The sequence below is a fragment of the Delphinapterus leucas genome, chromosome 11 (genome assembly GCF_059928025.1).
Source record: "Delphinapterus leucas isolate spDelLeu-1000000601 "Yukka" chromosome 11, BTC_Dleu_Yukka2, whole genome shotgun sequence".
NCBI lineage: Eukaryota > Metazoa > Chordata > Mammalia > Artiodactyla > Monodontidae > Delphinapterus > Delphinapterus leucas.
In genome coordinates this window covers 25,582,564-25,826,295 of record NC_143139.1, presented here as the reverse complement: position 1 = coordinate 25,826,295, position 243,732 = coordinate 25,582,564, and the positions used below count along the sequence as shown (strand labels likewise).

Below are 243,732 nucleotides of genomic sequence, written 5' to 3'. Positions count from 1 at the left end.
CTGCTTTATAACAAAGTGAATCAGTTATACATATATATATGTTCCCATATCTCCTCCCTCTCACGTCTCCCTCCCTCCCACTCTCCCTATCCCACCCATCCAGGTGGTCACAAAGCACTGAGCTGATCTCCCTGTGCTATGTGGCTGCTTCCCACTAGCTATCTGTTTTACATTTGGTAGTGTATATATGTCCATGCCACTCTCTCATTTTAGCATGCACTCTTTTCTGTCTGGCTTTTTTTGTTGTTGTTTTGCTAGCTCTGTGAGATTCAGCTATATTGTTGCACATAGTTTTAGATCATTCATTCTCCTTACTATATAATATTTCATCATGTGAATGTACCATACATTTCATAGATATTTGGGTAGCTTCAATGAACATTTTAGTACATGTCTTCTGGTGAACATATAGATGCATTTCTGTTGGTTATATACTAGGAGATGTGTATGTTCAGTTTTAGGAGATGTTGGCAAATGATTTTTTAAGTGCTTTTACCATTTTGTACTCCACCATCAAAGAGCTCAGAAAAGCAGCATTGCTTGGGACTTATAGAATATAAAGTGAAACTGCAAAGTATGCTCTACAGAAAATACTGCCCACTTGACTCTTACTGTAGTGCATACTCCCAGTATCAGCTGTGCCAGGCAGCTTGGAGAACCAAGCTGCTTAATTTTTGACTCATCTGAGGGAGAGAGATTTTAGACCTCAAATATCTTCAAACCCCACATTTTAGTTATTTATTTTTTTCACATTGTGGGAGAACTCAGTTACTACTTGGTTAGATACAGGTCTCTTCGTTTATTGATTAAAATTTAATACATATTAGATGAATAAGTTCACACGATTTTCCTTGACAGTGACTATTATACTCACGTTACGTAGGATGCAATGGGTGCATTAACCATGACCTTCTTTACCCGAGAACAAATAACCATAGTTAAGAAGCCAAAATTTCTGGCTTTAAAAACATGTATTCTTGTTGTAAAGCCTTGGTCTTTTGTCTTCCACTCCAGATCCTGGTGTCTAGGTCCTGCTCTTTCCCAGTTGTGGTTTATGTTCCACTGCTACACAAACAGTTTTCTAAGTCTGTAGATGGTGGAAGACTTAAGGAGGTTTTTTTCTTTACAGCTTTATCAGCACTAATGAAATACTGGCAGGGAGAAGAGATGGGAGCTTCCATTCTTTCTATTTTGTAGCTCCAAGGAAAGAAAGTTTAGGGAAAGAGGGGTAATACACATTTGGAGGATTAGAGGATAAAAGAAAGTCTATTTTCTTAGATGAACAAGGGTTGATAGTCATAAATGGTTTCTGCAGGTTCTCATGTTTGTGAAGAGCCTGTGTATCCACTCACTCCTCCATGCCATCTCCTCATGTACCGTCTTTAAAAAGAGATGAAACTTGCCCATAGTGATCTAGAAGTTAAGGTCCCAAATGAATTCTCACAGTGATGGTTCTGACAGGCACCAAACAAAAGTAATTAAGATAGTAGAGGTAGCAGACAAATAGCAATAGAAAATGAGTTAGGCAGTGATCCAATAATTTCTTATTGTTGATTTTAGTCCTTTGCTCATAAAGAAAATTAACATAATGTTTTATTCGAGAGTGCACTCTTGCTTCTTTTATCTTCATTGATGATGGAACTATCACTGGAATTAGAAATCCAAATTCTGTGTTCAAAACTAAAGCATTGTATGTCTAGGAATCTATCCAATGTAAGTGACTAAGATTGTATGTAAGATTTAGCTACATGAAAGAATGAATTTCAACCCTTACCTTATACCGTATAAAAAAATTAACTCAAAATGGATCAAAGACCTAAATGTAAGAGCTAAAACTATAAAACCCTTAGAAGGAAACATAGATATAAATCCTCATGGTCTTGGATTTGGCAACAGTTTCTTAAATATGACACCAAAAGCACAAGCAACTGAAGAAAATAATAGATAAATTGGACTTCATCAAAATTAAAAACTTTTGTGCATTAAATGACACAGTCAAGAAAGTGAAAAGACAACTCATGGAATGGGAGAAAGTATTTGCAAGTAACATATCTGATAAGGGCATAGTATCCAGAATATATAAAGGACCCTTACAACCAACAATAAAAAGACAAACAGCCCAATTAAAAAATGGGCAAAGGATTTGAATAGACCTTCTTCAAAGAAGATATATAAACAACCAGTAAGCACATGAAAAATGTTCAACTTCAATAGTCATTAGGGAAATGTAAATCAAAACCACAATGAAATACCATTTCATACCTACTAAGATAGTGATACTACTAATTTTTAAAAAGGAACATAACAACTATTGGGGAAGATATGGAGAAATTAGAACCTTTACACACTGCTGGCGGGGATGTAAAATGGCATAGCCACTGTGGAAAACAGATGGGTGGCTCCTCAAAAAGTTAAACATAGAGTTACCACCTAACCCAGCAATTCCACTTCTAGGTATAAACCCAAGAGAACTGAAAACATATGCAAAAACTTGTGCAAAAATATTCATAGCATCACTATTCGTAATATGTCAAAAGGTAGAAACAACCTAAATGTCCATCATCTGATAAATGGATAAATAAAATTTGGTGTATTCATATGATTGAACATTATTCAGTCATAAAAAGGAATGAAGGGACTTCCCTGGTGGCACGGTGGTTAAGAATCTGCCTGCCAATGCAGAGGACATGGGTTCAAGCCCTGATCTGGGAAGATCCCACATGCCGCGGAGCAACTAAGCCTGTGCGCCACAACTACTGAGCCTGTGCTCTAGAACCCGCGAGCCACTACTACTGAGCCCGCGTATTGCAATACTGAAGCCTGCATGCCTAGAGCCCGTGCTCCACAACGGGAGAGGCCACCGCAATGAGAAGCCCATGCACCGCAGTGAAGAGTAGCCCCTGCTCACTGCAACTAGAGAAAAGCCCACGTGCAGCAATGAAGACCCAATACAGCCAAAAATAAATAAATAAAATTTAAAAAACAGGAATGAAGTATTGATACATGCTACAACATGGATGAATCTTGAAAACATTTTGATAAGTGAAAGAAGCCAGACCCAAAAAGCCACACATTGTATAATTCCATTTATATAAAATGTACAGGATAGGTAAACACATAGCGACAGAAAGTAGATCAGTAGTTGCCAGGGGGTTGGGGGCGGCAACTGGGAGTGATTGTTAAGAGCATGGGGTTTCTTTTTGAGGTGATGGAAATGTTTTAGAATTAGATACTTGCACAACCTTGTGACTATACTAAAAACTTCTGAATTGTACACTTTAAAATAGTTAAAATGGTAAATTTTGTTTTGTGAATTTTATCTCAAAAAATTTGGCTGCAAGGGTATTCACTAAATTCCTAGCTTTTATATAAAGAAAAAGAAGGAAAAGAAAAATGTTAAATGTTCAACTATGGGGTGTTCTTTGAATGAATTGGACTAGAGCCATAAATTTGTAGAAATTAATTTATTAATGTGAAAAGATGTTCATGATCTTGAGTAAAGAAAAAAGTTATAAAATAATATTTAAGGAATGATTCTATATTTTGAAAAAACAACAAAAAGAAAACCAAAATACACTAGAGAGTGAGAGACTGGAAGGGTTTACACTACCATGTTAGAGAGCTCTGTGTGGCAGTTTTCTTCCTCTTTCTGCCTGCTAGTATTCTCTGGTTTTTCCACAATTCCCTTCATTCCCATAATAGATTATGATCAAAGAATCGGCTAAGATGTAGGAATTCTGAAGACTTGGGCCACCTTGACTCTCTGGCTTGCCCAAAAGCTGGGTTTTCCTCAGAGTCAGAAAAACATGAAAATTGAAGGGGAAGGAGAAAGTTCTCCAGTTAATAAAGAAATTGTTTTAGAAAATGTCATTAGGCAAATGGTACCTATAACTGCTAGACTGCCTGCTGCTTGATAGTTTCCCCTGGGCCTTCATATCCCCCTGGTGAAGGAGGTAAAAAAGACCAGTGTGTTGGCAATAAAATTGTTATGGCAGCACCAGGGAGTGCTACTGTAATTATGGGGCTCCGAGGACTTTCCTGCAATTCCAGTTTTCAGATGTTTAAAACTATGTTGTAAACTCTTCATCCACGATGAAACTTAGCACCTTTGACTACTGCTGCCCAGAGATTTAATTTTTAAAAACAACAACACCTTTTGATTGGGGAGAAAAGAAAAATAAGACTAAATATTTCTGGAACTTGGAATGTATTCTGCCACATCATTTTGCTTTTTAAAACGAAAACTTTTACATTATAGTCTTTTTGTATACTTAGCAGGTTTAAAAACAATGTAAAACACTTAATATTTTAAAAAAGCCTTTTAAGATGCATTGACAAAAGTTGAACATTTCTAAAAACTCCAATAAATTATAAAGAAATGTTTACTTATCGGCCACAAGGAAAATAGGGGACATTTACTAGCTCTTTACTAGTTGTGTAACTTTGGGAAATTTATATAACCCCTGTGCTTCGTTTTCCTTTCTAAAAAACGGGAATCATAATAAAACCCACCTCTTCGTGACAGCCATGAGGTACAGCAATCAGATCTGCCTTCAAGAAAGGATTTGTGGGCTTCCCTGGTGGCGCAGTGGTTGAGAGTCTGCCTGCCGATGCAGGGCACACGAATTCGTGTCCCGGTCCGGGAAGATCCCACGTGCCGTGGAGCAGCTAGGCCCGTGAGCCATGGCCGCTGAGCCTGCACGTCCGGAGCCTGTGCTCCGCACCGGGAGAGGCCAAGTCATTGCAGCCCAAGATGAGACTCCTCTAAAGGGAAACATTGCTCCAGAGTTCCTGATGGCCAAGACTTTGTCAGACTGCAGCGCGGTCTGAGGCTCACCCGTCCCAGCCTGCTGACTCTTTAACGTGTCAGATCTGCAGTGTGGTCTGAAGACCCTGTGCCAATCCTGATTTTCCAGCCTTTTATCTTCCACAGGCGTCGTCCCCCAATAAACCTTTTTCATTCCTAACTCCATCTGCTTCCCAGAAAACCCAACTGACACGCTCAGATTTGTTATAAGACTTAAGTGTGATAGTACATGATAAATCCTAGTCAATGCCTAGCACACAGTAAGCCCTCAATAAATGTTTAATATTACTAGCATTACATAACTGATTTTAAAATTAGTTTTTATTTTTGGTCACTACTATTTTCTCATTTATTCTTGATTTGGTTTCCACCATCCTTTTCTATTGGCATATAAATATAAGATTGCATATACACTAATTTTTTTAAATAAAAGTTTTATCATTGCTGTTCTGTGAAGAGAAAAATTTAAACAAATATTGACTGGTATTTGGCAAAAACTTAAATTAAAGAGAAGAAGATAAGATGTGCATGACGTGAAGATAATAGATTATGAGGACAGATATTTTTATTTAATATTTAAACAATGTTATATGGCATATTCTTTTAACCACTCACCTGTTCCACCCCTGCCTCGTAAGAATTCTCTGTCAGCATTTAGAAGATTCTTTTTTTTTTTTGCTGTACACGGGCCTCTCACCATTGTGGCCTCTCCCGTTGCGGAGCACAGGCTCCGGACGCGCAGGCTCAGTGGTCATGGCCCACGGGCCCAGCTGCTCCGCGGCACGTGGGATCTTCCCGGACCGCTGCACGAACCCGTGTCCCCTGCATCGGCAGGCAGACCCTCAACCACTGCGCCACCAGGGCAGCCCAAGAAGATTCTTTTTAAAAAAATTTTATATTGGAGTATAGTTGATTAACAATGTTGTGTTAGTTTCAAGTGTACAGGAGTGATTATTCAGTTATACATATATATGTATCTATCCTTTTTCAAATTCTTTTCCCATTTAGATTATTACAGAGTATTGAGCAGGGTTCCCTGTGCTATACAGTAGGTCCTCGTTGGTTATCTATTTTAAATATAGCAGTGTGTACATGTCGATCCCAAACTCCCAATCTATCTATCCATCTCCTCCACCCCTCCCCCCGGAAACCATAAGTTCATTCTCTAAGTTTGTGAGTCTGTTTCTGTTTTGTAAATAAGTTCATTTGTATCATTCTTTTAGATTCTGCATATAAGTGATATCATATGATATTTGTCTTTCTCTGTCTGACTTACTTAGTATGATAACCTCCAGGTCCAACCATGTTGCCACAATGGCATTATTTCATTCTTTTAAATGGCTGAGTAATATTCTATTGCATATATGTACCATATCTTCTTTATCCATTCATCTGTTTGATGGAGATTTAGGTTGCTTCCATGTCTTGGCTATTGTAAACAGCACTGCAGTGAACACTGGGGTGCATGTATCCCTTCGGACCATGTTTTTCTCTGGATATATGCCCAGGAGTGGGATTGCTGAATCATGCGGTAGCTCTCTTTTTAGTTTCTTATGGAACTTCCATACCGTTCTGCATAATGGCTGTACCAATTTACATTCCCACCAACAGTGTAGGAAGGTTCCCTTTTCTCCACACCCTCTCCAGCATTTATTGTTTGTAGACTTTTTGATGTTGGCCATTCTGACTGGTGTGAGGTGATATTTCATTGTAGTCTTGATTTGCATTTCTCTAATAATTAGCGATGTTGAGCATCTTTTCATGTACCTCTTGGCCATCAGTATGTCTTCTTTGGAGAAATGTCTATTTAGATCTTCTGTCCAATTTTTGATTGGGTTGTATGTTTTTTTGATATTGAGCTGCATGAGCTGTTTGTAAATTTTGGAGACTAATCCCTTGTTGGTAACATTGTTTGTAAATATTTTCTCCCATTCTGTGGGTTGTCTTTTTGTTTTGTTTATGGTTTCCTTGGCTAAAAGTTTTTGGGTTTAATTAGTTCTCACTTGTTTATTTTTGTTTTTATTTCCACTACTCTAGGAGATGGATCAAAAAAGATTTTGCTGCAATTTATGTCAGAGAATGTTCTGCCTATATTTTCCTCTAAGAGTTTCAGAGTATCCAGTCTTACATTTAGGTCTTTAATCCATTTTGAGTTTATTTTTGTGTATGGTGTTAAAGAATGTTCTAATTTCATTTTTTCACATGTAGCTGTCCAATTTTCCCAGCACCATTTATTGAAGAGACTGTCTTTCCTGCATTGTATATTCTTGCCTCCTTTGTCATAGATTAATTGACCATAGGTGCTTGGGTTTATTTCTGGGCTTTCTATCCTGTTCCATTGATCTATATTTCTGTTTTTGTGCCAGTACCATACTGTTTGGATGACTATAGCTTTGTAGTAGAATGAAATCAGGCAGCCTGATTCCTCCAGCTCCTTTTGTCTTTCTCAAGATTGCTTTGGCTATTCGGGGTCTTTTGTGTCTCCATACAAATTTTAAGATTTTTTGTTCTAGTTCTGTGAAAAATGCCATTGGTAATTTGATAGGGATTGCATTGTATCTGTAGATTGCCTTCGGTAGTATAGTCATTTTGACAATATTGATTCTTCCAACCCAAGAACCTGGTATATGTTTCCATCTGTTTGTGTCATCTTTGATTTCTTTCATCAGCATCTTATAGTTTTCAGAGTACAGGTCTTTTGTCTCCTTAGGTAGGTTTATTCTTAGGTATTCTATTCTTTTTGATGTGATGGTAAATGGGACTGTTTCTTGAATTTCTCTTTCTGAACTTTTGTTGTTAGTGTATAGAAATGCAGCAGATTTCTGTGTATTAATTTTGTATCTTCAACTTTACCAAATTCATTGATGAACTCTAGTAGTTTTCTGGTAACATCTTTAGTATTTTCTATGTATAGTACCGTGTCATCTGCAAACAATGACAGTTTTACTTCTTCTTTTCCAATTTGGATTCCCTTTATTTCTCTTTCTTCTCTGATTCCCATAGCTAGGACTTCCAAAACTATGTTGAATAAAAGTGGCGAGAGTGGACATCCTTGTCTTGTTCTTGATCTTAGAGGAAATGTTTTCAGCTTTTCACCATTGAGTATGATGTTAGCTGTAGGTTTGTCATATATGGCCTTTATTATGTTGAGGTATGTTCCCTCTATGCCCACTTTCTGGAGAGCTTTTTTTTAAAATCATAAATGGGTGTTGAATTTTGTTAAAAGCTTTTTCTGCATCTATCTCCATATGGTTTTTATTCTTCAATTTTTTGATGTGGTGTATCACACTGATTGATTTGCAGATCTTGAAAAATCCTTGCATCTCTGGGATAAATCCCACTTGATCATGGTGTATTGATCCTTTTAAAGTATTGTTGGATTTGGTTTGCTAGTACTATGTTAAGGATTGTTTTAAGAAGATTCTTAAGTCTGTAGCCTAAATCCGATTTTTGCTAGGCTAGGCATTTTATTTTTTAATTCCCCAGAAGATTTTCCAGAACTACTATCTTCATTAGTTTGCCCAATTAAAATTTGGGCTTCCTCAACTTTTATATTTTTATAAGAGATTAGATTGGCTAGATTTTTCTATGTCATTCCCAAACTCATTGACCATTTATTTGAAGACTTTTTAAAATTGAATTATAGTCAATTTACACTATTGTGTTAGTTTCAGGTGACTCATATATATATATATATATCTCAGATTATTTTTTATGATAGGTTATTAAAAAACATTGAATAGAGTTCCCTGTGCTATACAGTAAATCCTTGTTGCATACCTATTTTATACAGAATAGTTTTTTTTTTTTTTTTTTCCCCTTTGGCCATGCTGCATGGCTTGTGGGATCTTAGTTCCCTGACCAGGGACTAAACCCAGGCCATGGCAGTGAAAGTGCCAAGTCCTAATCACTGGATTGCCAGGGAATTCCCTATGTACAGTAGTTTGTATCTGTTAATCTCAAACTCCTAATTTATCCCTCCCCCACTTCCCCTTTGGTAATCATAAGCTTGTTTTCTATGTCTGTGCATCTGTTTCTGTTTTGTATATAGGTTCATTTGTATTGTTTTAAAAATTCCACATATATGTGATATCATATAATATTTGTCTTTCTCTGTCTGACTTCACGTAGTATGATATTCCTAGGTTTATCCATGATGTTGCAAATGGCAATATTTTATATATATATATATATATATATATATATATGTATGTATATCTCATCTTCTAAAGCCAATTCTCTGTTGATGGGCACTTGAATTGTTTCTGTGCCTTAGCTATTGTAAATAGTTCTGTTATGAACATTGGGGTGCATGTATCTTTTCAAATTAGAGTTTTCATCTTTTCCAGATAAAAGGCCAGAAATGGGATTGTTGGATCATATGGTAGCTCTAGTTTTAGTTATTTAAGGAACCTCCATACTGTTTTCCATAGTGACACCAATTTACATTCTCACTAACAGTGTAGGAGGGTTCCCTTTTCTCCACACCCCCTCCAGCATTTATTATTTGTAGACATTTTGATAATAGCCATTCTGACCTGTGTGAGGTGATATGTCATTGTGGTTTTGATTTACATTTCTCTAATAATTAGCAATGTTGAGCATCTTTGCATATGCCTATTAGCCATCTCTGTGTCTTCTTTGAAGAAATGTCTACTTAGGTCTTCTGCCCATTTTTTGATTGGGTTTTTTGTTTTTTTGATACTGAGTTGTATGAGCTGCTTGTATATTTTGGATATTAACCCCTGTTGGTCACATCATTTGCAAATATTTTCTCCCATTCTCAGGGTTGTCTTTTTGTTTTGTTTATGGTTTCCTTTGCTTGCACAAGCTTTTAAGCTTAATTAGGTTCCATTTATTTATTTTTGCTTTTATTTCTTGTGCTTTGGGAGACTGATCTAAGAAAATATTGCTACAAGTTATGTTGGAGAATATTTTGGCTATGCTATCTTCTAGGAGTTTTATGGTGTCATGTCTTATATTTAGTTCTTTAAACCATTTTTAGTTTGTTTTTGTATATGGTGTGAGTGAGTATTCTTATATCACCGATTTACATGTAGCTGTCCAGCTTTCCCAACACCACTGGCTAAAGAAACTGTCTTTTCTGCATTGTATATTCTTTCCTCCTTTGTTGTAGATTGACTGTGGGTGTGTAGGTTTATTTCTAGGCTCTCTATTTTGTTCCATTGATCTATATGTCTGCTTTTGTGCCAATACCATGCTGTTTTGATTACTGCAGCATGTTTAGAAGTCTGGAAGGGTTATACTTCCAGCTTTGTTCTTTTTCCTCAGGATTGTTTTGGAAATTCTGGGTCTTTTGTGTTTCCGTATAAATTTTAGGATTATTTGTTCTAGTTTGTGAAAAATGTCATGGGTAATTTGATAGGAATCTATTAAATTAAATTTTAAAACTTAGATTAAATCTGTAGATTGCTTTTAGTGGTATGGCTATTTTAATGATCCTAATTCTTCCAATTGAAGAGCATGGTATATCTTTCCATTTCTTTGAATCATCTTCAATTTCCTTTATCAATGTTTTATCGTTTTCAGTGAATAGGTCTTTCACTTCCTTGGTTAAGTTTATTCCTAGGTTTTTTTTCTTTGGTACGTGGGTCTCTCACTGCTGTGGCCTCTCCCGTTGCGGAGCACAGCCTCCGGACACACAGGCTCAGCAGCCATGGCTCATGGGCCCAGCCGCTCTGCGGCATGTAGGATCTTCCCAGACCAGGGCATGAACCCGTGTCCCCTGCATCGGCAGGTGGACTCTCAACCACTGCGCCACCAGGGAAGCCCCTAGGTATTTTTTTAAATGCAATTTTAAATGAGATTTTTTTTTACTTTCTCTTTCTGATATTTCATTGTTAGTGTAAAGAAATGCAACAGATTTCTGTGTATTGATCTTGTATCCTGCTACCTTGCTGAATTCATTTATTAGTTCTATGGTTTTTGTGTGCAGTACATAGATTAAAAAACAATAAAAATTTTGTGAAAGGGATTATAACTACAATTAACAGCAAAAGGATGAAAATGAAGATGTAAAGTAGGACATCAAAATCAAAAAATGTGGGGGAGAGGAGTAAAAAAATGTAGATCTTTAGAATGTGAACTTATATGACTATCAGTCTAAAGCAAGTACATGTAGTTACAGGTTAACATACTTGAAAACCAGGGTAATGACATATCAAAAACATACAGTAGATTCACAAAAACCAAAAAGAAAGTAACTCAAACATAATACAAAAGAAAACCAGTAAACCATGAAAGGAAAAACAAAGAGAAGAAATGAACAAAGAAGAACTACAAAATCACCTGGAAAACAAGATTTAAAAAGGACAGTAAGTACATACTTATCAGTAATTACATTAAATGTCAGTGGACTAAATGCTCTGATCAAAAGACACAGAGTGGCAGATTGGATAAAAAACCAAGAACCTACAATGTGCTGCCTACAGGAGACTCACTTTAGGGCAAAAGACACACATAGATTGAAACTGAGGGATGGAAAAAGATATTTCATGCAAATGGAAAGGACAAGAAAACGGGTGTAGCAATACTCATACTAAACAAAATAGACTCTACAACAAAGTCCATAAAGAAAGACAAAGAAGGGGACCAATTATATATAATTATACAATAATAAGGGGACCAATACAAGAAGGGGATATTACACTCATTAATATGTATTCATGGGACTTTCCTGGTGGCTCAGTGGTTAAGAATCTGCCTGCCTATGCAGGGGAAATGGGTTCACTCCCTGGTCCAGGAAGATCCCACATGCCGCGGAGCAACTAAGCTTGTGTGCCACAACTGTTGGGCCTGCGCTCTAGAGCCCATGAGCCACAACTACTGAGCCTGCATGCCACAACTACTGAAGCCCACACACCTAGAGCCCATGCTCTGCAATGATAGAAGTCACCACAATGAGAAGCCTGTGCACCACAACGAAGAGTAGCCCCTGCTTGCCACAACTAAAGAAAGCCCATGCACAGCAATGAACATCCAATGCAGCCAAAAAAATAAATAAACAAATCCCATTAAGAAAAACATATATTCACCCAATATAGGAGTACCTAAATATGTAAAACAAATGCTAACATACATAAAGGGAGAAATTGACAGGAATACAATAATAGTAGGAGAAGTTGACACCCCACTAACATCAATGGACAGATCTTTCAGACAGAAAATCAGTAAGGCAACAGAGATCCTAAATGACACAATAGAGCAGTTGAACTTAATTGATATCTACAGGACACTACATCCAAAAAACACAGAATACACATTCTTTTAAGCCCACATGGACGATTCTCTAGGATAGACCACATTCTAAGTCACAAAACAAGCCTCGATAAATATGAGAAGATAGAAATTCTTTCAAGCATCTTTTATGGCCATAACAGTATGAAACTAGAAATTAACCACAGGAAGAAAATGGGGAAAATAACAAACAGATGGAGACTAAACAACATTGTACTAAAAGAACAGTGGGTCAACAATGAAATCAAAGAAGAAGTCAGAAAATACCTCAAAGAAAATAGATTAAAAAATAAAGAAAATACGTCAAGACAACAAAATGAAAACACAATCTTACAAAGTCTATGGGATGCAGCAAAAGCAGTTCTGAAAAGGAAGTTAATAGTGATACAGGCCTTCCTCAAGAAAAAAGAAAAACTCAGCTAAAGAACCTAATCTACCACTTGAAAGAATTAGAAAAAGAAGAAAAAAGAAAATTCAAAGTCAGCATAAAGGAGGAAATAATAAAGATCAGAGAGGAAATAAATAAAATAGAGATCAAAAAAAACAATAGAAAAGATCAGTAAAACCAAGAGGTGGTTTCTTGAAAGGATAAACAAAATTGACAAACCTCTAGCCAGGGTCACCAAGAGGAGAAGAGAGAGGACCCAAATAAACAAAATAAGAATTGAAAGAGGAGAAATAACAACAGATACCACAGAAATACAAAAAAATCATAAGAGAATAGTACAGTCATATGCCAACAAATTGGACAACCTAGAAGAAATGAACAAGTTTCTAGAAGCATACATCCTGCCAAAGTTAAATGAAGATGAAACATAATTTTTTTAACATCTTTATTGCAGTATAATTGCTTTACAATGGTGTGTTAGTTTCTGCTTTATAACAAAGTGAATCAGTTATACATATACATAAGTTCCCATATCTTGCGTCTCCCTCCCTTCCACCCTCCCTATCCCACCCCGCTAGGTGGTCACAAACCTCTGAGCTGATCTCCCTGTGCTATGCGGCTGCTTCCCACTAGCAATCTATTTTATGTTTGGTAGTGTTATATATGTCCATGCCACTCTCTCACTTTGTCATAGCTTACCCTTCCCCCTCTCCATATCCTCAAGTCCATTCTCTAGTAGGTCTGCATCTTTATTCCCGTCTTGCCCCTAGGTTCTTCATGACCATTTTTTTTTCTTAGATTCCATATATATGTGTTAGCATACGGTATTTGTTTTTCTCTTTCTGACTTACTTCACTCTGTATGACAGACTCTAGGTCTGTCCACCTTACTACAAATATCTCAATTTCGTTTCTTTTTATGGATGAGTAATATTCCTTTGTATATATGTGCCATATCTTCTTTATCCATTCATCCGATGATGGACACTTAGGTTGCTTGCATGTCCTGGCTATTGTGAATAGAGTTGCAATGAACACTGTGGTACATGACTCTTTCTGAATTATGGTTTTCTCAGGGTATATGCCCAGTAGTGGGATTGCTGGGTCGTATGGTAGTTCTATTTTTAGTTTTTAAAGGAACCTCCATGCTATTCTCCATAGTGGCTGTATCAATTTACATTCCCACCAACAGTGCAAGAGTGTTCCCTTTTCTCCACACCCTCTCCAGCATTTATTGGAAACAGATAGTTTGAAAAAACCAATCACTAGAAGTGAAATAGAATCTGTAATTTAAAAAACTCCTTGCAAACCAAAGTCCAGGACCAGATGGCTTCACTTCCAAACATACAAAGAAGAACTTACACCTATACTTCTCAAATGATTCCAAAATTTTGAAGAGGAGGGAATACTTACAAATTCATTCTATGAAGCCACCATCACCATGATACCAAAACCAGACAAAGACACTACCAAAAAAAAATTACAGACCAATATATTTGAAGTCATTTAAAAAATATTTTCTGTGTCATGATTCCCATTATTATCCAGACTGGAAGCACCTACTGGATACTGATAGATGGAGCAGCTACCAGAGAGTTTAGAAATCTTTTGTGCTTTTTGGTAAATCCAACACAAAAGGAGCAATGCAAAGTCCACTGCTTGACTGCCATGAATGTAGGCATCAAAGTCTGTTCCTTTGTGATGGTGGAACACACTTTACAAGTAAGATTCACCAGAGAACTTGGTCAGGCAGGTTTTTGTCCTGAACATCCTCGGTAATTAGTTGGAATGTAAGAAAATGCAACTTTGTCAAAAATATCTTTCCAAAAATATAACCCTGAATACTGTCAGATGCATTCTGGCTCCTTGAGTCTTTGTGACTAATATTAATCATGGCTGGCATTTTCCCATCGTGTCAATCTAAACGGAGTGTCATCTGTTTTTTTCTTGACTCTTTTTTGTTTGAATGTTTTTTCTCTAAGGTGCTAGGTCTTCCTTGCCATGGTGGTTACTGATCAGAGAAGCAAAGTCAGCTTATTTCTTAGTCAAAGAGCGACGGGCGGGGACTTCCCCGGTGGCGCAGTCGTTAAGAATCCACCTGCCAATGCAGGGGACACGGGTTCCAGCCCTGGTCCGGGAAGATCCCACATGCCAGGGAGTAACTAAGCCTGTACACCACAACTACTGAGCCTGCGCTCTAGACGCCCCCCGAGCCCGTGCTCCTCAACAAGAGAAGCCACCTCAATGAGAAGCCTGCGCACCGAACCGAAGAGTAGCCCCTGGTCTCTGCAACTAGAGAAAGCTCTCCCGCAGCAACAAAGACCCAACTCAGCCAAAAATAAATAAATTTATCAAAAGAAAAAAAGAACGATGGGCTAGTAAAATTTACCATGAGTCTACAGAAAAGACACAGCACTCTAAGCTTCTTAAGGGCAGTTATTGTTGTACATCAAATTGTATTTTCTACAATTCCTAGCATTATTGTTGTGCACATTATAGTTTCTGAAAATAAATTTAGAGAGTGTGTTAAAATATATGTGTATGTATAAATTGTGGAGTGAGCCATAGTAGTTTATTAATTTTTATGTGGTTATTATAAGGTTAAATGAAATATACACACACACAAGACTGCGTTTGATTATTGTTTTATTTTTGCGGAACGCGGGCCTCTCACTGCTGTGGCTTCTCCCGTTGCGGAGCACAGGCTCCGGACGCGCAGGCTCAGCGGCCATGGCTCACGGGCCCAGCCGCTCCGCGGCATGTGGGATCTTCCCGGACTGGGGCATGAACCCGTGTCCCCTGTAGCGGCAGGCGGACTCTCAACCACTGCGCCACCATGGAAGCCCGTGGGTTTGATTATTTTTAACATGGTACCCTCCTGGCTCTTTCAGTATTGTCTGGTTTATAACTCTTAGGGAATCTTCAGCTTTGTTAACCAAAGGTATTTAGAATGTTGGTGAAATGTTGCCTTTAGCTACTAGCACTGTCAAAGATGCAGTTTGATTTGCAGAGAGGTGAGCATCTGTTCTCTGGGGGAACTAGAGGCTGGTCAGGGACAAGGCAATAGGAACTGATGGCCTCTCAATAAACTCTGTAATAAGGAACACATTCCCTATCCCTTGAAGCATTCAAGCCCAAACTAATTGATCACTTATTAGAATCCTGAAGAGGTGATTTGTATGAAAACAGGACAGGAGAAGACTGCTAAGACTCCTTCTGTATGAAGAACTGTCTTTGAGAATTAGATTCATAAAATTAATAATGTTTAATGCTTCATCAAGGTCATTCTTAAGTAAAACTGATTTTTTTTTTTGCCAGTACCTGGCAGAGAAGAGAACAATGGCTATTAGTACAGGTTAGTGTCACTGCCTTGACTTGGGTTAAGGTGCCAGCAGTTTTCCCCACCATTGTTTTTTCCACCATCAGTGCAAATGTCAACAGAGTGAAAAAGTCTTACTTTCATTATGAAAACAGAATCATTTTAAAATCCAGTCTGACAACCATTCTCTTTTAGTCTGTTTACATTTAATGTAATTACTATATATTTGGATTTAAATCTGTCATCTTACCATTTGTTTTCTGTTTTATCCTGTGTATGCTATGTTGCTTGTTCCCTCTTTTCTCTGCTTTCTTTTGGAGTATTTTTTACTATTGCATTGCTGCCCCTACTCCCCCCACCTCTAGCATTAGCTTGTTAGTTACTACTACTCTTTCAGTGATTACTCAAGAGATTAAACATGAATCCTTGATTAATTAAAATTATATAAATAAGTACTTTTATTATTCCCAGACAATATGGGGACTTTGAACATTTTTACTCCATTTACCTTCCTCCAGCCTTTAAAAATTGTTTTGATTTTGAAAAAAATTTTCAAAAAGTTGAAAAATTTTCAAAAAGTTGCAATAATAGTGTAACACAATTCTCTATACACATATATATATTCATATAGATTCAACAGTTGTTGACCTCTTGCTCTCTCTCTCTCTTAGTTTTTTTTTTTTAATATAAATTTATTTATTTATTTATTTTTGGCTGTGTTGGGTCTTCGTTTCTGCACATGGGCTTTCTCTAGCTGCAGCGAGCAGGGGTTACTCTTTGTTGCGGTACGCGGGCTTCTCATTGGGGTGGCTTTTCTTTGTTGCAGAGCACAGGCTCTAGGCACGTGGGCTTCAGTAGTTGTGGCTCGTGGGCTCTACAGTGCAGGCTCATAGTTGTGGCACATGGGCTTAGTTGCTCTGTGGCATGTGGGCTCTTTTTGGACCAGGGATGGAACCTGTGTCCCCTGCATTGGCAGGCGGATTCTTAACAATTGCACCACCAGGGAAGTCCCTCTCTCTCTTAGTTTTGCTCTTAAGGCCTTTTAACTGATTGGATGAGGCCCGCCCAGATTATCAAGGATAATCTCCGTTACTTAAAGTCAACTAATTGTAAATGTTAACCATATCTAAAAAAATACCTTCACTTAGATTAGTGTTTAATTGAATAAATGGGTGCAATGGCTTAGCCAATTTGACACATAAAATGAATCATCACAAGGCACATCAAGTTTCTTTGCTGTTCCAAGTCAGAGAATATAACAGCCATTTACACTTCCCATTTGTTCATTCATGCCTTCATTCATTCATTTATTCAAGAACTATTTCTTGAGCACCAGCCATGTGCCAAACACTGTGATAGATACATGGATATATATTCTAATATCCAGACAACTGACTTATAAATAACTGCTACACTGAAACCTATTATGTTAAGTGAGGACCCTATTGTGTATTTTTAAGGCTATTGCCTTATTAATTTTCCTGCAGGACGTAGGAATGTATTCCTTTTCATGACTTTCATAAATCTCCTTGCATAGTTTCTTGTCAAGTAAATATAAATATCTCCTATCAAAAACAACATTTTAATTAAACCAATAGTTTTACCAGAAAGGTTGAGCTCAGTGGTTATTGAAATGGAGGGGAAACCTCAGCCCTATTTAGTAGCTTATTTCCCAAGGCAACAATAGAGGACCAGCCCCAGTGCATAATTGCTTTTCAAGCTTCTGCTTGCACCTCATTTTTTTGCGTCCCATGGTCCAAAGCAAGTCACAAGGCCAGTCCATGTTCAGGATGTGGGGAAAAAGATTCTATATTTTGATGGAAGTTGCTGCAAAGAATTCATAGCCATTTTCCCCCCCCCCCATATACTACAATGGTTTGAAGATAAGATGAAGAACATGACAGTTTTTTTTGCAGCTAGTCAGAGGATCACACCAATGGAGCCCAACTGGACATATTCTGGGGTATATGAGGCTTTCCCTGCCATACTATCATACCTGGTCACCTTTTAAAATTGAAGTATAGTTGACTTACAATATTATACTAGTTTCAGCTATACAACATAGTGAATTTTATACTTTAGAAAATGATCACCACAGCAAGTCTAGCTATCACGTATCACCACACAAAATTATCACAATGTTACTGGCTATGTTCACTGTGCTGTACATTATATACCCATGACTAATTTATTTTATAATTGGAAGTTTGTATCTCTTAATCTCTTTCATCTATTTTGCCCACCTCGAACCTCCTCCCCTCTGGCAACCACCTGTTTGTTCCCTGTATCAACGTCTCTTTCCTTTTTTTTTTTTTTTTTATATTTATTTATTGGCTTAGTCGGGTTTTAGTTGTGGCATGCGGAATCTTTTGCTGCAGCACAAGGGCTTCTCTCTAGTTGAGGTGCACGGGCTCTCTAGGTGCAGTGCATGCTCTCAGTTGCCCTGTGGCATGTGGGATCTTAGTTTCCCTACCAGGGATTGAACCGGCGTCCTCTGCATTGCAAGACAGATTCTTAACCACTGGACCACCAGGGAAGTCCCTCAATGAGTCTGTTTCTGTTTGTTATGTTTGTTCATTAAATAATTCCCCATATAAATGAAATCATATGGTATTTGTCTTTGACTTATTTAACTTAGCATAATACCCTCCAGGTCCATCCATATTTTGGCAAATGGCACGATTTCATTCCTTTTCTATGGCTGAGTAATATTCCATTGTATATATATCACAACTTCTTTATTTGTTAATCTACTGATGGACACTTAGGTTGCTTCCATATCTTGGTTATTATGAATAATGCTGCTATAAACATAGGTGTGCATATATTTTTTCAAATTAATGTTTTTGTTTTCTTCAAAAAAATACCCAGAAGTGGAATTGCTGGATCATATGGTAGTTCTATTTTTATTTTTTTGAGGAATCTCCATACAGTTTTCATAGTGGTGGACCAATTTACATTCCTACCAACGGTGCACGAGGGTTCCTTTTTCTCCACACCCTCACCAACATTTGTTATTCCTCGTCTTTTTTTTTTTTTTTTTTGCTGTACGCGGGCCTCTCACTGTTGTGGCCTCTCCCGTTGCGGAGCACAGGCTCCGGACTCACAGGCTCAGTGGCCATGGCTCACGGGCCCAGCCGCTCCGCGCATGTGGGATCTTCCCGGACCAGGGCACGAACCCATGTCCGCTAGCATCGGCAGGTGGACTCTCAACCACTGCGCCACCAGGGAAGCCCTCCTTGTCTTTTTGATAATAGCTGTCCTAACATGTGTGAGGTGATATCCCTTTGTGGTTTTGATTTGCATTTCTCTGATAATTAGTGATGTTGTGTACCTTTACATGTACCTGTTGGCCACTTGTATGTCTTCTTTGGAAAAATGTCTATTCAGATCCTCTGCCTATTTTTTAGTCAGATTGTTTTTTTGCTATTGAATTATATAAGTTCTTTATATACATACATATATATATATATATTAAATGGTCACCTATGTGCCAAACATTATTTCTTTTTTAAAATTAACTAATTAATTAACTTATGGCTGCACTAGGTCTTTGTTCCTGTGCCCGGGCTTTCTCTAGTTGCAGTGAGCGGGGGCTACTCTTCATTGCAGTGCGCGGGCTTCTCATTGCGGTGGCTTCTCTTGTTGCTGAGCACAGGCTCTAGGCATGCAGGCTTCAGTAGTTGTGGCATGCTGGCTCAACAGTTGTGGCTCGCGGCCTCTAGAGCACAGGCTCAGTAGTTGTGGCGCACGGGCCTAGTTGTTTTGCGGCATGTGGGATCTTCCTAGACCAGGGCTCGAACCCATGTCCCCTGCATTGGCAGGCAGATTCTTAAACAAACACTGTGCCACCAGGGAAGCCCCAAGTTCTTTATATTTTGATTATTAACCCCTTATCAGATACATCATTTGCTAATATTTCTCCCCTCCAGTAGGCTGTTTTTTTATTTTGTTGATAGTTTCCTTCTCTGTGCAAAAGTTTGATGTAGTCCCATTTGTTTATTTTTGCTTTTGTTTCCCTTGCCTGAGGTGACATATCTGCCTGGTCACTTTTTAGCATAAAGGGTAAAGCTGGTGATTATGTAGTTAAATAAGACGAACTTATCTTAAAAATAAGATAATTCAAGCATAAAAACAAAATCTCATTTGAAACCTGAATTATTGGTTTTTCCATTACACCAACCAGACACCTTGTCAACTGTGCCCATTGTTTTGAAGACATTAGATCTGCAGTCTAAATCACTCCCTCTTTCCTTTACCCCCATGCATATAACCATCCTTTTAACCCTTGGAAAAATATCCAAATTTCCTTCTTTACCTTGATTACATACCCTGTAAAAGATGTTTGGTCATTTAGATTCAAAATAAAACAGTTTACTCACCTGGCAATACCATTTAATGTTTTTTTAAATAAGTAAAGTGGAAGGTATGTAATAGGTGCTATGGTAGTTGTTTTCCTCTCATGGAAGAATTACTTAGTTTTTGCAGTACAACATGCCACACTTTAAAATTAGCAGGAAATAATGAAAATATACCCTTCAGCAAAGTCCCACTGAGGACAACTGAGTAGCTAAGCTACTTAGCGAGGCGAATTCAACCATAAACTTTCTAATTCAACTGAGCGCAAACGCTCAGGATCTTGCAGTGTGACCCTATTGACCTGAAAGAATACATGTACCTTTAAAGAATGAGCAGATTACTTGCTTCCCATCAGCAGGTTTAAAATTGGTATTTTCATGGCTGTGTAATAAAGCTTTAAAAAGAACACAGTTAAAATGATAACCACTAGTCAGAGAAGGAAAACATTCAAACTCAAACATATCTCGGGGCTTCCCTGATGGCGCAGTGGTTGAGAGTCTGCCTGCCGATGCAGGGGACACGGGTTCGCGCACCGGTCCGGGAAGATCCCACATGCCACGGAGCGGCTGGGCCCGTGAGCCATGGCCGCTGAGTCTGCGCGTCCGGAACCTGTGCTCGGCAACGGGAGAGGCCACAACAGTGAGAGGCCCGCGTACCGCAAAAAAAAAAAAACCCAAAACATATCTCAGTTTTCTTAAACAAATTCTGCCTGGGGTGTGCACACATACAATTGGTTGCTTTCCTCAGTGAATGTTGTACAAAACCACATACCCTGGAAGAATTTGGCTGTGTTCAGTACCAATTAACAAAGAGCCTTTTCCAAACATCTCAAGAGTGATATAAATAGCTGGAAAGGGTGTTAATTGCTGAAGCACGCTGGTTTATCAAATGAAAAACTATGTGAATGAGCTTTGTAAACTCTACAAAACACTCTAAAAAATGTGTTGTCATTCTTTTTATACTTGTGTACATAATACATGCACAAAGTCTAACATATTTCACCTTCCACAAAATGGTTTTGCAGTGTGGTGGACTGAAAGTGAAATAACTTTGGTAATGCTTTTCCTAGATGAATGAATTTTTTTTTTTTTTTTTTTTTTTGCGATACGCGGGCCTCTCACTGTTGCAGCCTCTCCCGTTGCGGAGCACAGGCTCCGGACGCGCAGGCTCAGCGGCCATGGCTCATGGGCCCAGCCGCTCCACGGCATGTGGGATCCTCCGGGACCGGGACACGAACCTGTGTCCCCTCCATCGGCAGGCGGACTCTCAACCACTGTGCTACCAGGGAAGCCCCTAGATGAATGAATTTTTTGAATTTTGCTTTCTTGTCACTGGAATCTAGACACAGTCCCTAACAGTATGTGTAGTTCCTTGAAAGGATTATTTCTGATGATCTGCATAATGTGTACCCATTTTAGAAAGATTTGAAAATGGAGAAAAGTATGAAAAATAAAGTGAATAATCATTCACAATTCCATCATCTAGAGGTAGTAGTCATTAATATTTTAGTGTGCTTTCTTCTCATCTTTTTTCTATACGTATAAATATACAGAGAAATATGAAAATTATATATATTTTATATAATACTATGGTACTATATAAGAGGCAATATAGTATAGTGGTTAACATTGCCAGAATATTTAGGTTTGAATTCTGGATCCTCCACTTTCTAATTGTGTAATCTGGTACTTATTTTCACTGTAACTCAGTTTCCTTAACTATAATATGGAATAATATTAGTGATCTACTCAATAGGGTTATTGTGAGGATTAAGTGAATTAATACATGCAAAGCACTTAGAACAGTCCCTAGCACATTATAAGTGTTCAATTTTTTTTTTTTTTTTGGCCATGCTGCATGGCTTGTGGGATCTTAGTTCCCCGACCAGGGATCGAACCCAGACCCATGGCAATGAAAGCGCCGAGTTCTAACCACTGCCAGGGATTTCCCTAAATGCTCAATATTATAAACCATTTTTATCGTATAACACCAGGGCATAAGCATTTTCCAAAATACTTTAAAACATTTCATGAACATATGATTGAATATCATATTCTATTACATAGATATGCCATAGTTTACTTAACCAGCTTAATTGTTGAATATTGTGTTTCCAAATTGTTACTATTATAAATATCATTTCAATGAATATCTTAATGCATAAAATTTTGTCTGCATTTCAAATTACTTGATTAAACTAGATTCCTACAAGTAGACTCTGGTGACCAGCCTCCAGCATGGCCCCCAGTGAGACCCCTCTTCTGGTATTCTTGCCCTTGTCTAAGTCCTCCCCATTCCCAACCCCACACTAAATACATAGAGCTTTTTTGTTTAACCAATAGAATATTGCAAATATGATGAAGTGTGACTTTTGAGGCTAAGTCACAAAAGTCATCATGGGTTCTTCCTTGTTCTCTCTGTTTGGAGCACTCGCTCTGGCAAAGGACAGCTGACACATTGTGAAGATGCTTCAGCATCTCTATGAAGAGGTCCATTATGAAGAGGTCCACGTGTTGAGGAACTGAGGCTCCTGCCAACTGCTATGTGAATGAGTTGTCCTGGAAGCCAATCTTCCAGCCCCAGGCAAGCCTTCATATGACAAAATCCCAGGCCAACAGCTTGAAAAACCCTGACTCAGAACCATCTAGCCCGAGCCACTCCCAGATTCCTGACCTGCAAAAACTATGTGAGATAATAAATGTATTGTCTAGAGTGAATACAGACAATATTGTATTATAATCATCAAACTTGCTAAGAGGCTAGAACTTAATTACTCCAAGCACTAAAAAGAAATGATAATTATGTCATGTGATGGATGTGTTCATTATTGCTGCAATGGCAATCACATTACAATATGTAAATGTATCAAATTAACATGCTTAAATTTTACAATATGTCAAATACATTTCAGTAAAGAAAAGTTATTGTCCTATAAGCTGCTAAATTTGGGGGTACTTTGTTATGCAGCAATAGATTAGTAATATACAGAAAAACTGGATTAAGAGGTAGAATATTTAAACATGTTTGATAGTATTAAATGACTTTCCAGAAATATTATATTGATCAACTCCCATCAGAAGTATATGAGAGTACTTATATTATGGTACCTTCATCACCACTGAATATTCAGTTTTGTAATCTTTGTTAATTTCATAGAAAAAGTAGGTATTTTTCCATTGGAAAAAATTTGCTTTTACTTGATCTCTAGTGAGGTTAGTATTTTTTCTTATAGTCTTTTTATAAAGACAGTTTTTTTGAGCAGTTTTAGGTTCACAGCAAAATTGAGAGAAAGGTACAGAGATTTCTCGTGTACCCACTGCACCCACACATGCATAACCTCCACAATTACCAAAAAATCCCACCAGAGTGGTGTTTTTTTTTACAACTGACGAACCTATATTGGTACTTCATAACCACCCAAAGTTGATTGTCCACATTAAGTTTCACTCTTGGTGTTGTGCTAGGTTAATTTTTTCATGTTTCTTTTCTATTTATATTTCCTCTTCTGGGAAACCTCTTTATATATAATTTGATCAATCTCCTATTGAGGTCTTATTATTTTTCGTAGCAATTTGTATGGACTCTATATATAAAGGATATTAACCATTTTATGTTTGTCACATTTTCAACTGGTTATTCTTGTTGGTTTTATGTTTAGTGATACATAGATATTTAAAATTTTTATGCAGTCAAATGGATTGTGATATCTTCTTTAGTGTTTAAACCTAGGAAGTCCTATTCTATTAAAAAAGAAGATAAACATTTATGTTATAGTTTTTGCTTTTGTTTTATATTTGGATCTTTTGTTCATTTGGAATTTATAATTGTTTTTTTGTATCACCAATGAGCTAGCTAATTTTAAAAGGATTTATGCATAAACAGAACAATTTTCCTCTTTTCTATTGATCAGTGATTATTATAACTTACGTTTTTTTAGGATCTAGTGCCTGTTTCTGCGTTCTCTGTTTCACTGAAAAGCTCTTCTTGTGTCGATATCACTCTGTTTTAATTATTGTGGTTTATAATGTTTTAATAACTGGAAGGGCTAGTTAGGAAAATGACCTTAGTAGTGTGACCTCATGGTCTCTCAAAGGCACAGAGTTTTCTAGAATGCAATCAGATGCCATTCAAAACTGTTTAAAAGTTGGGTGGCTCTTCACATAAGAATATGAAAGAAGGCAAAATTTCATCAAGATCAGGAGTCTGTGGAGCTGGGCATAAAAAACATTTTAACTTTCTAAGAACCAAAGAAATGAAAAGTCCAATCAAGTGTTTTAGCAGCCTGGGTGAAAGTTGTAGACTTCCCGGAGTCAATGAAGAAAGAGGGCAGGAACTCACACCCAGGGTATGAATGAGTTCCGCTGCACAAACTAAGTTTGGCAAATAAATTACTTTTCATATGTTTATGTATCTTTGTCAAACTCTGCAAAGTTTGAAATAATTCAACTGCAAAACTAACTGAGCTTGGAAAACTTCTGTAGGCATTCCTTTGATAACTGAATATTTTCTTCAGTTATAAGTTTCAGGTTTTCTTTCAAGTCAGTTCTGGCCATTACAAGTTTTCTATTAATCATCCAATTTATTGAGATTTTCATTTATCTGCATATACTGAAGTTTGTTATTTTATAACAAGAAATTTCCAGTATATTGCTCATTTCTTTATTTGTTTTTCTCTCCTTTGTGTGTGTGTGTGTATTGAATTTGACAGGAAGATGTTTATTTTTGTTTGTATTCTTCCCTCCAAACACATGCTATTGGCTTTATCAGTTTTACTGTTTTATTTTTTAATTTATCTCTATTTTCCTTTTTCTTAAGTTAATTTTAGGTATTCTAATTTTATGAGTTGAATAGTTGGAAAAAAATTTTTTTAAGAAGGAAAGCATTTAAAGTTTAAGGTTATTTACCATTGAGTATATTTGGTTACAACTCCTAAACTAAGTTTTATATGTATTACTTTCATTTTCTTTATTTTGCAAATAGTTTGATGTTATATTTGTTTTCTTCTTTGACTCAATGTTATTTTACTTAAAAAATGAAGCCCTCGGCTTCCCTGGTGACGCAGTGGTTGAGGGTCTGCCTGCCGATTCAGGGAACGTGGGTTCGTGCCTTGGTCCGGGAGGATCCCACATGCCGCGGAGCGGCTGGGCCCATGAGCCATGGCCCCTGAGCCTGCGCGTCCGGAGCCTGTGCTCCGCAAAGGGAGAGGCCACAACAGTGAGAGGCCCGCGTACCGCAAAAAAAAAAAAAAAAAAAAAATGAAGCCCTGACTAAGCAAATCACTAGTCTCTCTCTTCATTTACATTTTAAAAAGTGGAACAACTCTTTTTTGTTCTCCTCCTCCCTAAAAATAATTTTTCAAAATTATGCCATAGAAGAATTTAAGAAAAGCCAACAGAAATCATTGAATTTGAGACGTTTAGTTCACTTATTTGATACTTCTCCCTCAGATCTCACATTAAACCAACTGGTTTTGAGAATAAAAGTTTTAAGTCATTACCACTGAGTGAAATGTATAAAGTGAAAGACTCAGGAAAAGGGATATTTTTGGCATCAGCTAATTTGTGCTACAGCTAATATCTTGGATCCATGATTCAAAGGCAGAAACGTAACTGAAACAGCTGTTTAATTTGCCTAGAGCACAAAATAAGCAGCACATCCGAAGTCAGGGGAAAGGTACAGGTGAAGAACAAAAACCCATGAGAAAAAGGAGGCCACGTGATCATCGTCGTCTGGGAGAAGAGCAGCCATGACCCCAGCTGTTGAGCACTTCAGCCTCCACAGTGGTCATGCCAGAGGACGAACGTTGCTTATTGCTGGCCAGGAATTTTGCTCCTGATCCACTGTAGCCAGTCACCACAGTGACCTGTGCAGGCCTGTGGTGGATCACACAAACTCTACGCCCCTTTAGATTGAGGCACAGCCTAGAGCATTAATATGTGCGCTGCTTCCTTTTCTGTATGGCTGTACCATAGTTTTAGGACTGGCAAAGATTACTGCCCTACTAAGGAAGCAGCTAGCAAAGTCTACAAAATACCTCCACCCTTAAGTACGCAGCTTCTGTGTCCTTGCTTCTGAGCCCCATCCTGCCACCGAGCCCCTGGTCAATTCCTACCATACAACCCAAAGTGGAGAATAAGGAGATGAGCCCCAAAGAAATCACCATGTAAAGAAGTGATGGGCTGGCCTCATCCAGGAGCTAGAGAGAGCTGCTAACGTCTTTATACTTCCTGAGGAAAGTTCTACACTCCTTTGGCGTACTACAAGGTCCTGAGCCCTAGCCCAGCGCCCTCTTCCTAGAGGAGGTTTAGGCTGTGGACTCATAGCCCCTGATACAACGATGGAACCAGAAGTGAGGAGACCTCAGCTCTATCACTATGGCTTTTCATATTGTGAGCATGTTATCGTGGGAACTTTTGAAAGACACGTAGCCTCTCTGGTCCTGGTTTTCATCATTTAAAAAAAAAAAGAGGGTTTGGTTTGATGACCTCTGGGGTCTCTTCCTGATCCAAAATTCTTGGTTTGATTTTCAGGAATTTGGTGCATGAACGCAGCCTGGGATTCTGCCATTCCTGCCCATCACAAAGTCTCTCTCACCATCACAATAGCCAGAGTGTACCAAAGGCACTACGTTGAGTGCTTTACATGCTTCCCTTGCAAGAATCTTCTTATATTGCCTCCATTTTACAGTTGAAAATGGGGAAGCTTCCAGAGGTTATGGAATTTATCCAGATCATGCAGCTCGTAACTGGTGTAATTGAGTTCAAATCATGGTCGACCTGAGTTTAGAGCCAAAGGCTCTGCTTTGCACCACGTTGCAATGAACTCTTATTTCCTGCTTGCTTCTAGATTATTTTGTCTTAGTCTTTACCAAGTCAAGAAATGAAAGTTGAGAAAGAGTAGAAAAGTTTCAGAGTTTAGAAGTCAATGAAGTTTTAAAAAAAGGAGAGGGGACTTCCCTGGTGGTGCAGGGGAAAAGACTCAGCACTCCCAATGCAAGCAGCCTGGGCTCGATCCCTTCACAGGGAACTAGATCCCACATACATGCTGCAACTAAGGAGCTCACCTGCCTCAACTAAGACCCAGCTCAACTAACTAACTAATAAATAAATAAATAAAAGGAGGAGGAGGAGAGGAGAAGAGGCACCAGATATAATTCTGTTTAGGGTAATCCAGAAAAACAGCAATAATACAAAGTTCCATACGGCAAAATTTGCAAACTAGTTCCCCCCCAACCCCTCACCCCCAGTTCCTTTTTGAAAACAAGGGTTTTCTGTAGCTAATGCATTATAGAGGACACTAAATCGATAGGATGAATCATGTTTAAACATGGTATTGATAGTGTCTTCTATTCTCAAATTGTTGCCTTTTTTTTTTTTTTTTTTGCGGTACGCGGGCCTCTTTCTGTTGTGGCCTCTCCCGTTGCGGAGCACAGGCTCTGGACGCGCAGGCTCAGCGGCCATGGCTCACAGGCCCAGCCGCTCCGCGGCACGTGGGATCCTCCCGGACCAGGGCACGAACCCGTGTCCCCTGCATTGGCAGGCGGACTCTCAACCACTGCGCCACCAGGAAAGCCCTGTTGCCTTGTTTTAATAAGTGAAATCAAATCAAGGTACTCTAAGTTCCGTATAGCTCATTATGTTGCAGCTCCATTCATAATAAAATCGTTTAAAACTAACTCTAAATTAATGTATTTCTGATTATTATCTGTATAAACTACACTCTTACATTTCATATTCCAAACAATCATTTTATAGATAAGTTGGATCGGGAGTTTCAGATCACAGAGTTGATTTTCTCTTCCTAAACACAGAAAGTGACATCATATCTGTGAATGCTCTAGAATTACTGTACAAATATTTTGAATGTTCCAAAATGTTTGGAAAGAGAAGATTTTTATGCTCCCTTTAGAATTTTAAGGTCTAATCTTCTATCTTCAACTAAAATTATCTGAGTTTTAAAAATATACCCATATCGATCAGGCAGCTTTAGATACATGATTTGTATACATGTCTGAAATATATTTAAACTCAGCAATTGAAGCTGTGTAAAAGTATTTATTTGTAACTAGCCCCCTCTAGTGAAAATTATTTAAAATAGCATAATTCATTTCAGAATCTCCTTTGAACTGGTCAAATTTTTTGCGAGCAGTTTCAAATTTAAAAATTTTTTATTTTTATTCTCTATCGAGTCCCAGATTATAGGCTAATAGATTATTATTATTATTATTATAGGATCTATTTTAGAAATTTATGATGAAAAATAATCCAAATACGCACATAATTAATTATCCATGTCTTAACCCCACAGCTGCGACTTTTTGGAGAAACAATACAATTGACTTTAAAGATAAATCTTGGTAGAAAAGTAAAATACTGACTACTCTTGAGATGAGAAGTGAGTGTGGGACATAGATCGTGATGAGATTGCCACAAAATTCAGACTGAAAAGAATAACCTTGTTAACAGTCCCAAATTGCTTGTACTTGTTTTTTCACTTGATCTTTTGGATATCCTGTGAAGTAGGTATCATTCCCCTATTTTGCAGATCAGAAAACAGTTTCAGCAAGTGAAGTGCTATGCCCAGGGTCACAGAGCATTGTGGATGCTGTGGTGTGCACCCAGATTCCCCTGCAGGGCTGCAGAACTTCTTATTCTTCCACTTGCTGGAGGAGTTGTTGCCTGATGCTTCCCAGCTAGGACCTGCTCTCAACAGAAGAAAGACACTTTGCCCAAGGTTATGCTCCCTCCTTGGGGACAGGGCACATCTAATGACTTCTTCATGTGGGAGACAAAGACTTGTCGACTTTGCCTCAATTTGGGATATCACAGAAGGGCCATCCCAGCTTCAGAACTCCCCATGGGAATCTGCTGAGACCTCGGCTGCAACCTCATTGCAGTTCAACCTTTCTTCTCTGCCCAGTCTTTCTTCCCTCACCACTCACAGGTGCTATGTCTGCCAGGGCTCTCCAGTAACGTCTGCGCAGAAACCTCAGTGTCTCAGTCTGTTTCCTGGGAAACCCAACCAATGACAGCTGGTCCTCGTTGTGGTCCTAAAATGGGATTTTGTTGCTGGCCCTGGCTGGCTGTGATAAAGACCCTATTGCTGGTAGTAGGGGGAGCATTAATAGTCCCAGGCATGCAGTTCCAGTGCTATTGCTAAAACTTTTACAAGTGGTAAACTGAGATGGGATACTGATGGGAAGAAATGTGCCGGCAGGTGCAACATCTCAGGGGTTTGAGAGTTTCGGGGGGAATTAAGTAAGTATAAGTATTTTGGAATTAGATAACTGTTGTTTGCAATTAGATGGTCATGGATGCTTTGGAGAGAGGCAATGAAAGGCTGAGGACGATTACTCACCCATATATTGTGAAACGTGAAGCCAGAGTACTTCCTTGGCTTTACATAAATTGATTCCCATCTCCTGCAGCCTGGGAGCAGTAAACTGAAGACATCTTTAAGAGTAACAGGATTCCAGAGAATGTTGAATTCTCAGCTCAAGCTGGTCTGCTATTTCTAGGTCAGGGCCCTGATTTGGGAGGAGTGAGAGTCTGAGGTGTTGGGTGGGGACAGCTGGGTTGTGCACTAAAGATTCCATGATTACGTTGGACGCTCTAGGCCTGCAGAAGTGATACCCTCCTTCCGGTTAAAGGCTAGTGCCCCTCGTTTATTTGCAGATGATGCAAAAAGTCTCGTGCCCCGCTCAGGATGTGTCTCTGTCTCCTCTTGTGGCCATCAGACCCGTAACTGGGGTCAAGCTCCAACATAACTCGGCCAAAGTACTGGGCCTGCAAAGGGAAAAAGGGACTATACTCTGAAGTGAAGTGGTTGTAGGACCTGGTCATTGTGTACCCTCAGAAATTGGGAGTGTATGTGTGGGGCTGGATTCTGAGGGTGCTGAATCAAGGGGCACAGTATAGAACATTGGAAAAGGGAGGTTGTTTTGTGTGAGTGTTCTCTCGTGGTACAGGGTTACACCTTGGCAAGGACGCCAGGAGATGGCACTAATACACTGCAAGTTCGCCTCTTAGATGCTCGGGATAAAGCATGTATTAGCTTACATTAAATAAGGTAGAACTGGAAGCACTGCTGTGGCAAATAGTGAAAGAAGAAATCAAAATGTACAGAGACGTGGGCATGCTAGACTGAATATACTACATAGGCCAGAAAACCCACCAGCCATAATGTTCTGTGGGAACCTAGAGGACACTCTTGTTTACCTTAGAAATAAAGCAGGTCCTTGGGGAGAAGCTCTGGGCTGCTGGTAGGAGATGCTGTTACAGAAATGGGCTCACTGATTGTAATGGGGACAATAGGGTCCTGAAATAATAGAGGCCAGGTGGTGAGCACAGCTGCAGGATGGAAGCAGCTGAGAGCACATTGGCTGTAAACAGAAAATGACAGGACCGCCTCCCAGCCCCCAGCCCCACCGTCCACCCTAGAATCACACCATATTGGCTCAGCAGGGCTCGAAATTCCACTTTTTGTTTTAAATGTTAGGCTCCAATTCTTTCTTCCTTCCTTCCTTCCTTCCTTCCTCTCTCCCTCCCTCCCTCCCTCCCTCTCTCCCTCCCTCCGTTTCTCTCCCTCTCTCTCTCTTTCTCTCTCTCTGTCTCTCTCTCTTTCGGCTGCGTTGGGTCTTCATTGCTGCTTGCGGGCTTTCTCTAGTTGTGGCGAGCGGGGGCTACTCTTCGTTGCAGTGCGCGGGCTTCTCATTGCCGTGGCTTCTCTTGTTGTGGAGCACAGGCTTTAGGTGCATGGGCTTCAGTAGTTGTGGCATGTGGGCTCTAGAGCACAGGCTCAGTAGTTGTGGCACACGGGCTCGGTAGTTGTGTCTCGCAGGCTCCAGAGCGCAGGCTCAGTAGTTGTGGCGCACGGGCTTAGTTGCTCCACGGCATGTGGGATCTTCCCAGACCAGGGATCAAACCCATGTGCCCTGCATTGGCAGAAGGATTCTTAACCACTGCACCACCGGGGAAGTCTTCCAATTCTTATTTTTTGTTATTCATATATATTTTTTTTAAATACTTCTCTTTACCAGAGGCCTTTCTCAACCACATCCAAGAGCAATTCAGCCCCAGTACCCAGTGGCCTCCATTGCAGGGTGACATCTCAGGCTTACATGTTCAAAGGGGAAATCTTGATTTCTAACTTTAGACATTTTCCTGCCACATCTTCCCCTGTGGCTCAAGCTAAACACCTATGATCCATCCTCAGTGCCTCTCTTTTCTTCATCCACCTGTTCAGTAAATTCTATTGGCCCTACCTCCAAAATACATTCTTGTCCATCCACTTCTTTTCATCATCAATGCTTTCACAACGTAGTCTAAAGTTTTGTATCCCTCACCTAGAACATTAAGAGCATTTCCCTAATTTGTCTTTCTGCTTTACTCCTGTCTTATAATCATTATTCCACAGAGCAGCCAAAGGGTTTTACTAGGACTAAGACTAGGGCTAAAATGGTGAGACTATGTCATAACTCTGCTTAATGTCCTCTGTTTCCTTCCTATTACAGTTGAAGTAAAAACCCACGCTCCTTTATGGCCTTCAATGCCTTGGGTGAGGTGGTCCCTTGCTTTCCTCTCTAATTCTGTTTTATTGTTTTATATCATTCTCTCCCTTGCTGGCAGCTCTAACCACACAGGTTTTCTCATCTCCCTACTCCCTTGTTTTAAAATAACACAAGCTGATTTTTTCCTTAAGACCGTTTAACTTTCTACTCCTGAAATACTCTTGCTCAGATATTTATGAAGCTAGTTTATTTTAGGGGAGGAGGAGTTGAGAAAAAGAAGAATCAAGGATAATTTGGGGGAAGGCTTTTGGTTTGACTGATGTGGATGAATAGTAGTCCCATTTACTGACGAGCGCATACTGGGGGAGGAGATATACAATTTGAAACATCTATTATTAGCTTACATTTATAGAGTGCTTGAGTATTGTATTAGTTATCTATTGATGCATAACAAATGACCCCCAAATATAGGGCTTAAAACAATATTTATTTTCTCGCGGTATCTGTGGGTCAGGAATCTGGTGTGGCTTAGCTGAGTCTTCTGGCTCTGGGACTCTCACACAGCTACAGGTGTCTCAGGACTCAACTGGGAAGGCTCCTCTTCCCAGGGCTCTGGTGGTTGCCAGCAGGGTTCATTACCTTGCAGGTTGTTGGACTGAGGCTTTGTTTCCTCACAAACTCCTAGCTAGAGGCCTCCCTCAGTTCCTTGCTGCCTGGGCCTCTCCACAGAGCATCTCATAAGATGGGAGCTGACTTCATCAGAGAGTGTGCCAGAAGAGAGAGTCTAGCAAGACAGAAGGCAGTCTTTTGGAGCTTAATCACAGAAGTTCATCATGTGGCCATATTCTGTTTGCTTCTAGAAGCAAGTCATTAGGTCCAGCACACTCAACAGGAAGGAACTACCACGCGGGTTGAATACAAAGCGATGGGGAGTATTGGGAGGTATGTCAGAAGCTGCCTACCACAGGCATGTAGGCACTATTCTAAATGCTCTACACATCTTAATTGGTTTAGTCCTTACAAGACACCTTAAGATAAATATGTTATTACTGTCTCCACTGCACAGATGAAGTGCCAAGTAACTTGCTCGGGGTCACATAGCTGTAAAGTCGTAGGGTATAGAAATTTGAACCTAGGCTGTCTGGCTTCAGCATCCGTATTCTTTCTTTTAATGCTGCTTTTAAAAAAAATTGGCATGTAAAGTTATATGTATGTATTGTGGAATGATCACCACAATAAATCTAGTTAACTTCCATCACCATACATAGTTACAAATTTTTTTCTTGTGATGAGAATTTTAAGATCTCTCTTAGTAACATTCAAATATACAATACAATATTGTTAACTATAGTCATCATGCTGTACATGACATCCCCAGGACTTATTTATTTTATAACTGGAAGTTTGTACCTTTTGACCCCCTTCACCCATTTCACGCACCCCCCCCATTCCCCACCTCTGGCAAAAAAACCCTCTGTTTTTTAGATTCCACATATAAGTGATATTCATTTTCTCTGTCTGACTTACTTCACTTAGCATAATGTCCCCAAAGTCCATCTATGTTGTCACAAATGGCAGGATTTCCTTTTTTTTATGGTTGAATGATTCCATTGTGTGTGTGTGTGTGCGCGTATATATATATCTATATATCACACCAGTGTCTGTATTCTTAACTTGTTGGCTACACTGCCTGAGATGGAGGTGTCAAGTAACAGCTGGCATCTGGACTTCTTGGAAGAGGATTTGCCTGGCAAAAGATATTTAGAAGGTGAAATTAACTAATTTGAGGATAAGAATCACAGCTGAGTATAGTACCCAGACTCCTTCAGTGCCAAGGAGATAAGAGAAAATAGATTTAAAGCTTTTCTCCTGTATTTTTTCCTTCCTTTCTCCCTCCCTTCCTTCCGTGAATACTTACTCACTGCCAACTATGTGCTGGGGAAAGTACTAGATACTGGGGAATGTATTTTTAGCTTTCCGGATACAAAAGATATATTATTTTGAGAAGTTTTTAAACTACCTGTAGTCTTCCCTGAAATCATCTACTTAACTGTCACGTACTTCAACTTGAACTGTCTTCCTATTAAATGTACCACTATTAAGTATTGTGACGGTACTAGAAAATAAGCAATTTGTAAAGCATATGCACAAATTCTAACCCAGGCTTACTACCCTGGCTTTGCCTATTAATTTCAGCAATTCCTTAATTTAACGTATGATGTTGAAAATAATTTTACAATATTTCCAATTAAGTTAATTTTCACATTGCTTTTGTGTTCTTTGTCATCACATGTAGAATGATAAAATTCTGTTTTGCATATTATTAATGAATATGGGGCGTGTTTTTCCATTTGTGTCACTAATAACTCACTATTATCTAATTTCAGAAATGAATTCAATACTCAGTCTACAAATTATACAGTAACCAACTTCTCCCAATGAACCACAATTCAGTTAAGCTCACAAGCCACCTTTTTCTACACTTGTGTCAATCTGTAACAAACCAAAGCCTGATGGTCTACTTCAGCTAAGTTGGTTGGACAAAATTTAGAAGTTCATTAGCAAGAAATCTGACCCAGAACCAAGATAGGCATCACATAAATGAAGAAAAGATGAAAACAACAAGGTCCTATTGTATAGAACAGGGAACTATATTCAATATCCTGTGATAAACCATAATGGAAAAGAGTATATATATATATAAAACTGAATCACTTTGCTGAACAGCAGAAATTAACACAACATTGTAAATCAACTATACTTCAGTAAAATTAAAAAAAAAACAATGGATTAAAAAAAGATGAAATTACAGTTTACATCCACATTATCCAATCCCTAGTTTATGGTTGGAGAAGATCATTGATGTGGTAACCCTGCTTCTTATTTATAAAAGACTTTAGAACAATGGGAGCAATCATTGTTCTGCTTTCAACTTCTGCTGAATATTTAGATGATTACCAAGAAAAATATATTGTAAACACCAGCCTATAGAGGATATTGGGAAAGAAAGTAGTGGTGCCTGGGAAAAATCTAACCTATTGAATTTTGAATAGTGTATGGGCTACCAATTTGGTTACAGTGTTAGGATATTCTGATAAAAGACAACTATTCCTAAGGGATAAATCTGAGAGAATCTCACAATAGCTCCATCTGGGCCTTTGAAAAACTGTTGTCATGTTGTTGTCATGGAAATATTCTGATGATTTACAGGGCTGTGTCACAGCACTTTTATTTATCTATTAGAATTGTGAGAACTTCCTTTACAGAAGTGCTCCTTTTTATGTGGCTAAGAGGCCAATACAGATATTCTCCAAAGATATCATCATCATGAATCAAATAAAATTAGCATACTAAAGGATTCACATTTAACTGCTGAAAGTGCTCTCTCCGTCAAAATCAGTCCATCAGTTAGGGCTTTATTAAACCCTGACTGAGAGCTTAGCATACTGCTAGGTATCCTGGAGCTGTGGAACACCATGCCTGCTGCCCACCAAGATCTAATGGGGAGCTTTACCAAGTAAACAAACAGACATGGTCCCAGTCCTGAAGAGTCTCATTGGTAGGGTCTGGCATGAGCCTCCTGGGAATCTGTTTTTATTTTTAGTTTTAACCTCCCAGGTGATTCTGATGATTAGTCAGACCTGGGAACTGTGCCTGCAGAGATGGTCAAAGTCTGGTCCCTGGGCCTATATCACCAGCATCACCTGGGAACTTGTTAGGACTATTAATTCTCAACCCCATCCAGCCCTACTAGAAATCATAGGCTGGTGATCACCATCTGTGTTTTAACAAGCCTACCAGGTGATTTTGATGCTTGATAAATTTAGAGGATTTTGGCCTTTTCTCCAGGCTGAGATGGATGCTTGAGTTCTTTCTTTCTTTGCTGCAGAGCTAAGGAACTAGGACATAGTTTCTCTCCTTGGGTACATAGCCAGCCACTCTACCCTTCTCTTCACTCTGAGCATGTCTGAAGAAGTGTGGAGCAAAATAAGCTGCCTCATCCCACTTCCTTGCTGCTTGGGAAGATGGTATGCAGAGAGAGGCCCTTTCGTTTTCAAGGAACATGGAAAGAGGATAACAAATAATAACCAATATGGGGAAATGGCAGAAGTCCTGGGATTTTAAAAAAGCTTTCTGTCCTGGTCCAGGACCTTTTATCCTCCTTTTTTATTCCTGAATATGGAGCTCACACCCTCCCTATTTTCTCACTTCACCTTTAGCAAAGCCATATGACTCTTCACAGTAACTCAAGGCCTAAAAATAAAATAAAGCGAAGCAATAGATGTCCCCTTTCAGCATAAAAGTTTTCTTTTTACTTTTAATGGAAATCACTCTAAAACAAGTTTTATCCAGTACATTCTGGATTTTTCTTGATCATCTAGTGTTATTATAATGAACATTAATTGTTATATCCTACAACAAACAATGTTATGGACTATTGAAGGTTGAAGACACGTTTGTTAAATAATCCCAGATGTCTAGGATTTTTTTCTTGTATTTCTATATTTTTGTCTTTCCTCTCACCCTCAAGCTATCAGAAAACATGTCCAATTATCTTTTTCAATATTCTTCACCTTGCTTCTAATTTTTTGCTTTTGATTTGGAGAGGGGGGCGGCTGGGAAGTCAGAAAACAAGTTTGTTACACTTATGCTTAAAAAAAGTGTACAACAAATAGGGAAATTTTATTTTTCAATGATAATACTCAATGCTAGTGAGGTTGTATTAAAGTTAGTATTTCCTGATATTTCTCATGAAAGTGTTAATTAACATAATCCTTTGGGAAAACAGTATGGCAATATATGCCAAGATCTTTAAAATATTCATACTCTTTAATATAATATTATTACTTCTAGAACTAATATAAGAAAATAATTTATCATAAAAATATTTATCCACAATGGAATTTGTTGTTTTATCATTTATAATAGGAAAAAGCTGGAAATAAATTGAATATTTAATAGTGGAAGAATGTTTAAGTAAATTATGGAAGCTTTAATCAATGAAATTATAAATATCCAATAAAACTTATAGATACAAAGATTTTGAAATAAGTTTAGTATATGCACATATAACATTAAATGAAAGAGGCAATCCCCTTATCCTCTGCAGAGCTTAGAAATAATATAATAATAATGGCTAATTATTTTATATACATTAACTCATTTAAAACTCATAAAAACCCTTGTAAAGTAAGTACTATTATAAACTTCATTTAATAGATGACGAAACTGTTAGTAAGAGTCTAAGTAAGTTGAAAATAATTGTCAGAGCTGGTATTCAAACCCAAGCAAGGTGGGTCCAAGAGCCTGTGCTTCTAACCACTGGGGCATTAAGTAAGGACATCTCAGTTTATGCTTGCTGAACTAGCACAATTATCCAAGGTGCCCCATTTCATCCTCAGAGGTCCCAATTGAGATGATAGGTCATATGGTTACACTAGCTGTAGGTGAACACAGCCATCTCAACAGTGCTCAGAGGATCAGAAACTGTGAGGGTTTTCCAAGACTGAATACATATGGAATCAGAAGAGTGACCCAGAACATGACTGATACAAGGAAGTATATAATCACAAAGGATCAGTGACTAAGGGGGCCTCATGCCTGGAGCCTGTCAAAGCCAGGAGGGGGTCCAGGGGAAACTGGTATGGGGAGTAGTGGGTTACTAGGGCAGGAATAGTGACTTTAGTTATAACAGATTGCAAAAATGGTCACAATTCATCTCCCACCAAGAAGCAGTATCTATTTCCTCCCCTCGTTGAATCTGGGCCAGCCTCATGACTTTCTTTGACAAAAAGGATGTGACAGAAGTGACACTGTGTGAGTTCTGAACACTGCTACCATGTGAACAAGACTGGGCTAGCCTGGTGAAGATGAGAGATCACATGGAGAAGGACAAAGGTGCCCCAGCCAAGAGCCAGCCACCGGTCAGACATGAAAGTGAGGCCACTTAGGACCAGCCAACTGACGGCATATCCAGCAGCTGACTACAAATGCATGAACAGGAGCACAGAATGACTGTCCACGGAGACCAAACTGCTGACCCACAGAATTGTGAGCTGAATAACTTGTTGTTATTTTAAGCCACTGACATTTGGAGTGCTTTGGGATGCAGCAAAAGCTAACTAATAGGCCAGGAAACCCTTGCAAATATCTCCAGCTTCCACTCTTCAGAGGTCTGGGCAGTGTTTCTTTGGGCAGGAGCAACACTTGGGATAGGGGCAGTGATTTGTGTGTCTAAAGTCACCTGGGATAAAATGAAGATCACTGAGTCCAGAAAAATCAGCCATGAAAAATCTCACCCAATAAGATGTGTTTGGTCCCTTCTTTCAAAAGATAAATAATGTATGTTGCAAAATATGACAGGAGTAAGTTTTGCCAAATTTCTAAGAGAAGTCTTTCTTTATCCAGAAATTATTCTTTTTCATTATTTAATGCAGCTGCTGAAGACAGGCCTGCTCATCAGGACTGCTCCTCCATGTAACTCACGTGCTAGAATTACAACTGAATGTTATCAGAGCCTGTATAAAAAAATAAATAAAATAATATTCAAAAATGAAAAAAAACGTGATGGAAAAAATTATAATATATTATTATGATAGAACAATATTTTATAATATAATAATATTATAATATTACATAATAATATATAATATATAGTAATAAATGAAATATATATTATTATATTGTATGTATATTATATATTATATTATATTAATATCAATAAATTACATATCATACATATATAATATATACAATGTAATATATATAATTTATATTATATATAATATATTAATATTATATTAAAGTATAATATATAATATTATTATATAATTTATATATCATTATGTAATGCATAATATATCAGATAATAATATATAATATTATTACATATTATAATATATACATTATATAATACATTATATTTATAATATATTATATATTATTATATACTATATTGTAATATATATTATTACATAGTATATTATACATTATAATATATATTACATATATTATTAATTATATTAATATATTATATTTACATAATACATATTATCTATAGGTAATATGTAATATGTAAATATAATATATTAATATAGTATATTAAACATATATTTATATATACAAAGTATATATTTATATATTTATATTATAAATTTTATATATTTAATATATCTTATATATTTATATATAATAAAATATATAAAATACCATCTAAATATATAATACATATATAAATATGTATTATATTAATATATAAATATATATTTATATAATATATAAAATTATATTACATAAAATATTGTATATAATATATAATTATACATTATACAAATATGTATAATAGTATATGTAAATATAATATAATTACATATAAATATTATATATTACATATATATGTTTAGTATTATACATATATAATATGTAAAACGAAATCACTAAACTGTCTATATATTTTATATTTCTAAAACTCACTATATATACATGTTCTATTTTCATATTCTTTTCCATTGTGGTTTACCACAGGATATATAATATAGGCCCCTGTGATATATAGTATGACCTTGTTGTTTATCCATTTTATATGTAATAATTTGCATCTGCTAATTTCAAACTCCAAATCCATCCCTCCCCACCCCCTCCTTTTGGCAACCACAAGTCTGAACTCTATGTCTGCAAGTCTGTTTTTGTTTCCTAGATAAGTTCATTTGTGTCATATTTTAGATTCCACATATAAGTTGTATCATATGGTATTTGTCTTTCTCTTTCTGACTTACTTCATTTAATATGATAATCTCTAGGTCCATCCATGTTGCTGCAAATGGCATTATTTTATTCTTTTTTATGGCTGAGTAGTATTCCATTATAATTTATGTACCATATCCTCTTTATCCATTCATCTGTTGATGGATCTGTACATTGTTTCCATATCTTGGATATTGTAAATAGTGCTGCTATGAACATAAGGGTGCATGTGTCTTTTCAAATTATAGTTTTGTCCAGATTTATGCCCAGGAGTAGGATTGTAGGATCATATGAAAATGCTATTTTTAATTTTTTGAGGAACAGTTATACCGTTTTTCATGGTGGCTGCACCAATTTACATTCCCACTAACAGTGTAGGAAGTGGAACCCTTCTTGAAGAACCAAGAAGACATTGTGGAGGTAGGGATGCCTCACATGAGACTTAAGCTTGATTGTGAGTGAGCCAGACAAAAAAAGAGGAGGGGAAAGTCTTCAGGCCAGGGGTCCAATGTGTGCAAAGTCTCCCAAATGAGGGAGAGCTTAGCCAGTCCAGGGAATCACTGTTCAGCATGGCTGGAGGACAGCATTCTATCAGGAGAATAAGAAGCAGTAACAGGGGCTTCCCTGGTGGCGCAGTGGTTGAGAGTCCACCTGCCGATGCAGGGGACACGGGTTCGTGCCCCGGTCCGGGAAGATGCCACATGCCGTGGAGCGGCTGGGCCCGTGAGCCATGGCTGCTGAGCCTGCGCGTCCGGAGCCTGTGCTCCGCAACAGGAGAGGCCACAACAGTGACAGGCCCGCGTACCGCAAAAAAAAAAAAAAAGCAGTAAGGGTACAGAGGGCCCCTCTCCAAAACGTCCTGTGAGTTTTCTCATGAACTTTGGGCCTTTTGAAAAGAAAAACGGTGAGCCATTTAAATATTTTCAATGGAGGATGGGGCAAGAATGAAGGTAAAAAGGCCAGTTTGAGAGTGTTGCCATAAACTAGATGAGAGGTGTTGATGATATAAGCTCTCGTTACGTGAGTAGGTAAGTAAAAAACAATGAATGGAATGAATGATATTAAAGAGACAGGTTTTGGAGATTTACTCTGTGTGTGTGTGTGTGTGTGTGTGTGTGTGTGTGTGTGTGTGTGTGTTAGGGGTGGGGACAGCTAATCAAGAGAAGTTGAGGATTACTGGCAGGCTTCCTATCCATCCCCCCAAAAGAAAATTACCCAGAGGAGCAGTGTTGAGTGTGTGCCGAAGTCAAGGTCGGACATATTGGGTTTGAGGGCCCCTGTGGCAGCTGTTTAATAGGCATTTGGATTTATGAATCTGGAGTCAGGTGAGAGATTTGAGCTGAGAAAGCTTTGGGAATCATCCCCACATAGATGGTGATTGACCCCACGGGTCCTTCCCTTCCACGTCTGAAAGTCTGGCAAAGGACAGAGGAAGAGGGGATCCCATTTTCCTCAAAGTAACCTGTACTTCCTCCACTGAACTTCCTTCACTGATACCTAAGGTGGCAGGAGCGCCTTCTGAGAAGTGCGTTCACCTTCTCAGGCAAACCAACACCCAAGGCCTGGGGCTTCAGGGACCTCAAGAGGGGGCAGAGCGCCTCCCAACAACCATGCAGACTTCCTCCACTGGAGGTCAGATCAGCAGTTTCTAGAACTACCAAGTCTTCCGAAACCTGTTAATTGGTAGAAGATCAGACAGCCAGGTGCAAAGCTACATCCCTGGAGAAGTGTCATCCCTGTGCCAGAGCCGTGGCGGGAGAGGCTGGGAGCCTGGAGCGAAGGCACAGGGCTGTCAGGGTCGGGAGGCGCTGGAGTCCAGGGGACCCAGGGCTCTGGTTGCCTCCCCGGGGAAGAGCCACCACCCCAGAGAGAGAGGACCTGCGGCTCCAGCAAAGGCAGAGCAGGAAGGGACGTCTGGGAAAAGGTGTCCAAAGGGCTACGGTGGCAGAAGCGATGGCAGGAGCGACTTCTGACCCTCCCCACTCCTCCCCAGCAATGGAGCCTGGTGCTGGGGCCCTGGGGAGCCCAGGTTCTTGAGCTGGTAATTGATGTCTCCTTTCTGCTACTGTAAGCTTGCAGCCCTGATTTTCATTCCTGGAAGAAACTTCTGCTCCATCTTGTCAGGGATCCTAGTGGCCAGTGAATTCTGATTCCTAGAAGAGTTCAGTTCCAAAGGGCACACGTTCTCCAGTGGTAAGTGTTATTTGGAAAACCTTCAACCCTACAATAAATTAACTTCCATATAGCATATTTTCTTGTATATCTCTTAGAAGCAGTTTTGCTACTGTAAATGTGATCTCTGTTGAGGGAAGATTCTCCCTAGGATGAAGAAAACAGTTGAAAATGTAGAGTAAAACAAAATGAAACAAACAAACCCCTTTCATTAGCTGGTCCTACCCATTGTTCAGGCTGTACACAGTGAACTTCACAGCATCAAAGGTGGCAGGAAACACACTTGCTTCTGAATGCAGATACTTATATCCCTTACATCTCAGGTACCCTTAAATTGGCACTGACGCATGAATGTTGAATGAATTTTGTACCTGCTCTAGCCTTGCCACAGGGGTCACTAGGGCAAACAGCTCAGACCTTTCTTTTCTGGACATAGCTGGCCTTGGCACGTTCCCTTATCTGCCCACAGAGTACTCCCATGAGCCAGGCATGGTGGTAGTTGTCGAGATCTGCCGAAGGAAAAGACTACCGTTTAATATCTAAACAAAAAGCCAAATGTAATACTTACTGAAGCACAGTCTTTTCCAGCAAAGCAAGGAGTTGATTTTATACAGGGTTTGGGAAGTGTGGTGTTGAGGGATTAGTGGACTTCCAAGGGGCAGGAGTGGGCTGATGCTAGCTGTGAAAACCTGCTTGTTTAGATGAGAATGGTGTGGACTGGCTGGCTTTTCAATAGCACAGGGCTGTTTCTGGCTAACTTTCAGAAGTTTGTTCACTTAGGCAAGTTGCCATTGATTCATTAAACCAGTTTAGAACTGGTTCTGGTGGTTCCTTATTGCCATAGCTACAGAATATTTAATCTTTTCCTAAGATTGTAGGAAATTTTTTTAAATATATATATATTTTAAAATTTATTTATTTTATTTTTGGCTGTGTTGGGTCTTCATTGCTGCACGTGGGCTTTCTCTAGTTGCGGCGAGCGGGGGCTACTCTTCGTTGTGGTGCACGGGCTTCTTATTACAGTGGCTTCTCTTGTTGCGGAGCACGAGCTCTAGGCATGTGGGCTTCAGTAGTTGTGGCGCATGGGCTTCAATAGTTGTGGCGTGCAGGCTCTAGAGTGCAGGCTCAGTAGTTGTGGCTCACGGGCTTAGTTGCTCTGCGGCATGTGGGATCCTCCCAGACCAGGGCTTGAAACTGTGTCCCCTGCATTGGCAGGCGGATTCCCAACCACTGCGCCACCAGGGAAGCCCAGAAATTTTTTATTTTCAGGTCTCTGCCTTCAAGAAAAATCGTAATCTATGTGGAGGATAGATACGCAGGCTATATACAGAGGCAGCATAACAGAGAGGTTCAAAGGACAGGCTTCTTGCTCAACCCAGAAGATTGGATACTTGCATTTACCTCTCCTCCTTCCTGAATCTCCAACCAGATGATACTTAGGTATTAAAAAAGATATATGGGACTTCCCTGGTGGCGCAGTGGTTAAGAATCCGCCTGCCAATGCCCCAACAGAAAATGCAAGGGCATTGAATTAGGGACACCAGGTTCAGGTATAGCGGAAAGGCAGGGAGCTCTGAGGAAAGCAGGGGGATTAAGTGGAAATCAATATCTTGCAAAGTAAGATTCTAAAGCCTCTTTTGCTAACTTGGCTCCCAGAATGCTAGCAGCCAGGTTGACACTCACCAAGATAAGGAACTAGAGGGAGAATTTCTCCCTGGGGAAAATGACCACTCCAGGAAAAAAGACCTAGAGATGCTGCCACATTTGGGAGGAGGTGTCCCCTAGCACATGGCTTGGCCCCTGCCCATCATTCTACAATGGAGTCGACAAGTCAATACTTCCTATTTCCCCTCACAGGTCTTCTTATTGGGTTTTAGTGCCTCACACTTACCCATAAATGAATAAGAATTGCCAGACATTTGAGGAAAGTCTTCAGCATGGAAAAGTAGAGATAAAAGCAAAGAGAAAAGAATTTGGAGGAAACTGAGACAATAGAGGAATCAAAAAAATTAAGTCCTACAAATCATGGTCCCACTCTAATAAAAGAAGCTATAGCATTCACGAAGAAAGAATGAGATGTTTTGAAAAAGCTATATTTAGTGAATAAAAAGATCTCGAAAATAAAAATCAGATAGAAATTAAAAAATCAATAGATAGAAATTTAAAGAATCAGTAGATGTCACAAAATAGTTGTATGACTTTGCGGATGTTATTCAACTTCTCTGTGTCTTACTTTCCCTTTCTATAAAATGGGGATAACAACAGTAACTAACTCATAGGGTTGTCGTGAGTATTAAATGATTTAGTACATGAAATGAGCACACAGTTACTGCTACATTATTTTTTCACTTGCTTTTTACCATATTTTAGCAGAGCAGTTATCAGTTTGTTTATTAGTTTTACCATGCAAATAAGCTTATTTGAATAATTGCTTCTTTTAAATTTATTGGCTTCTTAGAAAAAATTAGCCTATATAAACAACATGGAAAAGCATGTTATTAACTCAAAAGTACTTTTAAAACTAAACTGGTAGTAATTATTTCTAAGAAAAAGAGGGCAATGGGAAATTCATGAAGCCTATTGTCAGCTTCTTTTTTTTTTTTTTTTAATTCAAAAGATTTAAATACAGTTCAAAACAGCACACCTTGTTCATTTCAGCTCCTTCATTGTCAAACCTGGGGCAGGGACAGATTTCCAGTTTCTCTGCCTTTGTCTGTGGTGACCAAGGTATAAAAGTATTTGCTGTATCAAACTTTAAACTTCAGATTATCCTTATTTTTCTTAATCTTGACAGATCTGGCATCCTTTCACCTGTCTGTGAGCACAAAGTCCTTGATTTCCTCAGTTTTCTGGGACACAAAGGAGAGTGCTCAGGCCAACCTACCCCAGAGTGGGAGGAAGGAAGAAGATGGAAAAAAGCTATTGTCAGCTGTTTTGATCCCTTAACTCCAAGTGGCAGTTTGGGAGTTGAAATCCATTCATTTTTCGAAAACTATGTACTCAGCACCTATTACCATGTGTCAGGCACTGTACTAGGTGCTATTATTTTTTCATAATTGCACTTTAAGAAATGTAAAAATGACTGAAAAGTTTTTTTTAAAGTAGGATTGTAAATTAAAGGTGAGGAAATGTCTCAGAAAATAGAACAAAAAGACAAAGAGATGGAAAATAGGAAAGCAAATATATGAAAATTAGAAAATCAGCCCAAGAGACACAATATCTGAGTGATAGGAGTTCCATGGAGAGAGAAACAAACAAGTAGAGAGGAGGAAGTTATTGGAGAAATAATTTTTAAAAATTTCTCAAAGTTGAGTTTCTGATTGATGGGGCCCACTGAGTGCACCAGGCCACCTCACCTTGAAATTTCAGAACCTTGGGATAAAAAGAGGTTGGGAAAAGCTTCCAGGTTGAAAAAAGTCACCCATAAAGGATTCAAAATCATAATGGCATTGGCTATTCAACAGCAACACTGAAAACTGGAAGACAGTAGAACAACGTCTTTAATATTCTGAGAGAAAAAACTATCAGCTTGGAATTATAAAGTTGGCACTCTATCAATCACATGTGAGTACAGAGGAAGTTTTAATCTCCAATAGCTGAGTTACAGGAAAGTAACTGAAGAAAAGGAATAATATAAGATCCAGGAAATAGGAAATCCACCCCCAAAAAAGAGGCAAAGAGAATTCCCAGGTGACGGTGAAGGTAAACCTTCGATAGCAGCACCTGAGAGCCTGCAGCCCAGATGGGAGCAGCTTAGAAAGCTTTGAGGGAGGTGTCTCCAGGAAAATGAATCCTAAGGTACCCGAAGTGTTGACATGTACTGAGATAGAGACAGCTGGGTGAAAGTTTAGGGATGATATAGTGATTGAAAATTAAATGACGTCGCCAAAGAAAAAGTAAAACACACGTTTCTTTTGTTTGCCTAGAAAACTAGGCAAACAAAAACATTAGGCAATTTAAAATTCCAAAGCAAGCACACACGTGTACAAGTGCACATATGGTGCACTACATGTAATTAATCCACTACGTGGCTCAACTGTGCCCAGCACACAGTGCTTAATAAGTTGTAGCTGTATATAATGTGTTAAGTGATGTACTAGAGAAATGTATAAAGTTGCACTATTTTTATTTATTTATTTATTTTTAAATTTATTATTATTTTTTTTTGCGGAGCACAGGCTCCAGACGCGCAGGCTCAGCGGCCATGGCTCACGGGCCTAGCAGCTCTGCGGCATGTGGGATCTTCCCGGACCGGGGCACGAACCTGTGTCCCCTGCATCGGCAGGCGGACTCGCAACCACTGAGCCACCAGGGAAGCCCAAAGTTGCACTATTTTCAAAAAATTTTATTTATTTACTTATTTGGCTGCGTTGGGTCTTAGTTGCGGCATGCAGGATCTTTTGTTGCGGTGCTCAGGCACTTCGCTGCAGTGCATGGGTTTCTCTAGTTGCAGTGCATGGGCTTCTCTCTAGTTGTAGCACATGGGCTTCTCTCTAGTTGTGGCACGTGGGCTCCAGAGCATGTGGGCTCAGTAGTTGTGCATGCGGGCTCTCTAGTTGTGGTGCATGGGCTTAGCTGCCCCATGGCATGTGGGATCTTAGTTCCCGGACCAGGGATTGAACCTGTGTCCCCTGCATTGGAAGGCAGATTTTTAACCACTGGACCACAAAGTCCCCATAAAGTTGCATTATTGAAAATGGAACTTAATCCTGTCCGGAGGAGATAGGAACACTTTCCTAGTAGTAGAAAGCCACCACTGGGCCCAGGTGGCTGAATAGAGTTTGACAGGTGACAAGTGGGAAGGACATTGCAGGTGGAGGAAAGTTATAAGCTATAACACAGAGGTTTGAAAATTCATTGTGTGTTAGGAAAATGTGAGCTAAGGATTTTTATTCTTCTGAGCTGACTTTCAACTCCAGAAAGTTATAGACAAACCATTACAAACATTTAAAAACTCAGTGAATATTGCTCCCATGAACTCTTCCTGAGGAATATACTAGAAAATTAGCCTCAGATAATCAAAGACTAAAAGACCTTGACATAAAGACTGCACATTGATCATTAACAGCTCTGTATCACACAAAAAGGGATAATCAAATGTTATATAATTTCTGTTGAAAGAGCATGGCATCACCTGTGAAGCAGCAGTGTCGTGACAATTGAACCTAAGTCTAATCATGATGGAGACCCAAGAGAGGTGGAGACTATTTGAGAGAAAGGTGAGAGAAAATTTGGAAGCACCCAGATGCCTGGTTCCATAAGGAGAAGGAGGGAATAGTGGGATTCATGAGTGAGCCTTCTAGTGTTGGTCACCTTAGAGTATTTAACCCAAAACTTCCTATGTTTAGGCTGGTGACACCCTATGATGTCTCCTATGATCTCTGAACCACACAATTTTGTTTGGCCTTAATTTGGGTTCTCAGGTGCAGAAGACTAAATTATCATACAGCCCAATTCCAGCACATTCTCATTGTTAGTCTGTGTAAGGTCCTTCTCTTGTTTTATTTATTCACTTTTAACCTCATTTCCCACTTGCATCTCCTTCCCCTCCTATAGGAAAGCATTATAATCCATTTAATGTGGTTCTATTTGTATTGTTCTTACAAAATATGTATTTTTGTGCGCACCTGTATTTTTGTTTATAAAAAAACGTGCATCTTATACATCTTAGTCTTGAGTGCTATGCTTTCAGTCCAGCTGTGTTTCAATGTGCACATCTGATCTGTTGCTTCTAATTGCTACATAGCTCTCCACGTGTGCATCTAGCACATTTTACTTATCAACTCTCCCAGTGATGGACACCCAGATTATCTCCCACTCACTGTGCCACAAATACTGTTACAATGAACATCTTTGTATATGCCCTTTTATGGACCTGAGATCATTTTGGCACTGGATGGAACTTAAATATTGCCCAATGATCATTTAATGATAACAAGTTTTGAATTAAATATTGCCCAATGATCATTTAATGATAACAAGTTTTGAAGGAATGCTGCCAGGCACTGTTTTAGGTTCTAGGCATACAAGATAGACAAGGTCCTTGATCTCAAATAGCTTACATTCTAGGGTAAAGAAACTGAATAAGCAAATTTTTACTGGTAGTAAAAAGCATTATGCAGAAAACTAAAACTGTATGATGTGCTCATGTCAGGGTGGCTACTTAGGTAGATAAGAATGAACACTAGAGCTAAGACCTGAATGACAAGATAAAGTCAACTAAGTGAAGAGTTGGGTTAGGAGCCTTCTAGGCAGGGAGTGTGGCAAGTGTAAGGGCCCTTAGGAGGGAATAACCTTGACATACAGGGACAGCAGCAAGAAGGCCCAGTGTAGGTAGATTATAGAGGATGAGGAAGAGTGTGGTGGAAGATAAGAATTAGGTATTGCTGCATTAACAATATGACAAGTTTATCAGCTTAAAATGACACCATTTCTGTGAATCAGGAATCCAGGCACAGCTTTACTGGATCTTCTGCAAAGCTGCAGTCAAGGGATTGGCAAGGGCTGGGTTCCCATCCAAGGCTCATCTGAGGATTTACTTCTAAGCTAATGAAGTTGTTGGTATAACTCAGTTCCTTTTAGGCTGTTGGACTGAGGGCCTCCATTTCTTGCTAGCTGTCAGCTGAAGGCTGCCCTCAGTTCCTTGCCTTGAAGACCTTCCCTACATGGTTGCTTGCTTCCTCAAATCCAACAAAGGAGAGAATCTCCTAGCAAGATGGGTTACAATCTTATGAAACGTTATTAGTGAAGTGACACTCCATCATCTTTGCTGTATCCTGTTGAGTAAAAACATGTCCAGGTCCCATCTACTCAAGGGGAGTAGATTACACAAGGCATGAATACCAGGCAGACACCATGGGGGCCACCTTAGAGTCTGCCAGCACAATAAGGTAAGAGAGGTTTTGGCAGGGGGTGATTAATATCATGAGGGCTATTATAAGTATGGATTTTTTTCCTAAGATTAAAAATTCTCAAATATTCCTCTGCTTCAGGGTCTCAGATAAACTGTAGTGGGGTCAGCAGGGAAACAAGAAATCCAGAGGAGGCTGTTGCTATATCCTAGATAGGAAATGATAGTGGCCTGGCTTACGTGATAGAATATATAGAAAGAAGTGGATAGAATTGAGATATACCTTGGAGGTAGAGTTGACAGCACTTGCACGTAATTTATTATATGGCTGTTCACAGACAAACTAAGTAAGTCTGCCCAGGTTCACAAACTCTCTCATTGAAAGAGCCAGAATTAGATCTGTGCCTCCATGGTTCTTAGTCCAGCTCTTTCTGCTATATCATTAGAGATGCCATGATATATATAGTACATACTCTCTCTACTAACTCCCATTTCCTACCCTCTACCTCTCACCTCCAAATTTTGCTTTGACAAACAAACAGACAAAGAAAGCACAGTTTGCTTTGAAGAGGAGGCGGCGTTGCTGCATCTCTAAAAGTTGTTTTTGGAATTGGTAACATTAATATTGCAAGTGGTAGGTAGGAGTAGCAAAAGCAATGGTCTCAGAGGGGAGAATATGCCTATTCCAGTATTGCAAGAGGTTCTGTTTATTCTTATATGTAGCAACTCCTGTGATGCCTCCTTCTATACATTTATAGAAGTCTGGACTGCCTGAGCAATGCAAAGTATGGGAAAGGAGACTGTGCTGTCTTCTTGATTTGCACTCTGCTGAGATGTGGGGTTTCTGTCTAATGAACACTTTATGTAGTGCCCTTCCCTAGGCTGTTCTCCGGGTCAAGAACTCTCATGGGATGTGTTCTTCTAGTCTTCTAAAGCACACAATGCCATACGAGCAAACACTGTTTTCATAGGAATAACTACCAATTATGGAGCCTTTATTATATGCCAGGGAAGGTGCTAATACTTTACATCTATTCGTTCATTTAATCATCAAAACAAGCATGTGAATTATTATTCCATTTTATTTATTTTTATTTATTTTCTCATCAGAAAAAAACATACTATTATTCTCATGGCCTCTCTTACGTCAAGCTTGTTCCCTCCACTTTCTACGCTGATATAGAATATACTCTTCTTTTTTAAAATGACAGCTTTATTCTGATTATAATTCACATAGCATACAATTAACCCATTTAAACTAAACAATTCAATGGCTTTTAGTATATTCACTCAGTTGTACAGCTATCACAGCAATCAGTTTTAGAACTTTGTCATCATCCCTAAAAGAAACACTGTACCTATAAGTAGCCACTCCCTATTACCCCCAATTCCCTCAGCCCTTGGCAACCGCAAATCTACTTTTTGTCTATAGATTTGCCTATTCTCGACATTTCATAAAAATGATTACATAGAATATGTGGTCTTTTGTGACTGGTTTATTTCACTTAACATGATGTTTTCGAGGCTCATCCATGTTGTAGCATGTATCAATACTTCGTTTCTTTTTATTGCTAAATAGTATTCCATTGCATAGGTATACAATATTTTATTTTTTCTATTGTGAATAAGGCTGCTATAAATATTTGTGTATACTTTTTTTGTGTGTGTGACATACGTTTTCATTTCTCTTGGGTATATACCCAGGAATGGAATTTCTGGGTCATATGATAACTCTATGTTTAAATTTAGAGGAACTGTGAAATTATTTCAAGGCAGCTGCACCATTTTACATTCCCAGTAGCAATGTATGAGGCTTCTAATTTCTTCACATCCTCACCAATGCTTGTTGTTATGTCTTTTTTTTTTTAACTTTTTATTTTATAACGGAGTATTGTTGATTAACAACGTTGTGTTAGTTTCAGGTGTACAGCAAAGTGATTCAGTTACACATATGCATGTATCTATTCTTTTTCAAATTCTTTTCCCATTTAGGTTGTTACATAATATTGAGCAGAGTTCTCTGTGCTACACAGCAGGACCCTGCTGGTCATCCATTAAAAAAAACTTTTAAAAAAAATTTTTTGGCTGTGTTGGGTCTTTGTTGCTGTGCGCGGGCTTTCTCTAGTTGTGGTGAGCGGGGGCTACTCTTCGTTACGGTGCGCAGGCATCTCATTGCGGTATCTTCTCTTGTTGCGGAGCATGGACGGGCTCCAGGGGCCCGGGCTTCAGTATTTGTGTCTCACAGGCTCAGTAGTTGTGGCGCATGGGCTTAGTTGCTCTGCAGCATGTGGTACCTTCCCGGACCAGGGCTCCCCTGCATTGGCAGGCGGGTTCTTAACCACTGCACCACCAGGGAAGCCCTGGTCATCCATTTTAAATTTAGCAGTGTGTACATGTCAATCCCAAACTCCCTAACTATCCCCCCCAGCCTTTCCCCCCTGGCAACCACAAGTTCGTTCTCCAAGTCTGTGAGTCTGCTTCTGTCCTGCAAACAAGCCCATTTGTATCATTTTTTTTTTTTTTAGGTTCCGCATATAAGCAACATCATACGATATTTCTCTTTCTCTGACTTACTTCACTCAGTATGTCTTACTTCACCTAGAGACTTACAATCTCTAGGTCCATCCATGTTGCTGCAAATGGCATTATTTCATTCTTTTTAATGGCTGAGTAATATTATATTGTATATATGTACCACATCTTCTTTATCCATTCCTCTGTCGATGGACATTTAGGTTGCTTCTACATCTTGGCTATTGTAAATAGTGCTGCAATGAATATTGGGGTGCATGTATCCTTTCGGACGGTGTTTTTCTCTGGATATATGCCCAGGAGTGGGATTGAAGGATCATATGGTAGCCTATTTTTAGTTTTTCAAGGAACCTCCATACTGTTTTCCATAGTGTCTGTATCAATTTACATTCCCACCAACAGTGTAGGAGGGTTCCCTTCTCTCCACACCCTCTCCAGCGTTTATTGTTTGTGGATTTTTTGATGATAGCCATTCAGACTGGTGTGAGGTGATACGTCATTGTGGTTTTGATCTGTATTTCTCTAATAATTAGCGATGTCGAGCATCTTTTCACGTGCCTCTTCTTTGGAGAAATGTCTATTTAGGTCTTTTGCCCATTTTGTGATTGGGTGTTTGTTTTGATGATATTAAGCCACATGAGCTGTTTGTAAATTTTGGAGACTAATCCTTTGTTGGTCACATAATTTGCAAATATTTTCTCCCATTGTGTGAGTTGTCTTTTGTTTTGTTTATAGTTTCCTTTGCCGTGCAAAAGCTTCTGAGTTAAGTTAGGTCCCATTTGTTTATTTTTATTTTTATTTCCATTACTCTGGGAGATGGATCAAAAAAGATATTGCTGCAATTTATGTCAGAGTGTTCTGCCTATGTTTTCCTCTAAGAGTTTTGTAGTGTCCAGTCTCACATTTAGGTCTTTAATACATTTTGAGTTTATTTTTGTGTGTGGTGTTAAAGAATTTTCTAATTTCATTTTTTTTCACATGTAGATGTCCAGTATTCCCAGCACTATTTATTGAAGAGACTGTCTTTCCTCCACTGTATACTCTTGCCTCCTTTGTCTTAGACTAATTGACCATAGGTGTGTGGGTTTATTTCTGGGCTTTTTATACTGTTCCATTGATGTATATTTCTGTTTTTGTGCCAGGACCATACCGTTTGGATGACTATAGCTTTGTAGTAGGATGAAGTCAGGCAGCCTGATTCCTCCAGCTCCTTTTGTCTTTCTCAAGATTGCTTTGGCTATTCGGGGTCTTTTGTATCTCCATACAAATTTTAAGATTTTTTGTTCTAGTTCTGTGAAAAATGCCATTGGTAATTTGATAGGGATTGCATTGAATCTGTAGATTGCCTTGGGTAATATAGTCATTTTGACAATATTTATTCTTCCAATCCAAGAACATGGTATATTTTTCCATCTGTTTGTGTCATCTTCAATTTATTTCATCAGCATCTTATAGTTTTTGGGGTATAGGTTTTTGTCTCCTTAGGTAGGTTTATTCCTAGGTATTTTATTCTTTTTAATGCAATGGTAAATGGGATTGTTTCTTTAATTTCTCTTTGTGATCTTTCATTGTTGGTGTATAGAAATGCAACAGAAATCTGTGTATTTATTTTGTAACCTGCAACTTCACCAAATTCATGGATGAGCTCTAGTAGCTTTCTGGTAGTGTCTTTAGGATTTTCTATGTATAGTATCATGTCATCTGAAAACAGTGACTGTTTAACTTTTTATTTTCCAATTTGGATTCCTTTTATTTCTTTTTCTTTGAGTGCCATAGCTAGGACTTCCAAAACTATGTCGAATAAAAGTGACGAGAGTGGACATCCTTGTCTTGTTCCTGACCTTAGAGGAAATGCTTTCAGCTTTTCACTCTTGAGTATGATGTTAGCTGTAGGTTTGTCATATATGGCCTTTATTATATTGAGGTATGTTTCCTCTATGTCCACTTTCTGGAGAGTTTTTTTTTTTTTTTAACCATAAATTGGTGTTGATTTTGTTAAAAGCTTTTTCTGCATCTATTGAGATGATCATAGGGGTTTTATTCTTCAATTTTTTGATGTGGTGTATCACACTGATTGATTTCTGGATATTGAAAAATCCTTGCATCCCTGGATTAAATCCCACTTAATCCTTTTTAATATATTGTTGGATTCAGATTGCTAGTATGTTGTTGAGGATTTTTGCATCTATATTCATCAGTGATATTGGACTGTAATTTTCTTTCTTTGTGACATCTTTGTCTGGTTTTGGTATCAGGGTGATGGTGGTCTTGTAAAATGAGTTTGTTTTCCTTCCTCTGCAATTTTTTGGAAGAGTTTCAGAAGAATAGGTGTTAGCTCTTCTCAAAATGTTTGATAAAATTCACGTGTGAAGCCCTCTGGACTTCGTTGGGAGTTTTAAAATCACAGTTTCAATTTCAGTACTTGTGATTGGTCTGTTCATATTTTCTATTTCTTCCTGGCTTAGTCTTGGGAGATTGTACCTTTCTAAGAATTTGTCCATTTCTTTTAGGTTGTCCATTTTATTGGCATACAGCTGCTTGTAGTTGTCTCTTATGATCTTTTGTATTTCTGTGGTGTCAACTGTAACTTCTTTTTCATTTCTAATTGTATTGATTTGAGTCCTTTCCCTTTTTTTCTTGATGAGTCTGGCTAGAGGTTTATCAATTTTGTTTATCTTTTTAAAAAACTAGATTTTAGTTTCATTGACCTTTGCTATTGTTTTCTTTGTCTCTATTTCATTTATTTCTGCTCTGATCTTTATGATTTCTTTCCTTCTACTAACTTTAGGTTTTGTTTGTTTTTCTTTCTCTAGTTGCTTTAAGTGTAAGGTTAGGTTGTTTATTTGAGATTTTTCTTGTTTCCTGAGATAAGAGTGTATTGCTATAAACTTCCCTCTTAGAACTGCTTTTTATTTATTTATTTATTTATTTATTTATTTATTTATTTATTTATTTATTTATGGCTGTGTTGGGTCTTCGTTTCTGTGTGTGGGCTTTCTCTAGTTGTGGCAAGCAGGGGCCACTCTTCATCGCGGTGCGTGGGCCTCTCACTATCGCGGCCTCTGTTGTTGCGGAGCACAGACTCCAGACACACAGGCTCAGTAATTGTGGCTCATGGGCCCAGTTGCTCCCCGGCATGTGGGATCTTCCCAGACCAGGGCTCGAACCCATGTCCCCTGCGTTGGCAGGCGGATTCTCAACGACTGCACCACCAGGGAAGCCCCAGAACTGCTTTTGCTGCATCATATAGGTTTTGGATCATTGTGCGTTTGTTTTCTTTTGTCTCTAAGTATTTTTTTATTTTCTTTTTGATTTATGTAGCCTCCATGTGTTTGTGCTTTTTACAGTTTTTTTTCTCATAGTTGATTTCTAATTTCATTGCATTGGGGTCGGCAAAGATACTTGATATGATTTCAATTTTCTTAAATTTACTGAGGCTAGCTTATTGGCCCAGCATGTGGTCAATCCTGGAAAATGTTCCATGTGCACATGAGAAGAATGTGTATTTTGCTGCTTTTGGATGGAATGCTCTATAAATATTTGGTCTAATGTGTCATTTAAGGCCTGTGTTCCTCATTGATTTCCTGTCTGGATGATCAGTGCATTGATGAAAGTGAGGTGTTAAAGTCCCCCACTATTATTGTGTTACTGTTGATTTCTTTGTTTATGGCTGTTAGTATTTGCCTTATATATTGAGGTGCTCCTATGTTGGGTGCATATATATTAAAAATTGTTATATCGTCTTCTTGGATTCATCCATCCATCATTACGTAGTGTCCTTTGTCTCATATAACAGTCTTTATTTTATTTATTTATTTTTAACATCTTTATTGGAGTATAATTGCTTTACAATGCTCTGTTAGTTTCTGCTTTATAACAAAGTGAATCAGCTATACATATACATATATCCTCATATCTCCTCCCTCTTGTGTCTCCCTCCCACACTCCCCATCCCACCCCTCTAGGTGGTCAAAAAGCACCAAGCTGATCTCCCTGTGCTATGCAGCTGCTTCCCACTAGCTATCTATTTTACATTTGGTAGTGCACATATGTCCATGCCACTCTGTCACTTCGTCCCAGCTTACTCTTCCCCCTCCTCATGCCCTTAAGTCCATTATCTATGTCTGTGTCTTTATTCCTGTTCTGCCCCTACATTCTTTAGAACCTTCTTTTTTTCCCTTTAGATTCCATATATATGTGTTAGCATATGGTATTTGTCTTTCTCTTTCTGACTTACTTCACTCTGTGTGACAGACTCTAAGTCCATCCACCTCACTACAAATAACTCAATTTCATTTCTTTTTATGGCTGAGTAATATTCCATTGTATATATGTGCCACATCTTCTTTATCCATTCATCTGTCGATGGACACTTAAGTTGTTACCATCTCCTGGCTATTGTAAATAGAGCTGCAATGAAAATTTTGGTACATGACTCTTTTTGAATTATGGTTTTCTCAGGGTATGTGCCCAGTAGTGGCACTGCTGGGTCGTATGGTAGTTCTCTTGCCACATCTTCTTTATCCATTCATCTGTCGATGAACACTTAGGTTCCTTCCATGACCTGGTTACTCTAAATAGAGCTGCAATGAACATTGTGATACTTGACTCTTTTTGAATTATGGTTTTCTCAGGATATATGCCCAGTAGTGGGATTGCTGGGTCGTATGGTATTTCTATTTTTAGTTTTTTAAGGAACCTCCATACTGTTCTCCATAGTGGCTGTATCAATTTACGTCCCAACAACAGTGCAAGAGGGTTCTCTTTTCTCCAGCATTTATTCTTTGTAGATTTTTTGATAATGGCCATTCTCCCTCTCCAGCATTTATTGTTTGTAGATGTTTTGATGATGGCAGTTCTGACTGGTGTGAGGTGATACCTCATTGTAGTTTTGATTTGCATTTCTCTAATGACTAGTGATGTTGAGGATTCTTTCATGTGTTTGTTGACAATCTGTATATCTTCTTAGAAGAAACGTCTGTTTAGGTCTTCTGCCCATTTTTGGATTGGGTTGTTTGTTTTTTTGATATTGAGCTGCATGAGCTGCTTGTAAATTTTGGAGGTTAATTCTCTGTCCGTTGCTTCATTTGCAAATATTTTCTCCCATTCTGAGGGTTGTCTTTTTGTCTTGTTTATGGTTTCTTTTTGTCTTGTTTATGGCTGTCTTTTTGTCTTGTTTATGGTTTCCTTTGCTGTGCAAAAGCTTTCATTAGGTCCCATTTGTTTATTTTTTTTTTATTTCCATTTCTCTAGGAGGTGGGTCCAAAAGGATCTTGCTGTGATTTATGTCATAGAGTGTTCTGCCTATATTTTCTTCTAAGAGTTTTATAGTGTCTGGGCTTACATTTAGGTCTTTAATCCACTTTGAGTTTATTTTTGTGTATGGTGTTAGAGTGTTCTAATTTCACTCTTTTACATGTAGTTGTCTAGTTTTCCCAGCACCACTTATTAAAGAGGCTGTCTTTCCTCCATTGTATACTCTTGCATCCTTTATAAAAAATAAGGTGACCATATGTGCGTGGGTTTATCTCTGGGCTTTCTATCCTGTTCCATTGATCTATATTTCTGTTTTTGTGCCAGTACCGTACTTTCTTGATTACTGTAGCTTTGTAGTATAGTCTGAAGTCCAGGAGCCTGATTCCTCCAGCTCCGTTTTTCTTTCTCAAGATTGCTTTGGCTATTCAGGGTCTTTTGTATTTCCATACAAATTGTGAAATTTTTTGTTCTAGTTCTGTGAGAAACGCCCTTGGTAGTTTGATAGGGATTGCATTGAATCTGTAGATTGCTTTGGGTAGACTAGTCATTTTCACAATGTTGATTCTTCCAATCCAAGAACATGGTATATCTCTCCACATGCTTGTATCATCTTTAATTTCTTTCATCAGTGTCTTATTGTTTTCTGCATACAGGTCTTTTGTCTCCCTAGGTAGGTTTATTCCTAGGAATTTTATTCTTTTTGTTGCAATGGTAATTGGGAGTGTTTCCTTAATTTCACTTTCAGATTTTTCATCATTAGTGTATAGGAATGCAAGAGATATCTGTGCATTAATTTTGTATCCTGTTACTTTACCAAATTCATTGATTAGCTCTAGTAGTTTTCTGGCAGCATCTTTAGGATTCTCTATGTATAGTATCATGTCATCTGCAAACAGTGACAGCTTTACTTCTTCTTTTCCAATTTGCATTTCTTTTATTTCTTTTTCTTCTCTGATTGATGTGGCTAAAACTTCCAAAACTATGTTGAATAATAGTTGTGAGAGTGGACAACCTTGTCTTGTTCCTGATCTTAGTGGAAATGGTTTCAGTTTTTCACCATTGAGAAAGATGTTGGCTGTGGGTTTGTCATATATGGCCTTTATTATGTTGAGGTAAGTTCCCTCTATGTCTACTTTGTTGAGGGTTTTTATCATAAATGGGTGCTGAATTTTGCTGAAAAATTTTTCTGCATCTATGGAGATGATTATATGGTTTTTCTCCTTCAATTTGTTAATATGGTGTATCACATTGATTGAATTGCATATATTGAAGGATCCTTCCATCCTGGGATAAACTCCACTTGATCATGGTGTATGATCCTTTTAATGTGTTGTTGGATTCTGCTTGCTAGTATTTTGTTGAAGATTTTTGCATCTATGTTCATCAGTGATATTGGCCTGTAGTTTTCCTTCTTTGTGACATCTTTGTCTGGTTTTGGTATCAGGGTGATGGTGACCTCATAGAATGATTTTGGGATTGTTCCTTCCTCTGCTATATTTTTGAAGAGTTTGTAAAGGATAGGTATTAGCTCTTCTCTAAATGTTTGATAGAATTCACCTGTGAAGACATCTGGTCCTGGGCTTTAGTTTGTTGGAAGATTTTTAATCACAGTCTCAATTTCAGTGTTTGTGATTGGTCTGTTTATATTTCCTGCTTCTTCCTGGTTCAGTCACGGAAGGTTGTCCCTTTTGAAGAATTTGTCCATTTCTTCCAGGTTGTTCATTTTATTGGCATATAGTTGCTTGAAGTAATCTCTCATGATCCTTTGTATTTCTGCAGTGTCAGTTGTTACTTCTTTTTCATTTCTAATTCTATTGAGTCTTCTCCCTTTTTTTCTTGATGAGTCTGGCTAATGGTTTATCAACTTTGTTTATCTTGTCAAAGAGCCAGCTTTTAGTTTTATTGAACTTTGCTATTGTTTCCTTCATTTCTTTTTCGTTTATTTCTGCTCTGATCTTTATGACTTCTTTCCTTCTGCTAACTTTCGGGTTTTTTGGTTCTTCTTTCTCTAATTGCTTTACGTGTAAGGTTAGGTTGTTTATTTGAGATGTTTCTAGTTTCTTGACGTAGGATTGTATTGCTATAAACCTCTCCTTAGAAATGCTTTTGCTGCATCCCATAGATTTTGGGTCGTTGCGTTTTCATTGTCATTTGTTTCTCGGTATGTTTTGATTTCCTCTTTGATTTCTTCAGTGATCTCTTGGTTAGTAAGTAGTGTATTGTTTAGCCTCCATGTGTTTGTATTTTTTACAGATTTTTTTCCTGTAATTGATATCTAGTCTCATAGCGTTGTGGTCGGAAAAGATACTTGATACAATTTCAATTTTCTTAAATTTACCAAGGCTTGATTTGTGACCCAAGATATGATCTATCCTGAAGAATGTTCCATGAGCACTTGAGAAGAAAGTGTATTCTGTTGTTTTTGGATGGAATGTCCTATAATTATCAATTATGTCCATCGTGTTTAATGTATCATTTAAAGCTTGTGTTTCCTTATTTATTTCCAGTTTGGATGATCTGTCCATTGGTGAAAGTGGGGTGTTAAAGTCCCCTACTATGAATGTGTTACTGTCAATTTCCCCTTTTATGGCTGTTAGTATTTGCCTTATGTACTGAGGTGCTCCTATGTTGGGTGCATAAATATTTACAATTGTTATGTCTTCTTCTTGGATTGATCCCTTGATCATTTTGTAGTGTCCTTCTTTGTCTCTTTTAATAGCCTTTATTTTAAAGTTTATTTTGTCTGATATGAGAATTGCTACTTCAGCTTTCTTTTGATTTCCATTTGCATGGAATATCTTTTTTCCATTCCTTCACTTTCAGTCTGTATGTGTCCCTAGGTCTGAAGTGAGTCTCTTGTAGACAGCATATATATGGGTCTTGTTTTTGTATCCATTCAGCCAGTCTATGTCTTTTGGCTGGAGCATTTAATCCATTTACATTTAGTAATTATCAATATGTATGCTCCTATTGCCATTTCTTAATTGTTTTGGGTTTGTTTCTGTAGGTCTTTTTTATTCTCTTTCTCTTTTGTTCTCTTCCCTTGCAGTTTGATGGTCATTTTTAGTGTTGTGTTTGGGTGGCTTTTTATTTTGTGTGTGTGTTTCAATTGTAGTTTTTGGGTTTGCTGTTCCCATGAGGTTTCGATATAGCAGTCTATATATGTAAAAGGTCATTCTACATTGCTGGTCGCTTTCCTGCCTAGAGAAGTTCCTTTAGTATTTGTTGCAGAGCTGAATTTGGTGATGCTGAATTCTCTTAGCTTTTGCTTGTCTGTCTGTAAAGCTCTTGATTTCTCCATCAAATCTGAATGAGAGCCTTGCTGGGTGGAGTATTCTTGGTTGTAGCTTCTTCCCTTTCATCACTTTATTTATTTATTTATCTATCTATTTATTTATTGGCTGCATTGGGTCTTTGTTGCTGCACCTGTGCTTTCTCTAGTTGTGGTGAGCAGGAGTTACTCTTTGTTGCAGTGTGTGGGGTTCTCATTTCAGTGGCTTCTCTTGTTGCAGAACATGGGCTTCAGTAGTTGCAGCACATGGGCCCAGTAATTGTGGCTCGCAGGTTCTTGAGCGCATGCTCAGTAGTTGTGGTGCACAGGCTTAGTTGCTCTGCAGCATGTGACTTCTTCCCAATCCAGGGCTCAAACCCATGTTCCCTGCACTGGCAGGCAGATTCTTAACCACTGACCCACCAGGGAAGTCCCTTTCATCACTTTAAATATATTGTTCCATACCTTTTTGGCCTGAAAAGTTTCTGCTGAGAAATCAGCTGATAGCCTTGTGGGAGTTCCATTTTATGTTATTTGTTGTTTTTCCCTTGTTGCTTTTAATATTTTTTCTTTGTCTTTAATTTTTGTCAGCTTGATTACTATGTGTCTCAGCCATATTCCTCCTTGGGTTTATCCTGCCTGGGACTGTCTGTGCTTCCTGGACTTGGGTGACTGTTTCCTTTCTCATGTTAGGGAAGTTTTCAGCAGTTATCTCTTCAAATATTTTCTGAGGTCCTTTTTCTCTCTTATCCTTCTGGAACCCCTATAATATGAATGTTGGTGTGTTTAATGTTGTCCCACAGGTCTCTTAGACTGTCTTCACTTTTTTTCTTTCTTTTTTCTTTATTCTGTTCCATGGCAGTGATTTCCACCATTCTGTCTTCCAGGTCACTTATCTGTTCTTCTGTCTCAGTTATTCTGCTCTTTTTTTTTTTTTTTTAATCTTTTGCTGCTTTTTTGTTTTTTAAAAAATTTATTTATTTTTTGTTTTATTTTATTTTTGGCTGCATTGGGTCTTCATTGCTGCGTGTAGGCTTTCTCTAGTTGCAGGGAGCAGGGGCTACTCTTCGTTGCGGTGCGTGGGCTTCTCATGGTGGTGGCTTCTCTTGTTGCAGAGCACTGGCTCTAGGCACGCAGGCTCAGTAGTTGTGGCACACGGGCTCAGTAGTTGTGACCCGTGAGCTCTAGAGTGCAGGCTCAGTAGTTGTGGCGCACAGGCTTAGTTGCTCCGTGACATGTGGGATCTTCCCGGACCAGGGCTCGAACCCATGTCCCCTGCCTTGGCAGGCGGATTCTTAATCACTGCACCACCAGAGAAGCCCAGTTTTTCTGCTCTTGATTCCTTTTAGTGTATTTTTCATTTCAGTTATTGTATTGTTCATCTCTGTTTGTTCTTTAGTTCTTCTACATCTTTGTTAAACATTTCTTGCATCTTCTCAATCCTTGCCTCCATTCTTTTCCCAAGATCCTGGATCATCCTCACTATCATTATTCTGAATTCTTTTTCTTGAAGGTTGCCTATTTCCACTTCACTTAGTTGTTTTTCTGGGATTTTACCTTGTTCCTTCATCTGGGACATATTCCTCTGCCATTTCATTTTGTCTAAATTTCTGTGATTGTGGTTTTCTTTCTGAAGGCTGCAGGATTGTCCTTCTTTTTTCTGCTGTCTGCCCTCTGGTCTATGAGGTTCTCTAAGAGGCTTGTGCAAGTTTCCTGAGGGGAGGGACTGGTGGTGGGTGGAGCTGGATCTTGTCCCTCTGGTGGTCAGGACCATGCTCAGTAAAACTTTAATCCTCTTGTCTGCTGATGCATGGGGCTGTATTCTCACCCTGTCTGTTTTTTGGCCTGAGGTGACCCAGCACTGGAGCCTACAGGCTGTAGGGTGGGGCTGATGGTGGCCTCTGGGAGGGCTCACACCAATGAGTACTTCCCAGAACTGCTGCTGCCAGTGTCTTTGTCCCCACACTGTGTCATGGCCACCCCCTGCCTCTGCAGTAGACCCTCCAATACTAGCAGGTAGTTCTGGCCCAGTTTCTTATGGGCTCACTTCTTTTGTCCTGTGGATCCTCGGGTACATGGGACTTCGTGTGCACCATCCAAGAGTGGAGTTTCTGTTTCTCCCAGTCCCGTGGATGTCCTGTGATCAAACCCCACTGGCTTTCAAAGCCAGATTCTCTGGAGACTCTTCCTCCCCCAGGTTGGGAAGCCTGATGTGGGGCTCAGAGCTTTCACTCCTGTGGGATAACTTTTTTCCAGTTTGTGGGTTGCCCACCTGGCTGGTATGGGATTTGATTTTATTGCAGTTGTGCCCCTCCTACCATCTCATTGTGGCTTCTTCTTTGTCTTTGGATGTAGGTTATCTTTTTTGGTAAGTTCCAGTATTTTTTTGTCAATGGTTGTTCAGCAGTTAGTTGTGATTTTGGTGTTTTTATAAGAAGGGGTGAGCTCACGTCTTTCTACTCTGCCATCTTGAGCTAATCTTCTTATTATTCCCTTTTAGAGGTAGTAAATCTAAAGTTCTAAGAATATAACTTACATTTAGCTACTGTTCTTATCTATCTGTGTCTGAACGTAGATCTCTTTCTTAGAAGAAAATTACATCAGTGAAGAAGCATTTAAGTGAAGTTCATTTAGTCTCTGCCCCCCACTCCCCCCACCATGTTGTTTAACTTGTTAGCTGTTAGGCGTTTTGAAAAAATTATTAGGAAGGTTTTAAAAGTCTACATCTTTTTTTTCTCTTTCCTATTAAAATCAACATGTTGTTTATTTCCCTTTCTTTTCCATGGCCTAAGAATAATTTCACTGCCAACCTACAGGAAGAGAACATACATTCTCTCAGGATTCCTCCTGAGATTAAGGTAAATATTCTTATTTTTGAAACAGGTAATTTAGTGAATTTATTCTGGCACAGACATCTGTTTTAAATAAAGCTTTAATTAAAGCTGCATGGTTTCAAAGAGGTTAGTTTCCAAGAGACTGAAAAATATCAACGTTGTGATGAGTGTGAAACAGATGTAGGGACATTCGGACCACATAACAAGAAGTAGCTCAATTATCTTTGTGGAGGTAGAGCTTGCTCACCCCACTTTTGCCTGATTTTAATTCCAAACAAAAAGAATACAAGGAAAGCACTTCCAGTTGGGCAGCTGTGAGGGGACACTGGAAAGGGAAGTAGGGAAGTGACATAGAAAAAGTGAGGCAGCTAATGAAAGGTACATTTTTTAAAAATTATTTATTTATTTATTTATTTATTTTGGGCTGCATTGGGTCTTTGTTGCTGCATGTGGGCTTTCTCTAATTGCACCGAGCAGGGGCTACTCTTCGTTGCGGTGTGTGGTCTTCTCATTGCAGTGGCTTCTCTTGTTGCAGAGCATGGGCTCTAGGTGCACAGGCTTCAGTAGTTGCCGCACGCGGCCTCAGCAGTCATGGCGCATGGGCTTAGTTGTTCTGAAGCATGTGGGATCTTCCTGGACAAGGGCTCGAACCCGTGTCCCCTGCATTGGCAGGCAGATTCTAAACAACTGACCCACCAGGGAAATCCCAAAAAGCACATTATTAAGCTAGCTATCTTGTGGAAAATCTCTGAGAGATAGTGCAACATACCAACCTCAGAATTGTCCCACCCAAGGGAAGAACGAGCTGAAAAGTCATGGGTGAAGGCTGACCCTTGTGTGTGTGTGTGGAGGGGTGTGTGAATGAAAAATATTGCCTGCCATATCAGTAAATAAAGCAAGTCATCACATTACAGCTGCCCCTGAGTTCCCTCAGAGAAATAGGATGTCCACCATCTAGCAGTCAACTGCTGCAGCCACCCTTGACATTGCACCCCGAGGAGACTCAGGATGAGAAAACACAGGATACTGGTCCCAGATAGCTCAGGTGCATATCAAAGGAATGATTTCAGTGAGCCCAGACTCTTGCATCTTCCCACACATAGAAAAGCACTAAATTCCTTAACTTGAGATATCTGGTTTACTTTAATTAACTGTAATCTTTTGATGTTTTGTCTACCTGGTCTTTGTTGCAAAAACTCTTATATATCCTGGCTTCTCCCTCACTTCTTCAGAGCAGTCTCTCAGAGTGATCGGAGATGTTGTGTCCTAGGCTTGAAGTCCTCAGTTTTGTCCGCCAAATAAAACATAACTCAACTTTTAGGCTGTGCACGTTTTTCAGTCGAGGAGGTGGGAGAGGGAGAGTAATTTTCTATGCTTTTGACCCTTCTTCATCTCCCCAACTCTGCAATCCTACAGGGAACCATCTGCAGTTGTGGTTGGGGGAGGGTGAACCCTCAGGCATAAGGATGTAGATATTGACAGCTGGAAGTCACAGAACTCACTGACAGGTCTGTGGAATGTGAGCTGGGCTCATGTGGCAAATGCTGCACATATTGATGAGGGTGAGTTCATTGCTGATGGGGATGCAAATGCTACTGCTTCTATGGATGGCAATTTGGAGACACCTATCAAAAGCACAATTCAGTAATTCTACTTCAAGAGACTTCCCCTCCAGATACACTCACAAGTGTGCAAGATGATATATGAATAAGACTATTAATATAGAGAAAAATGCAAGGTGCAGCAGTGTTTGTATGCAAATATTTGGCTAAAAAATGGTGGTTGTGGGAGAATATATATGTGTATCTGTTGTATGTGTGTAAAATTCTTTGGAAAGATACATAAGAAATAGTTAACACTGGTTGCCTTGGGGGAAGGGAACAGAGGATAAGAGTAGAGGGAGATTTTTCCTCCTGTAGAGTGGCTGTATTGCATTAGCTATTGAAAAATAAATTTTAAATAATTTACAAAGAACATTTTATCTTTTTTTTGAAACTCAAGAGTACTTGGGAAACTTTATTAAACTACATACCGTTTTTATTTTTATATTTTCAAACTTTTATTTTATATTGGAGTATAGTTGATTAACAATGTTGTGTTAGTTTCAGTTGTACAACAAAGTCATTCAGTTATATATATATATATATATATATATATACATGTATCTATTCTTTTTCATATACTGTAAGTTCAGAACATTTTATCTTGAGGGCAGTAGGGAGCTACTAAAATTTTGTTTTGATCTTTCATTGATGATAGAGTGACATGAACAGATACGTTAGGACATACTGGCAGTTAGGAGGGATGCAGGATTTAGGACATTTAATGACTGGGTAAAGTAGGAACAAAAGTTTAGTTCCCAGGGCTAAGGCTCCAAACAATCAGGGAATATTATTTAGCCGTTAACCTCTCAGGCAATGTACTTGAGTAGATAAGGGACTCAGTAATTGGATATCTGTTCTTACTGTGTTTTCTTAGATTCTATATGTTTATCCTATATCCATTAATCACAGCCAAAGTGTTTACCTTTCTCCCAAATTTCAGCTTGTCTGGAACTTACACACATTCTTATCTAACTCTCATGTACCAAGCCAACATTTCCCCTGCCCTAAATTTTCCCACAGCAACTAGAGACCACCCATGTAATCAAAAGCACACTGAAATTAATCAAAGTAGCCAATCCTAAACTGTTTACTCTGCTCTACCTTGCCTTTCCTGCAGAATCCCCACTTAAGGCTCTGGCCTGTGCCTTCCCCTTGCTCCTGCTTCTGCCTTCTTATCAAACCTGGTGCTTACCATGTGGTGACCCCCTCCTCTCAGAAAATGCAGGTAACACAAATCTTCTTTCAATGCACTGACCTCTCCATGTTATCACTCAGTCACTCTCTGTAAATTAAAATCCCAAGGGTACAAATGAGACAGTGTCCAATTTTGGATAATAAACATTACTTGGGAGAAATTTTCATGTGTAGGAGAATGCAGAGTATCTTAGACTGTCTTCTAGTCCAGTCTGTTCTTAGGAAATCTGAGAATCTATGATAAACTGAGAAAATAAATGAAGTAACGAAATGGAGAGAACAAGATTTCTTTGTTTGTGGCCCAGTTACAGAATTAAATGGAGGTTTCTCAGATAAGGAAGAATAAAAGACCTAGGAATGACTGAATTATACTGCCCGGCAGCCAAGACAGTTCCATATGCAATAAAACAAAAGTTCATGTCCCCCTGGGAGAAATCTACATGGTTCGGGCCATCTTTTGTATTCTAGACGTCCAATGCTCTCTGCCACAAGAGTATATAAATTTCCACTTATGACAAACTAAACCCAGAGCCCTTAAAAGACAAAACAAAACAGAACAGAACACCTTTATTAGGATATAATTCACATACCATATGTATTAGTTTCCTAAGGCTGCCATAACAAATTACACTACCACAAACTAGGTGGCTTAGGACAAAAGAAATTTATTCTCTCACAGTTCTGGAGACCAGAAGTGTGAAATCAAAATCAAGGTGTCAGCAAGGCCATGGTGCTCCAAAGGCTCTGGGGAAGATTCCTTTGTCTCTCCCTAGTTTCTGGTGGCTGTCAGCAATCCTTGCTGTTCTTTAATTTGTACCTCCATGGTTTCAATCAATGTCTCTGTCCTCATATGACATTCTTTCTTTCTTTCTTGTTTTCAGTTATATACATCTATATACTTTTTCAGATCATTCTCCATTATAGGTTATTACAAGATATTGAATATAGTCCCCTGTGCTTTACAGTAAATCCTTGTTGCTTATCTATTTTATGTACAGTAGTTTGTATCTCTTAATCCTATACTTCTTAATTTATCCCTTCCCTACTCCCTTCCCCTTTGGTAACCACAAATTTGTTTTCTATCTCTGTGAGTCTGTTTCTGTTTTGTAAATAAGTTCACTTGTATCATTTTTTAAGATTCTACATATAGTGGAATAGCATATGTGACAGCATATGATATTTGTCTTTCTCTGTCTGACTTCACTAAGTATAATATTCTCTACATCCATCCACATTGCTACAAATGGCAATATTTCATCTTTTTTGTGGCTGAGTAATATTCCATTATATATATCTATATACATACCACATTATGTGTGTATGTGTATATATGTATGTGTATATATATATATATATACCACATCTTCTTTTTTTTTTTTTGCATTACGCGGGCCTCTCACTGTTGTGGCCTCTCCCATTGCGGAGCACAGGCTCCGGACGTGCAGGCTCAGTGGCCATGGCTCATGGGTCCAGCCGCTCCGCGGCATGTGGGATCTTCCCGGACCGGGGCACGAACCCGTGTCCCCTGTATCAGCAGGCAGACTCTCAACCACTGCACTACCAGGGAAGCTCCTATACCACATCTTCTTAAGCACTTGGGTTGATTCCATGTCTTGGCTATTGTAAATAGTTATGCTATGAACATTGGGGTGCATGTATCTCTTTGAATTAGAGTTATCAACTTTTCTGCATATATGCCCAGGAGTGGAATTGCTGGATCATATGGTAGCTCTATTTTTAGTTTTTAAAGGAACCTCCAGCATTTATTGTTTGTAGATTTTTTTTTTTTTTTTTTTTGCGGTACGTGGGCCTCTCACTGTTGTGGCCTTTCCCGCTGCGGATCACAGGCTCCGGATGCGCAGGCTCAGCGGCCATGGCTCATGGGCCCAGCTGCTCCACGGTATGTGGGATCTTCCTGGACCGGGGCACGAACCGATGTCCCCTGCATTGGCAGGCGGACTCTCAACCACTGTGCCACCAGGGAAGCCCAATTGTAGATTTTTTGATGACAGCCATTCTGACCAGTGTGAGGTGATATATATATGTATTCTTTTTCATATTCTTTTCCATTATGGTTTATCACAGGATATTGAATATAGTTCCCTGTGCTATACAGTAGGGCCTTGTTGTTTTCCATCCTATTTATAATAGTTTGCATCTGCTAATCTCAAACTTCCTATCCATCCCTTCCCCACCTCCCCTCTTCCTTATCAATCACAATTCTATTCTCTATATCTGTGAGTCTGTTTCTGTTTAGTAGAAGTGTTCATTTGTGTCACATTTTAGATTCCACATATAAGTGATGTCATATGGTATTTGTCTTTCTCTTTCTGACTTACTTCACTTAGTATGATGATCTCTTGGTCAATCCATGTTGCTGAAAATGGCATTATTTAATTCTTTCTTTATGTCTGAGTAATATTCCATGGTAATATATATATGTGTGCGTGTGTGTGTATGTATGTGTGTATATGTGTGAGTGTATATATATATATATATATATATATATATATACCCCCACATTTATATGTACCACATTTTTATTCTTTTAATCTGTCCATGGGTATTTTGGTTGTTTCCCTGTCTTGGCTGTAGTGAATAGTACTGCTATGAACATACGGGTGCATGTACCTTTTCAATTAGAGTTTTGTCTGGGTATATGCTCAGGAACGGTATTGCTGGATCATATGGCAATTCTATTCTTAGGTTTGTTTTTCTTTTAACATCTTTATTGGAGTATAATTGCTTTACAATGGTGTGTTAGTTTCTGCTTTATAACAAAGTGAATCAGCTATACATATACATATATCCCCATATCTCCTCCCTCTTCTGTCTCCCTCCCACCCTCCCTATCCCACCCCTCTAGATGGTCACAAAGCACCGAGCTGATCTCCCTGTGCTATGTGGCTGCTTCCCACCAGCTATCTATTTTACATTTAAAAATGTGGAATGCTTCACGAATTTGCATGTCATCCTTGCGCAGGGGCCATGCTAATCTTCTCTGTATTGTTGCAATTTTAGTATATGTGCTGTGGAAGCGTGCATTATTCTTAGTTTTTTGAGGAAGCTCCATGCTTTTTTCCATAGTGGCTGCACCAGTTTACATTCTCACCAACAGTGAAGGAGGGTTCCCTTTTCTCCACACCCCCTTCAACATTTGTTATTTGTAGAAAAAGGTTTTAAGTTTGATTAGGACCCATTTGTTTATTTTTGTTTTTATTTCTTTTGCTTGGTAGACTGATCTGAGAAAATGTTGCTACAATTTATGTCCGAGAATGTTTTGGCTATGTTCTCTTCTAGGAGTTTTATGGTGTCATGTCTTATATTTAGGTCTTTAAGCCATTTTGAGTTTGTTTTCGTATATGGTGTGAGAGACTGTTCTAATTTCATTGATTTACATGTATCTGTCCAGCTTTCCCAACATGATTTGCTAAAGAGACTGTCTCTTTTCCATTATATTCTTGCCTCCTTTGTTGTAGATTAACTGACTGTAGGTGTGTAGGGTTATTTCAGGGCTCTCTGTTCTCTTTCATTGATCTAAATATCTGTTTTTGTGCCAAAACTACACTGTTTCGATTACTGTAGCTTTGTAGTATAGTCTGAAGCTTGGGAGGGTTATGACTCCTGCTTTGTTCTTTTTCCTCAGGATGGCTTTGGAAATCCTGTGTCTTCTTCTTTTTTTTTTTTCATCGTGGCCCAGAGAGCCCTTCAAAATGGATTTCTTTATTTACCTGCCATGGATAAGCTTTGAGACACTGCGGACACCCCCAAATTATATGTTAATGTTTTAACGTTGTTTATTGAACTAAAATAATGTGCATACATAGTTTAAAATATATATACATATACTAGAAGGCTTGTAATGAAAAAAGCAGTTTCTGGCCTACTCTTTAGAGGCAATAGCCTCAACTCTTTTAGATATACATCCAGATTAGATCCATATATCTAAATAAATGTGTATACTACTAATTTATTTTTCCACTTTGCTTTAAGGTTTAATTAAATATCACCTATTTCTGTGATAGCAACATCTATATAGATAACATGAGGCCAATAAAATTGCATAGGATTCTGAAAGTCACACTAGTGTCTATCTCCCTGGTATTGTCACAACACTGAGAAGCCAAAAGGAGAAGAAACATGGTATCAGGAGCTATTTGTTTTGTACATCTCACATGGTACAGTTTGTGATAGGTTTATGGAAAAGTCAGGTTGCCCTCCTTTTTTTTTTTTTGACATTTGTTTTCTTTTATCAACATAGATGTCAGTTTATTTTCTTTTTTTTAATACAGCAGGTTCTTATTAGTCATCAGTGTATACATGTCAATCCCAATCACCCAATTCATCACCCCCCCACCCCCACCCCCCCGCCACTTTCCTTGCTTGGTGTCCATACGTTTTTTTCTCTACTTCTGTTTCTCAATTTCTGCCTTGCAAACCCGTTCTTCTGTACCATTTTCTAGGCTCCACATATATGCGTTAGTATATAATGTTTGCTTTTCGCTTTCTGACTTAATCACTCTGTATGACAGTCTCTAGATCCATCCATGTCTCAACAAATGACCCAATTTCAGTCCTTTTTATGGCTGAGTAATATTCCACTGTATATATGTACCACTTCTTCTTTTTCCATTTGTCTGGCGATGGGCATTTAGGTTGCTTCCATGACCTGGATATTGTAAATAGTGCTGCAATTAACATTGGGGTGCATGTGTCTTTTTGAATTATGCTTTTCTCTGGGTATATGCCCAGTAGTGGGATTGCTGTATCATATGGTAATTTTATTTTTAGTTTTTTAAGGAACCTCCATACTGTTCTCCATAGTGACTCTATCAATTTACATTCCCACCAACAGTGCAAGAGGGTTCCCTTTTCTCCATACCCTCTCCAGCATTTGTTCTTTGTAGATTTTCTGATAATGCCTATTCTGACTGGTGTGAGGTGATATCTCATTGTAGTTTTGATTTGCATTTCTCTAATAATTAGTGATGTTGAGCAGCTTTTCATGTGCTTCTTGGCCATTTGTATGTCCTCTTTGGAGAAATGTCTATTTAGGTCTTCTGCCCATTTTTGGATTGGGTTGTTTGTTTTCTTAATATTGAGCTGCATGAGCTGTTTATATATTTTGGAGATTAATCTTTTGTCTGTTGATTCATTTGCAAATATTTTCTCCCATTCTGAGGGTTGTTGTTTTGTCTTGTTTATTGTTTCCTTTGCTGTGCAAAAGCTTTTAAGTTTTATTAGGTCCTATTTGTTTATTTTTATTTCCATTACTCTAGGAGGTGGATCAAAAAAGATCTTGCTCTGATTTATGTCAAAGAGTGTTCTTCCTATGTTTTCCACTGAGAGTTTTATAGCATCCAGTCTTACATTTAGGTCCCTAATCCATTTTGAGTTTATCTTTGTGTATGATGTGAGGGTATGTTCTAACTTCATTGATTTACGTGTGTTCAGCCATAATTGCTTCAAATACATTTTTTTTTTTTTTTTTGCAGTACGTGGGCCTCTCATTGGTGTGGCCTCTCCTGTTGCGGAGCACAGGCTCTGGATGAGCAAGCTCAGCAGCCATGGCTTACGGGCCCAGCCGCTCCGCAGCATGTGGGATCTTCCCAGACTGGGGCATGAACCCGTGTCCCCTGCATCGGCAGGCTGACTCTCAGCCACTGCGCCACCAGGGAAGCCCTTCAAATACATTTTTGATCCCTTTTTCTCTTTCTTCTTCTAGATCCCCTATTATGTGTAGGTTGGCATGCTTTACATTATCCCATACATCTTGTATGCTGCTTTCATTTTTTTTTCCATTCATCTCTCTGACTGCTGTTCTGATTGGGTGATTTCCATTATTCCGTCTTCTAGATCACTTATTCTTTCTTCTATGTCATTTAGTCTGCTACTCATTGCTTCCAGGTTGGTTTTTATCTTAGCAATTGAATTGTCTAATTTTGATTGGTTCATCTTCATTGTTTCTATTTCCTTGTTACTGTGATCTGCATTTCTTTTGATAATCTTTCTTAATTCCTTTAGCATTTTTATTGTCTCCTTTTTGAACTCTGGGTCTAGTAGACTGGTGAGGTCTGTTTCATTATTTGTTCCTTCAGGGGATTCCTCTTGTTCTTTTAATTGGGAGTAGTTCCTCTGCTTTTTCATTTTACTTAACTTTCTCTGTTTCTATGAACTTAGGAGAAACAGTTAGCTACTGTGGTCTTGAACCGGTGTTTTTATGTGGGAGTGTCCCTGTCTAGACTTCTGTGACTCCAACTCTTTTGGTGCAAGAGCTGGCTTTGGTATGGATGCCAGCCATATCTTTCTTTATAGTGTGCCAGTTGTTATCCCCTTGATAGGGGATGTGATTTGTGTTGTGGTATCCAGAGCCTGTGCTGGATGTGCGGCAGGGCTTCCTCTTTGCAGCTGTCACTGCCCTGTCTGGGGTGGGATCTTCTCCCCAGTTGTTGGAGTAGAAGCCCTGAGGATTGGGTTCAGTCAGGCTCTTTTGCCTTTGAGTGCATGCCCTGCCCCAAAGGAGGTGCCGTTGAAGCATGTGAGGCCTGTGTGGTCACAGCAAACCTATGTGTTACCCATGCAGGTGTCTGCAGTTCTGCCCAAAAGTAGCCCAAGGTGGCATCCCTTTGTCTGTTATATTTTTCCCAGACCTAGTGCAAGGCTGTGGTGTGGAGTATGCTGGGGTGGGGACCAGCATGCTGTGGCTGCAGGTCGAGGTGGCTGTGCTGCCACTGAGGTCCTGGGCTGCCACCGTGGCAAACTTCTCCCAGGGTCTGTTCACCCCAGATTCAGCTCCAAGCTGAGGTGTGGAGTGGAGGAGCTGGAGTGCTCGTAGTTCACAGAAACAAACCAATGTGTACTCCTGCCAGGCCCTGTCTGCCCAAGACTCAGTGCCCAGCCTCTGCACATTCTGGACCCACTGCTGCTGTGCATGCATTAACAATGGGCTCCCTCTGCTCTTCTCCCTGGACCACACCCCAGCTGCCTCCAGTCCTCTTCTGGGGCCTGTCTGCCTGAGATTCAGTGCCAGGCCACTGCACATTCTTGTGGCACTGCCCAGTGCATGTGCTGACAGTGGTCTCTGTGGTTTGGCCTGGATCACACCCCAGGCGTCCCTGCCTGTCTCTGCACAGCTAGACTGAATCTCTGCCATGATCTCATGCTAGGCTATGGTGTTGAGCGAGTGGGGCTGGGCATTCAGCCCTTCAGACTGGGAAGAGCAGTGAGGCAGTAGCCACCAGCACAAGTCTCTCTCAGCCCTGATTGTACGCATGCAAGCACTCCTTGTGAGCAGAATCTAGTCTTCTCCAGGCCCTCTATCTGTCCAAGTAGATTTCCCAGCAGGCAAGGCAGCTCCCCAGGGTATGAGCCTGCCCACGTGGAACTTCTCTTTCTTACAGATCCCTCCCAGGGGCACCAGTCCATCCTGATGCCTCTTTTTCCCTCATTCTACCTCTTTATGTGGAGATCTTTCTTGTAGCTTTGATTGTATAGGAGCACTTCTGCCAACTTTCAGTTGGTTTTCTGTGAGAAGTGGTCCACATGTATATATATATATATTTTTTTGCGGTACGCAGGCCTCTCACTGTTGTGGCCTCTCCCGTTGCGGAGCACAGGCGGCTCCGGACGCGCAGGCTCAGCGGCTATGGCTCACGGGCCCAGCTGCTCCGCGGCATGTGGGATCTTCCCGGACCGGGGCACGAACCCGCGTCCCCTTCATCGGCAGGCGGACTCCCAACCACTGCGCCACCAGGGAAGCCCTGTAGATGTATTTTTGATGTGTTTGCGTGGGGAGGTGAGCTCCATGTCCTCCTGTCAGCCGTCTTGGTCTTCCTCCCTCTAGTGGCTTATTAAAAGCAATGGACCAGATGCTCCAGCGCTTATATCACCCTAATGGTCTGATGGCTCTGAAAGCCTTCGGCTTTAATCAGGTTTTTGACTGCAGCAGGCTCAGGAGATTCCATGGGAATCTTCGCCACCAGGGAAGCCCCAGCATAACTTTTTGATGGACATAAATCAACCCGTAGCATCAAACCACTCACCCATTTAAAGTGTACAATTCAATGATTTTTAGTATATTCACAGAATTGTGCAACCATCATTACTATCAACTTTACAGCACTTTAATCCCCACAAAGAAACCATGTATTAGCAGTCACTCCCCATTTCCCCCTAGAAATTCCCCCAAGCCCTAGACAACCAACTAATCTACTTTCTGTCTTTATAGATCTGCCTATTCTGGACATTTCATATAAGTGGAATAAAACAGTATGTGGCCTTTTATGTCTGGCTCTTTTCTTGTAGCATGTTTTCAAGGTTCATCCATGCTTTTGCATGTATCAGCACTTCATCCCTTTTTATGCTTGAATAATATTCCTTTGTATGGGTATACCACATTTTATTTATCCACTCATCAGTTGATGGACATTTGGGTTGTTTCTAATTTGTAGTTATTCGAATAATGCTGCTGTGAAATTTTGTGTTCAAATTTTTGAGTGGGGATATGTTTTCATTTGTCCTGAGTATGTATATATATATATATATATATATATGACTATATACTTGGAATTGCTGGGTCATATAGAAGCTGTATGTTTAACTGTTTGAGGAACTGCCAAACTGTTTTCCAAAGAGGGTACACTATTTTACATTTCCGCCAGCAGTGCACGAGAATTCCAACCAATTTCTCCACATCCTTAACAACATTTGTTATTATCTGTCTTTTTGATTATAACCATTCTAGTAGGTGTGAAGTGGTATCTCACTGTGTTTTGATTTGCATTTCCTTGATGACTAGTGATGTTGAGCAGCTTTTCAGGTACTTATTGGCTATTTGTATATCTTTTTTGCAGAAATGCCACATCAGATTCTTTACCCATTTTTAAATTGGTTTTTTAAAAATTATTTAGTTGTAGAGTTCTTTGTATATTCTTATATAAGGAATAAAGATGCAGACGTAGAGAATGGACTTGAGGACATGGGGGGGAAGGGGAAGCTGGGACGAAGTGAGAGAGTAGCATTGATATATATACACTACCAAATGTATAATGGATGGCTAGTGGGAAGCAGCTGCATAGCACAGGGAGATCAGCTCGATGCTTTGTGACGACCTATAGGGATGGGATAGGGAGGGTGGGAGGGAGGCTCAAGAGGGAGGGGATATGGGGATATACGTATACATGCAGGTGATTCACTTTGTTGTACAGCAGAAACTAACACAACATTGTAAAGCAATTAAACTCCAATAAAGATGAAGAAAAAAAAAGAGATAACCAGAAAAAACTATAACGTTGTATATATATAATATAATATATATTGGTGATGTAAGTACCTTATCAGGTATGTGATTTGAAATTATTTTCTCCAGTTCTGTGAACTGTCTTTTCATTTATTTGATGGTGGCCTTTAAAACACAAAAACTTTTCAGTTTTGATGAAGTCTAATTTATTTATGTTTTTCTTTTTTTGCTGTGCTCAGTGTCACATGTAAAAAAATAGAACTCTTTTAAGATGTATTGCTTATTAAAGATGAGTAATTAATTTATGTGAGAAATTCTGAGGTAACAATATGATGGTGGATAAAAAGTAGTTTTTCAAGTGACAAAATAACTTGTACTATTTTAGGCTTTCTTTTAGGGTAACTTTTTCATGTTTCATTTAGGATTCTTGTCCTTTTATGGGGGGAAGAATTATACAGATTACCATTTATTCAAATATTTATTATTATATATTATTTTTGTGGTTCCATTTGGACAATTAACATTTCTGTTAAATAATGAGGTATCTAAGTGATACTTCAAGTAAAGTGTTATTTATTGTTTTTCTAATTTCTAACTTGTTCACAGGAAAGTAAAAAGAAGATAAGTAACATCATACAAAATTCTAGCACTCAAACCTAACTCAAAGTTAAAATTTGTTTTAATAAAAAGATGTGTACCACATTTTAAGTGAAAATGACTGAATTGCCAAATGCGTTTAGTACATTCCTATTTTTGTAAAAAGATTATATAGATATTTGCTTGGAAATAAAGTCTGGAAGGATGTAAGCAAAAAATTAAGAGTAGTATTTTTCATGTTTTGGGGAAATTTCTTGGGTCTACTTTGCTATCTAAAATAAAGATATGTGGGAATTCCCCGGTGGTCCAGTGGTTAGGACTCCACACTTTCATGGCTTGAGGGCCCAGGTTTGATCCCTGGTTGGGGAACTAAGATCCCACAAGCCACGTAGTACAGCCAAAAATAAAATAAAATATTTAAAAAATAAATAAAATAAACATATGCTATAAAAATAAAGAGGAAAATATCTTCTAGCCTTTCCATGCATATTTAAAATGAAATATTTTACAAAATCACAACTGTATTCAATGTCTTATGTTATTATCCTGCCTTTGTTTATTTTGTATAACATCATGCCATTGAATATTATTTTAAAAGATTTGTGCTACTTGAATTATAATTCATGGGTTAGAGTCTCCTTATTTAGCTATTTCCCTACTTTGCCTAGGTTTTTGTTTACAATTTTTTGTCACTTAAAAAAGGCTGTGATTAGCATTTTTATAAATAAATTATTGTCTGCATCTCTCATTATTTCCATAGGGGAGATTCCTAATATAAGGGCTATTGGATCAAAAGATATGACTATTTTACAATGTCTTATTCAATAAATTCCTTTGAAGGGGACTTCCCTGGCAGTCCAGTGGCTAAGACCCAGCGCTTCCACTGAAGGGGGCACTGGTTCAATCCCTGGTTGGGGAACTAAATCCTGCATGCCACTCTGTGCGGCCAAAACATAAAAAAAATTTCCTTTGACGATACAGTAACACTAATTGCTTATTCTTTGTGCTTCTAGTTTTGTCAGTGTAATTCTGTTTCTACCCTTTATTCACTATGGAAGCAGCAAGGAAAAGGGTTGAAGCTGCTTGGAATGCACTTTGCACTAGTGGGCAGGAGACCTTGATTCTTTAGGTCCTCAGAAAACTCCCAAATGTCCAGAAGCTTTATTTACCTTATCTTTAAAATAAGGGGAGAGGTTTCACAGCCCTAAGATTCTCTAGTTCTCCTCAGGATACCAGGAGAAATGCTGGGCTTCACACTGTTGGAAAAGAAGCACATGAAATACCTCAGCAGAGGATATGACTTTTCATAAATGAAATGAAGTCCTTAATGACACCATTAAGCAGCTATTATTGTCTTTCTCTTAGAGCTGAAGGAACTGAAGCCCAGAGAATTTAGGTAACTTGCCTAAGATCACTGTGAACCAGTAAGAATCAAATCCAGGTGTGTGTGGTTCCAAAGTCTGTGCTGTTGACCCTTTACAATGATTTCAAAGTTGGACACAAATAGTATTTTTATGCTCTTGATATTATTATTATTATTATTATTATTATTATTGCGGTACGCGGGCCTCTCGCTGTTGTGGCCTCTCCCGCTGCGGAGCACAGGTTCCGGACGCGCAGGCTCAGTGGCCACGGCCCACGGGCCCAGCCGCTCCGCGGCACGTGGGATCTTCCCGGACCGGGGCATGAACCCTTGTACCCTGCGTCGGCAGGTGGACTCTCAACCACTGCGCCACCAGGGAGGCCCGCTCTTGATATTATTAACCACACACACATTCACAAGTTCTAAACTGATCATTTCTCTCCAAAGAACTTTTATTTCAAAGGGACTTACTGGTGAAACACTGTTAATGTATTAATTCCAATACCATAAAAATAGTTGAAACAAAACCTCTGGGAATGTGGTGCTATAATTTCATGAAATAATAAGCCCACAAAAATATTAACCTTAGAAACTATAAGAATTCTGTTATAATGCTTCAAAGAATTATGGCAAAATTTTTTTTTCTAACTGAAGGCTGTATTGGTCAGTCCTTCACTTACATAACTTTCTCTCCTCAAGTATTTGAAGAGACACTCAATGAATCTGAAAATATGTGAAAGTGCAATATTTTAAAATAATTTTACTATGTTATCTGTTCCCTGAGAATCTTTCTTAGTCTTTTCTTCCTTCCTTCCTTCTCTTCCTTCCTCCTTCCCTCCCTCTCTCTCTCTTTCTTTCTCCTCTCCCCACCTTTTTGTGGCAACACTCCAGAAAGCCTTGTAGAACCAAAGAGAAGCAGATTTCTATCACTGGTAACAAAATATACAAGATAATTTCTCATATCTCCACTCATATGCTTCAACATCCTTTGGTGAATTAATCTTTCCAGCTTCAACAATACGTAGCTACATTAATTTTAAGTGACTACAGCATAACCATTCCTATAGGAACCATGCATTTGCTAGACAATGCATATTTAAAACCTTCACATTTTCAAGGTATGCAAAGTTCGGCTGTTTTTACAGAAATGAGATGATCCATTATAAGTCTTCAGTACTTTTGTTTTTCTATTTTGAGTTTGTTGTTTTTGCTATTTATTCCTGCAGGTTTTATTGAATTCCCACTCAGCTCCATGAGGGCAGGGGCTATATTTGTCTCACTCAACATTGTACCCAACACATATCTGGTGCCCAATAAATATTTGGTTTTCTCCCCAGCTTTACTGAGATATAACTAACATAATAAAACATATTTGTTGAGTGAATGTATTCTTTCCCCATTGATTTGAAACAACTTTTAAAATCACATTTAAATATAGTAATTTGTTGCTAAGCTTAGAGGTGGCTATCCACAAATACTGCCTCACTGTTGGCAAGGCAAATCAAGGTGTAGAAAATAGGGAGTGAGGGAGGGGAAAATAAAGACAAGCCCTAACAAGTAAAAATTGAGGGGGCACGTGCTTTCAAAATAAACTGAATTCATTGGCTTTAAAGATCTTTTCTAGCAGGAAAGATTTTTTCTGAATCACCTTTTTCATTTTTTTCAGAAAACATCACTGCAACATTATCTATAAGGTACAATCTCCTACAAATGTTATGCTGTGCTTATACAGATGGTACCTTACCAGACTTGAAATTTAATTATGTTTGCTTTTGCATCCTTGATTCATTTTCTGAAATATGTTGGGAAATAAAACTGTATAGATTTATTCAGAATTATTCCATTTAGTGGAATATTTAGGATCCATGGCTAGATCTATATGACCCAAGGAATAGTTTATTATTGGTCAATTATAAGGCAAACATTTAATGATTAATATGTCTGAAATACCATTCTGAGGTTCGCTATTAGTTCAGGCTACAACAGGCATAATCTGTGCTGTAACTTTGAGCCTGCTCATTGATCCAAAAGTGTGTCCTTCACATTTTTTTTTTAACTTTGTCCACTTTTTTGCTTCCTCCCCTCACGTTAAGCAGCTTCTGCTCTATCTCTGGTTGTAAACAACGAATCAAATGGACAGTGTAGTATTTGTCTGACCCTCAAGGTCACATATGGGATCCAGAGATTCAAAGCTAAAATGAAACATTAAGGTACAATAGGTTACCAGAGAAGGAAAAGAACACAGATAAAAACTGGCAAAATACTGTATCAAGAAATGTTAAAAAACATGATAATTTTTGTGTAGGTTTCCCCAACACTTTTTAAACTGGACTTTGGTTTCCTTGATTATACTTCTGATTTTTCTCTGTTCTTCTCTTGCTAGTTTAAATAACTTTTATCAGAGCCCCAAGGACAGGACCTAAAACAATTCTATTTGGTGTAATAGCTGGACACATGGTAGGTATTCCTGTTTTTCTTTTCTTTTTTTCCCCTCTTATTCTTTTGGTATGAGAAACACCATACCTTCCTTCAGAAACACTGATGTATTTCCAGCCTTTTCTCTTAATTTGATGCAACCTTACCAAGATTTTTATCAGCTTTTTCTCTGAGTGACAACGAATTAATCTGTTTCAAAGCAACAAATGACACAGCCTAAATAAAATCTTGTTACTGAAGGTTGCGGAGTCACCCACTCCGTTTTTATGGCAACGCTGGTTTGGAGCATTTTGCTCATACATGCTGTCCTTTCTGAGGAAACTGTGATTTTTTCCCCATCGTACTGTGAAGGATGGAATCTGGGGGTCAAAGGCATCCCTGCATTTCAAGAGTGCCCACCTCAACCACCAGAGGCTCAAGCTCGGTTTAACTGGCAATTCCACAAAGGGCTCGCTGCGCTTTTCGAGTGATCGAAATCACCTGTTCAAGGTCGCACATCCAATTGTTACTGGATGCAATCATCAAGGTCGGGTAGGGCTGCGGGGTCTGCGGCCCGCCAGCTCCCGGCGGCGACTCAGCAGGCCCACCTGGTGCCCCGCAATCTGCGCAATCGCTGGGAGAACGCGCCCTCTCGCGACCGACTTCGCGCCGCAGCTGGGCCTGGCGCAAACGCCCCCCGGGCGGAGGCCGGCGGCTGCAGGACCTGGGAACCGGAAGGAGGAGGCGGCGGCGGCCCGAGGCTGGGAGAGCGGGTGGGGGCGGGGCGCGCCCATATAAGCCCCGTGCGGGGTTGAGGGCGGGCCTAGGTGAGAGCGGCTAAGTCGGCGGAGCGTCCGGCGCCGCAGACCCGGCCAGCGAGGCCTGGGACGGGAGAGGGAGGAGACTGGAGGAGGAGACGGGAGTGCGGGGTGGCGCTGGTCCACCTCCGCAGCTCTCCTGGCTCCCGCCGGCTTTCGAAGGCGGGCCCGTGCTGCGGCAGCGGCGGCGGCAGCGGCCTCGGCGGCCTGCGGAGGTGAAGCCTGGCTGCCGCGGCCTGGGTCGGCGGCGCGGGGTCAGGTGGCCGGCCCGCGTGGGTGGGCAGGGTTGGGCGGCCGCCGCCGTGAGTGCAGGGGCGGCTTGGCATCCTCGGGGCGGGGCCCTGGAGGGCAGGTGGCCCGTGCGTCTTACTGCAGGTCGGTCTCCTAGAGGCACCTGCAGAAGTGGCCCCGGCCGTGTGCTTCGGCGTCCGGAGGACTGTGGGGAGGGCGGGGGTCGCTGCCTTCGGGGTGCCGAGGGCCCGTCGCGTAGAAGCGCCTCTCGCCCAGGCCCTGCAGGGGCTTGGGATCCGCGCCGGCTGCCTGGGGCCTGTTGTGCCCTTGCTTTGGGGATGCTCCTCAAGGGGAGTGGGGGGAATAGCGCTGAGGCGCGGGGGTGGAGGGGGAGCTAGGGTCACGGTCGGGACGGTGTAAGACTCGCCAGGATGAGCCCTTAAACCGGTTGGATGTGAGTGGTTATCAGTTAGTCTAAACAAAACTGAACACCAACTCGGGGCGGTCGCAGCTTCACAGAGTACCTCGCTCTAAATGTCCAGTAGTGACGGACTTGCCTTATAGGCCCCAGAGCAATCAAAGGGAAGTTAGCATTCTTATTCAAGAAGTTTCTCTTCACTTAGTGAATGAGAGCTCTAAAAGAATTGTGTGTGTTCGGGATTTTCTTTTAAAAGTCGTTGTTAGTGATTGGGGTCGGGGCTGCTGGTGAGGGATAATGTAGAGAGTTTCGAATGGCTGCCTTGTCCCGATGGAGAAGGCTTATTTTTTGTGTGTCATCACTTGACCATAGAAATTATTCAATATGTGGATTGCCCTCAGCTCTGAAGCCACTGCTTGATTAGCGGCTCTTCCTCCCTGTGTGGGAAATTGAATTTCTGGAAACGTCCCCCATATTGTAGATTTTTGCCTACGTAAAGGCGCCAGTGCGTGGCACTAATTGCCTTCAAGGTAGTGAAATGGAAGTGTGGTATTTAAAGCATCATTAGGTTTTGAGCTCACTTCTGTGGAAGAGAATTTTGAGGGCGTGGGTCTAGACTTTTCAGGGAATTTAAAGCCTCTAGTCGTAATTGACTTTTATACTTGGTTTTTTTCTTCCCTCTTTCAGCCTCATCTGTTTCAATGGTGCAACTCTCTTCATCTCCTTTTGGTTACCAGTCACCTTCAGGCCATTCGGAGGAGGGAAAGGAGGGGAATATGAAGTCAGCCAAGCCCCAAGTGAACCACAGTCAGCATGGGGAAAGCCAGCGGGCCATGAGCCCCTTGCAGCCTGCTCTCGGTTCTGCTGCCTCTCCTTCCCAAGCATATGAGACATATATTGATAATGGACTCATATGCCTTAAACACAAAATCAGAAACATCGAGAAAAAGAAGGTAACTTTTTTTTTTCCTCCCAGCCCTGTATATGCACCATCTTAAATAAGGGTTAAGGAACTGGCATTTTTGCTTTCTATCAGGGCTCATAGGTATTCTTCCTAAAGATTTTTTTCCTAAAGATTTAAGTAACCTTGAGATTTAGCTGGCTAAAATGTACAAGTGGGCTAAATATTGGCTATATTAAACACTTTCTGTTTGATTTGTCAGAATAACTGAATAAAAATATTCTTCATGGTAAAATTATTATGCATGCTACTGTTGAAATACTTGAAGAGCTGGCTACTTTAGGTCAGATTAATTCCTTGAGTGTCGTATTAATGTTTCTTTTCATAAATGAGTAATAGTCTGAATTTTTTAGCTTGTTTTCCTTGTGACTTTCTGCAGCAGTTGATATTGCAGTATAGCTGCTGCAGTCTTTGGAAGCTTTAATGATGGTAGAGCCAGAAAATGTTTTAGCACTAATTTTTGTGTTGCTAGGTGATCGTTTAAGATTGGTAGGTGAAAGCATTGTAGAGAGCCTTGTGAAGTTACTCAGGGTTATAATCAGCCTAACGTTACAGTAAATGCTGATGTAAAGATCCAGATCATTCTTCATTTCCTGAGTCATGTAGCCTGTGAAACAGTACTGCACGTAGCTTTGTTGTGTCATGATTCTCTTTTGCTTGGGATAGTAAGGTGAGTTAATAACTATCTGGACCTAGGAACTCTTAAATATTTTTATGCCAAGACCTAGTTAAACCCTAGGAAAGTTGCTTTTAATGGAGGAGGGTGAAGAGATTTTTAAGAGTCTGGTTGACTCTTTTTTCCTCCCCCTTCTCCCCTCCCTTGGCCGCCCGCCCCCGCCACCAACACACACACTAGGAAGGTAGTGAAGAAGAGCCAGTTACTAGTAGCTTCTCTGTAGCCCTAGCTCTCACCAGTTGTCTTTTGAATGCATGCAGTTGATCACAAGTGTGATAAGGTGAGTGTGCCTGGGTCAGCACAAATTCCCTGCCACTGTGGGAAATTAGTCAAAGCAGGATCTATTGATAGAGACTCATTAATGTCTTACCCCAGGTGGAGGAACTACATATATATGTATAATTATGCTCTTCAGTTTAACTATAGTGCCTCTTTAATTGTGAATACCAATCTGGTCAGTACTTATACATTTGTTTCAAGCTTCTGGAAGAGCATTTTAAAGCTATCCAGCCAATATGGAAGGAGCCTAAACATTGCTTTTAGAATACCATAAAGGGTCATGTCATTATTATGTGGACAATAAATGCAATTAATTTGTCATCTATTTACTTAAATATCAAATTTTATATGAAAAATAGCTGCAAGTTGAGGCTACTATAATTCAAGAAAAGAAGTATTTTACATTTCTGTACTTCCATTAGGAAGTTTCCTATGGAACAAATGCCTACATAATTCAACAGGTAACAGTTTCAGTATGAGGTTAGAGTAGGACTTCTCAGTCTCAACACTATTGACATTTTGGGCTGGATAATTCTTGGTTGTGGGGGGCTGTCCTTTGCACTGTAGGATGTTCAGCAGCATCCCTGGCCTCTACCCACAAGACGCCAGTAGCACCTTCTTCCTCCCTCCCATCCCCCAAGTTGTGATAACCAAAAATGTCTCCAGCCATTGTCGTATAACCTTGGGGGACAAAATTGCCCCAGATTGAGCACCACTGGGTTAGGAGCATATGATTGATTAAATCCCTGTGTGTCACGTAGTCTAATTATAGAGGCCATTAAGAGAAAAAGATTTTATTACTGCTTAACTTTTGTAATTCCAGACTAATGTTGATTGTGTGTAATATTTTTTTCCCTGACTGGAACTCACCTACAATTTCTGCTTGCCTCGTAGTAAAATGTTATTCTTACAGATTGATAGCTAACTTCAAGAACTTTGTTTGCATAAGGAACAGTCTGGTATTTAGTTTGTTTCAGAATTTTATATCAGGTTGTAGTAGATACAAGTTTCTCTTTTGTAGCTCAAACTGGAAGATTATAAGGATCGCCTGAAAAACGGAGAGCAACTTAATCCAGACCAGTTGGTAAGTGGTTTATGATCCTTTGGCCAGACCTACTGATTTTCTTTTCTTAGTAAAACTCTAGATGAATTTGGGGGAGACCAAAGATTTGATAGGCTAAAAAAGAAGAGTGAGAATCCACTGGATTTTTCAAAGACTTTGTCTTCACCTATTAGATCTCATAGCTTTGACTTTACTTCTTTTGCACTAGTAGATGGTGTACGGATGGGTGTGTGTGTTGTCAAATAAGAGGGAAAATGTAGACTATCACTTAAGAGTTAACGTATGGATTTAAATTAACCTTTCACTAGAGTGCACTAAAGGAGAAGAGCAGGGAATCATCTAGCTTTCTACTTTTCTAAACCTAACATCTCTCTGCTCTGAAATATAAAAGAATATTTACTACAGCTTGCCTTGGTTTTCTCTAGTTGCTTCCCTCTAATTCCTTTGATGGTTTCTCCCTGCTTTTCTATCCTGAATTGCCATGTTCCTTCGCAGGAGGCATGTTTATCTGATAGATAGATGTTGGGCCTTTTTTTTTTTTTTTAAATCTTACTATAACTATTTACTATTTACCACATTTAAAAATATTGTTTACCTTGCCCATGGTATACCTGGTAATTGCAAATTTTACCTTGCCCATGGTATACCTGGTAATTGCAAATTTTATCTAATATGGTGAAGGAGAGTTTTTGCAATATGGAAAATTTAAAAGATGCTTTATTGATGTTTGCCATTTTGACCTGATCACATCTCCTGGCTAAGATGGGGACAAAATTAATCTAAAACTTATTCGATCTAGCTTGTAGATCTGTTGTCTTTTATCTTTTTTAACTAAAATTTTTGGTTGTGAATCATAGGTCCTGGTATTCAAGGGCTTTTCCCTTGCCATATTGCCTGTTCTTCACTGACCTCGAATTTTTGTGATGTAGTAAATTACAGTTTTGCTGAGGCACAGATTTGAATTGTCTGAGCTCCGAGAATGATGGGCTTAGATAGCTGGTGAAAGGACTTAGCTGGACATTTCAGCGTTTCAACATGGCTTTGTTTTTAAGTAGTCATGGTATATTCGATAACTTTTAAAGTGATGAAACTTCCCTTTGTGTAAATACCCTTGGAGGAAATGTTCTGTTACAGTAGTGTTTTTGACTTTGGGGAAACATAGGGAATGGGAGTGGGGAGGTTGGTGGTTCTCATGATAGCTCTGTAAGAAAAGTCGAGGATATTCTGTATTTCAGAGCTCCAGCCAGGTAAACTTTAATCTCAGCATTTCATTACTGCCTTCACAACTACATGTTGCTTCTATAGTATTAATTTAGATTTCTTGAGTAATATCCTGACACATGCCAAATTTATATTGCCAATAGATGAGTCCTCTCAACTCTAGATTCTTATGTCCAGTTGTCTTTGACATCTTTGACTCATTTTGCTTCCCAGAACCTGTTCCTCCTTTAACCTTCACTATGTCAGTTAAAGGCTTGATGAATTAGAAGGATGGAGTTGCCCAAAACCTTGGAGAATTTCTCGTTTTTCTCCTCATACCTCATATCTAGCCCATCAGCAATTCTGGTCAATTCTGCCTTCAAAATAAATCCAGAAACAGACCATTTCTCATAAATTCTGCTTCTGCCTTCCTGTTCCACACCACATCACCTTTCATCTGCATTACTGTAACAGCTTCCTCACAGGTTTTTCTATTTCTGCTCTCTCTCCAGTCTATTCTTAACATAGTAGCCTCAGTAATTCTTTTCAAATACAAGTCAGATGGTCATTCCTCTGCTCAAAAGTCCCTCCCTATTGGTTCCCATCATGGTGGCAAAATGTCCTATAAGGCCCTATGGAATGCGCTCCCCACTTCCTTTTACATCTTTATTGCATTTCCTGCACTTCTCTCTCTTGCTGGCTTCATCCCAGCAACACTGGCCTTCTTGCTGGTCCTCAAACATCCCAGCCACACTTCTACTTCAGTGCTTTTGCATGTGCTGTTCTTACTGCCTGGGATGCTTTTTTCCCAGATGTCTAAATGGCTCCATTCCCAATCTCCTTCAGCTTTTTATTTGAAGGTCATCTTAGTAACGCATGTCCTGACAATACCATACCTCCATTCCCCCATTCACACTCTTTTGCTCCTTTCCTTGCTTTAATTTTCTTAATAAAAGTGCTTCTCTGACAAACTGTAAAGTTTTATCTCTCCTTCTCTTACACTGTAAGTTCCATTAAAGTAGAGATTTTGTCTGTTCACTGTTGTTTTCCTAGTACTTAGAATGGTTTATAGTATATGGTAGGCATTTAAATATGTATTACATATAGATTTACTAAATATAAAATGATTGAATGTTAGGTTTTTAGGTGTGATTAAGTATATAGTTAGTGGTACTTTTGAGAAATAACATCTCATACAAGGAATATATACTTAAGGTAGAAATTTAGAAAATGCAGATGAGTCAGAAGAAAAAAAATCTATAATCTGACCCCTCAGAGAACTGTTGTCAGTAGTATAGTACTTAATTTAAAAGCTCTAAGTTTAGTTTTTAAAGTTGCAAGTAATTCACATAGTTTAGAAATCAGGAAATATTAAAAAAGATACAGTTTTTCTTTCACCCTGTCCTTCCTCTGTTCATTTCTCATCTTACAAAATAATGATTCTAATAGGTTACTTTGTATTTGTCCATAGTTTCTTGAAGCCTGTATACAGTTTAGCTTAATATAGATACTTCTGGGGCCTTTATTTTTGCTTCTTTTTTTCTTAGTGTACTTTATTTTTTGGGCAGCTTTAGAAATTGAGCCGACAGTAGAGAGAATTCCTGTATACCCCTTGACCCCACCACACACGCACAGCCTTCTCAGCTGTCACCGTTCCATACCAGAGTAGTACATTTGTTACAGTTGAACCTACATTGACACATCATCATCAAAGTCCATAGCTTACATTAGGGTTCAACTCATTCTGTGGGTTTTGACAAATACGTAATGGCATGTATCCATTGTTATAGTAACACACAGAATAGTTTCACTGCCCTAGACATCTGTGCTCTGCCTGTTCATCCTTTATTAATATGGTGTCAGTGTTTCCATAATACTTTAAAGTTTGGTTGAAATGCTCTCAAACTGTCAGCCTGGTTCTTTTTTGGGTGGGAGTGCTTTGAAAATATTCTCCATTTTTTCTTTGAAAATTGATCTGTTTAGATTTTTATTGTTTTTGGAGTCAACTTTTTAAAACTTTTCCTTGAAAATCACTAATATTTCATCCAGTTTAAAAAAATTATTGCAAAGATTGGGACAAAGTAATTATTTATAAAAGCCTATTTCTGTATTACTTTATTTCTAACTTTGTGTGGTTGTATTTCCTTGTTTACTCAATTAAGTTAGTATCTTAAAAAAATTCTTTTTTAAAGCCAGCTTTTATTTTTTCTCTCCTACGCCTTTTATCTTTTTGCTTTCCTTTGGTTTATTTGCTTCATTTTCTATCTTTAAGCTGAGTGCTTAATTTGTCCTCCCCACCCCCACCAACCTATATGTATTTAAAGCTGTGACTATTACTTCAAGCACTGCTTTGGCTGATATTATAGATTTGATTTGATACTGTTTTCAGTATTGTTGGCTAGAAGTTTTGTAATTCAGTTTGTATTTCTTCTTCAACCCAACAGTTATTTGTAATACTGTAAATAAAACTTTCTATGATCTGCGTGATTATATGTGCCTAGCTAATGTAACCTCTTTTGGTAGTACCTCTTAAGTAACCTGTTGAGACTAAGCTATAGACTTCTGAGATTTCACTCTTGCTAACATAAACTTAGATTTCTCCTTTAAAATAGTAAGAAAAGTGTCTTAATGAAGTTTTTCAGAGTCCCATTTGTAACTTTAATGTCTATTTTGATTCAGGTCTGGATTTGAAACGGAAAACCGAGACTCAAGTGAGTGCTTGAGCAAAAGGCAACGGTACTTGATGCTTTCAGCTGCTATACCTGTAGTCTAAGTCAGAGCTTTTGGGAGCTGGTACCAAGATAGTGGCAGAGGGGTTTGAATAAAGTAGTTGGATTTGAGAGGTAAAATCAACATAGCTTGGTACTGTGTAGGAATAGAGAGAAGAACCAAGAGTGGTTTCCAGGTTTCTGGCTTGACCAGTTGGGTGGATGGCAAAACCATTTATTGGGCTTGGAAACACCGGGAGAGAAGAATGTTTTGGGAGGATGCGATAAAGAGCTCAATTTTGGACCATTGATTTTAATGTGCCTGTGAAACATTAAAGGGTGAGATATCTAGTAAGTATTTATGAGAAGGTCTGGAGCATAGAGAAGTTTAGTCTACAGATCTATCACCTGTATGGCTGCTAATTGAAGCCATGAGAAAAGATGAGACTATCACGGGTGAGAGTATAGAAAGCAGAAAAGAAGCGTAAGACAGAATGCTAAAGAAATCTGACATTTCATGTTTGGATAATAATATTGATAGTGGCTAAAAATATTGATAGTGAACTTACTTTTGGGCCAGGCATCATTCTCAGTGATTTATAAACGTGAAATCTTTTAAATTGCACATCTCTGTGATGTAGGTCCTATTATCTTTATAAGTGCTTAAAAACTGAGGTGAGAATAGTTAGTGGAAAAATTGCCGGTAAATAAAAAGCTGGAGAAATGGGAAGTTAGTGTTACAGAAAAACAAGGGATCTTAGTAGAGCAGGAGGATGCCTTTATGTTGAAGTCTTCTGAGAAGTTAACCAAAATGAGAGCTATACAAGATGCATAGGTTTAAAGGATGCGACTGACATCGCTGACTTTAGCCAGGACAGTTCTGGTGGAATGGTGGAAACAATTCAGGTTGATAAGGGCTGAGCAGGAAATGGAAACTGTGTAGGCATTTTTGATATATGTCTGAGACTGGAAGGATGTGGTTGCCAGAAGGGCACTTTTTATTTTTCTTATTTAGGTTGGGGGAGACTTGAACTTGTTAAATGCTGGTTTCAGCATCAGCAGAGAGGGAGAGGCTGAAGACATTAAAGAGGGAATCAGAGTAAGATCTCCCATGAAGGCAGAATTGAATAGGATCCAGGGCACAGGTGGAAGGACATCTCCTCCACTATATAAAGAAAGAGAGAAAGAAAGGATGGATCCACATTTGATGATGGGAAGTCGAGGTAGTTCCCATTTGATTTTGCTTTTCTTGAGTCAAAGTTAATACCATTTGGGAGTAGATATGAAGCGGTATTCCTTTTTAGTTTTACATCCCTTTGAGGACTGTATGATATGGTTATGTTATCTGTGCATTCTTGGTTCTATATTTGGAAGGCCTCTCTACCTGTTTTATTAAGAAATATGTAGTCCAAACAAGTATTGCACGTAAGTTACAATGCATAATAAAGCAAGTGTCAGAACCCACTGCTCAACCCAAATAGTATATTACCAACAACACTGAAGCTCCTTTGCAGAACTCTCTTTCCTGTAACCTGACCTTGAACTTTTTTCCCCTCATTCCCTTCCTTTTGTTTTAACAGGACTAATTTGTTGTCCTTAAATCTGTTAGGGTTGCTTTTTTGAAACTTATGATAAATGTTATACTGTATATTCTTCAGTTTATCATTTTTACTCATGATGTTTAGGATTTTTATATTGATGCAAGTAGCTATATTTCATCTGCTTTTCTCTACTTAGTAGTCTGTAAATAGATGGATGTTTGAGTTGTTTATTTTTTGGCATTCTACTTTGATTGGTCTTATATGTGTTACTGAGGTACAGGTGTAAGATTTCTTCAGGGTGTATACCTATCATTGGGTTGTAGGGTATACCCATAGTTAACTTCATAGTAAAAATGTTAAACTATTTTCCAAAATTATTGTACCAATTTATGCTAAGACAAGGAGTACACAGGAGTTCCTATTGTTCTGTACCTTTATAAAGACGTAGTACTATCAGATTATTTTAAAAACAGCTTTATTGAGGTATCATAAATATATTGTAACATTAACCCATTGTAAATGTACAATTCAATAATTTATAGTAAATTTGTAGAGTTATGCAGCTATCACAACAATCGAGTTTTAGAACATTTCTATAACCCCTTCAAGTTCTCTTTTGTGCCCTTATTTGCTTTCTATCTCTATAAATTTGGCTTTTCTGGATATTTCATATAAAATAAAGTCCTGCATCCGGCTTTTTTGACTTACCATTATGTTTTTGAGGTTCATCCATGTTATAGCATGTATCAGTAATTCATTTATTTTCATTGCTAACTAGACTTCCTTTGTATGGTTATAACACATTTTGCTTATCCATTTACCAGTTGCTGAATATTCGGATTGTTTTTATTTTGGGCTATAATGAATAATGTACTATATAAATTTACTTACAGGTCTTTAAGTGGGCATATGTTTTAATTTCTTTTGGGTAGATACCCAGAAGTGGAATATTATATTATTTTAACCACGGAGGCTTTGTAATATGCCTTTGTCTGATTGGACAAGTTCCCCATCTTGTTCTGTTTCATAATGGCCCTTTGAGGTAAAGTCCCACCAAAAAAATAGATAACTAATGAGAACGTGCTGTATAGCACAGGGAATTCTACTTCACTGTACAGTAGAAACTAACACAACATTGGAAAACAACTATACCCCAATTAAAAAACAAAACAAAACAACCTACCCCTTCTCTAATTATCAACTTTGTTCATCTGTGAAATCTCAAAGAAAATTTTCCTCTTTAAATTTACAGGGAATTCCCTGGAAGTCCAGTGGTTAGGACTCTGCACTTTCACTGCTGAGGGCCCGGGTTCAATCCCTGGTTGGGGAACTATGATCCCACAAGCTGCATGGTGTGGCCAAAAAAAAAAAAAATATATATATATATATATATATACAATATTTCTGTCACAATACTTAATTTGTCTGTTATAGGTAATTATTTACAAGTCTTTCCTACCATAGTATAAGTTTCTTGAGGTTGCTTTCATCTGTGTGATTCTCACTGTGCTACTTGTGTAATATATTTGTATAGTGAATGAATATTGACAGAGGAATCCTATTGGCTCAGTGCTCTTAAAACCCACAGGCCTCTCTGACCTTAGACTTTATAGATAGTCAGCTTTATTATTATTATGGTTCAGATTTCTAGCATAAACAATTGAATTTTTAAATTTAACTTTATGTAACTTCTATTAAATACTTTCTCCTTACTTTTTTTGAGTATGTATAGTAAATGGCTAGTTCCTAAAGTCTTAAATCTCCTCTGCTGTTATTAAGGAACTTATTTTGAGATATTTGTACTTAGAAGTTCACAGAATTGATTTTTTTTATCCTATTCGGTAGGAAGCAGTTGAGAAATATGAAGAAGTGCTACATAACTTAGAATTTGCCAAGGAGCTTCAGAAAACCTTTTCTGGACTGAGCCAAGATGTGAGTATGTTTTCTTTGCTTTTCCTAAAACGAACTTAACCACTGATCTTGAAGAAAATATCAAGTGTCTGATAATGGTGTTTGGTTATTGTTCATCTCATTCCTGCTGATATTTTATCGGGGGAGGTGGGGTGGAGTATAGTTTCTGAAGAACTAGTGTTTTCAGATTTCTAGAGTCTCAGCACAAATGTTATCTGAATATGAGGCATTGTGAATAAAGTGTTAGTTATCTAATGTGTATTATTTCACTGTGGAATTACAGAAATCATTGAGAAGGGGCATGAAAACTATTTTGACAGATAACATTTATTAAAGACGTTTTAGAATATAGGCTTGAAAATTTATATTACATAGGCTTGTAAGTTTAGCGTTACTGGTAGACTCTTCTTGAGAGCGTGGTAGTTATTACCAGGAAAATTTATGGTTCATCTTACATTTAAATAGCGTTAAGTCTGGTCCCACTGCTTGTTTCAATTGCTCTGTGTTGGCAACTCAAACTTTTCTCTTCCACAGATTTAATCAGTAATTAATAGTGAAGGCTTAAGCATTCATTAATGAAGTATTCTTCATTGTTTTAGAATCTTAGTGTTAGATGGCCCTTGAAAGATCACGTTCTACCAGTTGAGGAAATAATTTGGTAAATTCATTTCTGAGATGGGGAGCATGCCTCATAAGATAGTCTTTTCTACTTTTTGGATATTTTCTTGTTTGGCGAATTAAAATTCTCTTCTCCATTCCTGTGGCATCAAAAAAGAACAAATAAAAAAATAAAAACCCCAAAACATCATTCTGAAGCTGAAGACAGCTACCATCTTAATCCTTGTAAATTATAGTTCTGAGTTGCTCCCTTCTGGATGTCTGACTTAATTTACTTTTGAAAGGTATTGTGAAACCTAAAATAGTGTAGTATAGAGACACTTCCTTCTGTTTTCTGGATAATTCTGTTAATGCAAGTCTAAGATGATATTAGCTTTGTTATCCATAGCACACTTTAACTCGTGTTTACTTATTCATCACTTAATTATAATACTTTCTGTTAGTTTCACAGTTGTTAAATACTTCTAGGCTGTTTTAGATACAATACTTCTAAGTCATTTTTTTTCTTGTGTGATTGATTCCCCGTCCACCCACCCCCAATATGTTAAGTTTATTTAGTTTTGGTCCATTGTGCTAAATAAAAGATCTTTTATATCTGCCTTCTGGTTGGAGGTTTGAAGTATATTTTTATAATACTTAAAAATTTCTGTTAACTCTCTTTTCTGAGTTACCCTGTCAAATTTTCATTTTCCACTCAGGTGTTTTTTTTTCAATGTATGATGTTCTTTTTATTTATTTATTTATTTTTTACATCTTTATTGGAGTATAATTGCTTTACAGTGGTGTGTTAGTTTCTGCTTTATAACAAAGTGAATCAGCTATACATATACATATGTTCCCATATGTCTTCCCTCTTGCGTCTCCCTCCCTCCCACCCTCCCTATCCCACCCCTCCAGGCGGTCACAAAGCACTGAGCTGATCTCCCTGTGCTATGCAACTGCTTCCCACTAGCTATCTACCTTACGTTTGGTAGTGTATATATGTCCATGCCTCTCTCTCGCTTTGTCACAGCTTACCCTTCTCCCTCCCCATATCCTCAAGTCCATTCTCTAGTAGGTCTGTGTCTTTATTCTTGTCTTACTCTAGGTTCCTCATGACATTTTTTTTTCTTAAATTCCATATATATGTGTTAGCGTACGGTATTTGTCTTTCTCTTTCTGACTTACTTCCCTCTGTATGACAGACTCTGGGTCTATCCACCTCATTACAAATAGCTCAATTTCGTTTCTTTTTATGGCTGAGTAATATTCCATCTTATATATGTGCCACATCTTCCTTATCCATTCATCCGATGATGGACACTTAGGTTGTTTCCATCTCCGGGCTATTGTAAATAGAGCTGCAATGAACATTTTGGTACATGGCTCTTTTTGAATTATGGTTTTCTCAGGGTATATGTCCAGTAGTGGGATTGCTGGGTCATATGGTAGTTCTATTTGTAGTTTTTTAAGGAACCTCCATACTGTTCTCCCCAGTGGCTGTATCAGTTTACATTCCCACCAGCAGTGCAAGAGTGTTCCCTTTTCTCCACACCCTCTCCAGCATTTATTGTTTCTAGATTTTTTGATGATGGCCATTCTGACTGGTGTGAGATGATATCTCATTGTAGTTTTGATTTGCATTTCTCTAATGATTAATGATGTTGAGCATTCTTTCATGTGTTTGTTGGCAGTCTGTATATCTTCTTTGGAGAAATGTCTATGTAGGTCTTCTGCCCATTTTTGGATTGGGTTTTTTGTTTTTTTGTTATTGAGCTGCATAAGCTGCTTGGAAATTTTGGAGATTAATCCTTTGTCAGTTGCTTCATTTGCAAATATTTAGATTTAAATCTTTTTTTAAACACCATCCATGTGCCAGGCACCTATGGAGGTTCACTTTTTTTTAAAAATTAATTTATTTTTGGCTGTGTTGGGTCTTCATTGCTGTGCGTGGGCTTTCTGTAGTTGCGGCGAGTGGGGGGGGGGCTACTCATTGTGCCTTCTCTTGTGGCAGAGCACGGGCTGTAGGTGCCTGGGCTTCAGTAGTTGTGGCGTGTGGGCTATAGAGCAGAGGTTCAGTAGTTGTGGTGCACGGGCTTAGTTGCTCTGTGGCATACGGGATCTTCCTGGACCAGGGTTGGTACCCATGTCCCCTGCATTGGCAGGCGGATTCTTAACCACTGCATCACCAGGGAAGTCCAAGGTTTACTATTTTTATAGCGAAGTACTTTCCAGCCTAGGAATTTGGGGGCTTTCTTTTTTAACTCTTTCGTCAGACCTCTTCTATGGTAGCCTGTTTTGCAGTTTGTGTAACATTTTCTTCTTTCCCTTCAAACTAAAGTTGGAAGCCTTCAGCCCACCACATCTCTCTTTATCTTCATGGTATGAGCTTTGTCCTTTGGGGATTTATCATTCTAAGTCATGGTTCAGAAAATAAATTTTATGGTTCGGTGCTATTGGTTGACAGCAGTTTACTTCATATCTTCTTTCTAAATCAGTTTTCAACTGAAAGAAGAGAAGTCACCTGATTTCTTAGTTTCCACATAAATAATAGGCTGCCGTCAGTGGTTTTCTTGACATCTGATTATGACGTAGGAGACAGCATGTTTCTTACTTGATACCTGATAGAATCGATAAATATTTGAGGTTCTGTCATGTGTCAGACTCTGTGCTGGGTACTAGTGATATACTGGTGAACAACAGAGGTATAGTCCCTGCCATCATGGAGCTGAAGCGTAAGGGGGATGCAGCTAAAGAAAAAGATAAGCGTTTCATATAATAGATACTTTGATAGGGGAAGTTCAGGATGACCTGAGCCCATAAGAACACCTAATCCAACCCTGGGAGGTGGCCAAAGAGAGATCTGAGGTAATCATGTGATATAGTCCTGAAGATGTCCTCAGCACCAATTGCCTTTTCTTATACCATCATGAATCTGTGTCCAAGGGAATCCCACTGTCTTGGAGAGCTAGAATTGCCACCTCTATCGTCTTTCCTCCTCTCAAGCAGAAGCTGAGTTTGGTAAGTGTTATTGGTGTAAGTCCATATTAAGGTCTTGGAAAAGGCTTTTCTGAGCCTTTGCCGTCCTGAAGAAAATACCCTTGCCCACGTAACCCCCAACCAGTCCATTCCTCACTCTTAAAATTTTATCTTCAGCCATTGTCTCTTGTCCCTGGTAGTAGCACAAGTCATATTTATTAAGTTGCTTTCATACCCTGTAGAAAGGAATTAATAATGCCATAATGAATCTTTTTCCTGAGGTTTTTTTTTTTTAAAGCCCCATCTTGATTAGGATTTATGAATGTCTCTTTCGTAGAGTTTTAAATGTTGATGCTGAATCAAAGTACTTTAACTCATCTATAGGAAAAATATAAAAGTTTTTTTTTTGTTATCTTAATTTTCATACCTTGAAAATATCCAATACGTTGGAAACATTACAAACAGAAAAACACCTATGGGGAGAAAAGACCTTTTGGGTTTCTCAGTGGAAATAGATGGTACTTTTTGTTATTGGTATTTTATAAATGAGAAGCCACTTTTGGGACCCACATATTATATCAGACTTTAAGGTATTACAGTTGTAAGCTTTAGAGTAGACTCGGAGCTGCTCAGTCTACACACACACACACACACACGCATTTGAGGGAAAACTTACATTCCACTAATTCTCCATGTGTGTTTCCATGACAAACTATTATGAAAATCTCTCTCAATTTTGCTTAAAAGAACCCCTGTTTGCTATGGCTGTTTTTTTGGCATTACATTTGTAAGACATTTTATTTCTGTTTGGTTTTCAGTTCCTTATGCTTTAAGCAGTCTTCTTTGGTTGGTTGAAAATCAACCATTTTAAATACTCTTCCCCTGGAACATAAGATTTAAAAAAAACCCCAAACTAAACTGAAGCATTTTCTTAAAATATTTAGCCTAAAAAGGCTTGGTATACATAATGTGGAAAAGTAAAACCTTATGATTAATATAGACATTAACGATAGGTACTTTGCTTCTCATCATGGTGATAGTAGAGGTACTAGGTTCAACCTGGGGTTGGGAGTCACATATTTGGACTTCTTTAGCTTTGGTTAGCTGAGACAAACCAGCTAAGTACTCCGTGACTAATTTAGCTCAAAAAGCAAGCAGGCGGTTAAATGACCTTGTCAGTTTCACAGTCAGTGTTACATATTTGAGATTTATCATCTAATCTCAACTCTTTGGGATTGGACTTTTGTAGACGAATGGATTGCTAGTATGGGTTGTGGAGAGTTGTCAGCCTTAATTAGCGTTTGTTTTAACAGCTGCTTAAAGCGCAGAAGAAAGCCCAGAGAAGGGAGCACATGCTAAAACTTGAGGCTGAGAAGAAAAAGCTTCGCACTATACTTCAAGTTCAGTATGTATTACAGAACTTGATGCAGGAACATGTACAGAAAGACTTCAAAGGGGGCTTGAATGGTGCAGTGTATTTGCCTTTAAAAGAACTTGACTACCTCATTAAATTTTCAAAATTGACCTGTCCTGAAAGAAATGAAAGTCTGAGGTAAGTTAATGAAAATATTTTCCTGAAACAGGATACATAACACTTTAGTCTAGCTTTTCAGCATGTATATATGTATATGTATGTGTGTATGTGTATATATATATATTCAGCTTTGGAAACGTTGGCCTGCCCAGACTCTCACGAGGTTGATAGCCTGTCTACTAAGAAAGTGAATTTGAATGATCTCATTAACCTGCTTCTTTATTGTAACACTGATTTTTAAAATGTCTGATCAAGTTTTAACCTTGTATAGGTATTAACCATAATACTAATTATGTATATTCTTTAAAATTTTTTGTAATTATATCAGGCTGTTGTGTTACCTGAGAGTCTTTGCCTCCTTACTACTGCTGTACTTAAGTGGAGGTGAATAAAATTTAACTTGATTAGTATCACTAAACTGTCAAAGTAAGAATTATTGAGTGTTCTTCTTAGGCTGTGAGTAAATACTGAGAAACAAATCGAATAATTTAAAATATAAAACCAGCAAATTGAGGCAACCCAATTTTTTTCTCCTACAGTATCTATTTACTGTTTTTGCTTAGATGGAGTAAATCAGCTAATGAGCAGAAGCTGTATGCTTTTGGTTTGTTAGATACAGGTTGTTTCAATGCTGGGTCTGTTAGCCATGCAAAAGCAGCTAGATTTCAACTGCTTTAGAAATTAGCCCTATCAGTGCAGGAAAAAACCTGATAAAACTCTTAATTACCTATATATAGCCATATATATATATATTTATTCCCATCCCAATAGTCTGTTCCATCATCATTACCTATTTGGATGCTTCCTTCTCTTGCTTCACTTTGGTAGATCCAAGGAACGTGGCTTACTTTAATATGTGAAATGTAAGTGAAACAATTTGAAAAATGAGCTGCTCTCTTTAAAGACAAATGCAGCTCTTAATATTTCCATTCCACTGTTTTTTTTTTTTTTATCTAGGGCATATACTTGATAATGAAGGATACCACACTGATTGCCTTAAACTCTTTTTGGTCTATTCCTTAATAGATGTATTTGGTAAAATCTTTATTTTAGTTGTTTTAAGGAAAAATGCTGAACATTTGAAATCCATAAATGGGTATTTAGTCATCTTTTATAAAATTTCAATTTTTCATTTCCAAAGAGTAAAAAAACACAAAATTAACATTGAATGTCTTAATTGTTGATGGGTTATATTGTATAAATTGTACTGCTCCATATATAAATATATGTGCCTCTAAAGCCACTTTGTTCTGCTGCTGCTTTTCCTTGTCAGTGTTGAAGACCAGATGGAGCAGTCATCCTTGTACTTTTGGGACCTTTTGGAAGGTAGTGAGAAAGCAGTGGTAGGAACGACATGTGAGTTTTCTCTACTCTGGACTTATGCAGTAAATACTAAACTTTACATCTAGGAGTTTAGTATGATATCGAGGGCCAAAACTGTGTCAGTCCATCAGAACTTACATGTCTGACAATACTAGATTCATCGGCAGAATGATATCTTTGTTTAGTTCTGTTAAAAGCAGCTATTGTATAATTGTACTCGCTAAAATGGAGCCTAGGGAGAGTTTTGAGGTGACGAGTCACTGATTTGGGAACAAGAGCTAGGGACTAGTGCTTGAGCATTTTGGGGTTCAGTTCTCTATTGTGCGTGGTAGTACCTGTTCTATTTACAAATCTTAAATCCACATATTGTTAATATCAAGGCTTATCTATCAGACCTGCTTAAGAAAATAAGAATGATTTGGCTACATAGTCTATTGAAATATTGTTGTCTATTGGTCTGGAAATGATCTGGGGAGAAAGAGTCCTTTTGGCTTCCTAGATAGGCTTTGGCCAAATGACCAAGTACAAATGTTTGGACATGAAGTACACAGTTTTGTGTAGTTTAGGATAATGAAAACTCATTGGAAGCTGGTAAACATTTTTGTTACTAGTGATTGCTTCCTTTTTAAAAATATTTAAGTATGAATAACTATCTCAATTTCTAAGTCCTTTAAAGTTTAAACCACAGAAATTTATTGCTTGGCTGGAATGCAAAATGATACAAAAACTTTGGAAACTAGTTTGTTAGTTTCTTATAAAATTAAGCATGCACTTACTATATAACCAAGCAGTTACACTTCTGGTACCGGAGAGAATTGAAAACATACATTCACATGAGTACTTGTACATGATTGTTCATACCAGCTTATCATAATAGTCCCAAATTGAACACATCCCGGATGTACACCAACTGATAATTAATAAACAAAATGTGATATATTCATGCAATGGAATCTACTCAGCAATGAAAAAAGGAATGAATTATTGATACTGCAACAGCATGTATGAATCTCAAAATAATTATGCTGAGTGAAAGAAGCCAGACAAAAAATGAGAACATATTGTATGATTCCATTTATATGAAATTCTAGAAAAGACATAACTAGAACGATAGCATGTCAGTGGTTGCCAGGGAGTAGAGGGAGGAGATTGATTATAAAAGGGGCATAAGGGAACTTTTTGAGTTGTTTAAAATGTTCTGTATCATGGTTATGGTGGAAGTAACATGACTGTTAACACCTGTTAAAACTGTACACTTAAAATGTGAATTTTGTAAATTATACCTCAAATTTGATTTAAAAAAAAAAAGGTCATCTGTGTGTCACAGTATTTCTGTGAAAGGAATAGTAGACCCAAATCAAGTATGAGAACTCTGCTTAATTTGGGAATTATGTTTTTAGTGGATATTAAAAATAAAATAGACTTTAGACCTATTTATGGTACAGTGACTTTAATAACATCATTTTAAGATTTTTCTTGATCATCAAATGGTGATGTGCTAGGAGTGAAATATAGCATAACTCAAGAGTAAAATCTTAATCATGGAATTTTATACTTTAAAAATTCTTTAGAGGTTGTCCAAAATAGGTTTTTCTAAAGTTTATGTTTGAGGAACTGTGTTGTTTATTTCTCTTAAAGCCTAATTACTTGGGGAAGGTAGAGTAATTGCTTTTTGTGATGTCTTGAGGGCAGATGGGAGGAATCACTTTTCTCTCAGCTCAGGGAATAGATGTGTGCTTTTATAACATACTAGATAAAGTCCTTGATTGGAGTCTCTGATTTTTAGCCATTTTTCAAATGGTGGAAATGGAGGCCCAGGGAAACTTAAGTGACTTGCTAAACTTTGGGATTCTGATTTTTAAAATTTATATTGATTCAGCATGACGTAACGATGGACTGCATATTTCCTTTTCATGATACGACCAGTTCTTTGAATACCCTCAGTGTAGACTGTTATAATGACATACTACAACTAGGATAAAATTATATTACGATTTCTATTCCAAATAATTTTCCATGAACTATTAGGCTATGTGATAACGAAGTCTTAATCACTCTTTCTTAGACAAACACATGAAAGATCTACTATCTAAATTGTTGAACTCAGGCTATTTTGAAAGTATCCCAGTTCCAAAAAATGCTAAGGAAAAAGAGGTATCATTGGAGGAAGAAATGCTAATAAAATCAGAGAAGAAAAAACAATTATCGAAGACTGAATCTGTCAAAGAGTCAGGTTTGTTGTGATCTCTGAAATTGTTTATAATGGTTGCATTTTTAACACTTAACCAAAATGAGTCAAATCATTGTAAAATGATTATTTTAATTTTCTACATGCATAGAAATCTTTACTTGCCCCAGGATAAGCCTAGGTTTAGGACACATCTCTAGGCTTTACTACCATGATTTGCAGAGTCAACCTTAATAGAAACATTAGGTTATACTTTGTTACAAGAGAGTACACTGTTAAAATGAGGCATTTATGGAATTTGAATTCTTTGTTAAACTATTAAAGTTTAACTCTTTGTTAAACTATTAGGATCATTCCATTTAAAACCATTGTTTAAAATGTGAGTTATAGTACATTCCAATACTGTATAGAACAAGAATGTAAATAATCTAAGGTTAACATATTGATTTAGGAAAAAAATTGCCAAAATCAGTAAAAGAAATAATGTTTTTCAAAATTCCACTTTTCTTGGGGAAGAAATACTTTGAGTAAATGGCACCTTGGCTATTTATTGTTGAGGCTGGATTTATTTAAGAAATATTACTTCTAAGGAGGTAGTCCAAGCAGCCTTTTGGTAGCCACTAGCAAGATTCGAGCATTTCTCGTTTACCCCATGGCACCAGAGCTATAAATCCAACTTGAAAGAAGCTGTGTTTGTGGGTAAGAGGAGATAGTCCTATTTTCAGTCGGAAATCAGTTTTTAACTACAACGTGACTTCAGAAAAGTGTCTTATATAAGCAGAGCTACTAGCTTCAACTAGCCTCAGACCACATGCTTTTGACCAGCACCCAATAGTGAGAATTACTCCTGCCCTGAATGTACTTAATTGCACTATCCTTTTTCTGTTACTATTCTGAAATTTGTTGCTGGGATGAATTACAGTGTAATCAGTCTAAAAACTTGTAGTTTACCTAGTGCTTATTCAATATTCCTTTTACCTTCTCAGAGTCTCTTATGGAACTTGCACAGCCAGAGATACAACCACAAGAGGTAAGGTACCGAAAGGTAATTTTCAGTCAATTGTGTTTTTCGAGACTTTTGTATATTGTTGTGGTTAGGAGCTGAGGCTTTGGAGCTAGACTGCTTAAGCTTGAATCCTGGCTCTGCAGCTTATTAGCTTAATGACTTTGGGCAAGATATATAGCCCAGCTGTGTCTGTTATCCTCCTACATAAAATGGGGATAATAACAATGCCTGCCTCATATGGTTATTGTGAGGTTTGAAGGTTAAATCTGAATTACTTACAATTTGGCCTGGCACGCAGAACGGCTCAAGTGTTAGCTGGTGGTGATGGTGGTTTTGGTCCCTGTATAGGAATTTGAAGATGGGTGGGATTTTGCTCTTTCCAGAATTTACTCATATTGGTAATAGAAGAGGGCATTTGTTCTCTTTCTGAAGTGACATCGGAATTCATGGAAGCCGAAAAGAATGGAAGAAGCAAAATCACAGTATGATTGATATATAATGGGAATAAAGAAAAGGCTGGTAATTCAGGAAACATAAGGCTTCAGTGTAAAGAGTAGGACTTTGTGTAGTTGAACTACCCTCTGCCTTAACTTGAAGGGAGTCAGGTGGTCCTGAGCCTGGCAGAGGCAGAGTAACCTTGGTAAAAGAGCCTGAGTCAAGCAAATATGGCACCACGGTGTGCACTGCTTACCAGTCTTAGGTGAATCAAATATAGGTTGCTACTTCTGAAGTATACTTTTGAAGTTTGTCTTTCTGTTAATTGAGGGGAAAGGAATGGACATAAAAGTAGAATACTCTTTTCAAGTAGGATAAGGTCAGAAGTTTCCTGTTAGCACAGTGGCTCAGACCAGTGGACATAGGAGTTCAGTATTCCCTTCAAGGTCTTCTACAGACTGTGACTTGAGCACATTTTCCCTGTGGTTTAGTTTCTTAACAGACGCTACATGACAGAAGTAGATTATTCAAGTAAACAAGATGAAGAGCAATCTTGGGAAGCAGATTATGCTAGAAAACCAAATCTCCCCAAATGTTGGGATGTGCTTACCGAACCAGATGGTCAGGAGAAGAAACAGGAATCCTTCAAGTCCTGGGAGTCTTCCGTGAAGCACCAGGAGGTATCAAAGCCTGCAGTTTCCTTAGAACAGAGGAGACAAGAGATTCCAAAACTCAGGTCCACTCTGCAGGAAGAGCAGAAGAAGCAGGATGTCTCGAAAACCAAGGCAACTCCTAGCCAGTGGAAGCAAGAAGCTCTTAAATCCAAAGTGGGATACATTCAAGAGGAACAGAAGAAGCAGGAGACACCAAAGCCTTGGCCAGTTCAGCTGCAGAAAGAACAGGATCCAAAGAAGCAAACTCCAAAGTCTTGGACACCTTCTGTGCAGAGTGAACAGGACATCACCAAGTCATGGACCACTCCCACGTGTGAAGAACAGGATTCAAGACCGCCAGAGACTCCAAAATCCTGGGAAAACAATGTTGAGAGTCAAAAACACCCTTTAACACCACAATCACAGATTTCTCCAAAGTCCTGGGGGGTAGCTACAGCAAGCCTCATACCAAATGACCAGCTGCTGCCCAGGAAGTTTAATACAGAACCCAAAGATGTGAGTTGATTTGTATCGGTTTGTTCCTATCAATGTAGGCATAAATAGAGATTTGTGGTAGTGATAATTTAAAAGTTCTCTTTAGGAAAAGATCAGTAAAACCCATGTTTAATTAATGTGTTAAGTATTTCACTTAGCTCTTTAATGCATAATTTGTTTTCCCTAGAAAATTGGAAGCAGATTTAATCTGTCATTTGCGCCTAACCTGAAGTGAAATTTCCACAATTAGAAAATATTGTTTTAGTGCTCAAATTTTAATGACATGATATAACATCAAAATAGTGGATAGTTCAGAAAAAACCATAATGTTGAAGAAGTGAGAAACGTAAATGCGTGTCAAAAGGCAGGAGACCTTTTTCTGACAAGTTACATTTTTCTGTATTCTCTTCCTTCTCTTTCACTTATAGTCACTCAAATTAGGCTGTCCTCTTTGAAGAAGGTACAGATGGTCAGGAGAAGAAACAGGAATCTTTCATGTCCTGTTTCAGAAGAAGCAGTAGTTGGGGAAGGATCTGAATTAGTTATCTATTTCTGTTTCAGAAGAATTTTCTGCAGATGAAAAGTATAGCCATTAAATATTCTGTAATTAGGTTTTGGAGTATGAGATTTAGTTCAAATATAAGGCCTCATTCTGCTAATGATAAATAACCCATGTCAGTAAGATAAGAAGCCTTATAATGAATAATCTTGGATACGATGCTAGTTAGTGTCTTTTATTAAAGTATAAGTTATTTACCACTGTTTCATTGCAGACTTGTTGAAGACTTGTTACCACCTTGTTGGCTAAGAAATGTGAACTTGCTACCCTCCCAGTGTTCTCCATATACATCTAGTAGTGTTACTGTACTTCCACACCATTTTAGCCAAAGGCATGCCCGGAAATCTTTGGTCCTCTAACAGTTTGAAAAACATTTTGCTAAGGACCTACTTTATTGCACAGGGAACTATACTAAATATTTTGTAATAACCTATAAGGGAAAAGACTCTGAAAAAGAATACACACACACACACACATAAAACTGAATCACCGTGATGTACACCTGAAATTAACACGATATTGTAAATCAACTATACTTTAATTAAAAAAGGTGGGGGGAGAAAAACATTTTGCTTAGGGAATTCAAAGCATTGCATTTTATAAATTACCCCCGCCTCAATTCTGCCTTATGGGAAGAGAATTTTAGAATTATTTGTCTCCTTTTATTTTCCTTTCTTCCTCTTTAAGTGGTAATATAATTTTAGCTCCTTCCTGACCCTGCAGAAGATTGATAGCCTTTTTCATTAACTAGATATCATATGACAGTAATTGTAATATAGCAACTATTTTGAGAGATTTATATCTAAAAACCCAATTTAATACCTCAATAAAGCTGTTTAAAAAACCACAATTAAAAATTCCACTAGATATAGCAGTGCTGAACCTTTACCGTACCAGAATATTGATACCATGCTGTTTGCTGAATAGTATTTAAAATTAAGCGTGTTTAATTGGAAAGGTCAAAACTCATTTAATGTGCTTTATGGCACAGACATCATTATATTGAAGTTACAGGGTCTCTCAGTGACTGAGAGGACGCTTCTCTGTATAGTAGAGTATTTTCCTCTATCTGTATTGAAATCTCAGCTGTTTGGAACATGACCAAGTACTGTCAAGGGCAAAATAGGGTTCAAAGCCAAAAGACTAGGTAACATGAAATAAATCACTAAAGTTCATACTTTTCTCTTAAAAGAGCCTTTCATATATTCCCTTAGGGTCTATTAACAGTTATTTTATGACACTGTTGACAGTTTAGCTATGTGACTACCCAGTGAATTAGAAGGTGGAGAAGAGGAGCTGGTAGGGACAGGCTTGCTGATACCTGTAAGAAATAACCATAAGCATGAGGTCTATTTCAGGGTATTCAGCAATCTTAAGAAATTTAGCAGGAGGGCGAACCACCTTCTAAACATCAGTAGCCCCCTCCCGCACAAAGTATACCTACTGTATAACAGAATATAATAGTATATTTCCTCAACTCTAGGATATATATGTATGTGCTTTTACATCTTACTGTTTCTGAAATCAGATATGTGTTAAAAATGGGATGTATATTTAATGTGGAGGTAGTAATTTTTTTCCCTGGGGGAAAAAATCATTGATGTGTTTTATATTATAGTCAGTGGCATCTTATCATAGAGGACACAGGGTAACTGATGTCCATAATGAGAGAACTTCTACAAAGGAAGTTCTGTTGCTCTGGGCCTTCCCTTTAAAAGGATGATGTTTAGAAACATTTCCCATTAAAGTTGTTCTGAAGGAGGAAACATGAAAAGTTTGCTTAAATTACTTAGAAAATGCATTTATGTGGAAATTCTTTACCTGAGATAAATCTATAAATGAGCACTGCTATGTGTTTTGATTACATTAAGATGTAGTGATAAGCTTAGTTTCCTGAATTAGGCTTTTGAGTTTGAATTTCACTCTTATACATTATGGGTTTATCTTATAGGTGCCTAAGCCTATGCATCAGCCTGTAGGTTCTTCCTCTACCCTTCCAAAGGATCCAGTATTGAGGAAAGAAAAACTGCAGGACCTGATGACCCAGATTCAAGGAACTTGTAACTTTATGCAAGTATGAGTCATTATTAAGTGAATCTTAAATGATAGTCATGGGGCTGCTAGCTTCTGATGTGAAGCGTTAAATGAAGTTGTTAAGAGCATAGATTCTGGTGTCCAGAATGAGTACGAATCTCGGCTCTGCCACTTCCTAGCTCTGAGAATTTAGGCAAGTTACTTAACTCTCTGCCTCAGTTTCTTTTTTGAAAAAATGATAATAGTTCCTACTCCTGTTTGTTTTGAGTAATAAAATGAATTAAACATGTAAGAAGCTTAAAGTGCTCAAATGATATTGCTGCTGTTGTGTGTAGATAATCATAAGACATTCATTATGACACGTGCTCAATTGTGTCATACAGACTCTTACAGAATTTCAGAATAGTATGGTATTACTGAGGGATGAAGTAGGCAAATAAGAGATTTTTGTGTAGTAAAAAGATTTTGAGCTTTGGAATTAGACCTGCATTTAAATCCACTTCTACCAGTTACCGGTTGTGTAATCTGTGGCAAGTTATTTAACCTCCAACCTTCTGCTTATTTGTAAAGTGAGGGAATTGCATACCTCTTCAGATTATTTGATAAATAAAAGCCCTAAAACGATCACTGTAAGTATATAAGTTAAGTACTCAAAACATTGGAAATATTTTTAGGATAACCAGGATAGGCAGATGGGAGAAGAGAATGCCTTCTTGTCATGAAAGTCTCTAAGAGCATGAGTTAGTTTAGTGGTTGAGATAAAATAATTAGACCCTCTCATTGGTTATAATAAAAATGAGGGCTCAGTCTACACTAGGATTAACGTTTAAGACTTCAAGTCAGGAGTTTTCTTTTCCTCATTTGGCCTTAGAATTACTATTGGAGTTTTAACACTTGACACAGTCTTTTTTTTTTAATTAATTAATTAATTTTTGGCTGCATTGAGTGTTCGTTGCTGCACACGGGCTTTCTAGTTGTGGCGAGCAGGGGCTACTCTTTGTTGTGGTGCGCAGGCTTCTCATTGCAGTGGCTTCTCTTGTTGTGGAGCATGGGCTCTAGGCACGTGGGCTTCAGTAGTTGCAGCATGCGGGCTCAGTAGTTGTGGCTCACGGGCTCTAGAGCACAGGCTCAGTAGTTGTGGTGCACGGGCTTAGTTGCCCCATGGCATGTGGGATCTTCCTGGACCAGGGCTTGAACCCGCGTCCCCTGTGTTGGCTGGCAGATTCCTAATGACTGCACGACCAGGGAAGCCCCTGACACAGTTTTAAGGTTTGACAGTTACTTTAGATTTCGCTTTTAATTCTGTTTCTTCTCCTATAAAGACTAAGTTATTAACATCTTGAGATGGTTATTAGCTAGATTCCTATAGCTAATAAGCAGTTGACATCATAAATAATTTAATGGTAATAGCTTTACCAACAAATGATAATCTTTGTTTTCACTTATTATTTAAACTCTTGTCTTTAGGAATCTATTCTGGATTTTGACAAACCTCCAAGTGCAATTCCATCATCACAGCCGCCTTCGGCTACTCCAGGTAGCCCAGTAGGTATGTCCTCATTCTTAAGACTTGTTAGACCTACAGCTGTTTTTCCAATTACTTCTTTTACATATAATTTTACTCTAGATTATCTTAAGGTTAAACTATGTCTGTGTGTTAATTTTTTCTAAATGTGTACATATGTTATCAGAGTTACATACGGGTAAATTACCATGAGGATGTTAGTGTACTTAACTGACCAGTTTGCATTTTAGAGAAGGTCTCCAGATAGGTGAATGGAAGTACATAATATTAGTTGTCTTTGCTACTTTTTATATTCTTCTTGGAGTGAATTCTGACTAGAACCTGCTTGACTTCTTTCAACTCGGTATGTCTAGTGTGGAGGCTTTTGGATCCTAACTATGAGTGAAATTACATCAGTGGTATTTAGTGCACAGGTTAACACAGTAACTAATGATGCAGCCCAGATCTGAATCTGGTCTGATGCTTCAGACTTTAGGCTTTTTGTTCTACACTAGTTTATCTCAGAGGTGGAATGACATAATCAAAGCCATAGTTCAGCTGCAGTGAGCAGTAGACACCAACCAGAAGACTGGTCCAGTAATTCCTGGGTAGGGTAAGGAGAAGGAAGAGAAAGTACTTAACAAAAGTGATAGAGATTAATAAGAAGAAACCAAACTGAAGCTATGTAACTGAAAAGTATATTTAATTTTACATGATCAAAGAGAAAAAAAAACTGAAGAGCCAGATGACCCCTGCACTTGTAACTTAAAGTGTATCAGCTAATTACTGCTCATGATAGCTCAGGTTTTATCATCCAGATTACAATTACCAGTTTTCTAAAAGTCATAGTTCTTTTCTTTTGGAAGCCTTGAAATGCTGCTTTTGTCCATTGATGAAACTAGTATCCTTTTCTTCTGTAATCCTCTCTGACTCTTTTTAGAGCTCTACTACAATAGAAAGGACTTGAGAGCTAGTTCTGCCAGATACTGCTTTGTTTTATGAAGTATAAACTTTAGTTTCCACCCAGTTGGTATGCATAAACTTTTCTCCTCCCTCAGTAGTTTACTGTTGATTTCACTCTCTGCAGCATCTACAGAACAAAATCTATCCAATCAAAGTGATTTTCTTCAAGAGCCATTACAGGTAACTTTTCCAGACTGATGTTTCATTTACTCTTCTTTGCTATTCAGGGAGGAAACTCTTGCTTTGGCAAGAATGATCAGACTCGCTGATTCTAATATACCTAATGAAATTATTGAAAATGTTCTAAGGGTATCTAGTTTTTTAGATTAAGTACAGCTGGTTCTCAAAAGATTCCCTAATACACATGGGGAAGTCATCTGTTATAACAGAGGAGGTTAACTGATGTTAGTAAGGAAAGAGTAAGCCTGAAGAATTCGGAGGTACTTTGGGAATCTTACTTTGCTGTTGAGCTACCTAAGTCACTTAGTATATTGGCAGAGTAAAGGGTGTAAAGAAAGAAACTAATTTTGCTTAACTCATGGTTAGCCAGTCCCACCCGCCTACATATATCTAACATTCTGATGAACTAATTTTCACAGAACACACTTAGAGTTATAAAGGGACCAGATCATTGAGATCTGTAAATGCCACATTGCATTTCCATCAATAGTAAGTTCAAGATTTGCTAGTTTTCTGGTCATTACTTTAAAAAAATTTTTTTTCCTCAGGATCCCTCTGAAAACCTTATGGCAATTTTCTAGACAGCAACTGCTTTGACAGTAGGTTAAATATTTTGATCAGGTGGTTCAGCAGTTGTTGCCTTCCCTTCCAAAAACTCATGAGTAAATACCATTTGTTTACAGTGGTTTATATTTAGTTTAAGATGTAGCTCGGTTTTCAAAATGTGTTTGTTAAGCAGGGTCCCTCACCCCAGTCACTGCTTTAACTAAAGAATTCCATGTTATCTGGTCTAGCTATTAGGTTCTTTATGAGGCTTTCAAGTGACAAGTTAAGATTTTTTTTTTTTTTTTTTGGCGGTACGCGGGCCTCTCACTGTTGTGGAGGCGGTACGCGGGCCTCCACTGTTGTGGAGCACAGGCTCCGGATGCGCAGGCTCAGCGGCCGTGGCTCACGGGCCCAGCCGCTCCGCGGCATGTGGGATCTTCCCGGACCGGGACACGAATCTGTGTCCCCTGCGTCGGCAGGTGGACTCTCAACCACTGTGCCACCAGGGAAGCCCTAAGATTTTTTTTGATAAACCAATAGTCTGGTAGCTCTCAGGGCATGCCTGTGGGATGGCTACATCAGAATAACTTGGTCACTTTAATAAAAGTACATACAGTTGACCCTTGAACAGTATGCATTTGAACTGCTCGGGTCCACTTATACATGGGTTTTTTCCACTAAATTCGTAGAGTACTACGCTTCACGAATTTGCGTGTCATCCTTGCGCAGGGGCCGTGCTAATCTTCTCTGTATCGTTCCAATTTTAGTATATGTGCTGCCGAAGTGAGCACTAAATACATAGAGTACTACGGAACTGAGGTTGGTTTAATCCGAAGTTGCGGAACCACGGGTATGAAGGGTCAACTATGGGACCTGAGCATCTGCGAATTTTGGTATCCATAGTGGGTCTTGGAGCCAATTCCCTGTGGATACTGAGGGATGACTGTGTTGTTAGATACCACCTTAGACCTATAGGGTCAGAGTTTCCAGGGGTGTCGTCTAGTCATCTGTATTTTTACTCTGCTCCCTGGGTGAATCTGCACATCCATTTTTTGGAACCGCTGGCCTCAAACATCATGCTTACTCAGCAGTACTTAAAACGAACTCCAGCCAGTCTTCTTAAAGAGCAATAATTTGGAAGCAAGAACTGCCGTAACTTCTAAATAAATACTAATGTAAAGGATGTTTCTTCATCTTTTTTGTTAAGTTAACGTTTTAACTAAAATTCAAAGTCTTTTAAAGCTTAACTATCAGGTGGGCCAAGTTGCCTGAACTTAGTATCTTTGAATTTTTCTTTGGCAATAGAGTTAGTTACGTCCCCACAATAGCCAGTCTCACTTATTTTGGGTGGTTGTCTCATTGTTTTAATGAGAGGACCAGAAGAAAGGCCTACTTTTAGAAACACTACCATTTTATAATAATTCTAATAGTTTGGTCAGATCTAAAATATATCTATTTATTTAGGTACATTAAATGCTCTAAAGGATTTCAACATTTTCTCCATAAGACCTTTTAAAGGTCTTCCATGAGGCTTTTTAGAACTTGGTCCCCATCTCCTTATCAAGAAGTGGCATATCATGATGAACCCTTCTAGAAGGTCACTGAAAGGTTCTGATATTTGGTTACCATTAATTAGTTTCTATTTAACCCATTTTATTAGTTGGGCTTCTGAGAACCACACTGAAACATTTAGATAAAAGGAGTGGATTCACCGACACTTCAGACCTTGCCATTGCAAGAATTTTATGGATCTCTGTTATGTTGTAGTACCTGTTGTGCCATAGCATTCCTTCCTAGCTACTCTTAGTTTTTAATTGGTTACAGTTGTCACAGCATTAGTTCCTACTGTGCTTTCTCCCAATTTGTATTTTATACATATTAGTTTTAATTTTTCTTAGAATATTGGTGCTATTGTGATTTATATAGAGCTTATCCTTTCTATTTATACTTCTGCCGACTTCTTTAAGACACTGAGAGCACTTAGAGTAAAAGCATAGTTGTCATGATCCCTGGCAGGCCCGTGCCTGGAGCATTAATGTACCCTGGGCTCATCTCCCATGGAACTGCTATTGAGAGCCTGATAGAAAATCTGACCCCAGATTTCCAGGGCCAAGAGTCTTGATAAATGAGGATGGGATTAGATGTGTAGCTCTGGTGACTAGGCCTGGAAAGGCAATGTAGCTGACTGCTTGGGTTTGAATCTTAGCTCTTCTGCTTAATTTTAGTGTGACCTTGGGTAAATTACTTAACTTTCTTTGCTTCTGCCTGATTATGAATAAAATGGGAATAGTTGTACCTATTGCACAGGGTTATTGTTAGGATTAAATATATTAATATGTGTTAAAAGTGTTTAGCATACCATTTGGCACGAGTGGCTGCTCAATGAGAGTAATGTGTTAGGAAGCCCAGGGCCCAAGAAATATAAAGTGAACAAAATGTGCCTTTTACAATGTTTTATATCTTCCTATATTTAGGCTGCTTCTTCTCCAGTTACTTGTAGCTCAAATGCTTGCTTGGTTACTACCGATCAGGCCTCTTCAGGATCTGAAACAGAGTTTATGACCTCAGAGACTCCTGAGGTAATAAGAGACCCATTGTCTTAATTTCTTTTCTGTCTTAAAGAATAGCAGAACCAGTTTATTGTATGAATTACAGGCATAATCAGTTTAATGATTTAACATTTATACCTTACTAATGTTTGCTTTCTATAGATGTTGTAGTCCTGGAACTTATACAGGTAACTTTAACTTTATTGTGACCTTACCGTATAAATGGACTTAATAGTGTATTGCCTTTTCAGATAAAATAAATATGTCCAAATTGCTAGTGTCAAAAAAAATGAAAATTTCTAGGTAAGGGTAGGGTTAGTTCAGGTTTCTCACTATATTCATATTGAAGGACTCCTTAGGAGAAAAATCGTTTTATCCATGTAACAGAAGACTCAATAACTTTATAGTTTTAATATTAGCACTGACTCAATTGGAATGAGTTACATTCTCTTTTTGCCTAAGTTTGTCAAAGTATTTTGACAGTATTACGTTTTTCCTCTCAATTCTCAAGTGAAAGTTTTAGCTGTGTTTGAGCAAATCCTTGAGATAGATTATAGCAAGATAGGATGAGTTTTTGGATTAATTTAGCAATTCTTAGGTTTTATTATTTTTTGGTTAACTATTATGAGAATTTGTGTTCATTGTATAAGAAAATAAAGGTAAGCATTAGTTTTTATGGTGTTGACTTGGTCTAAATTAAAATTACTTGGTTCCTTATTTTAAGAAGAGGAAGTGTTTGCCACCTAGTGAGTCACAGCTGTCTGCTTCAAAATCTCATTGGTATTGGTTTTTTCATATCTTTTAAAGCATTTGGCTTTATAATCTATTATATTAAGGACTTGCTTATTCCCTTAGTTAAGATTAGCTCAGGTTTGGTTTCCTTTTTTTAGGCAGCTGACTGAGGAATCCACTAATAAGACTTTAAAATAGAGAAAAATTAACACTGACTAAGTAACTAACCCAAGGTTTTTCTTAAGCCTAATTCTTCTGTATAAATTTGGAATAATACTAGATTCCGAACTGGAAAATACCATTACAGGGTTTGAAAAGGACTAGGAACTCATAAAAAGTTCAGCCCCTCGTCTGTTAGACTGCTTAATAGTAAGATTCTCACTTAGTCAGCAAGCCGTGCAAAGCAAATGCTAGTGTGCATCCTCAGCAATTGAGATTTGAAATTGTAAGCAAAAGCTATTCTTCTGCATTCCTGTGTCCAAATGTCGTCCTATAGGACTTGCTGACTTATGCCAGTCTGGGGTTTAGTGTAAGTTAACTGTTTATTGTATGGCAGGTGATTGGCTGATATTGCATTTCTCCTTCCTAGGCAGCAGTTCCCCCAAGCAAGAAACCATCTTCACTAGCTTCTCCAAATCCTCCCATGTCAAAGGGCTCTGAACAGGGCTTCCAGTCACCTCCAGCAAGTAGTAGTTCAGTAACCATTAACACAGCACCCTTTCAAGCCATGCAGACAGTGAGTATGAAACGTGAATGATGATTGCAGTTCATTATTCCTGTTAAAAAGCTATTGTTTCTCTTACATCTCTTACATTAGGTACTATGTGAAAAAATTTGCCTTTTCTATTACTCTTTTTTGGGCTGGTAGAATTTGCATTTGTCCAATGGAAATATTGTTTGTGTGGGAAGAGTATTAAATCCAAAGCCTCAATAATTTTGAATGGAAATTTTATCAGGGCATTTTCCCCTCTGAAAATTAGTGGCAGGGAAAGCTGAGGACCCATATTAAATAAATGAAATGTGAGTGAGAAACATAATTTTCTGTAAATAGCTTAATAATACTAACCATTACTAATATCACAGTAGTAATGTTCCATGGCATCAGTAACCTGAAATACAGGACACATACTTGTGTGTTCTATCACTGTTGAAACTTTCATTTGATTTCATCTTCATCTCATCTGGGTTTTGGAGAATTGTTCAGATTTCTGTGGTATTTTGAATTACATATTCCGCTACAAATTGTAGTTTAAAACTTTTTAAGGTGATATTTCAACTAGGTTTGTATGTTTATTCTCTAAACATAGAATAAGTATAAAACTTTTCTTTAGAAAAAAGCAAAAAGTCTTAGCCAATAAGTACCTTTCCTGATGGTGCTTAATGTCCCACTCCAGGTACTTTCGTGTGATGGTGGTGGGATGGGGCCAGTGGAGTTGGTAGTGGAAAGCAGGCACAATGCAGGGAGATGGTCTGGTGAATTCACACCCCTGAATTCACTAATCTTATTACTTCCTGCTTGGTCACGTAGCACAGCTTTGTGTCCTTGCTTTCCCTCTATCCCTGTCAATCCATCCTACGCAGTATTGCCACATTGGTTTTACTAACTTTTTCTTATTCCTAATGAAAAGCAAATATTGGTCCATTATAGAATGAAATTGAAAGTCCTTTGCCTGACACTCAGTAACTTTTGAAGTCTGGTATAACTTGCCAGACTAGTCCCCTGGGCTTGCCTTGTACACTCTTGTCACAATACCTTTTTTTGTGTGGTGTGTGTTTTAAGATTTTTAATTTTAATTTGAAATGAAATACAATTATTCATTCAACAAATTGGAAAATATTAAAACAGTTGACATTATCTAGAGTGGGGAAAGAAATAAGAAAGTTTTATACACTGCTGATGTGACAGTAAATCATCACTACCTTTTAGGAAAGGCACTTCCTGTTAAAATTTTTTAAAAAGGGGGCATAAAGCCATGACAGAAGTTTCACCTTGAGGAATCCATACTACAGGAACAAAGGGATTAGTAGCTAAGGATATGCTTCAGTAGCTGAAGATATGTTGTATATAACGGCACTAGAAGGCAATCGCAACAAAACCAATCTGAATTGGAGACCATCTGAACGTCTGTTAACTGGGAAATGATTGACTAAATTATGGTATTTCCAATTCTATGGCTCATTCATTCACTCACCGTATATATTTTTCGAGGCAGGCATTGTTTTACTGTATGCCAGGCATTGTTCTACTGTATGCCAGGCATTGTTCTAGATACTGGGGGTAAGGAAGTGAATAATACAGATTTGTCCCCTTTATCATGAAGCTTACATTCTAGTGTGTGTGTGTGTGTGTGTGTGTGTGTGTGTGTGTGTGTGTAGCAAGGGAGAGACAAAAATGATAAATGATAATAATAACAACAGCAACAATAAAACAAGTCAGTTAACCTTTAGAATAATTGCCTGTTTCTAGAGGCAGGTACCTTGGGTTTTTCAGTGAAAAAATTACATCCAGATTTTTATTCTGCTTTGAAATCTTTGTGTCCTGATTAGTTGCTCCTCGTGTGTCTTCTCGTTGTATTTTGGAAATTTTTAATAGCACTTATCCTACTTTATTTTTATGTTTTTAAAGTAAAACTTCAGACTTTATCTGGATTTCCCTAGTTTTTCCACCAGTGTTCTTTTTCTTTTCCAGGATCCCTTGCAGGGTGCCACATTGCATCACAATACCTTTTTGCTCATGCCAGTCTGTCTTCTCTACCTGTTTGGATTCTATCCAGTATAAATTGGTTCTTATTTGTTTGCTTACTCATTTATTCAATAAACAGGTAGTTATGAAGCCAGGCACTGTTCTTAGGGGTTGTAACAATGGAGAATAGACAGGTGTTTGTGCTTAAGAAGCTTATACTTTATTATGGAGGTGGGAGGGCTAGAGAGAAAAATATTCATATATATATTATATCAGATGCTATGTGTTGTGAGGAAAAATGGAGCAGGATAAGGGGGCTAGAGAGTAACAGAAGTGCTGTATTATAGATGATGACCAGAGTCTGGACAGATCATTGCCAGCTACATGGTAGAAATTCAGTAAATGGCAGATTTTTTCATTTGTTTTCAGTTTCTGAAAAAGTACCCTTTTCCCCATATAGCTTTCATTCTCAGTAAGCATTATTATAATGTAATGGCAGGAGAGTTAATTTTTGTACTTGTTTAACTTCTGTCAGAAATCAAATAGAAATTTGGTTTTTTTACTATGGTAAAATATGCATAAACATAAAGTTTACTGTTTTAACCGTATTTAAATGTATAATTCAATGGCATTAAGTACATCCACAGTGTTGTACAGCCATCACCACTATCTACTTCCAGAACTTTTTCATCGTCCCCTCCCCCATCCTAGCCCCTGGTAACTTCTATTCTACTTTGTCTCTATGAATTTACCTATTCTTAGGTACCTCATATAAGTGGAATCACGGTATTTGTCCTTTTGTATCTGGCTTATTTCAGTTAGCTTAGAATTTTCAAGGTTCATCCATGTTGTAGCATGGATCAGAATTTCATTCTTTTTTATGGTGAAACATTCCATTGTATGTATGTACCACATTCTGTTTATCCATTCATCTGCTGATGGACACTTGGGTTGTTTCCATCTTTTGGCTATTATGAATAATGCCATGAACATTGGTGTACAAATATTTGAGTCTCTGCTTTCAGTTCTTTTGGGTATATGCCTAGAAGTGGAATTGCTGGATCATATTCTACTTGGTAATTCTACTTGGTAAATGGGAATTCCGCATTTAGCTTTTTGAAGAACCGCTGTACTATTTTCTGCAGTGGCTGCACCATTTTACGTTCCCACCAGCACTGCCCTGCCACTGAGGGTGGCAACTGTACCACACCCTCAGCAATACTTAGATTTTCTGGGGTTTTTTTTTTTTTAAAGTAATAGCCATCCTAATGGGTATGAAGTGGAATCTCATTGTGGTTTTGATTTATATTTGTCTAATGACTAATGATGTTGTGCATCTTTGCATGTGCTTATTGGCCATTTATCTTCTTTGAAGAAATGTCTATTCAAGTCCTTTGCCCATCAAATAGAAGTTTTTGAATGTTGCAGAGTTTTGCTGAATGTCACCTTTAATTGTTTTCTATAAAACTTCACAAATGACTCAGTGTACCCTGTCTTTTAAGGTATTTAATGTTAATGCACCTCTGCCTCCACGTAAAGAACAAGAAATAAAAGAATCCCCTTATTCACCTGGCTACAATCAAAGTTTTACTACAGCAAGTACACAGACACCACCCCAGTGCCAACTGCCAGCTATACACGTAGAACAAACTGTCCTTTCTCAAGAGACTGGTAAGATCTTTGTGTATCATATTTTGAAGACTTAGATGAGAGCTAATTAAATGGAAAGCAAGTCTGTAGTGACACTTGAGATGTTCTTTCTTGACTAGTAAGCCTTATCTTTTCACATGTTCAAGTATTGAGAAACACTTAATGCTTTTTCGTCTCTTTAGTTAAGTTCACTTATTACTTTTAACTTTTGTAGAGGTAGAACTTAGATGGTTGATTTAACCTTGAAGTAGGCTTTTATTTTTAAACCTGATTGCTTTGATTACCATCAACAGTGGTAGAGGTGCATAAGGCACTATCCAGCTGCTTCTATGAAGGTTTTGAAACCGTTCTGTTAACTCCGTGTTAGCACAGATGGCTATCTGGCCTTTTTTCTTTCCTCTTGTAATAAAGCATTGATTAATGTGAAGGTATAATTTAGTATGCTTATTCTACTCTTTGATTAGAGATGGGAGACACTTTTGATTGTTCATGCTATTCTAATATGTACATGAAAGAATAGCAACTTTGTAGTTATTTCTCAATTTAAGAAGCACTTGTAGATTTTTACTGTTGGTATTTCAGGCCCCTATTGGGTTTTCTAAAACTTAAGCTGGAGCAAACGAATTGCTTGGTTAATCACAAGAGGTAGTAAATGTAAATCCCTGGACCTAGCCACAGATGACCTCATTCTCTTCTCACCTGTACTGTGAAAACATAGGGCAGGTGATTTACATAAAGGATACTTTTTTGTCATAATCCTTTTCAATTACAGTATTAATAAGAGTTCATTTTCTTTTACTCCTCGATCTGGCATATTTAGCCTGTTTTTTCCCTTTAATTGTGGTAAAATATACGTAACATAAAATTCATCATTTTAAACATTTTTAAGTGTACAGGTTTTATGGCATTAAGCACATCCAGGTTGTTGTGCAGCCACCACCACTATTCATCTCTAGGAATTTTCCATCTTCCCCATTTAACACTAACTCCCCATTTCCCTTTCCCTGTAATCCCTGGCAACCAGCATTCTACTCTATGAATTTGACTGCTCTAAATACTTAACTTATATAAGTGGAATCAAAGAGTATTTGTCCTTTTGTAACACCATAATGTCTTCAAGGTTCATCCATGTTGTATTGTAGAATGTGTCAGAATTTTCTTCCTTTCTAAGACTGAATAATATTTTATTACTTAGATATATATATATAGAGAGAGATATCTGTGTCTCTCTCTATATATACACATACATATCTATAGCATCTGTTTTTTTAAAAAAGGGAGAAAGTTGTATTAAAGGTTTTGATATACACTGACTTCTAAGTATAAAGAATATTAAACTTTTATTACCATTTAACTCTTGGACTCTAAAACTGTTTCCTTAAGCAGCAAGTTATCCTGATGGAACTATTCAAGTAAGCAATGGTAGCCTTGCCTTTTACCCAGCACAGACGAATGTATTTCCCAGACCCTCTCAACCATTTGTCAATAGCCGGGGATCTGTTAGAGGATGTACTCGTGGTGGGAGATTACTAACCAATTCGTATCGGTCCCCTGGTGGTTATAAAGGTATGCTCTGAATACAATTTGTATGTTTACTTGACTCAAACTGTTTTTACTTTACCTTGTTCCTTTTTGTGGTTTCCATTTATAATGTAGTAGAGAATTCCCTATTCCTGCAAAATATGGTATTTCTAATATGTCTATTGTCTATAACAGAGGAACTCTTTGAATGAAAAACAGATCGATCCTGTGACTTACTGAAGTGAAAGGTTAAGCATTTTGGTTTTTTTCCAGGGATGAATTTTGGTTTTCATATTTGAATAATTTCTTTCTTCTGTTAATTGACTTGGCTGGCTCAAAACATGTCATATTTAAGACAGTGCCCATTTCCTAGTTATCAGAGTATACCACAGATGAAAACTTTGAGACAATAATAGTGATACGCTTTTAAGTTAGATATGGTTCCAAGTATTCTAGTCACTGCTGGTATTAGCAGAAGTACTCTAGACCAAGGCCTTAACCACCATCCTTTCCCAACCCCACCTGCATCCCAGCAATAGTAAATTTCTACAGTTGGCTTGTTTGAAGTCTGTGATATTTTTATAAATGTGTGTTTTATTGTGGAAACAGTATTATGGAGTTTGCTTAAAGAAGGCATAAATCTAATGATGGCTTTATAGGATCAATTTAACTTTCCAAGTGATATAGAACAGACTATTTAAGAGTTTAGTGTAATTTTGCCCATAATTTTATGTAAGTTGTTTATTTATTAGGTTTTGATACCTATAGAGGACCTCCTTCAATTTCCAATGGAAATTATAGCCAGCTACAGTTCCAAGCTAGAGAGTATCCTGGAACACCTTATTCCCAAAGGGTAAGAATAATTGTTATAACTGAACAATAGTACAATTGATGTGAAGCTGGTGACTAAACTATAGCAGAGTCGTAATTTGTTTTGTAAAGACACTCTTGTAACTATGGAGAGTGGATCTGGAAGCTTTTCTAATAACCCAAGTAGGGTACATGAGAACTGCCTGTTACATGGAACTTAGGATGTCTTAAGGACTTTATTAAGTTTGCATTAACTCATTTACTCCACCATCCTATAAGAGAAACTGGAGTTCAGAAACGAGTAACTTATCTAAGGTCACTCAGCAAGTAAATGATAGAACTAAGATTAGATGCAAGTTTCTCAACTCCAGAGCCCATGGTCTTTACTATATTGCCTTCAGTTTAACTTTTTTAGATATCAAGTATAGGAAAGTCCTTTTTTGTAAGTTTGATTTTTTTGGTTTATTCTTGATTGACTAGTTCAGCAGATTTTCTTTACTATATATGATAAAAGACTGATAGGAGAATGGTAGACATTCCACTTGAACAGCCCTTGGGAACTCCCTGTCATTGGTCGTATATGGATATGAATTTATACTACATTAGCATTTTCAGTTTTGAAGTTTTACAAGCCTTTAAGTATGTATGTGGTATTTTACTGAGTTCTGTTGTTAATATACAAAGGAGCTTACGGTTACGTGAGGTAAGATAGATGTCTATACAGAGGCAGTATTGAAGAACACACCTTGGAAAACACACCAGGTCACCTAAATGACTTGGGTTTGACCCCTGATCTCACCAGTTACCTCTTTGTGTGACCTTGGGCCTGTTACATAAACTTTCTGAGCTTTAGTTCCTTATCTGTTAGGTGAAGACTCATCTGTTTGAGTTACTTATCTTACTCTGGAGTGTGAGGATTACTCTGTGAGGGATTCTGAGGATTAAATGAAGTCATATACATAAGTGCTTTGCATATATCAAGGATGCAAATATTAACTGTTATTACTTGATTGTCACGTACTGTGTGTGCAGGGAAAACTTTGATTAATGCGGTCTTTCAGTAATGGAGCTATCTGTTCTTAATACCAGCATTCTAGTATTTTTGTGTGCTGCTTTAAATTTCCTCCTGAGGAAACATAAGATATCAATGATAGTAGTGCTGTTGGGAAGAGGGTTAGGAGTTTGGGGTAGGAAAATTAATTATTATTTTTACTGTATACATTCTTGTCCTGTTTAAATTTTTTATTACATGTATTGATATTAATCTGATTGCACCATTAATTATTCTTTTCATGACTTGCATGGGGGCTGACTTTCACCATACTTGGGAGTCAGTTTGAAATGTTGCCTCTTGAACATTTTTTCTTAAAGATTCCAGACAATAATACGTTCATACGTTAAATTCTTATCAATTTCCCTGTCAAAACAAAACCAAACCCTAACATAGTTTGTAATTGTCTTCACACTTCGGTTTATAAATAGAGCAAGACTGAAATTGTCTGTATTTTTGCTTTATCATCTCCTTTTATATTGAGATGAGGCACAGAGGACCAGGACATATTTCTGAATTTCCCTCATTACCTAGCATTGTGTCTTTTACGTAGTGTTCTCTAAATGCTTTCTTGTTTTTGCAAGTATTAACATATCTAATTTGTCAGGTTAATTAACAGATGAAGCAAATATTGCTACTGTGACTCTTGCTTTATTTGTTTTTCTTGGTGTCATCTGAGCCCTTTTGGTTGCTGGAGAAGGCTAGACCAAGGGCTAGGAGGACTTAGTCTTACAAATTCATCTGCCAATAATAACTAATTACTGTTTTGCATTTTTAGTACTAAGGTAAATATTATGTGTTCATTTTAGGATAATTTCCAGCAGTGTTACAAGCGAGGAGGAACATCTGGTGGTCCTCGGGCAAATTCGAGAGGTAAGGATAATTAATTGAGGAGTTTATTTACCCAAAACATACCTCTAGATCTTTCTTCATCCTTTGTCAAGTTCTCCCCAAAGTATATTAGCATTTATCTTTTGAGGTTTTCAGTTTGCTTAAATGTTGTACTGAAGATCTGAGGGAGATATTAGACTACTAGAAAGGCTGTGGAAATCATTTGTCAATTTACGTGTGTATGTGTTTTAAATTTGCTTGACACCATAATTTAACCTTAGATAGATATTCACTATGCTAACTTGATATAGTTTCAGGTGATATATCAGGATGGTGGTTTTGGAATAGTGGGCACTTCTAGATACTCCAGTGCCCCTTAGTACATTGATAGATAGGAATAAACAACAATTAAGACACAATGACTTGAACAAAAGCAGGATACTTTTAATACTTCTTAAAATGTGAAGGTACTATTAAAAGGTTCAGTGTAACTGAGAAGATCAAGAATTACTGAAGATTAACTTTGTCACAAGAAAAGAGAAGCTTTTCCTTTTAAGAAAGTAGCCACTATTCACATTATCTTTGCCCTCTATCTGAGCAGTGTTTTTGTACAATACTGAAAACATTAAAATTGTATGATACCACATTAACTTAGAAATAAAGAACAAGCATTTATTATGGGGCTTAGTACCATAACAAAATATGTTTGAATGTCTAGTAGGCTAGTAGTTCCAGAAGTTGCTACTTTTATGTAATCTCAGTTTTCTTGAGTCCTTCTCCATTAGATACTTAGAGTAGATTTATCACTGAGGAATTAAGAACTCAGAATTATGGGAGAAAGGTAAAGAATTAAAGAGTGTTCACACCTGGGTTTTAGACTCTGCTAACCATAACTACTGTTAAGTTATCCAACCTTTGGGGGCCTCATTTTTTTAATATTAAAAAAAAAATGAGGCTACTGGACAAAATCATCATCCAGGTCCTTTCTGGCTTTAGAATAGTAGTAGAAGAGCCTATTGTCAGAGAAATCTAGAAGAGTATACTGTAGCTATACTTTATTGCTTTTTAAAAAAAATTTACTATAAAATGTATTTTTATCTGTATTTCAGTAGCCGACTAATGTTAAATATTGTGTTCAAAGCTAACTGCTTCATTATGAGAAACTCACTGTTGCTAATAAAACAGCAGGGTGGAGTGATTCTTCTCAGGTGAGCAGCCCAGAAAGAGACAACGAAACCTTTAACAGTGGTGACTCTGGACAAGGAGACTCCCGTAGCATGACCCCTGTGGATGTGCCAGTGACAAACCCAGCAGCCACCATACTGCCAGTACACGTGTATCCCCTGCCTCAGCAGATGCGAGTTGCCTTCTCAGCAGCCAGAACCTCCAATCTTGCCCCTGGAACTTTAGACCAACCTATTGTGTTTGATCTTCTTCTGAACAACTTGGGAGAAACTTTTGATCTTCAGCTTGGTAGATTTAATTGCCCAGTGAATGGCACTTACGTTTTCATTTTTCACATGCTAAAGCTGGCAGTGAATGTGCCACTGTATGTCAACCTCATGAAGAATGAAGAGGTCTTGGTATCTGCCTATGCCAATGATGGTGCTCCAGACCATGAAACTGCTAGCAATCATGCAATTCTTCAGCTGTTCCAGGGAGACCAGATATGGTTACGTTTGCACAGAGGAGCAATTTATGGAAGTAGTTGGAAATATTCTACGTTTTCAGGCTATCTTCTTTACCAAGATTGAAAGTCAGTACAGAATTGACAATAAAAGGATATGGTGTTCTGATTAGTGGGAATAAAGGAAAAGTAGTCCTTGCCCTTCTGACAGATTGGTTTAGGAAAATGTTTTCATTCCTAGAGGAAGGAGGAGGTCCTTACTTTTTTGTTTTCCTCCCCATGGTGAAAAATTTCAAGCTGAATGACAATTAGCACTAATCTGGCACTTTATAAATTGTGATGTAGCCTCGCTAGTCAAGCTGTGAATGTATATTGTTTGCACTTAATCCTTAACCGTATTAACGTTCAGCTTACTAAACTAACTGCCTCAAGTTCAGGCAAGTTATAATGCCTTGTTGTGCCTCAATAAAAAAGTTACATGCACCTTCAGTGTTCTTCTTGATTAAACATTTAGTTAAGAAGTAAAATGTTTAATTTTTAGTGTTCATACTGGTAACTTTTGAATGGGAATCTATTCATGGGTTCATACTATTATTTTAAAATAAGCCTTTTATATATAACAGCTCCTTTTAGAGTTACTTTTCTCTGTTATTATACATATCATTCATCAAAAGATTTCATGTTTTCCACTGGCCAAATCACATCTTCTCCTTGAAGCTGTTTTGCAGTAGGGTGTTTTATCCTTCAGTTAGCTATCTTCAAGTACCTACTGTATGAATAATAATACAAGGTACAGTACACGATACATGGGTAATACTACTGGTCCACCATCAGTAAGGCTTATGCTTTCTAGTGGATTCTTAATTTGAGTAGGTAAAATATTTAGTCATCAAAAAGCAAAGGTCTGTGGTCGGGCAATGCTGTATTTGAGTGTGGATTTTGCCACTTAGTAACTGATCTTGGGCAAGTTACTATACCTCAAAGATTTTTTTAAAGACCATTTTCCGAAATGCAAAATGGGCATGATAGATCAGCCTCAGGGCAGTTGTGAAGTTCAACTAAGAATTTATCCAAAAGACTTTACACAGTGCCTGGCACATAAGCATTTAATAAATGTTAGATGCTGTAATTGTGTTTTTCTCATTCGGAAAACTTTAGGGTGCTGTGTGTATATACTGTCTTGTATGCAGTGTAGCAGGCAATGCCAGAGTTTAGTATCCATTCTAGACATACATCCTCACGTCTCAATTTAAGTTTGTATATGATTCTTACTACTAAGAACTTAATAATATGTTTCTCAATTACTTTAAAGAATAGTAATTCAAAATAAACATTTTGACTGAATATTCCAGAGTTTATTAAGGGTTGGAGAAAGGGCATTCTTAGCTTGCAACCAAGCAAGTCACTTGCTGAGGCAGAAAGTTCTTGTTTTGATCCTCCGCTCACTCTGTGTTGTTAAATAATCTCAGGAAGATGTAAGAGCATTAAATTATTATGGTTCATATGTTTGAGCTAGGTGTGGGTTCAGCAATTAAATCCTTAAGCCGTGTTTAATTCTGTGGCGTTAAGTGTTAGTACAGTGCTCTCAAGATAGAGGATGTAATGTGATTCACTATTTAACAGAACTTTTTCAATTCATGGTAAGTATTTTGTGAGTTAGGGATATTAGTATTCCAGTTAAATAAATTAGTTCATGGCTTTTATGTCCAGAGCACAAAATGAAAAGTATGCAGGAAAGCAGAAAGATGATTGAATGCTTGAGGGGAAAACTTGATGTTTAAGAACAGTTGTTGATCAAGTTCAATGAGGCCTTTCTCAGTCTTTTTTAGCCACTGTTTTCTGCTGCATTAGGGTCTTCAGCTTAGTCTTTTGTCCTGAACATGATCGACATTTATTGAAAAAATATTGTGAATGACTCTTTGTATTTTTTAAGGTTAAGTGTCCAACAGGAAGAGATTCATTAACTAGGGTATCCCTTCATGATAATACTCATGTTTTAGGAGAGCATTTTAAATGAAATACTATTTCTCTAAGTGTAAAGACAATAAACTAGAAAATTATTCTTAGACTTAAGGAATGAATGGACAAGATCTTTCATTCTGAAGCAGTGTAACTTTTGAAGACACAGTTCTTCTGGAAGCTTTTAGTAAAAGCCCAGATGTCTTTACAAAAAGATGTACACATGCAGATTTTAGATACCTTTGCAAGAGATGTAATGGGGATCCATAGATAAGTAAAGCACATTTAGGGACCTTGTATAAGGAACTTACATTTCACTGAGAGGATCTTGTTGTAGGTATGACTGAAGTGGAAAGGCATTCCATAAAATTACTATGTATCTCTGAATATATAGATTCTTAGTTGTCTTACGGGAGGTGGAGATAGGGGAGATAAAGTAAGTTTTTCTATTTTCTATAGATAGATTTTCTATAAATTCACCTCTGAGTTTCCTTTCACTTTAAATCTTTTAGTCTTTTGTTTAAATGAATTCTCCCTTAAGAATTGTGAGCAACTGACTCTTACCTCCTCTAAAGTTATTTAGTGAGTAAATGCAGGTATTTAAAGCAGGAAATATTTTTGAGAGGTTGGCTCACTTGCCTCCCATACCAAGTATCTTGTCAACCATTCCATTTTTAAATTGAAACTTTCTAAACTCCATAATAGCTACAATTTTACAGTGCTTTGACATCACATACTGTGTTTTTATACTTCAGTCTTCCCTGTTTGCAAAGTTTTATTCCTTTATTGACTGATGTTCTGTTGTGATCCTTGTGATAACTAGGATGATATTTTATGTATTTTACAAGGCATAAAGTATTTTATATGCCAGATAATTTTTGGCATATAGACGTTAAAGTTTTTCCATATGAATTCCACTCTGCTCCCATGCCAAACACTTTATTTTGATGAAAAAATTTTGAGTTGTCTCTCCAGGTCCTCCTCCACTTGCTAATGTTATCTCAGGGGTATTCTTTTTTTTTTTTTTTTTTTTTTTTTTTTTTGTGGTACGTGGGCCTCTCACTGTTGTGGCCTCTCCCGTTGCGGAGCACAGGCTCCAGACGCACAGGCCCAGCGGCCATGGCTCATGGGTCCAACCGCTCCGTGGCATGTGGGATCTTCCCAGACCGGGGCACGAACCTGTGTCCCCTGCATCAGCAGGCAGACTCTCAACCACTGCGCCACCAGGGAAGCCCTCAGGGGTATTCTTAATTGCCACTTTAATGATTAGGCTGATATCTTTGTCCTCATTTTTCAGCTTTTGGGCAAGTGTTGACAAACTGATAGGTACAGCTCACTTGCTACCAGTGCAAGACTCTGAATGCCAGATGATAAAATATTGTTACCCATTATCAATATCAAGAGGCCTTAGGCTCACTAATTGTAAGTTTCTTAAGCATTATTCTTTTATTCATTTTATTTCAAGGGCCTTATATGTTGAAATAAATTATTAATTTAGGTGGGTTTTAATTTACCATAAAACCCAAATAGGTGGGTTATCTGATTTGTACCTGGCTCAGGGGCTACAAAGATCAATGTTCAGACACATCAAGTATATCAGTTTTATCCATTTTATCCATTTCATCTGCTGAGAGCAAATCTCTTGAGTTATTTCTCTGATTTCTATCACACTTCTGTTTTTCTTTTCTATATCTGGAAATCTTACTACTCAGAAGCTAAACCTCCTTGGACAAGTTATTTAATCTCATCTTTTCTCTTGTTTCTAAGTTTCACTTTCTGGAAGATTTCCTTGATTTTGTCTTCTGACCTTTTTACAGAGTTTTAAATTTCTGCTGCGTTTAAAATTCATAAGTACACATCTGTTATCTTGAATGTTCCTTACATGTGTATTCCATTCTTGTTTTGTGATTGCACTATTGTCTAAGGATAGTTGGTTTTCTTAAAGTTTTCTTCCCTCTGTAGTCTATTTCTGCACTTCTTTTGTCCTAGTCTCATATCTGTATTGTTACATTTGCTCAGAATCTTGTGATTATTTGTTGACTGTTGATATTTAAGAATGTGGCACCTAAATATGATTGGAAGCTTTGAATGCAGAGGTGGGGCTTGTTGATCTTGGGGTTTGTAGTAGCATGATTTTTGTGGGGGAGAACATCAATGTGGAAGTAGGGAGGAGCTTTCTAAGTGGGGCACAAAACCCAGAAGCCGTAAAAGATGGATAAATTTGACACATAGAATTTATTCCCCTAAAACTTGTTAGGGGAAATAATGTCAAAAGACAAATACTGCCTGCAGTGGGAGAAAATCGAAAAAGATGGCCCAAAAAAGGAGCCACAGAAGTGAAGAGACAGTTCATACGCGCTTAAAAAAAAAAAAAAAAAAAAATCAGTAAGCATATGTAAAGTGCGTATTTTGGCAAGCATGTGGGAAAAGGGGCACTCATAGTGTAGATGGTAATAAAATTGGTACTTTTTGGAGAGAGAAAGTATATGCTTTCTAGCCCAGAAATTCCAGTGCTAGGAATTTACAAGTAGTTTTGGAATTATGCCAAGGTACATGCATAGAGATACTGTGTATAGCATTAATTATAACAGCAAGAACTGGAGAAACAACCTAGATGCCCATCAGTAGGAAATTGGTTAAGTCAGAAGAGAAGAATATAGATCAGTGTGTGCAAAATGTCATTTATGTAAAAATTCCTAAAAGCACATATATGTGATTACTTGAATTATTTTTTTTTCCTGGTAGTATGTACAAAACTTGATAGTGTTGGCTTTAAGGAAAAGGGGTTGTAGTAGGTATTTTTCATTCTGCATATTACTATAGAACTTTAAATGTACATATTGCTTTTTGTTAAAAATTTTAAAGATAAAATGGTAGATTGCTATGGTACTTACCCTGCTTTGTCTTTCCTTGGCTAGAGCTTGAGGGTCTGCTTTAATTATCATTAAGCCCGGGATAACACATGGAAGAGTTACCGTAAAAACCTTTCACCTTTCACTAATATTGGCATTTCACTTCATAATTTACAGAGTACTCTCATTTGTGTAATCTTATTTGATCTTCACAGTGGTCCTGGTGAGGTAGATGCTTTTCTAGGGGATAAGAAAATTGGGACTCTTGGAGATTGACTTTCTAAGACCACTAGCAGTAGTGCCTGAGCCAGGCTTTGAGTCCAAATACAAGCGCGGCCTTTCTTACCGTACTCGTTGCTCTTCTTTAGTTCTCAGGTGTGGTTGCCTTCACCGTATTTTCCATTGCTGTTTTGCACACTGATGTTTTAGATGTACTACGCAGCTTTACTAGAGCAGAATGAACACTGTGAACTGGATAAACTGGATCCAGTTAAGGCTGTCATAAGTTATCATTTCTTGTATGTCCTGAATTTGAACAGGATGACTCCTTTTCCAATGTGAAATGTGGGAAGCCTGAGGAAATGAAGGAACAGAACATTTTGAGGAAAAAACTGATTTGAAAGTACATATTTCATTTTCAGTCTTAGTTAATACCACTCTCTTTAGCTTCTATGTCTCCCGCCCACTACTACCATTTTAGTTTCTTGGAGATGGAAGTTTCTGGCTTCTGATCAGAAACTTCCTAACCCCCTATTACTTTAGCTTATATATACTGATTTTTTGTTTTTAAAAAATTCTTCTTTGAGAGGTCTGTCATTCTTCTAGAAAATTCTACTCAGGGCTTTTGGTTACATGTGACAGTTTAAAGGAGATTACCATACCATTGACTTTATTATACTAACAAAATACTCAAGACCTTACATTTATTAGATGTATGTACGTACTCTTGCCTGTTTTTCAGGTGCTATGATGTAGAGCTCTGCCAATATAGACCCTTTTGAAGTAGAGGCATTTAATCAAAATTAACGTACTGTATTCACTTACAGATCATTTAAATGGTTTAAGAGATATATTATTAAACTTACAGGTAGAGACTTTTGTGCATTGGGTCTTAACTCCCATTTTGTCTTTACCGTATGGACTAGATTCAAGCCTGCTAACACAGACCAGCAGTTGAGCTGCTGCCAACAGATGGGGAGGACAACTGTGTGATATTCCATTTAGATGACTGAAATGTTAAATCTCAAAAAAGGCCACAGTGGCAGTGCTTGGAGTGAAAATTGCTTTCTGTAATTTGAGCTGTAATCATGCCAGTTATCCTCTGTGCTATATTTCTAGGATAATGTCATCCATTTCTATGGTGTCAACTAACCTATATACACAGATGACTCACAGTTCTCTAACTCCATCCCTTTCTCCTTCCTCTAACCCCCTGCCATAGCTTCCTCCTCACCAAGCTTTTCTGTGAGAGCCAGAAGTCAGTTTCTGATTGTCACTGGAAATCTCCACTTGTATAACCCATAAGCACTTCGAGTTCAACATGTCCAAAGACAAACTCATCTTCCCTCCAAAATATAATACTCCTTCCGTTTTCCCATAGGTCATCAAAGCCTGATACGCTAGAATCATTTTTGACTTCCCTTTGCTACTTTGTGTATCAGTCACAAATTTCTGATGCTCCAGCCTGCGACATGTCTCATATCTGTCCTACCTTCTTTATTCCTACTGTGCATATCCTGTTTCAGACCCCTTATCTCTCTCACATTCATTCATTTATTCACTACTTATTAATTGCTTATTATGTGTCAGGCATAGTGTGAGACTGTCTCACTATGTCTCATTTATCAAAGGTTGAATAAGGTCTCTCCTCTCTCCTTAATAGAATACAATCATAATAGTTAATATTGAGCATGTACCATGGGCAATGTATTTATATCATTTAGTCTTCACAGTAGCTTTTGGAAGCAGATGAGGAACAGGCACAGAGAGGTAAGCTGTATGCAAACCATGATACTACAACAAGACAATACAGCTCGCTCAAATTCTACCTTAAACAAGGTGAATGTGTTAATAAATATAGACATCCTCTCATATTGTGCATAGTAGTAAAAAAAAGGGACTCATAAACAACGAGCCGTTTCTAAGTTAAAGATATAGTTTAGGGAAAGCAACTTTAAAACACTTGAAAAGAAATCTGAGAGCAGAATCAGTTGCTTGGTTTTTTTTGTTTGTTTTCCTGTTGTCTCAGACATCACTAATTTGACAGCATTATTTTTGAGTAACTTGTCTTCACTGAGTCTTTTCAAAGCATACAAAGTTTTCATGGGAACATCATCTCTTTCTTAAATTATATATTTTGTAAGTTAAAGTTTATTTTTTGAGATAATTGTAGATTCTCATGTAGTTGTAAGAAATAATACAGATGGGTCCTGTGTACCCATATCCAATTTCCTTCAATGGTAACATCTTGCAAAACTATATATATCTATATATCTATATCTATATCTATATCATCTATATTACAGTGTCAGATACCAGAGAGAGGTTTTAAGATAACTAAAACTGTCTCTTGCATAGATCAAATGTATATACCTTAGATACCAACTAAGGGATTCGTGTTCATTTTTTGTTGGCAGTTTCAGTGGGGGAAATGAAGGCAGAAGCCTAGGAATAGCTGACTGAAGCACAAATAGGAAGTAAGGAAGTAGAGACAAGGAATGAAGGCCCTTCCTTGGAAAAGAATGAACGTTAGTTAGAGAGCATTACTGAAAAAGATTGTTTTTTAACTGAGGGAAATATTTTTAGGCTGAGGTTGAATCAGTGGAGAAAAAGGTTGAAAATATAGGAAAGAGTTTTACAAATTGTCAACCATAAGTGTGTAATAAGACTCAAAATTTATTTTAATGAATAATATATAGAATAGAGATTTATGGAGCAAGGTCCCAGAGGAAATGGGAGAAGATTGGGTTCAGATTGGAGGCAAGGAGGTAAGGAGGGGTAAACAGATTAATTTGTGTTTGAGTGATTTGAGCCTAGTGGTTTTGTTCATCTTTGCAGAGCTCTGTGGAAAGAGGTAGGGAGTTTGAGAAGAGTATTGAGGGTGGGAACAGTTGCTGAGATGCTGAAGGTGGTGCTGAGCAAAGGAAAGGAATAGGATTGTTGAGCCTAAGGAAAGAACACATTTGTAGCGGTGTCGGTTTGCACAGTGGGTCAAGGGTAGACTTGAGAAGTTAAATTGGGAGTTTATTAGCAGAGAAGGATGTGTAGTCATGAATGGATAGACTAAGGAAGGGCTGAAAAGTGACTGAGTTGGAAAACCGTTATAGAGTTATTGAGGGAGACAGAGATGGAAGAGAAGGTCCTAAATTGAAAAGAGGATATTGGAGTTTAAGATTTTAGAAGTCAAGGCATTTTAGATTCATGTGGTCCAAAAGAGTGGGATAAGGAAATAGTGTGAAGATGAAAGGCACTATGATCCATAAAAATTTGGAGTGCTAAGGAGTTTGTATTTTATCTTGAAGTTGATGGGAAATCATCAAGGAAGGGACATGACAGTATTAACCTTTAAGAAACACTACTCTGATGGAAATGTAGAGAATGGGAAAAACTGGAAGCAACCAGATACATATTGCTAGGCACTTTTGCACCCAACTGAAGGGTGTGGTCCCATTTACAGCCCCTGTAGAGGGGAGATCTTTCAGGCAGCTAAGTTTTCCACCACAAAGTTTCTGCCCTCTTGATTGAACCCAGTTAGCTGAACCAATCTGTCTTAATTACGTGCTCCAGGAAAGATCACACCCCTTCAGATGTATTTTGCCCACAGTCATCTTCTTTACAAATGTAATTAAACTCTCTTTTTCTGGGTTAACCTCAGGAACAACTAGCTCCTTAATATTTTTATGCCATTGAAATTTTGGGGCCAGATACGGCCACAGTGGGTGGAGACAGTATACCTTTTCTTGCATTTCACTACTTTTCTGAGAAGATCTGGAAGTATTTCAGAAACCCTCAGGCATAGAGTTAGTTTCTCTGATCTGGAACAGTTACTTTCTAAGTATATTTTTTCTGTTTACGTTTGTCTCTTCTATCACATTGTAAGTTTCTTCATAGTAACCTGCATTGAATTCATTTTGTTATAATGTGGTGCCTAAGTATCGTAGTACTCTGGCCCAAAAATACATGTTTAAAAAACGTTCAGTGAGGGACTTCCCTGGCGGTGCAGTGGTCAAGAATCCGCCTGCCAATGCAGGGGACACAGGTTCGAGCCCTGGTCCGGGAGGATCCCACAGGCCATGGAGCAACTAAGCCCCCAGCACCACAACTAATGAGCCTGAGCTCTAGAGCCCGCGTGCCTAGAGCCCACCCAACGCAGCCAAAAATAAATAAATAAGAAAAAACAAAAAAAACCCGTTCAGTGAATGAATGAGTGAATGAATGAATGATGGCTCCCACAGACTGAGGGAGCCTTGTTCTCCTGTGGGCTAGATGATCTCAAGGTCCCAACAAGTCTGCCCTGAAACAGGCTCAGTTGTAATGCCCAAACAGTGCTCAGACTAACAAAAAGTGCCACGCCATCCATATATGCTTAATTTGGATGTAGCTGTAAAGAGACCTAGCTAGCTCGTTTCCGGATCTCCGAAGAGGCGGTAGGCTCTTTTCCGTATGGTAGCAAGACTGCCGCCTACCGGAGCCAGTGAAACCGGTTTCCCTCCGGGAAAGAAGCCGAGACTACTTTCCGTACAGTAGTATGGTGGCCGCCAGCGGGGGCGGCCATAGCATCACGCCCGGGGGGAAGAGGCCGCCGTAAAGGAGGCGCCGCTTCCTCTTCTTACTTCTCCCGCCTCCCACCGGCTGTCGTAAAAGGGTGAATGGAGAGCGAGTTGTTGGGGGTAGAAAGGGAGGACAGGGGGCGCGGAGTCAGAGTGGCGCAGCAAGTGGCTGCAGGTGGCGACGGTGGCGGGGGGTGGGGAGTGAGGTAGTGCAACGGTCGCGGAGGAGGAGGCTGAGAGGGTCGAAAGAAAAACTAAAGCTGCAGTCTGGCCTACTGGCCCGGGGGCCCCCGAGCCCCCGCCCGGGGAGATGGACCTCAACCGGATCATCCAGGCGCTGAAAGGCACCATCGACCCGAAGCTGCGGATTGCAGCTGAGAATGAACTCAACCAGGTAAGGAGCAGGCCTGCGGCGCCCCCCGCCGGCTCGCCGGACTCTCCCTCCTCGGCGCCCCTGATCTCCACCCCCACCCGGGCCCCGGGCCCCAGACCCCGACGCGTCTCTCGGCCGGTTCCACCCTCGCCCCAGCCCCCGCCCCGGGGTCCAGTGGCGCCGCGCTCTCCGGATCTTTTCTCAACGGCTCACGCACCTGTTGGCCACCTTTGCATCTTTTCATGTTGTTTTCCTTCCCCAGTGCAGTTTGTTCAGCCTGCCTGGTCCGCAAAAAGAAGCTTTAGCAAGCTTTGCTAGTGTTTTCGGGATATGATTTCTTTTCCTTAAGTACGCTGACTTGGTGGGAAAATTCACTTAAAATTCAAATCTGAGTTCAGCTTTTCTGCAGACCCAGCTCTTTTTAGGTGTTGCTGTGGGAAACCCTGCCCATCGCCTGCTTCTGTGGGGTTGGCAGGACCGTTTAGACACTGATTGGCAGAGTTTTGTTGGAGCGTTGGAGAAATGCTGTCGGGAGAGTGCTCTGGAAAGAACAGGCAATTTTTATGGTGTTAGTGCTTTGCGAAAGACTCGCCGAGTAGTAAGTGTAGGGATTTCTTATAAGCGGTAAAATGTGTGAGACTTTCTTTCATTCCCCATCCTCTATTCTTACTAACTAGCCTTGACCATGTTCCAGTGATACTACCGACATTTCCAAATTTAATGATCCCAAACTCTAGCTTGTATTTTACTCCTCACCTGTAAGAATGAATCAGAGACCTCTCACTAAAAAGTACGAATTAAGGTCCACCCCCGGGATAGATTGACAGCTGTCTGAGGTTGCAGTAATCCTTAAAATGTAAAAGAATATACCTAAATTAGTGGTTCTCAAAGTGTTACCCAGGATGAGAAACATCAACATCGTTTGGGAACTTGTTAGAAATGCAAATTATGGGGCTTCACTCTAGACTTAAAGAATTAGAAACTCTGGGGATGGGGCCCAGTTATGTTTTAATTAGCTAGCTAGGTGATTCTGTGCTTCCTAAAGTGTGAGAACGACTGTCCTAAGTAAATGTTTCTGTAGGAGTTCACTTAGGTTTTCCCTGGTTGGAGTTGACTTTAAAGTGCAAATATCCATTGTGAATCTCTGAAAGGGATTATTTTAATGGGAAATCTGGGTGGAGTAAGCATGAATCCAGGATTTCCAAGAGATAAGAGGGAGAGTGAAAACACTGACTCTGGAGGGAAGGTTGAGTTGAACTGAAGCCCAAAGGGAATGCATTGGTGCTTCAAAGAGAAAAGCATTCTCACTCAGAATAGGGGAATATTAAAGTCAGTACCTGTCCCAGGCTTTGCAGAGTAAAAGTACTATATGTTGCTTGGCTAGAAGAGTAGTAATCCAGGCATTGGTTAGGAGGAACAAAGCAAGAGCTGAACTTGCAATCTACCAGTATGAACAGGGGAGTTAGCCTTTCTCTTCACAATGAGGCCAGATGTTATACTGATGGTGTTGACAGGGATTATGTCTTTGCTATCATGTTGTACTACCCTGCCTCTGTTAGCCTACCCTTGCTTTGTTTCTGAGTCATCAGTATATAAGTGCAGTTGAATTTATAGAAGTGGAAAAGGTAGGTAGGAAAGCCTACAGAACTGCAAGAGACATTTAGGATCCAATTCTACCCTTTTCTTCTTGGTATTTCAATCCAAATCCATTCCAACCTCACTCTGCCCTGCCCCATATCCACCCAACTAATCACAGACCACAATTTCCTCTGCAACTTCTAAAAGTAGCTTATTGCTATGTCACTCATTTAGCATTTATATTTAGTATAATGCTTTGGATTGTAATATGCTCTAAGTATTTTTTTGAATTGTAAGTAGAAGACCAAAGTATAGTGTCAGATAACCTTTTAATAAAACATGGTTTTAATGTCGGATTTTGTATGTTTATCCTTTACCACCACTGTAACCTCCTTTTTTGTTGAATAAACAGGTGGGTAATCTACCATAAATGATTAGGGTCCAGCTCATTTAATATTTTAGTCTAGGTCCCCCCACGATAAATATTCTCTGCATAGGAAATAGGGGCAGTTTCTACAGTGTACTGATTGATTTGTCAGTTGCCATTTAGAAGAGTAGGCAATTTCAAAACATAATGGCCTGTGTTCCAAAGGATAAATTCTTTTGCACCTAGATTTTTTTTTTTTTTTTTTTTTGTGGTACGCGGGCCTCTCACTGCTGTGGCCTCTACTGTTGCGGGAGCACAAGCTCCGGACGCGCAGGCTCAGTGACCATGGCTCACAGGCCCAGCCGCTCCGCGGCATGTGGGATCTTCCCGGACCGGGGTACTAACCCGTGTCCCCTGCATCGGCAGGCGGACTCTCAACCACTGCGCCACCAGGGAAGCCCCAAAGGATAAATTCTTATTTGGAACTATATTTTTCTGTAGCCAACATCTTTCTGTTACCAGTGACTGGCTCCTTGACTGCTATATCCAATATTGTTTCTCTGGAAAAATGTGTTTTCAGTTTTATTGGAGGATATTAAGAATGGATCCTGTACACATTCATCATTGTCTTTAAACCCAGCAGTCCCTTTAGCAGCAGCATAGGGAAGTAGGAATGGGTAGATATCTTTTTCCAGTAACTCATCCAGAAAGATGTCTTCTTTTAATAAATCATGGCCTCAAAAGGGAAATCAAGATATTTACTTTCATTGCCACACTTTGGAATCTCTCCTTTTCCATGCATCTGTATGTATCATTTTTATTGCCCTTTAAGAGAGTTTGCTTCTGTGAATAACATATTTATCGGGTTATTTGCAGGCACTACTACAAGACTCTGCTCTCATGGACCTTACCTTCTAGTGGGGGATACAGAAAAGTAAATAATACAATTTTAGGGTATAAGTGCTATAGAGAGTATCAGAAAACTTCACAGGTATGAACCAAAATCCTCAAGAAATCATTGAGAGATAGTATTATTATTATCTTTTAGAAACTTGAAGCCCAGGGTAGAAAAGGAAATTGGATAAACATTTGTAAGGAAAGTAGTATGAGAATATATCTGACTTTACCACTGAATGTTTTAGCTGGTCAAATTAATGTTGATTGAATCAAGGCTGAAAGAAGACAAAAAGTTGCAGAAGTTCTCTGAAATGTCAAACAGTTGTAAAAAGAGGAGTTCCAAAATGTGTACAGTGGCAACAGTGTTGAAATAAAGTCTCCACTATAACTACTTCCAAATAAGTAGTATTAATCTAAGTGTAAAGGTTATTTTGTACTTATGTATAATAAGTAAACTATGTAGATTAGAACTAAACAATGTATATGTTTCAATCATTGATTCACTACAGGATCTTACAGTATCTCAAAAGTTATAAGCGTGAGTTATTTTACAAGAATATAAATGTAGAAGGTGAGACTGAGCTAAATCTGTTTTAATTTTGACTCCTGTAAACTGCTATTAAAAGAAATCTGTTTTCTTAAAAACTACTTTAAATTTCTGGTGGTTTCAATTTACTTTATATACAACAGATTTAAGATTTTGAGGTTTATACAGGATGAAAGGAAGAGCAATTATAAGATAATTTAAAATTTTACTGAAGGATATGGAAAAACTTGGAAAGCATAATGTTCCTGGATGGAAAGAAGCAATGTTTTAAAGATGCCAGTTTTCTCCAAATTTTTGGTCATTTATCTTTTTTTTTTCATATGTATTTATTTGGTTGCACTGGGTCTTAGGTATGGCAGGCAGGCTCCTTAGTTGCGGCACACAGGCTCCTTAGTTGTGGCATGTGAACTCTTAGTTGCAACATGCATGTGGGATCTAATTCTCTGACCAGGGATCGAACCCCGGCCCCCTGCATTGGGAGCGTGGAGTCTTAACCACTGTGCCACCAGGGAAGTCCCTGAACATTTATCTTAATAAATGCTATTACATATAATAGGAAAGGTGATAAATTTAAAAAATGGAGTGGTATGCATAAACCTAGTGGTGTACTGAAAGGGATGCACCATAGATCCAGGCTCCTGGGAGGAGGTAAGCAGAAAAGACTCTGCGTCATGGTCTGGCTTTAGCCTCACTGAGTATGAGTCTTTTCTGGGAATGTCAGTGGGCAAGGCCAAGTGTAAGCTCTGGGAATGTGGCAGGCCTGTATTAGGTACTAGGTCCAGGTACTAGACATCTGGAGAGTATATGATCAGAAGGAATAGGCTGCTCTCTCTTTTTTATTTTTTTTTGCTTCTAAAGTTACCATGGCCAAACTCAGGAATAGGTCAAAGTAGAACATGTCTATGGGGAGAAATGGCCCAGGCAGCAGGCAGTTCATCAGCACAGGCTCACTTGGGCATTGTTAAATTTAAAAGATGCTCTGGCAGGGAAGAGATATGGGAACATATGTATATGTATAACTGATTCACTTTGTTATAAAGCAGAAACTAACACACCATTGTAAAGCAATTATACTCCAATAAAGATGTAAAAACAAACAAACAAACAAAAAGATGGCTAGAACATAATCAGTACTCAATAAAATTTGTTGAACAGATAAAAAAAAAAAAATGATGCTCTGGCAACAGAGAGCAGCTGGTGACGACAGCTCTTAACACTGTCTTGTGAAGCACACTGTTCCAGTCTGGACTGGTTCCTCTCTATAGCTCATGCACAGCCATTGTCCGTTTTCTGTGTTGGATCTCTTGTTTTCTGTAGCCCATGTTTTCCTGTTTGTCAAAAATACCGTAAACAAAATTGAAGCACAAATAAGCTGTAAACAAACACTTGCAATGTATAAGTCAAATAAAAATCTGAGATTAAATTCATAAAATAGCTCCTAGAATTTATTAAGAATAAAACAAATATTCCATTTACAAAAGGGTGAGGGGATAAAGGAATTTGTAGAAGAAAACAAATAGCCAACAAACAGGAAAAAAAATTCAAGCTAGAATAAATGTAATTTAAAATATGAATAAGGTTTAAAAGTTTTGAAGGAATGATAATGCTAATCCCTATATTAGATAGATAAACACACATGTTCTACTCTTGGGAGTGTAAATTGCTACACCCTTTCCGGAGCGCATTTTGACAATATATGTCCAAAAAACATAAAATTGTTCTTACTCATTTATTCATCAATTTATTCTAAGTAAATTTTTCTGACTTGGAGTATTTTAGTAATCTTCATTTGGCTTTGGAGAGTTTCTCTCACTTTAAAAGTTTTTCTTTTATTTGGACAGTAATGTATTCAGAAACAGGTGCTAACAGTTATTCATTTATATTGCCCTATTTTTTTATAAAATATTTCTTTGTAATTTCAGTCTTACAAGATTATCAATTTTGCCCCCAGTTTACTTCGGATTATAGTCTCTGACCATGTGGAATTCCCAGTACGCCAGGCAGGTGAGTTGGTTTTTTTTTTTAATCCTTTATAAGTTTATTTATGCGTAAAAGTAGGACTAGTGTTTTATTTCATTTCTAAATATCTGCTTTCTTTGAAAACATAGGAAACACACATGAAGTATTTCTAATGGCTTAAAATCTCACTGTCTTTTTCCCTGGAAATTTAGAGGTCCATACTGAGCTCTTAAATCTACCATAGCTTTTTCTTTCCTCTTCTCCCTTCTAGCTTCTAGCTACATCCTTTTCTCTGTAACCTTGCCATTTTTCCCTCTTAGCTTTCCCAGTTTTAATAGCTTTATCTCCCTAATTTTTAATGATTCCTGGTGGCCTTGCCTTTGGGCCCATAGATTAAGACCATGAATTTGTATATATTAATTTGGTTCCATTCATGGAGATCATGGAGATAAGGTTTGCACAGGTGTTCTTAACCACATGATTGGGGAGCAGGACTTTTGTTATGAACATGAAACTTACTTTTGAGTCTGTGGGATCTTAGGGTAGTTCCCTGATGTGTATTATTCTTCTTTTTGCTTTTTTAATGAACTGGTAGTTAGAACTCAGAAGGTTAAAAAATGGAGAAAGTCTTAGAGTGTAATGAGTCCTGGAATGAGAATAATTTCATGATAAAAGGGGTAAAATGATAATACCTAATTTAAAAATATGTAATTGAAGAGACTTAAAGAATTATGTAAGTGATATGTACTAATAAATAATTTAGGCAATATAGAAAAATAGAAACAAAAATGTAGAAAAAAATTACCTGACATTCATCACTCAGAAATGACCATCATTAACATTGGGTGAACGTTAGTCTTTGCATGTGTTCAGGTAGAAGGATAGATGAACAATATAGAAATGGGATTATACTATACATACTGATAAAAGTATTTAGTTTTACTTGAACATAACAGAATAAAAATGTAGGGAATCATTAAGTTTTGGAAAAATATGATTTTCTAAATGATCCATTTGTGGTTAAGAAAAACCTATGGAAAAACATTCACGGTGGAATTATTTTTTACTTTAATAAGGTTTATAAGACTTCTATGTAAGTTTTTTGAAACCACAATTCTCAATTTAATCTTTGTTTTATAAAATAGGGCTGTTTTGAAACCACATTTTGCTAAGTGAAACCTATTTTAATAACCTAAGTATTTATAGGGCCATTGTGAATTTCCCATAAAGCTTTGTAGAAACATTTTTAAAGATCTTAAAGCAATTTATTAAATTAATATGTCTTCTTTATATGACGTATAAACATTACAAAAATACAGTTTATATTATTAGATTCCTCTTAATCCCACCCCCAAAAATACTTACCGTCAACTTTGGTGCATGGTTCTCTAATTCTTTTTTTCCTGTAGATAGGTTGGTTTTAAAAAGTAACAAAAATCTGTTTGTATTACACATGCTATTTTATAATTTCCTTTTTTTTCATTTAACCTTATACCCTTGGGGCATCATTCCATGTCAGTACATGTACATATACTTCATTCTTTGTAACAGTTATTCAATATTTCTTTGAATTAGAACTGCCATAGTTTATTTAAGCAATCTGATATTAGTGGACATTTCCTTTATTGTCCCTTTTTGTGGGTTTTTTTTTTTTTTTTTTTGGTACGCGGGCCTCTCACTGTTGTGGTCTCTCCTGTTGTGGAGCACAGGCTCCGGACGCGCAGGCTTAGCGGCCATGGCTCACGGGCCCAGCCGCTCCGCGGCATGTGGGATCTTCCCGGACCGGGGCATGAACCCGTGTCCCCTGCATTGGCAGGCGGATTCTCAACCACTGCGCCACCAGGGAAGCCCCTTTTTTGTGGTTTTTGATAGAGGCAATGCTGAAATGAACATCCTTGAACACATATCTCTGGATGCTCGTGTGGATAGTTTCACAGAATAAATTTTAACAAATGGAAGTACTAGGTCAATGATATTAACAATATTAACATTTAGAATTTTGAATCTTATCACCAAGTTGCATTTACTTGCTTTTTCTATCAACAGTGCATTAGAATGCTGGGTTCCCCATGTCCTCACCAACTGTATACAACTTTAAATCTTAATAACTTAGGTAATTAAGTTTTGATATAAAATGTAAATAGCATTTAAAGGCAATTTTTTCTTCATAGTTTGTGTAGATTTCAAATCTGTTAGCCACATGACAGGGTTTGTCTTGGTGGTTGATCATGTCCTAACTTATTAGGACAACTTTCTACTTTAGAGCATCCATTTTATTAGACAGTCTGAAATATACTGTGTAGACTTCTACATTATCACCTAAATTTAAGTGCCATTAATAAATTTTCTGTTCTATTTAATCTATTATTAAAATACAAAAGCTCCAAGAATCTGGCGGTGACACCCAGACAGATAATTTATCATTTTAGCATGACATTTAAAGAAGAATGATATGATCTTTGATTAAAAAATATCAGCCTGTATAAAAAATTATGCTAATATTAAGTGGAAATGCTTAGTTCTGCAAAATATTGAGTGCTTGATTGTTTGTGGGGAATTCTAAAATATTCTTGCTATTATCAAGCAAGCTCATTAGTGAATGTCCTTTATTACCTTACTGTGAAGAAATAGGAAATAAATGTAATATTTTGATATTGGCAAGCCAAACAAAATAAATTTGGATGTTTGCTCCACTGTTTTCCTTTTGATTGGTAAGCTTAATAGCATTATTAAGGTTAACCTCAGTGTTCCAGAATACAAAACCTAGAAATAAGCAGAAAGTTGCCTCTGATCAGTCCAGAAGCACTTCAAGAAGCTCTTTTGTTAAAACTAATGTGTCTTATTTGTAGGATACTCAGAATCTATTTAATCTTGTTTTAGATATATAATATATAAACTTTGTTACCTTATTTCCTAGCCTTTAACAGATTAAAGGAATAACAAGGGAGAGAAGGAGAGAGGGGCTACCAAATTACTGTGAAAAATGGAAAAGCTTAAAAACATCAATTTAGAAAAGCACAGCATTCTGCTTCACAGAGTTTAATGGCATCCTTTCCCCTTTGAGGTTATGGAACCCAGTTGATCTGTGTAGTGGTGGCTCTGGGTCCAGAGGATAGAGTGTGTGTGATGATTTATTGTGTTTGAGAAGGGGAGAAGCGTTTGTATGTTTTAAAACTAATTTCAAACTTAAGGTGCTTGAAATTGTGAGTGGATTCTGCAGAAAAGCAAATTTTAATACTTAATTTCTTCATGAATGAATTAAGATATTTGTATTTTCTTAGCTCTGGCAAATGTTAGATACTTGAATTAAATGATTAAAGGGAGATTTTTAGATTATTGGTACAGTTTCAGTTATTCTTGGTATATTTCCTTCATTATCTTTAGTAATCCATGATTATCCATGAGAGTAATTAATATTCTCTTTTCAAATTATTCATTAAGTTCAATTTTATTTTAACTAATTGCAGATTTATTCCAACATATACAAATTTGTCAGTGTGCCTTTTATATAGGCCATCTCTTGTGGTGTCCCATAATAAAAATATTTTTTAGCTATAAAATTAATAGCATTTAATGACTGAATTATGAGTAAGTCCATGATTTTACCATGTCTGTATCTTTGCTGTCTGAAAGTTGTTTTTTATTTTCAAGACTAGTTCTATAGGGATTAAAACGGTGTGTATAATATATTGATTTTTTGATTTTTCTTTTTGCAAAGATTAATCTCATGAAATCAGTCTGAACTGCTGACAGGTTGGACCATATTCTTAGATCATTTATTCATTTTTTTCAACAGTTTATGTATTTTTATTGCTGATGACTATAATATTAAAAAATAAATATACTGGGATAAACGATGGTACTTAGTCCAGAGACTGTGTGGTCTGAATTAAAAAAAGACAAAAACCCAAACTCTCTCACATATAGACACATTTTCTCTCTCTCCCTCCCTCCCTCCCTCCCTCCCTTTCACTCTCTCAAATAATTTTTGTTTTTATCCTAAAAAATGGAAATCTTAGGTGAAATTGTCTTTTTCAGACCTGTATTGAATCAAAACTAATGAAAGAGGACCTTGTAGGATGTCAGGTTTATAATTTCATTGGGTTTCTGTTATATTACAGCCAATGTAGAACATGTTGGTTTATTCTCTGTGGTATAATGCTTTTACGAGCCAATTTAGTTTATGTTAACATTGAGATGAAGGGAGGATTGGGTGGAGGGGAGAAGGGAGAGGAGAAACTTAAGGGAAGAAAGTTATAATGCTTTGCAGATCGCCTTTCTTTATTCATATATATTATGTATATGTAAGAATATGACACTATAAGTAAGTATTAATTTACATTCAGTGCTCGGCTGGGATGGTTAGAAAACTTCACACCCCCTATCAAAATTCTGTAGCAGTATGTTAGCTTCTTTTAGAAGTCTTTTGTTAAATGTTGATGATTAAAAAGAATAGGAACAGAATCATTGATTATGTGTTTTCATAGAAATAAACAGGTAAGAAATTTCCTGAGATTTTCCAAAAATATTTGAAAGCTGATGTCCTTTTCTTTATTGTTATATTTACAAGTGGCAAATATTTCAAAAGGGTTAGATAAAAATTACCAATACTATAGGTATTTCAAAATAGTGTGGGATAATAGCCAGTGAAAAAAAAACAACAAAAAAAGCAATCTCCATGAAGGACTGTGGAATTTCATGTGTTGTCAGTTCACTATTAGGCATTATGAACAGTATGACTCTTATGGTCTCAAAGTACTTAGTATGAGTTTCATTTAGACCATCTTGTGTTTAGTCTAAGGATGCATACTTGAGTTCCTGGATCATTTTTCTGTCATGTAAACTCTGGAAGCTTGATTTAATGAGATGTTTTCTGCTTAGACTTGCTTTACTAGCTAAAGAGAAACTTTCAATTCTTATCCATTTTCCCTTCCCCACTTGGCTATTTATAACTGTAAGATTTTCCATTTTTGCTGGGTATCATGTTTAGCATTGAAGGGTTTAGCCTTTCATGCTCTGTAAAGCTGAATGAAAGCCATCTTTTTGATACTGCTACTTCAGCATTTTTTTTTCTCTGACTTAGCTGCCATTTACTTGAAGAACATGGTGACCCAGTACTGGCCGGACCGAGAACCTCCACCAGGAGAAGCAATATTTCCATTTAACATTCATGAAAACGATCGCCAGCAAATACGTGATAATATTGTGGAAGGAATAATTCGGTCTCCAGATTTAGTGAGGTACATTATACTGTTTCTATATGCTTAGTAGGAAGCCCAAAATATATGAATGGGGGAGGTTGGATTTAATCATCAGCCTCAAGTTTGTTTTTTAAAAGAGATAAAGTAATGAAGATGGGCACTCAAAGAATACAGTTTTAGTTATTTGTTTTTGCATTTGTAATTCTTTGCCTCAAAATATTTTGGAAAAAATATTTAGTTTCTATAAGTTGCCACAAAAAGAGTGGAGGCAAAAATCTAACGAAAATTGTTGTATAGATCCTTGCTATGTGAATAACCTATGTTCTTAGTTATGAGCTCTTGACTTTCTACTATCTGCTCTTCTTTTCCCTGATACAGGGAAATTGACTTCTGGGGGTTTTAACCTACCAGTTTTTGTAACACTTTACCTATCTTTTTGTTCATTTTTATGAACTGAGCTTCTTTTCCTTTGAAGAAGACAGGATAGAGAAAATATAAACTAGAAGAATTGTCTCTGGTTTTTCAAATTTAGATTAGATGCTATAAAGCAGCACTGTCCAATAGAACTTTCTGCAGTGATGGAAATGTTTTATATCCACACTGTCTGATATTTAGCCATGTGGCATAGAAGCCAACTGAGTACTTGAAATGTGGCTAGTGTAACTGAGGAACCGAATTTTTAATTTAATTTTGATTAAATTACGGTGTGTGCATGTAGCTGGTACCTGCCCTTAGTGGATAGCAGAGGTGTAGGTCAAAAAAATTATGCAATCTTAAAAGAGGAGAAACAAATTCTTTTCACCATGAGCAAGTGATTAGGTTGCTTTTGAAAATGTGGGAGGGAAATAGATGAAATTGAGGTAGGGGAATGAAATTATTTAACTTCAAGAGATTAGATGTAACCTATCCCTGAGTGTATAATGTACATTGGCATAAGCAGAAGAAAGGGAAGAAAGTGTGAGGATAACAGTGAGGAAGGTGGACAAACATTGAACACCTCTTTGTGCAGTTGTTTGGGTAAGAAGAGAAAATAGGGGTATTGATGAAAGAAAATCATCATTCTCATTGGTTGCCCAAATGCCATCTGGCACTGGCTTCCCTGTGGTACCATCATGTGTCCATTTCTTGTCAAAATCTTCACATTTTCAAATCTCTCTGAATCTTGCAAGCAATGCTTCTACACTTTAATATATGAAAGGATGGCTGTTCATAAACATCCTTTGCTTGGCTTGGAATTGAGAAAGGATTAAGAGGGTCAACCTAGGGGCTTCCCTGGTGGTGCAGTGGTTGAGAGTCCGTCTGCCGATGCAGGGGACATGGGTTCGTGCCCCGGTCTGGGAAGATCCCACATGCCGCGGAGTGGCTGGGCCCGTGAGCCATGGCCGCTGAGCCTGCGCGTCCAGAGCCTGTGCTCCGCAATGGGAGAGGCCACAACTGAGAGGCCCGCGTACTGCAAGAAAAAAAAAAAAAAAAAAAAAGAGGGTCAACCTGAAGATGAAATTAAAAAAATGAAAAGTTTCAGTTTTATTGAATACAAATATGACCTATTTGTTGTTTAGGAACAGCTGCTGGTGGCACAAGAGGTTATCTTTATCTTTATTATGAGACAGTTCTTTGTGGCTTTGCTTCTTTTATGTCCTGAAGGCTTAACTGTAACTACTCTTTTTTTTTTTTGGTACGCGGGCCTCTCACTGTTGTGGCCTCTCCCGTTGCGGAGCACAGGCTCCGGACGCGCAGGCTCAGCGGCCATGGCTCATGGGCCCAGCCGCTCCGCGGCATGTGGGATCTTCCCGGACTGGGGCACGAACCTGCATCCCCTGCATCGGCAGGCAGACTCTTAACCACTGCGCCACCAGGGAAGCCCTGTAACTACTCTTAAAGAAATATTCTCAAAGTTTATTTAAGAGTATTGCAAAGGATCTTTTGCAATTAGATTTGGAAAAGATCCTTTGCAAGGAAAAGGCATTATTTGTTTGTTTCATTTCAGTGAAATGAAGTTATCGGCTGTTGAACTGAACACATATCTTTTTCTTGGCACTATGGAGTCCTAATTTAGCTAGATTCACTCCCCATCCATTTGCAAGTGACCACGTAAGGACATACTAATAGTTGGTAGAAGAGAAATTTTTTTCCCCTCACTTTCTTTTCAATCCCAATTATAGTTGTATCCAATTGAGGAAATGATTACTGACCTAAGTGTTATGAGATCACATCTTTCATAGCTTCACTTTGCGGTTTCATTAAAGAGGTTTCTTCTTTTTTTATGTCTTTCCTGTTGCTTTTTTCTTTATTTCTTTGGAAATAGTTCTTAGCATTCCTCTTCAGGAATTACCAGCTAATGCTTGTTACTTCATACAGAAATTAGGATCTCAGGAAGCTGTGATAGGTGCAAAATACTGTGTGACTGGGAACTGATGATGAATGGTTCCAGGCTTTGGCTCACAGAGATGTTTCCCACTGTTATGTAGGCCTCCATTTTACTTACTTTGACCATTTTTAGGCTAAGTATGTCCAGTTGAAACGATAAAATACTTTTTTGGTTTTGTTTCCCCCTTAGGATATAATAACCAAAATACAAAATATAACAAGCTGGGAAATTTTATAGAGCTGGGGTGGATTCATTGTCTTTCTTTTGGAAAATTTTTTATGAGTTTATTTTAAGTTTTTTTTTTTTTTTTTTTTGGTGTGGACCATTTTTAAAGTCTTTATTGAATTTGTTACAATATTGCCTCTGTTTTACGTTTTGGTTTTTTGGCCACAGGGCATGTGGGATCTTAGCTCCCCAACCAGGGATCAAACCCACACCCCCTGCATTGGAAGACGAAGTCTTAACCACTGGACCACCAGGGAAGTCCCTGAATTTATTTTTAAATTCTTTACAGGACTTTATATGTTTTTCTTTATAGGACTGCTCTTTTTTCTCCACCCCAGATAAATATCTATATAATGTAAGTAAATAGGAATCAGAGTGTTTTTATGTACAATATTAGAGGTCTTTGAAGCCTGATATTTATAACTACTTAGATTTTGGACTTTTTTCTCCCACTTTATAGAGTCCAGTTAACAATGTGTCTCCGTGCCATCATTAAATACGATTTCCCTGGTCACTGGCCAGCGGTAGTCGACAAGATAGACTATTACTTGCAATCACAGAGCAGTGGAAGCTGGCTTGGCAGTTTATTATGTCTGTATCAACTGGTGAAGACATATGAGTAAGTTGATTTCTATTGGCTGAAGATACCAGCCTCCTGTTACTTAGAAGAATTACATTGCATAGAGGGGTCTGCTATGGGTGTTCTACAGAATCAGGTTAGATTGGGAAATGTTGGATTAAGCACAGTTAAACATGTTTATTTACTACAGTTTTTCAAAGAATCTTTAATCTGCTAATGTACTAATCTCTAAGTTAGTGCTTCTCAAACTTATTTGTTAGTTTCAGAGGACCATTTATTAACAGTTCTCCTTGGAAATTTTGGTGGAGAGGTACCTTAACATTTATATTTAAGTAAGCACATCATTAAGTAAACCAAACATTTACCTTTTTGGATGCAAGGTAGAAAATGTTCAAGTTTCTTTGCTAGTGACTTTCTTTTCTATAAAAGTTGCTTGGGAGGTGTGGGACTAGTGTCACATTTAATAGCATTGCTTTCTAGCTCCTAAGGGGATTGCTGCTTCTGCATGCAAAGTCCTGTAGTCTTCCTTCTAAAATGATTTTTAGAGTATATTTTAGATTTATACCTGTTAAAGTGACCTAAGAGCACCTAAATTTGTAAACTGTTTTAACTTCTCGAAGTAGGGTGGTAGATGGACAAATGTTTTTTCCACCACATTATTTGTTATATAATAGGAATGCCTATTTGAACTGTTTATCAACTTGTATTTTATAGCAAGAATTGTGGTATGTGAAAATTAATTTAAGTGCTAGAAAAATTCATGTAGGAAAGTTGCAAAACTGTCTTGGAATTTTTTGAACTAGTCTAACTCTTTCTAGAAAGATTTTAGGTATTCTGCCTAAAACAGGGATATGCTTTTTCAAAGTTCCTTTCAAGTTTATTCTAGCAATCCAAACAGAAAATGTAAGCTAGTGTTTGGAATGTTATAGCTTTATATAGTTTAAAAATATTATTTTTCATTCATTGTTTATAGCTCTTTTGTGGGGGGGAGAAATTATTGTTCTCTCTTTTTGTCTTTGCTCATGTAGATATAAGAAAGCAGAGGAAAGAGAACCTCTTATAGCAGCAATGCAAATATTTCTGCCTCGTATTCAGCAACAAATCATGCAGCTCCTTTCTGATTCCTCACATTATTCTGTATTAATACAGAAGCAGATCCTGAAAATCTTTTATGCACTTGTGCAGGTAAGTTTCTATAGCAGAAGACAAATACGGTGCCTTGTATTTCTGCCTGATACATAGAAAGTGCTCAGTAAGTGTCAGTTATTGTTAAAAATTACATATTGTATATTCTCACATGTATTTCTTTAAAAACATCCTTATGAGAGAACAGACTTTGAGAGGTCAACTTAATTGTCCAAGGTTATCTGAGTGGCAGAGCTGAGATTCAGTGTCCATATGCCTTTCACCCCCAGTGTCTGAAGTCTGGGTATGGAAGAAACAAGGTAGTTAACTTCCCTGAAACCTGATAATTTGACTAATCTGTCCATAGCATTCTGCCTGTAGATTTGTTATGATTATAGGAGAAGAGGAAGGAAAAGAAGAGAGTTCCTTTTTTTTTTTTTTTTTTTTTTTGCGGTACGTGGGCCTCTCACTGTTGTGGCCACTCCCATTGCGGAGCACAGGCTCCTGACGTGCAGGCTCAGTGGCCATGGCTCACGGGCACAGCCGCTCCGCGGCATGTGGGATCTTCCCGGACCGGGGCACAACCCATGTCCCCTGCGTTGGCAGGCGGACTCTCAACCACTGCGCCACCGGGGAAGCCCTGAGAGTTCCTTTTTTTAATTGGGAAATCATATTGATGGTAGTTTCTTTGCATTTGACCCATTTAAAGCTAACAAACAAGATTGAGTGCCTCATTTACCTTCATTTAAAATACTTCCTTTTTCTTACCTGAAAGCTATAAAGAACATTAATATGGAATGTTTTAAATATAAAAATATTTAAAATTTAATCCTCAAAAGACTTGGGTAAGTTATTTCGATCTGGGTGGAGAAGAATAATTGTTGTCAGTTTAAACTGTTTGATGTTGAATGGATTAAGGCTTTATTTCATGCTTTCTAGTTAAATTAGTCACGGCAAGAGGGTAGTTTCATCAGGCTAGAGAGCCAAGATAGTTTGGTTTTGTTCTTGGCTTCTCTCTGACTTAAGTATTTTCATACTGTTCTAGAATATTTCACTTGAATAAAGATTTATATTTTTAGCCTCATCTTTTAAACTTTTAATAGAGATAGTCCAAGGCAGATTTTCCTTGTTTTTCAGCTTAGCCTTTTTTGGGGGAGAGAGAAAGGGAAAGGAGATACATCTGAGAAAAGAGAAGAAACTAGAGTACTAGGAAAACATTCCTTCATCCTCTTTTTTCTTTTTTTAAAAGTAATAAGGTAGGAAGATGTATGGTGCTTTTGTTTTTGTTTTTCTGTTCAGAAATCTTCCTCAGGAGAATCACTTTTTGGCAAATATTTTTTATTCAGTGAGATGTTTTGCCATTAGATACAGTAATATCCCATTTATTTGGAGCCAGACTTCCCTTTCCTCATTGGGAGAAGCATAGCCAGGAATCAGTAAGTGAGACAGAGGCAGATGAAATAGTTTTCTTAAAACCTCTACTTCTACTTGGTTTGCTAAGAGAACAAAAATCTAAAATTTTTTTTCTCAACATGTATGTGCTAAAAACCTAAAAAACCAGAAAAAAACCCTCATCATTTTAAACCATTTTAGTAATCTATTATATGCTAATACAGTAATATTCTTTAGTGGGAAATCCTGGAAGCAAAAATTTAGAAGGCTTTAGGAGGCACAGTTACAGTGTTTATGGAAGTAAAAAGTGATTGTCTAACAATTTGGGATGAGGCAGAAAAATTTATGTTTTAAAAAGTATGACGCAATGAAATTGATTTTGTCTAAGCATTTATTAAATATTGTGTACAGGACTGTTGAATATTCCATACATATTTCAGAACTCGTTTGTCCAGAAGTGAACTCATTGTTACTTTCCCCCAGCCCTTAGCCTGCTCCTCCTATGTTCCCCATCGTAAAGCCAACTGACTCCCCACTGCATTTAGAACAAAGTGTTAACTTTTTCCCATGGCCTATAAAACCCTTTGTCTCTTGCCTCATCTTATACCATACTTAGCTTTAGCTTTGTTCTTTGCACTCCAGCCATATGGAAATTCTTTCAGCTTCATGAGCAGGTCATGTCCTCTGTCACTTCTGAGCCTTTAAGGCACTGTGTTTCTGCCTGGAGCATTCTCCTTCCCCTTTATGCCCTGGTCAATTTGTGCTCCTCCAGGTCTTGGCTTGCATATCACTTCTTCCAGGAAGTTGTCTCTGATAGTAGCAGGCTGCATTAGGTGGTCCTCACGGGTGCCCTTATCAACATTATACTGCTTTTATCTGTACTGTTTATCATACCATATTGTAATTCCTTGTTTAAATGTGTTCCCCCTCACCCCCCCAACTAGACTGTGAGCTTTACTTAACATTATGTCCTTAGTGTGTAGTAGGTTTTGGACTGCATGGATGCAGAGGTGCTATGCCTCATCTCCTGTAGCTCAAGGTGTAGTAGGGGTGGGGTTGCACACTGTAATACAGTGGACTGTGATTTCATGCCACAGTGTAGAGGAAAGTAATTGAAAAAATGTTTCTTGAATGTTTCATGATGTAAAGATTTTCATTAAAGTCATTAAAATGAGTTTCCACCACAAAAAAAGATAATTATGGGAGGAGAAATTAAGGAAACACCCCTATTTACAATTGCATCAAAAAGAGTAAAATACCTAGGAATAAACTTAACCAAGGAGGTAAAAAACCTATACTCTGAAAACTATAAAACATTGATGAAGGAATTTAAAAACAATACAAAGAAATGGAAAGATATTCTGTGTTCTTGGATTGGAATAATTAATATTGTAAAAATGTTCATACTACCTAAAGCAATCTATAGATTTAATGCAATCTCTGTCAAAATACTGATGACATTTTTCATAGAACTAGAACAAATAATTTACAAAAGACCCTGATTTGCCAAAGCAATCTTGAGAAAAAAGAAAAAACCTGGAGGTATCATGCTCCCTGACTTCAGACTATACTACAGAGACACAGTAATCAAAACAGCATGGTACTGGCACAAAAACAAGCATATAGATCAATGGAACGGAACAGAGAGCTCAGAAATACACCCACACACCTATGGTCAATTAATCCATGACAAAGGAGGCAAGAATATACAATGGAGAAAAGACAGTCTCTTCAGTAGGTGGTGCTGGGAAAACTGGACAGCTACATGTAAATGAATGAGATTAGAACATTTCCTCACACCATATACAAAAATAAGCTGAAAATGGATTAAGACTTGGAAACCATAAAACTCCTAGAAGAGAAAATAGGGAGAAAACTCTTTGACATAAATCATAGCAATTGTTTTTTGATCTGTCTCCTAAGGCAAGGAAATAAAAGCAGAAATAAACAAGTGGAACCTAATTAAACTTAAAAGCTTTTGCACAGCAGAGGAAATCATTGACAAAACGAAAAAGGCAACCTACTAAATGGGAGAAAATATTTGCAAAGGATATGACTAATAAGGGGTTAATATCCAAAATATATAAACAGCTCATACAACTCAATATCAAAAAAACAACCCAATTAAAAAATGGGCAGGAGACCTGAATAGACATTTATCCAAAGAAAACATACAGGTGGCCAACAGGCGCATGAAAAGATGCTGAACATCACAAGTTATCAGAGAAATGCAAATCAGAACCACTGGATACCACCTCATACTGCTCAGAATAGCTATCATCAAAAAGTCTACAAATAACAAATGTTGGCAAGGATGTGGAGAAAAGGGAATCCTTGTACATGTTGGTGGGAATGTAAATTGGTACAGCCATTATGGAAAGCAGTATGGAGGTTCCTGAAAAAACTAAAAACAGAACCACCACATGATCCAGCAATTCTCCTGCTGGGTGTATATCTGGAAAAAAATGAAAACACTAATTTGAAGAGATACATGCACCCCAGTGTTCATAGTGGTATTATTTACAGTAGACAAAATAAGGGAGCAACCTAAGTGTCCATCGATAGATGAATAGATAAAGAGGTGGTGTGTGTATCTACATATACACAATGGAATAACATATACACAATGGAATATTACTCAGCCATAAAAAAGAATGAAATTCTGCCATTTGCAACAATGTGGATGGACTTAGTGAAATAAGTCAGACAAAGAAAGACAAATACTCTTATCACTTATATGTGCAATCTAAAAAAATAAAACAAACGAATGTATATAACAAAACAGAAACAGATTTACAGTTATAGAGAACAAACTAATGGTTAACAGTGAGGAGAGGGAGGTGGGGAGGGTTGAGATAGGGGTATGGGATTAGGAGACACTAACTACTATGTATAAAATAAATAAGTAACAAGGATGTATTGTACAGCACAGGGAAATATAGCCATTATTTTGTAATAACTTTAAATGGAGTATAGTCTATAAAAATACTGAATCACTCATATGCCCGAAACTAATATAATATTTTAAATGAACTATACTTCAAAAATAAAAAGATGATTTTATGAGGTAATGGAAGTATTGACTAACCTTATTGTGATAGTAATTTCATAGTGTATATGTGTATCAAATCGTCCTGTTCTATACCTTAAACATACATAGTATTATATATCAATTATATCTCAATAAAGCTGGAAAAATGAAAAGTTTGACACACAAAGGGGTAAATGGTAAAAAATCACTTATCTAGAATCTCATGTTGAACAAATGATGCCTTACTGTATTTTTATAATTTTTTACTTAAAAAAGTAGCTTAGGGACTTCCATGGCAGTCCAGTGGTTAAGGCTCCACACTCTGAATACAGGGGGCACAGGTTCGATCCCTGGTCAAGGAACTAAGACCCCTTGTGCTGCACAGTGCGGCCAAAAAAAAAAAAGCCTAGAGAAATAATTCATGGCATGTATATTTTCTAGATTTAAAAAATTTAATTTACATACATATGTTTATAGAGCTGTTTTAAGTTAAATTTTAGGTTGAACCACCTGAAATTACTAATTTCATGGTCAGGTGTTAACCGTTTCATATATTTCAACCTTTCAATATAGATAAATTGCTGATTTTTTAGAGGGGAGGAATTATTGTCTGATGTTGTTGTCCTTTGTTTTCAGTATGCATTGCCTCTTCAGCTGGTGAATAACCAAACCATGACAGCGTGGATGGAGATCTTCCGAACTATTATTGACAGGACTGTTCCACCTGTAAGAAAGGGCTTCTGTTCCTAAGAAGAATGGGGAAAACTTGGGTTCGGGTTATTTGTGGTAGATTGATTTATTATACCAGCCTGCTATTTAGAAAAACAAAAATTACTACTGTAATAAAAGTAATTAATGATACATACTCATTTTTAGAAAGTTCAGATAAAATTAATAGAATAATAACTATTTAATCCTACTAAAAATGATAACCATTTTTAAAACTTGGTATTTATTCCTCTTGTCTTTTTTTCTCTACATTTATATACAACCATATTTTTTTCTTTCTACAAAAAATATTACAGAATCTTTATAGGAAGGAGTGATTAAAAAGGGTATGCTGACAAAATCTTATTAAAAAGTAATTTAAAAGGGTATACAGAAAAAGGAGCATTAATGAAATTTGTTAGGAGGAGCAATCATATTTTATATTTGTAAAAATGGTATAGATAGGTACTGTTTTGAAGTTCATTTTTCACTTAAAATCTATTGTAAATATTTCGTATGATTATGAAGTTTTTTACATTGTGTCATTTTTGTTGAATGCTTCATTTGCTAGATATTTAGGTGGTTTTAGTTTTTTAGTGTTTTAACTATAAGGATGTAGTTAAATTTTTATGCACATACATGATTATTTTGTTTGGATAACCTCTTAGCAGTGTTTAAGGCTTTGACAGATCTTTAATTAATTAATTAGTTAATCAATTAATTGAAGTATAGATATACAATATTAGTTTCAGGTGTACAGCGTAGTGATTCAGTATTTTTATAGGTTATACTCCATTAAAAGTTATTAGAAAGTAATAGCTATAATTCCCTGTGCAAGACTTTGACAGACCTTGCAAACGGCTTTCCAGAAACAGTGCACTGGCTTATACTTTAATAAGCAGTGACTGAGAATGTCTGTTTTGTTAAATTCTAAGTTTGCCGGTTTGATAGGTGAAAGATGGTGTCTCATTTTTATCTGTAGTTACAGTGATACTATATTTCATCTATCAGATTAACTCAAATAATCAAATTAACTAAATTAAAATATATCAAATATTTAAAATTTTGAGCTTGTCTCCAAATGTGCAGTATTCCTTCCTTTGCCCATATCTTGGGACAAATTATGTTGAGGTTTAGTTTATACACATAAATGCACAGAACTTAGTGAACAGTTCAGTGAATTCTGACAAACATACGCTTGTGTTACTATCACCCAGATCAAGATATAGAACTTTTCTGGCATCTCAGAGAGTTTCCTTGAGGGATATGGTATTTTGTGTTTTGTTTTCTACTTATCTGGGCCTTTTAAAGATAGAAGATAAAACAACAGCACTGGTTGGTTGAAATTTGCTTTGCTTGTTTAATTCCTACCTAGCAATCTATAAAGTAAGAATTTGCATTTGTTTGGCAGTCTGAATTCACATTTAATTTAACTTAATTTGTATCAATATTTATTCTGCCTTTGTTAGTCACACAAACCTTTTCATTATGTGGGAATTTTATCTGGGTGTTTTTGTCCTCCTAGGAGACTCTGCAGATTGACGAGGATGATAGACCAGAATTAGTCTGGTGGAAGTGTAAGAAGTGGGCATTACACATTGTAGCTCGTCTCTTTGAACGGTAATTCTGGTTATTAGATTTACAATCTATGGTTGGTATTTCAGTATTGGATATAATAAAATTGAATAGGTCCCTTGATGCTCTACAGTATATGATTGTTTTTCTTTAGAGCAGCAGAGGGCAAAAAGTCACCCTATGCTTTGTTTTAAAGCAGGCTTAACTGTGATCATTGGCTTTGAGATCATAGTAAGGTGAACAGTCTTCTCTGGATCTTTCTATTCTCTGTAAAAAGGATCGAGAAATGATATTTCTGTCTGAAATTTTAAGTATGGCCTGGAGTCTAAGTACAGCTTATCATAATTTCATTTTGGGGCTTGTGAAAAAAAAGGTAAAACGTTAGTTTCTGTCCCAATAGAATACATCTTTCAACAAGTATTTAAACTGGTGAGCATGCTTTGTTTCTAAAATTTGCAGTATTTAAACATTTTCTCTTTGTATTTTAAGATATGGAAGCCCAGGAAATGTCACAAAAGAATACTTTGAATTTTCCGAATTCTTTTTGAAAACTTATGCAGTGGGAATTCAGCAGGTAATAAACTTACATTTTTTAAATAGGAGGATGGTTACTACTGAAAGTAGTTGAGTCACTTCTATCCATTTAAAAGTAGTTTACAAACATGTTAATACATATTTATAGGGGGATGAAATGGTAGCTCTGGGAATCTAATACAGTGCAGTCAGTTTTAGAACCAAATGTCCTAGGGTAGCTACTACAAGAATGTCCCTTCTAGACTCCTAGATGGTGGACTGAAACCTTTCAAGTCTGTTGATTGATACTTGTGTAGCAGTCGCCAGTATTAGATCAGGTTCTTCAGTTAACTTCCTGATCTCACATGAGTTTCTTATCCTCTATTTGATGGAGCCCCGCCTCTTTGTTCTAAGCTTTTATATCAGAAGATTTAGGTAATAGGAATTGATCTATTTCAAGAGGAGTTGAGCTCAGAAGTTAAGACTTTCAGCTGAGAACTTACACATTTTTGTGGAAGTTTGGGAACCATTCTGTACAGTGAAAATTAGGAGTTCTTGAGAAATAATCCAAGTTGATATTAATATTTACAAACTACAAAGGATAGATGGGCGTGAAGACTATCTGTATTGCCATTTGAATCATGAAATTTTTGTTTCTATTTCAACAAATGAAATTCAGTAGTGATTGAGCATTGGCTGTGTCAGGGCTATATTAAGGAAGCAAAGATTAATCAGACATAGTAAAAGGCTTTCATGATACAAAGGGTGTTTCTAGATTTTTATAAATCTATGCAAATTAGTCTTCTTTACTGTCAATGATAGAAAGTTCAAACCTGTCATCTTAGATGGAATACTTCCTTTTATGGATTATCATTTTGACTAGTATCATTTTATGGATTATCATTTCTAAAAATTACCTTGCAACAATTCAGGAAAGCTATGGCTATAATTTTCTCACAGGTTATTTTGTTGGCCCATGAGAAAGTTTGTAGGGAAAATTGGTGAGTGATGAATAAAATTATATATTCAGCCATTCATTTTGGATACTAGGATAATCAGGGAGCTGGTTAGCTCTGTCTTCTGCTCTTTCCACTGCTGTTAAACCCCAGTAAGCATCCTAAAGTTGATGCCCTCTTCTGGTGTGTTCAGTAGAGGTTTTCCAGTGTCACATAAACATGTATGCACACACACATTTAAATTTCATGCTGTTGCATCCATGTCATAAACTGTTTGAACCTTGGTCATTTAAAGTATATATTCCTGATATTTTAAAAAGTTTTTTTTTTAATCAAAAACTGTTCTCTTCTTTACTATTGTGTCTCATCTGCGACCACCTCCACTTTGTGTGAACAGCAACTGTATTAGGAAGAACTGTGTTTAGTAGCATCCATTTTTAGCCTGCATTGCAGAAGGAGTTTCTAGGTGATAGTAGGACTTCTGACAAATTTTATAAACCTGAACTTTATATAACTTGAACTGAACTCATGTTCTGAATTTATAAATTCTGTACATGTTTTAAAAGACCCCGTTTTATTTATTCAGCAGTTCAGTGATAAGCTTGCTGTGGTGAAGGGCTCTGGAGATCAGGAATTGGAAGACTTGGACCGTGTTGTAGTGCAGCCTCTGACTGCGTGTCCTTGGGTCCTCACAGCTGCTTTGGGCATGGTTCTTTCCTTAGAAACAATCTTTTTTTAAAAATCAATATTTAAAAAAATAACTTCTCAGTTTTGTGGTATTTCTACAAAGACTTTCCGTGGTCTGAGATTATAAAATAAAAATTTTCCACACTCTTTTTTAGTTACTATGTGGTTTCACTTTTTGTTGCTGTTGAAATATTTCCCTATCTGGAATTTATTTAGGTGTGAAGTTTAGTTAGGGAGCCACCTTAATTTTTTTCAGAGGGCTAGTCAGCTGTCCCAATACTGTTTTTTGGATAACTTACCATTTCTCTTCCAGTTGAAATGCACCTTTATCAAATATTAAAATATGTTTATGGTGTCTCTTGCTATATGGATGTTTTCAGTGTTCACTTAGTCAAATCTGTTACTATTTGACAGGAGTCTTAATTTATTTGAAGAACTAGTATGTGGAAGAGTGTATAGACTTATTTTGAGTAGTTCCACAGGTTAGAAGCAAGATAAATGGCTGAAAATCACAGTGAGACACCCTTCAGTTCAGTATCGCAAGGACCTATCTAAGAATTAAAACAGCTCATGTGCTGTCTCACAAAATATTTACTTCTCTAAAAATCTGTTAATTTTTATCTCTATGACTTCTGAGTTGGTTTTATGTCATGCCTAAAATGCCCATCCTGTTAACTTTAAAATTGTTTTTTTCCTATGTTTTCTCTTCCTATTTTCCTGTAGGTACTACTAAAAATTTTAGACCAGTATAGGCAGAAAGAGTATATAGCTCCCCGTGTTCTTCAGCAAGCATTCAACTATCTCAACCAAGGCGTTGTTCATTCTGTAACCTGGAAGCAGATGAAGCCGCACATACAGGTTAGTGTCAGGGAGCAGCTCTGGGAAATCATTCTCTGGTTAAATTTTCTGGACAGGGTAAGTGTTAACTAATCCCATATTTTATATTTAATATGTTTTTGTTTCCATTAATAATTTCGAATGAATGCAGTCTTTTTTTTTTTTTTGTGGTACGTGGGCTTCTCACTGTTGTGGCCTCTCCCGTTGCGGAGCACAGGCTCCGGACCCACAGGCTCAGCGGCCATGGCTCACGGGGCCAGCAGCTCCGCGGCATGTGGGATCCTCCCGGACTGGGGCACGAACCCGCGTCCCCTGCATCAGCAGGCGGACTCTCAACCACTGCGCCACCAGGGAAGCCCATGAATGCAGTCTTATATCTGATATGAAGGACCTGGAAATTTAAGTATTTGAGAAGAGTGAAGTTTTCAAGTTGTATGAATTGGAAGACTTGGATTTAGTTAATCTTGCTTGGAATCTTATTTAGCCTCTGTTTCTCCTCTGTTAGGTCAGATAATATTTTTCTCCCCTTCTTACCTAAAGGTTGCTAGGATCGAATGAGGTATTTTGTATGATAGCATTTTGAAAACAGTCCCCAGGGCTCTACTAAGTTAGTGTTATTTTGTAGGAAATGCAGGCTGATACATGACCATTTTCTTTTGTAGGTATGAGCAAACAAGGTTTTTATTTCTCATTTTGGATTGTTAAATTCTATAAAAGAAGTTAAAGTTTTCGGTTTTTATATCAATTGTGTACTTAAAGGTAGAATCAGCATTTTATTAAAGAATAAATCAGAATGAAAAATTATGGACCATTAATAAATAAATTAATATTTACATACACATAATTTTGGGTAATTCAAAGATGTTAGGAACGGAATTTTTTCCTCTCAAACTATGAATTCTTAAATTCTGTAATCTCTAAGATGGTATCTAAAAAGTAAAGCAATTCTTTTACTTTGTCTTTGGTGTCTAGGATAGAATTTGTTTAGTGTTATCTTATTATAGGTCTTACAGATATTAGATCTTTTGCATTGTTTTCTGTGGACACTTTAATAATCTTTGCCTAATTCCTTTGATCAAAGAGTGATTGGTTCTTTGCAATTAATAAAGATACAGATTTCATTTTATTTTACTGTGTGCCTGTAAAGTAAGGGTGAACTGTGATAGCATTTTTTTCTACTTGATGCCTTTGGCCTTATTTTTACATGGCTGTAATGTAGGAGTAAGAAAACTGACTATTAGGCTGAATTTTTTTCTCTTAGAATTACTTAATTTGGAAGAAGTGATAAGAGATAATTTTGTTCTTACATATGTAATTGTTAGAGCACGGAAGGGCTTGGTAGAGCATTAGCGGCAGTGAACATAGAGGCTGTTAGATGTGATTTTTTTTTCCCCCCACTGAAGCCTGCGCTTGTAGGGTAGGAAATTAAGTTGTTGAAAATGGAAAAAGAAGAAAATGTTAATGTTGTTGAAATATCGACATTTAGGATCAAAATGGAAATGTAAAAATGTTCACAATAAGTAATGTAATAGTAAATATAACCTTGGTTTGATATTTATTTCTCTTAAAGAATCAAGGTATGTTTAGGTATGTTTATATTGATAGTAAAACTTTTATCCCCGCTCTTAACTCAAAGAATAGCATTCATCTCTTTCTCTGTACCTTTAATCAGTTGTTGTTTAAAAACAATCTTATGGGCTTCCCTGGTGGCGCAGTGGTTGAGAGTCCGCCTGCCGATGCAGGGGACACGGGTTCGTGCCCCGGTCTGGGAAGATCCCACATGCCACGGAGTGGCTGGGCCCGTGAGCCATGGCCGCTTAGCCTGCGCGTCCGGAGCCTGTGCTCGGCAGCGGGAGAGGCCCGCGTACCGCAAAAAACAAAAACAAAAAACAATCTTATGTTTAACTTCTTCTGCCCCCACCTCTACCCCTTACCCCCAAGGCTTTTGCTTTCCTGCTTTCACTTTAGCCAACGCAAACTTGACAGAAAGATTAATATAAGTTGTTTGGAAGTTGTTTGGAAAACTAACTTCAGGAAGGCTTTCATTATTTGTGTTCCCCAAATGTGAATAGTCTATACCCATTTGTTGTTTTGTTTTTTTCTCTTGTTAGAATATCTCTGAAGATGTGATTTTTTCTGTGATGTGTTATAAAGATGAAGATGAAGAGCTGTGGCAGGAAGATCCATATGAGTATATAAGGATGAAATTTGGTAATGGAGATGATTTTAGTCCTCATCAGTTCCTGGCTCCGTAAAGTAATAGAACTAAATTTATACTTTTAAGCAGATTTTACCACTTTGTTAAATTCCCAGAGTTCTGCTTTTCACGATAAACTCTGAAACTCGTGAGAGTTTGATGTTCTGTTGAACCGATGGACTTGAGATGAAAAGCTGCTTTATTTGTCCATCCCTCTCATGGGTGCTGAAGCAGTCATGGAACCATCTATGTATAACTCTTTCTGTTGTGGTGCTGATCTGCAGGGACCATTCCTTTCTGTGCCTTTTGGGATACCTATTTGTAGATTGGGTTGTTCTCAGTCTGGGATATCCTTTGCATTTCTGCATATTTTAGGAGCACCCCAATTTAGTTTGCATCCTTAACCTAGGGACTGAGTATTCCACAGGGGAATGAGATTACTTCTGATGACCCCACTGTGTGGCCCAGTTCTCTGTGGGTCCTTTTAGCCTTGGATCTTCCAGGAAGCTGTTGAATTGTGTAGGTTGCCTCAGTTCATTCCCTTTTGTCACCAGTTTGAATTAAGCACTTCCTGGAGTACTCAGGCACTTAGCATAGGAAGATGTTATTTGTGTACCTCTGTTCCTCCCATGGTGAAGAAGCTATCTGAGGGCAGGGACTTTATCTTACTTGCTTTATTTTGCATTCTCTATCCCTTCTACACCCCTACATTCCTCTGCAAGTTCTTGGCCCTAGTCTGTCTTCAGTGAATGTTGAAACAAATAATTGATAAGACTCGCACTGCCCAAGGCATGCTGAAGGTACTGTGACCACAGTGCTTTCCCCTTGTCGGGCCATATGTCTCTAGTTACTTGAGTTAAGCCTACTAATATAGATGCTAGATTGTTGGGCTATGTTGTTTTCACAGTGCTTTTGTTTAGATTCTTTGATTCAGTAAGTGAGGAAGCGCCTCTTTCCTTTGGAGACAAAGTACAGGAAAAGCAAGTGAATGAGAAACAATATTTACCACTGTTTTATCCTTCCATTCTATCATTTCTATTTGAAAATCATTGTACATATGCATGATTTATTAATTCCCCTTCCTAATGCTTTTGTTTTCCTAGTTTGCTTTGACAGAGCAGAATGATTAACTGGTCTTTCTTCTGTCTTTTTTTAAGGCATTTTTTTAGTGTCTAGCTTTTCTATGATACCTGTTTTTATAATGTGCAGTGTATTTGTTTAACTTTCAGATGGCTACCATTATTTTACTTATTCTTCATATCAAATAAGAAAGTATCTCAGTTTTTAGAAAATATAATAGTTAAGAGCTGTGTGTGTTGACTGATAGAATTTATATTTTATTGATTAAAAGAGAATATGGATAATTCAAGACTAGCTAAAATGCCTTATTTCCTTCTGTAGAATGCAGTGGGTATTACTTAATATGTGTATTTTACTTTTAGATAACTACTGGGGAGAACAATTACGTTATTAGTTTTCTTTTTATATTTTTGTCATGTGCAGTTATTTATATTAACAAAATACCCCTGTCTAAATGTATTGACTGATATTGATAATGGTGTTTTTAGATTTGGTAAAAACTGAAGGAGCTCAGGCTTTGATGTTAAGACAGCCTGGATGTGAATGCTGGCCTGGTTGCTTACTCACTGTGTGACTGTGGGCAAATTACTTAACCTATCTGAGATGGAGTGTTTTCAGCTATAATATCTTGTGTGTGTATGGGTGTCTATATGTGTATTATCAGTTTGTTTCTTTCTCTTACTACGTAAGCTCCATGAGAACCATTTTTGTTTGATATTTGTATATTTGTATCCCCAGAGCTTAGAACAGTGCCTGGCACATAGTAATCACTAAATAAATTTTTATTGTTTTTTGATAGAAGTAAAGCATTTTTCCTATCCTCAGTGAAACAGATATGCCTAATATGTAATTGTTTGTTTTAATATGATTATTTAAAAGGACAACCTTTTGAATAACTAAGTATTTTAATAAATATGAAATAAAATTTAAATATTTAGTATATAACATTTAATTTAAATATTTAATAACTATTTAAAATATTTTAAAAACATTTAAAATAAATATTTGATAAATATTGTGCATGAGAGCAGTGATGATATATCTTTAGCTTTTTTGTGCTGTAAACCAGTGTTATATGTTGACTGTTTTATTTCTTGGTTTTGGAATAGTGGTCAATAAGGTTTAAAATCTATAATAAGTAGTTGTATTTTTGCTAACATGGTTTAAACTTTTAAAATCTTAGATATTTTCGAAGATTATGCTTCTCCCACCACAGCAGCCCAGACTCTCTTATATACTGCTGCAAAGAAAAGAAAAGAGGTATATAGTTATTCTTTTTAAATACAAAACTGAAGGGTGGCCTGTGTTCATTTAACACTCTAATGAATGCCCCTAGTATTTGAAAAATTATGTTAGTAGTTATAATCTGTTACTTTAAAAATATTTTTCTATCCTTGTAAGGGAAAAGGAATATTTTGTTTTCTTACTTATAATTGCTTGATAGCACACAATAAAATGGCTTTATTTTTGAAAATTTGTACATCATATTTAATACAATAGTAAGGCAGTAAAAGTTCATATAGACTAAAATGGTTTCTTCTGTTTCTTTAGGTGTTGCCAAAAATGATGGCATTCTGTTATCAAATCCTAACAGATCCGAACTTTGACCCTAGGAAGAAAGATGGAGCCCTGCATGTGATTGGCTCCCTAGCTGATATTTTATTGAAGGTTAAGCTACTCAAATTTAATTTACTTAATAACACTGTGTAGCAGAGGCAAATGAGAGAATATGAAAGTTATGGATAATTTAAAACTGGTGACTTTCTGCATAATTGAATTGACTAAATATTTTTCTTAATTAAAAAAATGACTTTTTTTTGATAGTTCCATTTTATTTATTTATTTATTTTTTAACATCTTTATTGACGTATAATTGCTTTACAATGCTGTGTTAGTTTCAGCTGTATAACAAAGTGAATCAGCTATATGTATACATATATCCCCATATCCCCTCCCTCTTGCATCTCCCTCCCACCCTCCTTATCCCACCCCTCTAGGAGGTCACAGAGCCACTGAGCTGATCTCCCTGTGCTATGTGGCTGCTTCCCACTAGCTATCTATTTTATATTTGGTAGTGTATCTATGTCCATGCCACTCTCTCACTTTGTCTCAGCTTACCCTTCCCCCTCCCTGTGTCGTCAAGTCCATTCTCTATGTCTGCGTCTTTATTCCTGTCCTGGCCCTAGATTCTTCAGAACCATTTTTTTTTTTTTTAGATTCCATATATATGTGTTGGCATGTGGTATTTGTTTTTCTCTTTCTGACTTACGTCACTCTGTATGACAGAATCTAGGTCCATCCACCTCACTACAAATAACTCAATTTCATTTCTTTTTATGGCTGAGTAATATTCCATTGTGTATATGTGCCACATCTTCTTTATCCATTCATCTGTCAATGGACACTTAGGTTGCTTCCATATCCTGGTTATTGTAAATAGTGCTGCAGTGAACATTGTGGTACATATTTCTTTTTGAATTATGGTTTTCTCAGGGTATATGCCCAGTAGTGGGATTGCTGGGTCATATGGTAGTTCTAAAAAAAAATGACTTTTTATTCATCACTTTTTAAATATGAAAATGTTGCTGTATAAAAAAAATGGTACAAAATGACTTTAGTGTTATTTATTTCTAGAAAGATCACTCAATATCAAATTATATCTAAAGTACTATTTCTGTCTTGTTTTAAAACATGCAATATGTAGGTAAAATTTTACAAAATTGTAAATAGAAGTATGTGTAAGTCATAACAAACGTATTTTATTAGGAAGTGATTTTTACATATGAAAAAGACATTGGTAAGTTAAACTTAATTTCTGTTTCCTAACAGAAGAGTTTATTCAAGGACCAAATGGAATTATTGTTGCAGAATCACGTATTTCCATTATTATTGTCTAACCTGGGATACCTTCGAGCCAGAGTAAGTTTTCCATATTTCCATTATAGTATCTCGAAATCTTCATTTGTAAGTTAATTATTGAACTAAATATTTTTGAATAAGTTGACCTTTTACCACATACTGAGGCGAAATGAAGGCAATTAGAATGTCTTTTATGGTCACATAAGCTGAATAAAGAGCAAACTAGTGAATAAAGGAATTTATAGATTTTAATTCCAGCTGTTTGGTTCCCCTAGCCTCACTTGCTGCATATGCAAAACATTCAGTGAGAGGGATGATGTTACAGCAACGGTACAATGTAAATTCATAAGCTGATCAGTGTCCAAACACTAATGGAAATTATATTTTGGCTAAAAACTTGATTATGATTTCCAGTATAATAGTTAGATATGCCTTAATAAAATGGAGAAAATAATAATCCATGTAAATTTATTTGTGTTCTAAGCGTATATTATTTATAGAAATAATATATTTTATGGAGAAATAAAAATAGAACTTTAATTTAAGAGCCTAGTACTTATTTTTATAACTGTATCAACCCAACAAAATGTCTTGCTAAAACCAATATATGTTAAAATGCCTTGTACACTCTAAAGCATTTATAAACAGAAGATAATAGTCACTAGGGAAATACTTGTGTGAATGTAGATTAGCGATGTGGACGGCACACAAGTATTTTTATAAGTAGACTGTTATTTCTGCAGACTCTGTGAATTGTATTTCTCTTGTTAAGTCTTTAGTCATTCAAATTAATTACTGTCAGTTGTGTTTTATGCACATAGAGAATTTAAAAAAATAATATGATTCTGTGGTCTAATAGTTTAAACTTTGGTAATTTATGCAAAGTTAAATTTCTTCGTGTCTTGTGTGAGTGAAAAAATCAAGTTTGTTAAGCCAGTTAGTGTAAGGGAAAATAATATTTCATTCATTTGCTGTTAAGACCAGTAAATGAATATCAGCATTGGTTGGTTCATAGTACTTTTGCATATAAATAATAAATAAGTTATGAATCATAATATTTATTAAAAGCACTGACGTGATTTCTTTTTTCAGAGACACTTAAATTTGGCTCTGTTTTCTTTTTCCTGTGAATAATGATATTGCATAAAGGTAATTTAGAAGTAATAAAACTGCCTTTATTATAAGAAGTCTGGGAAATCCAGAAGTTAGCAACTAAGGCTAATATGCTTCTCTCCAAAAACAAATAAATAAACAAATAGCACTTGGTAGAATTAATGATATTTTACTTAGTAAGAAGTTCTTATATGTGTGACATTATTACATAATGCCATAATCCTAATAGTTTCCTACTAACTTTTTTCTTATAACATAGTCCTGTTGGGTACTTCATGCATTCAGTTCTTTGAAATTTCATAATGAGCTCAACCTAAGAAATGCAGTTGATCTAGCAAAGAAGAGCCTGATTGAAGATAAGGAGATGCCTGTCAAGGTTGAAGCTGCCCTTGCTCTTCAGTCATTAATTTCTAACCAGACACAAGGTAAAGACAAAATTTTTAAATTTAAAAAATTTAAAATAAAAACACACGTTTTAGAGGGTGTATTTAATTTATTCTTTTGACATGGTCTTCTCAAGTAGTTTTGTTCACTTCCTTCCCTAACAAAGATGAGTCCCTAAGTCTTAAGGTTCAGGGTTTGGATTTTTGAGCTTTTGCCTCCTCAGAATTTTATAGGAGTTTATTCTTGCCACTTTTAGGAGTGTCTATTGACTGTGGTTTCCAGAAAAATTTTAGATTAGAAAAGAAGTTGATGATTGGTAGATGGGGAATCAAGAGGCCTGGGGGTCTAGTTTTGATTGTGCTACTACCTTGCCATGTAGACCTGGGCAAGGCCCATGATCTGTTAAGACTTAGATGCCATATGTTTAAATTTAGGGGGATTGGACTAGATGGCTTTAAGATTCCTTTCAACTCTAGGATTCTATGATTCTGCTAGTTCTGAAAGTAGCAAGTAGCATTTCTAGTGAGTGATAACACATATCTCATTTGTTTGTTTAGAAGAATGTTCTGTTCAAAATTCAAATAAACCTTTGGAAGTAAATTCGGCTTTATGAAGAACATGAACCTTTACCTCTATTCAGCAGTGTTCCAGTGGAAGGACAGTATTGCATAAGCACATGTGGGGAGAAGGGTGATTAGAGATGGGGTGGGGGAGGGAACAGTCTTTATGTACATGATTTTTTATACTTGTATGATGATAACATATTCGTGTTTGATAAGTCATGCTGATGGCAGAGCACATGTGTAATTAGAATTTCTCAGTGGGTGCTATTGGCATTTTGGGCAAGACAGTTCTTTACTGTGCTGAGCTGATTATCCCTATGTTACTCATGGGAAAATTGATACATTGGTGAACATTATTTTGGTACAGCTTTGTAACTTACTCACTGTGAAGCAAATATGTTATCTAGAAGCTATGACCCTGTGTTATTTACCTTGTGACCAAGTTACTTTCCTTCACCACTTGTCAATGGCTAATTTTTTTACTGAGTTTGTTTTTTATTGCATTAGCTAAGGAATATATGAAGCCACACGTGAGGCCTATTATGCAGGAGCTGTTGCACATTGTTAGAGAGACAGAAAATGATGATGTTACTAATGTTATCCAGAAGATGATATGTGAATACAGTCAAGAGGTAGCCTCAATTGCTGTTGATATGACTCAACACTTGGTAAGACTGGGCAAAGTTTTATGTTAGTTGGTATAAAGGCTTTGAATAATCTAAATAAATTAAACTCCAAAATCTGGAGTTCAGTTTACATGTAATTGAAATGCTAATATAAAAATATTTGCTCTGATAATTCTGACAGTTAATAATTTCTATATATACTTTTAAGTTTTCCTAGATTTTGGATTTATTTATTTAATGACAACCAGAAGTTAATTATTTGCTATCTGATTATAATAGCTAATATATATTCCACTTTAGTGACTAGATAGGGGAAAAATGCCCATGTTTAAAACATGACAGATTCTATCATTGATTCACAAAGTGCATATCTTAAAGTTTGAGCAATGCTGACATTTGGATGTGTGACACTCCCCCCCCCTTTTTTTAAAAGAATTTATGTATTTATTATTTATTTTTGGCTGTGTTGGGTCTTCATTGCTGCACGTGGGCTTTCTCTAGCTGCGGCGAGTGGGGGCTACTCTTTGTTGTGGTGCGCAGGCTTCTCATTGCGGTGGCTTCTCTTGTTGCGGAGCATGGGCTCTAGGTGCGCGGGCTTCAGTAGTTGTGGCACACGGGACTCAGTAGTTGTGGCTAGGGGGCTCTAGAGTGCAGGCTCAGTAGTTGTGGCGCACGGGCTTAGTTGCTCCGCAGCAGGTGGGGTCTTCCTGGACCAGGGCTCGAACCCATGTCCCCTGCATTGGCAGGTGGATTCTTAACCACTACACCACCAGGGAAGCCCGACACTGCCCTTTTGCTAACTTATAGAGAAGGGCGGGTATAGCAGTACTAATTGTTGAATGTGTTTGCTATTTTCATAGGCTGAGATATTTGGCAAAGTTCTTCAAAGTGATGAATACGAAGAAGTCGAAGACAAAACCGTAATGGCTATGGGAATTTTACATACCATTGATACTATCTTGACAGTTGTAGAAGATCATAAAGAGGTAGGATTTCTTTGTGTTTTATTATGTCATTATAGTAACTGAAATTTATATGATCACTGGTGATGAATTTTAAAGTCGTAACCTTTAAATTGCTATTTATGTTGCTGGATTTTAAAAATTACCCTCAAATTTTAAAGAAAAGTATTAAAATGATTGAAGGGAAATATTACATGTGGTTTTAAAGTATGTAGTATATCTCTTTGTGCTAAGCTTAGTTTAGTTCATCACATCTGCTATGTGCCGGGCTAGGTTTAGGGGGATATCAAATTGAATAAGACATGAGCCCTGCTTTTTGGAATCCATAGTCTGGTCTTCTTGGCAGAGAGAGACTGCCATTCAATCATGGTGGCAAATTTTAAATAATGGAACAAAATGCTGATGTAACAAATATCTGAGAATGGAAGGGAAGAAGAGCTTAAAACATCATCTTTCCTAAACTGAGTTCCACAACAATATTGGGATAAGAATTTGTGCAAACATTTGTTAAGTGCTCTCATATCCGTTAGCTGATAGAATGTTACTATGTCACCCTGCCATACAGTGCGTAATGGTAGTGTCCTTTTGCAGAAGCGGAAAACAAGGTTCAGGTAGTATCAAGAGTCTGAATCATGTTCATAGAGCTAGTAAGTTGTAGATTTGGGGTTGCAGTCAGTTGATGTATCCTGATAATATGTCAGTTAATCCCTACCTAAAACCTGCTGCTCTCTTCCCCAAGTATTATATATTATATAGCCTCTACTTGACTGAGATTAGATTTGTGTTCATTACTTCTGTGAGCACGGTTGACTCATCTGGCAATGATGGCAGCTCTCATTTTGTACAGTGGGACTTAGGAAGCAGGTGCTGGTTCTTTAAATAGCGTTGTTAAACCCTGTGGCTGTTGACTTATCCTGTGTTTATCACATACCAGTGGACACTCACCAGGTTCTTAAAAATGGTTCAGTTTTCTTCTCCTGGGCAGGGCTTCCTTTGCCTAAAAGGCTTAGTGTGAATTTTTTTTTCCGTATTCATTATTGTATTGTTGTGTCCTTGTTGAAACAGTATGGGCCTATCAGTAAAAGTGAGATTTCCAAGTTAAGTTACATGTATACTTAAGGATTATTCTTTCACTTTATATGTAGAACTTATATTTTAAATTTGAAGAGAACTTAGAGGTCGCCTTGTCAAGTTTTCCCAAATATGTGTGTGTGGAGGATGGGCAGTAGTAGAATGAGCAGCAGGGTTAGTTTGAAGACAAAACAGCATTTTATCTTTTTGTTTTAATTTTTAAATTCTTGATATTAATTTTATTTTGAATTTCACGTAAAGTTAAAGGAGCATGTGACCTTATTGTGATTATCAAGGGAGGCATGGGTTAAAATTGAGATGCACTAATCAAATCCAGCTTCCTTAACCTGCAGATGAAAAAACGTAAAGCCTTCAGCTAAATGGCTTTACCAAGGTCATAGGTAACTAGAGGCAAAACAAGGACTGGAATCTTGGTCTCCTGACTACCAGTCTTATGATTTTGAACTTTGACTTACTAAACGCAAACTTTGAAAACAAGATTTCCTTAAAAGGAATATTTACACGTGTACAAATACTTAATGTATGAAGAGCAGAATTATAAATCTGGAACAGATGCTTAGTATTTTTATGGCTTAAGCCTTCACATTGAAATCCTAGATATATTAGGAATTAATTTTGGTATAAAATATGAGATAAGGAAGTAATTTAATTTGTAATTTTATTATGAATTTAACTGCCACTTCTATCATGAGACTACTTTTCAGAATTTCCTGGTTATTCTTGCATGTTTAATTTTTCACGTGAAGTTTAGAATTCTCAATTTCTCTTCTCAGAAAAGTCCTGTTGGTATTTTTATTGGGATAATATTAAAGTTATAGATTAAATTAAGAGTTATGATGAATTTTAAACTAAATGTTTAAAATTTGTCTTTAGGTTACTCAGCAGTTAGAGAATATCTGTCTACGGATCATTGATCTTGTTTTACAGAAACATGTAATTGGTAAGTTCAAACATAGAATAAAAAGGTAAATTGGGACTCTTTTTAAATTTGATGAAAAATGCATTTTAGCCCTTCAAATTCAACAAGATGGACAGTTTTGAGAAAGAGAGACTTGCATTCTGTTCAATTTGTAGATATACTTTCTGATTATAGGCATCCAGATTTTCATTTAGAGGTAGGCTTAACATATCCAGTTAAGAATTTTTGGTCTTGGAGTTTTTAAAGAACAGAGTATTTAAAGTTTTTTAGAAAGGAGGAACTGGGATGAGGTTCAGGTGAGGTTACTTTAATCTGGGATTGAAAAATGTGAAATGATAGACATATATCCTATCAGAAGTGTGAATTAATTGTTGTTCTCTTATCTGTTACGGTGCCTGACTGCTGAGTAGAATCAGTAGCTAATGCTGGATGTTATACACTGATTGGAATTTGTAGAGGAGACAACTTTTTCATAGTATCCAAGCATTTTGAAGATGCCAGCCCCAAATCTTGTGGGCATGAGGGAAATGCAACCTGTATAGTGTATAGATAGAAAGATGGAACAAAAGCATGCTACTGCCTAAGAGCAGTTGTTTCCAAACTTTTTATCATTCACACCATTAGTAAAAAGTTGAGCATGTACTTCTAATGTATGTGAATAATATTTGAATACCTATTTATAGGCAATATACATGTTACTATACTACATTTACATACATAAAAATAGAAATGTAAAAACATGAGATTAAATATAAATATAAATGTATATATCCAGTAAGTGTTGTAATAACATTCTTCTCCCATCTCAGTGGATTATCCTGCACCCTGCCAAGGGTGCTCCTTACTTTTGAAATAGTTGCTATAAAGCAGTAGTTCTAAGACTTCGGTGTGCATAAGAATCACTGAGGATCTGGTTAAAATGAAGGTTCCTGGACCATAATTCCAGAGATTCTGATACACTCAAAAAGAGTATATTCACTTATGTCCTTATTCATGGAAGAGATTGTAACTGAAAATTCTCCATTAAAAAAAATTTTTTTAAGGACTTCAAATGTGAATTTTTTAATTGATTTACAGTATTATAATAGTTTCAGGATTACAATGTAGTAATTTGATATTTTTATAGAATATGCTACATACAAAGTTATAAAATATTGACTGTATTCCCTGTGCTGTGCATTACCTGCTTGTAACTTATTTATTTCAGGTGAAGGGGATTAAGAGATACAGATTACTAGGTATAAAATAAATAAGTTACAAGGATGTAATCTCCATTTAAATTTAAAGTAAAGTAATCTTGAGGAAAAAACTGTAAAGTAAAGCAAAGGGAAGTAGTTTATACCAACCTTCTGTAATCTGCCTACACCAAATATTTAATTTGAGCAGTTACAACATCAGGATGTTAAAAAAAGGAAAGGGGCCTATTTCTTGGGTGTGGTGGGCAGAGGAGAAAGCCATGGTTTCAGCTGCCTGTCTCCTCTAATCTCATCCCTAGTCCCAGGGTGATAGCTGATCTCTCTTATGTTTTCAGCTGTGATGCACATAATGTTAGTGGCCCTTTTTTGAACCAATATTTGGCTATGCAAGATCTCAGATTAAAAAACAACAACAACCAAACTTGTTCTGGAAGATGTCATGGGCTGAATCTGTTAATCCAGGACCCCTGCCACAGTAGTCTGACCATGTTATGTCCGTGGGTCCAGTCTCTTTCCATTGTCCCACTTCTCCCTCCCTCCTTTGCCTGTTTTCATTGCTAATTTACTCATGAAGTTGATTTATTATTAGAAGCCAGGCTTAGCTGTTACTGATTTAACTGTTCTATCTTATGCAGTAAGTCAAAGTTAGTAAAACCATCCTACCCTAATAGTCAGTCTTCTTGGTTGAGAATAAATGAAAAAACTTATGGTCAATTTAAGCAGAAATGGAATTTAGCGGAAGGATAGTCGTAGCACACCAAAGCAGTGGGAAGGCTGGAGTTGGCCAGAGCCAGCCAGGATTCTGCCATAATAGTGGTCTGCTTAGAAGGCCAGTGCTGCCTTTGTCAACACTGGGTCCTAGGCTGCTGCCTACCATAGTCCAGACTCCAATACAGACCCTGTCCCCCCCACCCCCGCCCCCCAAAACTGGAACAGCTTTGTGCCTTCTAGTTTCTCCCTCAAGATTCAGAGTCCTGGTCTTGAGCATCTGAGTAGCCAGGTAATGCACACATGCCGTAGCTGTCACGAATGTAAAAGGAAATATTTCTATCTTTTAGGCTTCACTTTAGGGAAGAGGCATTTGCTTTCCTGAACAGAACTGTCAGAAATTTTATATTCAGACAATTGGTTGTATTTCAAGTGATTGTCTTACATAACAAATTATTTCCCAGTATCTATGATTTCCATCTTATTTTGCTTTTGGTAAGGCATATATCTGTATTACTAGCTTTTGAATGTATTAAGTTTTAAATAATGTTACAGAAAAAAACTTTATTCAAACTTCCAGGGTGAATATTAGTTCCTTTTAATAAGAAGGGAAAAAAATAATTAACTTTGAAATTAAACTTTTTTGTTCAGTGACATGGTAGGAATTATTTGAAATTTTTATATTGAGGTTTGTGTTTTCTGATTGTATGTTTAGATATAATTTGCTTTTGAGTGAGGGTAATAATAATAAATATGTGTACAAATGCAAGCACATTCTCTTTGGACTCTTCTACTTTGAGTATAATTGTCTTGAGGTAAATTAAGAAATACTGTACAAATTTTACAAGCTTTGTAAATTGATGAAATACTGTCCAGTATATAGTTTGTAAAAATACGTGAGACACAGATATTTTCACCTAGATTAATTAAGCTCTCTGAAGAACATTATTTGTAAATTTAAAATCCTGTGTAGGAGCCACATACAATAATCTATTCCTTCTTGTATTCATTTCTAATATAGTTTTATATATATATATATATATATATAAACTATACTTTCTATATTAAAAAATATAATTTTTCAGTATTATAAGTAAGTTTAGTAAAAACAAATCTTTGGCTTGTCTTATTGAGTAGGGGGCAGATCTTGGTAAGAAATGGAAGGTGGCAAATAGATGTAGCTGAAGATGTGAATGCTGAGAAACAGATGCTCAAAAGTACATTAGATGTAAAACATGTGTGAGTGTATAGCCTAAATCCTCTTCTGAGTGGTCTTTGTGTTTAATTTTTGCTATTTCCTGGGATTCTAACTAGAGATTTTCTTCTTTCTAGAATTCTATGAAGAAATTCTTTCACTGGCATATAGTTTAACCTGCCATGGCATTTCTCCTCAAATGTGGCAACTTCTAGGTATATTATATGAGATTTTTCAGCAGGATTGTTTTGAATATTTTACAGGTATGACTTTGACCAGGTAACAGTTTTGCTTTTCTGTGTCTAAATAGATATTATTTTCGAGTAAAGGGTGGTGCTACCGTAGGAGTGTTTTTCAGCCCTAGGAATAGAGGTAGTAGGAGGGAGACCGTATTGCCTACTGTATCTTAAATTACTTTGCAGTCAGAGTATATATCCATATATTTATTAATATCTTCTGAATATCGACTATATTCCAAGTATTGTTCTAAGCTCAGCAATACATCAGTGAAAAAAATAGATAGCCCTTGCCCTTTTGACACTTCCATTCTAGTGGGGGGAGGGAGAGGGTAGGAAACACACAGCCAAGTAAATAAATATACAGTATGTCAGATGGTGATGAGTGCTATGGAAAAAAAGAAGAAAATTAATAACAATCACTATAATAAATGATGAGCATTTTAGTCTTTCTGATCCACATTTTTCTCATTTATAGAAAAGGTGGATTTAACACTTTCATTTCTAGCATTTTGTGGTTGCAAGGGAAGATAGTAATGTGTGGGTGCTACAGAAATATGCTTTCAGTGGTAATAATTTATTTCTACTTCTGTTACTCAAGTTTCACTGGGATTTTGAATTTTTTTCCAGACATGATGCCTCTCCTGCATAATTATGTGACAATAGATACAAATACTTTACTATCAAATCCAAAGCATTTAGAAATACTTTTTACAATGTGTAGAAAGGTAAGCATGTCCTAAACATTTGTCATAGTGATTCTTACTAATGGTTTACTTACTAACGTTTACTTACTAATGTTGTATTTTACTTCAGGTACTCTCTCAATTTGTTTCTTATACATTTAGTTCTGTATTGCTCTCATCAACATATATTTGTCATTTTGTATTTTCAAATGGAGTTTGGAATTATCTGAAAATTTCATATTGTGTGTTATACTTAAGAATGTTTGCTACTTTTATAGCTGTGTACTTTATAATGCTTAGGTAAATAATTTTCTTCGTGTTTTTTCTTTCAAAAATGCAGACTTGCTCCTTGATTAAAAAAGAGTGCTAGGAAAATACCACACAGTTTGTCAATTATTGATTTTTCTTTTAATTGAATGTATATATTAGAAGACACTAGATATAGGTAATTTGAACATAAATAACATAAGACAAAAAATTGGAATAGTTGGAAAAACAGCATCATTTAGCTCAATACAGGATAATTGGTAAGCCACGTAATGGCTACTGTTGTATTTATGCACAAACATGATTGTCTACTATGTTATCTTTGTCACAAGTTAGATTTGGCCCTCTTGGTTATATCTGGGAATCATTGTTGACTAATGCTTTCCTCCTCTTTTAGGTGAATATATGTATCAATATATACATAAATATAAAACTGTATTGCATAGAGGTGGCAGATTTTAGAAAGCTCAAATAGCCAGAAACCTAAGTTTGGCCTTGGAGTTGGGAGTAAGATAGCTAGTGTACAACCTGTTTTCCTCCCTAGAAGAGATGTGTACCAGACTCTGTTAAAAGCGCTGAACTGATAATCAGTTTATCTGATGGAGGTCTCAGTTCAGTTATAAAGAGCCTGGGAGATTTTGGGAAGTCACTAAGCTTCATCACATGTAAACAGCAGGAGTAGAATCACGATTTTTGAAGACTCATATTGCTCTGTAATAACCCAGCTTGTTAAGTCATAATCACCTGGCTGTCTTCAGTTTTTTCCTAAGTTATGGAGACAGCTGCTAGTGAGGGAAAGGGGAAGAGAAAGCAAAGGTAGAAAACATAACAATCCTACATGGTCCTTTATAACTCACAGTTGCTCTGTATTATAGCAGATATAGTAAAAGTGACGTTCACAGTGATGTCCTTCTACTTGTCAAGTAGTTAAATATCTTTCTTATTTCTGGTCTTATTATTGAACTCTTACTGTACACTGGTATTTCCTAAGCACTTTATACACATGAATTTATTTAATCTTTACAACATTATATCACCTTTTGTTAAAGAGGAGACAGGCATTTCGCATTGTGCCTGAGGTTTAGAAAACTGACCTAGTCACATAGCTGTTATGTGTTGGAGCTAGATTTGAATCCTGGTAATCTGGCTCCAGAGCCCATTTTTTAAGCTACTGTACTATATTTTGTTTCTCTTCCTTTTGTGGGGGGACAAAACCTCAAACCAACAAAACCAGCAAACAAAGAAACCAAGTCAATGCAATTTTGGGAAAAGGGGCTGAGTTTTTTCTTTCTGTATCATATAATCCTATGACATAAGTATATTACTATATTTCTTTTTACAGCTGGGGACTAAGGTACAGAGAATAAATATTGGGTGGGCCAAAAGGTGCGTTTGGTTTTTTCCGTAAGATGGCTCTAGTAGCATTTAGTTGTCTTTAACTTCATTTGAAACAATTTTGTTAGATTGTATGTGACAGCTGTCATATCACCATGAGTTTAAAAAAAGACTTCAAAATTGGTGAATTTTTGTGTAGCCATTTTATATTGAAGATGGAAGAAAAAAAGCAACATTTTTGGCATATTAAACTTTATTATTTCAGGAAAGGTAAAAACGCAACTGAAATGCACAAAAAGATTTGTGCAGTGTTTGGAGAAGGTGCTGTGATTGATCAAACGTGTCAAAAGTGGTTTGTGAAGTTCCGTGCAGGAGATTTCTTGCTGGCCGATGCACCACGGTCAGGTAGACCAGTTGAAGTTGATAGCGATCAAATCAAAACAATAATTGAGAACAATCAACGTTATACCATGTGGGAAATAGCCGACATACTCCAAATATCCAAATCAAGCGTTGAAAATCATTTGCACTAGCTTGGTTATGTGAATTGCTTTGATGTTTGGGTTCCACGTAAGTTAAGTGGAAAAACCTTCTTGACCATGTTTCTGCATGCGATTCTCTACTGAAACGTAATGAAACGTTCTGTTTTTAAAACAAATTGTGATGGACAATGAAAAGTGTATACTGTACAACAATGTGGAACGGAAGAGATTGTGGGGCAAGCAAAATGAACCACCACCAGCGGCACCAAAGGCTGGTCTTCATCCAAAGGAGGTGATGTGTATATGGTGGGATTGGAAGGGAGTCCTCTATTACAAATGTCCCCAACATTTTTGGCACCAGGGGACTGGTTTCGTGGAAGACTGTTTTTCCACGGACCGGGGGCGGGGTGGGGGAATGGTTTTGGGATGATTCAAGCACATTATATTTATTGTGCACTTTATTTCTATTATTATTACATTGTAATAGGTAATGAAATAATTATACAACTTACCATAATGCAGAATCAGTGGGAGCCCTGAGCTTGTTTTCACCTGCCACTCACTGGTAAGGTTTTGATATGAGTCTGCAAGCAATTGATTTATTATGGTCTCTGTGCGGGCAAACCTGTCTGCTAATGATGATCTTTATTTGCAGCCTCTCCCCAGTGCTAGCATCACTGCCCCAGCTCCACCTCAGATCGTCAGGCACTAGATTCTCATAAGGGGCCTGCAACCTAGATTCCTTGCATGTGCAGTTCCCAGTAGGGTTCACGCTCCTATGAGAATCTAATGCCACTGCTGATCTGACAGGAGGCGGAGAGTTTAGGCGGTAATGCGAGCGATGGGGAGCGATGGGACCAGTGGACCGCTACTGGTCCGTGGCCTGGGGGGTTGGGGACCCCTGCTCTATTATGATCTCCTTCCAGAAAACCAAACCATTAATTGCAACAAGTACTGCTCCCAGTTAGACCAACTGAAAGCAGCCCTCAACGAAAAGCGTCCAGAATTAGTCAACAGAAAACACATAATCTTTCATCAGGATAACGCAAGAGCACATGTTTCTTTGATGACCCGGCAAAAACTTACAGCTTGGCTGAGAAGTTCTGATTCATCTGCTGTATTCACCAGACTTTGCACCTTTGGGTTTCCATTTATTTTGGTATTTACAAAATCTCTTAATGGAAAAAATTTCAATTCCCTGGACTGTAAAGGCTGTAAAAGGCACCTGGAATAGTTCTTGGCTCAAAAAGATAAAAAGTTTTGGGAAGATGGAATTATGAAGTTGCCTGAAAAATGGCAGAAGGTAGTGGAACAAAAGGGTGAATACGTTATTCAGTAAAGTTCTTGATGAAAAATGTGTCTTTTATTTTTACTTAAAAAACTGAAGACACTTTTTGGCCCACCCAATAGCGTTTCTAAAAACACAGCTCGTAAATGGTAGAACTAGGATTTAGACCAAAGCGTTCTGGTTCTAGAGCCCACATGTTTAGAATCTAGATCTAGAAACACTGCTCTTGAGGTAGAATTTTAAGTTTATGTAAATAGGGTTGGTTCTTGGTTTTGCTAGCTACCTGCTTATGTTTCAGCTCACTGATCGATCTGTTTTCCAGCTTCTACAATTTTATAGCTGTCTGTTTTTTCCTTTATCTCTGTCTTTGTGGATATATGCCTCTAAAATATCTTTACCTTTATTTTAATGGCCTTTGGGAAGGGATAAAATTGAATGGCGATGTTCAATCTGTCATCTTTATCTGGAATATCTTTTAAATTCAGTTTTCTTAAATTGTATTTGTCTAGGAAATTATCCAGGTCATCTAAGTTTTCAAATATATAAGGAATATAATATTGTTCATAGTATTCTCATTTTTAATCTTTCCTTTATCTGTATTTATGTCTTTCATAATGTTTTAAAATTTTGCTTTCTTTGCTTTTTAAAAATAATTTTGGCAAAATTCTACTTTAGTCTTTTTTTAATGAATCTATTTTTGATTTCTGTTTGTTTTACCTCTTTTTGTTTATATTCCTAATTTCTATCTTACTTTTATTCTCTGGGTTAAGTCTGTTCTTTTTCTTATGTCTTGTGTTTGAACCCTTATTAATTTTTCCATATTTCTTTATTTCGAATATAAGCATGCCTCTACTCTATAAACCTCTCTTCTGGGAACCTTATTATAAGGCTGCCGTATTAGGTGTATGAACATGTGCACTGTATAATTGTTCATATCAGTGAAAATACAGAATTGACATTAGGGGAACAGGCTGGTAAGCTTTGTTATACTCATCTTCTGTAATACTGTATAGTCCTAAATGGTTATAATGTCTATGGAAAGTAGTTCAAATTATGAAGTCCAAATGAGGAAATTAAAAGGTGTGTAATATTAAATTTATGGTTTCATTATGAAAAAATGGGTGCATATAGACAGGAATTCAAAAGGAACAGAAAAACACAGGGTTTATTTCATTGTTTAAGAAGAAGGTTATTTTGTTTTCTTTTGATTTCATTGTATTTTATTGTTTTGATGCATTACATAAAGGGAAGCTTCATTTGTCTAGACAGTTAACTCATATAGCCTATTTTATTAATCCAAAGTTAAATAAGTGAATTATTACACCTTATAAGGAATCAGAGTAGATGAAGAAGATAGATGAACTTCATTTTGAACCTCCTTCTCTGGGTTGGCAAGGTAAACTTATGACTCAAGCAATGCTGAGATTCTAATGGCTGAATTTTTATGTGATATTTACTTCATGTAGACTTGATTAAATTTTTTGCAATTCCTATTTACTGCTGAGTGAAATTTTAATTACTGCAGGTACTATGTGGAGATGCAGGAGAAGATGCAGAATGTCATGCAGCCAAACTTCTTGAAGTCATCATTCTTCAGTGCAAAGGAAGGGGAATTGATCAGGTAATATATGTATAGAAAACATCCTACTTGATGTTTACATTTAAAATGTGCATGTCTGATTGATGTTTATATTGTGATGGAAAATTATAAAGATAGCCTATAGTTTGTGTTTACTGGTAGAAATCCTATGACAAAAATACCCAGTGCAATTTGGCATCATATTTAAGAAATCATTGCTAAATTCAAGTTCACAAAGATTTTCCTCTAAGAGTTTTATGGTTTTAGCTCTAACATTTAGGTCTTTAATTCATTTTGAGTTAATTTTTGAATATGGTTTGTGGAAGGGGTACAAATTCATTATTTTCCACGTGGATATCAAATTGTCTCAGCACCATTTGTTGGAAAAAACCTATTCTTTCCCCATTGAATTATCTTGACACACTTTGTGAAATCAATTGACTGTAAATGTGAGGATATATTTCTGGATTCTCACTCAGATTTAATTAATTTTTTTGTCCTTAATCCAGGACTGCAGTATCTTTATTACTGTAGCTTTGTAGTAAGTTTTGAAATTAGGAAGTTTGTGTCCTCCAATTTTGTTCCTATGTAGGATTGTTTTGGCTATTATGGTCCCTTGAATTTCCATATGAATTTTAGGATTAGCTTGTCAATTTGAGCAAAGAAGCCAACTGGGATTGTGATAAGCATTGTGCTAAATCTGTAGATCACTTTGGGAAGTATTGTCACTTTGAGAATATTTAGTCTTTCAATCCCTGAACATGAGATGTCTTTCCTTTTATTTAGGTCATCTTTAATTTTTTTCAAAAATGTTTTGTAGTTTTCAAGTACAAGTTTCTTTCATTAAAGTCTTCATAAAATATTTCATCCTTTTTAATGCTGTTATAAATGGTATTGTTTTCTTAATTTTATTTTCAAGTTGTTTATTGCCTGTGTTTAGAAACACACTTTTTCTGTATTTATGTTGTTTCTTGCAACCTTGCCGAATTGCTTTATTAGTTTTAATAGAGTTTCAGGGAATTTCTTAGGATTTTCTGTACACAAGGTCATCTCATCTGCAGATAGAGTTTTACCTTTCCAACTTGGGTGCTTTTTATTTTATTTTTCTTGCCTAACTGCCTTGGCTAGAACCTTCAGTGCAATGTTGAATGGATGTGGCAAGAGGAGACATTTTGTCTTGTTCCTGATCTTAGGGGGCGAAGTATTCCTTTCACCATTAAGTCTGATGTAAGCTGTACGTTTTTCATAGATGTCTTTTATCAGATTGAGTGTGTTCCTGTTTATTCGTGGTTTGTTGAGTCTTTTGATCATGAAGTCGTGTTGAATTTTATCAAATGCTTTTTCTGCATCTATTGAGATGATCATGTGGGTTTTGTCCTTTATTCTGTTGATACGGTGTTTTGCTTTAATTGATTTTCAGATGTTAAATCAACCTTGAATTCCTGGTGTAAATCCTTCTTGATCATGGAGTATGATCCTTTTTATATACTTCTAGATTCAGTTAGGTGGTATTTTTTTAAAACTATTTTTGTACCTGTATTTATAAGAGATATTGATCTGTAATTTTTTTTTTCTTGTGGTATCTTTGTCTGGCTTTGGAATCAGAGTTATGCTGGCCTCGTGTGGAATGAGTTGGGAAGTGCTCCCTCCTCTTCTATTTTTTGGAAGAGTTTCTGAAGGTTGGTGTTTTTTAAATGTTAGAATTTAGCAGTGAAGCCATCTTTGCCTGAGCTTTTTTTGTGGGTAGTTTTAAAATTACCAATTCAATCTCATTATTTGTTATAGGTCTACTTGTATTTCTATTTTTTTTTTTTTCTTTTTTTGTGGTACGTGGACCTCTCACTGTTGTGGCCTCTCTCGTTGCGGAGCACAGGCTCCAGACACGCAGGCTCAGCGGCCATGGCTCACGGGCCTAGCCACTCCGCGGCATGTGGGATCTTCCCGGACCGGGGCACGAACCCATGTCCCCTGCGTCTGTAGGCGGACTGTCAACCACTGTGCCACCAGGGAAGCCCTCTATTTCTTTTTTTTTTTTTTTGCAGTACACGGGCCTCTCACTGTTGTGGCCTCTCCCGTTGTGGAGCACAGGCTCCGGACACGCAGGCTCAGCGGCCATGGCTCACGGGCCTAGCCGCTCCGCGGCATGTGGGATCTTCCCGGACCGGGGCATGAGCCCGCATCCCCTGCATTGGCAGGTGGACTCTCAACCACTGCGCCACCAGGGAAGCCCAAGCCCTCTATTTCTTTTTGAGTTAATGTAGGAGTTTGCATCTTTCTAGGAAGTTGTCCATTTCATGTAAATTAACTAATTAGTTGGCATGCAATTCATAATATTTCTTTTTGTTTTTGTAGGTTGGTAATAATGACCCCGTTTTTTTCCCTGATTTTAGTAACTATTATCTTCTCTTTCTCTCGCTCTCTTATTTCCCCCTTTTGTTAGTTGAGGTAGAGGTTTGTCAATTTTGTTCATCTTTTCAAGGAACCAATTTATGATTTTGTTGTCTGTTTTTTGTTTGCTATTTCATTAGTTTTTGCTCTAATCCTCATAATTTATTCCCTTCTACTTGCTTTGAGTTTAGCTTGATCTTCTTTTTCCAGAGTCTTGAGGTGGAAGTTTAGGTTATTAGATTGAGATATTTCTTCTTTTTTAATATAGAGATTGATAGCTATAAATTTCCCTGCAACCACTGCTTTAGCTACATTCATAAGTTTTGGCATGTGTTCATATTCATTCATCTCAAAATATGTCCTTATTTCCCTTGTGCTTTATTCTGGACCCATTGGTTATTTAGGAGTGTGTTGTTTAATTTCCATATGTTTGTGAATTTACCAGAATTCTTTCTGTTAATGATTTCTAATTTTACTCCATTGTAATTGGAGAACATACTTTGTGTGATTTCATTCCTTTTAAATTTATTGAGGCTTATTTTATGGCCCTGCATATAGTCTGTCCTGGAGATTGTTCCATGTGCACTTGAGAATAATATGTACTTTGCTGTTATTGGGCTGAGTGTTCTATAGATGTTTGTTAGATCTAGTTGGTTTATAATGTTGATTAAGTCTTTTATTTTTTGCTGATCTTCTACCTAATTGTTCTATTTGTTATCAAAAGTGAAGTATTAAATTCTCCAACTGTTATTGAATTATCTAGTTCTCCCTTTATTTCTGTCAGTTGTTGTTTCATGTATTTTAGGGCTCTGTTATGTGTATGTATGTTTATAATGGTTTTATCTTCCTGATGAATTGACCCTTTTATCATTAAAATTGTCTCTCTTTATCTCTAGTAACACTTTTTGTTTGTTTTGATGTTGTTTTTGTCTAATATTAGTATATCCATTTCAGCTTTCTTATGGTTGCTGTTTGCATGATATATCTTTTTCCATTCTTTTACTTTCAACCTATTTGTATCTTTGAATTGACCCATTCACATTTACTGTTGTTACTTTTACACATAGATTCAATCTGTCATTTTATTTTTTATTTATATGTCTCATGTTTTGTTGTTGTTCCGCTATTCTTTCTTTACTGCTTTCTTTTGAATTAAGTACATATTTTCTAATGTCACATTTTAATTCCTTTAATTTTTTTTCCACTATTTTAAACATTTTTCTTAGTGGCTGCTCTAGGGCTTGCCATATATACCTTACCTTATCAGAATATACTTCAGATTGAGATTAACCTAATTTTTAGTGAGATATAGATGCATTACTCTTATATAGCTCTATTCCCTCTCCCCCCTTTTTGTACTACTGCTGTCATATATGTTGCATCTATATATGTTATAAATCCAACAATACACTGTTTGTAATTATTCTATTTGTAATTTTATTTCAAAGAAGCTAAGAAAAAAGGCAACCACGTATATATCTACAGGTATATACTTGTTATATTAGCCTTCTTATTTACCATTTCTCAGTTCTCTTTATTTGTTTGCTGTGGGTTGAAGTTACCATCTGGTGTCATTTCCTTATTCCAGTAGAATCTTGCTTCTACATCCTTTGTATTGTTAATGTTGAATATATTACATTTTATAGTTTCAACAATACAATTACAACATGTTATTTTATGTGATTGCTTTTTAAAACAGTTAAGAAAGTGAAAGAAATACTATTTTTACTATTTTTTATAATTACATAATTACTTTTACTGGAGTGTGTGTGTGTGTGTGTGTGTGTCTTTCTTTGTCTTTGAATTACCCTCTGGGTCACTTGCTTTCAGCCCGAAGAACTTCCTTTAGTATTTCTTGTAGGATAGGTCTGCTAGCAATGAGTTCTGTTTTTGTTTTTTTTTTCTGAGAATGTCTTTATTTCATCTTCAGTGAGGTTGAGGTCTGAAGGTATTAGTTCTGTTCTAGGCAAGTAGCATTGGGAGTGGAAGATTAGAACAAGATTCATAGTGGGAGTCATTGCATAGAAAACACCAGAAAAAATAAGACATAAGATGAGGACAGGGAGAAGCCTGTGAGCACAGGTTTACCTTGGAAAATAGATGATCTTTTTCACAGAAACAGAAAGTGTAGATACCAGGAGATGGGAATAGAGTGATATTACTCAAATGGTGACTATCTAATGGTGTCAGTAGGTGTTCATAAAAAAGTGTATTCAATGGTCTGGGGAAAACTGGATAAAACAAAATTCATTTCATTATTGCTTGAATTCTTAGTGCCTTTATCTGGAAATGTGCCTAAAGGAGTGGTTAGTATTCTGTGTTTTCCAAATTAATTAACAGTGGAATCTTTTTGTTTTCCAAACCCAAGGAACATCTATTAACTGTTGTGACAGTGCCGTTTAGATAATGCTGATATAGAGATCTGTCTTGAGGTAGGAATAAGGGATGTGGAAGCTTAAGTCCAATGGCTTTATTTTTGCAGTTAAATAGGAAGAATTGTAGAAAATGAAAAAAGTTGAAATTTCAGTTTGGAGGAGTCTAGTAAGTAGTAAAGAAAAATTGAATAAAATAATTGCTTTTAGCTGGATAGACTCATTTGAAGTTAGCAAGTAAGAATTTCATATGTAATGTATGTACAGTGGGTTTCTACTCCTAAAACTGGGTTGTTAGAGGGATTGGAAAGTTGGTACCCGAGCATTTCTATATCAGAAAGTTAAGTGAGTTAACTCACTGTCTAATGTTAGTGAAGTTACCATTACTGTGCTGAAGGATTGTAATGCCTTAGAATTAAATTACTCAATATTTCCTGTAAATTGGTAGTTAGATCTAGAGATTTGGTTGGATTCAGTTGTGATTTTTTGGCAAGAATACTTCATAGGTGGTGGTGTGTATTTCTACTAGGGACAGAATGGTTGTCTCTCGTCTTATGATCTTAGTGCTGTTGGTGATGATAGTCTAATTCTGTCATTCCTTCTTCATTTATGAGTGGAATTACTTCTATGAAGAGAAATGTTTTCTCATCAATTATTAGATTACTCTGAGGAATAGTTTGAGTATTTGCCTTTATTTGTCATGATTGAGACAATATGTTGTTTCCTTATGCTCCATCTTTGGAGCATCCTCCAAAGATGACCAGTGAGGTGTTTTTTATTTTTTGGCTTTTTAGTATTATTTGACCTTATAGATTCAAATTTATTTGATACACATCAAATATATTCAGTATATTTAAGGTGTACAAAGTTCTTTCAACTTAGGCCAGTGGGAGCCTCTTGAGTTTGCCATATGAGTGCTTTTGACCTGACTCTCATAGCCTTTGGAAGTTTTCTGCTATCTGGTGTGATTAGATGTTCCAGTTTCATCTTGTACATTTCCTGCCCTACCCTGGGAAATGGTATTCCAAGACTGCACAAGGGATATTCCTTGCTATTGAGTAGGTCTTTATTTCCACAAAAGAGAACCAGGAAATACATATTATATTATCTTAAGATTAATGCATCATTAGTAGACACAGATATTTCCAGTTCAAATTTCAGACTACATTATTTTTACTTAACCTAATTGATCCTAATCAGTATCTCCCACACCCAAAATCCTGGTCTCATCATAATTACTCACTTACTTTACCCCACTAATATGTATATATTATCACCAACATATGATCACTATTAACAGTTTAAGATCTTTTAGTAGCTCCTTCTATCTCAAGGGTATATTCATATGCTAGGGATATTTGTAGCCAAACAAGTCAAATCATAAATTTTAAAGTAATTTAACATAATCCCTGTTTGTTTGATTTTTTTTTTTTGTTTTGTTTCATTATTTATTTCATTTTATTTTAACTTTTAGGGATTGCTTAAATTTTTTGTGAATATAACATATGCAAAGTCTAAAGTCTAATTTACAAAACAAGGTATATTCAGGGAAATCTAGCTTCCATTCCTGTCCCCTCTACCATTACTTTCTTTCCCCATTTCTACTCTCCCCCCACCCCCCAGTTTTTAGTTCATCCTTTCATTTAAAAACAAAAAGCAAATAGTTATATCCATTCTCTCCTCACCTTCTTAAACAGTAGCATACTAAACATATTTTTTTCCATCTTGCCTTCTTCACTTAATAATATATCTTGCAGATCACTCCATAGTGGTATATGGAGGTATTCTGCATAATCAATCCCCATAATTGACTTTATTTTAATATAAACGGATAATTTTAGTTTTACTAATTTTGAAACCTCAAAGTTTCTTTGTATTCTTAATGGCTCTGCATGTAATAGTAGATATTTGTTAAAATGAAGCTTTGTTATTAAAACATATCAAAAAGTTTTTCAAACAGTTTACATTTTCTTTTGGCTTCATTGATTCACAATAATTATTTAACTGTAGTAATAATTTTTAGTAGAGCCTATGTCCTGTATATGCTCTATATCAGAATATGAGACAAAATCAATAGAGTTAATCAGACTAGTCATTTCTTTATAAAAATCTCAATCTTAAAAGTACCACATGTAGTCATGTGTTTTGATGTTATATATTATCCTAAACAAGTCTAGTATTCTGATACTAATGTACTTACAGTTTGGCTTACTAAAGGAAACATATTGAATTTGTCTTAAATTTTTACATGAAACTCTGATTATTTTTTAATAGATTTTATTTTTCAGAGTAGTTATAGACTCTCAGAGAAATTGAGCAGAAGATATAGAGATTTCTCTTGTACCCCTTACCCCACACATGCATAGCCTTCCCCATTATCAACATCTCCGCCAGGGTGGTGCATTGGTTATAACTGATGAACATACTGACACATCATTATCACCCAGAGACCGCAGTTTACACTAGGGTGTACTCTTGGTGTACACACTTTATATGTTTGGACAAATGTATAATGATATGTATCTACCATTATAGTATCATGCAGACCAGTTTCACTACACTGCCCTAAAAACCCTCTGTATTCCACCTATTCATCCCATTCTCCCCTGAAACTTTGATTTTTAAAGTTTAATTTAAAAATGAACTTATATTAAGACCTTAGAATTTTATTTTACACAAATCATTTTTAAAAATTGAACTATAGTTGCTGTACAATATTGTATAAGTCACAGGTGTGCAATATAGTGATTCACAATTTTTAAAGGTTATACTCCATTTGTAGTTATTATAAAATATTGGTTATATTTCCCATGTTGTACAGTATATCCTTGTAGCTTATTTTATACCTAATAATTTGTACCTCTTACTCCTCTACCCCTATATTGCACCTCCCCCTTCCCTCTCCCTGCTGGTAACCCCTAGTTTGTTCTCTATATCTGTGAGTCTACTTCTTTTTTGTGATATTCACTAGTTTGTTGTATTTTTTAGATTCCACATGTAAGTGATATCATACAGTTTTTATCTTTCTCTGTCTGACTGATTTCACTTAGCATAATGCCCTCCAAGTCCATCCATGTTGCTGCAAATGGCAAAATTTCATTCTTTATTATAGCTGAGTAGTATTTCATTGTGTATATATACCACATCTTCTTTTTTTACATCTTTATTGGAGTATAATTGCTTTACAATGGTGTGTTAGTTTCTGCTTTATAACAAAGTGAATCAGTTACACATATACATATGTTCCCATATCTCTTCCCTCTTGCATCTCCCTCCCTCACACCCTCCCGATCCCACCCCTCCAGGCGGTCACAAAGCACCGAGCTGATCTCCCTGTGCTATTTGGCTGCTTCCCACTAGCTACCTTACGTTTGGTAGTGTATATATGTCCATGCCTCTCTCTCGCTTTGTCACAGCTTACCCTTCCCCCTCCCCATATCCTCAAGTCCATTCTCTAGTAGGTCTGTGTCTTTATTCCTGTCTTAGCCCTTGGTTCTTCATGACATTTTTTTTTCTTAAATTACATATATAGCATATGGTATTTGTCTTTCTCTTTCTGACTTACTTCACTCTGTATGACAGACTCTAGGTCTATCCACCTCATTACAAATAGCTCAATTTCGTTTCTTTCTATGGCTGAGTAATATTCCATTGTATATATGTGCCACATCTTTATCCATTCATCCGATGATGGACACTTAGGTTCTTTTCATCTCCGGACTATTGTAGATAGAGCTGCAATGAACATTTTGGTACATGACTCTTTTTGAATTATGGTTTTCTCGGGGTATATGCCCAGTAGTGGGATTGCTCGGTCATATGGTAGTTCTATTTGTAGTTTTTTAAGGAACCTCCATACTGTTCTCTATAGTGGCTGTACCAATTCACATTCCCACAAACAATGCAAGAGTGTTCCCTTTTTTCCACACCCTCTCCAGCATTTATTATTTCTAGATTTTTTGATGATGGCCATTCTGACTGGTGTGAGAACCACATCTTCTTTATCCATTCATCTGTTGATGGACACTTAGGTTGCTTTCATATCTTGGCAATTGTAAATAATGCTGCTATGAACATTGGGGCACATGTATCTTTTTGAATTAGTGTTTTTGTTTTTGTTTTTTGGATATATACCCAAGTGTGGAATTGCTGGGTCATATGGTATTAGTATTTTTAGTTTTTTGAGAAACCTCCATCTGTTTTCCACAGTTAGCCCATCCCTTTTAATTGAAAGTAACTGTTAGGAAATATTTCTAATAAAATTAAACAATATTGCACTTTAGAATTGGAGTCATAGGATTTTAATGTATGAAATCCACTATTTTTCTTCAGTCTTTTACTTATACCAACAGGAATTTTCTTTTTCAAAAATTTTATTGAGATATATTTGACATATAAAATTATCTTAATTCCAGGTATACAACATGATTCAGTATTTGTATATACAGTGAAATGATCATGACAATAAGTATAGTTAACATCCATCACCATACATAGTTAAAAAATTTTTTTTCTTGTGATGAGAGCTTTTAATGTCTACTCGTTCTTAGCAACTTTCAAATGTACAATACAGTATTCTTAAGTTTAGCCACCATGTCGTTCATTACATCCCTATGACTTTTTTAGGAATTTTTTTCTCAAGAGAATTTCTGATCACATCATGCTTATTTTTAGTCTCATTTTGTTTTTTACACTTGACCCTTGAACAATGCAGGAGTTAGAGGCGTTGACCCTCTGCACAGTCAGAAATCCATGTATAACTTACAGTTGGCCCTGTGTATACACGTTTTCTCCCTATCCGCAGATTCAACCAACTGTGGATAGTGTAGTACTGTAGTATTCACTATTGAAAAAACCCTGCATTTAAGTGGATCCATATAGTTCAAACCTGCGTTGTTCAAGGGTCAACTGTATTTCCAATATGATTTATCAAAGAAAAATTCCACCCTAGTCATTTTAACTCAAACATGGACGTGACTAAGTCTACATTTGGATTATTGCCATCATTTGAGTGTGGACTCTTGTAGAACAATCTTCAACTAAATGTAATCTTCACATAAAATGGAAGGAGACGTTTTGGCACTACTGTAGGACCTCTTTTTGGCCATTTAAGCTCTCTGGGTTTAATAATTCTAAAAATGATTTAAACAAGCAAACGTTTCACTGTCATTAAGAGTATCTGATTTATTGATAACACTTTACCAACATTCAGCTTTCTATAAAAGTTACTTGATTTCTCTTTTTCTTTTTTCCTCTAGTGCATTCCACTCTTTGTTCAACTTGTTTTGGAGAGATTAACCCGAGGAGTCAAAACTAGTGAGCTTCGTACTATGTGTCTTCAGGTTGCAATTGCTGCCTTGTACTACAACCCTGATTTGCTGCTACATACTTTAGAACGAATTCAGTTGCCTCACAACCCTGGACCTGTAACTGTACAGTTTATAAATCAGTGGATGAATGATACAGATTGTTTTCTTGGGTATGTATGTGTCTTTTCGATTTTACACTACATTTCTATTCTGGAAAGTTGACTTTTTAATATGTACATATAATAGCATATAAAGAAAGAATTTTTATATCTTAAGAATCATTATTATTTTTTATTTATTTTTGGCTGCTTCGCTGCTGCACGCAGGCTTTCTCTAGTTGCCGCAAGTGGGGGCTACTCTTCGTGGCAGTGCACGGGCTTCTCGTTGCAGTGGCCTCTCTCCTGGCAGAGCGTGGGCTCCAGGCTCGTGGGCCTCACCAGCCATGGCTCGCGGGCTCCAGAGCACAGGCTCAGTAGTTGTGGCGCACGGGTCCAGCTGCTCCGCGGCACATGGGATCATCCTGGACCAGGGCTCGAACCCACGTCCCCTCCACTGGCAGGTGGATTCCCAACCACTGGGCCACCAGGGAAGCCCTTTAAGAATTATTTTTAGTGCATTGTTAATATAATATTAAATTCTTAGAGAATTAAGAATGTGTTTCAGCACTATAATCTAGTGGAAAGAACGCAGGCTCTGAAAATTAGGTATAGCCATTCCCCGCTTGTTTTTGACTTAATGTGTATTGCTATATCTCTAGGCAACAAAAATTAAGTGTCCACTTGGGTTCCATGACTATTAAGTGTCTATGGGTAACAACATTCTAAATAGAGTCATGTTTCTAAGGAGAGTACTGGTCTGGTAAAGATATAAAGACTTCAGTGGAGCCCGTTTTCAAATGTGAGGTCAGAAGATTGTTAGTTGTAGTCCTGGTCCTACCCTGGTAGGAGAGTTTGGCTTTATGTGAAGCACTCTCCTAGCTTCCCAGCATAGGAAAAGTGAGATCCTAAGTAGTAGTTATAGGCCCACCTCAAGTGACCCAACACATATAAGTGACCCTGTTGTGCTAGAATTTGAGCTAAATTGCTGATTAATTTGTTCAAAACATTAGAAATAACTAGTGTTCTTTTTAAGTTTTGTAAGATATCATTTAGAAAAATTTACTGAGGGGAAAATAATTTCAACAGGAGTAGTTAGGACATTGCCAAGTGGTGGGGAGATGATGGAGGGGCTTGAATTAGGATGGTAGAAAAGGAATGGGGGAGCATATTTATAAGTTGCTATGTGTATTCTAATTTTTCCACTTGTAGGAGACTGGAATTTGTCCCTGATTTAGATTTCTTATTAAAGCTTTGAAAGGAAGAGCATACTTTAAAAAGAAATTGTGCTTAAAGTTATCTCTGACAAAGATTTAGAGAGTAGAGATTTAGTCATTCACAGTTATAGTTAGTAGCATCTATAAGCAATTTTCCAAAAATAGAAAATCTGTCTCAGGTATTGTATAGATTGGGCATGCTTGAATTGTGCTCCCTTGGATTCTTCAGAGCCCTACTCGATAATCATCTTCTGTACTATGATCCATTTGACACCTGGTGTACACTACTAGTTAGAGGCTACATGGATGAGAAAGTCACCAGTCCCTGTTACAGTATACTATACTTTGACATTAGTAACTTGAATCAATCAAGCAATGGAAATAATGAAGAATAATAGAAGCTAGTAATATATTTGTCATTGGGTTTGTTGTATATTACTCTCATTTTGAATCCCTGCCAGTGAATTTTTTGTTCATGCCTGCAATTTTAAGTGTTATACTAATATAGAAAATCTTTTAATTCTTAATATTTTTAGTTTTAAACAATTTAGAAGAAGCATTCATACAAAAATGTGTGTAATCTATATTGGTCAAACATTTTTCCTTCAGAATTAAATTTTCCTTATCCTGTTTTACAGAACAGGACATTTAATGATTTACTTATAGCTATTACATTCAGCTTACTAGATGCTGAGTTTGTGGAGGAACTTTTGGCACCTGGGGTTAGTATACAGTGCCAAGATACCTTGTAGACCAATCCAATGAAGACAAAGTCTAAGGGACTCCTCATTTTTTCCATTGGATAGGAATTTTATGCTATCGTATACAGGTATTCTTGTTTTAATAAAAGTTGTTACGCTAAGGCCCAGATACAGCATTTGTATTATCATAAATTGATATTACACAAGATTCCCCATATTAATTGCAGACTCCCATAGCTCTTTGATGATGATAATTGGTTTACAAAACTTGATTTACATAGGATTTCATATAGTACAAAATGGAGATACCTCTGTGTAACTCCAGTGAATGAACCTTAGAATACACCTTGGACATTTCTTTTTGTAATTTCTTCGGAATTTGTTCTCATTTCTCACGTGCACATTTTTTTTCGCCTTTATAATTTGTAGGCATCATGACCGGAAGATGTGTATAATAGGACTGAGTATTCTTTTGGAACTGCAAAATCGACCTCCTGGAGTAGATGCTGTGGTGGGACAGATTGTGCCCTCAATTCTTTTCCTTTTCCTTGGCCTAAAGCAGGTCTGTGCTACCAAACAACTGGTAAACCGGGAAGATCACTCAAAAGCAGAGAAAGCTGATATGGAAGAAAATGGTAAAGTGTTCTAATTGAAATGAATGCTAGAATTGATTGTGATTTGAGTATGTGTTTTCTTTGAGTTTTAGTCTATTTGGAAACATTAAACAAGTATACATTTCTTGGCCTGTTAACACGTTTAACAAATATTTTGGGTTTGTTTGACTTAATTATAGTAGTTCCTTCTTACCACAATTTTGGTTTCATGGTTTTAGTTGTCTAAAAATATTAAATGGAAAATTCTAGGAATAAACAATTCATAACTTTATTTATCTATTTATTATTGAAGTATAGTTGATTTACAATATTATGTTAGTTTCAGATGTACAACATACATAGTGATTCACTGTTTTTATAGATTATACTCTGTTTAAAGTTATTATAAAATGTTGGCTGTATTCTGTGTGCTGTACAATATATCCTTGTGCTTATTTATTTTATACTTAGTAGTTTGTACCTCTTAATATTCTACTCTGTTTTACCCCTCCCACTTCCCTCTCCCCAACGGTAACTACTAGTTTTTTCTCTGTATCTGTGAGTCTGTTTCTGTTTTGTTATATTCATTTGTTTCTTTTATTTCTTATATTCCACATATAAGTGTGACATACAGTATTTGTCTTTCTCTGACGTACTTCATTAAGCATAATATCCTCCAGGTCTATCCATGTGGTTGCAAATGGCAAGATTTCATTCTTTTTAATGGCTGAGTAATATTCCATCACATATCTCACCACATCTTCATTATCCATTCATTTGTTGATGGATATTTGGGTTGCTTCCTTATCTTGGTTGTTGTAAATAGTGCTGCTGTGAACTTTGGCGTGTGTGTATCATTTTGAATTAGTGTTTTTGTTTTCTTTGAATATATATCTAGCAGTGAAATTGCTGGATCATACTTTCAGTTTTTTGAGAAATCTTCATGTCGTTTTCCGTAGTGGCTGCACCAATTTACATCCCCACCAACAGTGTGCAAGGGTTCCCTTTTCTCCATATTCTTGCCAACATTTGTTATTTGTTGATAGCCATTCTTACTAAGAGGGGTGAGATGATATCTCATTGTGGTTTTGATTTACATATCTCTAATGATCAGCAATGTTGAACGTCTTTCATGTGCCTGTTGGCCATCTGTATGTCTTCTTTGGAAAAATGACTATTCAGGTCTTCTGCCCATTTTTTAATTGGGTCATTTAGTTTTTTGACATTGAGTTGTGTGAGCTGTTTATATATTTTGGATATTAACCCCTTATTGTAGCATATCATTTGCAAATATTTTCTCCCATTTATAGGTTGTCTTTTCATTTTGTTGATGGTTTCCTTTGCTGTGCAAAAGCGTTTAAATTTAATTAGGTCCCATTTGTTTATTTTTGCTTTAGTGTCCTTTGCCTTAGGAGACCCCCCCAAAAATACTGTTACAATTTATGTCAGAGTGTGTTCTGGGGCTTCCCTGGTGGCACAGTGGTTGAGAGTCCGCCTGCCAATGCAGGGGACATGGGTTTGTGCCCTGGTCTGGGAAGATCCCACGTGCCGCGGAGCAGCTGGGCCCGTGAGCCATGGCCACTGAGCATGCGCGTCCGGAGCCTGTGCTCTGCAACGGGAGAGGCCACAACAGTGAGATGCCCGCATATCGCAAAAAAAAAAAAAAAAAAAAAAGAGTGTTCTGCTTTTCTTCTAGGAGTTTTATGGTTTCTGGTTATACATTTAGGTCTTTAATCCATTTTGAGTTTATTTTTGTACATGGCATGAGAAAATGTTCTAATCTCATTCTTTTGCATGTAGCTGTCCAGTTTTCCCAGCACCACTTATTATTGAAGAAACTGATATTCCCCATTGTATATTCTTGCCTCCTTTGTCATAGATGAATCAACCCTAAACACAGGAGTTTACTTCTGGGCTGTCTATTCTGTTCCATTGATCTGTGTGTCTGTTTTTGTGCCAGTACTATACTGTTTTGATTACTGTAGCTTTGTAGCATAGTCTGAAATCAAGGAGCATGATACCTCCAGCTCTGTTCTCTTTTGTCAAGATTCCATTGGCAATTCAGGGTCTTTTGTGGTTCCATATAAATTTTAGGAAGATTTGTTCTAGTTCTGTGAAAGATATCATGGGTATTTTGATAGGCTTTAAATCTATGGATTGCTTTGGGTAGTATGGATTTTTTAAATGATATTCTTCCAGTCCATGAACATGGGATATCTTTCTATTTCTTTGTATCATCTTTCGTTTCCTTCATCATTGTTTTATAATTTTCAGAGTAGAGGTCTTTCACCTCCTTGGTTAAGTTTATTCCTAGATTTTTAATTCTTTTTGATGCAATTTTAAACAGGATTGTTTTCTTGCTTTCTCTTTCTGCAACTTTACTGAATTCATTTATTAGTTCTAAAAGCTTTTCAGTGGAGACTTTAGGGTTTTCTGTATATAGTATTTTGTCATCTGAAAATAGTGACAGTTTTACTTCCCTTCCAACTTGGATGCCTTTGATTTCTTTTTCTTGTCTGATGGCTGTGGCTGGAATTTCCAATAGTATGTTAAATAGAAGTGGCGAGAGTGCGTATCCTTATCTTTAGAGGAAAATCTTTTAGCTTTCACTGTTGCGTATGATGTTAACTGTAGGTTTGTCATAAATGGCCCTTATTATGTTGAGATATGTTCCCTCTATACCCACTTTGATGAGAGTTTTTGTCATGAATGGATGTTGAATTTGGTCAAATGCTTTTTCTGTAGCTCTTGTGATGATCATGTGATTTGTATCCTTTCTTTTTGTTTTTTTTTAATGTGGTGTATCACATTGATTGATTTGTGAATATTGAATCATCTTTGCACCCCTGGAATAAATCTCACTGGATCGTGGTGTATCATCCGTTTCTATAAATTATTGAGTTTGGTTTGCTAATATTCTCTTCAGGATTTTTGCATCTATATTCATCAGAGATATTGGCCTGTAACTTTCTTTTTTTGTAGTGTCTTTGTCTGCTTTTGGTGGCCTCATAGGATGAAATTGGGAGTGTTCTCTTCAGTTTTTTGGAGTAGTTTGAGAAGAATAGGTATTAGCTTTTCTTTATACATTTCATAGAGTTCTCATGTTAAACCGTCCAGTCCTGGACTTTTGTTTGCTGGGAGTCTTTTTATTATGAATTCAGTTTCACTGCTAGTGATCTCTTTATTCAGATTGTCTATATCTTCCTGATTGGGTCTTGGAAGATTGTATGTTTCTAAAAATGTTTCCATTCCTTCTAGGTTGTCTAATTTGTTGGCATATAAATATTTGTAGTATTCACTTATGATTTTTTGGTATCCCTGTGATATCAGTTGTAATTTCTCCTCTTTCATTTCTTGTTTTATTTATTTGGGCCCTCTCTCTCTTTTTTTTTTTTTTTTTTTTTTGCGGTACGCGGGCCTCTCACTGCTGCGGCCTCTCCCGCCGCGGAGCACAGGCTCTGGACACGCAGGCTCAGCGGCCATGGCCCATGGGCCCAGCCGCTCCATGGCATGTGGGATCTTCCCAGACCGGGGCACGAACCCGTGTCCCCTGCATCGGCAGGCAGACTCTCAACCACTGCACCACCAGGGAAGCCCTTATTTTGCATTTTTTTAAAAACATCTTTATTGGAGTATAATTGCTAAACAATGGTGTGTTAGTTTCTGCTTTATAACAAAGTGAATCAGTTATACATATACATATGTTCCCATATCTCTTCCCTCTTGCGTCTCCCTCCCTCACACCCTCCCGATCCCACCCCTCCAGGCGGTCACAAAGCACCGAGCTGATCTCCCTGTGCTATGCGACTGCTTCCCACTAGCTATTTTACGTTTGGTAGTGTATATATGTCCATGCCACTCTCTCACTTTGTCCCAGCTTACCCTTCCCCCTCCCTGTATCCTCAAGTCCATTCTCTAGTAGGTCTGCATCTTTATTCCCGTCTTGCCCCTAGGTTCTTCATGACCTTTTTTTTTTTTTTTTAGATTCCATATATATGTGTTAGCATACGGTATTTGTTTTTCTCTTTCTCACTTACTTCACTCTGAATGACAGTCTCTAGGTCCATCCACCTCATTACAGATAACTCAGTTTTGTTCCTTTTTATGGCTGAGTAATATTCCACTGTATATATGTGCCACATCTTCTTTATCCATTCATCTGTTGATGGACGCTTAGGTTGCTTCCATGGCCTGGCTATTGTAAATAGAGCTGCAATGAACATTTTGGTACATGACTCCTTTTGAATTATGGTTTTCTCAGCATATATGCCCAATAGTGGGATTGCTGGGTCATATGGTAGTTCTATTTGTAGTTTTTTAAGCAACCTCCATACTGTTCTCCATAGTGGCTGTATTAATTTACATTCCCACCAACAGTGCAAGAGTGATCCCTTTTCTCCACACCCTCTCTAGCATTTATTGTTTGTAGATTTTTTGATGATGGCCATTCTGACCAGTGTGAGATACCTCATTGTAGTTTTGATTTGCATTTCTCTAATGATTAATTATGTTGAGCATTCTTTCATGTGTTTGTTGGCAATCTGTATATCTTTTTTGGAGGAATGTCTATTTAGGTCTTCTGCCCATTTTTGGACTGGGTTGTTTGTTTTTTGATTCTCTTGTTTCTTGAGGTAGGCCTGAATTGCTATAAACTTCCCTATTAGAACTGCTTTTGCTGTGTCCTGTAGATTTCAGAAAGTTCTGTTTTTATTTTCATTTGTCTCAAGGTATTTTCTGATTTCCTCTTTAATTTCTTCATTCATCCATTGGTGTTTTAGTAGCATGTTGTTTAGTCTCCATATGTTTATGTGTTTCCCATTTTTCTACCTGTAATTGATTTCTAGTTTCATACTGCTGTGGTCAGAAAAAGTGCTTAATATAATTTCTTTCCCCTTAAATTTGTTGAGACTTGTTTTGTGGCCTAGCATGTGTTGTCTCCTGGAGAATGTTCCATGTTCACTTGAAAGAATGTGTATTCTGCCATTTTGGGATGTAATGTCCTGTAGATACCTATTAAGTCCAACTGGTCTAATGTGTCATTTAAGACAACTGTTTCCTTATTGATTTTCTGTCTGGATGGTCTGTCCAGTGATGTAAGTGGGTTAAAGTTTCCTCCTATTATTGTATTATTGTCAATTGCTCCCTTTATGCCTGTTAATATTTGTTTTATATATTTGGATGCATATATGTTAACAAATGTTATATTCTCTTCTTGTATCGATCCTTTTATCATTATATAATGCCCTTTTTTGTCTTTTGTTATAGCCTTTGTTTTAAAGTCTACTTTATCTGATATGCATATTGCTACCCCTTCTTTCTTGTTTCCATTGCATGAAATATATTTTTCCATCCCCTCACTTTCAGTCTGTGTGTGTCTTTAGCTCTGAAGTGAGTCTCTTGTAATTGTTTATTTTGCTAAATATATGCAGACAATCACAGAATTTTTTTCAGTATGTTGCATTCTTTATAATTTCTCGCTTTGCTAATGGGTTATAATTATTATGACTTGAGGGAAATTTTCTAGTAATTTCCCAGACTTTCTTGTTGAATTTCCTACTGAGGTGTAGGATGATTAACCAGTGAAGGTTTCTCTTCCTGTCTTTGTTATTCTACATATTATATATATATATATATATATATTTTTTTTTTTTTTCCATGTATGTGGTCAAAACTATGGTTTCTTGCATTATCCCTAAAACTACCTTGCAGTTGAATCCAGGTGCTTCAGTATGGTGTGTTTTATAGAACTAGGTTTAGATTAATATTGCCTGGTTTAGGTTTACTCCAGGTTTCTCCTCTTAGGTTGATTTCGTTCTGCATTTACTGTCTTCCGGTTATTTATAATACTGGACTAACTGCTTGGAACAGACCAGCCCTGAAAATAGAAACTGAACCTATGGGGATATACAATTCAGCTTTCAATTTTTTTAACCCACATATAGCTAATTATTTTTCCTCTGTATTTCTATATTTTTCTGTTTCTATTAGCAGAAATGACCTCTTCATTTGAGCATTTCCGAGCAGTTCATAATCAACTTAGTTAATTGCTAAGAGACTCAAATTCTCAGTGGTAGGTCATTGTTATTTAAAACACATGCACTAAATACATAATCATTTTATGTCTTTTTTGACAAAAAAGTTAACTTGGGAATCTGTGGCTAAATAGTATATATTAATGGATGTGAAGCAGCCATAGTAAAACAGTAATAATGTTCATCTTTAGAGATAGAAATTGTTTTGAGTGAGGAGGATAAAGTCATTTTCAGTTTAGCAACTACAGTAAAGATAAGGTTTATTTTTATAACTTTACATAAAATTATGTGGTCATTTTTCCATTTCTGGAATGTCATTTATTATTTTTATTTTCTTTATGGAATTTATATTTTGTCCTTATGTGTTTGATTCCTTTTAAATAAATAATGGATTCACAGAAGAGATTTCAAGCGATGAAGAGGAGACGAATGTAACTGCTCAAGCAATGCAGTCAAATAATGGAAGAGGTGAAGATGAGGAGGAAGATGATGATGACTGGGATGAAGAAGTATTGGAAGAAACTGCCCTTGAGGGATTCAGCACTCCACTGGACCTTGACAATAGTGTGGATGAATATCAATTTTTTACACAAGCCCTGCTGAGTATGTTGTTACTCCCTGAATCTTCAGATATGTTTTTCATTTCCATCTATTAGAAGTTGTTTTGGGATCTTCCCCCAAGTTGGTTTAGATTCCCTTTAAATTTTTAATTTATTTTTAATTATAGAAATCCCCAAACATACACAAAATGAGAGCAAATAGCATAATGAAACATCCATCACCCAATCCCAGCAACCTTAATCGTTGTAAAGTGGCAGGGTGAGGCTGCAGGGTATCCTCACAAAAGTAATTACAGGCAAGAGTATCTGCATATATTGTTCATCCTCTAGATATGAATGGATAAGGATTTTTGCAGAATGAAGTATCTCACATATGTTCCTTAAAAATTGTGGCCATATTGGGGCTTCCCTGGTGGCGCAGTGGTTGAGAGTCCGCCTGCCGATGCAGGGGACACGGGTTCGTGCCCCGGTCTGGGAGGATCCCACGTGCCGCGGAGCGGCTGGGCCCGTGGGCCATGGCCGCTGGGCCTGCACGTCCGGAGCCTGTGCTTCGCAACGGGAGAGGCCACAACAGTGAGAAGCCCGCATACTGCAAAAAAAAATAAAAATAAAAATTGTGGCCATAAACTTATTAGCAATTCAGAATCCCCATGTGAATGAACAGAGTCCAATAGAGAGTAGATTTTTACTACATAAGCAATTTACCAATTTGTACAGCAAAGGACACTAGAAACTCAAAGATTGGGAGAAAATATTTGTCATGTACATGTCATAGGCTTAAGACCCACAGATTACAAAGGCCTTCTATAAATGAATAAGACCAATAACCCAGTAGAAGAATGAAAGATATAAATGGAAAACTTAAAGAATTAAAAATAAATAATAAGCCAATGAAAGCATTTAGAAAATTATTATAAATAAATTATAATGAAAAAATCCCACTAAATAGGTTGTTTTATAGTTACATCATATTTCTCTGGTAATACCATAATTTAGCTTATTTCCACTGATGGACATATAAGATATTTCCAGGGTTTTTCTTTTTTACAAGCAATATTAAATTGAACATCCTTGTGTATAAAATATTGTTACTAACAAGGCAATGGTAGTGTAATATATTGACATTATTTAGTATGCCAATGTATTGGCTGTTACAAATACCATTAATGAACCACCTCTATGATTTATTGAAATTCAGCCGGAACAAGAGGCAGAGAGTACAGGGAATGATATTCCAAAGCATGAGGAAGATAAGAGTGTAAATGTGGAGACTGGAATGTGGAGGGTACGCTCTAAGGCAGTTACTTCCAGACCTGGTGTGCATCATAGGCAACAAAGAAGCTCTTAGGTCTTGAGTAGGATCTCAGCATATGTATTTTGAAAATGCTCCTCAAGAGATAGGCAGCCAGCTTTGGCTCAGTCAGCATATAGGGACCACTGCTTAAAGTCTCTGTGAAGTAGTAAAATTGTACCAGCCTTGAAATCTGGTGGGTTTTTTTTTTCCTTTTTCTTTTTGGCCGTGCAGCATGCGGGATCTTATTTCCCTGACCAGGAATCGAACCTGTGCCCCCTGCAATGGAAGCAGGGGTCTTAACCACTGGACCGCCAGGGAAGTCCCCCAGTCTTGAATTCTGGACTGAGATTGTCTTTATCCCATTTCCCATTAGAGTGTTTTTGAATGTTTTTCTGTAAAGAGGTGACCTTGGGGATATGATAATTTCCTTCAGGGGTATTATCTGATGATGTCCAAAAAGAACTGAAGGGGGCTAGACTTGGGAACCAAGCGTTAGGAAATTACTTTATTGATTTAGGAGTAATAGGGCCCTGGAGTGGGAGGATGGCATTTGATGGGACAAAGCGTATCAGTGAAAGACATCAAGAAAGCAGCACAGAATTGGATGTGGAGAGAGCATGATTAAAGATGTTAGGCATTTACAGTGGTTGACTAGGAGACTGATAGAACTAGTGATGGAAATGGGAGATAAGGAGGGTTTGGGAGGTAAAATGTTAAGTTTGGTTACAGTTGTACTGAGTTTGAGGTGAGCTATCCAAAGTAAAAGACCAGGAGGCTTAGGGAACAGTTTTGCCTAAAGGTACAAATTTGAGTTTTTGGCATAGAAGTGATGCTGAAGGAGCAGGTAGCATAAGAATTCCTGAGGAAAATGTTAACAAGTGAGTAAGGTGTTTCCCAAGATCTGGATTTTAGGCAGCATTCATAGTTCGTAAAAACCCAGGAAGAAGAGGAGATGGGGAGGGAGCAGAGAACTAGGCAAAACAGATTTGTGATGTCCCAACCTTTCTTTATAGCCCCACGTAGGTCGAGTACTAAAGTGAGTACTCAGGAGTAATCCTTTGTTGGAATAAGTTTTATCACCTATTGTCTGTGATCATTTCATTGTAATCTGATTGTGTTATTAGTTATCCTCTGAAATAATAATTGTCATTGGACTCCTTTATTTTTCCTTCTCCCTCAACACACCCCCAAAATACAACAGCTGTGCAGAATCGGGATGCTGCCTGGTACCAGCTGCTGATGGCACCGCTCAGTGAGGATCAGAGGAGGGCGCTACAGGAGGTGTACACACTGGCCGAGCACCGAAGGACGGTAGCAGGTCAGCCAGCATGATTTCTAGATCGGAGTGCATGTGTCAGAGTGCCCGTATTCAGCTTTTATTTTACGAGCCTGGTAGCACCTAAATACTGTTCTAAAAATTGTTAGAGGCCAACCTTTCAAGATAATAAGGAATTATCATTATTGTATGATCTTTTTAATCATCCATGATATATTAGCTCTGTGAACCACCATGTGTTAATGTGTCTTTAGTGGTGTTCTTATTCACGCCCTTATCCTATTTTGGAGCCAAAGGTAAGATGTAAAGGTTGGGATGAATCTTGCTGAGGGAGAGTTAATCAGCTGGGTCACCCACCTAAACATCTAAACAACAGATGGGTCAAAAGCATTTTATGAATTCTTGCAGGGAGCTTGTATTCCTAGAAATTGAAATACTCTCCATTTCTATTTGTTGGGCTTTATGTGTTGGTGATTCTCGTTGATTTTCAGTTTTTGAGCTGGAGAAATTATTTTACACAGACGTTGTTATGGTCACTCCTAGAAATTAATGGAAGATTTTGTAATTACAAAAGTATTTTAGTGGGGAACATCATGGAATAGGAATCTAGAGTTTAGAACCCAGGTTCTTCTGCTTGAATTTAGGCTTTAAGTCCTGTACAGATTCTGTATCGGCCCTCCTGATGTGAGAAGTCAGTGCCCTTTCAGCAATAAACACTAGCTTTGAGCCTTGTTTTTATTTTGCTCAGTTTTAGCAAATAGTCTGTCCAAGATAGAAAATATAACTACAGTCTTCCTCCGGTATCTGTGTGGGGGGGATTGTTTCCCTGACCTGCCTTGGATACCAAAATCTGAGGATGCTCATGTCCCCTGTTAAAATGGTGTGGTGCAGTGGGCCCTCTGTATCTGTGTGTTCGTATCTCCTGGTTCCGCATCCCCAGACACCAAGACGATGGTACTTACTGACACGGGTTTATTAAAGGCTAATGTTAAGTTGGGCAGAATAATTAATACCACGATTCACATTCCTTCACAGTACTAACTCTAAAGAATCTGGCCCCTTTGAGGTTATTTCCAACTTTGTCACCTTAAATACTCCTCTCTTTTCCCCCCTTTCTCTTGGCAAATGTTAGAGGCAAAGAAGAAGATTGAACAACAGGGAGGCTTCACCTTTGAAAACAAAGGAGTCCTCTCTGCATTTAACTTTGGGACTATGCCCACCAACAACTGAAAGAAGGAAGATCAACCGACCAAATGTCATCGCTACGTGGTACGTCAGCCGGAAGGAGAGGGTCAAGGGGAGCCGGGGCTACTCTTTGTGCCACCTGCTGTGCCAGTTACTGCCTGGCGTCCGGCATCACCTTTCTCCACCCCTGCATCCCCTTTGACCTTTCTCACCCTGAAATATATATTTTAAGCAGCTACTGTAATGTATGAAATTAAAGAACAACAAAATCATTGGACTGCAAAGGACAAAGCATATGCTCCAAAGGATGAATGACCAAGGTGGTTTTAGAGGATTGGATGGAATTGCACGTCTCAGGTTTTGCCATGCAGAATCAATGGATTTATGCGAATAACAGTGCCTTCTGTTGTACATGAATTATCTGAAAAAATTTTTTTGGAGTGCATTGCAATTTTTTTTAAGGCATAAAACATATTTCTAGATAAATGTAAACCTTGGCTATATGTTGACTTATTCTGCATTTCACTATGTGAATTTACTGTTAGGACGTTAGCTACAAGTCACTCTGGTTTCAAAATCATCACTGCTCCCCTTGCTCTCCACTGCTGCTGGGGGTTTTCTTCAGGGGTTGTACAATATGCACTGGCTCTGGTTTTTCATAAGGTGTTTTTTTCCTAAAGATGTGGCTTTCCTAAGAAGTGTCTTACTCTCTCTTCCATCATATTTTTCAGCCCTGAAAGGGGTGGTATTTCTTTTGAGTCAGCCTATATGAATATCGATTTCATTCATAACCTATTAAGTTCAGGACTCAAAAATTTCTTGGCACCGAGTGGCAGGGACTCTTTTCATCACTGGAATTAACAATCAGTCCAAGTATATTCTGAATCATTCACTTAATTATGCAATTAATTGACAGTTATACTAAAGCACATTGGACTTCTATGAGAAAGGTGCTACATAAGCACACTGTCTTTCTGGATGGGGGCTTGCATTTTCAGTAACTTATCATTCCAGCTGTGTTGGACCCGGGTCCAAAACATTTTGTAACAATATTTTTTATCTAGGAAAAAGACCCAAGTAAATCTTACTTCTTGCTTTCTCACACATCTGAATTTTCTCCTATCTAATCTGTCCTAGTTTTTATTATAGCTCAGTTTGGCTTCTTATATTTTTCAAGGGTTGGGGATATCAGTCAGCTGCACTCTGACATGGTAATGATGCAAGATATCCCATGATAAATATCGCAGATGGAGGTTACAGCTGTTTTTCTGAACTGATTCAACACCAGAACATGGGCCACAGTGTTTTCATTCAGTAAAGCAAAAGTGAATTTTCAGAATTTAATATATTTCTGGGTATGATACAGTTGTCCGTTTTTGTGAAATGTTTGCGGCTTATATTTTCCATCAGTCACTGGAGGAATTTTCTCCAGGTGCTTTCTATATTACCATCCCTTGTTAATATGAACTCTTTTTAGAATTTTAGGTTATTTAAGTAGTTTTTTACAGAAGTAGCCCAAGAAGCCATGAGTTTCAGAGTTAAATGATCCCCTGCTTTCTTCTGGCCCCTCTTCCCAAGGCATTGATGCTGAATGTGCCAGCTGGCGGTTAGAAGAGAAAGATGGCGTGGGGGAGACTGTAGACATCGTAAGCTTTGAAGCTCTTCTTTTTCTCCTCATGTCCCAAATGGTTTAATTTTAACATAAGTAACATGCCTTCACACTGGACTGTAAAAGGCATGTGATTTTATTTTTGTGATGTATTGTATTCTGCAGTATTAAAGGGAAAGAAGTGTTAATGTGTATCATCCTATCTTGTTTTTGAAGCCAGGGTAGTTGTACAGTTTTGTTACCAGCAGTGCTAACCTGAATGTGATATGATTACCTTGGAAAGGCAGGAACTCATATGAATGTACTGTAAAATAAAATGCGGACTGATTCCTAGGATCTTGAACTCCTCTGTGTGAAATGTTTTCTGAAATGTGGAGGTGCTAAAGCAGGTGATAAAAACCCATCAGTGTGTGTTTTCCTGACTCCTGGGGACCTGGAGCAAGGTGACCATAGGTCTGGGAGGGTAGCAAGGGCTCATCAGGAACAGTTAAAGACTGGGGAGTGGTTGGGGGCTAGAGCTCCCAATGAAGGTGTCCAAATAAGAGCTGCAGAAGCTCTGAAAAAGCAAGGTCATTCAACCACATCAGGACCTTGAAGGAAAGGAAAAAATGCCTGAGGTGGAGCCATTTTCTGATGGGCTGCCATCAAATTAGGAGTGGAATGGTAAGCGCCGGCCTTTTGATTCTCAAATGTTTACCTAGCATGAAAATAAGCTCCTCCTTCCCACCTCTAATTTATGTTAAGACCACACTGAACCAGTTAATTGTTAATCAGTGAAAATTCTAAAGAAAGAAAACAATGAAATTATGTCATTTATTTAATAGAGTGAATTACAGTGCAGTTTTCTATTCAGCAGGGGAGACTGAAAATTGTAATAAATTTATGGAGGAAATCAAGGAAAACTTGGCCATGTGATCAGAGACCACCAGCATTTGTATGTATGTATACATGTGTGTATGCATGTGTTTTATCTATAAACAAAATCATTTCAGATAAGCCTTAAATGGTAAGCCTTCCTGTCCCCGTTTCACTCTCTCCATCGAGATCAGTGTACAAGTGGGTTGGAAACTTCTCACACAGTCCACTTGTGAGTAAGGCCACAAAATCAATGAAAAAAAGGTTGGACTATGTTTTTAAGAAGAAGCATAAACGGCGCAACTGTGGCTGATCCTGTAGAGGTGTGTATGCAACAGAACTTTGAGTGTCTGGGCAGCAGGAGAGTCTGGGGCAGACAGCAGTGCTCGCGGAGGGAGGAGAGGTGTACAAGGCTCTGACATCAATTGGGGAGGTGAGTGAATGCACATGCTCCCTGCAGGGTACCTGAGAGGAAGTTCACCTTGGAGATCACCTAATTTGAAAAAAAGATTTCACAAGTGCACGGGGGTCTCTCAAGAGCTAGGAGTTGGCTGCTTCCCAGAGTGTTTGGAGTATGCCTGGAGCTGAGAGCAACTCAGGCAGGAGTGACCTTATGGAGACTTTTTTCCCAAAAGGCTTCCTTGGGCATGAAGGGAAAACCTGGGGAGGATGAGAACTACCCAGCAAGGCCTCCTGGGCACCTGTGTCCCCCACAGAGCTCTTAGTTAAGAGTGACACACCATTCTCACTGCCTAGTGAGTGAGGACAGTCCCCTCACTTCTCCCCCTTTGCAGTCATTCTCTCCTGCTGCAGCTTGACCCTCACCCCTTACCTCTTATGCCCACCTTTCTGCCCTTACCTAGGCACAAGATAGAATGATTTTTCAAAATGCAAATCTTGGTTGTATCACTAACCTGAGAGATTAAGACCTCTCAGCGGCTCTTAGGATGCAGATAAAATCATTAATGTGGCCCCAAAGCCCCTGAGTGATTGGCTCTACCTCAACTCTCTCATCCTTTTCTCACTGCCTTCTTCCTCCAATTCACTGGGTTCTTCTCCCTCCAGGCTCACTGATGCTCTTTTCTCCTCTTCCCTTCTGTCCTTTACCTGATAAATTCCTCTTCATCTTCACTTTGGAACATAAATATTACTTCCTTATGGAAGCCTTTCTGCTCCAAGGGCCCGTAAGTCAACTTTGAATCATGTATTCCACTTACAATCAAATAATGTGCAATATAAGCTGTTAGAGCCAAATCTGTGTCCTCCTCACTCCTGAAACCCCAGCACCTAGTAGAGTGTTTTGCTTACAGTGGGTTTATCATTGGTACCAGGGCCCCCCAAAGAAGACTCTGGTAATAACTACATTGGAGAATTCAGGAGGACTCAATATATCCCACCTAAAATCTAATTATTTACTTTCCTGGCTACAGTCAAAACAAATATTTTATTTTTATTTATTTTATTTTTTTTTGCTGTACGCGGGCCTCTCACTGTTGTGGCCTCTCCCGTTGCGGAGCACAGGCTCCAGACGTGCAGGCTCAGTGGCCATGGCTCACGGGCCCAGTCACTCTGCGGCATGTGGGATTTTCCCGGACCGGGGCACGAACCCGTGTCCCTTGCATTGGCAGACAGACTCTCAACCACTGCGCCACCAGGGAAGCCCCAAACAAATATTTAAAGGAGGCCAATAATTTGATCTCCCCTTTAAGTATTTGCTTATTTTGCTCTATTTATTTGGTGGAGTTGGGGAGAAACTGATTTTTTATTAATAAAAATCATATACTTCTATTTTCAAAATAAGAAACTTTATGCATTTATTACAGTTTTCCAAGCCAAATAACCTAATATTGGTCATTCCCAATAACCAAAACTACAAATTCAATTTCCTAATTTTTAGCTCCCCGCAGCTGCTGATGTCAGACACCTCAGCTAGGTGGTGCCAGGATTGGGGGCATTTTCACATAAATTAGAATGTTCGACATTGGTAGATGCCAGCAAGAAGTATTTAATTTTTCATGAGGGTGTTGTCTACTTTGGTGGGAACAAGACTAGTGTTCATTTCCTAGTTAAAGGAGGAGTTGTATTTGGAAAGGTTCATTGCCTGGTACCATGTTTCCCGTGTGTCCCAGTGAGGTTTCAGCCCTCCTTACAGCGGGTGCTCCAGGCCACTCCCTCTGGCCAGCCCCTTCGTGGGGTTGTGGTTGGGCACTATCGCCAGAGATTCTCTGAAGGTAGAGACAAGTTAAATAAGCAGATTGTTTACTTTCTCATTGTGCCTGCTTCTGACAGGCCTTCAAGCTCTCTTTTCAACCAAGATTTGAAGAATATGGTACAGCCTAAACCTTGGATCTAGAGTTGTGTGACTCCAGTTGGATTCTTCTTTGCTTGTGGTAGCCAGCCTGCGTGATGACCCCCAATGAACTTTGATATCCCTTGGGTTGTTCCTTCTCACACTGTCCCATGGTTGGACTGTGAGAACAATGGCATGTAGGAGTTACGGTATGTCACTTCCAAGATTAGGTTATGAAAATCTGTGACTTACATCTTGGGTGTGTTTTCTCTCTCCCTCCTCCTCTCTCCATGTGCTCTGGTGGGAACCATGTCATGAGCAGCCCAACGGTGAGGACCACATGGTGAGGAACTGAAGCCTCCTGCCAGGAGACACATGCGTTAATTAGGAAGCAGATGCTTCAAATTTGTCAAGTCTTCCGAGGCCACAGGCCTAGCTGGCAGCTTGACTATAACCTCATGAGGGACCCTAAATCATAATCATCCAAGTAAGCTACTCCTGGATTCCTGACTCTCAGAAACTGTGAGACAATAAACAGTTGTTGTTTTTAGCTGCTAAGTCTGGTGACAATTTGTTATGGTGCTGTAGATAACTAACACACTGTTTACAAAAACTCTCCTATACTTTGTACTATGAATAAATAATATACCCTGGATTGGCAGGAAATAGAATGCTGACACCTGATATGAGGCAGAACTAGGTAATCTCCAAGATTTCTCCCCACCCCAAGATTCTACAATAGGTTGAAACTGAAGACTGCCTATGATACCCAAATTTCCCTAAAATAGTCTAGATTTTCTACTTTCAAGCTAAGCTATATCTAAAAACAGATGTGACAAAATCTGTAGCTCAGATTCAGTTTACGTCGTGTTTATAGATGTTAGGCATTTGTTCTCAAGTATTACCATTTATCTTAATTTTTAGTCAGCTTTATCTTTTAACATGCAAAACTTTCTATAAATGAAAAGGCATGGTGTAATTTATAGGCTATATTTTAATTGTCATAAAGCACCATTTGAAACCATGGCTGAATTAATTTTTGACATATTCAGGCATTATCCTGAGTTACACTGACTCAGTGGGTCAGCTCTACCGAACTCATGAAATGAGCCTGCTAGAAGAACTGCTGCAGGATGACTTGGATTTTAAAATTTTCAATATTTTAGGGAACAAAAGTATTAGAAGTGTTTCTTCCTTTGGAAGCTGAAAGCTTGATAGCAGTTCAAGAACAACTTGGAAATACCAATCGTTTGGTTATCTTTATTTTTGTTTCCAAAATTGCAGATGAACTTTGTGGCCTGGGACTCTCAGAAAACTGCCAATTTCTGTTTTTATTTTTTTTGAAAATCAAAGTAAAAGGAGGAACAGTAAATGACTATATTTTTGGTTTTAGAAATTATGCCAAAGTGTCATAGTAATATCTCATCAAAGAACAGTTTCACATTCCCCATTTGTTAATGGACTTAGCCATTAACACAATAATTTCTGTTTTACAGAATATTTATTGTTGTAAGTATTATTACTATTATTAGATATTACTAATTAATTGATAGCCAAAGTTGCTCAGGCAGGAGAAGGGTAATTTTTTACACAACATAAGTTTAGAAAATCTGAGTCTCTGCATTTAGCTCCTGATTTTCACACTGGCCTGTTAGGAGTTTCTTTATCTGTAGAACAGGGTAGAGGGAGGCCTGGCTGCCTTGGGAAATTTTGTCCTCATAACATGAGTCTGATATTTTATAAAAGGAGAATTGTCTCTATTCTTAGTTAAAAAAAAATTTTTACCTTGTAATTCAGAATTAGAAACAGAAAGGAAAAAGAGGGAACTATGTAGAAATTATTTTATACTTCATTTTAAAAACCAAGTTATATTGTTTTCTATTTGCAAAATGCTATATTCTTCAAAGGTAATATGGTTCTTGAAAAATAGTACAGCTGTGCCTCATATCACGCTATAAAAATTTTAGGAAACTACAATCATAGAGGAGCTAAAAGACAAGACACTTAGTAGATGCCTCTTTAAGGAGCAAAAACAAGTTGAAATTTTGAAAGTAGTTAACTGAGAAACTGCTGACTGGTTCTGGGGGTGGAGGTGGCCATAACTGTGATTTTTGATTAGGTTTTTATGTTCCTAAACCTCTATCATCTCTTGTTGTGAATATAATTTTTCCCCCCTTCTGCTAGGCTATGAAGAGAAAAAGGAATTTTGAAGGGCAAGTGGTCCTTGCCCCTGAGAGAGGGGGGGAAGCTAAGAGTTGCGAGAACTCCAGGAAATTCATATGGTTGCAGGATGGCAGCTGGGAGGTCGGGATGGGGGATCTTGACTATTTCCTCTGCTCCTAGTTCTAAGATGCACTTAGGGAAAACTCTGTATAGATCTTTTCCTTACCTAGCCCCTCTATGTATTTGTTTGTTTCTCTTGATAATTAGTCATATGGTTCTTATCTTTGCATGCTGAGTAATTCTTATTTAATACTGGAAATTGTGTAAAAAAAAAAAATAGAGGCCTGGGAATTCCCTGGCAGTCCAGTGGTTAGGACTCCATGCTTCCACTGCAAGGGGCACGGTTTGATCCCTGGTCAGGGAACTAAGATCCTGCAAGGCCAAAAAAAAGAAAAAGAAAAAGAAAAAGAAAAAAGAGCCTCCATATGATGATGACTTTCAATGGAGAAAGTTCAAAATTTTCTTTAAGATAACAGAGTGGAAGAAGGGGGAACTCATTGTAATACAATCAGAGACTGGTCTGGGTTGAGGTTAGATTGCAGTTTGGGTAAGATTCAGTCTACTGCTTGTTTGCCCTGTACCTAGGGCTTGGCCCTTCAGAGTTTCAGTTAAGAGATCAGTAGGTCTGGGTCTCCTTAGTGCCAAGAACTATGGGAATTTCTGCCCTGCTTTTCAGTGGCTTTCAGCTTAGCTCTCTCATCTCCCACCATTGCACATCTCTAGAATTAGCTGAATGCCTTGATGGGGGAGACCAGATATAAGGTCTCCAACTTTGGCATTCCAGTCCTGAATGCCCACCCAAAGCTGTTTCTCTGTCTACCCAGCAGAGACCTGTCTGGACCTAGCTCAGATCCTCAGTCTTCAGCCTATGCTCAGAACTGGCAAATACCTCTTGGAATAGTCAACTGCCAATTCTCAGCAACTTTACAAATGTTCTGTCTCTCAACCTCTGGAATTTTAGTCCCTCTAGTAGTTTGCTTTTGCAGCTCTCTGATACCTTAGTAAACACAATTTAAAAAGTTTATCTGGATTTTGTAGCTGTCAGTGGGAGCATTTTCCTGCCATGAATTCCATCATATCCAGAAGCAGAAATATACCTTTTTTTTTGTGCATTTGATCTGACCTGGACTGAGAGAAATGAAGTGTTCTGCTACTGTTTGCACCTATTTCTCCTTGTGCCTCCTATAATTTCTGCTTTTATCAATATTGTTGCTACATTGTTTAGTACAGAGGTATTCAGAGCTGTTACATCTTCATTTTGGTTTGTATGCTTTGACACTATAAAGTGCCTTTATTATTGCTTTTTGGCCTGATTTCTACCTTCTCTAATATTTTATTACAACAGCCACTTTCTTTTTGTTTTGCTTTTTCCTGGTATGTCTTTGTTCATCTTTTTATTTTTAACTTTTCTGAATAATTTTGTTTTCAGTGTTACTCTTATATATAGCCTAGGAATTGGATTTGTGACCTAGATTTGTGAGTCAATCTGAAAATCAATCTTTTTTCTTTTATTAGGTAAATTAAACCTACATTTATTGGTTAATTTTAGATCTATGATATGTGTAACATTTTATTATTGTTTTTAAATGCACAGCTCCTCCTTTTTTATTTTTTATATTTATTTATTTATTTGGCTGAGCCAGGTCTTTGTTGTAGCATGTGGGATCTAGTTCCCTGACCAGGGATCGAACCCAGACCCCCGGCATTGGGAGCACAGAGTCTTAGCCACTGGACCACCAGGGAAGTCCCTGTGTAACATTTTCAAAGTCTCTTCTATGTAGTCTCTTTCTTTCTGATAGTGACTACATAATTATATCTTTAATACCTTTATTCTCTTTTTTCTTCAGAATAATATCTAGAATTTTCCTAATATAAGCAGCATTAAAATTGCTTGTATTCTCTTCTTCCCCTTCATCCCTTGCCCTCCATCCCACAATTTTGGTAAATAATGTCATCTTTCTTAGTGCTGACTTTTGTACTGTCAAGTATGTTTTACTTCTAAAACTTAATTTTTCAACTTAAAATGTCTCTTGGTTTCTCGGTATTATAGATGAAGCAGTCAGTGAGCTTATTCTTTTTTCCACTTTCCCTCTTATCTTTCCATTTTTTTAGGTTATCTTTTTTAAGTTGTCAGATCACATACCACATGTATTCTATTCTGTCACCCTTATTTTTCTCTTTTTTTGATCTTGTATCTATGGGTAGATATATTTGCTGTCCATGAGAAGTCTTTTTACTGAGGCTTCCTCAGTCATCCCTTGACTGGTTACAGTTTTTCCTCTAGTAGTTTCCTTGAGAAGAGCTCACACAAACATTATTCCCTGAATTCTGGAATGTTCAAAGCAATTTGGTAGTATTAACTGTTGGAAGGAATGTGACTAAAAGCTCTATTTCTGGCAAGAGTATAAATTGGTACAACCACTGGAAAGCAGGTTTGCCACAACTCATAAACATTCACTACTCTAGGACTCAGAAATTTCATGTCTATTCAGGGACAACTCATGCACATGTATACCAGGAGTCACAGAGAGGGCTGTTCATAACAGCACTGTTTATAGTAGTAAAAACTAAATGACCACCAAAAAACAGATAACTAAATCAAGGTATATTCCTCAAATTAAACTTTATACACCAGTCAAAATTAATAATCTATAGTTACACTCAATAGTATAGACAAAATCTTAGCAATGTGCTGTATTTTACTAATTCTCATCTTTGTCATTTTAATACTTGTAAAATTGTGATATATCTTACAATTGATGGCATGTCATCATTTAATTAGAAGATATTATTTTTTTCTTATTACATAAAATAATGCTGTATCTTACATTTGATGGGGCCTTATATTCAGTGACATGCTAATAATGTGTGACAAAATGAAGTGTCAGAAGATTACATAAATATGATGCCCTTTGTGTAAGGCTGAAACAACAAAAACTAAGCAGTTTTTATTTATGAACACATATGTGACAATACTGTATGTGTTCAAGGGAATAATAAAAAAATGTCAGGATGGTGAGGTGATTCCTTCTGGTGGGGGAAGTTAAATGGACAGGATAGGAAAGGTAGATGAAGGTTATTGTTTGAGTTCTCATGTTGGTTTCATGGGTATTTATGTTATTATTTAACATAATGGCTTATTTTAATAATCAATAATTAACATAAAATTACCATAAATCAAATACATATACATATAATATTGATACATAAATGAGGACATGTATGGACTAAGAATGCAGATATGTCATAAACCAAGAATTCTGACTCATTTTATACACCTTAGGTTGAAACTTTATATTAGAAGTAAAACTTGGCTGGTTCATACTGTCCTTGAGTGTAAGTGTTGAAACTGTGTTCTGGCATTGAATGTTGCTTTTGAGTAATCTGACATCTGCCATCATCCTGATTTCTTTTTTCTTTTTCAAATGATATAATCTTTTTGCTTGGATTTCCAAATGATTTTCTGCCCGTTTAAAGACAATGGCTTTACTAAGACATGTCTGTTTTGTTGGAGCTGGATCAAATTTCCCTGATATACAGTGTGCCTTTTCAATAGGTAGGCTTAGATCATGTATTTCAGGACTATTTTCTATAATTATATTTTCAAATACGTATTCTATTCCACTGTTTTGTCTTTCTTCTTTTGGACTCTGTGCATGTGTGGGATATAATTTACTTGTCTTCTATATCTATAATTTTGTCTCTAATCCCTTTGATTTCTTTCTCTATTTTGGTTTAATTTTGCTTGCTTTCTCCACTTCTTTCCTGCCTATCTCTTACTGTGCTTTCCATAATATCTATTTTCCCTTGTGCTTTTTAATAATTTATTCTTTATATTTGATTTTGGTTTTCTTTCCTGAGTCCTGACAGCTCCTCTTTCTCTTCTTCCTGTTATTGATCATGCCATCAACATCTGTTGTCTCTTCCTTTCTTCTCTTAGTTCTTCTATTTCTGCTTTGCTCTCTTCCTTCATAACTGTGATTTTATTTGAATACAGTTCTTATCTGGTCTGTGACAAGTCTTTCTGGTGGATTTTCTTATTTATAGGAAAGTTTTGCTGTGCTTTCCCACATTTTCTTATTGTACAGAATTTTTATAGACACTATGTCAGTTATTTTTGTAGTTTATATTTTCCTGAACTAGCTACTGGCTAGTAGTAGTAGCTAGTAGTTTATATTTTCCTGAACTAGCTACAGGTGATTAGGGAAGTGTAGGTAAGCAGGCGCAAGGGTTATCTCCTTTGTTGGTATAGTGAAAGACTCTTTTCTCCACGTCTTATGTCTTTTTTCAGTCCTCCTTTATCACCTTATCTTATGTTAAATAGATATTCTGGTGTACCATTTAGAATAATACTAACTTAATTCCAATGGTATATATGTATATATACATATATGTATATATATATACACACACATATACATATATACATTTTGCTTCAATATAGCTCCCTTTGCTCCCTCCTCCCTTGCATTGTTATTAACTGTGTATTATTTTATGATCGTCATAGTGATTACATCTTTATTAGAAGTACATCAATATAGCAGTATCATTATTATTTTATACAGTTGTCTTTTAAATCAGTTAAAAGAAGAAATAAGTAAAACATACATTTATGTTGTGTTGTACATTTACCTATGTGTGGTAGACAGAATAATGGTTCCCCAAAGATGTTCATGTCCTAATCTTCAAAACCTGTGATTATGTTTACGTGACAAAGGAGAATTAAGTTTCCAGATAGAATTAAGACTGCTCAGCAGCTGACTTTAAGACAGGGGAGGCTATCTTGGATTAGCCAGGTGGACACAATGTAATCACAATGTTTTTAAAAGTGGAAGAGGGAAGCAGAAGAGAAGATCAGAGTGATAGGGGAAGGACTCAACCCACCATTTCTGACTTTGAAGATGTAGGAAGAGGACCACAAGTCGAGGAATGCAGGGAAATCATAGAAGCTGAAAGAGGGAATTCAGTGGATTTTCCCCTAGAACTACCAAAAAAGAAGGCAGACCTGCTGACACCTTGATTTTAGCTCAGTGAGATATGTTATGGACTTCTAAACTTCATGAGATAGTATATGTGCCTTGTTTTGGGCCACTAAGTCTTTGGTAATCTGTTACTGCAGCCATAGGAAACTAACCCACTATGTGATTATACTTACCGTGTTCTTAATTTATTCATGTGAATTCAAGGTCTAGTTTCATTTTTTTTTTTTTCGGCCAGAGGGATTTCTTTTAGAATTTATTGTAGGGGCAGATCTGCTAGCAACAATTTTTCTCAGTCTTTTAAAAATCTGGGTATGTCTTTATTTCACCTTCATTTTTGGATAGTTTTGCTGGATATATACTTTTTAGTTGGCTTTTTCTTTTCTTTGAGCACTTTATTATCCCACTCTCTTCTGGCCTCCATTGTTTCTGATGAAGTCAGCTGTTAATCTTATAGAGGATCCTTTGTGGTGGATTGCTTTTCTCTTGCTATGTTGAAAAATTTCTTTATGTCCTTAGACAGTTTGATTATGATGTGTGTAGGTATGGATCTGTTTGAATTTATCCTACTTAGGGTTTGTTGAGCTTCGTGGCTGTGTAGATTAATGTTTTTCATCAAATGCGGGCAATTATCAGTCATTTCTATTCCAAAGCTTTTTTTCTGCCCCCCTCCCCCTGCATTTTTCTCTTTAAAAACGGCACCTCTGTGTATGCCCCTCTGAACTTCACCTGGTTCAGTATGGTGTCTTCAGCCTGCTTTTGTGCTCCCCTGGCTGCTTCACCCAATGCTGTACCTACCTGAGAAGGTGATCCCTTCATTTTGGCCACTGCTTTTGATATTTGCTACTCTTGATACCTCTGGGCACCTTCCATCTTTCCCTCTCTCTCTTCCCCAGCACTTGAAAACTATTCAAAGTCAGTCCTGTCCACAGCAGGTCTCATTTAGGTGAGGTCCTCCCCTTTCACTGGTGATTTCTGAGGTCTATTGCTGCTACATCCCTCTGTACTCTCCTGTGCTCTCTCATTTCTGCCTTCTGCTCAGCTGCTTTTTAAAACACTTCCATTTCAATTTAGACTTAGTGGGTTTTCTGTTTCCCAGTTTCATGAAAACTGAGTTTGTGGCTTTAAAAACTCTATGTTTTTTTTGGCTTCCCTGGTGGCGCACTGGTTGAGAATCTGCCTGCTGATGCAGGGGACGTGGGTTCGTGCCCCGGTCTGGGAAGATCCCACATGCCACGGAGCGGCTGGGCCCGTGAGCCATGGCCGCTGAGCCTGCGTGTCTGGAGCCTGTGCTCCGCAACGGGAGAGGCCACAGCAGTGAGAGGCCCGCGTACCACAAAAAAACCAAAAAAACAAAAACTCTGTGTTTTCTTTCCTGTGGTTTGCAAGAGAAGTCATGGGAAGATTCATTAAACGACCACCATATTTATACCAAATAGCCTCCAAGTATGTTAAAAAATTTTTTAGCGTATTTTCAAAATCTATTTACAGTGTTCAGAAGGAAGACAAGACAAAAACAAAGTTGGCCCAGAGTTTCAGTCAGATGTTATGTCTGTTGTTTTGTTCACTTCAGTGCACAACATTCAAGGGGGTTGGGGATCAGTGTGATGTTACAGGAGGTTGGTCACATGTCTAAGTTGAATTTTGAGCAGGTTTGGGAAAACCCCTTAATAGGACCTACAACAAACATGAAAGTATTATAGTTTCTTGGTGATTTTCTTCAATTAATCTTGGGGAAAAAAACGAGATGCAAAGAAAGAGAGAAGGCAATGGAATTTTGCAAACACAATAGAAGATGCAAGTGGAGATGATGCTTTGGACTAATGAGTAGGATAGAAAAAAAAATGATTTCTTTCTCTGATTAGATAAACAATCACATAAAAGTGGACAGATGGGTTTTTGATGTAAAACATAGTTTGAGAGCCTGTGATATTCTCAGAAAATTTTCATTTTAAGTTTGTAAACCAAGAGCAAGTCAAGTTTCAATTGATAAAGCGGTATCATGTAATTCTAAGTCTTGTTATATATGTTATACTGTGTATTTAGCTAATACACATTTTAACAGAAAAGGCATAAGTGACTGGATTATGAACCTCATCGTGTGTCAGTTATCCATTCCAAACTCATGGCATTTCTAGTGCTGTATGCATCACCATCCACCAGATGACAGGGTCAGCTCTGCAAGTCTTGTGCTTTGGAAAAAGAACAAACAAGCCTATTTAGCAGCAAAAGTATCAGGAAGTCTTCAAGAGCTTGGTTTCAGATATCCTAATAGAAGGTCGAGGAGATCTGTTTGTGGAAGGGGATCCTTTGCATAAGCCTCCAAGTCACAGGCTGTTTACTAATTCTTGGCTGCTGAGGCTAGTCCTAATAACTCCTGATAAATGCACCCAGACAAGATGGGGAGGCCCTACCGTGAAATGCTGGGATGGGATACAAGAGAGCGGCAGCAAGGGCTGCTGCTGTAATGTGATCTCTCCAGATGGATTCTTTCACCTCAGGTAGAAAGTTCAGTCCTACGATCTCATTCTTTTTTTTTTGCAAACATTGCAAGGGTTGACTTTATTATAGGGATTAAAATCTATGATTAAAGTGATGTAGTGTCAACAATCCTTTCTTAATCCTATATTGATTCCACAACTGCTGTGTGTATGCTTTGGTTCAGTTAAGTATGATGGCCTAGTTTGTAGACCCCTGAATTCCAACAACAGCAACTGATATACTTACAGTGCAGCTGCTGAGCTGATAACCCTTCTTTATGACAGTGTAACAGAGTGGAATGATATTAAGTTACTCTGAATACAACAGGCATGACTCTTCATTTGTCTGTACTATATTAAAATATATTCGTATTTAAAAATCATGTAGTTTTTATTTTGAAAACACTCAAACTTTGAGTTACAGACCAGATTATTTCATGACTTTTTATGAAACTTTAAAATATAATAAATAATATAATCCACTGATGATTTGTATCAGTATTAAAAATGATTATTTCAAGGACTTTTATAATCCCTTAGTGATAAGTGATGCCTACATATGCATGCTGCTCTTGAAATGGGCTCAGAGTCATTTAAAAAAATAATAGTATGGGTGTTTCTCTTCCCTCACTGGCTAAATTCTGGATCAACACACCCTGAGTGGCAAAGCTGAGAGAACATAGTGGAGAAATAGTGAGTGGGTGAGAAACAGGGGTAATTAATATAAGTGCTCTGAAGTCCTGTGATGCCTGAAAGGATTTAAAACAAAAATGTAAGAGCACCGGAGGAGTAGGTTTACACTGTGCCACACCCTCCCCTCCCACGCCACCCCCCGGCCCCTCCCCAACACAAAACACAAGGCTGTATACTTATTACTTTGGGAAATATAGCACGATAGCAGGGTTACTTGTATCATCGACTTTGAAGTCACAGCCTCTCCCCCTCATTTCCCCACCACACCCATAGTCCTTTTCTGATGAAAATGAGGGAGCCCAGATGCCTCTGTGGGGTTTTGGGCAAAACCATATTCTATAGAGGAACTCCATAGGGGATGGTGACAAGCAGATCAATTTGATCCTTTCTTTATGATAAATATGGATTCCACAAGACATGCAGAAATGGAAACTGTATCCCAATGTTTCCTGAGATGTGGACTGGTGCTCCATGGGGCCTGCTGTTTAGCCAAGTCTTTGGGATCAAGAGTGACTGAACAGCCAAGGGGAAGATGATGACCTGTGAGACCTAACATGCTCCTGAATCTTTGTGAGAGACCCTTGTCACTGAAGGTGGCCAGGCATGTCTCTTGTAATCCTGAAAAGCCAGAAACTAAGTTTCTGCTTTAGGGTCTCTGTCTGTATTCCATGTTTCTCCCCAGACCAGAGAGGGCAAGAGGTTGCAGAAAGAACAAAGAGGACATGCTTTGGAGTCCCTGGGTTCAGATTCTTGCGACTGAGCTGAATATCAGTCACCGTCAGATCATTTATTTCAGAAAATCCAAATATGACTTCAATAAAGTCATAACATATCAAACATATGAAGATTATTATTATTATTTTTGCGCGGGCCTCTCACCATCGTGGCCTCTCCCGTTGCGGAGGACAGGCTCCAGACGCGCAGGCTCAGCAGCCGTGGCCCACGGGCCCAGCCGCTCCGTGGCATGTGGGATCTTCCCGGACCAGGGCACGAACCTGCGTCCCCTGCATTGGCAGGCGGATTCCCAACGACTGCGCCACCAGGGAAGCCCTGAAGATTTTTGAACGTTGTAAATGGTTGTAAAATCTTATTGATTATATTTCATCTCTTAGCTCATCAAATATCCTCGATGTTGCCTTTTATGTACTTTACCTCCCCTGGGCTCCACAGTAAGATGTGGGATCCCCAGAAGGTGTTTAACAAATGCTTGTTGCATGTATGACCATCCTAAAATGCTGACCCTTGTGGTTCATTCAGGACTGGAACCGTGTTCAAGGAACAGAACAAACAGGAATTCAAATCAAATGCAGAACTCTAAGGCAGCTCTTACTAAAATCCCCTTTCCCTCCTGTTGTCTAGCACTTTGCAACTCCCAGGCCCGTCACTGTTCCCCCACAGAAGGACCCTCTCCCTCACCCTCCCTGACCCACCCAGTAGTCTCTCTAACCCACCCCTAGCCCACCCCTCCCAGCATTGCCCTGGGCCCTCCACACCTCCACATGTGAGACTCCCCTGGGAAGTGAGGCTCCTTTTTACTGTCACTCCTGTTTTCACTAGAATAGACCTTTCATTCTCAACTCCTTTTCCTAGTTCTGCCTCCAAGAACCCAAATCTTGCTTAATCCTGCTCAGGGGAAGAGGGGGGAAGGAACTAAGCAGCAGATGGAAACAGAACCTAATTTATTTGGCAGGAAGAAGGATTGGAAACACCGTCTTTATCCCATTCCATAGATGGAGAATAACAAAGTCAGCAAGTATCTATTACGTTCCTGCTAGGAAGCTGGCTCCAGGGATGAGCCAAAAGGAGAAAGCTACACTCCCTAGTCATTGATGACTGGGTGGGGGAGAATGGGAGGGGTGTTTCTCCAGAAAACTTTATGGATGCTTGAGAAAGTGAAAAATACTGCAGCACTCAAAAAATATTCAAGCGTAATTTACATAAAATAAGTCCACTTTCTTAAGTGTCTAGTTCAGTGAATTTTTGGCAAATCTATAGTCATCTAACCATCATCCCTACAATACTGCCTTTTCTAGAATGCTATGTAAATGGAAATATAGATAGAGTATGTAGTCTTTTTATACATGTATTAATAATTCTTTCTTTTTATTGCTTAGTAGTATCCCGTTGTACATATATATCAAATGTGTTTATCCATTCTCCAGTTGATGGGCATTTGTGTGTTTCCAGGTTTTGGCTACCAAGAATAAAGCTGTTATGAACATTCATATAGAGGCCTCTGTGTGAACGTAGATTTTTGTTTCTCGTGTGTAAATACCTAGGATTTGGATTGATGTGTTACATGGTAGGTGTATGATTACTTTTACAAGAAACTGCCCTGCTGGTTTCCAAAGTGACTGCATGAGGGTTTCAGTTGCTCCGCATTCTTGCTGACACTTGATATTGTCAATTGTTTTGATTGTGGTCATTGTATTGGTATGCAGAGGTATTTTGTGGATTTAATTTTCATTTCACTGATCATTAGTGACTTTGAGCATCTTTTCACATGCTTATTGGCCATTTATGTATCTTCTTTGATAATATATCTGTCCAAATCTTTAGCCCATTTCTAATTGGGTTGTCTTCTTATTATGAGTTGTATTTTTCCTATTCTCCTTATTGACTAAAATTTCTGTACGTATTCTAGACACAAGTGCTTTATTGAATGTATGTTTTGCAAATATTTTCATCCACTCTGTGGCTCATTTGTCTTTTCACTTTCTTAATTTTTTTTTTTTTTTTTTTTTTTTTTGCGGTATGCGGGCCTCTCACCATTGTGACCTCACCCGCTGTGGAGCACAGGCTCCGGACGCGCAGGCTTAGCGGCCATGGCTCACAGGCCCAGCCGCTCTGCGGCATGTGGGATCTTCCCGGACCGGGGCACGAACCCGCGTCCCCTGCATCGGCAGGCAGACTCTCAACCACTGTGCCACCAGGGAAGCCCTTAATAGTGGTTTTTAAAGAGCAGAAGTATTTAATTTTGATGGCATCCAGCTTATCAATTTTCTTCTTTTATAGTTTGTGAGAAATCTTTGCTTAACTAACACAAGGTCACTGTTATTGGTTGAATTGTGTCCTCCCCCTCCCACTCCCCCGGCCCCAAATTAATACATTCAAGTCTTAACCCCGACTACCTCGGAATGTAAACTTATATGGAGATAGGGTCTCTGTAGAGGGAATCAAGTTAAAATGAGGTTAGTAAGGTGGGTCCTATCCAATATGACTGGTGTCCTATAAGAAAAAGAGGAAATTTGGAGACAGACAGACAGACAGACACACACACACACATGCACACACACAGGGAGAATGCCCTGTGACCATAAGCCAGAGATTGGGGTGATGCATCCATAAACCAAAGGATGCCAAAGATGCTAACAAAGCATGGAAGAAGAGAAAGGCATTGAACAGATTCTTCCTCGCAGCCCTCAGAAGTAACTAGTCTTGCTGACACCTTGACCTTGGACTGTCAACCTCTAGAGTTGTGAGATAATAAATTTCTCTTCTTTCAGCTATTCAGTTTGTGGTACTTTGTTACAGCAGTCCTAGTAAACTAATATAGTCACTAAGATTTTCTCCTACTTTTTTCCTAGAGGTCCTGTAGCACTTTTGTAAGATTAATCTGGCAGAGATATGAGAGAGTTCCTGAGTTCAAAATGATTTCAGAACGAGTTTAAGGAGCTGGATGATGCTTGTAGCAATAAAGTTTTTATAGGAATAAAGAAACTCTGCCTTGGTTTTGGCAAGCAGAGAGAAGAAGATTTCATCTTTGTGAAAACGAATTTCACTGAACTAAGAAGCCATAAAAGTTGGGCACTGTTTCACTATAATTTAATGAATTGGAAATATATATATTTTGGACCAGAAGCTGCAGTTTGCCAAACCATCATTCTTTTGTTCCATTCTGAGGAAATTCATTGCTTCTTCATAGGCAGTGTCCAAATCCAAGGTTTTGGAATTAAGGAGCAAAGTGCTAAGTCGGGTATTTAGTAGCTATGATAGGCAATGAGCTTGTGTTAGATTTTTCGCAGAGGCCACTCGCTGAATTGTGTCTCAGGTCTCAGCAGTGTTTGGTTACCAACCTCTATTTAATCTATCTTCTTATAAACATAGGGAATTGAAGAAATTCAACTAGAAATTATGGATGGCTCACAGTATACTCAGCATTGTCAGGATAAGTAGAAACCTATGAGCTGAAGACCCAGTGCTTCAGAAATATTCAGTGCACTGGATTCCAGCCACTGTGTTTATTAAGGACACCACTCCTGCATTCTCCTGGCTTTTTAAGGTAGTCTTGGGGGATCAGTGCCCATGTTGGGACCCTCAGTAAAGAATTAGAAGAGTGCTAGATGGCAGAAGATGCCAATTTATTATAAAAAGAAGTGCTGCAGCATTCAAAGAAAACACATGATACGTGGATAAGGATGATGATATCTCATTTCTGTGAGTTAAATAGAAGGGGATATCATAATCATGTTTTACAAATGAGGAGACTGAATTAGAGATAGGCTAGAAGGACATATTCAGATACACCAGCGATATCTAGACAAGGTTTTCAATTAAAGGTTTTTTTTTTTAAAGTATTATTCTGCTCACAAGTATCTTCTTTACTATTACAAAATCTTGGTTCATCAGGAATGTATGGAAGATTACTGCTCCACAAACTTCCAATCCCTCTCTTCCCCCAACCTCCGTGGGTGCTGCGCCTACCCTTCCCACCCTGCTGTGCTTGACTCTGGACTCAGCCACCTGAATTGATTTAGGCAATGGGATGTCAACAGATGTGAGCAAAGGTTTGAAATGTGCTTGCACATGTGGGTTTGCTCTCTCAAACTCTTGACTTTCACCATGAGAGGAACATGATGTGGACACTGCTCATCTAAGGAGGATGAGAGATATGGAGCCGACCTGGACCCGGCTTACAGCTGGGAGTCAGGCCCAGCTAAGCCAGCCCACAGATGTGTGAAGTGGCAGCATGCTGCTGCAAGCCACTGAAATTTCCAGGTTATTTGTTAAGTATCTTTGTTTGCGTAATACTACATTAATACATACTTTTGTAAAGCGCAAAATGGTTATAGGTAGCACAATGTAGCCCACTGTGCTTATGTATTGCATAGACTGGAAATAGTAAGAATGGAGGCTGAATGGTCTGAAGAACCGGCACAGGACTGGAAATCAGAAGACCCGGGTTGCAGTGGTTTTTCTACCTTTAATGATAGTAGCTTATCTTATGAAATGCTCACCAGGTGCCAGGCATTTTTCTAGCAGTTTTATTAACTCATTTAATCCTAATAACAACCTTATGAGGTACATTTATTGATATTCCTACCTTAGAGATGAGGAAACTGAGGCACAGAGAGATTAAGAAGCCACCTGAGGTCTCACAGCTAGTAAGTGGCTGGACTGAGATTGGCACCTTGACAGGCAGTGTAATGGATGCTGTCGTGCGCCACCCAGGTGCCTGGTCACAACGGAGGCACTCGTTTTGCCAGATGCTGGGAGAGTTGGCACCTGATATTTCTCAGCTGAGTCCCTCTCTGGGAGTTGTCCTTGACCAAAGGGAGCTGCCTCACTCAAGTTACATCCTTTCTTGGGGATAGCACATCCAATGTCTGGTCAATATGTGACCAAAAGCCTGGTCAAAACTTCTTTGTCTACATTAGGGACAACTTGAAGTCCCTTCCAACTCAGGAGCTCTCTGCAGATCAGACTAGTCCTTTGAAGCTACTTCATCATCTCTGCCCAATCCTGCTTCCCTCATTTCCTTACAGGATTTGGTTTCCAAAATGCTCCCTAACAAGCCTGCATACAAATAACCATCTCAGAATCAAATTCAAGCAACCCAACCTGAGATAGCTGCATTCCAGAGTCTGAGTCTCTAGACACTATTCAGTATTGCAAGGTATCTTCTTGGAGTTTCATTATAAAGTGGGGATGATAATGCCTGTCTTATTGAGAGGGTTAAAAGTGGTAGCATTTCACATTCATTTTTCACTCTGCAGTGTGGCGATCTGCCTTCTGCCCCACCCTTTCCCACTCCATGGATGCTCTTACCACTATGGTCATCAATGACTTTTAATGACAGAACCCAACAGATATTGTTTTTACTGGACTCTACTGCATTTGATTTTATCATCACTTGTGAACTTGGCCTTCTGACGATTGTTTTCCACAAGATTCCAACTCTCCCTTTCTTGTTCAACTATCTCCTGCATATTTGTGACTCCCTACCCCAACTTCTTCCCCAAGCTTTGGAATAATTGTTCCACAAACAGTTGAACATGCGTTGCTACTTGTTTTCTCCAAGTTCCTCAAACTCAGCATTTCCAAAATGGAAATCATCATTTTCTCCAGCAAACCTGCCCTTCCTTCTGTAATTTGCTTTCATTGGTGATACCATCCTTCCAGGCCACCATTCAAACAAAAAGGTGTTTTTCTTTAATAGTTCCTCTTCCTCACCCCCGCATTAAATAAGCCTGTCTAATTTTCTCCTTGTCCCCAAACTTCTCCACTGTGTCCCTCCACTCTATTCCTTCTGTCATTGCCCGCCTTGAGACCCTCATCAGCTCTTGTCTGAGCAATTGCAGTAGCTTCCTAAGTGGTCTCTGTGCTTCCAGCCGTGCTTTCTCAAATTCAACATCCAAACCACAGTGTATATGATCTACCTAAAAGGAAAATCTGATTATGCCATTCTTCTCCTTAAAACTCTTCAGTAGCCCCCATTTCCTACAGGATGATGCCAATAAAAAGCTCTTCATAATCAGAATCAGTGCAGTGGCCAAGATGTGGGTTTTAGAACCAGGCAGTTGGAAAAGATCCCTGGCTCCTCTGCTTATTAGTGGTGTGGCCTTGGGCAACACCTTTAACCTCGCTAACAGAATGGAGACATAATAAACGTATCTACTTGAGGCAGTTACTCACCAATTTTTCTACACACTATCTGATGTTTTCCAGCCTTTCTTGAGGTTGGGTTGGGACCATGAGATAATCTACTGGGAGTGGCATTGATGTGAGGCCTGTGACTTGCCTCCTTTTTTCCTCTTTTCCTGCTGTGACAGCTTTGGAGGCCACACGTCCAGGGTGGCTCTGGACCGTGAGCTCCGTGAGGACACACAGCGCTTCACTGTGGCACCTCCAGCCCTAGAACAGGGCCGTGTCCATACTAGGTGGTCAACAAATGTTTGCTGAATAAATTGACATCCACTTTGAACTTTGGAAAATGGAATCTCTTTTTCTTAAAAATATGCAGAATAGATTTAAACCCTCGTATTAATCCAGTAGGGCTGCCATAACAAAACACCACAGACTGGGTGGCTTAAACAACAAAAATTAATTTTCTCAGTTTTGGAGGCTAGAAGTCCAAGATCAAGGTGTTAGCAGGTTTTCTTCTGAGGCTGCTCTCCTTGGCCTGCAGATGGCCGCCTTCTTGCTGTGTCCTCACTTGGCCTTTCCACTGTATATGCAAGTGTCTGGTGTCTCTCTGTGTCCAAATCTATTCTTTCTATAAGGACACCAGTCATATTGGATTAGGGCCCACCCTAATGGCCTCATTTTAACTGAATTACCTCTTTAAAGTATTTATCTCCAAATATGGTTACAATTTGAGGTAGTGGGTGTTAAGGCTTCAACACATGAATTTGGGGGGGACACAATACAGCCCATAACAACCCTCATCTGTAGACTACCCTGTTCACTTCAACAGACCAGAGGATCTTTTCCTCTCAGGAGAAAAAATCTTGTAATAAGAATGATCAAGACAGGAGAAAGTAACACTTGTTGTGGATATGACATGACAGCAGCCCACACCTACTGTCCGTCCACTCACTGTGTGCAAGGTCTTATGCTAAATTCTGTAAGTGCATTGTCTCTTTCAATCTCAAAATTGAAGTACAGGAAGATAGAGGAAATTGTCTTAGGACATACAGCTGATAAGTGGTAGAGCTAGGATTTTAGGATTTGAATCCACTTATGTTGCCCTACTCCCCATCTCAGCTAATTGTCACAAATGCCCTGTGAGAGAGTATGTGCTTTTTCAAAAAAACTGATAATAAAATAGCAAGCATTTATATACTGTTCTCTACATGACAGGTACTCTCAAGTATTTCACATAAGCTAACTCATTTATAACCTCATAATAATGCCATGAGGTGACGGCATTATTACCATCACCAGTGCCATCACTGTCGCACTGCCAGGAGTCCCAGCAAGGAGGTGACACAGGAGGATCTGAGTCTAGGAAAGTCCACCTGCCACACTCAGCTGCTGCTTGGGACACAGGTTAAGTAACTTGGCCAAGGGCATGCCTCTTAGAAGGGAAAAGATTGGGCCTTGAATCTGGGCCTCTCTGGAGACCCCGCACTCCCTTCATTACCGTGCACCGTGCCTGCTTGCGCCTGCCTGTGCGCTGTGTTTTCCTCCACAGCCTTGGTGATGTGAACAGCTCTGCCAACACTGATGTCAAGGAGAGGGCTTTAATGCTGAAGAAGCAAGAGTTGGGGGAAATCCTCCTTTGCAGTGTTATTGGAGTAAACTCTCATTTCCCTTTGATTAGCTGCGTGTTTAATATTTCAAAACGCAATGGTCTTTAACAAATCTGACGGGTTAAACCTGGAAGGGGTGGGAATCTTTAGCAGAGTGGCAGTTGGGGCAGACTGACTTTTTATATTTATAAAAGTTGTGTCTGTCACAAGGCCTCTGAGAACACTTGCACAATTTAAAATACAAAGTAGAAAAATACGTTGACATGATTGTCTGTCTTAAGGAATTTTTCCATAATCACAGTGTTAACATAAAAATTTCCGCTTGGTATCCCTCCCCAGGCAGAAGTTGGAGTGTACACAAGACTTTCCTTATGCTTAGAAATTAGCCTGAAATTCTTTATCCCAACATAAGCTCATTTCAGACCAGAGCTCCCAATAGACAGCATCTCCATCCTTCCTTCTCCTTCTGCTTTTCCCCAACCTGGAGCCTGACGCTCCGCCCACTCCCCTTCCCCACCTGCAGGCATCTGTGCTGTCCCTTCTTGGAGTCTTCAGGGGTGCCTCGTGCCCACCCCTGAGGCCATAAGACCCCGTCAGGATCTGGGTCCAGCCAACTGCTGTCCTCCTGTTGTCCCCTCCACCCCTAGGGCCCCCGTGGTGCCCCGACGTGTGCGTCTGCGCTGTCTCGATCCACCGGTTACTCCCTGCTGCTGCCCAGGATCCACCGGCTGTGCTCCGGGGCCGCCAATCTGCGAGGACTCGATGGAGCCCCTGTTTTGTTTCACGAAGCCTGCAATGTTTCATCTGCAAGTTTGGGGCCCTTTTATAGAGTCCTCGCTGTTATTGGTGTTCATCTGTTGACTTCTATCTGAAAATGCCAAGGAAGGCAGGGTCTGGATGTAAAAGCACCACGTTGTCCACAGTAGGCATCAATAAAAGGAGATCGCATCTCTTCTTTTACTTACAAAAAAAAAAAAATTACCCACGTTGCCTGACTTGTCAAATGAAAGACTATAGTGAGGCAGAAATTGTTAGGGAGAAACTTGGAACAATTTTTAAAAATGTTTTTATTGTGGTAAAATACACATGACATAAAACTTACCATTTTGGCGATTTTTTAAGTATACAGTTCAATGGCATTAACTCCATTCACAATGTAGTGTGGCCATCCCCACCACCCATCTCCAGAACTCTTCACCTTGATACTCAAAAACCAACTCCGCACTCTCATTACCTCCCCGCCAAGCCCTGGTAACCCATAGTCTCCTCTCCGCCTCTATGAATTTGCCTCTTCTAGGCACCTCATAAAAGGGAGATCATACAATATTTGTCTTTTTGTATCTGGCTTATTTCACTTAGCATGATGTTTTCAAGGTTCTTCCATGTTGTAGCGTGTGTCAGAATTCATTCCATTTTAAGGCTGAATAATAGTCCATTGTATGTATATACCACACTTTCTTTATCCATTCATCTGTAGTTGGAAAGTTAGGTTATTTGTGAACCTTGGCTGTTGTGAATCATGCTGCAATGAATATGGATATGGGAGTGCAGATATCTCTGCAAGATACTGACTTTAATCCTTTTGAGTATATTCCTAGAAGCAGAGTTGCGGGATCATCTGGTAAAACTATGTTTAATTTTTTGAGAAATTGTCATGGCCTCTATTTACCTCTTTACTCTGTGGTTTTCTTCTTCTTCACTCTGTTCACAGGCCACCCTCTCTGTATTTCTGCCTTTTAAGTACCCCAAGAGGGAGGATAAAATTAGTTTAGAAAGCACTTGCTGGGCAGAGCATGTGAGGCAGGCCTCTGGTCGGCCAGCCTTTAGATGGAGCCTTTGGTCAAGAACCAGTATTTTTGGATGAGTTGTGTCCACATTATCAGTGTCACGTGATACTGTGGATATTACAACATTCCTCAAAATTAGGCCATATGTAGGCACTCCAGGAAACATTAGTTCACAGGGAAAACCCCAGAGGGAATTACAGACCAGTGAGTATTTATTCCCCCTCAGGCATAACTTACTGCCTTTCTACAGACTTGTGCCATGGTCTGTCCTTATCTTTTAGTCCAGCTCTTCACTACTTGGCAAAGTTTGGTGTCATTTGGAAATGCTGAAGACTTCATTGCGCATTTCTTCCTGAAGCTCACATCCTGAATGGATTTGTGAATCCTGAAGATTCATAAATTAAAATGTGGAGTTCGGTATATTATGCAATACTTTAATCTTGATTTAAAGATGACTTCTCCCCCCTCCCCTCCTCACAGCCTGTAGCCTGTGCTCCTGGGAGCGTGAGGCAGTCGGTCCCTGTCTCTTTCCCGGTAATTTCATTCCAGAACATGAGAAGAAGCAGGGAAAAGGGAGCAGAAAGCTCTTACTTGAACAGTACCATCAGATGATGGCTTTGTACTCCTGGGCCTCGAAGAAGTCTAAAACTGACTCCTGTGGATGTCTTCCTGGTTTACTTGGTTAAAAACTAGGATTACAACCTTCTTGACATGGGTGGTCTATTCCCTTTCTCTTCTACAATTCTCTCCCTCAGCCCCTGTTTTTCTGATAGTCTATTCTGCATAGGTTTTCACTGTTTGGATTCCCATTACCCTCTTAAGCAGTGGTCAAAATGACTCCACTCACCCCTCTCCCTCATGGTCCATGGGAAACACTCATGCATCCCTTTCTCTGACAAATTCTGAGGCATTGGCTTGCTCCTGATGTGGCCCTCTGTTCTGTGGCCCACTTTTGCTGTCCCTCTCATGAATCAGGCACAGTCCTTTGTGCCCCCGTAACTGCAGGGACACATAAACGTTCTCCAGGCGTCCTGCTGAAGCTTTTAACCCTAGGCTTGAGCTGAGGGAAGAGTACCCATCCCTTCCCATAAGAGTAAGAGTCACAGGGCATCAACTGTTTTCTCCAAAGAAATATGTTGAGGGTCCTTTCAGCATCAACACACTCTCTGTTCTTTGAAATTACCACATTAGGATGGTCTGACACTCTGTTAGCATTCATTGTATTTTGGTGCCTCAGTTGAAACTTCTAATTTAACATCTTATTGTACTTATTAGCTTTCCCTTTATCTGTTTTTCATCTAAAGCATTTCCCAAACCATAACAAAGCTCCCCCCACCATGCCATTATTACTGTTCTTTCCAGTTGTTTTTGAGGTGGAAACCTGCCACAGGCTTGTTGAAAATCTAAATTGTTATAGCACAGTATGTAAGCTACCTTGCAAAGTGTCTAGTAGGTAGTGAGTACTCAAATGTTAGTTCCTTGTTTCCTTTGATACTAATCAAGAAATCACATACATTGATATCACCAATCTTACAAAAAAAGTCTTTGAGCATGGAAAAACTGATGATAAATACAAATAAATACGATTAATACAATTTTTCCAAAACTCGATTTTTTGTTTGAAAAGCTGGAATTTTATTATTGGCAACAAATACTATCAGTGATTTCCTTGAAATGATGGGCTCACTTCGTATATTTTGGAGAAACTGCCTGCCAAATACCCAAGCCTGAAAAACCATGTATCTGTCAGTAGTTCTGTCATATAAAATTGTGTTACATGAAAAAAAGTGACTAGTTCAAATCAGTTCGAACAGGTGCACAAGGGATTTTCCTTGAAACAACCATTGCTCTTTGGCTCACAGAAGTGTTTTAGAAGTGTAGTTCCTATTTTGCCACACAGAATATTAAAAAGATGTTTACTCATGGATTGAAATTTCATAAAATTAACAATTTTGGTGGGTTCAAGTACATTATTAAGTGAAACTGACATTTTAAAAAATTGTGGGACCTCTTGGAGAAGAATATGACAACTTGTAGTTTGGCATCGTGTCTTTGATTCATGCTAAGGTGCCAGTAGTTTTAGCCACCAGTACTTTTGCACCATCCATGCAAATCTCAACACAGTGAGAAAGGCAAATTATTTATTATTATGACAATAGTTTTGATCTTGTGGACTCCCCAGGAATCCACAGACCACACTTTGAGAATTCCTGTTCTAGAACAGTCTGTTCCCCGGGAACAGACTGCTGGTCCCCGGTCTCATGGATCCCCAGGAATCCACAGACCACACTTTGAGAATTGCTGTTCTAGAACAGTCTCTCAATCTTTTCCTAAAAATAATCTTTGTGAGATTGACATTTTGGAAAATTCAAGTCAATTCTTTTATAAAATGTCCTACAATTTGGATTTTCTGATTGTTTCCTCACGTTTAAGATTCAGGTTAAATTTTTTTTTTTTGCGGTACGGAGGCCTCTCACTGTTGTGGCCTCTCCCGTTGCGGAGCACAGGCTCCGGACACGCAGGCTCAGCGGCCATGGCTCACTGGCCCAGCCGCTCCGCGGCATGTGGGATCTTCCCGGACCAGGGCACAAACCCGTGTCCCCTGCATCGGCAGGCGGACTCTCAACCACTGCGCCACCAGGGAAGCCCCAGGTTAAATATTTTTGACAAGAATATGATGTAGGTGATGTGTTCTTCCTATGCTATTACATCAAGAAGCACTTACTGTCAGTTTGTCCCATTACCGGTGATTCTGTGTTTGATTACCTGATTAAGTGCGGGGGGGGGGGTGCCTGACAGATCTCTTTATAGTAAAGGTACTCTTTCCCCTTTGAAATTAGTAGAACTAAGAAACTGACACATACTCACCTGTGAAATCATTCTTGAAGACCATGTGGATATCTCGTTCTGCAAAATGGTTTTAGCATCCATTGATGATCTTTGCCTAAAACATGATTACACTGGAGATTGCAAAACGGTCATTTTTGAATTCTGTCATTCCTTTTACATTTATTAGCGGGAGTTGTTATGTAAAGAAGTGTTGTCTCTTCACTCTACCTCATTCTCTTTATAGATTCATGGATTCTTTTTTTTTTTAAAACAATTCAATAAATTAATTGGGCAAATGAGAACCCTTTTAAAATGCAATTGTGTTCTTTTCACTTGTCTCCATCAGTCTTTAAGCACTTCCTTGTTTTCTGGTATACAGTAGTCAAGATTCACTTTCTATTTTCCCTGGACCAATCTTGGAACCAGCCATTTGTCCTAAGAGCTTTGGTTCCTTTTAGTAGGAATGGTATTTAGAAATCAAGATCTGGGCATTATTTGTAGTCATTGTTATTAGGGGTGTCATTGTTTTTAGACCCATGCAGTAGACAAAGCTACAGTGTATATATTTTTTAAAATAATCAATTCAGAATTACTCATACATGCAACAACATGGATACATTTCAAAAACATTACACTCAGTTAAAAAAAAGCCTCGAAAAAAGTCCTATAGAGCCAAACCAGAAGCCTGGGGTCCAGCCTGGCCCCACTGAGCCCAACCTAGAACAGCTGAGCCACAGCACACTGTCAGATCTGTAAGTGAGAAATAAAATGGTGTTTTTTTCAAGCTACTGAAATTTTGAGATTGTTGTGCATTGCTACTGCAGCCAAAACCTGAGGTATAAGAAAGAAAGCCAAGAGAATACTATGTGGTTTTGAAATTTAAGGAGATGCTTCAAGGAGGGGTAGCAATGCATGGTTTCAAATACTGCTGTTAAATCTGTTACACTGTGGGCTGGGAATGGACACTGAATTTAGCTACATGGAGTTAGCGGTGAACTTAACAAGATCAGTATCAGGGACCTGGGAATGGGTGGATGGAAAGTCTGATTAGAGCAGGTCTAAGAGAGAATGGGAGATGAGGCATTAGAGACAGTGAGTTTAGAAAAATCTTGCTAGGAGTTTTGGTGAAAAGAAACAGAGCAGGAGAAGTACAATTCAAAGAAAGTTTTATTTTGTTTTAAATTTAAGATGGAAGAAATAGCAGCACGTTTGTATGTTGATGGGGCAGTCGGGAGGAGAAGTGATGGTGCTCTTAGCAAACAAAATTTGGGTCCACATGCCCACGTGTGCAATAAAGCCAATCTACTGACACTGTGTTGTGGTGAAGGAAAGGGCAACGTTTATTGCAGGGCGCCAAGCAAGGAGTCCAGGGCAGCTAGTGCTCAAAAGACCTGAGCTCCCCAAAGGCTTTCAGGGAAAGGGCTTTAAAGACAGGGTGAGACAGCTACATGTAAAAGAATAAAATTAGAATATTTCCTAACACCATACACAGAAATAAACTCAAAATGAATTAAAGACCAAATATAAGGCTGGACACTATAAAACTCTCAGAGGAAAACATAGGTAGACCACTCTTTGACATAAATTACAGCAAGATCCTTTTTGACCCACCTCCTAAAGTAATGAAAATAAAAACAAAAATAAATAAATGGGACCTAATTAAACTTAAAAGCTTTTGCACAGCAAAAGAAACCATAAACAAGAAGAAAAGACAACCCTCAGAATGGGAGAAAATATTTGCAAATGAAGCAACTGACAAAGGATTAATCTCCAAAATATACAAACAGCTCATGGAGCTCAATATCCAAAAAAACCCCAAACAACCCAATCCAAAAATGGGCAGAAGACCTAAATAGACATTTCTCCAAAGAAGACATATGGATGGCCAACAAATACATGAAAGGATGCTCAACATCACTAATCATTAGAGAAATGCAAATCAAAACCACAATGAGGTATCACCTCACACCAGTCAGAATGGCCATCATGAAAAAATCTACAAACAAAAAATGCTGGAGAGGGTGTGGAGAAAAGGGAACCTTCCTGCACTGTTGGTGGGAATGTAGATTGATAACAGCCACTGTGGAGAACAGTGTGGAAGTTCCTTAAAAAAGTAAAAATAGAACTACCATATGACCCAGCAATCCCACTATTGGGCATATACCCTGAGAAAACCATAATTCAAAAAGATACATGTACCCCAAATGTTCATTGCAGCACTATTTACAATAGCCAGGACATGCAAGCAACATAAATGTCCATCAACAGATGAATAGATAAAGAAGATGTGCTACATCTATACAATGGAATATTTTTATTAAAAAATTTTAAAAAAATTTTTGGCTGCATTGTGTCTTCATTGCTGCACACGGGCTTTCCTCTAGAAGCGGAGAGTGGGGTCGAATATTATTCTTCATTGCAGTGCACGGTGGAATATTTCTCAGCCATAAAAAGGAACAAAATTGAGTCATTTGTAGTGATGTGGATGGACGTAGAGTCTGTCATACAGAGTGAAGTAAGTCAGAAAGAGAAAAACAAATACCATATATTAATGCGTATATATGGAATCTAGAAAAATGGTGCTGATGGACCTAGTGGCAGGGCAGGAATGGAGACCCAGACGTAGAGAATGGACTTGCGGACACAGGGGGTGAAGGGGAAGGTGGGACTAATCGAGAGAGTAGCATTAACATATATACACTACCATGTGTAAAATAGATAGTTAGTGGGAAGCTGCTGTATAGCACAGGGAGATCAGCTTGTTGCTTTGTGATGACCTAGAGGGTTGGAAAGGGGAGGGTGGGAAGGAGGCTCAAGAGCGAGGGGATATATGTGTACGTATAGCTGATTTACTTTGTTGTACAGCAGAAACTAACACAACATTGTAAAGCAATTACAATCCAATAAAGATGTAAAAAAAAAAAAAGATGAGGAAGAGGGGTCGTGGGATGTGTGATCAGCTCGTGGATATGCTTCTGATTGGTTGGTGGTGAGGTAATAGGAAGTCAACATCATCATCCTGGTTCCACACTGTCTGGGGTCAACATGCTTGTGGGCAGCATACAGTTAACTTCTTCCACCTGGTGGGGGTTTCAGTATCTGCCAAACAGCTCAAAGACATGGCTCAGAATATTATCTAGAGCCCTTGAGGAGGAAATAGAGGTCCTTGACTTTGTTTAATGGCTAAATTATCATTATTTTGTCTTGCTTGACTGTTTCCCTTTCTCCATGTTCTTACTTCTCTGATTAAATTTATTCTTTGACTGAATGAAGTTCTTCTACAGGCCAAAGGCAGGTGGAGGACATGGGGAGGGGTTCCTGTTCTGGGAAGGCCCCATGGGGTCCTGCTTGGTTACAGTGCCGCTGCCGGGACTGCCGGGGATCGCTGGAGTGATCTCCTGCAGCAGCAGGAGTGCATGGGCTCCTGCTTGCCAGGCTTTTCATGGGCAGGCTCTAATAAGTCACTGTCTATCCCGCATCGCCCACAGTGCTTGTTTCTCCATGAGCTATAGCTGACTTCACTGGAGTTGAACATATTTTCAAAAAGACTGGTGAACAGCAGTATGGTACCAACATTACTGGGCCTGAAATCCAATTCAGTTGATGGCTCTCAGCCCAAAATTTGGTGCAGGCCTCATGCCTGGTAAATACTCAGCACTTTTCTCCTTAATTCCAAGCCCTTCCATTTGGACCACCTACGAACAAGCGGCAAATTTCATCCAAATAGGGGGAAAAAAACCAAATAAGCAATGGGCCAGCAACTGCAGCTTGTAATCCATTAAACTGCAGTGGGACACACACCAAACTAGTATGGATTTTTTTAGTTCAATCAGATTTATTTCCCTCAAAATGGAATTCCTATCTCTCTGCAGAATATCTTTTCTTTTTTTTCCCAGAAAAACTTTATTACCAGGATCATCTGGCTCTCTAAAAACAATCTAAAATCACTGTGATCTGTAGCTGTTGTTTCCTTCACACCCTCCCACAGCAATCTTATGAAAGTCCCACAGCATCATTCATTCCCTCAACCATCTACAAGGATTTGGGGAGTGACTGCTTTGCACTAGGTGCTGGGCAAGTTTTCTGGGTACCAACTCCTCAAGGGTGGGGTGATGTAACTTACTTCTTTCATATCATCACTGGAGCCAGATTCCCAGTAGGAAGGTGACACATGTTGACTTGAATATTCTCCATCTGGTTGTTCCATGGCATGGGACAAAAATGACAAATATATGCGTGAGTGTTCCCAGATTAAGGAGCATTGCCAGATTTACAACAAACAATGAAAAGCAGAGTACCTCATTAAATTTGAATTTCATATAAAGAATGATCATTTTTCAGTATACGTATGTCTTAAATATTGCATGTCTCTTGAGACTCAAATGAGCCTTCTCTTGGTAGCATTCCCCAGTTGGCTTACCCCTGGAGGACTTGCGCACTTCGAAACGTGTCACTCCTTTAAGAATAAGTGCCCTGCCTTTGTAGTATCCAAGCTCTTGTATTTTGGGACATTAAAGGCTGAGGGATGGAATTAGATTCCCTGGTTGCAAGTGTAGGAAAAGGTATGAGTAGAAGCTTAAGTGAAACCAAGCATAAATGGATAAAACATTAATTGTCCCCCCCCCACCTAGTTGCCCTTTATATTTTCTGCTGCAGAGACACAAGTGTCTCAGCAACAGAGTTATCAGCATATGTCCCCAAATATGCCACCGTGAATTCAGAGGGAGAGGAAAGTTTCGCTGGTTGTGCCCTTGCTGGTGTGCAAGCAAGGCCTCCATCACTTTTTTCTTTTCCAGAGGCACCGGAGCTGTCTCATGAGACAGGTTCTGCAAGTGCAAATGTTGTCTAGGTGGGGAGACTCATTTCTGGTGCTTCCTCCTCCACCCTCTTCCCAGAATCCTCTGGCCCTGTCTGTTTTGTTTAACTCTCAAGAGCTCAGCTGAGCTGAAGAGAGCTGGGCTTCCAGGTGTGGGAGTAGCTGACTGAGATGACAAGCCCACATGAAAGAAACAGTCAAACCTTTAAACATTTGCTGTGATAGTATAAGCAAGAAGCTAAACCAGGGAAAGTGCCGACTCTCCCTTGCTCTATTTTCTCCATGGAAGGTCATGCTAGTGGAGGGATGGGTGGATCCCCCAGATCTCCCTGTTGAGGGAGCCCTAATGAAAGTCTCCAGCCATATGATGGGGACGGGGCAGTTGGGGAAAAGGAGAAGGGGAAGGGTTAGGAGTGGACAAGTGTTGAGTATGGAGTGGAGAAAAATGGACAAAAGATGGTGAATCTTCAGTTTTGTTAGATAAATCCAAAATAATTTGTAGCCCTTCTTGGCAGGAAGATCCATAAAAGGTAGTTTTTGTCTTGAAAAGAAAAGGGGAGAAAAAGGAAGATTATTTACCAGTAGAAAATCAGGAAGAAAAAAAGAGATAGATATAAGAAATAGGAAAATAGTATTTAAAGTAATTCTCTACTCTTGACATTTGAGAAAACTATGATAAAAACCAGCCAATAGGCTTTCCACGAGGACTTGAGTTCACGTGAATTAGTTTGTAATTGCTGCGTAACACTTCCTGACCCATATGATTCTAGTTGTGATCAGTAAAGTCATGGTGCTTCATTAATACACTTAAAAAAAAAAGAAGAACGAGGGATTCATGATATTCAACATCCAGATACACCCATCCCTCAGAGAGGCCATTCACTGTTGACACAGGGCCTTAGTATGTGTTATTTTGCTACCCTCTTTTCTCTGGAACTTCTATCATCACCCAGTCCTCATTTCCACATCACTCCACAGGAAAATCTGACTTTCCAGGCCACTCAGGTCCACTGATTATATGCTCTTTAGGGACCAGGGTGCTTTTTATGACATCAGAGAGCACGGCTGTAATCCTACATTGGTTTTGTGATTACTTGTTTAATACCAATCTCCTCCTCTGGACTGTAAGCTCCATGAGGATAAAGGCAGTATCTTTTTTCTTCTCATTGTTCAATTCTTGGTGCCCACAGAGTGTCTAGTACATAACAGACATTCAAAAATATTTATTGAGTTTGTTCATGAATTTATGGTTGTATGGCTTTAAAAATAGCGATAAATAATAACAGCTTCTATGGAAGGTGATTCACCTGCTTTGAAGGATTGTTATCAAGACTAAATGTATCCACATGGGGATGACAAGCTACATGGTGCACAAATGCTAGTCTTTAGTTATTATAGAGATCACCAAGGATAAGATAATTCCACAGAAAATCTTTAGCTTAGAGGTGAGCTAAAAAATAATCATTACCATTTCAAAGGGAAATTTAAGATAGTAGTTTATCTGTGAAAAGCTTCCACAAGAGAGAATAATATACCAATTGACAATATCGAGACTACTCAGTCTTTCCAATGTGCAAATTTATGAATTATTTATGTCACTTCTTTTTCTACTTCTGAGTCCAAACACAACTTCAAAGAGTGGCTTTCTTGAAGTGCTTTCTCCCACTTGCTGTGGATGGCGGACAACAGGCGATAGCATTCAAGGCGCCCAGTCTCCTCTGACACAATGTGATTGTTGTCTTTTCAGCTTCTTTCATCTGATTCATCACTGTCAAAACCTGAGCCTGCAAAACCACCCTGACCTTGGCTTAGAAGGCACTTGGTTATTAGTTTATCAAATAAGGCATCCTTGAATAGGGGCATTGGAAAAATTCCTTAGGAACAATACATTACACTACAATGTATATGTTATATACATGCCATATATATATATATATAGTTTGTTATTCTGACAAAAACTTTCAGTATCTATTTAGTGACACATAGGGCTGTATGTACCACAGTTTACAGTTGTGTGCTTGTGTGCGTGTGTGTGCGTGACTAGCAATGATGGCCAAAAGGAACCCACAGAAATAGCTTGAGCTTTTAAATGAAAAGTTGACTAAATATGTCAAATCATGACCCAGAGCCACAGTACCAAATAATTTTTTATACTTTTCACACAACAGTGTGTTTGTAAGAAAAGTTACATTGATTACATTTCTAATGAGAAGAGCTTATTTAAAGAGATTTTTCATGAGATAAAACATTTTTTTGTGACTTGGCAAATGGATCTAACATGAGTGGCATATTAATATTTATAAAATAGATATACTACAGATATTCTGGTTCCTTTTTGAAGGTTACTAAAACCTCCCGATGTCACAAGTCATACCTATTTCCCCAGTCCCAGTCTTTTTTTCCTTTTGTTCCATTTTTTTGGTGGCCTTTTACTCGCCAGTGGCAAATGGGGTTCCCCATGAGGAGCAGAAGAGCTGCAGCTTCCTGTGACTCTGCAGGGCCTCTTCACCCACCACTGTGGTGACATAGTGCACCCGAGGTGGGTAATATCGCCTCTTTGTGTGCCACCTGCATCACAGAGCAACACATTTCGTTTTTTAAAAGGTACATTTCCAAAAGGTCTAAATTTAGAATTAGGGAGGACTGTCCATGGATTGAGTCTTGTGCCAACATAGGCTTTGAGATTATGTGAAGAAAAAGGTAAAGGAAAATGTCATGGTGTCTCCCTCTGTGTATAGGGAAGGACGCCTCCCTCTATTGAGCTACAAATAGGGGTTGTTCCCATCAAAGAGGATGAATGGATTCTGCCCTCTGCACAGTCTCCCATCTACTGCCATGGTTAAAGTTGCTAATACCCATCATGGAATTAATTCCAGCTTTGGGTTTATTAACCCCATTTTCTAACCAGTCAGTAGTTAGGATATCATTTATAATATTTTGTATGTTATTTATTTTTAGATTTTGGTATAATTGACATATAACATTGGATTACTTTCATGATTCAGTATTTATATATATTGTGAAATGATCACCACAATAAGTCTAGTTAACATCCGTCACCACACACAGTTACAAATTATTTTGTGTGTGATGAGAACTTTTAAGATTTACTCTCAGCAATTTGAAATATGTAATACAGTATTATTAACTATATATTGTATATAATGTATATTATATATTATTAACAATAGTCACCATGCTGTACATTACTGTTCCCTGATTTATTTATTTTATAGCTGGAAGTTTGACTTCCTTCACTCATTTTACCAGCCTGACCCTCCCTCCCTGGCAACTACCATTCTGTTCTCTATATCTATGAGCTCGTTTTTTCATTTGTTTGTTTTTGTTTTTTTAAGATTTCACATGTAAGTGAGATAATATGGTGTTTGTCTCTCTCTGTCTGACTTATTTCTCTTAGCATAAGGCCCTCAGGGTCTATCCACATTGTTGAAAAATGGCAAGATTTCTTTCTTTTTTATGGCTGAGTAGTCTTCCGTTGTGTATATATACCACATCTTTATCCGTTCATCCATTGATGGACACTTAGGTTGTTTCCATATCTTGGCTATTGTAAATAATGCTGCAGTGAACAAGGGGATGCGTATATATTATTATTCTTGAGAAAGAAAATCGATACTATCTAAATACATGAAATTAGCTAATACCCTAAGAACACATCTCATCCAATTAATTTTTAATTAAAAAGTTGATGGGCAATGCTGAGGTCTCTGAACAATTTGCAAAGTGAATTTATCATTTGTACCATTTTTTGGCCATTGTGTTCTCCCTCAGTGATCTGTAGAGTCTCTCCAGGTTTGCCATGGTCACCTGGGGATGACTTGGGCTGTTTGATGGCCTGTTGATAATGGGCCACTGCCTTCTCTGGATCCCCTCTAACCTCTTATGGGTTAGTAAGAGCAAAACAGCCCTTATTTATAAAACTCTTGAGTTCTTTACTGTCTTTTTTGACACATCATTCTCCTCATTATTAAAGTCATACCATCAGGGCTTCCCTGGTGGCTCAGTGGTTGAGAGTCCGCCTGCCGATGCAGGGGACACGGGTTCGTGCCCCGGCCTGGGAAGATCCTACATGCCGTGGAGTGGCTAGGCCCGTGAGCCATGGCTGCTGAGCCTGTGCGTCTGGAGCCTGTGCTCCGCAACGGGAGAGGCCACAACAGTGAGAGGCCTGTGTACCGCAAAAAAAAAAAAAAAAAAAAGAAGGAAAAAATAAAAGGAAAGAGAAAGAGGGAGGAGGGAAGAAGGAACAGAAAAGGGAGCCTGAAAACAAATATCAAAAAAACAAACTACATTAAAAAAAACCCTACAAATAATAAAGTCATACCATCAATTATTTGTAAATTAGCTTCCTTTAAAAATTTTTCTCCTTGCCACTGCCTAACTTTAGACCATTTTTCTATTTACTTCTATCCTCAAAGAAATTAACAAGAAAGCAACAACAATAATGAAGACAATAATTTTTATGTATAATACAATTGCATATACAATAATATAATAATCAAGAAAAATTAAAACTAATCTCTTTTGCTTTTCGAGGTGTTTTAGTAAAAATTTTTTGATGGCTAACATCCTAGCTAATATGACATTTTTGAGATTATCAGTAACTCATTTATTCAAATACAGTATCTGTATCCTATTAATATGAAGAAAATCATCCTGAAGCAATTTCTAAGGGGTTTTCTTAATTTCTACATTGGAACACAGCAGTTGAAGATACTGCTTTAAATATGTGCCAATTAAAGCCTGAACATTTCTTTTAAGGCTACAATTTTATTTTAATAGTATTTACTTAAGACTTTTAACCATATAATTATAACAATGTTACTTTTCATATGTCTAGAGCGGCATATAGATTAAAACATTTGTGTATATGATCTCATATGATTCTAGCAAATTAAAAAAATATCATTTGGCTACCTAAAACCCCTTTGAGTTATAAGAGATAAACCCAGATAGATGAAATTACTTTTTACAGATACAGAAGCTAAAGCACAAAGAGGTTTAGAATCTTGAAAATGATCCCAGGGCAAGAGGAGATCAGAGCGGGAAGTAGAATCAGGTCTCTCTATTCTAGGCAACTTTCTCCAAAGTAGCTTCCTAGAGTGATTTCTGAACTTGGATAACTGAACTTGGTATACATTTTCCCTATTGGAATGGTGATTCTTTGTATAGTAATTTTTTCAGATGGGCTGCCTTAGAATGCAAATTTGACTGGAAAGAGACAAGAGACACCCCACAGACAAATCTATATGCAGCAGGTGGCATATGTAGCAGGGCAGGAATTTCATAAACATGAAAACACAAAGCAAAGAGTCAGTATATTTTTGGTAAGATAAATAGAGTGGATAGTGAGTTGACTTGGAAGTTTGATTGTCTGTTGTTGAAATAGAAAGACTATTCTCTTGAGGTCTATTCTGGTTTTTAATTTCTTAATGTGTGTAACTCCTAATTTGTATTATGATGCTTATAGATGAGTAGTAAGAATATCTAGCAATTTTATACACAAGAATAAAGATAGATTTCTTGGACAGGTCAGTTTTAAATTAATTCATGATATAATTATGTTCTAGAAAACAGAGAAATTTCAGATGTACCAGAAAATAAAAAATTCTTTGAACTTGTCCTGTTGAAAAAAAATAATGCTGAATTTTACTGCAGGCAGCCAGTCTACTAGTTAATGAGAATGAAATAATGTTCTTGCATTAAGTCCAGCACCTTTCTTTTCATTATTTATAAGTATTCATTACATGCCGACAATATATGGAGCTCTGCACAGAACATAAAAGATAGAATTCTTGCCCAATTATATTTTACATTAAATAAGATGCAGTTAGTGTATTTTATATAGCGTCTGCCATACAAAAGCATGCTATCAACTATCATATTGCTTGTATAAAGTATATTAATAAGGAAAGAGAAAAAGTACTGAAGGTTTGTATCATCTCTGGAAAACTAGTATCTACCATGTACTGGGACTAGATTTAAATGCAGGTTGGGCAGCATTGTTGAGGTGCATTGCAAGATTGTGGATTTAAAAATTTGTATAAACAATGCTAAGAGCAGACCACTCCTTAAATCATCAAGACCACTTCCCAGATTCTGCAAAGTTTTGCTTAAAGATATGATTAGAATGGCTGGGCACATTTTACTGGGCTGAACTTGAGGATTTAGAGCAGTCACAGTCCAGAGGTACAATGTGATGGTCAAGAGTGCTCATTGTGACTGCCCAGGCAGTGAGGTTTATTTCTGGGACATTATTTGGGTCACTGCCCTTTTCTTGATAGAAAGACCTAATCAGCAACAGGTACTCCTTATTCTCACTTATGAGGCTTGGCTAACAAAACCCTGTGTTTGTTGTGTAAATCTGAGCTTTCTAGACAGTTCTTTACTCCAGCCTGATAAATTGCCTCAGCTTTCTAAACTTGCTCTTTACAATAGAATAACAAAGAAAATGCAGGAAGGGTTAAAAAAATCAAGAATAGGGCTTCCCTGGTGGCGCAGTGGTTGAGAGTCCGCCTGCCGATGCAGGGGACACATGTTCGAGCCCCGGTCTGGGAAGATCCCACATGCCGCGGAGCGGCTGGGCCCGTGAGCCATGGCCGCTGAGCCTGTGCGTCCAGAGCCTGTGCTCCACAACTGGAGAGGCAAAAAAAAAAAAAAAAAAAAAATCAAGAATAAAATCAATTCTACTGGGGGAGGAAGGGTCAAATGGGAGAATTAACCTTTACTGAGCACCTACTGTATACCAGGTTCTGTGATAATCACTTTACATGCTTTGGTTGCATTTATGTCGACATTAACCATAAAAACATCTATAGTTCATATCCATGTTTATTAGCTTTAAATTCAGTTATTAAAATGTTTAGAGTCATTTACCAACAAATGTCTTGAGAATGGATAATGTACTGCACATGCAAAATGAACTGCTTACCAGTTATCTTTTATTCACGCACACATCTATTTCACTGCACAACTAGAGGAAAAAGAGCAGCACAAAGCTAATTTCTCAAAGACCTGGGCACAAAATCATCTCCCTAGAAGCTGTGACCATCCCTGTAAGACAACCTTATAAAGTATCAGGAAGGGAAAAGGAAAGAGACTGTAGTAAGCCTTGGGCCAAACCTAAGGCATCCAGTAAAGCAGTTGCTGTCACCTGCACTTCAGCAATGTCTGGGAGGAAGAACTTTCCTCTACCCTTCTAGGTTCCTCTGGCTGGTCTAAGAATTAAATTGACATGAGACATGTAAAAGTATGAAATTAGATCACTCCCTAACACCATACACAAAAATAAGCTCAAAATGGATTAAAGACCTAAATGTAAGGTCAGAAACTATCAAACTCTTAGAGGAAAACATAGGAAGAACACTCTATGACATAAATCACAGCAAGGTCCTTTTTGATCCACCTCCTAGAGAAATGGAAATAAAACCAAAAATAAACAAATGGGACCTAATGAAACTTCAAAGCTTTTGCACAGCAAAGGAAACCATAAACAAGACCAAAAGACAACCTTCAGATTGGGAGAAAATATTTGCAAATGAAGCAACTGACAAAGGATTAATCTCCAAAATTTATAAGCAGCTCAATAACAAAAAAATAAACAACCTAATCCAAAAATGGACAGAAGACTTAAATAGACATTTCTCCAAAGAAGATATACAGACTGCCAACAAACACATGAAAGAATGCTAAACTTCATTAATCATTAGAGAAATGCAAATCAAAACTACAATGAGATATCATCTCACACCAGTCAGAATGGCCATCATCAAAAAATCTAGAAACAATAAATGCTGGAGAGGGTGTGGAGAAAAGGGAACCCTCTTGCACTGTTGGTGGGAATGTAAATTGATACAGCCACTATGGAGAACAGTATGGAGGTTCCTTAAAAATCTACAAATAGAACTACCATATGACCCAGCAATCCCACTACTGGGCATATACCCTGAGAAAACCATAATTCAAAAAGAGTCATGGGCTTCCCTGGTGGCGCAGTGGTTGAGAGTCCGCCTGCCGATGCAGGGGACACAGCTTCGTGCCCCAGTCCGGGAAGATCCCACGTGCCGTGGAGCGGCTGGGCCCGTGAGCCATGGCCGCTGAGCCTGTGCGTCCGGAGCCTGTGCTCCGCAACGGGAGAGGCCACAGCAGTGAGAGGCCCGCGTACCGCAAAAAAAAAAAAAAAAAAAAAAAAAAAGAGTCATGTACCAAAATGTTCATTGCAACTCTATTTACAATAGCCCAGAGATGGAAACAACCTAAGCGTCCATCATCAGATGAATGGATAAAGAAGATGTGGCACATATATACAATGGAATATTACTCAGCCATAAAAAGAAACGAAATTGAGCTATTTGTAATGAGATGGATAGACCTAGAGTCTGTCATACAGAGTGAAGTAAGTCAGAAAGAGAAAGACAAATATCGTATGCTAACACATATATATGGAATTTAAGAAAAAAAAATATCATGAAGAACCTAGGGGTAAGACAGGAATAAAGACACAGACCTACTAGAGAATGGACTTGAGGATATGGAGAGGGGGAAGGGTAAGCTGTGACAAAGCGAGAGAGAGGTATGGACATATATACACTATCAAACGTAAGGTAGATAGCTAGTGGGAAGCAGCCGCATAGCACAGGGAGATCAGCTCAGTGCTTTCCCACCTAAAGGGGTGGGATAGGGAGGGTGGGAGGGAGGGAGACGCAAGAGGGAAGAGATATGGGAAGATGTGTATATGTATAAGCGATTCACTTTGTTGTAGAGTGGAAGCTAACACACCGTTGTAGAGCAGTTATAGTCCAATAAAGATGTAAAAAAAAAAAAAATTGACATGAGACAGATTAGCAGAAGAAAATCAAACAAAAGTTTAATAATATGTATACATGAGAGAGACCTAGGAAAACTGAGTAACTCACCAAATTGGCCAAAACCCTCTCCTTTAATACCACAAAAGAGGTTGTGGAGGGTAGTGGTTTGGGACTTCAAAGGGGAGGAAGGCAACTTACATGCAGATGGAAAAGCAAATGTTTGATAAACAAACGTTTGCTTGGCTGTGCTAGAGGCAGTGGGACACAGAGAGAAATGTTAAGAAACAGACCTTGCTATGTTCCTCCCTGCCCACGCACCTAGATCATACTCTAGTTACCTATGGTGATGGCTTCCTTTTTGGAACAGGTCCTGTATGTTCTTTTTTTTTTTTTTAAAGAAGATGTTGGGGGTAGGAGTTTATTAATTAATTAATTTATTTTTGGCTGTGTTGGGTCTTCGTTTCTGTGCGAGGGCTTTCTCTAGTTGAGGCAAGCAGGGGCCACTCTTCATCGTGGTGCGCGGGCCTCTCACTATCGCAGCCTCTCTTGTTGCGGAGCACAGGCTTCAGACGCGCGGGCTCAGTAGTTGTGGCTCACCAACACCTCGTTCCTCCGCGGCATGTGGGATCCTCCCAAACCAGGGCTCGAACCCGTGTCCCCTGCATTAGCAGGCAGATTCTCAACCACTGTGCCACCAGGGAAGCCCTTGTATGTTCTTTTAAGCAATTAGTGGGGTCCTCTATCTACATTCTTTTAAGCAGTTAGTGGGGAGGTCAAAGTTTTTTCCTGAGTCCTTGGGCCTTGATCGTTTTCAGCTCCTAATAATCCACTTTCCAGAGATATTTTGGGGTGGCAAGATTTGCTCCCCTACTGTGAGCTTATTGAAGCTCCCTCCTCCCCAAGGGCTGCCATATTTTCTCTTAAGCTCCATACAATGCAAGTCCATTACACGCTTTGTGTCATGAAGATTTACCTGGCCTCGCAAATACACAGTGAAGTCCTGGAGAGGACCTAGTGCATATACTGTAGAGCAGCAGTCAGAGTAATGTCGTGCTCAGAGGGTGAGGCCGACAAGCTTCGGTTTAGTGCACAAGGACACCTGGCTCTCTGGAAGATTTGGACCTCAATGAGCACACCTCTTTAAGAAAGGAAGGGGCGGGCTTCCCTGGTGGCGCAGTGGTTGAGAGTCTGCCTGCCGATGCAGGGGACACGGGTTCGTGCCCCGGTCCGGGAAGATCTCACATGCCACGGAGTGGCTGGACCCATGAGCCATGGCCACTGGGCCTGCGCGTCCAGAGCCTGTGCTCTGCAACGGGAGAGGCCACAACAGTGAGGGGCCTGTGTACCTCAAAAAAAAAAAAAAAAAGGAAGGGGCAACAAACTTATGGTTACCAAAGGGGAAAGGGGAAGGAGGGATAAATTAGGAGTTTAGGATTAATAGATACACACTAATATATACAAAATAGGTAAACAACAAGGACCTACTATATAGCACAGGGAAGCATATTCAATATCTTGTAGTAACCTATAATGGAAAAAAATCTTAAAAAGAATATATATATACACACACATCTGAATCACTTTGCTGTATACCTGAAACGAACGCACAACATTCTACATCAACTATACATCAATGACATTTTTTAAAAAAAGACAGGAAGGGGCTTAATGTATTTGGCTGAAAGGGCTACCCTCTAAGATGTGCGAGGCTTTTCTTTGCAGCCCTGTAGCTCCTGGATGCAGATGGGTGCCTGCCTTTGCAACAGTGGTAGCTCCGCTAGGAGTTTTAAGGACCACCAGTACCTAAAGCTGCTTTTTCAGAGTTTTAAATTTTCAAATTCTCTTTTAACCTACATGGCACAATTCATCTGGGAGGTGTTGTGTGTGTATGGGGGCTCCTGCACATTCCTTATTGGGACATTTCCGGAGCCTGAAGCTGGTGGCACATGAACTAACTGCACTCACAAAAACCAGCCTGTGCTTTCCCGATCTGGGCAGGACCCATGTCCCTCCTGACCCACTGCTCAATCCCACCTTCAGGGCCTGGATCAATGCCTCCTCCTTGGTGGACTGTTCCTTGTGGCCCCCACTGGAACCTCTACGCACTCTGGGTGTGATCACTTGATCACTTTCTAGTTCGTGTAACACAGGGGGCCCCAACCCCTGGCCATGGATGGGTACTGGTCAGTGGCCTGTTAGGAACCGGGCCGCACAGCAGGAGGTGAGTGGTGGGCGAGTGAATGAAGCTTCATCAGTATTTACAGCCGCTCCCCATGGCTCACATTACCGCCCGAGCTCCGCCTCCTGTCAGATGAGCAGCGTCATTAGATTCTCATAGGAAAGCGAACCGTACTGTGAACTGTGCATGCGAGGGATCTAGGTTGCACGCTCCTTATGAGAATCTAATGCCTGATGACCTGAGGTGGAGCTGAGGCGGTGATGCTAGCGCTGGGAGCGGCTGCAAATACAGATTATCATTAGCAGAGAGGTTTGCCTGCACAGAGACCATAATAAATCAACTGCTTGCAGACTCATATCAGAACCCTATCAGTGAGAGGCAAGTGACAATTAAGCTGCATCTGGTGGCAGGCTTTGTAGTGGCAAGTGTGTTGATGTGCTTC

The 243,732-nt window shown here is 38.0% G+C and overlaps 2 protein-coding genes and 2 non-coding genes across 16 annotated transcripts; 2 read left to right on the top strand and 2 right to left on the bottom strand.

Annotated features, from left to right (window-relative positions):
* Positions 1-68,032: 68,032 nt before the first annotated feature.
* Positions 68,033-68,139, bottom strand: LOC115802873 (U6 spliceosomal RNA). The gene has a single exon (XR_004023452.2). It is a non-coding gene; the product is annotated as a U6 spliceosomal RNA (small nuclear RNA).
* Positions 68,140-79,480: 11,341 nt separating this feature from the next.
* Positions 79,481-121,812, top strand: CAPRIN2 (caprin family member 2). 12 transcript variants are annotated; one of them, XM_022577896.3, is made up of 19 exons: positions 79,481-79,740; positions 80,862-81,127; positions 83,112-83,174; positions 90,448-90,534; positions 95,403-95,641; positions 96,897-96,979; positions 99,012-99,179; positions 100,121-100,164; positions 101,067-101,744; positions 104,234-104,356; positions 105,784-105,865; positions 106,908-106,963; positions 109,984-110,088; positions 111,380-111,526; positions 114,976-115,144; positions 116,507-116,689; positions 117,397-117,497; positions 119,315-119,378; positions 120,478-120,657. In XM_022577896.3, exons 2-19 carry the CDS (start codon positions 80,876-80,878, stop codon positions 120,546-120,548), a joined length of 2,715 nt encoding a protein of 904 aa, XP_022433604.2. In that variant the 5' UTR covers positions 79,481-79,740; positions 80,862-80,875; the 3' UTR covers positions 120,549-120,657. The 12 variants fall into 12 exon arrangements, with proteins under 12 accessions (XP_022433604.2, XP_089776586.1, XP_089776584.1 ...); XM_022577880.3 differs by having other exon boundaries at positions 79,488-79,740; positions 120,522-121,812; XM_022577881.3 differs by having other exon boundaries at positions 79,489-79,740; positions 116,510-116,689; positions 120,522-121,812.
* Positions 108,194-108,300, bottom strand: LOC115802877 (U6 spliceosomal RNA). Its single transcript, XR_004023456.1, has one exon. It is a non-coding gene; the product is annotated as a U6 spliceosomal RNA (small nuclear RNA).
* An 8,804-nt stretch (positions 121,813-130,616) lies between the features above and the next one.
* On the top strand, positions 130,617-201,196 carry IPO8 (importin 8). 2 transcript variants are annotated; one of them, XM_022577873.3, is made up of 25 exons: positions 130,617-130,937; positions 136,257-136,309; positions 141,348-141,504; positions 144,519-144,677; positions 145,667-145,823; positions 150,823-150,912; positions 152,420-152,514; positions 152,959-153,043; positions 155,349-155,483; positions 157,574-157,673; positions 159,923-159,999; positions 160,291-160,407; positions 161,569-161,658; positions 162,971-163,136; positions 164,166-164,326; positions 165,145-165,270; positions 167,212-167,278; positions 170,494-170,619; positions 171,223-171,320; positions 176,176-176,271; positions 186,248-186,468; positions 188,741-188,946; positions 195,336-195,539; positions 197,992-198,108; positions 199,199-201,196. In XM_022577873.3, the coding sequence occupies exons 1-25, from the start codon at positions 130,924-130,926 to the stop codon at positions 199,294-199,296; spliced, it is 3,015 nt and encodes a 1,004-aa protein (XP_022433581.1). In that variant the 5' UTR covers positions 130,617-130,923; the 3' UTR covers positions 199,297-201,196. The 2 variants fall into 2 exon arrangements, with proteins under 2 accessions (XP_022433581.1, XP_022433580.1); XM_022577872.3 differs by having other exon boundaries at positions 136,228-136,309.
* The last annotated feature ends 42,536 nt before the right edge of the window (positions 201,197-243,732 follow it).

Excerpts from the sequence above, each read along its gene's own strand:
- CAPRIN2 (XM_022577880.3), top strand. The coding sequence starts at position 80,876 with ATGGTGCAACTCTCTTCATCTCCTTTTGGTTACCAGTCACCTTCAGGC. Across the intron at positions 96,980-99,011 it reads AGCAGTGGTAGGAACGACAT|ACAAACACATGAAAGATCTA; the intron begins GTGAGTTTTCTC and ends ACTCTTTCTTAG. Across the intron at positions 119,379-120,521 it reads TCCTCGGGCAAATTCGAGAG|CAGGGTGGAGTGATTCTTCT; the intron begins GTAAGGATAATT and ends CTAATAAAACAG.
- IPO8 (XM_022577872.3), top strand. The coding sequence starts at position 130,854 with ATGGACCTCAACCGGATCATCCAGGCGCTGAAAGGCACCATCGACCCG. Across the intron at positions 167,279-170,493 it reads TTTACAGAAACATGTAATTG|AATTCTATGAAGAAATTCTT; the intron begins GTAAGTTCAAAC and ends TCTTCTTTCTAG. Across the intron at positions 170,620-171,222 it reads TTGTTTTGAATATTTTACAG|ACATGATGCCTCTCCTGCAT; the intron begins GTATGACTTTGA and ends ATTTTTTTCCAG.